The following is a 284,429-nucleotide window of genomic DNA, read 5'->3' on the forward strand; positions in this document are numbered from 1 at the left end:
CTTAACTTCAAGCAAACAAAGGTTATGGTCCAGGTGTAAATACAAAACACATATCTTTATCTAATCAAGCTTACATTTTTATCTTTACTGCCACTGGTGTTTAAATGTTTGTACTACTTTTTTAACTAGCTAATGTAAGAGGGACCATAAATCTGAGACAGATTTCCATTGCAGCGGTTTTTTGCTCCGCATAAGCTCTTTCGATTAATATCAAACTGATTTCACAGACTCATTAAATGTGCCCCATGTCAACCGTGGCCATCCCCAAGTTGCTGCTGAAGGTGAGATGCCTCAAAAGTAGTTATTTGTCCATCTCAGCCACATTTTGTCCCTCTGTCTTCTTGTACCCATTGGTTAAGTCATGTTAAATACAGCGAGAGAAGCCTTAAGTGTTGCTTAAGGACTGGGGAGCTGTCTTGGGTTGACAGGGCCCTGTACCCAAGCTGTCCCTTTGTGTGCAGGACAAGTCACCAAGGCAGAGGAGAAGCTTGTCCACCTGAAGCTCTGCTGGGACAGAGAGGGGTTGAGAGGGGGCTCTCAGGCTCTCTGTCCATCAGGGAGCCCATTAGCAGCCTGAAATCACCCTTCTCCATCAGAAAGACACGTGTCCACTGGGAAATGGACTGCAGCACCTCTGCTCGTGTCATACAGACAAACAGCCGTCAGTCAGCAAGAGCTTTTGGTCGTGCTCTGGAACAGGAGAGCGGGGTGAGTTGCTCTGTTGCGTGGCTGGACCTTGGAGACAGCCAGTTCCTCCTTGAAATCATGCAGGTGGATTCCCCGTGCTCCTTATCCACGCAGAAAAGAGCTGACCTCTCATAAAATCACTGGCAAGCCAGGGCCATAGGGGTGGTGTGTGTCTGTGTCACAGCCAAAGCCAAGGGGACAAATTCCAGCCATAAAAAAAAAAGCATGGGTATTGGCAGAAAAGTCAAGGTGCATGGCATGAGTCACCTGCTTGGAGCTTTCCAAAGGAAACTCGTGGCTCAAATACCGTATTTCAGTACAGAAAGCAATGCAGACAAGGTGCGGGGGAAGCCTGCGGAACGTCAATGTGTTTACCAATGGGCAGTGCTACCAGGTCCGATTAAAGGGGACGTTCTGACCATCGATTGCCACATCCCAGTTGCCCTTATCAGTGTCTTGTGCGATAGCATCTCTGCTCGCAGGCCAGGTAGGCTGCCAGACAGACAGGGAGGGGCAGAAAGGCAATGAGAGCGATAAGCCCCATGCAAAGGGAACGTGCTGCCTCCCACCAGTTCTCTTTGGCACAGGGACTACGTGGAAACGGGACCTTTCTCCTCAAGAAATCTGGATATTCTGTATATCCAGAGCTGCCCAGCCCGGTCTGTGTGCAGGAACAGAGGCTGTGGAGGAATCGCTGCACCTTCCCTGCCCATCCAGGGCTATAGCATTAGGAAACGCAAAGCATTTTGTTGCTTCAGCGTATATGCTGTTTCACCAGCTGACGGGAGCAGAGTTGGAGATAAAGGGAAAAAAAAAATCTAGGGCAAAACCAACCTCCAACTCCCCCTCACCTCTGATTTTGTCACGCTGATTAAAGTTGCACGGAGCCTGGTTGGTGTGATTGATCCCTCTGCATAATGACTAAAGCCGACCTATATTATGGAATTGATACCTTGAGCAGGCTCTCTCCCAAGGCTGGCAAAGGCAGCTGGAGCTCTCAGAGCCATCCTGCTCCCTCTCGGACGACCCTGCACCCCAATTTTCCATCAGGTGCTGCTGGCAAGCAGGGGACTTCAGGACGAACACACAAAATGCATTACCCAGAGTGAACCCACGCTTGGCAGGTACAGAGCGGCTGTAATCTGGAGGGTGAAGTTTATTTAAAGCCCACACACTAAACTAACCGTAGAGGCTCTAACCTCACCCCTGCCATGCAGAAAACATTTGTATTCAGTGTCCTATAAGCCAGACACACTGTTTACCCCTGGCTTGGACTTCTTGTCCTCACCTTAGTGCCAAGGTGGCAAGGTTACACCGGTTTGTACATGGGCTGGAAAGAGGGATCGCTCAGCAAAACATTTTGCGCAAATCACTGATGCTCTGAGCAAAGTGCGCTCTGCCCTGAAAGCTTTTCCCGAGCAGGCCTGGCTCCCATCTGTGTGCCGGGAATTACTGATGTCATGTCCCTTGTCTGGCTGCCCTGCCCCAGCTCGTCCCGTCTCGGTGCGAGTGCAGGAATGAATCGGGTGGCTCGAGCGCTTTGACAAGGCACTTTTTGAAAAAGGAGCTGTGACTGCTGCGGCGGGGAGGGGAGCGGAGCGAGGTGGGAGCACCCGTCACATAATGGCCACTTTCTTTGTGCAACGGGCTGGCTGCTTCGTGCCTGGGAAAGGCAAAGCCAGGCACGCAGCCGGCGCTGCCACCCACGCAGCCGGGGCTGGAGCTGCTGGCATGTGTCAGAGCTGCAGCTCCTCAGCCTCCCCGCTCACCCCACCTCCTCCTCGTCCTCCTCCTCCCTTGGCTCCGCTCTCCTCTCTCCCCATCCCTCTCACTCCTGCAGCGCACGCCAGGGGTGCAGCACCTCCTTGGCACTTACACCCATCAAGGTCCCCAAAGCCAGGCACGTTGCCCTTCCCAAAACCCTCCCAAAATTTCAGTGTGGGATGCAGTCAGGGGGGACTTCTCCATTGTGCCTAGCTCATCCTGAAAGCGCAGTGTATATTTATATATTTGCACACATCCCCTCCCCTTCCTTCCTTTTCTCCCTTTGCTATTTTTTTCTCTCGCTCTGTATTTCTTTCTCTGTCAGCCTCCCCTCCTGCTTTGTGAGAACAAACATTGCACAGTCACTAATTCCCATCTGCAGGCTCTAGCCAAAACACAGGGAGCTGGGAGGCTGGATAAGAGTAATGGTCTGTTCAGTGCAGTCTCCTATCTCTGACAGGGAGCAGCACAAGTCACAGCTGAGGATGGAGCGCCCCTAAAATGCCCTTTCAGAACAGCAGCCTCCTCCTGGATAACCTACTGCCCTCCAGCAAAAAGTCTTCCTACACACAGACAGTGCTGGAACAGTTCATGCCCCACGCACGCTGCTTCATCCTGCTTACTGTAACTGGATGTTTCCTTGTTATCCAAGCACATGCCTAATCCTGGTGATTGCATTGGAGTTCCTAATCCATGCTCTGTCTGAGACCAGCTGCTCACTGCCTGCCTGGTGCTGAACAATCCTGAATGGAGCATCTTATGTGGAAATCAAAGCCAGAGGAATAAGTGCAATGCATCCTGTACAGGCCCTGCTTGGCTGCTTCAGGGTAGTCCTAGATGTAGGGCGATGTACTCTCAAGGTTCTGCTCATTTGGGGTATTTTTGAGGCACCATACAGACTGGTGCAACAGAGACCCTGCAGTGTCATGACTCACAGAGGCGCCTGGGTACCCGTGGGATGTGAGATGAGGATGTGAACTGTTAATTCCTGCAATGCAGTGACAGCACCACAGTGCCCCTCCAGCTGTGGGATTTTAAACACCTTGTGCAACCCCAGGGCATGCTCAGCTGCAAACGTTGCAGCCCAGAGAGCAAGAAATGGAGACCGAATGCACAGTTCTCACACAGAGAACAAGAGGCATCATAGGTCTAGGTAGGGCAGGCTAATTCTTAAATGAGCTGGATGCAAATAGCAGTAGCTATCTTCAAAGGGAGGGGAGATTCAGATCTCTGTGTCCCTCCGGGTATTCAAGGAATGGGGAACTGAAACTCCTCAGCCCTGGACTGACACAGCACAAGGATCCGATCACGTATGGTCAGTGATGAGCCAGTGGCACCAGCCCAAGCGATCGATCGATCGATCAATTGATCGCCTGTTTCAGCTGCACTCTGCAGAGGTCGAAGCAGGAGTCCACCCTTTAATTGCTTTAATCTCCCCAACAGACAGGACACTGCCCAGCCCTCCACATCAGCAGCTGTCTTGAAATAAAAATGGCAACCAATTAAACAAATGACTTCTAAAAAAGAAGCCACGAGCTGGCCTGAGTGATGGGAGAATCTCTGTGTTGATGCCTCATTGCCCCCATTTGAAGAACCGGCCCCCTGAAGAAGTTCAGCCCAAAGCACACGGAGTCACAGAGCCTTGGCCAGCAAAGCTCTTTATGCTTTTCCTTCAGTGCTGTCCCATGGGGAAACGGAAGCCTCGGGGTTTATTTTTCTTTCCTTTTTCTATCACTCCTTTTATTTCCTGAAGTCAAGCCCTTGGAGCGAAAGCATCAGCTGGTAGCTGAGAAACCCACATCATTTCCCAACAACATGAGTTTGCTTTTTAACGACAGATACGAGACAGATTACTTATACCTTTTTTTGCCCAAGGACAAGTGAAATGTCCCTCTCTTCACTTGCTTGTTACTGTTGGATGTCTGTGCAAGTGTCTCCAGTGGATTTCCCACCACTTTCAAGCACAGGCAAGCGGTGCCTGTCTCCCCGTGACCACCCCAGCACTCTTCCAGAAACGCAAAATGCGCAGAGCAGGGAGAGGAAGAGGCAGCCACAGTGTGTTTAGGATTTTATTGTTGCAAGCTGCTCCTGTCCTAGCCACATCCGAGCACGAATGCCAAATTTATCATTCCTGATATAAACTGAGGTGCTAAAAATAAACAAGACAGCTTAGAGGAATGAACTCACGCCGTGCCTGCTCTGAAGCCAAAATACTCTTTTCAGATGGCACCATCTCCCCAGCCTCGCTGGTAAAACAAACTGCTGGGACTTGGGGCTCCTGGGTTTATTTCCCACTCTCTCTAACTTGCCATGTGGGCCAGGCATAAATCACTCCTGCCCTCGGTGCAGCCACCTTGTAAGTGCGTACAATAACCTCTGCTTCCCTGGGGTGCTGTGAGGTTTAATTGCTTGCAGACTGTGCCGAGGTCCTCAAAGATTTGCAGAAGCGCAAAGTAATATTAATGCACAAACTCCGAGCACGCATTTCACATAGTTATCTATCCCGCCTGGCTGGACCGGTTCCCAGCATTTTGCTCAGATGATTTTGCTTCATTTAATCCATTTTAATTACCTTTTCCTGATTGCTTTTGCCCTTTGTTTAAAACATTTCAAATTCCTAATTGCATCTCTGGGTTCTCCCATCAGTTGTTGTCATGGCTGGTTCTTATCAGCAAGGCAAGGTTTTCTGGGTTTGTTTTCAGATGCTCTCATGTACTGCTGAGCAGAAACCCAACTCCAGGTCATGTTTGTTTGTTTGCTTTACTGGCACAGGAACTAAGCAGGTTTTCACAGTTTCTCCAGGAAAGGGGCCACCCATTTTGTGGTCTGCACTTCGCTAACAGACAATTTAAGGCTTGAAAGTAAACAGACGATTTTGTCTGCCTCCTGGTGTAAATTAGTGGTTCCTGTGCTTTTTTGGGGGCAGCTGCACCAGTTAACCAGGCTGAGACCTTGTCTGAACTTTGTGCCTTGCAGCCCAGGGTGGTTTCTGGGCTGCTCCAAACCAGGCTCAGAAGGAAACAGCCCAACCTCCCCTCGGCATCATCACTCAAAAGCAACTTAAAAGCTGCATGTGCTGGTCCCTCCACATGCAGGGAGAGGAAGGAAGTATTAACCCCCTCACCCCTGGTAAAACACGTGCCTTGTCCTCTATGGAGCCTTAAAGATGAAACCAAACCTGTGGCAGAATCACAGCACTTGCAAGGACACTGTCCACCAGGCTTGATACGGAAAGGAGGAGGAGAGGGCAGCCTGCTCTCTGCTCTGCAAAAAAAAACGTGAAACAAACAAGTCTGGGAGTCAGAGCAGCATGGAAGGCTTAAAAAAGCAAAGCAGAGAGCAGCCGGGGAGGACTGTGCGCCTGGCAATGCCCACGCTGGAGCAGGGCAGTCCCGGCTGTGGCGATGGCCACAAGCCCACGGTGCACGGGGCGTGCGGCTCCAGCGTTCCGCCGGTTTTGCGGGCGGCAGCTCCTGCCCTATGGCATTAGCACTTCTCGTTTAATGCTAATAATAGCAGCCACGTGCATATGTTCCCGTCGCCGCGCGTCTCCGGTGTGCCTGGCACTGCTGATCAGAGGGACGGCAAAGGCCAGCGAGCAAATTCACGGCGTATCAAGGGAGCGCAGGGTGATGCCGCCTGCCGTGGCAGGACAGGGCTGGCTTGTAACAATATCCTCAAGTGGATGTAAAGGCCACCGCGGAGCAAAGGCGAGCTGGGAAAGGCTGCATAAACTACACCCCCGCTTCCACGAGAGTCCAAACTGGGGACATTTCAATGGAACGTCAGTCCATTTCAGAGATCTTCTGCGCTTCCTTATCCACAGTTTATGAGTGTGGTGGCAATGAACTTTGTCCTGAGCTCGGCGTTGTGCCGATGAACCTCAACCTTCGTCCTGGCCTGACAGCTCCCAGCCAGATACCCCTGTCCACACCTCCCGAGGGACTCTTCCCCATCTGCTTTTCTCCTGCCATCTAGTCCTGGCTCTTTCCATGCATCACCTAACATACTTCTGCACTTCGGTGTTTATCCCGTTCCCTTTTTAGCTCCTTCACCAGCACGTCCAAGTTGTGGTTGTCAGCCGGTACATGCAACAGCTTGCTTTCGGCCACTGTGACTTGCAGCATCTGTGTTCTGTGTGTGGATGAGTTCCGTGCTTTAATTCCCCAAAGAGAGCTAAAACCTTTATCTTTGCAGCTCCTTCTACCCTCTGGTCATGTTATTCCCTTCAAAGCAGGCAGGACCTTGGTGCCTCGCTACCTAGCGTGTGCAATGACTCGGTTAAGTCAGCCGACATAACCTAAGGAGCATGGAGCCATCAAACTAATTGTCACTTGTTTCCTAAAGCAGGATTTTCACTTAGCTCTTTGGTGATGAGCGTATGGTGAATACAAGGTTTCTGCTTCTTATTTAACGATCCGTTGACAGGAAAGATCGAGTAGGCAGAAATCTAAATTCTGGATTCTCTCCAATTTTTTATCCACAGGAGCCCAAGCCTTTCAGCATTGGGAAAGCAGCAACAGGAAACGAGTCAGGGGGAATTTTAGGAGCTGTTGAGATGGCTGCAGTGTTTTACATTCCCAGAACTCAGCAGGCAGGCAGCTGTCTGGTCTATTAATCCTTTCCAAGTTTCTCTTTTGCCCCATGAACGCATTCCTATTCTGCCCATAGAACATGCAAAGCACAGTCCCATCCTGCCGTTATCCCCTTGCACATCGCAATGGGGAAACACCAGCAGCTGCGTTCTGGATCACCGAAAGGGACCACGGGTCCCGTGTGCCTGCGGTGCCTCCCTGCCACAGATTGGAGCAACCCCGAGCAGTTTCAGGGTTCCCTGCTCCCCGATGGATTTCCCGTGGCAGCAGGCTGTGCTGGAAAAGGGAAAAGCTGGGAGAGAAATGCTGTTTTTCCTCAGGAAAGCCTCCCCGACTGAGCCAGAGCGAGCTGCGCTGCTGCGCTTTTCTCAGCTGGATGTAGCTGCTACATCTGTGTTTTTCTTCCTCCTTGGCCCAGCTGCTGAAGCTGCTTTCCAGACCCCCCGAGCGCACTTGGACACTTTGCAGGACCGTCTCCTCGCCCCATGTGAAAGCTGCATCCCGGGGGTTGTCTCCAAGAAAACTTTGGAGCTCTGAACCCCCTCCAGAGGCCATTTGGACAGCCCGAGCATCAGTGCAGTGCACAGAAACTGCCTCCGCCTGCAGACCCTCCTGCCCTGGGGAAGTTCTTTTAAGGTCAGGGTCAAGACACATCAGCAGGGCTGTGTGAAGGAAGCCGCTGCATTAATTAGAGGAGTTCTGTGGGTAAGCGGAGCGTGCCAGGCCCAGCAGACTGTCACTGGGACCTTACACCAGCGTGCAAACAGACAGGACTCGGTGGAATAAAAAACCCTTGGCATCCAGAGGTTACCACTGCAGCCTGGCAGGCTGTCAGCAGAAAATCCCCGCTGGCTGGTTTCTACCTGCTGAAGGAAATCTGGGCAGGAGAAAAGCCAAGAAAACCTCCTCCCTTTTCCACGCTCTGTCCCATTCCGGCCCCCCCCTCCTCCCCACCGCCCGGAGTCAGCGGAGGCCAGAATTCCTCCCACAAAATAGGGCTGGAACGCAGCCACGAACTGCTCAACTTAAACACAAAAGGGGAAGACAAGCCTAAAATAAACAGGCACGCACCCCGGCGCACACACGCATGCACACACACAGCGCTCGGGCGATGGTCGGGGGGGAAGCGGCGGTGGGAGGGTGGCTGGGTGGTGAGGAAAAATTTCATGCTGGCCTCTTTTTAAAGGTGTGTTATTTGTTCAAGGCTGTCCAAACATTTGCGGAGGGCTGGCAGGCCCGGAATGTGTGCAAGAGCTCCGGCAGCGTGTCTTAGGCGTGGGAAAGCTCTGCTCTCCTCAACCTTTACAGGCTTGTTCCCCCTCAGGCAGTGATTCAATAAAACCCGCGCCAGAGATTTATTGAGCTGATAATGACAGCTTCAGTCAGCAGGCAGACACCAGCAAAGCCCAGGGAGAGGAGGAGAGAGACTCCCAAGTTGCAGAGGAGGGAAGAGAGATCCCAGAGCCCTGGATGGGGCGGGGGGTCCGCGTTTCCCAGCAGCGCACTGGGGTCTGCGCCTTAGTTAAAAAACAAGGGCTAGGGATGGGATTTGGGGCTCCTTTGGCAGGTTCCCCAGCGTGCGTCCCCGCCGGGCGGAGTGCAGGGTGTGCCTGCAGGTGTGCAGGACGCCAGGGTGTGGGAATTGCCCCGGCGAGGTCAGGGACGTGGCCGTGGGACGGGACGGGTGGCTGCCCCGCGGGGGGACAGTGTCCCGGGTGATGCACCTGGCTGAGCTGGCCACCCCGGGGGGGCTGTGCTGGCCCGCTGGGCAAGTTGCTTCACCTCCTTCTCCGTCACCGCCCTTTGTTTAGCCCTGGATAATTCCCGGCATGGCAAATGCTAAGCTGAGAAGGGCAGCAAGAGGTCTGCCGCCTGCGCTGCTCTGCATGAACAGGGAGATATTTTGTTCTTCATGGAAAGGCGGGATGAAGATGATGGTCGTGGGGGCTCGTTTAAAGGCATTGGTGCTTCTCCAGGTTGCACAGCCCACGGATAAAGAAAATACCCTGTGTGAGAGCTCTGTGCCACCAGCAGGACCATTGCACTGGCCATTCACTCGCCCACTCAGGTCAAATTTTGGTTTCCCTTGGTGTTTTCTTTAATAAACCCTTGGCGGATAAAAAACAAGGAATACCCCAGGGCTAAGAGTCCATGAGAAAGACAAGCAAGGTACTTCTGCACTTTCCTACAGTCCCACAGTGGTCACTTTGGAGTTAAATCCTGCAAACACACCTGTGGCTATAGAGCCCTTTTTACCAGTGGGAAACTGGTGAGATAGAGAGGAGGGAAGTGACTCACCTGGCCAGGAACCAACCTCAGCCTCTCTGACCGTGATAACCCATGGTCTTTGCATGCAGCACATACGTTCAGCCCAGCAAGCAGCTGTGCAATATATGTATGTAAGGAATATGGCATCAGGACTCCCCTTCTGCAAGTCCTGAGAGGCTCCACTTTGGTTTTACCAGGGTGCAAAAGCCATTTAAAGGCACAGCCCAGGGCCTTTTGTGTGGCGCTTACCTTGGGAGAGTCATTGTTGCTGTTTTAACCAAAAATGCTTCAGAGAAAGTCCTTCCCAAGATAACCTTCCGTCTCGCACTAGCAGCCAGGGAGACAAGCATCTCTGATGGTGGTCAGGTAGCTGAAGGCAATAGAGGCACAGAAAGATGTTGCTAGCTAGCATTGCTGGGATAAAAGGGAACTTGCATCGCCTCTCTTATTTAATTATTACCGTCTGTGTTCTTTCTGGCATTGCAAACATTCGGGAACTTGGCAGCTTACTGTCTGTATTAATACAAAGTGTTTTCTCTATAGTGAGAGTATTCCGTGGTGCTGGAGGGGGTGGTTTTAGCCTCGTGCCCGAAACAGCCGAACTTTCTCAAGCATTAGGTTCAAATCCCAGCAGGACCTAATGATCGCTTCATGTTGCTAGCTGCAGAGAGGGAGTTCTGCGGGCGTTTCGGCTGAGGCCGTGGCCGTGCACGGACCTTGCAGTTCCAACAGCCCTTTGCAATTTGGCTGTCAACAAAGAGGGCAACTGGTTTCTATAATAAACACTTGGGGATAGATTTTCAAAGAGCAGAGGCCCTGCCTCGTTTGGGTGTGTGTAATTTGTAACAGAGAGCAAATTCAAGTGTCTGGATTGCTGCCTCTTTCTGGCTTGCACTTGGCTCTAACATTTAGGCCTGGGTTTGGTGGATACAAAGGAAGCCATTCCTTTGACAATACACGGTATAGTAGAGCTTCCCTGGTCTTGCTGTTTGGTGTCATCAGGATTGCGACTCCAGCTGATGTCCCAGCTGGGAAAGGAAAGCTGGCTCTTTGCTTTTAGACAGGAACAGTCTTAGCTCTTAGCCTTAACTTGCCTTCTCTGGCCCCTGATATTGATCCTTTGCAGTGTCCGTGGTTCAGCTGCAATTAAAGAAGCACATTTTGTCCTTACTTGATCCTGCTTGGCCTGTAAGGACCCTCTATTACCAGTTTGCTTGGGGGAGCAGCGTCTCCATAATCTCAAAGGTCTTTTCACTTGCTTGTTCTCTCTCCCTCTCTCTAATGGAGTGTCCTGTGTTAGCCTCAGCTCTTTTGTGATATTTCCATGAGGTGCTTCTGAACTGGGTAGCACCCAAAGGAAAGGGCCACAGAGCTAGGATTCTAGCTGCTGGGCAATCCTATATAAACCTGCACGGTATCACAACTGCAGTTATTACAGCCTGAAGGGAGCCAGGGATGCCGACTGATGAGAAAACCATCCAGGCACCAGAGCACAGACGCTGGGAAGATGCAGAGTTGCTCTCTAGTTTTATACTCGATGTGTTTTAAACCTGTAAAGATCGCATGGAAGAGGGAAGCTTTTTGGTTAGAATAGGAAATGCAGTCTTAGGTCTGCAGAATAAGTAGAGCTTAAACAGTGGTTACCACAGACAAGGCTCAGGGCATCGAATTTGTGAGTGGGATCTACATGTAAAGTATGTCAGCCCCCGTAAGCATCCCATTCCCACCAGAGGAGGTGGCAGGAGGTTCAGACTCCTGTCCTTTGTCCTCGTCTCTTCCTCCCTGGAGCCCAAGCCAGACCTCGCCACATTGTGCAACCCTGTCTGGAGCCCTGCAAACAACCCAGCTGGCTGCTCTGGAACACGCAGCTCTCCTGCTGACGCCAGTTCAGCCAAGTCAGAGATCAGATGCCTCCTGCCCAGAAGCAGGGCAGTCTGTCCAGCTGCTCAGTGTGTCCTCAGACAGACCTAACTGCAGCCGGGATGGGGCTTTAGCCTTTTGGCGGCCGTAGTTTGCTGGAGGAGAGCACCCAGCTGTCTTCCTGAGCCCCGCACGTGCAGCGTCTGCTCAGCTCAAAAACGTCTTTCTTTTCCAGCAGCGGCACGAGTTGCTCTGAGGAACGTGCTCTCTTGGCAAAACAGCTCCTGAATCACCGCCTGGCACGGCTGTTTTCAGGAGGGCAACTCCCTCCCTGGGTGGCAGGTACGGAACAAAGCTGGTTCTCTCAGCGCTGCTGTGGGAGAAGTCACAGAGATATTGCAGACACGTGTGCGCAGGCACGCACCCCTCGCCAGGCCCTCCCAAGGGCTCTGCTGGATCCCCAGCCTTTCCAGCATCTGTTCCACATCACTTTCCTCATTTTCCAGGCTCTGTGGGCTCACTCCATCCTCTCCCAGATGTTTCCAACCTCTACATCCCTTCCTGGCATGAATAATCACAATAACACCAAGGAACGAGTGCAGATGGTTTGGTTTTGGGATAAGCTCTTTGTCCGGGATGTGTGCAAGGCTCTGCAGCCAAACGCACAGACCACAAACAGGGATTGATTGTGGTCCATTCTAACCTGCTCTTCTACAATTGCATGATGACCTGCTGTGGTCAGCTGGATGTGTGGGGCACCTTCGCCGTGGGTCAGACCCACAGAGCAGCGTTAGCCGATGGCAGGAAAGGGCACTGGGAGCACAGGGATAAGGTTCGTGTTGTCAAGAGACTTCATCTTTTCTGGTACATTATCGAGCCTGTTGGCTTCTAACACACTCCCGGGATGAAAGCACAAGGGGAGTGATTGTCCGAATATTTACCCAAGTTTAGGTCCGATAAGCCCTGTTGATTTTACAAGTGCTCCTCACGGCCCTGGGAATCACTTTATGGCTGGAGCTAGCAGGTGGAATACTTTACAGTGGAGAGGAAGGAGGGGAGACACACCAACCAAACCCACCATTATCCACTTGTTTGCTGATTATTTCTGTGCGATTTAACTCCTTGCTAAGCACCCCAGGCTCCCCAGTGTGCTTTGTGCTTTCCATCACCTCTGCAGGTTCTTCTGCTGAGTTTGGGAAAGTCCTCGTCAAATGCCTCCTGTTTAAACTGACATTTCTCCTGGGAGTTTCGAATTAAGAATGAAAACAGCTACAGTGAAGGGCAGAAGAACCTCCTGACACTGAGATCTCCTTGTGTATGAGCAACTTTCTTGCCGAAGTTTTTGAGAAATGAACACGTCTCAAATTAGGGGCAATATGAACCAGGGCAGCAAAATCACTGGACAAACTTTTGCAGCACCTGGGAAACAACCAGCTGTGCAAGAACCTTCCTTCCTGGGGCACGGGACCTCACAGAGAGCTCTAAAATGAACAGAAACTGCTGAGGTCTTTATTTCCCCTCACTACTCAAGTTCAGCACCAAAACAATGAATCTTTCTGTAAACGCTCTTTACAGTGAGAGGCAGCCTCACTGGGCCAGAGCTCTGATTTTTCAAATGGAAATAGTAAGGGGGTTGGCATCCTCAGCAAGTCAGAGTATCTTTGCTTTTAGTATCTCAGATGTGAGAGGAGAGGAAAGCATTTGAAGGCAGACAAAATAAATAATTCAGCTTCTACATTAACACAACAGTTTCCTCTCTGCTAGCTCTGCCATTTGTCTGCAGTTCTGGAAAGCAGCCTTCTTTAAGATGGCATTTAAGTATTTTCTTAAGTGCTTTTAGATTCAACAAAGCACTTAAGACCATGTTTTAAGTCAAGCGCCTGTTTAAGCACTTTCTTGAACCAAGGCCTGCTTACATTCCTGCCTATGCAACAAGAATTTCTATAACATACGTGTTTGCCTGTGTGAACATCAATGGAGTGTGTCTCAACAAGGCAGCACATGAAATCTGTGTATATACTGTGTGTCTGTGCATATATCCACCTGCCTGTTTGCATGCATTCACACAGAGATGTTTATCTGGATATTACAACAAATAAAAGGCATCCTGGTTTAAGTGCCTTGTTTCCGAATGAAGATGATAATTACTGTAAACATCCCAGGTGCTGGAAGGCCCTGCTTGTTTGATGTTCAGTGGCAGGGTTTGGTTGCCCACATGCTATCTCCTCAAAGTCTACCTGGCTGCCAAAGCTGCAAAGGTGGTTTATATTCCATGTATCAGCAGTTTATGCTGAGCGGTGATGCCAGAAGGAGAAATGCCCCAGATTCATCCAGCTCTGGATCCCTCAGCACAGGACAGACATGGAGCTGTTGGAGAAGGGCCAGAGCAGCCACAGAAAGGCTGGAACAGCTCTGCTGTGGGACAGGCTGAGTTGTGGGTGTTCAGCTGGAGAAGAGAAGCTCCAGGGAGAACTTATTGTGGCCTTTCCATACTTAAAAGGGGCCAAATGAAAGATGGGGACAGACCTTTTAGCAGGGCCTGTTGTGATAGGACAAGGGGTGATGGTTTTAAACCAAAGGAGGGAAATTCAGGCTGGACGTGAGGAAGAAATTTTTGATACTGAGGGTGATGAGACTTTGGCCCAGGTTGGCCAGAGAGGTGGTGGATGAACCATCCCTGGAGACATCCCAGGCCAGGCTGGACGGGGCTCTGAGCAACCTGAGCTGGTGAAGATGTCCCTGCCCACGGCAGGGGTGGCACTGGAAAAGCTGGGAATGTCCCTTCAACCCAAACTATTTGATGATTCCATAATTCAATGATTCCTCTGCACCCTGAGCTGCCGAGCAGGGCTCTGGCACCACGACTAATCTGCTCTAACCGGCTCACAGAGCACCCTGGTCGTTCTGCTTCAGAGAGGAAACGCAGCACTGAGCTTTTTTCTTTTCTTTTTCTTTTTTTTTTTTTTTTGCGAGTATCTGTTGAACAAAGCGCCTTTTCTTCCCTGCAGACTGGCTGACCTAACACAAGGGGAATTGTCCTTCCCGGCACAAAGGGCGGGGGCGGAGGACGGAAGCAGTTCCTCGCCGGGCTGCACCTGTGCCCGCAGCCCCGACACGGCGACACGGCCTCACCTGGGGCTGCCATGGGAACCCCCACCCCCGACTCGCTCCCGTCCGACACCACTTGGTTCTCCTGAATTTTAAGCAGTTCTATTATGCTGAGAGGCTTTTTTGTTTTTAACCAGGAAAACAGCTGCGCAATTTGGGCTTAGTGTCACATTTTACAGAGGTCTTGCCTTCGTGTAAAAGCAGGGCACAGCTGTCAAACCACCAATGGCTGCTATGGCCACGCAAGCTGATGTCTCAGATAAAATATCCAGGAACGCAACAGTTAATTACAAGTGCCCTGCATTGTTCCTCATTAGGCTTCAGAGTCAACAACCCCAGTGCCCTCCTGAGCTCAGCCCAGCTCCTGTGGTGATCCGCAGGGGATGGGGAAGTGGGAAGAAGAGAAGAGACGCAGGAGACAGCCTCTGTGACCACGTCCTCGTGCAGCGGCGGCAGTTTCCGTGTCAGGGAGTTCACAGAAGAGGGAAGCTGGGGTGGCTGCACATTCCAGCATCTGGCTCGCGCTGCCCGCCCTGCCACACGCTGCCGCGCTTCCTTCTCTCTGTGTGCGTGTGGCGTTGCCTTTGGCACCCGGGACGATGTTTACACTTTGCATACGGAATAACACAACTTGATATGAATCTGGCTTGGAAAAGAAAAAAAAGGAAAGACAGAAAGAGCAAAACCCAAACTCTGCAGCTGAAAAAATACTGCAGGCTCCCGTGGCAGCCAAGATCAACAGCAAGGACAGGCTGCGACTCTCCAAGGGGGATACGGATGGGTTTTGCTAACCCACTTCTAATTTGTGACACAATCGCAGAAGGATGGCAGATTGGTGCTTGGCCATCAGGGCAGCTCACTCAGGGGCAGGAGAAGGGAGGATATGGAGCGTCTGGGCTCCTCGCAGTGAACAACACTACTTTGGAAATCTTGGCAGTGATTCTGAAGGGGTTTCTGTTCCCCCAGTGCAAGACAGGAGTGTTCCCATGGGGAGCTGGTACTGTCCTCGGGTGCTATCCCACAGCCCTGGGCCCCAAACAGGGGTGACAAGGGGTGATCCCCACAGCCTGCATTGCCTGCTCACCCTGGAGCTGCTCATGTTTGCATCACAGCGCCGGGCAGTGAGGCAGAGCTCAGAGATGCTGATCACACCCCTACTAACACAAAGGCTTTTTACAGCTCATTTGTGGTTCTGCTGGGGACTGGTGCTGAAAGATGGGGAAGACTTTTTTTTTTTTGGCTGTCAGTTTTCCTTAAGTCCCAAATCGGTGTCATCTGGATGGAGTGAGGAGTCACCGGTACCTTCCCCCTGCCCTGTCTCTGTCAATTGTCTCCAGGACTTTCCACTCTCACCCACCTTTCCAGTTCAGCTCTTTTTCAATCTCAATAGCCTTATTGGCATGACACGGTTTGCAACTATTGCCAAAGTTAATACATCAAATGTCCGTCCCTAGGAGCAAGCATTTCTCAGCACAATTACTCCCCAAAGACTCATCGAATGCACAGGCCATGGCTGAACACTACGGTTTAATGCCCTCATTAAATAACGATGAATAACCACTCCACCCCCCATCAATGTCATTCTGGTTTCAGAGTACACAGCCTCTTGGGCTTGGAATCTCAGGGCCACATGGGCAGAGTGCTGGGAGTTCATTCCAGCATTTATTTGGATTACAGGCACCCATCCAAAAACAAGGCCCCCGTTGTGCCTGGCATTGCACATCCAGGACAAGGAAAAGTCCCTGGCCCAAAGAGCCTGGACAATGCAGACCTATAAATAATTTTTCTTCTCGTTTTATTGACATGTGAGGTGCTTAGGGACTTGCCCAGGGGCATGCAGTGAGTCAGCATCAGAGCTCGGGATTAAACCCTGATCTCCAGGGACTAAACTGCAAAACCAGTTCTCCCTCCAGGAGGCAAATCCCAGCTCCGCAGGCCTTCCCCTGGAATTTGCACCAGCGAGGCTACTGCAGGCACTTGTGGGACTCGGGGCAGCTCTGTCCCTGTCTCACCAGTTCCTCCTCTGCTTCCAAAGAGCTGTAACTGGTGCACTTCAGCCCCAGAGCTGCCTGCAGTTCTGCAGGGGCTGGCGCAGCAACCCATGCGCTTACCCTGTGTATACAGCAATTCTCCGGGCAGTTTGGGATAGAGGAAAGCAGTGCACATGCTGTCAGCATCTTAATTCTGCTTTTCTGCCACTTAACGTCTCGCAGGCAGGAGAGCGCTCGGATCCACGCTCAAATTACCACCGCGAGATAAATCCCCTGCTCGACTGAGCCGAGGTGACTGACGTGTGCGTGCTCTTATTCAGCAGCAAATGCAGGTTAATTCGGCTGAGCTTAGCTGGCAGCGCCGGCAGCCTAAGCTGGGTTGTGTTACACGGCGTTTGCCGCAGGGGCAGAGCTGATGGGCAGACAGTTGCCAAGGCTCAGCTGGTGTGTGGTAACACAGAAAGCTTCAGGACTTGCTCACGTCTTTCAGCCCTTCAGACAGATTCCCTGTATCTGGCTTTAACAGATGAATAGACAGGAGGTGACTCACAAGGCTCAGGAAGAAACCTCCCCTCCCAGGTAACTGCTGGCAGCAGTTTACATGTGCCTTTTTTGCAGCCTGTTCCTGTTCATTTTTGGTTGCTAGATTCTGCACCAGCTGAACCACAGGTCTGATTTACCTTGGAAAAAGTTTAGAACATGCCATGACAATTCCCTGACCTCTCTTCTTTCCCAGTTTCTAGCTAGTTTCCCAGTTTCTAGCTAGTTTTTGGAGTAGAAGAGATGAACATACAGGCTCATCCACACACACGCACACCGCAGTCACATCAACTTTATCTTGCCAAGACAGGTCACTGTGTCCCAGCCACCATCAGCGATGCCAAGCCCATGGCCTGACATCCTCCCTGCCCTGCTTCTTGCTTCCTCCCAGAATTGGGGATGTTCAATGGTCTGGAAGACACTCCTGCAAAACAAAGCAGCAGCCTCATAAAGAACTACCTCCTATAGAGGCATTTCAGTGAAGATTTCCCCATCCCCGGGCAGGGAGACAATGGTGGGAAGGAAGTCGGAGTCGTTATCGTCATTGTTTCAAGGTTTAATCAGGCACTTGGGGATTAGCACCTCACCACTGAGGGCACAGCTGGCTGGGAAAGGGCTTGGCTTTGTCCACCGCGGTGGAGAAAGGACGTTCTGCTCATTGCTGAGCTGCTGCGTGAATTGTTTTGCACTCTCCTTGCTGGGTCCTGCAAGCAGAGGCAGCAAAGAAAGGCTGAGATTTGCTGGGGAGGCTTCACACCACAGACGGGGGGAGCCGAAGGGGCCGGGAGCCCATCAGGCAGAGCCCCCCCCACCTCCCACTGACGCCTGTGTCAGAAGGAATCGGCAAGAGGCTGTATTTCCGGAGAACCTGTTTTCCAGATCCCCTGGCATCCTTCCACTGCTCTCCCTGCATGCGTCATCGTTTTATGAGGCTGCATCGTTCCCCAGGAGCCCCCTTCCCCTCCCCTTTCTCTCTCTCACACACAGAGATTTTATTTATTTGTTTATAACACTTCGCCTATCCCCAGGATGCCTTTCATCTGCAAGCGCTTAACCATTTCGGTGACAGGAGGGAGGGCGGGAGCTGAGGGGGGCAAGGCAGAGCTGTCACCCCCTTGTTTCAGAGGGATGGACCTGGGCAGAGCTGCTGGTCCCAGAGGTCGCTCTGCATCTCCATCCCTGCCGCCTCCTTGCAACTTGGCTGAGAAACAGCCTTTTCCCAGCGAAGCGCATCCCTTGGGACCAGCTCTGGAGGCCTGATCTCGCCTCCTGGGACTGGTTTCTCCATTAGCGGGGCACAATGTCTCTGAAGGAGACAATGAGTTCAGCCTGAGCAGCAGCTTGGCCACCCTCATGCTGTGGGTGTTGCCTCCAGACACCAACTGCTGCCCTTGGCTTCTCTGTAAAAGGCTCTGAAAGACTTTTTGTTCGTGGATGGAGTGTGCGGTTGTGAAGCGATGGGGCTGGCTCCTTCCACACCTGATGCTTTGAGATGGGGCTTAACTCTTCTGCCCTTTGCCCAGCCTGTGGGGCCCAGCTGTGCCCATCTCCTTCCCCTGGCACCCATCGCACCCCAGTCCTCCGCTCTGTCACCACTGTCCCGTCTGTCACCACATCTCATCCCCAGGTCCAGCTGTAGGAGAAACACCTGATCCAAAGCAGGACCGAGCTGTGCATGCAGACCCCAAGCACAGGGAGCCCTGTGGGAGCAGGCTGGATGGAGACGATCAAAAACGTTCTCATTGCCAAAGCAGGACATCGTGCCTGGGCATACGCAGGAGATAGGAAAAGTTGTGTCTCATGGTGCGATCGCAATCAGTCTCAGGGAAGCACAAGGAGAGGTTCTGCGTGTGCCAAAGAGTTGTGATATACACTGAATAGGAGCACAGGAGAAGTGTGGGCACATCCACAGCGCAAACACCGAGCTCTGAATGGCCAAGGGAAGCAACCAGCCTTCGTGCTACCACGTATCTCAGCCCAGAGGACATGGCAGGGAGCACCGTGCTGTTCTCCAGGGAAAGCTCAGCCTGGAGATGGCATAGGTGGGGAAAAGCCCAGCTAAACCTGCCCCGTGCTTTGCAGAAGAGACAAGGTCCGACTCTTGCCCAAGAGGTGTGAGTGGGTGAGGGCAGGGTCAGACTTTGCACTCAGTATTGCCACTTCCAGGGGAGCTTTCAGCACCCAACACGTGTGTGTTTGGGGGTGGAAGGGGCATAAATATCCCAGCCAGGCAAGTGTCAACAGCAATTAGTGTTTCACACTCGGCCTGAGGGGGGGATAAACATTCACAAGTAACCCAGCAGTGGGTTGGGAAGGAGTGCCAGACGGGGAGGAGGGGAGGACGCAGAACAATGCCTTCCAGTGCCACTGCTTTGTGGAGAGAAGTTTGCAGCTTGGTGGGAAAGATGCTCCATCCCACACGTTTATCTTCTCTTCCCCTTGTTGCTTGGCAGTTATTGACTGGGGAAGCCCAAGGCGTTAGTGCTTAGCTCCCTGCAAAGCTGCATCACTTTGGATGAAGCTGATGTAGCGTGAGCTTAGCTAAACCCAGCTGAGGGAGCGCTCCTACAGCCGCACTAAGCAGGCTGAGCAGGTATCACGTAAGGCAGAACCGGGATGAGACCATCTCGAATGGTGCCTTGAACCAGGTACAAAAAACAGCTTAACTTTGCTGTCCTGGGAGTGTGGGGCAGGTACAACTAAACCAGCATAAGAGGAGTTGTATGTGCAAGGGCAAACACAGTGTCAGTAAGCCTTTTGTGGGCTACCTGGTGAGGCTTTACGGTCTATGTGTGAAGCAACACACGCTCAGGCGGTGGGGTTAGAAGGCAGCTCCTCAGCACTAAGCAGCTGCCATCATAGCAGGTCTGGAAATAAGTATCTCATCCTCGCATTCTCTCCTGGCACCCATGGATAAAAGCCCTGCTGTGCCAGATGCTTCCCAAGCACCACTGCAGGGGTGAGCCCCTGCCATCCGGTCAGGCAGACTGAGCAACAAAATTAATATTTTATCCTTGTTTCAGTGCTGAGGAGCAGAGGCCCAGGGAAACTGAAGCTCAGATTATGAGTGTCGGCGGCTAAGTGGCCAGATCTCCCAGGAGAAGAGCGACTGACTGACTCCATCCCCTAAGCCCAGCCTAGGCAGCTCCTGGGGTCACTGGGGAGGCTGAGCCAGACTGTTTTCCTTCTCTTGGAGAGGGAGAGGCTGCGAGAGCAGCTCATCTCCTGCTCCTGGGAGAGCAAAGCATCTCAGCGCTGAGCGGAGAGAGGCTGGAGACATTGGAGCTGCTGGGCTGGGGCTGCGCTGTGCCTGAATATCACCCCCCTCAAAGCTCCTGAAGCCACTGCAAGGACTCCCCCTGTTCTCCTCCAGCCCCGAGCTGCACGGGGCAGCGCCTGGCTCCATGCAGCATGGCACAAAGGCGCTTTTGTCGACATGATTAACAGGCAGACGTTCTCTTGCTGGCAGCCTGGCAGCAGCAAGTCCTGCCTGCTTTCCTCCGGGCACCCTCCTCCCCCGGCTCCCCACGGGTGCCGCCAGCCTGTGTGATGCTCGGAGCTGCAAACGCGTGCTCCCCGCTCCTCACGTGTGCGCACACGCGCACAGGGACGGGCACGCCGCAAAAAAAAAACAAAGAAAAGCAAAAAAAATGAAAAGAAGGATGGTGTTCCTGGCTCTGAACCACAGCAGCTCCTCGGGGAGCCGCTAATCCCACCCAGGGCAAGCAGAGAGCACGACAGCTCCCGGTGACGCAGCTTCGGAAGGGACGTTGATGAGCCGCCTGTCTCTGGAGGCATCACCGCTGGCTCTGCGTGTCTGGCACTCGCAGCCCCGGCCTCCCTGGGAGTTACAAACTGCAGGCAGGCTTCCTGACAGCACTGCTGCTATCGGCAAAGGAGCTTTTTTTCTCCAGAGAAATAGCGGAGTCACATGGATCCCATTAGCCCTTTGCTTAACATCAACCAGAAGCAGAAACAACCACCAGCGCCAGCCCCAACCCTGACTGTCAGAGATGCTCCACGGCAAAAATCTCCTTATGAAATGAGGCCAAAGCGCTGCCGTGCCTGTCTCCAGAGCCCTGTGCGCAAGGAGGGCACGCAGGGGCCACGGGAAAAATGCTGTTTGGGAAGGGGGAATCCACCTGGGGTAACTTGCTGCCGTCAAGGGCTTGCTTTTTACATTATGGATGGGAACTACCTGTGCTCTGCATCGCCAGTCCCCAGGGTCCCTGCCGGGCAGCGCTCTCTGATGGCTTTGCTATTATCTGAAATCAAGCCACCAAGTCTTTTTCTCCCTGCCATATCGTGCAAATCCACACGAGCACAAAAGCCTCCAAGCTCTTGTGTCTGGGGCTGAGAGCTGCAATGAGGGGGGGTTGCAAAATGTGGGTGGTTGCACAGATCAGCTGGTCAGTGCAGGTTGGTGTCCTTCAGTGGCACCTCTTGACAGCCACATCGCACCAAATCCTTGATACAGTGACTGAGCCGGGTCTCACACCAGCCAAAGCTCGGGATGGCTCTGGCACAGCTCACAGAAAGCACTTTGCCACTGTAGACACAGGGTGATTAACTGGAGTGTTAGGCAATTAACTTTTTCACACTTGCAGCCTCTAAACTCCCCCCATAACTCAGAGGCGACAGACTCGGTGTTTATTTTCTGCTTAAAGAGAAGCCAGTTGCAGGTTCCAAAGGAAAACAACCGTTCCCCAGATTTATAGCCAGGATTCAAGGCAGAGAGTAGGACAAAGGAGCCAGTCAGTTTAAAAAGCTGAAGGCCAGGTCCTTGTCTGCAGAAACTGGCACCAAGGAAGCAATTCAATCAGCACGGATTTGGTCCAGGCCTTGTATAAGTCATTTTCTTTCAAGTCACCATCTTTGTCCCTGCCTGGAAGGAACAGAAACTGTGTGTAAAGGGCAGATATTCCAATTATAACAGGCAGGGCATGGTTAAAACCAGGTTAGGTCTTGTTGTGTCCTGGAGCCCCATGAGGAAGGCACATCTGCTCATCCGTCACAGCTTGTCTTCTTACCTTTTCAAGTGTTTGGAGGCAGAGCTGCCATAACTTGCAATGCGTCCAGTGGGAATCCTACATCCAAGCTCCCAGCTGGGAGAAACCCTTTGATTTTATCATTAAGCGGCACAGTGCTGGGAACTGCACGTGTCCTGCTGGAGTGAGCCCTAGGACACCCTCAGATCACTCCATCTGCCTCTGGTTTATAACGTGAATGTCTCTGCACCCCTTCCCTGCCACAAGAGAACATGCCAACGCTGACAGATCAACATAGATCTGGGCAGCAATGTTCCCAACAGAAAGCAGAAAGCTTTTGGCCAGTGGTCTCCCCGTGATGGGAACAAGGCAAGAAGGGAAGAGGGTTGAGGATGGATTTGCATGCGGGTGTTACTCATCTTTGCAGCTATTTATTTTATTTTAGCTAGGAGAGAGTTTGTATGCAGGCATGTGTTTGCATAAAACCAGTGCTTGGTGGCAGCTTCTATTTGCATTGTGGCTGAGGAGGGACACAGGGGACCAGAAAACTGGAACCAAAAATGAGGCTCTGGCTCACTAGTAAGGGTCCTGATGCTAACAGATGAGGAAAGGAATTTGCTCAGAGCATCCATATTTTGGTTGGAACCAAGAGCACCTTCCCAATCTGCTGTACCAGCTTCATTTGCTGCACAGCGATCATTTTTTTCCAGTAACTTCTCCAAGGTCTCAGAATCATTATCCCCATTTTAGAAATGAAGAAGTAAGCCAAGGGAGGTGCTGTTTCGAATAAGGTCTCCTGAGAGGCCAGCAGCACATCACAGCTTTCCTGAAGGTCCCAGCCCCGTGGTTTCCATACCAAGATGTTGCTGGGCTTGTCCTGGGACTAACCCATTGCTCTGAGGGCAGCTGGCAGCTCCACAATAACTCCCTGACCCACAGCTGCTGCCTACGAGTTGACAGGAAAGCCCGGCTGCTGTTAAGGTTAAAAATGTTGCCCACAGGGAGAGCAAAGTCTGACATTGCCTGCAGCATACTTCTCGCCCGGAGTTATTGCCTGTGGATTAGCAAAGGTCAGGGTTTAGTGCTCCAGCCCTTCCCAGTCTCTTCCTTTACTGCAGGTTGGGGCTACGCTTGAAAATTTTGTTGGTTTAGAGTGATCTGTAAGCACATGGAAAAATCCCACCCAGTCTGGGGGAGCCATGGGAGCAGAATTCCTGGAGCAGATGTAATCATACTGGCAAACGGAAAATACCCCACCCCTTGGCCGCTACAGCGTGTAAGGGGAATTAATAGGATCCCTACGGGCAAGAAAGCTTCTTATCAGCAGACACTGTGTTCTCCTGGTCCTGGCACCCTCTCTCCAGCAAAGCTTGATCCCAGCAAAACCTCCACTCCTCCTTTTTCTGCCTTCAGTCTTTTCATCTCTCTTCTCTCTCCCGCCTATTTTCATTTCACCCTGACAACTTTTTTTTTGCCTTGCAGAATGTGGGAGGGATGAAAGCTGCAGATAATTAATAACCCCGGCACTTCTCAGCGCTGTCTTCCTGGGAGAACTCAAGAGATTCCTGCTCCCTCCACCTCTGCCTCCCCCTGCGAGCGCTCTCTCACTTCCAGTCATGTGCTGTCTGTTCCCACCGCCTGAGAAATCACAGCTGGCAGCTTTTGCTCCAAAAAACTTTGCTTTTTTGAAAGTGTGTACTCATGGGTAAGGATTTGGGTCGAGCTATGGACAGGGGACGGCCTAACAGCCCTTCTGGAGATGGGTGTTACTGCAGTTTTTCCGTGAGCAAACCCCCATTTGCAGAAGTAGCTTCTTGATGTGGGTCTGTGGGGGCTTTGTCCAGATCTTGGGTAAAGCTGTGTTGAGGTTGTAGAGACTTCCCATCTCCCTGTCCCAAGGACAGCGGGAATCACTTCTTCTCCCACCTCTCTTCTGCCCCTTCCAGCTGGTTTCCAGCAGCTCTGCAGGTCGTTCACGCTCAGGGCAGGGGACACGGTTCTCCTTATTTGCTCATGCCTGTTTTTTATTTTGTGCTGCCTCCTGTAGCTTCCTGCTGTTGAGTCAGTTGGAAATAAGTACTTTGTGCTGAAAGAGTGATTATCTGGAAAGGCAAAAGGTAGGACCTAAGGAAAGAGGAGGCTTGGGACAGTGCCTCATAAGGGGAGCAAATCAGTGCTTCTGCAGAAACTACCTGAGCAAACAGCAGGAAACAACAGGGAGAGGCCAAGGAGAAGCTGCTGATAACCTCTAATCACCTTCCCAGAGCTGCACGGTAAATGCAGCGCTGAATCTGTTTGTGTTCAGGAGGGAGCAGCCAGGCGGGTGCTGAACTGCACTCCCTCCCTCCCTCCCTCTCTCTCTCAAGCAAGATTTCTCCTAAGCATCAATTTTGCAGAAGCCTGGTCACCAGAAACCCTTGCTTGTTCTGCAGAACTCAGGGCCTGGGGCGGTGCAGAGTGGATGCTGCTGCCTCCTGTACCGAGGCCACGGCCTCCATGGGACTGGGCAGCTTCTCCTCCGGGATTCACTCCTGCTGTAGCATGAAGGTTTGGTGTTCCGCGCTGCAGGGACAGAAAAGGAGCCTCCGGCATTCTTGCAGGGTGGGAGATGCTGGGGAAGGTCCTCCCCTTGGTTCAGAAACATCCTGACTTGAAAGCCCCTTGTGACCTCTCCCCCTTCCCCATCGGTTTTGAAGCTCAGGATGGAGAACTCTCTCAACTCCAGATATAAGCAGTTTGTTTTATTTTGGGTGCTTCTCTTGCTTTCCTTTCCTCTTCCCACTCAGAGAACTTGGGACCCTGTGGCTTTTCTTTTTGTTTGTTTTCCCATTTGTGGGCTTACTTTAATCTCTGTTACAGCATTTTGTCTCTTCACCTCCTGACTGGTGCCTGAGCCGTAAGACAAAGAGGTGTTCAGACTCCAGGCATTGAGGCCGGAGACAAGAAGCACAGCAGAGGGTGGATAGAAATGAACATTTCAACATTTTTTCCCATCTATCCCCAAAACCAATATTGACCCAAGACCCCTGTGCGGCTGCTTTAGTCAAAGTTTTACCAGACAAAGCAGATCTTGGGAGTGCAGCCCCCCCAAGAGCTCAGGGCTGAGGACATGGCTGCTCCCCAGAGGGGACAATGCGGTGTCCCCAGTGGCACTTTGTCTCCTGACATAAAGGAGCTGGTGGCACCTGGCTGGTGCTGAGTGGGGACAAACCAGAGGAGGACCAGCAGCCTTTCCCCATCACCATCGCCCTGCTCGATGGAGATCCCCTTGCTCAAGGGGATGAGGAGTTGAGGGGCTGGAGCCCTCGGTAGCAGGAGGCAGATTTTTCAGCCCCGAATTACTTTCAATTAAGGAGCGCTAGTGGGGCTGGATTTGGCCTGAGCAACAAGGGAACGGGGTCAATGCCGAACAATATCCTGTTGACATCGCTTCTGAGGAGCAATTCACCGCACGAGGGGAGAAGGGGCCTTGCTGAGACGCTCCTCAGCACAATAAAACCCTCAAAGAGGGCTTTGGCCTCTCCTCCTGCCTCCCCCAGCTCCATTATCCAGCAGGGTCTCCATCAGGCCTGTTGTTAAGGATGGGGTGGAGGGGAGAGCGAGGGGTAAGAGTGGCCATTTTCCCTTGGGCTGGTCTGCTGGTGATAGCACATCCTTGGAGAGGAGGGCCATGGGGGGCCCGGGGTTTGGATAACCTGCCTCATTAGTGGCTGTATGACATCATTATCTCACATTAGCGACACTCTTCCAGAGGTAATTGGGAAGCCTCTGGAATGGCCCCGTGACCTTTAATTAATGCAATGGGGCCTTTCCCTTGTGTGATTCCTCACTCTGCCTCAAGCAGCTGCTTCTTGTTAAGATGCCAGGAGAGGGGAGCCCTGGTCCCATGCCGGGAATTTCTAAGCCGCTATCCCCCAGGGGAGAAATAAAAAAGGTGCATGAACAGTCAGCTGCTGCCTGACTTGTTTCAGCCTCTATTTTCACCAGCTCCTTGCTCCCCCCAGCTCCAGGCTGCTGCCTGGGCAATTAGCTCTGCACAGAGCTGATTAGCTCAGCCGAGGATCCCTGCTTGATGGGTCCCTGCTCAGTGGGTGCCCCCTCGGTCCCACGGTGCCCATGTGGGGCTGCGTGACACTGACAGTGATGCCCAGTCCTTTTGCTTGCAAAGGAAAGAGGGCAAGCAGCTCTTTGCGTATCTTTGGGGAAAGGGCTTGGAGGAGGCTGGAGACATTTCTTAAGGAAGATATTTTTTTACGATGAGGATGGTAAAATACTGGAACAAGTTGGCCAGAGAGGTGGTGGATGAACCATCCCTGGAGACATCCCAGGCCAGGCTGGACGGGGCTCTGAGCACCCTGAGCTGGTGAAGATGTCCCTGCTCATGGCAGGGGGGGCACTGGGGGAGCTGGGAATGTCCCTTCAACCCAAACTATTCTATGATTCTATGATCCAGAGACCCCAGAGCTGCAGGCAGTTGGGGGATGCAGATTCAGGTTGGATAATAATCACAGGCCCAGCTTCAGATGGGGTAGATGCCAGGTAGAAATGACGTATTTCTACGATTGCCTTAGCTATCAGAGCAAGGAGGAGTCCTGTGCGCTGCTGCCAGAGAGAAGGGATAGACCCTGCTCCTCCCAAGCCTTTCATCTCACTCCAGCTGTAATTCTGGTGCCTGCTCCTGTCTTTGCAGTTGTTATTGTCTCTTCGGCTTGGTCTCAGCTGCTAAATCAATGGCCAGAGATTAGTCATTGGCAGCCCCAGGTAGCACAGTGATTTCCATTAGTGCTCTGCATCTGGGCTGTCATTATTATTAGTGCTGTTATTACAGCAGCGTCTGGAGGCTCCGGTCTGGAGTGGCACTTTGTTGTGCTTGGCACAGTGCAGGAGGGGAAAGGGTGCCGGTGCTGATGTGCTGAACAGGCAAAGGGGCTATTGCATCCCTGTTTTACAGCCAGGGTGCTAAAACACAAGCACAGTGAGTCCCAAGCAACGTCACGTTAAAAGGCTGGATGACCTAAAATACCCAGTGCATGGGTGCTGGAACTGCCCTCTCTGTGCCCTTGCCAGTAAAAAGATGTAAAGCATCATCTTCCTTATCAGCCCAGGCCAGGATTTGCTACCTCAAGTTCTTTTCAAAGAAGCCCAAGAATTTTTGCAGCATGCAAAGGAGCTCAATAGCTCAGAAACACCCAGTCCCCAGTCAGAACCCAAATAACTGGTATGCAAATACAAATGCAAGCTACACATCCACCCCACTCACAGGAACAGGGGAAAGAAGGGGAGGAGAAAACGTGCACGTAAAATAGGATTCCCAGATGTGGCATGGAGAGACGGGAAGATGGGAAGGAATCGCCTCTGTGGAGGGGTTTTGCTGAAGCATTGTTTCAATGTTAGAGCCCCTATTACACAGAACATTTAAATTACTTTTAACTTCACAATGCAGAGAACATTTAGAAGCAAGTATATTCATTAATACGAACTTCAGCATAGGTGAAACTACTACATTTATCCACATTCACGTTGGGATTGAAGAAATCAGTAAAAGAAAGGAGAATAATAGGGACTTAATGCTAACAGGACAATACTGATCCAGGGATTAAGCTGGGGGGCTTTATTTTTCTGTAACGCTCTTCTGTTATTGTGAATACAACATAGTGAAAAAGAACCTCTGAAAGTCAGTCCACATTCAGAGCATGGGGGGGGCTCAGAATTTGAAGCTGAGGGGAGCGCAGCTCTCCATAGCACACAACTATGTGGGGATTCCCATTTTACAGCCTCGGTCTTCAGAGAGTTAATGCCACCGGTCTCCAAGGCTGGTTTAATTCAAGCCAGACTGGAGGAGCTGCTCAAGGCTCAGCTGGAGCTTTTGCCTGGGACAATCCAGCCTTTGGGAGAGAGGGTGAGCGGAGCAGCCCCGTGCAAGGAGCTACCGGTGTCTGTTGTGCTTGGAACCCGACCTCTCCTTTTGCTCTTTCAAGCTGCTGCCAGTGGGTGGGCTGAGATCAGTGGAGTGGCCGATCTGCTGGGAGTTAGAATAACACAACCGCCGTGCCCCGTTCAGCCGGGAATCGGATCTGTTTGGAAGGGGGTGGGCAGCGCCGAGGTGAAGAACTTGGGACCTTGAGGACGGATGGAGTCCTGCAGATGTGGAACAGCTGGCATTTGGGGGCTGGGGTGGGAGAGGAGGCCATTTCAACCCAAAACATAATTAATCAGCAGCTTGGATGGAAAACGGAGCTGTGGCTGCAGGTCCAGCTACTGTTGCCCTTTCCAGGCCCACAGCCAGAATGGGGAGGGGGGAGATTCGTGGAGCTGACATTAAGTGAGAATGTCCCCGGTCGTCCTCTCCTCCCATGTCTCATCCCACAGCTCCCAAGGACCAGCATCCCCATCCTGCCCAGCACCGCATTCCCCCCCACTGCTCCAGCCCCAAACAGCCTCTCTCCTTCACATCACGATGGAGAGTGCGGGAGAAAAACACCACCACATAGGTGGCCTAAGACACCAGCTCATGCCCCTGTGAGTTTTGCTTTATGCCTTTACCAGGTGGGTCTGAAGATCTCCTCATCCCCAGCTGGGATTCTCAAAAATACCATTTGAGCACAGATAGAATAGCTGGTTAAACCTTCAGGGGCAAGCTCTTCCAGCCTTACAGAATGTGGCTTTTTCCTTTCCCCAACAGGCACCACAGCAGCTGGAGGAGACGCTCAGGAGATATCAGCTTCCCCCGCTTACAGCCTGGGATCCTGACTGCTCTAATACCACTACAGTCCTAATGTCCAGGACATCTAAACCTTTTTAGGGTTGGCATAGACCTGTGCACCAGGAGGAGGTTAAAAATCGAAGGAAAGCGCGAACTTTCTGGCTATAAGTGACATCTAGTGGAAACGGCAGGAAAAATGAGTTCAGCAGGTAAAATACTGGTCCTGTTTGTTCGGTGGTGAAAATCTGATTCCTGTGAGATGGAACTTCAGCCCAGCAGCTTCTTTTCCTGACTTGTAAAAATAAATAGAATAGCCTTATCTGTCTGGGTATGACTTGCAGAGCTTGGCATGCTCGGTTTATCTCACGTCAGTGAGCAACATGAAAAGCGAGATGGCTGTGACGTGACAGCGGTTACCTGGCCTTATGGCTGCTGGTCCCGAGCCAGAAACGCTACAGCCACAACAGCCCATGCACTGGGCTGGTATTACTGTGCTATACTTCAGATTAAAACAATGCGGTGGGCTAATTGTGTGCTGCTGGGCTGGGGATCTGCAGAATGTGCCCCTCAGAGATGCTGAGTCCCGGGTCGTGGAATCAGAGAATCATTTTGATTGGAAGAGACCTTCAAAAGCATCGAGTCCAGCTGTTAACCCACCCCTGGTACTACCCCATGTCCCTGAGAACCTCATCTCCACATCTGTTCAACCCTTTCCAGGAAGAAATCGTTCCCAATATCCAATCTAAACATGTCCTTGTGCAACTTGAGGTTGTTTCCTCTCATCCTGTCAGGAATAGGAATAAGGAATAAGGAATAGGAATAGGAATAGGAATAGGAATAGGAATAGGAATAGGAATAGGAATAGGAATAGGAATAGGAATAGGAATAGGAATAGGGAGGGGCAGGAAGGGTCCAGCCAGTAGAATAGATGCAGCCTGAGGCTATTCTTGTGCAGAGCAAAGCCAAAGCTTGCAGGGAAACCTGAAACCCAGTGAGACTTGGATTAGCAACCCGAAACTCAGGCCAGGATACAAGGCTTTTGGAAGAGCTTGGCAGAGTTTCAGGCGAGTGCGGGCTGAGTTTCAAGCCGGCGAAGGCGCTGACCTTTGAGTGAGCCCGCTGCTGGCTGCTGGGGAAGCATGGGGCTGAATTTTAAGAGAGCCTGGGGAGTTTCAGGCAAAAAAAACCCCAAACAAACCCAAAACAGTTAAAGGGTTATGCAAAAACAACACAGACCTCTTATGGTTTGGGGGTGATAATTCCCAGCCACTCACCTGCCCCCAAACCAGCAAAACCAGCCTGGTGGTTCCAGCTTCATTGCACTCTGAGTTTCAATGCAGATTTAACCCCTTCCTCAGCAAGGAGGAGCTGTTACTTCCAGGCTTTCTTCCAGGGGAGATCTAAATTCTATTTTTGCTCTCTCCCTGTCTCATGGCTGTTGGCAGCACAAGGTAGAAGCTGGACCTGAGCAGCTCAGCATTCCCAGCACCCAGACACGTAGGGTTGAGCTGTCTATATGACAGCTTGTACCCCTGAGGAATCTATGGAAGGTGGGAAATGAAGCAGATCGGGGAGAAGAGCACAAGATGGAAAGGCTGGTGCTGTGAGAGCAGAAGAGCAGAGCCTGGGGATCAGCTGGAGGTGGGCAGACAAGGCCACTCTGTATCAGTGACCGAGGCTGAAGGAGGGTGATAAACCAAAGCAGAAGAAAGCATGAGAAAATGGGCACAAACAGAGCTGTCTGTCCCAGGCAGTGGGAAGCAGCAAGGGCTGATGTAATTTTGCTCCTGAAGCTGTGAACACATTTATCGTCCCGTTATATTTGTGTGTGTGTTTTGTTTTGTTTTTTTTCCCCATTGCTTTTCCTGCAAACTCATCCCTCTCTCCCTCCCCAAAGACACAGCATGTGATGGGTCTGGATCAGGGCAGGGAGGATGCGTTTGGAATCAGACCCACATTTCTCTGTCTTGTCTGCGTTGTCCCAGCAGCAAATTCAGCCAAAGCCTCCACACTCGTGATGTTTTAGTGCTGATTTTAAAAGCTCTGTGAAGGTAAATTTTTCCCAGATGGAGTTTCCTAGGTGGGAAATTGCTTATTTTAGAGTATTATTCTATATAGCTCTGTTAGCTCCTTTGCCCCCCTGCCAGTCTGCTGAAGTCCCTTTACACTGGGAGTAACAAATGTGGAGCCTGAAGCCGCAGGAGGGGTATTTATACCAAAGGAATGGCCCCCCCATGCACTCCTGGTTTTCTTGCCCAGCTCTCTTTTCCATGCCCTTGATTCTGGCTCCTTCTCCCACATTGTGTCCTGTGTTGTCAGGCAGAGAGGGGCCTCATCTGCTGCTTTATTTCAGGCCCTTCTCCAATTACACGTTGACATTAGTTATTTATATAATATCCTTAATAGCAAAGCATCAATATTGGAGGTACTGGGAGGTGGTGGGAGGCCTGTCCCCCCCTGTCTGCAGCATGGCAGGGGGTCCCAATGGTCCAGAGGTGCTGGAGTAGCCCCACAGCATCCTGGCATCTGGCATCAGCATCTCAGGAGATGGAGCGAGGGTCCCGGAGAGGCACACAATCGGAAAGATTTATTCCTAGAAAGGGTTGTCAGGCATTAGAACAGGCTGCCCAGGGCAGTGGTGGAGTCACTATCCCTAGAGGGGTTGAACAGACATGGAGATGAGGTTCTTGGGGACATGGGTTAGTGTCAGGGTTGGATTAATGGTTGGACTCGATGATATTGAGGGTATCTCCCAACCAAAATGATTCTGTGATTCTTTCACACACCATGTGCCAGAAGGTAATGGGAGACAATCTGTCTGGGCTGCAACTGCTGGATGTCCTTCACAGATGGCAAAATGTCCCTTCTGCAGCCTACATGGCTCGGGACACCGTGCCTTGCCCTTGAAGTCCACGCTGCGCTTTTATGTCCCCCCCAAAAGCAAGGCAGGGAAGTACTCGCAGATGCGTAATTTCCCCGAGGACGGTGTGTGGGCTTTACCCTGGACAGCTAAATAAATACTTGGATGTCTCCTGCGCCGAGACTTGTTTGTGTCTCTGAGGCCGCGGTGGAACGTGCGGTGGGGTGTGTGCAGTTCCTGCTGGGTTTGGTGTGCGGCTGCTCCAGCGCTGGGTTTAAATGTGACACTGATAACACGGGCCGCCAGCCCACTGCTGGCTTCCAGTTCCGTCTCGCTGCCTCCGCCTCTTTTATGTTCTCTGCTGCGGTTTTGCAAGGCAGAGTTTAAAGGTTTCTCTGACTAACCCCAGCTGCCGGGCTCAAAGGGAAGGAAGTTTGGCTGCAGCCAACAAAAGGAAGCTGGTTGGTTTCCCTTCTGCGTCTGTGAGCGCGTGTGAGGGGGAGCGGGAGAAGGGTGTAGCCAGATCAGAAATGAGATAGGACGGGAAGGCATCAAACCTCTTTCCTTCTATATTTTCTCGGCTTAACAAGCTCCTTGTGTGCGTCAGCCCGGAGCATGGAGAGCGGAAGCGCCTCCTGGGCGATCTTTACCCGGTGGCGTGGGGCAGTGAGCTCCGGCTGCCGGGGTGCTGCTAGCTCCTGGCTCGCTCCTCGGCAGTGCAGTGTGTGTAGGCAGCCACGACGGGGAGCTTCCTTCTCGTGGGATGGCTGGTGTTGGCAGGATAACAGCCTGGTTGTCCTCTGGCACACGGGACAGGAGCTGGGTGCTGGTCCCCAGCTTCCCAGAGCACACAGTGGGGCATGGCTGGCACCCCGTCCCCAACAACGACCCCCGAGGTGGATGTGATAGGATGAGAGGAAACGGCCTCAAGTTGCACCAGGGGAAGTTTAGATTGGATCTTGGGAACAATTTCTTCCCAGAAAGGGCTGTCAGGCATTGGAACAGGCTGCCCAGAGCAGTGCTGGAGTCACCATCCCTGGAGGGGTTGAACAGACACGGAGATGAGGTTCTCAGGGACATGGGTTAGTGCCAGGGCTGGGATAATGGTTGGACTTGATGATCTTGAGGATCTCTTCCAGCCAAAATGATTCTGTGACTCTATCCATCTCCAGTCTGGGTTCTACAGTAGGCTGGTGGCCCCAGGGGTGGCTGGTGACCCCAGGGGTGGCTGGAGCCCTGGGCAGCGCTGGTCCCCTCGGGGCAGCCGGGGCTGGAGCTGGGCTTGTGCTGACGCCCACAGCCACTATGCTGCAGGCAACTCCTTCAGGGCATCTATTTCTGGCCTCCAGAGCTATTTCTGGTTCTGGTTGCTGACCTTCCAGGCCAGTCACTTCCCCTGTAACTCCCTCGTGCCGGGCTCACCCCAAATCTCTGACCCTGGGCTCCCTCTGCCACCCACACCAGATGCTCCCGGGCAGCATGGGATGGCTGCCATGCACCATGCAATGTTTGTCACAAGAACATGATGCTGGCTGTGATCTTTTGATGTAAGTCTGCATCAAGCTGGCAATAAGTGCCCTAGGAGTGCTACTAATAGGCAAAGGATGGCATGGTTTTGTCACCTTAGAGATGGATAATCTACAGACTGAGGCAAAGAGGTGGGTATGTTGAAAAAAGAGCAGTTATTGCCATACAGCTGTGACCTCTGTGGCCTGGACCCCTTCTCTGCTGACTGTCCCAACCCCACACAGAGGGCAGGAGTGAGCGATTGGCATCAGGAGTGGTCCTGGAGACCCCAGATCCCGTGGGACAGAAATGCATTGGCTGGCACCCTTGCATCTTCCCCACCAGCTTCTATATATGGCCCTGCCCTCTCTGGACCCATCACACTCGGATCTCAAGTGACACGCTGGGGAGGAAGGGGGGGGTGCCTATTTTTAGCCCCTGAATGGATCTGTGCTGGAGCCGAGCTCTCTGCCCCCGTCAAGGGTACAGCATCATGTTGTGTTGGGAGATTTTTCCTGCGTGGCTTTTCGAATGGCTCCATCACCGGCTCAGACTGTGGTGCAGGTAGGATGCAGCTTTGTGGTCTCCTTCTCCTCCTGCAGCTGGATCCCTCCCTGCTGGTTTAGGGCTCTGTTGCATCTCCCTGCCTAGGGCCATGGGTATGAAAGGGGCTGCTGTGACTTGCTGAAATGTCCTTGTTTGGACTCTGCTTCATGCTGCCTTCATGCTTGATGCCTACATCCCCCACTTTCTAAAATGGGCTGTGGGCAAAGGGAGTAGGAAAAGGGTGTGTGAGGTGCAATGCTGCTGTGGAGAGAATCTCAAACCATCTGTGCTTGGGGAGCAGAGGCAGAAGGGACCAGAGGGGGGTAGCAGTGGTCTCTCACTGCTGGCTGGGTTCTGGCCTGTCCTTGCCGCCCAGGGATTTCAGCTGGAAATGAGTGAGGATGAGGGAATGCAGCAGGCAGGGAAGCAGGGCAGAGACCTGGGGTAAAGGGTTATGGACATACACTTATGTCTGCTGATGCTGGTGGCCCATCCTCATGCCCTCATCTCTCCGGCCTCTTCCCCTTGCTTTGCTGCTGCAGGCATGGATAATTTCGAGTACAGCATCCAGCTGAACGACCGGGACTGGGCTGAGTTCTTCTTGGCGTCGGAGGAATGCGCCCTAGTGCCGGCTGCCCTGGCCACGGCCGAGGAGCAGTGCCTCAGTGACATTGAACAAGGGGACGGCACACCGGGGAGGGACTGTCACAGCAGCAACGGGCAGATTGCGGCGAGGGTGGGCAGTGAGCCAGGGCCTGGCACGGGAAGCTCTGCCCCACGTGGGGTGCCCAGAGACACCCCCCTGCGCTGGCCCGCCGGCCGGTACCTCTCCTTCCCGGAGCTCCTCTCGGGCAGCGAGGACGAAGCAGATCTGGGCTCAGTCGCCAGGTTTCTGTGTGACAGCGACAAGCCCGGCTGCCCTTCTTCCGCCCCAATGCCCAGCGTGCAGGGGACGCAGCCCCCCTGTCCCCCCGCAGCCGCTGGCAGCCCAGGGCAGGACGCAGCGTGTGAAGCAGCAGCACCGCAGCCGGCATCGGAAAAAGGAGCAGCTGGCGGCAGTCATGCCATGGAGCCTCCCAGCCACCCAGCTGCAACAAGCGTCCCTCGGCAGGGAGGGGACGCAGGAGGGGAACGGCCCCACGGCAGCCCGGTGGTGGCACAGCCACCAGTGCCGGGCATCTCGCCGGCACCACCTGCCTCCCCGGAGAGCTCAGCGAGGAAAAGTCCCAGCGTTTCCCGCTCGGAGCCCAGGCTACGGGGACCCTTGCGTGACCACCCGCCGAGCCCATCCCTGGAGGCTGTGCCCAAAGCACCCGTCTTTCCGCCGCGGGACGAGGCGAGCGGGGAGAGAGCGGGTGCTGAGCCGAGCTCCCCAGCTGCTTCCCCAGAGGTGGTGAGGCCCAAGGTGCCGGGGCAGATGAGAAAGAGCCGCAAGCAACGTGGAGCTGCTGCCACTGAGGCAGCCCAGGGGGACAGGGAGACTCCAGGGACTGTGGGACAAGGGACGGTGGTACCTGCAAAGGCACCTTTAAGCTCACCAATGTCCTCACGAAAGAGCAAAGGGAAGGAGAAGGCAGCCAAGGCTGCTCCTGTGAAGATGGGGAGCGAGGAGGCAGCGGAGAGCAAACGGCCGGTGCCCAGCCCTGGTGTGGATGGGGGCGAACCAGATGCGAGTGCTTCTCCGAAGCAGAAGGTGAAGGAGCTGGGGGCACAGTCCCCAGGGAAAACAAGGGCCACCAAGCATTCAAAGCCAGGGCAGGCTGGTGGCTCGGGCATACGTGACAATTTGCCAGTGATCGCTGCCAGCGAAGCTGCAGCTCCTTCGGGAGAGGCGTGCCAGGAGATGCCGAGGAAGCCTCCCCATCCCAAGAGTGTGGCAGCTTTTGGGGGAGATGCTGCTGAGGGAGCTCATGGGGAACCTGTATCTGAGACCCCCAGAGAGCTGGGACCCCCTTGCTTCACCACCGGGGACTTTGCAAGGACAGACACCCTGGACGTGACTTGGCCAGAGATGTATGACTATTTGTTCTGTGAATCCCAAGGGGAAGATGAAGGAATGGGGAGCTCAGTGGAGGAGGAGATAACACCCTTGGAAAGGGAAATGTCCTTGCCTGAACTGTATGAATATTTTTTCAATGAACCAGAAGGAAAAAGGAAAAAAGCCAAGGGTAAAGACAGAAAGCAAAAGAAGTTCGGCAGCTTGGACCATGCTCAGCTGCAAAACAAGGATCTCGACTTGGCTCCAGCTGGAGACACCCTGGTTATCTCTGTTCCTGAGGTGTATGAACACTTCTTTCAGGATGGGCCTGGGAACAGAGCGGGCTGGAGAGGGGTTTTCTCAATCACACCGCCCTCCGAGATGAAAAAAGCCGTGGGGGCTTTGAAGACCCTCCTGCAAAGGCCAATGGATCTCGTCAGAGGCCAAGCCTCAGCCTCCCCGGCTCTGGTGCGGAGAGGATCTGCAGAGAAGCTCCCGCTCGTGCCGCTGGCTCCGCGGGGAAGAGACCAGGCACAACCAGATGTTTTGGACATGGCCCTTGCTCTGAGAGGTAAAGCCCGGTTACCCCCACGTAGAGATGTGCCTCTGTCCTGCACGGTCTGTCCTGCCTCTGGCCCTGCTGCAGCCACCTCCAATCCAGCCATAATGGCATTAATGCCACTGCAGTGATTTTGGAGGGCTCTGCCAGGTGTAGCTGGTCTAAACCCACACTCCTGGCACACTAACCGTGCCACCCAGCAGCCCTGGGCGTTAGCAGGGATCTCTGGAAGTGCAGCTAAAGCCACCGCCGTGACATACTGTGTCACATTGGCTCGCTCTCGTGATGCTCGCGCTGTCCCTGTGCCAAGCGAGTGCTGCTGGCCAGTGCTGCAGGACACAGGGACAGGGAATCTGGGGATATTCTGTGTATATTCTGCACACAATTTGCTTTGCTCCCTGCTAACTCCTGGGACAGAGGTGGCCCAAAGTCCTTGTCCCAGCTGATTCAGTTGTCCCCCTGAATGGATATAACTTATTGTAGATGTCATCTATTCTTTTGCACGCTGGTCAAGAAAAGCTTACTGAAGTAGATAGATGCATTAAACTGCAAGGTCTGGTAGAGATAGGAATCCCCTCCTCCAGTGCCATCCCACTGCCTGCAGAACTGCATACCTGCGTTTCTGATGAGGGAATGGGAGGCAAAGCAGCAAAATCCTTCTTTACCAATGCCCCGGAAACAAAGCAATGGCTGTCCTGCTAAGGCTGGGCTGCTAATTGATCTAATATTGGTGGGCGAAAAGTGTGTACAGAGTGAAACATGCCCAAAGGCAAGGGGGACTGTAAAACACACACCAATTCGAAACACACCCTCCCAAAACCTCTGAGGTTTCCTGAACATTGACTGTTGCTGGAGGCAGGCAAGAGAAAAAGGAATAAAGGGAGAGCAAGTCTGACCCACTAGGACAGCCTGTGTATTTATATTAAAGCTTATATGATGCTTACAGCCACTGTGCCTCACAGTTAATATTAAAACCAAACAATGAATGAGTCACCCCAAATGGTGCCTCAAAATGGAGCTTCCACTCTGTTTGCACAGAGAAAAACCCCTCTGCTGTGGTCATAGCTAATTAATAAGCAAGTTTTAATTAAAAGCCTAACCAAATAAACATAGGAGCAAAAACAACCTACTCTTGCAACATGTCTTTGAGTTGTGCTAGACTGGAGCTCCAGCAGAGGATGAAATGCAGAGCGGTCCCTGGACCTGGGTGGGGTGAGGTGGGATCTATGGGGAGATGCTGAGCACTGGTGCTTCTTGGGGGGCTATTTGTTGTCCTAGAGCTGTGGGAATCTCCCCGGACATTGTCGTGTAGGAAGGTGACCCTGCCCGGAGGGATCTGTCAGCATCAGCAGCCAGCCCAGGAATTGCTCTCTCCTAAATCTTCTCCCTGCTTCCAGGGAATGAGCACCATTAATAAATATTTGCCTGGGGCTCTTAACAAAGTGTAAAACTGAGAGGGGTGAAAAATATGGCTCTCTCCTTATGAAACCTACCTGAGTCCTAAATAGATGTGTTTGACTTGACCAATGGTGAAAAAAAGTCTTTTGGGAGGGAAAATGTGAGACAAAAACATATTTCTCTGGAAGTCCAAGGGACCCAATGCCCCAGAGGCAGACAAGGTGTCTCAAAACCCCACAGGTGTCTTAAAAGCCCAAACCTTGTGCTGTTCTTCTTGCAGGGAGACCCGAGGCTCCGCTGGCGCTGACCCACAAGGACATGTGCCTGGTCTTCTGTGCCTTTGCATCCTGGGTGGTGAAGACCTCTGACCTGCGCTCTCCGGATGCCTGGAAGACGGGTACGTACGGTGCCCAGCCTGGGAGAGGGGTGGAAAGGACCTGGTGGAGAAAGGCAGGGATGCTAACACGCCTAATGGTGCCTGCGGGAAAACGCAGTCATCCTCCTGGTTTTCCAAAGCATCCTGTTCCTTTTTAATGCCTTCTCTCTCCTGTAGAAATGGAAGTCCTGATTCCTACTCACGTTGTCTTTTCCCCACACAAAGTGACTTGACAAGTCTGTACTCCCAGCTTTGGCCCCACTCCATCCCAGGACCTGTACCAGTGTGCCAGGGGGAGAGAAGCTTCTTTAGGGTCCCTGCTGGCTAGAAGTTGAATCAGGACCTCGGGCATGCAGGTTTATACTCCTTCATCTCAGCTGGAACAAACATACTTATTTTTCTAGTGTGCTGTAAACATATAAGCTTTTTTCTAAATACAGCTTAGCTGATGTATTACTATTATCCTGTGCACAGAGTCCTGCAAGTAAACCGAGCTCTGTCAGTTCCTCTCCAACTTTTTTTAAAAAAATAATTTGAATAACTGGTGGGGAAAGAGGTGGCATTTGAATAACTGGTGTTGAGGAAGCTCAAGCAACCCTAATGAGCTGAGCTGTGGCCCAAGAGGTGCAGGTTGCTGGACCGCGATGGCAGCATCCCTGCCCTGGATGAAGCAGATGGAGGATACAGCCCATGGGCACCCAAGAGCCCTTCACCACGGGGTGAGACACCAGAGCCAGGGCTTCCTGCAGCTTGTCCGGGGGAGGAATGTTCCCCACTAAGGTCACACAGGAAGCTGACACCCCAGGCTGAGAATAGCTCGTTAGCTAAAGTTGCTGGGTGCAGTCATCACAAGGAGCTTTTGGACTGTTCCTCCTCAACTTCTCAGTATGAGATGGGAGACGTGGCCCCGGAAAGGGTGCGAAAAGCGGGATATGGGCCTCGTGCCACCAGGGTTGCGTAACCCGGCATGCAAAGAGGACCCCGGCGAGGAGGGAGGGGAGAGGCGGATCGACACCATGAACTAGCAATTCTCTTTCAGCATTTTAGGTTATAACAAGTGGAATTTCCCTGTCTGTGTCCCAAGCTCCGATGCATAAATCAAAATCAAGACTGAACTTAAACTGGAAAGTCCAAAGGCACAACTTGGGTTCCCTGTTTGGTTTGGGCACAGACCAGGGGAATTTGACCTCTCTTATAAGCCAAGATAAAAACATTAGCTGGAAGTACAGAGAAAAGTTTTATTCTGAATGCAGAATCTCCATTAGTTGTTTTTTGTATCTCTCCATTTTCTGATTCTGGGGTTTGGGTATTTTCTGCTTTTGGTTGGGATCAAATTATCCACAGATAACTCACAAAATTATATTTTTCTTGGCATCTTCCTGGTCCAAACAGAAGCAGGAAATGAAGGGACCGTCCTGAAGCCCTGGTGAGATTTCCTACTGTGGCCTTCTCATCCAAGATTAGACCCATTAGATCTCCACAGGATCACAGAATCATTTTGGTTGGAAAAGACCTTTAAGACCATCAAGTCCGACCATCAACATAGCACTAAGTCCACCTCTAAACCATGTCCCTAAGAACCTAATCTATGCGTCTTTTAAACATCTCCAGTGAACCTGTGTATCTAACCACCACCCATGTCTACTACACCCATGAAGTCTATGTTGTGTTTCCTTGAAATACAGATGTTTCTTGTGAAATGGTGGTGTGATCTGTGCACCCAAACTGTAGGGCTAGATGTGGTCAACCAGGCTGTGGGCAGCTCGGCACTGAACACAGTGGGAACATGCACAGTGTGGTGGGGATGAAGAGCATAGGCAGGAGAGGTCTTGGAAAGGGAGAGGAGTGAAGTCCCACGGTCTCAAAAAACAGAGCCAAGTAGCTTGTGACCTTCAAGTTTTGGAACTGTGATTTTCAGGTCTGGAAGAAGCACCCAGACTCACTCTGGAAATGTCTTGGGCTCTTTTCCAGTGTTCCTGGCAAGTTTTGGCACGCTTTCTGCCATCCGCTACTTCCGAAGGCAGGTCAGAGAAGGATGCCCCCGGCCCTAGGCTCATGCCAAGGGTGCTTCCCGAGGACAGGCGAGGACGTCGGTGGCAGAGGCCGGGGACTTTGTTCTTGGGCGGTGCGAGAAGCCTGGATCCCAGCACCGAGACTTCTCTGGACCCATCCCGAAATGGGACGGTTTGTCACAGGAAGCAGGATCCTTCTGGTGACAGTCATTTACAATACGGTAGGCGGTTTGTACCTGTACTGGACAGAAGAGGAGCCCAGCGTGGGCTGGCTCTGTTCTTTCTTTGCACACTTCTTGCATACTTCTGCTGTCTCCCAGGAGCAGTCACAGTGTCTGTTCCAGGGCACTGTTTGTCTGTCCTCCCTCCTGAAGTCGTTTGGTGGCAAGAGAAGGCACCGAGGTGGTGGAGGGAGGAGAGAGCAAGAGAAACCAGGAAAGTGCTTCATTCCTATGAAAGGGCTGGGGTGTCTGTGGAGGAAGAGAATATAGAGTTTTGGGGAAGAGCTGTCTCTGTCCCAAGACAGGGCTTTGCTAGGCATGTACTGGCCACACGCTGAGCCGGGCGGTGCTAAATGGGGATGGAGGAGCCACTCACTTGGCAAAGCCCATGTCTCCCATGACTGGTTTGGCTGATAGCAGGAGGACTCATCCTCTTGGGTTTCACTCCAAGAAGTCACAGCTCGGTCTGAGGGTTCAGGAGGCTGAGATAGGGTTTCTGCCATGGGTGAGAAGCACCCACTGCAAGGACACATCTCACACGGGGAGGTGTCGCACAGCCAGGGAAAGGGACAGCCGGAGGTGGCTGTGCAGGATGGAAAGGGGCTGCAGGGGCAGCAGAAAAAAGGGCTGAGCTCAGGGAAGCCTCAGGAAAGAGCCCTGACAAGGACAGGAGCATGCTGAAGAGGAGAAGGTGGCACATGTACACATTTGGCTCTGACAATCAGCAGATGGAGGGTCTAGGTGTATCACTTGGTCCCTCCACTGCCTCCCATCCCGCAGACATCAAGTTCACTGGGAGGAGATGCCAAATGTGTCACCTTGCGGGGCTGGAGAGGGCTGGAGGGGACACAGAATGGAAAATGGTGTGAAAAAGGAAAAGGAAGCAGCTCAGGTTCTTCCCTGTCCCCAGTGTCTGCCGGATCACTCAAGGGCATTATTCATGAGGGTTTTTCTTTACTCCGAAGTCTGCTAACAGCATGGATGTGAGATTTGTTGAGCACATAGGGACCAGATCCACAAAGTTACTGGGGGGAAATCTGCCCAGAAAACCTGTGTGCATCTGCCTATGGGCTTTATAGGAACAGTCTGTGGCAACGTTTGTTGTACAAATTGAGAGAGAAGAGGTTTAGCTCTTTCCTTGCAATGCAGAGTGCCATGAAATTTTAATGTGTGTGGGGTTGTACTTAAGACCACGTATTATTGCTGATAGGAGAGCACACTGTACAATTGTACGGTGAGATATGTAGCAGTAAATAGCAAGAGAGAGAGATGTACAGGCTCTATATGGACTATAGTAGCTGTATACCCAGTAAGAAGAGTTTTGTGGAGGAGGAGAACAGATAAATTATGCTGGAAGCTTCTAATAAAGATCTATCCCATTTAATACTTTTGTGTACATTCCTGTGTCTACATTGTTTGATCCAGAGGGCCCTGTCCGCTCTCCTGTCTCAGAAACACTCATTCTCGAGCAGAATCCTGCCAGTCTTCCAACCCGCTCCTCCTGGGATCCGCTGAACAGATCAGCGAGCACAAGTCAATACAAAGCAGCAGCTCCCAGGTTCGGTCCATCGATCCTCATCGCCTCTGCCCTCCCCAGCTCCCCACGACGCAGGTCTGATCCGCATCCCAAGCTGTGCCCATCAAACCCCCTTTCCTCCAGGCACGGGGGAAGCTGAAATGTTCGCATATGCCGAGTTTTACTGTTTATCCAGCCATAATCCATTAATTGCTCTCCGTTTTCTCGGTGGCAGGTGGAAATGCAGCAGCCTTGGCATGGCAGGTGGGAAATGGGGGAACAGCTGGAGGAACCAGGCAATTTTAATTATGCAGGGGCTTTCCTGGGAGCGGAGCAGAGCAGAAAAAGGTCAGAGGAGGGCAGCAGACAGGTTTACTGCGAGGAGAGAGTCTCTGAGACTCACAGCTCCTGTCCCAGGGGGCTCTGGCTCTTCCTGAGAAGTTCCTCACACAATGAAATCCCCATGGTAAGGGACACACTAAATCCTGAATGGTCACTGCTGACTTCTTCCTTGGTTTGAATTTGTTCAGGTTTTGTGCTTTCTAGCCTTGTCACGCAAATCTGGAGCAAATAACATTTTCCCTTTGCTTTGCAGGTGCAGGAACAGTTGGTTTCCCTGCCAGCCGTGTGCAGCGCTCCCAGGTGCAGCGCCGGCAGCGAGTAAATCCCTGTGCTAAAAGCCATTGAATTCAATGCTGGGCAAAACAGTTGGGAAAGCTGTTCTGGTTTGCTTTCACACTCCGAGGGATGTGGGGTTTATCTCACTCTCTCAATGCCTCTATCCTCGTGTTCAAAATCTCGTGCTAAGTTTATTCCCAGGAGAGCTCAGTACTCATGTTGAGCTGTAGGTGACATGAGGTGCCTGTCACGTCCACCAGCGAGTGCCCTTTGCCTGTTTGTGATAACTGGTGTCTGATCCTTTGGATGTCAATGGGATTTGGCACCTTCGCTTGTTAAAAGTTATGGAACGTGCCAGATGATCCATCAGGTTATAGGTGCGTTTCACACTCCTTTTGTTCGATACTGGAAGAGGCAGACGAGATAAATATTTCACAAGATAGATGTTTCCAGCCCACTGCAGAGGCAAAAGGGAATATTGAAAGATTGTGTAGGTATCAGGAGATCAGCTCTGGGAGCGTCTGCTGTGCTTAGTTGAGCAGCAGCGTCTCTCGTGTCCTTCAAGGAAACCAGCCTGGACTTGCCTGCAATTTCAATGCTTGGTTCATTCTCCGACAACCTTTTAAGCTCTCTCCTCTGCCTCCATGGCAGGGTCATCTTGCTCATGCCTCACCCGGCGAGGAGGAGCCAGGAACTCAACCACCTTTTGCAATAGCGGTAGCCACCACAATAGAAACGACCTTTTCGGTGCATCCTCACTGCTGGGAGATGTTTTCATTTCACCAAAGAGAACGTCAGCGCTGGCAGTGGGAGCTGTGCCCTCCCAGCCCGCTGCTTCGCCTTGCACGTAGCTCCCACATCTGACACCTTGTCTTGCCAAGCGGGTGAAAAAGTCAGGCAGGTGCAGCCCCAAGAGCTGCCTCCGTATTTCATCTGCCTTCATACACCCTCCCAGGGTCCTGGCTGTGTCTCTCCACACTCTTCTGCAGAAATCAGTTGTGCCGGAGTGGCTCCTTCGCTTTTATTTTTGTTTCATCTCTCTGTAATAAAACCAGAGCAAAGCTTCCCACGGACATTGCTGTCAGGGCATTTCTGAGTCGTGCCACTCAGAGAGATTTTGGAGGGCTTGTGGTGCTGTGCCAGAGCTGGGAGTGCCAGCACGGGGACAGTGACCTCCCTTTTATCCACGACCAACAGAAATACCAGTGGCTTCGGTCAGCTGTGAGAGCCGTGACATGTTTTGGTGGATTCCCCCACCCACAGGGCAGTGAGGGAGTTGCTCATCTAGAGCGAATCCTGCACATCTTTGCGCAGGGGACCGAGGGTTTCTCGAGCAGGAACAGGTTTGCTCAGCGGGTCCTTCCCCAACCTCAGTCGTGGTTCCAGGCAGCCGGCAGGGAGAGAAATGTTCATGTAAACTGCTCACCGAGCAATTCCCAAACCTCAGGTGTCTTTGTAAATACAATGATAAGATCAGAAAGTCCACGCAGAGCGAAGGAGCGGGAGCTGGCCAGGTTGGCTGCTCTGCTGCTGATACCCCCTGCCCTCACTTATGGGGACTTTTCCTCCAAAATCCTGAAGCCAAACAAGCACATCGCGGGCTCCACTTGATTTTTTTAAAAGCATCCCTCTGCTGTTTAGTCTTTAAGGAAAAGAAGTTTGAAATTGTGGCTTGGAAATCAGAAAGCAGAGAGAGCTACAGCAGCAGTGTTTCAGTAACTGCTGTGGTTTTCCAGCTATGGTTTCAGAAAGGGGGAGGACCCCGATTCGGGACTTTTAGCACTTGGAGGGAGACGGGGGGAGGAGAGATCATTTGTCAGAGGGTGAATTGTTGGCAGCTAGAATCATCTCATGCCTTTCATCGGTGAATAAAGCCACAACTATCCTGTGACCGAGCTGGGGTCGGCGCAGCCTCGCTGGCAGCTCCAGAGCACCAGACCTGCTGTTTGTGGGCAACCTGGTTCACACCATATTTCTGCTGCAGCCGGGCTGTGAAGGACGAATACGTTTTTCAGGAAATGAGAGGTATTCGGTGCCTTTACAGGTACTAGAGTTTCCATTTTAATGCAACCTGCACCGAGACATCTCGTGCCACTCCAAGTAAACCCTTTATTTTTAAATCCCGCAACTGCTGAGAGATGTGTTGGAGGAAAAGCAATAGTGCGGGTCTTCACAGTCACAAGGCAGGTGTCACAAACACAGCCCTGTTCCCACCTGGTCAGCATCTGCACGGAAATCATCAGGAGAAAACCAATGGCCAGCAAAACCAGTGACTTAACAGGGAAACCAGGCTGTGCTGTGGGTCTTGACCAATCTGATGCTTATAGGGGCTGGTTTGGAAACATTTGGGGGCTTGTACACACACATATTGCTCTGCATTAATTATCCAGCCTAGCAAAGCTGTACAACCTTCTAAATTTGAGACAGATGGAGAGCAGGAAGAAGTGTTTATTCTAGGGGAGCTAAACCCAGATGGGAAAGGGTATAAATAAAACCCCTTTAGCTGCTTGTGTGGCAAGGGCTGTGTAACCATTTCAGTGGCAGTTTGTTATCACAATCCTTAATTTCTACAGGGTGAATGAAAGAGCAGCGAACAGGCCACGGTTTGCTAAGGGCACGCTCACATTTCACCCCAAAACACTCCGTTCCGTGCCGGGCAGCAGCTGCAAGGAGCTGCGCTCTGCCCCAGACGTCCTGCAGGAACAAGGCAATAACTCAGAAGCAGACGCACAGGCACAGAGATGGAGTTCAGGACCTGAAATAAGAGCCAAACAGACCGCGGCAGCTGCGCACAAAGGCGAGCTGGAGGCGTGAGAAACGAGCAGCCTGTGTGTTCCAAGGGCAGCATTCGCAAGGGTGACAAATTTAGCCCAGATGTAGCTGGAGAGGAAAGTTGTCACTCTGGGATGAGGACTAAAACGGCTTTAGGTGTGTCACGTCTCTGCAGCCCTTTGAAACCGGGATCTTGTGCCTTGCCGTGCACACGTGTGTCACTGTCACCGACCAACATGACGGCACGTCACAGCTTGGGAGGGCTGCTCAACGGGGACAGACACGCTGGGCTTCACATCTACCTCTCCTCTGGTTATTCAGTTTCCTGAGCAGCTCTGGCTGCAGCGCAACCACCTGTTGCCTCTCCAAGTGTTCGCACCTTGGCATGGACATTCCCAGTATGGCACAGGCATTTCCAGTATGGCATGGGCATTCCCAGTATGGCACGGGCATTCCCAGCTGCACAATACATTTGGAGTTGCCGACTAATTTTCCAAGACCCCCAGAACACAGGGCTGAAGCAAAAGGTCTGATTAAGCTTTGGCATTAGCCCTCTAGCCAGGTCTCATTGCCTGATAAACCCAGGGGAGACTTTGCTTTAGGATTAAGTGTTTACAAGTGCCCGACCTGAGCAAGAGACAGTCAGCACTCTGGAAATCCTCCTGGACCCAGGGACCCAAAAATCCTCAAGGGAGGGAAGGCTTTGAAAAGGACAGCGGGGATGGATGAAAATTCACCCCCGTTAAACCAGATGATGGCAAAGAAAGAGAGAAGAAAAGAGTTCCTGAAGAATATGTATTGCAATTGTCCGGTCTCACAGAAATCCACAAAGGAACTCTTACAGCAATTGAGTTTTTCCCTTTTGATACATCGCAGATATCACTGTTGAAACCCAATTAAAAAGATTATGGTGACAGTATTCAAAGTCAATGTATTCACAGAAGCCTCCCAGCATACTATATGCTTCTGATGTTCCCTAACGCAATTTTGTTCTGAATAAATAGATCCTTTTGGGGTTCAGTTATTAGATACAAATCTTCCCAGAATGAAAGTAAACCTGAAACAAAATAACAGCGAGAAGACCCAAACCCACACACACACGAATATGCAGACAGTACAGTACTGTCTGCAGTACTGAATGTCATTCTACAGTACTGAACATCATCCACAGCTAGAAAATTAAATAGATTCTCAGCTCAGCCACATTTACACGTTAAATATATATAACCCACTCAAACTGTGCATGTAAACTTTGTTGGATACCTTCTGAAAAAAAATATATATATATAAGTACAATGTAATACGTAGATATTCAAGTACAAAGAGCTTCCAGATTGTTTTGTTTGCACCAGTGAAGGAACTAAAACAGAGATTTTGCTAATATGTTTGGTTTGCAGCCTCTTTAGGGAACAAAGGTTAAGAATTTGGAGCCCCAGGTAAAAACATTTGGATTTGCTGCTGACCTTCTATGTGCTAAAGGATCTGGTCTAAGAGGCTGGCAAACGATAGCACCAAGACTCTGCCCCTGTTGTTTGTGTCCTGGTCCTGCTGCTGCTCCGGAGCGGGGAAGAGAGAGATCGCGGCCACACCAGCATTGCTCGGGTCACTGGGTGGTAATGGCTGTGCTGGAGTTTGGCTTGGAGTCAATTTTCTTCCTTCCCTCCCTGCCCAGATGTTCCCAGGCGGCAATTAGTGTGAGGTCAGTGATGTGGAGGAAAGGACACGGTCCCCTAAGAGGCACCTAGAGCATCCTTTGTGGGGAAGACCTTGGTAAACACAAGGCACTTGGTGGATTTGCTGGCAGCACATTTCTTGATTCCACCTGCCCAGGCGTCAGGCTCAGAACACTGCAGCTCACCACCACGGTTTGGAGCCAGCACGGGCAGGACAGAATTTTTTGCATAAAGTGGAAAGAATGTCCCATTCTGCCCAGATCTGGATTATTGTCTCCATCCCTGTCAGATATCTCTGGTCTTGCAGGATGACAGTCCTATGAGCACGGCTGTTGCTAACAACCCTGTATACCACGACGGGGCATGTCTCATACACCTTTGCAGACCTCAAAGCTCAAGGAAGGAAGGTTTGGCTTAACAACTATGCTCAAGGATCAGTAGATCCTCCAAGTGACCAGCCTGAGGGCTCTAGCTAAAATGACCAAACTAACCCAGCCCTCTTCTTTGGCCTTTGCTGCTCCACCTGAACACCCAGTCCCTTTTATCTGTGGGAGCCTGACTACCTTTTTGTTCTTTTATTTTCTGGGGGGCAATGCTGTTCCCCAGCCAGGGCTCCCCGAGCTGTGGCAGCTGCATCCACGCTGCTCCCTGGCTCTGCAGAGACTGTTGGTTTTGTACTTGGAGCCCATCCTCAGATTTAGGGGAGAAGTTTGAACTCTGGACCTGCCAGGACATGAGAACCAGCCTTTCACAGAGCAGGACCCTTCCCTTTGCTTTGTGTGCCCCAGGCTCCTCACCCTGATGGGAAACCCAGCAAGAAAAGAGCCCAGAGAGCTTTTCAGTGCTTGGCCATAGAGGTTTTCCCTCAGACCTCATAAAACTGCTGGCTGGGTGCTGGGGAGGGGTGCAGGGTGCCCGGCTCCTTCTCCTCAGCTTCCCAAAGGTTGTCATAGCTGAAGTCGCTCTGGAAGCTCTGGAGCTCAGCGTAGTCGTGGTAGGCGGCAGAGTCGCGGTGCAGGCAGCCGCCCTCCGGCAGGTCATAATTGCTGACATTCCCATCTGCAGAATCACAGAAACACAGAATAATTTTGGGTGGAAGAGACCCTCAAGATCATCAAGAACTTGGCTTATGGAGACAGACACCAGCGAGGCAGTGTGGGCTGAGCTCCCAAGCAGCCTCCTAAGCTTATGTACCATGATGGGGCATGTCTCGCGCATCTTTGCAGAATTCAACGCTCAACGAAGGAAGTTTTGGCTTAACGACTATTCTCAGTTGCCTGAGAGTCAGTCCCAAGTGTCTCACCTGGTGGCTGCAATGAAGGGCCCAGACGTTCCTCTCGCAGAGAAGAGACCTGAAAAGAAAGAGAAGAAAGAGGGGCACTGGTGAGGGTGACTTAGTACTGTAGTCCTGGGATACTGCACACTAGGAATCAGCCCTCTCTTGGGTCCCCAACCCTGCTCCCCAGGATGCACCCGCCACAGAGCAACAGGCTCAGAGCCCTGTGGTGATCTGGAGAACAGCAAGCTGGGACCCTGCACCCTGTGCATTCCCCTGCAGCGTTAGGGCTGCGTTTACAAACTCACCTCTTCAAGATAAGCATCAGCAGGAGGCCACATCGGGAGGCGGCAGGTGGTGCCGGGGATGCCGTAGCTGGGAGCCGCGGTCACCTCTCTGCAGTGACCGCCGGGCAGGGGCTGGCAATTCCACTGCTGCAGGGAGAGGTGCGGGAGGACCGGGTTGGCTCCGTTCACCTGTGCTGGACCCATCTGCCCGTGACACTGCAGGAACTTAACCAGAACAAAACTCCACTATTGATACCTGCTACGCAGAGTTAGGAAGCACTGACTGCCTGCTCCCCACACCTGTAAGCCAGCCCTGCTATCAACAGACTTAGGCAAAACAAGGTTTTCTGCCTGCCTTGCAAATTTTACTACATTCCAACCCTGGAGGCCTTAGATGGGAATGGAAGAACAGCTGCGAGTCCCTCACAATGTCCCACGGAGGTAATGAAGCTGGCCAGATGTCAAAGTATCAGGATAAAACCTTCTGACAGCTCACGGAATGTGTAAGGACAGACAGAAGACTGGAAGAACCTTCCGAGGGGAGGGGAGACTTCAGCAGTTTGGGGGATGCCACCCACAAACTCAGTCTTTTCCTAAGGGATGCACAAAACCAGAAATGTAGCCTTTAACAGGCACTCAGTTATCACAGCTGGAAGTTTTGGGGTGGATAAAGTGGTCTCTGTGCCTGACTCATCTCTAGTTTCTGCAGACTGGATCACATCGGTCTCTGCCTTTGTTTTGCAGTTTCTGGCTCTACCTGGGGTTGCTGTGACGCTGGCATCCAGTGATAAGACAGGGGAAACCTGTTCCCCTCTGACTCTGTCCTGGCTTGAAAAAACAGAGAACTATGTCATGCCCTGCCCCTCCCCACTATGCAGGTCTGGAGTTTCCCCATCCGAAGATAGGAGGAAAAGAAATGACCCGGGGCAGGATTTCTGGAGCCAAAAAGCTGAGTCAGGGCCGTAACCAGCAGCAAAGGTACCTCTTCCAGCAAGCTGGAGCCGGCCACACTGGGAGCACTGGGGGAACTGGGTGTATAGGGATCAGCGTACAAGGGGGAGCGCGGCATGGCCAGCTTCTCCAGGGAGCTGGAAGCTGTCGAGGGCTGACTTCCCACCAGGCTCCATCTGTTCAGCTAAAAGGCGGAATTAAAACAGGAACGTGACATGCTGTTCTCTGCTTGGAATCCATCCCTGGGAGGGACTGGAGTGGGGAATCTCCCTGCAACTCGAGTCCCAAATGCTGCTCAGCTGTGAGGGACGGCGGGGCTGACTCTGCTAACAAGGGGATTTTCCTGGGTGTAAGTCAGACGCATGGGGGCTGAGGGGAGGGATATGTGGTATCACACGCCAAACCAGTGATGGACACATGCTAGAAAGCCCTCAGAAGAAGAGGCTGTGTCCTCTCAAGTAAGGACACTCCTGCTTGCAGAGCACTGGTGCTCGTGTTGCCACAGGAATTCATGCCCAGCATCTCCAGGCTCCACCAGACATTGCTCCATTTTCCACGTTTAATCTCACTTTCCGTGGGCCATTTCCAAGTGGAAATGGGTAAGAAAAATGCAAGCTGTGTTCCCCAGCTGTTCAGCCTGCAGCCCCACCGCGTCCCAGCCCGCTTACATTGCTCAGGTCCAGGGGTGCTGGAGGAGCTGCAGGGTGATGCTGTGAGCCATGCGGGGAGTACGGCTCGTTGTACACAGCAGACAGCAGCTCCCCGTTGGGGTTTTCAGGGATGAGGCTGCAGACAGTCCTCTCTGTGTCCTGACTGGGCAGCTGCTGGCCACAAGGTCCACATTTGCCCTTGGACTTTCTGGAACTGCCTCCCCTCCGCAGGTCCTGTCCAGGCAGCCCCGTGCTTGGGCAGTTGGTGTGTGCCAGGCACTGAAACGAGAAGACAGACCCCAGAGCTGGCTCTTTGCAGACCCGCCTACAGCCAACACAAGGCATTGCCCTGCCAGGGCTGCTGCTGCGGACATCGTGATGCACTCCTGCATCCGCACGGTCCTGCGGCCAGGACCATGACCCACACGTTCCCTCCTTCCTGCATCTTAGCAGGGTCTGTTGCGATTGGACAAGGGGTGATGGTTTTAAACTAAAAGAGAGTAGATTCAGACTAGATATAAGGAAGAAATTGTTGCCCCTGAGGGTGGTGAGAGCCTGGCCCAGGTTGGCCAGAGAGGTGGTAGATGAACCATCCCTGGAGACATCCCAGGCCAGGCTGGACGGGGTTCTGAGCAACCTGAGCTGGTGAAGATGTCCCTGCTCATGGCAGGGGTGGCACTGGGGGAGATGGGTCCCTTCAACCCAAGCTATTCTATGATTTTATGATCCCTGGACATACAAATTCTCCACAGGTCAGAGCAAAGGCTTGCCCAGCCCACCACCTCCACTCACTTGCTCTATTTTTGGGGATTTTCTGACCTTTAAACAGTCCCTTTTGCCCTTTTGCAATCTGTACCAACAATCCTTATGCAGAATAGAGCGTTGGGATGGGACTCTTCAGCAAACTTTTCCTGTATCAGCAATTACAAAGCTGAGCCAGGACAAATACAGGCTCCAGGTGTGGATTTGCTACACCACATAGCAGACACTGCCCACCCGAGCACCAGGACAGACCGCTCTGCTCAAAGGCAGTGTCTGTCCCCACATGTCCCGGGCTTTTAGGGGTGTTCACTTACATGGAGAGGCTGGGAATAGAGGGGTTCTTCGAGCACCCTGCTGTCAGGCATCAGCACGAAGGACTGTCCATCCGGGAGAGAGCCGCTGTGCTGGGACAGGTGCGTCAAGGTGGCCACTCTACCTCCCGACGCCCAGGAGTTTGTGCGGCCATCAGAAGTGAGCGACCCTCTCCCGCTGCCGCCAAACTAGACAGGGGAGAAGAACAGCACATGGGGTGTATTCTATGAAATTCCTTTAAAAGCAGAGCCCTGGCCATAGGCTGCGATAGCTTTGTGCAGTGAGGCACTGGCACAAGGTCATTATCAGCGTCTTGCAAGGACATGGTTTAGTGGTAGATTCAGGTTAACAGTTAGACTCAGTTATACTGAGGGTCCCTCCCAACCAAAATGATTCTGTGATTCTATATAATGTGATATAGGGCTTCAAAGTAATTTGCAGGGATCAGCAACTTCACAACAGCCTTCGGGCAGGGGACCTGAAGCAAAGTCTGCTGTGTCACAAGAGTCCTCACACGTGGTTGGAGATAGGACAGATGGGAGCCCTGGGAGACATTGATTGACTGCCATGCAAACCCGCAACATCTGTTACCTGCGCGGGGTGTGGGAGCTTTGATCCCGAGAAGCTCTCTGATCCGGAGAGGGAGGAGTCGGCGTTTCGAAACTGGGCTGTTTTGAGACAGTAGAGCCACTCCTGGTAATCATCGTAGCTGCGGCAGATCACCCGGATCGAATTGATCAATCGGCCTGTCAAAACATCACTGGGTGTTGCCGGCTTTGATCGACAGGCCAGAAACCCCTGGGAACTCCCTTGCTCCATCCCTCCCCACGCTCTGCTGGGGTCTGGAGACCCTGACGCCGCACACACACCTTCTATTAAAAAGGAGGTTTTCTCATTCTCTTCAAAAAGCACTTGGATGGCGTTGAGTGGCAGCTCGCCCTGTCAAGAGAGAAGCAGGCTTAAGATGGCATGGCTGAGCACTCCTTCCCTTCTCATTCTGACTTATAGTTTAATGTCTGACTTCTCCAGAAAAATTCACAAACATGGTCCTGAATAATGTTTGATTTGCTGGACTGGGACTTCCAGCCTTGCAAACAGGAATGCCCACAATCCATCCCCTGCAAAGCCTTACAAAGACCACGCTGAGCCCTGTAAATGCCAGCGGGTGCAACGCAAGCTCTCGTGCGATCCAGCACAGCTGTGAATGCCACGCCTGTGATGCTGTGGGCACGGAGCACTGGTGACAATGGCCCTGGGAGCAGCTCCTGGCGGGGATGGCAAACACAGGGTCTGGGGAGAGCTCAGCAAACGAAGTTCCCACTTCACACCACTCTCCCTCATGCCCGGCAGTGGAGAAAGCACATAAAGCAGGAGTAAAACCCTGTTGTTTAGCTGAAGGTCCTCTCAAAAGGTGTCATTGATTAGGATTCATAGAACCATTTTGGTTGGAAGAGACCCTCATGATCAACGTGCCTAAGTTTATGGGCTGCAAAATAATGTGTCCAGCAGGAACCCCCCATCACGTCCTCACCGCAAGGCTGTCCCAGCTGCACAGGCTCTGGGGACTGTGGCTGATGTGACAGCTTTGTCCCCAGGGCAGTGTGGAGCCGAGGCGGGTGCTGGTGGTTTGTGCTGGCCGGCTGCCTCTCTGCAACAGCCCGTGGGCACACACAGGCTTCTGCGGTTATTTCTGCTGCATGGAAAGCAATTCATGGGCTGAGCAGTACAGCCAGGCTGGCCTCGGGAGGGAAAAGCTCATGCAAACACTCTGTGACTCAGTTTCCCCTGCTGCTGTAAGAGATGGACTGTGATGTGCTTCCTGCAGGCACCAAGCGCTCCATCCTCCCTAGTGCAACATCCCCCTGTCCACGGGGGGAGGCTGAAACACCCGGGGATAGAGTCCCAGCCAGGGAAGTGCAGCAGCATCCCACACATAACATGCACATCACTGCAGAAAGCTCTTCCAGCCTTCCCAAGGCACAGCATCAACCTGCTTCCCCCAGCAGTTCCCCCTTTGCTGATTTACGCCTCCCCCAGGGTTTTTTCCCACCAGGGCTGATTTGGGTGAGCCCCGTCCCCGCAGGCTCACCCCCTGCCTTCCCCTTCCCCATCCCACACACACGCTTGGCAGCAGCAGCTCCTGCGGTTTGTACGAAACCTAAGAACAAAAGGGCCGGGCTATTCCCCTCACACACAAATTGCAGGGCTCGGCGTCTGCTCGCAGGGAAAGGAAGTTAATTTGCAGAAGCCCTGGGAGAAGGCGCCCGTGCCCTGACATGCCTGCGGAAAATCAGGTTCCCAGCGTGGTGTCGCAGGCTGGTGAATCACCTCCTGCCCGCACAGAGATCTGCCATCGCCCCAGCGAGCGAGACGCCCGGGGACCGACGCTCACGCACCGTGGGAAGGGAACATTGCACGGCCAGGGCAGAGGAATCTGCTTGGAGGTTTCAAAAGAGATGAGTTAATCCGAAAGCCCAGCCCAAGGCCCCCTTTACATGGCGCGCCATTCCCAGGAGCTGCAAACAACACGTTCCCAAAAACAAGCTTTGTTTGAGGTGTGTCACTCGGGCTGCTGGAAAACACCCTCTGCTGTGGCACTGCGGACCGGAGAGAGCTCTCACTGGCATGTGTCCCTCCCCCCATGGTGGGTTCAGCCAGGAAGATGCTCTGTGTGGGTCTTCCCTTCAATTAAAATCAGCCTGCACGGCTCGGGGCCTGATGTGAACATGGTGAAATCATGTGAAGAAGGACCCCAGTGAATTCACACTGAATTTCACCAGCCCTCCATCTCTGCAGGGTTCCCTTGTCCTTGGCTCCTCTCTCAGTGATGAAGGATGCTGCTCCTCCATGGGCAGGTTCAGCGGCAGTTCAGCACTCTTTTTTTTGGCACATTTGTTCTAGCACAGGAAAAACAGGGCCAGAAAGCACAAGGCTGTTTAATAGCCACTGCGATGACATCTAAAATGGATGTGGGCAATCAAGTTTAAGGGCAATGCAAATGCCCATCTGTGCTGAGGCTCCCAGGAAAGCAAAAACCCACCAGTGGACCAGAGAAGCTTTACTCAGATCCCCTGGGGCACTGAGGGCTCCAGGTCCTCGCTGGTCCTTCTGCTGCGGTGCCCAGACATCGCTCGGAGCCCTCGCTCCAGCAAACACAAAGCACCAGCAGCGGCTTCTCCTCTCTCCCCACCAGCCAACTAACGAACTAACCAGCCTTTCCGCCAGCATCAGATGTGCTGCCTGGCTGCCCCCTGCTTGCAAATGGTCCCACAGAGCAAGGGCTGGGAAGAAAACCCCCCGCGGGGGCACTCTCAGGGCTGTTCCAGCTCAAGCAAGCGAGCCAGGCTCCCTGCCAACACAACCACACAGAAACACGCCAGCATCCCTCCTCCCAGAGACGCAGATTCCTTGGCAGCCAGCTCCTTTCCCCCTCCGGCTTTTGTAGGAGAGCAAGGTGTTTCTCATGGGAAGATAACTTGCAACATCCCTCTTGCCTGCTCACCTGCCAGCTGGCAAGGGAGCAGTGCAGAGGGAAAGCCCTTGCCAACATGGGGAGCACAAGGGAACCCAGGTGGAGGGGAGCAACAAGCCAAAGAAGGGCTCAAATAGCCGCTGTGGGTGAGAGAGAGCTGGAAGGTGCTCCAAAATGAACTCACCTTAAAACAGAGGCTGTTGCGCTCTTCAGATACTATCACCAGCGTGGACGGGTAAAGCACCAAGAGTCGGTCGTGCTGCTCCTTGGAAAGTAAAGGGGAAGAGGGTTCCCTGTGAACAGCCAGACAGGGTTCAGACCTGGAGAGCCCTTTGCTTTGTCTCTGACAGCAGCCTGGGGCGAGGGCTCTGCAAACAGCCCAGCTGCCTCCCTGCAACCCGCCAGCTCCAGCTGCCAGCCCCATCCTGCAAATGCTTACACTGTCCTCAAGCCGGGCCACAGAAGCAGCAAAAAACCCAGTAAAAAACCTTTTTCTGTTTACTAGAGTGTGGGTAAAAGGATCATTCAGGGTCAGGGGCAGCAGGTAGGCAGGAACCTGCGCTAGCCGCTCCATCCATGCTGAAGGGAGGTTGCTCCCCAGAGATGTGTCCTACCTGGAAAGGCAGGTGCTGCAGCTTCACTTTGGAAACACAGAGGACATCGCCCAGGGATTCCCGCTGGGTCCCTCTCCACTCCTGGACAGGCATGTTCTGCACGGACCACCGCAGCTCCTCCTTCCCCACGGAGCTCTGACTCCAGTCATTCTAGGGACAGGAGCACAACTGAGGAGCAGGGCAGACACGTCCTTCCCAAAGAGTTTAGCTTGCACACAGCCCATTTCAGGACACGTTTCAAGCATGGCAGAAGCAGGAAAGAGTAAATAGATCTGTGCAGGAGCCATTTTCCCAGTTGGGACTGAATAATCTTACTTGGTACCTAGTGCCATCTGTATATTGCCTTTCAAAGGGGAATACCTCTGTTTTACAGGTGGGGAGAAGGAGACAGGCAAGCTCCAAAATGAGAAGCTGTGTGCACACACACAGGCAGCAGAAATGCAGAGAGCTGCTGTCAGGTCTCAGCAGCACAGAGCACCTTTGGGGTTGACATTCAGACCGAAATCGCACATTCACACCGGTGCGGGGTGCGCAGACCTGAGCCCCTAAGGACACCTGAACACAAATACATGGTTTCTCCACGGGCAGAGGAGTTCCAAAGCAAGAATGTGCCTGTCAAGTGTGGGCAATTAGCACGTCTATCCATGGTGATTTTGGGCGTGCTGGAATAACTGAAGGAACCTGCGTCAGAGCCCCTCTCCCTTCCCAGCCCTCTGCTCAAGCTCTCCAGCCCGGGAGGTAACCAGAGTCCCACGGGGCACTCAGGATTCTGCAAGAAGAAGGTGTTAGGTGTGGCGAGAACAGCTGAGAGATTATCCCTCCCACTGAAGGATGCAGGAGCAGGGCAGCATGCACCCAACCCATCCAGCTTCGTTCAGCCCTGAGCCCGCAGCGTGGGAAACGGCTGTGCAGCATCTCCAGAAACTCACCTGAGCGAGGAAGGGCAAGCCGAGGCTTCCTCCGTTGAGCTGGATCTGTTTCTCCAGGTGATAAAGCCACTGCTTCAGCTCTGACTCAGTAGGGCAGAACACGATAAGGGGATTCAGCAGAGGACCTGAGGAGGAGAGACACGAGATGAGCTGAGCAGATAAGGGCGCAGATTGCAGCACCAACAAGTAATCAGCTGGCCAGGGCTGTTCTGCTCGGCACATCACACCAGGGGTTGCCTGTGAGGATGTTGACACCATGTTCCAGTCCTTCCTGCCACCACCGTGAGCACGTTGTGTCACATCGGGCTGCTGGGGACCTCCCCGCACCTTCTCATTACCTGCTCCTGCAGCCACATCTAACACTGACCACCAGGCGCCTTTCAGTCCAAAACAAGGCCAAGGACACAAATCAAAGACAGTACAAAAGTCAAGCTTGAAACCAACACACAGATTTCAGCTTTAAAAGTCCCCAACAGTTTGTGAAAAGCATCTTTGCGGGTGGACACGGTCACAATGTGCTGCTGCACACAGCCTGACTCAGTGCAGAAGTTTTGTGCTAATCCTTGGTTTCACTTTGGCACTCAATATGTAGAACATCCGTAGCTTTCTGACACTTATTTACTCTTTCACCAAATATAATCTATGCCAGACAAGCTGAAACTGCTCTCAGACATACTTTTGAAGGCAAGACTGTACCTTGTTGATTTAGTGTTTCCAGCTATCATTTGCTTAGTAGTATGAGCAAAAAAGTCTCATACACCCTCTGCTACTCACTACAGGCATAACCTAGTGACATTAATAATCATTTCCGGCAGGCTGCAGAAGGTATGCTATGATTAATAATTTACCCGTGATCTCATATTAAACCATATTTGCTGCGTGCTCAGTAAGATCTGGCCCTGCGGGACTTAGAAGTATTCAGATAAGCAAGTGCACTGGATAAACATGATATTTTGCCCTTCCGTGGAGCCTCTCATCCCATAATTCCTGCATTTTTCATGAACAGCAGTTAATTAAGACTTCGAAACACTTCTGTCTGTCAGGAAATGCACTAATACAGACAAACCGAGTCAGAGACTGAGTGACTTTCCAGAAGTCACTCCATTCAGACTCATTGGAGTAATTATTAACAGGTGTCAGGCATTACTGGGCATCCAGGTGTCCACATACCATTGTGGCTCTGGAGCTCTCCTGTCTCCTATTGCCTCAGTTTCCCTGCCGTTGCAATGGAGATAGAGAAGGCTCTGGGGACACCTCAGAGCAGCCTCCAGTACCTAAAGGGGACCTACAAGAAAGCTGTAAAGGGATGTTTTGCAAAGCTACGTAGTGACAGGACAAGGGGTAATGGCTTTAAACTGAAAGAGGGAAGACTTAGATCAGATATAAGGAAGAATTTTTTCCCCATGAGGGTGAACTGGAACAAGCTGCTCAGAGAAGGTGAGGATGCTGCATCCTTGGAGACATTCAAGACCAGGCTGGACAAGGCTTTGAGCAACCTGTCCTGGAGGAAGGTGCCCTGGATGATCTTTAAGGTCCCTTCCAACCCAAACCATTCTATGAGAATCTAGAGTTGTTTGGAGGGTATAGAGGTGCTAACGTTATCTAGATACTCCAGCAGCTCTGGGCACCCAGGCTCTTACACAAACAGCGGGAATCTTGCCGGTGGGGCATTACCCTGGGCACAGCACCACTCGCCCTGTCACCCCCGCTCAGCCCAGCCTTGCAGACGTATCCTTAGGGCTGTTCACCTCACCACATCTAAACAGGGCCCCAAAGGAAGAGAAAACGAGAAGAGAAACTCCTGCCTGAGCCTGAGCCATGCCTGGAGCTCGTGCGAGGAGCTGCTGGGGAGCAAAGCACAAAAAGCTGCTGCTAATTCAGCTGCTGCCATTCGCCTCGGCCCCAAGGGCACGTTTGTGGCAGGGCCATGACACAACCGTGCTGAGCAACCTGTGCCGGCCCTCGTGCTCTTTTCTTCTGCCTTGTCCTTCCTCTTTCCTTGCGAATGCTTCCAGAGAAACATTGGAAGCAAGAAAGCCCGGTCCTGGAGCTGCAGCAGTTTATTCCACCCCCCCACCCTGCAAATCTCTTTGTCTGGAGACACTAAGAAGCTGCAACATTTGCAGGTGAGGCAGAGGTAACTCATGGTGCTCAACAACTTGATCACCATTAGAGTCTATGCAAAAGATGGGCCACAAAGCCAAGGTCATGGCCAGACACTGGCTGCTTCTCCATGCCTGTGCACCGAGGGACAGGTCTGCACGCTGTTGGGCTTCGTCCTTGTGCTCCACCTCCACACTCTCATCATCTTCTGATGCACCAAACTGCCCTAGAAAGTGCAGTTCATGGGGAACTACTGACACCACAGGATTTCACAAGAGGATGGATGTGTCTTTGTGTCAGAGTCATGAGAAAACAGACTTCCACCCCTGCGCTGTGTGTGGTCATGGACAAGGCTCTTATTCCCGCCATGCCTTGATTTTCCACCCCCTCTAGCAGAAAAATGAAACAGCTCTGCTGATCCCTCAGCAACCCTAAATATCGCTACCTTCCCCATTTCTTCACGTCCTGATATATAGAGCACTCTCTGCCGGAAAGGCTTTGGTTTGTTCTTTCCCTAAGCGCGACACAAACCCAACAAAGCTCGAGGCAGTTTTCCACCCAGCCACACTCCTGCGTGTTTTAATACAAGCAGAACAAGTCCACTCACCCCAGCACGGACACCCTCTCTAACAGAAGACACCAGAGTACATAGACACCGGGCCTAGGACACAAATGGGCTTTCTTGGCTCTGTATCTGGATTATTTGCTTACTTCTGTATAATTAATGCTTTAACTACTAGACTTGGGGGCTTGCAGCTGCTGTAATTCAGCAACAACTAAGCCCAAAAAGCCTCCAGCCAAGCTGCAGATAGGTTGTTATCTCAGGAAAACTTTTATAAAGCAAGATCACTCAGAGAAAAGTTTTAAAAGCTTGTGGAGGTAAAAGTGCTGGTGAGGGAAGAGCTGGTGAAGTGACATTGGGTCCTGAGCACCAACCAGCTGGAGCACCAGAGCATTCTCACCCTGTCCCTTCCCTGCCCGCAGCCCTGGGTGTCACCATCCAGGTATATAAGAGCAGGGAAGCCTTGGAGGGAAGGATGCAAATGCTGGAAGGAAAAGCTTCAGCTCTCTGCAACCTCTTTCCACAATGTGGGACCAGGTCAGAGCGGGACAAAGAGCAGAGACGGTCGTGATTCATGCACCCGATGTTCAAAGCAAACAAAGAGGCACCAACCTGCAATGCGGAAAGCATGATCCTCCTGCCCAGCACTCTTCCCATGCTCAATTTCACACACATTCAGCTCTTTCAACGGCAGCAGTCCCTGCATAAGAAGAACACACCATTATTTTGGCGGACAGCTTCTGCAATTAATGCCCCTTTGCTACAGGAGACTGGAAGTCCAGACTTGGCATGACCAGGCTCCTGTGGCTCACAATATTAGTCTGGATTTCCATCCAGCACACTCCTCAGAGCGAGCAGGTTCAGCAGCTCCCAGGGCTCCGTGGGGCCAGAACTGCAGTAATCAGCTGCCATGCTGGCAAGAACGCTTTCTTTGTATTCCAAGTATTTCAGTTTGAAGAGAAACCTCAGCAAAAGAATACTGCTTTAACATAAGAAAGCCAGAGGATGGGAATAACCATAAAGCAAAAGTGAGCTGTCTGGTTTGTATACTCCAGTTTTCAGAGTCCCACTGTAATGCAGCTCAGGAGCAGATGACAAATCTGTGCTCCCTGGCTTGGGCTTTCTAAACAAGGGCTGTAAAATTTGCTAATTGCTGTAATGTCTAGGGGCCAGTACTGGCATATTAATGCCTTTTTAATTCCTCTAGAATTAATAATCTAAGGAGCTGTTTATAAAGTAGATGGGGGATTTTGTAATATAGTGTGTATTCCGACATGTCTCTTTCCAGTTGAAGGCTGGCTTGCTGAGTGACTCGAGAGATTGTATTGCCATATTGCATTAACCTCAAGTTACCTAGAAGACAATAAATCATTTCTAAAAGGTACAAATTTTACAGGCATCTACAAAACAGCCATGCTCAGTTTTAGTTACTCGTGTGGAAGGAGAACAGCGTCCAGGGCTCCCTGTCTGTTCAGTTGTGATTTTTTTTGGCTGCATGGGCAAAACAGCCAATTGTTTGTAATTCGCCAGCATTGTCAGGTTAAAAGATTGACAAATGCTTTGCCAGGATAGCTCCCCTTGGGTTTTTCTTTCCACTTTCTCCCATGTGTCCCTCTCTACTCTGAAGATGAAGAATCCCACCTTGGTTCAGAAGCCAGGGCCAAGTCCACCATTGGCACCAAGGCCAGTGGGATTTTGAGCTATAGGAGCTCTGAAATTGCCAAGACACAGCTCTCTGGGCTTGATGCTCTGCACAAAGATAAGTCCAGGTAGCTTAAATACCTCCCATCCCTGGTCCTGCCTGCCAGCCCTGCACAAGCCCCTATCCCACATCTCTGGGGTCCAGTTCTCCTCCCTCAGGAGCTTGGCATCCATGGGAAGGGACTTGCTGAGATCACCTAGGGCAGACCAGTGGCAGCCTTGTCCCATCCCACCCACCCAGTGCTCCTAGTTTGGCCGTACTGCCCAAATCCCCAGTGCTTGCCCCGGCGTGCCCGTGAGATGCTCTACCTGGTATGTGAGCCCATTGGAGCCCACAGACTGGAAGTACAGGTAAGACTGGAACAGCTCCAGGAAGCAATCGTTCACCTCCTGCAGAAAAGACACATTTTGGGGTTTGTCTCAGGTCACCTTCCTCCTCCCAGCTTCCCTCTGCACCTCAGACTGATCTGTGCACAGAAAAGCCAGCGGTCGCTTATCCAATGGCCACCCCTGCATTGCTGCTGGTGGATCTGCTGCCAGCCCGGCAGATGAGCACAGAAACACAGCCCCCGTTGGGATGGGAGCCAGTGGGCAGCAGCTGGTACACACACACACAGAAGCCCCTGGGCTGTGCGGGAGCCCGAGGAAGTGTCCGTGAGTCACATTTCCCAGAATTACACTTTACTTCCCAGTCCCACAAGGTCACTCTGCGCCTGGGAAGAGAAACACCCACAAACAGGTGCCACAGCTTACCTGGCAGTGCTGAAACTTAAACTTGACCTTGGAGTAATAAATAATTTTCCCCAGATTCCTGACAACCGTTTTCCTTCGTCCCTTCTTGAACAGGCTGGGGAACCTCTGGTCCAAGTTTTCCTTCTGGTTTTCCTGGTTCTGAATATTCTGTACCGAGGATTCAGGAAAAACAAATCAGAGCCAGTGGGAGGTGGGGACTTGATGTCCAGAAGAGACATTCCCAGAACATCTTTCCAGAAGGGTTTCCTCGGAAAAGCGCCCTGGGCAGGTGCCCAAGCTGGGCTGTTTGTTGCTGGGTCTCCATGCCAGCATGGAGCTGGGGTCTGGTTACCGCTGTGCTCCCTGGGCAGGGGAGATATTGACCTCAAATGAGGTTTTCTGGGCTGGGAAAGAGGGGCTGCAGAAGCACATCCTACATTTAGTGTGTCCTAAAGCCACAGCTGACCTCCTGCCATCCTAATAAAATTCACCAGGACACGGACAGATCAAAGCTGAGCAAACACAGCTTGTCTTCCACCGGGGTTAGTGGAAAGGTTTTCTTCGCTCTAGTTCCACCTGGATTCCTCAGCTCTCCCATTTGCTCAGATCCCTGGGTTTCTCTAGGTGGACTCTGTTGTTTCAGGTGCCCAGACAATTTTGAGGCAGAGTCCTGCAGCCATAAAAGCAGTTGCAAGGCACCAAGTCCTGAAGCTGCTCATTGTCACTGCAAAAAGCTGAGGGAAGGCAGGAAGCACTGCAGGAGAGCAGGGGATGATGTGAGAGAGAGAGACAGCACTCCCTCTTGTCAATAGTTTCCTTATTTCCTGCATTCTGGTCATATAGAATTTCTTCCTTCTGTGCAATGGCGCAAACCTCACACCCCTGTGGCATCCTGGGGCTGGTGCTGCACTGTCTGGATGCTGCAGAAATCCCGGGAGCGGGGCTGCCGGGGCTCCGCGGGGATGGAGTGACAGCCTGTCACCTCGCACAGCCAGGGGCTGCCAGCAGCCAGCCTGGCCCCTGTGTCCCCTCCCGGTGCCAAGGGGACAGCTGCCTCAGCCCCATGATGAATGACAAGCCGGCAGAGCTAACCAGATCTGTCTTGCTGGGGCCTCCATGACTCACCCCTCCGGCATTTAGCAGCGCCTGTTACAATAGGACAAGGGTGATGGTTTTAAAGTAAAGGAGGGAAGATTCAGGCCAGATGAGGAAGAAATTGTTGCCCCTGAGGGTGGTGAGAGCCTGGCCCAGGTTGGCTAGAGAGGTGGTGGATGAACCATCCCTGGAGACATCCCAGGCCAGGCTGGACCGGGCTCTGAGCAACCTGAGTTGGTGAAGATGTCCCTGCTCATGGCGGGGGGGGCACTGGGGGAGCTGGGAAGGTCCCTTCAACCCAAACTATTCTATAATGACTCTATGAGATTAATCCCCCTCCTAACCATGCCAGGGACATTGGCAACACCCAGACCAGACTGGTGAGCCCGAAACAGGAACCTAATGCTGTCAGGACCCTTTCACCTGCAAAGCTCAGGGTTCCTTCTGCACTGAATTTAAAAAACATTTGAGGACACAAGTTAACCCCCTCTCTGCTGAAATTCTCCCTCCAGCTTTTCCAGCCGGCTCCGGGCAGCACCCATGAACATGCACCCACGTCCTCTCCTGGAGGTGGGAACCTGCTGGCTGCCAATTAATGGTCTCGCTGAGAAGCAATTAAGCGTTGGAAAAGATTACGTTTGCGCGACAAGCCGCTGTCAGAACAAAGAGCAACTGATCACCTGACAGCTGTGGCAGCAAAAGCAGAATGCTGCTTGGATAAGGGCAGCAACTGGGAGGGGGGAGAGAATAAAGTAATGAAATTACAGGCACAGCGATAAGCAGCAACGCTGGCTACCGGCTGCCTGGGCGATGCTGCTGCCTGGAACGTGGCAGCCAAATTCTACAGTTATAAGTAAGACCCCATGAAGCAAAAACAATCTGGGAACTGGGAATCCAGCAATAGTTTTGGCAAACAGTTCAGCCTGCCCGCCAGCTTGCACAGGGATCCTCTCGGGGCCGGGAGGGAAAGCAAGAGCTTCCACTGCCGCTGTTCATGTGGCAAAACTGGATTAAATGGAATACCTCCCTCTCCTGAACAAGCATCTAGCAACCCCAGTTCATGAGGGCTTGCGGGAAGGCTGAGAAGACAGCAGGATTTAATGGCTAAGCATGGGGACACCTCCAAAACCATGGACAAAACGAGATGACATCAGCAGCACTGGGAACCCCATGATCTCCTGTGAGGGTGGGGGACCAGGCTCTCACAGCCTCCTCCACGAGCATCACTAATCTCTGGTGCCCATGCAACCCTGAAACCATGGGGACGCCTCACTGTGCAGCCAAAATGAAAGGGAATTAGCGTTTCTCATTCCTCCGAAATCCCCTCAGCCTGCTGTTCACTCCCTGGCTGGGTTGTGCTGGTGTAAACACCCTCCTCCCCCAGCCCCATCCCGATCAGCACCGTCCCGTTAGCTCAGCTCTCCCGCTGGCTTTGAGGCTGTGCAGATCATCGGAATCCTGGTTTCTCTCAAGATTTGGCAAAGCAGCGTGTCTCTGGCAGCGCAAGTGCCCTGACATGTTCTCTTTCTCTATCCTCATCCTACAGGTAGAGCAAGTTTAATAATTAACCTGCCTCAGCCCCTGCAGACCCCAGTGACTCCCAGCTGAATCACTAAGCCTGGCAGCAGGAAGAGCTCAGCCTTGCAAGGCTGGTGCCCTGGGGCTCCAAAAGCTTCTGTTTAATGATAAAAGGAGCAAGTGAGAAGCACCGCTCTTCTGGCACATCCTTCCCCCTCGTTTTTGCTTGGGCTTCACAGGAGCCATAACTGGAAGTGTGGGAAACAGGGCAGGAGGTGGGAATGAAAGGCGCTGGCTTTGTGTGTCAGCTGCCCCTGGCAGGGTCCACAGGGGGACGCGTTTTCAGGGATGTCACTTGCCCCGGTCCCAAACTACCTGCCATGGCCAGCGGTTTGGCAACCTCATCTCCTCTGAGATTGCATCGGAAGAGCCTGGACCGACAGCTCCTCTCTAACCTGTCCCTGCAGCACCCAGTCACCTCCTGCTCTCGGAGATGTTCCTCCTGAAAAGAGGAGACTGGGAAAGGGACTAAGCCCAAGATTTCTCCAGGCCACACAAGAAGCTTGTGGCTAAACAGAGAGTTTGAGCCCATCTGCCCCAGGCGAGGGCAACATCAAAACAACCGCTCCACCCTCTTTCCTTCCCTGGAGAGATCCCACACTTTCTTGTGATCCTGAATGAATAATCTCTAGGTAACCTTTGTTCTGTCAACTTTCAGGATTTGTTGTTTAGGATCTGCTAATGCCACAGCTCTCCCTGCTTCCCCGGGAGAAGAGTCCAGGATCCCTCTGAGTCCTGGTCCGGCCAAGTGCTGCCCAACCCTTCTGGATGGCAGCTGCGTCCCGCAGGGAACCATGCCCACGCCAAATGCCCATCACCCTCCTTCACAAATAACAGGCAGGACTGTGGAACAGTCCCAGTTCTGCTCTGCTTCCCACCTGTCCAGTTCAGGACACGTTCCCCAAGAGAGAGGATGGAGCTGTCATGAAAAAAACGAAGGTCCTTTGGGCTGGAAAGGGCCAAGCTGGGAACAGCTGAATGGAAGGGGACGGCAAGGTCCCTGACAGTGGGGAGCAAACGTTTGAATTTCTGCAGCAACCCAAAGTGCATCAGTGGGGCTGCTCAGAACTGGGTCCTGCAACACACCAAGCACCTCATCACCAACGGGATACAACTAACCAGCAGCTTGAAACCCAGGAGATAACATCCTGCTGCTGACACTCTCTGATATCACCTCTGTCTAGCTGTTAGTCTCTGCCTCAGTTTCCCCTTTCCCCATACCCACACAGCCTATTTGCCATTCAGTGAGGGTAATAAATGCATGGTACAGCCCAACAGGCCCCAAAGCTTGGTCCACATCCCCAAAAAGACCAAGAAAACATGCTGGGGTTCATCGTTTCACCTCCACTTTCCCTGAGCAGCTCTGGGAAATGGGCCATATGGCCACAAGGCTGGTACGTGCCCGGGACAGACCTGCCCTTCCTGATTACCTTCCCAGGGCTTATTGCTAATACGCTGCCTGCTCTGTCTCATTCCAGCGTGGGAATGAATCACCCTACCTTTGAATGCTCGCTCTAATTTTCCCTTCCTTCGCAGGCTGCCCAGAAACAAAAGAACCAAGAGCAAAGGGGTGTGTGTGATATTCCCACCACGCTGCCAGCTTCACTCTCAGCGCTACCTTCCTACCCCATCGCAGGTTTCGGTTGGTAGCAGGTCCCCTCGTCACCCACATGGGGACACCAGAGCTGCTAATTCTGCTGCCATGAAGGGCACCGGGCTCATCCCTTCCTGGGCTGCAGATGTGACCTTCATCCCCCTGAGACAGACCTGCTGCTACCCCCTGATCCAGACCCATCGTGCTGTCCTTGGGGTGGTGGGGACAATCTCAGGGAGCAGCGGGGAGCAGGGGTTGGATGAGTTTGTACTTGCCTTGCCTGGAATATACTGCAGGATTTTGTCTGTGGTCGTATCTCTCTCCTGCCCTCCTTCTATACCAAAAAAGCTGGGCAGTTTTTTCTTGCCATTTTGTCTACAGAGGGGAGAAAAAAAACAAAACACACATACCAACACAGATTTAGGCTGAGGCATAGTGAATTCTGCCCAGAAATAAGGAAGCTAGAGAGCTAAGTAAGCAATTTGTCACAGGCTTTCTAATCATCCTAGCCCAGTAAAGGGCTGATAAACAGCCTGGGAGAATTGTGATGGGGTTTGTGCTGCACTTGTTGGTGTTTCTTTGCTTTTTTACATGTGTTTGCATAACCAAACAGTGAGCGAGGCTCATCTGTGCTTAAGCTCACCTGTGCTTAGGCTCATCTGTTCCTCCAAATCAGTGGAGGGACCGGATGTTCCATTGCAAAATACAAAGACCAAATCCAGTCCTGATGACTATTCCAAAGCCCCTGGAGTGGAGGTACATGCATACACATACACCAACATGTATTCACAAACAGGTTGTATTTCTATCTTTGTGGTTTTCCTCTGTCTTTCCTTCCACTCCCAGCAAGGCCCCCAGCTTCTCCTTGCACACACACCATTAATGATCGGTTACTGGGACTGCTTTGTTGGGACTTTCCACCAGTTGCTCTTTCAACCAGATGGCAGCACTCAGTTCTGCAGAAACCAGGCTTATCTTCACAGAGAGCCAGAAGCACGGGACGCCAGGTGTCAGCAGGCACAGAAGGTGCTCTGGGGCTTGGCCACTCCATCCAATGTCAGCCCTCCAAGATCCAAATTCCCCAACCCATCCCCTCTCTTTTACCCCACAGTAGCTCCACAGACACCTACAGGTTTGCTCCCGATTTACGGCAGCACAGGAGACCAAGGGGACAGTTTTGGCATCTCCACTCGATTAGAAAACCCTCAGCCTTGCAGAGTTCATGCTTTGTCTCACGCATGTTGGACCCAATGTAGCTGGGACCCAACAAAGCTCCTTTCCAGCCCAGAGTGCTCAGGATGGGGAGGGACCTGCTTTGTGTGTGTTTAGGTACAGGCAGCAGCACTGGCTGCGCTGATGGGAGCACGAGCAGCGGAAAGGCAGCTCTGCACTCCCAGGCAGGCTCTATTTTGGGACAGCCATCCATCACTGTGGTACCCGAACGCTGCCCAGCACCAAGTCCCCAGAGGGGACCCCTTCAGGGTTACAAATGCAGATCAAATCACATGGGCAGAGTGGTGGGATTTGGGGCTTTCTCTCTAAAGTAAGATGAGTGTGAATGTTGGGTTTGTTTGTTTGTTTGTTTGTTTCACAATACCGCACCGCAACTCTGGGCGCTGTGAATAGAAAAAATTGCAAGGGAAAACAAGGAGCGTCAGGCATTCTGCACCTTGCCCTGCCTGGCCCATAGAGGGAAGTTTTAATTTTCCAAACCAAAACGAAATAAATTGCATTTCTCCTGGGGGCAAGCGTCCCTGGGATATTCCACCAGCAGAGCCCTGGGATTGTTTCCCAGGCACTTGTGGGGATATGATCGCGTTTGGCACTGCCCAGCACCCCACAAAACCACGTAAAACCCGATTCTGCTGAGTGGGTAAATAACTTGCCGGGGTTCCCGAGTGGATTCAGCTGCCAGCCCAGTTCTGCACCGTGCATCGCGGAGGGAAACGTTCACAGGGAAGCCAGCGCCACTGGAAAAGCAGTCCCAAGAAAAAAACGAGTGTACTTACTCTTTCTTCAGTGAAGGCTTCCTTCGGAAAGAGCCTCTGAACCCCCCAGGTGCCTGGGGAACACAAGTTATGTTCCCCATGCCGGCAGCGACTGGAAGCGCCCGGGAGCAGCGGGGAGGTTTGTGTCTGTCTCGGTGTGTCTGTCTGTATGTCTGTGTGTCGGTGTGTCCCAGGCAGACGCTCCCCTTCCGCCCGCCGTGACTCGTGTGGGTGTGGGCGGTGCGGACCGGGGGGGGGGGTCGGCCTCGCTCCCCGCAAACCCGCCCCGCAAACCCGCCCCGCTCCGGCTGGGAGGGGCGAACCAGGTGAGCGGCACCGGGGGAGGGCAAGAGGGCATCCCCAGGACAGGCAGGACAACCCCGGCATCCCCAGCATCCCCGGGACAGGCAGGGGGGCTCCCCACCCAAAGGGGTCCCTGCCGCGCCCCCCGAAAGCCGCTTTCTTTGCCCCATCCCGTCTCTTCTCACTAAAAGTGTTCCAAGCTCTGGGGGTGTCTCCGATAACAAAACGGTGCCCTCGAGGTGGGTGAATCCGGTCTTAGACCTCGTTTTTCCCTGTAAAGAGGAATGAAACATGGAGTTAAAACCCCCAGCGGTGCCTAGACACAGAGAGTGATCGCGGCACGGTAATATTTCTTACCAGCAGCAAGGACCAAGCTGGAGCCCATAATAAATGAAAATAAAATAAAATAAAATAAAATAAAATAAAATAAAATAAAATAAAATAAAATAAAATAAAACCCTCTTTGCAACTTTTCCATACTTAAAAGAGGCTGATAAGATGGGGACCAAATTTTGTTGCAATAGGATCCTTGTCATTCCATGGTACTGCAGGCGGGGGTTAAAAAGCAAACACAAAGCTTAGTTTCTCTGGATTGGAAGGTCCAGTGAATTCATAGCCAGGAGTTTTACAAGACTTAAACAACAAAGGTCTTGGAGCACTGCTGTTTATTTACAAGTTTTGCAGGACCATGGAATTTGTGGAAAAAATCACGTAAGTCAATGGGGATGCCAATATTTCAATGGGTAAAGAAGACTATCCCAGTAATTATGGGTTTGTCAGTTGACACTGATTCCTAGGAAAATGATGTAACAGCTGTTAGGGAGTTTGATTCACATTAAGAATTAAAGGAGGAGAATGTAATTAATACAAATCAACTTGGGGTTATGGAAATTAGATCTTGTCAAACTAATTTAATTGCTACCACATTTGGAAAAAAAAATCAGATTTAGTTAATATAAATAATAGTCCTGATCTAAGAAATTACTACAAAGTGCGCGATGTGACACATCTGTGCAACTTCCTAGTAAGACTCTGGAAAATACAGAGACTGTAAGAAGCACAAATACATTACAAACTGGCCAGGGAGTCAACAGCAGCTGTGAACAGGGACTGTTGTCTGGGAAGAGCGGCTCTGCTGCTGCTCCAGGGAGCAGATTGTGCCTGCAAACTGTTCCGAGTGACAGTCCAGCAGCTCCATCTTGCTACGGCAGCGGAGATGCTGCAGGGATGCAGCAGAAGCGCCTACATGGGACTCAGGGCTGTGACAACCAGCTGGCAAAGAGATAATGGGAAGACATGCAGAGAAAGTGAGGCTGGACCAGCTGAACCTAGGAACAAGGCATGCATTTTTACCAGGAAAGGTTATTTCTCACCGAAACAACTCCCAAAGGATTGTAGAGGCTTCTTCGACATGGGATTTTTAAAACCAGGAGAGGATGTTTTCCTAGAAAAGCTGTTTGAAACAAACCGGAATTTGCTATGTATCTCGCAGACGTACTGGATTTGTTAGACCCTCTCTGCATCTGCCTTGTCTTGGAACCGAAGTCACCCTGCAGCAACAAAATCAACATATCCCCAAAGAGGTAACTGTACAGTCAGACAACACTTGCCCAGAAAGGGCTGCTGATGAGAGACATGCCATAAAGTTTCTAAAACGCCTCCTCATCACTGACTTTTAAAACCAGCCTCTTTATCCCCCTCTACTTTCTGTCTTTTATGATACATTAATACATTATAATACATTAAACCTTCATGGCTGAGCAGAGCAACAGGACACCCCTCCACAGGGTAATTTCTATGGCAGGGGGCTTTTGCAAGTTCTGTTTTCTCTGCACAGCTGTGCAATAACTTTCCAAAAGCAAAGCCATGTCCCAGCAGCTCCTGGCAGAGACTAAAAATTACGGCGAACAGCAACAACTGGGTTTTCTTCAGGAAAAGTACAATTCCCTCTTAAGATCCATGGCTAACACGCTCAGCACCGTGACCAGAAACGTGCTGTTCCTCCAACACGTTCCTTACAGCTTGAAATAGTGATATAACCACTTCTCTCCTGCAAATATGCATCACCGTGCACCCTGGGACACGGGTGACACCAGCACGGCTGGGAGGTAGCTGAGGACATGTCCCTCTCTTTATGTGCTAGGCAACCTGCTCCCCCAGACCCCATAGCTCTGCTTGCAGGAGGGGCCACAGTTCAGCTCCAGACTTTAGAAAGACTTCTACAGCATGGTTGTTATTTATAGAAGCCTGAAACAGAAGCAGGAGCCTAGAGAGCAGCAAGAAAGAGGACACAGCATGGCTAGAGCCAAGTCTGGCACGTCGGCTGTGCAGCATCGCCACCGAACCGCAGGGCTTGCGGCACACACGCATGGGAACGTTCCCTCTCAGGCCCCAGGGGATGTTGCCGTGCAGCTTCCCGTTGCGCTTTTCACCCCCACCACCATGAAATGGGCTTAGTATTCCCCCACCAGGCAGCAGTGACTGGCAGCAGCTCATAGAGGCAGATCTGATCTGCTGTGAAGCTGCCAAATGGGGCCAACCAGCTCCATCTGCCCGCAGGCAAGACCCATGTGGCAGCTGGAGGATGTTTCTCATCTGATTTTCTTTCCCACTGCAGATTGGGAAGTCCTAGGGAGACCAAACTAGAATTTAACAGCAGGCAAAGGTGTAAATCAGTCTGCCTCTAAAGCCTTGGGCTAGGCTTTTCTCAGGTCTCACCCCAGGCAGATGAGATGTGGTTGGTGGCTGCTTGGGTATGGAAACAGAGCAACCTGCCACATACACCCCCTGGAATCCTTCCCCTCCTCTGCACAGGGGAGCAGCAGGGAAACTGAGAAGGAAGGATGCAAGAGGCAGGATCCAGTATTCAAGAAAACGTCTTTATTGTACATGTTGGCTTCTATTGCTTGTATCCCCTCCCCAATCCCACATAGTGCAAAAAATTCGGAGAAACAGAGTTCCACATAAATAAGTCAGATAACTTACAGAGAAATCAAAGTGACAACGGTTTGACATGGAGTAGACCGGGTCTGCCTACCAGTAAGGCCAAGTCTGGCTTTGCTGTCTCACTGCAGACTGACACCGGGGTCCCTGGTGGAAAACATGTCAACACACACAGCCTGGAGCCACCCGCTCGGGGATGCTCCTCCACTGGGAAAAAGCTCAAGTGGGAAATCACACGAGTAACATTTTAAGGTGAGACGCCACTAACTAAAACTGGCAGAGAAGCCACACAGAGTTGACAGTTCTCCTCCCCTCAGACAGGGTACTACGCACAGACAGACAGACAGACACAGACGCACATCCCCTCCGAAGCCTCCTGTTCAGCGAGGGATGTGCAGCACCAGAAGCGATTCCACCCTGGGATGTCCCGGGGCAGATGCTGACACCTCGTGTCCACACAGTGTGGGTTGTGGTGCTCTGGACCCCCGCAAGCTGGCGGGGAACTATTTGGCCCTTTTCTTCCTTCTTTCTCCTTTACAGGAAAGCAGCGAGCACCTGCATAGTTAGTACATCAGAGACACAAAGCTCCCTCCTCCCCAGGTTTCTGCGGAACAGGCTGGGTGGTGATATTGCTCAGTACCCAGCTGGTGGGTGACAGGATCACTCTGCCCACCTCCCCGATCCCCAAGGGGCAGGACAGTGTCGCACACAGTTTGTAGTGTTAAATTGCTAAAGATTACAAACTGAAGCCAAGGGCACATGGCACAAAAATTCTCTCTGCTCTATAGCTTGTTCCCCTCTGATTTTGCCTGCCTGCCGCCCCCTCTAAGGCAGCAGCCCCCCTTTACACTACAGCAGCCACAGCTGGACCAGATGCTGAGCCACTGGTATTATAACTCATTCCTGGTTTGAAATCAGCCCCGTTTCTCCCTTCAGCAGTTCAGCTCTGGCTCTGCGTTGCCCCTTCAAAGAGAACCCTAGAGCCAGAGCTACCTTGCACGCACTGGTTAATACGAGTCCAGCAGAAGACTAAAATCCTGCTGTTGTTTATAGGAATGGGAAGGAAAGGATTGAGACCTTGCTCACGCATGCAACAGAAGGGGTATCACCAATGTATTTTGAACAAAACAGATTGGTGTGACCCACTTGGGGCAGCCCTACTGCCACGTTGACCAAGAGATGACCTGCAGAAGCGGAGCCTGGACATTTGCAGGGTCCTCTGCAAGCCAGAGGAATGGGAGAGATGCTGAGCTGCGACAGGGGCTTGGCAAGGGAGAGAGGAATGAAAAGCAGATTTAGAGTCTGTTCTAAAAGCCAAAAGGGCTTCCTCAGCCTGAGAAGCCCAGACTGTCCTTGGGGAAGAGGCTGGCGGGGAGAAGCAGCCCAGATTTTCAGAAGCTGCTGGTAATTTCAGGTGTCCAACGTTAGGCACTGTGAGTGGGCTCGTAAGATGTACAGGCACGTGTCTGGGAGAAATCAGATTGCTGTGGAAATTGTCTGAAGTTGGGGAGTCCCTGTCTCATCTCAACTCTCACCCCAAAGGAAAAAGAAGAAATCTCTATCCACTTGAAAACTGAGGCCAACAAATAACCGTCACAAATTAAATCTAAACTCTGTAAATCAGCAATGACAAGGAGCAGGAGGAAAAGGATAAAGGAATCAGTTCAAAACAGTTAGACCATATTTCCAATGCTACATTAGAACACTATTGAGGTACCAGTGGTTGAGTCATTCCTCTGTAATGTGGAGAATACCTGATAAAATGTCTCAGTTTGAGGCTCATACACACATCCTACAACACACGCGTTGAAAACACCACCCCAGAGGTTCAACGGCACAGGTGGGTCTAGGACAGGCCTGTGACTTACAGTACTAATTTATTCAACTTTTAGTTAATTAAAGCAGTTGCTTAATTGCCAGGGAGTCACTAATTGCAAATGGTCCCTTCCATGCTGTTTGCACAGCACATACGGTATCTCGCACATGCACACACACCCACACATCTATAGAGAACATCTTCCAGGACACAGTCATCATCTCATCAACAAATGAGAAACGTAATTGCATCCCTTCTGCTGCCTTTTAAGGGAACAGATGGGATGGGGAATACCATAGTAGTGTAAAAAATAAAGGGGTATGAATTCATTAAAAATTAAAATATTAGCATTCAAATTAAAAAAGGCAAAAAAATAACACCCAAAAAAAGTAATGCCAGGCAATCTTCCTCATTTAGAAGGCTGGACTGTTCTTTTTTAAGAACTGATACCTTTCCATAAACCCAGAATCTGCTTTGCAGAGAGAGGAACAGCAAACAGGGCGATCTGTTCCCAGCCAAAGGGTGAACCAGGACCACGTGCAGAGCAGCCGCAGAGTCACTTCAACCTGGGACAGCGACAGCAGGGACGCAAACACGATCACTCAACCCATCTGCCTGGCTGGGAACTCCCCAGAGGAAGGGGCGGCTGAGATCTCACAGGACCAGCTGAGCACGGAAACGCTGGAGGGTTCAGGATGCTGCATCCAGTTCTGTCTCCAAACCTCCCTCCTCCAGGCCCTGTCCCTTAGCTGGGCTTCTTTTGTTTGTGTATTTTAAGGCATCAATTAGACACCATTGAGAACCATACAGTGGCCTCAAAGTCTTTAACAGTGCACAATAGGCTTGGTAAAGAGTTTGGCTACAGTGACATTCAGAGGAGCGGTGGCTTCGGTGGCTTCGGCCGTGTCCTTGGGAGGAGCGCTGTCACCTCTGCCACCCCACAGGGCTCCTGGAGCCTCCACAGCTGGCTGTGCTCGGATGTATGGCACCGCTGGATCCCGTGAATCCAAAAAAAAAGCAGCAATGGTTTAAAAGTTTTCCCCTCCCCAAAGAAAATATACGCCCTTTGGGTGAGTGGTGAGATGAGTCTGAACAGAGCAGGGAGCACCCTCTCTCCTCGCCCTCCTAGAAGGAGGGTGCTCCCCCAGGAAGCACATTTTGAGCTGCTGCAGTCGTACTTGATCCCATGTGTGCACCAAGAACGGGGATGGCTCCGGGGGTTCACAGGAGTGTTGGGGCTGGAGGCAGCAGCCGGTACCTTTGTCCTCCTCCTACAGTGACCGGCTGCCCCGTGGGACTGGCCACGCTGGCCTAGAGCCCCACCAGACGCCCCTGTCCCCTTGAGGTAAGGTAGGTCCTGATCCTTTGTCAAAGGCTCGTCGAAGAGACCGACAGGGTGGGTGAGGAGGGTGGTGGGAAGTTGAGGAGTTCCAGCACGGCCACCCCCACGCTGCTCCGGCGCGTGAACATGCAGGAGGCTGCCACCCACTTGTTAGTACGGGGGTTGTACTTCTCAATGGAATTAAGGCTGGAGCTCCCGTCGTTGCCACCCACCGCGTACAGCCACCCGTCCATGGCCACCAGGTCGTGGGTGCTCCTGGAACGACCAGGCAGAGAGCACAGGGGTGTGAGCCTCGAACATGGAGTGTATGTGGGGTGCAGGGGAGCTCAGCACCCCAGATGAACTGGCCAGAGCTCTGCCACCCTCATAAGTGCCCAGGAAAACAAACCACTGGGGTTCAGTCAGTGACAGAGTGCAGAGCGCAGCCTCAGGTTGTCCCCTTCGCTCTGACACCCTCCTCCCGCTGGAGAAGTGCCACATCTAAAAAACACTCCCTAGAAGCCTTAAATCCTTGTAATTCCGAGCCTTAAATCCTCCTGCAGCCCAGCAACATCCCCTATGTGGCCTCAGCCAGCTATACCACCTGGTTCTTTATGGCCACACAGGCTGCTGAGAATAAATCCCTCTGCAGAACGTCCCTGCTCTGCCCCCCTGGCACACAGGCACCAGCACCTCCCAGTGCAGCTGGGAGCGCAGGCTGCCCGTGCGCAGGCAGGGGCAGAACTCCTTACCTGCGGATATTCATGGGTGCCACGCTCTCCCACGTGTTGGTTTTGGGGTTGTAGCGCTCAACGGAGTTAAGGCAGCTGGTCCCATCATTGCCACCAGCCACATAGAGCATCCCCTCCAGCACGGCCACCCCCGCGCTGCTGCGGCGGCTCAGCATGTTGGCGATGGGCGTCCAGGTGTTGACCTGGGAAAAGGCAACGTTTGCTTGTGAGCCAGATGTGTATGAGGCATTTTCCACATACCTGTCCTGTGACACCAGTCCTGCTCTTACCACACAGCTCCTGACATAATGGTTCTCCTCCAAAAAGACTTTTGGGGGCACCCAAGTTTTTTCTCTCCGACTTGCCCAGAGGAAGAGCTGCAGGCCCCAGGAGATAACTCTGCCGACTGGCTCTGGAAAGCACAGCCGCAGTCCTGCCATCCCAGGAGCCCGAGCACAGAGGTCCCAGTGCCAGGCCACCCATCACGTCACCGCTGAATCCCAGCCCAGTCATGGGGGGGTTGAGCTGTATCTATTTCAAATGTGTACAAGTCATGACTGTGGCTTTACAGCTCACGAAAAACCTCCAGGACCTTCTCTTTGATCTTTTTTGCAGTGATCCAGCCTGCTCTAACGGATCTGTGAGACCCCAGACCCAACACATACCCCAGACCTCAGCTGGAAACAGCTCAGGACACAAACAAGAGCTTTTCTTACTAGAGAACTTGAGCAGGCAATAGGGATAGAGAGTGTTCTGGTGGTCGAAAAATCTCATGCCTTCTGCTCCACTGCTGCTGCAATGCTTTGCTAGGGACTGGTCATGTCTCGAGCTACGGCAGTGGTTTGCTAACATGCATCAGGAGTGGAGAAGGAAAAGCGTTAATCAGGCACGTTTTATATTTACCTGGGGTTCATATTTTTCTACTGTGGCTAAGTGGGATGAACTGTCGTATCCCCCAACGGCATAGAGGTTGCCTTCTGCAAAGACAGTCACACATGCATGAGAATTAGCTAAAAAGCAGAGCCCTAGTCCCAGCACAGCCTCCCACAGCCCTTGCTCAGGCTGCCCATAGCGGTACCAGCTGTGCCTCCTGCTCCCCGGGCAGCTGAGCCCGTCTCTGCGGGGCTCCCCCAGCTCCCTCCCTCGCAGCATCGTGAAATATTCATCAGGCAATTTCTCTGCCATGCTGCGAGCTTCCCAGAGCTTGCTCGCCTGCCGCTTCTTGACCTCCTCATTACAGGAGCCACAAGTGCTCCCCGCCAGAGCAAAGGGTTATTTTTAGCGGTGGAGGCTGGTGCAGGGAAATGCCAATAAAAGCGGCAGCAGGGAGAGGGTCTGAGCTGGTGATGGAGCGGAGGGAAGCTCTGAGTCAGCACTGAGAGCTGAAAACAGAGAATAAGGTGGAGGGAGGCACCACAGGGACATGGCACAGTGGTTCCTGGGGTGGTGGGGAACATCGTGCTACCCCAGTAAACCCAGGGAGGTCCAGCACCCACCAGAATGAAGAACAGTGCTTGCGTTAACCCCACAGCTGCACTACACAATGTTCTCCCACTGCATTCTCCTTAAGGACACAACTCTTTCATTTGAGTCAGGAGACAGAACAGCATTGCATCCCATGTTGTGACACCCCTGGTAGCGACAGTTTTGACCAAGCACTACTGTTTGGATCATCAGTGAAAGGACTGTCCTGTTTTCATAATAAAGGAGTAATAAGGTTGTATGTTTCTCTCCAGGGCCAGGTGATGATGCAGAGCCAGCCTTCTTGCTCCAAAGCACAAAGGACCAAGCTGTGGGTCCCCTCAAGAGTTTTGTGATGAAACCCAATTACTAGGGAGATGGAGGAGGAAAGCAGAGGCAGGGAGCACGTCAGGACATGGCAGAGAAATGGCTGGGCTACCCAGACTCACAGCTGGGAAGAAGGGGCAGGAACTAGAATGGAAGAACACTGAAAGAAACCAGCAGACATGCAAGAATCCGCACAGAAGTCGGTCGGGTCCTCACACTGTCACCCACCTAGTGTCGCCACCCGGACGTAGCGTCTCCTGGTGCTCATGGCAGCGATGGACGTCCAGGTGCCCGTCAGAGGGTCGTACCGCTCTGCGCTGCAGCAGGCAGGGACACAGGAACAGAAAGTGTGATGCTGGCAAAGCCCAGCTCAAAGCTCTTTGACACAGGCCCTCGGGGGCAGCTCCCGAGGAAGCTTGGGAACAGACAGGGAAAACAGAGGGAAGAACTGCCAAAGGCTATGTTCTCTTGTGGCAGAGGGCTACACAATGTTTTTTTCCCCCTGAAGAAGTTTTGCCCAGGCCAAAGACACTGCAAAATGAAGCTGGACTGTAAGACTTCTACTCTGTGGCCAGTCCATCTGCCAGGAGCAGGCCTTGGGGCACCCCAGTCACCCCGCACCGAGGACAGTGGATGCAAGAGCAGTGGAGGAGCCTGTAGCAAGGCAATCCCCTACCTGTTCAGGCACGAGGCCCCATCGTAGCCCCCAGCAGCATAAAGAAGCCCATGAAGTGCTGCTACACCCAGGCAGCTCCTCCTGGTGCCCATGGACACCTCAGGTTGCCAGGAATTGGTGACAGGGTCGTAGGACTCCACCGTGGCCAAATCAGAGGTCCCGTCGTAGCTGCAGTGAGACAAAGGGAGAACACATAAGAGCTGGGAAGCCTGGATTGCAGGGGAGGATGTGGGCTGGTCCTACAGCTCTGGAGCCATCAAGAGCCTTGGGTCCCTGTCACCACCTGTCCCCTCTCCTCCCTGCCCAGCTTCCTTAAGGCAAAGGGCACCAAAGCACCTGCTCAAAGTGCAGAGCCCGTAGCTGAGTTGTCCTGGGGGTCTGCAAGGAAAGGAGGTCTCAGAGGGACCCCCACAGCAGGGCAGAGGGATGGGGACACAACAGGCTCTTAGTGCAGCACAGAGCTAAGGAAAATGGGGCAAAACAGCACAAGCCCAGGATGTAGCTACCAGCAAACAGAGAACTACCAAATTCACTGCTTGGAGCCACAGGGAAGTAGTTTTCATTGCCACTGCTGCAGCTAGTAACCCTGAGATAGCGCATTGCTTCCTCTGGAGGAGGCCAAGGGAGGCTCTGCTGGGCAACTCTGCTCCCCGAGCAGCTCCATGCTGCTCTCCCCACCGCAGGCATCCCTGCCCGCTCCCCGCGCCAGGCTCCGTGCCATCCTCACCCGCCCACGGCGTACAGCTTGTTCCCAATGGCAGCGACGCCCACTCTGGCCCGGCGGGTCGACATGGAGGCCACCATGTGCCACCGATCCGTCCGCGTGTCGTAGGCTTCACAGTCCCCGTGGATGGCAAACAGGCTCCCCCCACCTGCACAGGGGATGGCAAACAGAGCGAATTGCTGGTCTCTTCTCCCAAGTGACAAGAGATAGGAGATGAAACAGCCTCAAGTTGTGCCAGAGATATTTACATGGGATATTAGGAAAAATTTCTCCCTGGAAAGGGCTGTGGAGCATTGGAACAGGCTGCCCAGGGCAGTGGTGGAGTCACCATCCTTGGAGGGGTTGAACAGATGCGGAGATGAGGTTCTTGGGGACATGGGGTAGTGCCAGGGATGGGTTACGGTTGGACTCGATCACCTTTAGGGTCTTCCAACCAAAATGATTCCGTGATTCTAAATAACAGCCCAAGGCTCTGGGAAGGGGTTTGCATGTATAAAACATGTGTGTGCGGCAGAGCCTCACCCACAGCGAAGAGCACGGTGCTGGCCCCCTCGCAGCGCCGCGGCCTCGTCCGGCTGTTGCTCAGGACCCCTCTCTGCTCCGGCATGAGGTGGTACTTGAGGGCTTCGATCAGCAGGTCCTTGCACTCCGAGTGATGCCGCACCAGCAGCTCTGTGTCCACGTTGCTCATGAGGAAGTCCCGGCTCAGCAGGGGCAGCCGCACGCACTTCATGAGCTGAGCGGGGAGGAATTGCACCCATTGGCAGGGCCTTTCATTTAAAACCATCACCCTTTGTCCTATTGCAACAGGCCTTTCTAAAAAGTCTGTCCCCATTTTTCTTATTAGCCCCTTTTAAGTACAGAAAGGCAGCAATAAGGTCTCCCCAAAGATCTTTGTCTTTGAGGATGCAGATGAAAGATCGGGACGGCAGGGCTGACCCACATCCCCCCTGGAGCTCAGCGTGCCCAAGCTGCCAGGGGTCAGACAGGGCATCCTCTCACATTTGTCAATACTCTGGACTTCACTCCGGGAGCCTGAACTCTCAGCAACACCCTCATTTATGCCTGGACCAGCAGCGGTGTGACAGGGACCTGCTGTCCCTGCCCTCTGGCCACCCTGCAGCTTCCTTCAGCTGTGTATCCACCCAGGACAGGCACTCAGGGCTGGTGGGCAGAACCAGGTCACCTTCCCCAGCAGACTCACCCTGGGGACATGCTGTCTTCTGCTGTCCACGTCATGCTTGACCCAGCTGAGCACAGCCCGGTACACCTCCTCCTCTGACGGCACGTTGAGGCTGTCACTAGAAATGAGGTCCAGCACCTGTGGAGGGGGGTGGAAAGGGCGAGAAGTGTCGGTTGGTGTGGTTTGGGAGAGAAGGACACATTCCCACACCCGGAACAGCACTGCCAGTGGTAAAGCCACCACCTCCTGGAGATGCTGGTGGTTGAGGGGTACACAGCTACTCCCTCTCACTGGATGCAAAAGGAGCCAAAGAGCATCCAGGTCCCCCAAACCAGGCGGGTGCAGCTTTGCCTCCCCTCTCCTTGCAGCACTGGTGTGGAGACCGCTCTGCCCTCTATCATCTGCCTTGGCTCATTCCCCCACTTCTGTCTCTGAAGCTGTTGCCATGTCTAACATTTCCAATCAATGTCAGTGAGAGCAGGCAGACAACTCTGCTTTTTTTCCCTTCCACATTTCATGGGATAGAACCAGGTGCCCTGGCTGCTCCCGGCACACTCACTTCACCTGCCAAGGACAACAGAGCTGGAGCAAGAGAAGATACGTTCCCTTCTCTTCGTGCCACCCCAGTGCCTTGGGAAGGGACAAAGGGATGTTTCTGTACCCTGGTGAGGGTCCGCGCAGTGCCGGGTGATGCAGGACAGGGACACAGCCCCAGCCAGGCAGTGATGAGCCAGGGGCCGCGCTGGCACCACACGAAGAGCAGCAGGAAATATCAGCTGAACTCCGAATTAAACATCACAGCTCCGTAACCAGGGCAGCCAGGGCTGACTCTGTGGCCTATGCTCCCAGAGAGAGGGCAGTGTGCTCAGAGCTCACACAGTGAGCACCAGCCAGAGTAATTATCCTCTGTGCTACCCTCCTGTCCCTATTGCACACGGGATTAAGCTCACTCTCGGACAGCACTCTTCCCATGTATTGTCTTTCTGACAAACAGAGAGGACCAAAGCACAGAATCTGGGTACATTCCTCTGTCAAACCCCCTCACTGCAGGTTCCTTGGGCTCTTTACACGCACATGGTGCCTTCTGGGACACATGCCTTGCCACCTCCATACCTTCACTCTCCCATCAGGACCTCACCTGTTTCAGAGGCAGCAACATGAACTCCTCTGTCTTGGACACCTCCACGAAGTGTTGGAGGACATACTTGTGCGCAGACTTGAGGAGGTCGCTGCAGGAGTGCGTGTCAGCAAAACCCCGGATCCCCAGGCAGTTGGATGGGTCCAGCTGGCTGAGCAGGAACTTGCAGCAAGCGTCCCGCACACCATTGAGCTGAAGCAGGCTGGCAGCAGGGAGAAGTGTCTGGCAGTGGAAAAGAATTGGGGGGGAAAAGAGAGTTTCCAGGGCAAGGAAACCATTTTCACCCTTGTCTCACCGCAAGTCAACCACAGAACAGGCTCACAGAGCACCTCCAGGCACACAAGCGCATAGAGGACATTCTTTATTCCCAATAGGATTAAGCTAAAGAAGAGTGGAGAGGGACACCTGTAATTCTCCACAGGGCCAGAAAACAGCAGGAAAGTGGCAGATGCTCAGGACTAGACCTGGCCATAGTGCTTTGAGGAGCCATTCCCACCACAGCAGCCACAGGAGCCACATCTCCAGGCACAGGAGAGCAGATGAACTCCCTGAGCACTGCTGGGTGCAGTTGCCATCACAGGACAACAGCTGAAAGTGCTGAGCAGCAGGAGAGAAGAGCCCCCAAGAGCTAAGTCTGGTACAGAATGGTTTTGTGGAGAAGAGAGATTTTGTGTGGAAGCTCCTACCTGCACGTTCCCCTCGCCCACCACGATCTCTGCTGTGTACGCGTATTGCACCAGCTGCTCCAGGGCCTGGGGGTCAATGTCGTGCAGCGTCACGTGTGTTTGGCGGCTCTCACTCATCTCATCTGGGGCAACACAGACACCAGACATGAACAAAGTCCCACAGCAGGGCTGTTTCCCCTCAGGAGAACTTGACCATGCATGGAACAAGCTATCATCCACCTCCATGGCCCAGAAAGGTCTCTTGGCCACCTCTTAGCAAGGAGAAGCAGCAGGATGCTCAAGGGAATGGGGTCCATGTTCACAGGACGGGCATCAAGACGTTTGTGCAGGGGTTTATGGGAAGAGGGCTTCATGGAAAGGGGACAAATGAGGAACATCACTGCACTTGCTCACAGAGATGTCATCCAGGCATCATATTTCCATAGGGCAGGGCAGTGAAAACAGGGAGTGGGACAGAAAGGGAAGGGATTTGCAGGGAGGAGAGGGTTTGAAGAGCAGGGAGACCCTCGTCGTGGGGAAGAGAGGACACTACTTGCTTGTGAACATGGCGTGGAAGTAGGGGCTGCACGAGGCCAGCACCACCTTGTGGGCCTTGATCTCCTTGGTGCCCACATGGAGCACGATGTCGCAGAGCAGCCCCCGCTGCCGCATGCGGTTCATGCAGACAAAGGCGTCGTGGTAGTGGCGCTTGGAGTTGTGGGAGATGCTGTGGCCATCGCGGTTGAGGAGCTGCACACCCCCTTCCATGGCTGCCGGGTGGTCAATGGTGTGTTGTCCCTTCTCAGCGGCACTGATGTGGGGGGAAAACAAAGCGTTAGCCAGGCAGGAATAGCTGTAGCCCCAGACAATCCCCGTTGCCCGCAGTGTGCCCACCACTGCTCAAGGACCGCGCAAGAACAGCTCCTGTCTAACCAGAAACATCATCCTGTTCATGAACCAGCGACGGGGAGGAGACAGTCCCTGGCAGAACACAAGAAATGCAAAGCAATGCTGAGACTCTTCCATGACACTCGCTGCCTCCCAGCTGTGTTCACCTCTGGATCGATATCCCCCTCACCTGCCTTCAGAAGGGCACTGCTCTACAACATACGCACTCACACTGGTTTTCCTTGAAGTTGCACCACCTCCAAATCCGCCTAACAAGGTGCACTTCCACGCAATATCAGCAGAAGCATTGATCTGAGAAGTCTTACCGGGGCATGCACGTTCTGCATTGATCAAACACAGCTTAAATAGACCACTAGAGACAGCGAACATGACAACTATGGTAAGCTTAAACAAAAAATAACCAGGGAATCCCGTATCAGAATCCTGCAGACTTGGGAATGGATGCTTCCCGCCATTTATGTATTTCAGGGAGTTTGGGTTTGAGTAGGCTGATGGGAGGGACAGACAGCAAAGAACAGAGTTGCTGGGACCCGGTGCAGAACTGCATGTTCCTGTTCACACCACGGAGCATGGAGCAGGACAGTCGTTCCACACAACCTGGTACATAAACCTGATCGGCTAGCAGATAACAAAAATTGCCTAATTACAAATAAGGGGTTAATTTGTGCAAAGATGTTTTCTCTCTCCATGCTGTCTGCACCTAAGCTGCTCACGGTGTTTCCAAAGGCGTTAGACTGTCTCCCTGCCAGCAGCACCCAAAAAGGTGGGGGAGTGAAGAGAGAATGACTGAGCAGCAGGAGGAAGAAGGGGGAGGGAGCTGGAGAAAAAGGCAGCTTGAAGTGACAAATAAAACATAAAAGCCTGAGTGCTGCGCTTGTGCGCCTGCCCCCGCATCCCTGCGGCGAGAATCCCCTCGGCCCCCGTGCTCCTCACGGCACCTCCATGGCGCCGAGCCCAAAAATAGAAACCCACCACGCTGTGCCTGCTCAGCCACAAATGCAGCCATCTATCTGCTTTTAAATAGCAATCGTATCACGTACTAGAGTCTGGGGGAGGAAAAGAAAAGATGAATAAACATCTTTTCTGAGCAGGAGAGAAACCTGCAATGCCCTCTTCTATCTACAGCATCCCGTGTAAGATGAGATTCCTCATCTCGCTGTCGGCAGGGAAGACTCACGGGCACACAACAAAGGCAATGCCTGTAGATGCTTTCCAGCAAGGAGAGCAGGATGCTGTTGTGCCCTTGACAGGGAAGAAGCACCCATGAATTAACCGGCCCTCTCCTCCCACAGCCCTCAGCTGAGCTCTTCAGAAAGATGCAACATCCCTAGGACACCTCAGTGTGTTAATTCGCATGCTGCTGGATAAGAGATGCCCACACAAAGGCAATTTATGATTATTTGCATCTCTACCTGGGCTCACAAGCTCCTTTCCCAGACCCAGTTTAGTGGCAGAGAGCGGATGGTGCTTTCTCATCTTTATTCCGCTCCCTAACTGCAAACCTGAGGGTTCTCCTAATCTGCTTGAGCTGGTTTATCTTGTTAATACACTGCTGAGCATGCTTCTCCCCATCAGTATTTAAGTCATGCCCCAGCTCTAATTGACTGCACAGAGAGGTGGTGGATGCCCCATCCCTGGAGACATCCCAGGCCAGGCTGGACGGGGCTCTGAGCAACCTGAGCTGGTGAAGATGTCCCTGCTCATGGCAGGGGTGGCACTGGATGAGCTTTGAGGTCGCTTCCAACACAAACTGTTCTGTGATTCTATGATTGTGTGACTGAAGGTTGCCGTAGCCGACGCATTGGCATCGCAGCAACCAAACGCATTTCCAAAGCTGGTTGGAAGCGCTGGGCTCTCTTCCCAGCCCTGCCACTGAGTCATTGCACAACTCTGGGCAAGTACAAACGCAGAGAGTGATGAGGGTGACATTATCTTTCCTTGCGACGATTCCCATGGCCAAGCGGCAGAGACTAGCGGTTGCTCACTCCCCTCTCCACCCACACCCCCTGCTGTCACCTCGCAGAGCTCTGAAGAGCTCGGCTGACACACCACAGTGTCACTCCAAGTCACACCACCTCTGTGTCACTCAGTCTCTGACGTGACCGAGCAGGAACCAGGACCAGAGGGAGATGTCATCCCAGCCACCCCGCTGCTCCCAACAGCATCCCTGCACCAGGGGACAGTCCCCAGCTGACCTGACCCACAGCTATAGGCACCTGAACCAACTCTGAGGATGGTTTTTCACTACAACCTCATCATTCCCTCCCCTGAAGAGCAGCTTGGGAAAATGTCACCATCCTGGGGCACAGGGAGGGCTGGCATGGGTCTGGCCTGAGGCTTGCAGTGGGGACAGCCTCCTCGGTGTCACTTCCCACTGTCCCCTTTGCTCTGCAATGACTTGTTCCCATCAGAGCTCTTTTGCTTTAATGTGTCAGAATATAATCAGCGGGGAAAAACTAAAGGACACCCCCCTGCTGCTTGTGCTGCTCCCTGTGCCCGAACTCTCAGCCTCACCAGCAGCAGTAAATGTTCCTTATTCCCTTGTAAAACTTCATGCCCAGGAAATGAAGGTCTATGAGTGCTGCTCAAATATAATTAATGGGAAACAGCGCCTGGACCACACAAAACAGTAAAGCAGTGTCCAGAGCTCTGGCGGGGGGAAGCAAACACAAGCGCACTTTTGTGGAGCACGCAGCAGCACGAATGCACGTGTTACGCATCAGCTATAATGGATGCGGTGGCTGACTTGTAATAACTCTTGGGTTATGACAAAAAAAAGAAGGCGTTTGTTTGGCTCCTATGCGACAGAACGTGGCCATGCATAACAGTTCGGTTAATGAATGCAAATGATCCCTGCCCAAAGGGAGGTCTGTTCTCGTTGCACAAAAAAAACATATTTTGCCGAGAGTGAAAAGAAGCGTGCTGAGCAATAAACAGGGAACAGAGCATCCTCCGGGGAAAAGTTCAGAGCCTGCCCTTTCCCCAGGAAGGCCCTGGAGAATGGCGTTTTGTTGACAGCCTGGATGGAGATTTTGTGTCTGCCGGACTCGTGAGGAGACCGCAAAGACACATCCTGTACAGCTGGCCAGATGTTATGGACAAGCCTTTGCTGTGGACTAGGTGACATCCCCTACTCTAAGGCATGACATGCCCTACAGCCTGATGTACAGTGGTGCTTAAACTTCCACACGTGCCCTATCCCTGTGTTAGTATCCCAGTCTCCCTTTTCTGGTAAATCAGCTACAAAGCCCTGTTCTGAGTGCAGCCCTCCATCTCCCACACAAGTGCTGCCATTAGACCTTCAGATAAGACATTTTGCTGGCACTCACGGCACTAAGAGAGCAGAGGACAGCACAGCTCGGTCAACGAGGTGGCACCATGTTCCCAGATTACCTTTCAGGGAGCAATTTCCCCCATTCCTTGGTGTTGAGGGTCCATCTCCCAGGCACAAAGTCTTTTTTCTTTGCCTCCCCTGGCTCTGTCCCCAGGCAGAAAGGGGCTGCTGGCAGCGCTATTCCCTTGTGCCAAGCGCCTTCAGATCTCCATTCTGAGCAGCGAAGCCAAAGCAGAACAGCACAGAAAAACTCATTCTTGGGCACAGCAACAGCATGGACGCCTGAGGGAGAAGGAGCTCGGGAGCAGAGTCACAGGCAGGAATCACTGCTTCCCAGTGCATCTCCATCTCCCCTACACCAGAAATCTAAATTCTTGGTTTTTAACCCCTCTGAGAGGAGTCACGGGCCATTTGCCAGCAAACAGCCCCCTGCAGTTTAGCTTACCCCCAAATAACTGAAACGCACAATACAGATTAATGCTCAGGGTAGGACATGACTGGGGCAGCTCAGGCAAACCCCTGCCCAGCTGTGTGTGCGCACACAAGCACAAGGAGCTTCTTTTCTCCTGGGAGCAGGGCTGGGAGGAAGATGTGCTCCCGTGTTCTCTTCCTTCCCTTCAACAAGGGACACAAACAGCTGAGCCGGCAGTAACAATAGCTGCTGTTGTGCTGTTGTAAAGTAAGAGCACTAATACAGCTCACACCAGCAGCCAGGGATGCAGCTGAGGATGCTGCTGGACTGCAAATTTTCACCTTCCTTATGGCTTTGTGCAGACCTCGTTAATTTGGCTGAGCTATGCCTTTTGTTGAACCCTGCCCATGGCTCGGAAGCTCACAGCTCAAGAGAAGCTTTAACCTACCAGCAGTATTTTTGCACCAGTAATCCTCTTGCAGTAGGCATGTCTAAGACACCGGGGCTGTTTTCACAAGCAGATATACACGACATACCCTTACACCTCAAACTTGGATATCCCAAATTCTTGCTTCTTCCAGAGGGCCTGGCACTGCCCATTACAAAATGCATTGCATTTTTGCCTTCCCTTCTCCCTTCCCCACAACAAACACAATCGAAGAGGGTTGGAAATCAGATGCAAAGAAGGCACTCAATGTAGGCAATTGTCCCCACCAGGTCCTGTCCCATTAGCGTCACTGATACAAACAGAAAACTTTCTCCCCCTCAATACAACACTTCAGGGTTCGGTCCCTTCTCAGCCCCTGTAACATTTTACCTGGACCCGGGGAATTCAAGCAGACACTGGCAGTGTGCAGCAGCTCGCATTTGGTCTTTTTAATAACAGGTTAATTGTATATTCAACCTAGAAAAGCCAGCAATTGTGAGGAGGCAGAGAGACCTAATGGTTCAGGACCTGCTGCAGGTCCAGCCAGCGCCACTGCGACAGCTGATTTACAGCTGCACCTCTCCAGAGGCCAGGACTGCAAATATTGATGGAAATGTGACTTAGCGTGGCAGGGGGAGCTGTCATTCCCGGCACAAGCTCTGCCTTCAGAGGCGGCAGGAGTGACAGCAGAATTCGGGAGCTGGCAGGTTCAGACAGCTGGATAGAAGACTCGGACACCTCGCACCCCTCTGCCAGCTCCCGATGGGCACGGAGAACACGAGCGTGCCAAGAACACATAACGGGTGAGCTGCAAGGAGAGGTCAGGAGCACGCAGCTCATCCCCAAACGCTTCTCTCCACCTCCTCTTCTCCCTCTTCTGCTCTCGCTGCCAGCGCTGCCCTGACCCCGCGTCTGTCTTCTATTCCCCAAGCCCCCTGCGATGGATGGGAGGGCCAGGCGTGCGCTGCTCCTGCCGATCGGCGGAATTAATCTGCTCTGAGCTCGCCTCAAGGCAGCGCAGACAGCGCTGAGTCTGCAGGACTGAGAATCCCCAGCTCTCCGTAGGGTTTGCCTTTTTTTTTAATGAATTAGGCATAACTGACACGCACTGAATCCTCCCGTCTAGACATCTGCAGAGAAGTGACAAGCTGCCAGAGAGGATGTGGAGCCTCGGCAAGGGGGTGGGGAGGACGGGGGAAAACTGCACACAGTTGCCAGCTCTACAGCACAGAGACAGCGCTGGCTCCAGGCAAGAAGGGTGTTCAGCACATTGACCCAGTCAGTGCCTTTCAGCAGCTCAGTGGGTTGTAATCAATCGGCTCTGGTGCACACAGAATGCTGGAGGTCTTTTCTAATTAAAGCCTCTCTCCCTGTTACTCCTGGGGAGTCTTGTTTGGAAACTCAGCTCAAAGTTGCTCTCAGTCACCCCCAGCTCACACTTAGGAGTGCTTTAGCTGAGAGAGGAGGGAGCGCAACACAGAGCATCAGTGACTGCACCAGCATATTCCGTCACCTGAAATGGATAAAGGGTATCCAGCCTGCCTGGTGCCCATTGGGGGATGCAATGTTCTCCCTGTCTCATGCACACCTTGCACAGACAGCATCCCTTCCTGCAGACAGCCTCAAATTCAGCTTTTGTCTTCAGTATTTTGCGCACAGGGGCTCACAGCAGCGCCAAGCAGGACTCCACGGCTGAGGGATTTAGAAGCATCTGTGCTAACATATGGGTCACTTTAAGTACTCGGTTGTCAGCATCAGGACCCAAATAGGTTTGAGGCTGTGGAATTCCCAGGTTAGGGAGAAACAAGACATGGCAACTAATTAATGCCTTGAGATGCTCAGCAAGATGTGCAGGTCTCCAGCTGCACTGCGATTAGACAGCAGTTCCTACAGGCCAGCACAAAGCACACCAAAATCCAAGCACAAGGAGCCCTTTGCCTCTGCCAAGGACTGGAAATGTGGGTCATGTCCTAATTCCCCCTTCCCAGTGTCCCCCAGCAGACACAGGAGAGGAGCCACTGTTGCATCCAGTGCTATTTAATGGCACAAGCAGCACCAAACCTCTACAAAAAGCCACCACCTGAGTCTCCTCTCCAGGCAGAAGAGTGATAGTTAACAACTTCAGCCGCACCACCCATCCCTGTGGTGTTCCTCATCTGCCTCTAGCCTCCTCCATGATAGACATCTCTGTCCCCAATCCATTTTTCAGACAGATAAACAGACAAGATGAGAGCGCTCAGCCCATTGCAGGCAGCCCGTATCAGAGGATCTCAATATTCCTGGCTCCCGGACTTGCCCAGGGATTCCCTGCCTGCAATATCTTTGGCCAGCAGCTATTCAGAAAGGGATGTTGTGCCCTTTACCTGTCCGCTGTGCAAGGTGATGGTGTCTCGAGCAGGTGGCAGCGCGCCAGAGCAGAGTGGGTCGTTACCGCCCAGCAATGCCCTGACGTCAGATGAGAGAGATGAAGGCGCTCAGACCCAGGATGAGTTACCGCTTGGCTCCTAGAGGAGAAGTTGACTCCATGACGTGGCTCCAGCAGGAGACTAGGAAAGAAGGGTAAAGCACTTGGGTTCTGCTGGCTGCAAAGTGACAAGCAGGTGTTTTACAGACGGATAAGCAAGGGGACAATGCTGCTGGTGATGCTCTGTGAAGAACAGCTCATGGGTGACTCTCCGAACCAGGAGGTCACTAGAGGAGGTCACCAGCTGCACTCTGGTCTCATCCCTTTTGCAGGCTGCCCAGTCCACACCAGCTTTATGGACAGCTTACAAAGCCTCCTACAGCCTCAGTCGTCCTGTGGGTTGGCCATGGAGACATATGGGACCACGTAAGCAGATCTGCGTTTCCTCCTCCCAACGAGCTCAGCGCTTCACACTGTGCCTGCTTTCAAGCCAGAAAACAATTAAGAGAATTCCCTCACGTCGTCTTGCAGGCAGCAGCACAGGCCACAGGAGTGAAAACTGAGCTATGAGGAGCATGTGACATAATGGCCTTGAGTTTTCTGCTACACTGAGGTCTGCCAAGGCCAGCAGGTCCCAGACCCTGGGAATTTCAGCTGGAGGAGTTCAAATTCCTGTCCCGAGGAGTCACATCCTTTAGAGGAGGCAGCGCAGTTTGAAGCCAGTTCTAGCAGACCGGGCAGAAGGGGTGAGGCTCCTCTTGCTACCAAGTCCAGCATGCCTAAGGGTTTGGAGAGAAAGCTCCAGCACCTGAGAAGATACAGAAGCCATCACCAAGACTTCAGCATGGCTGTTTGATTTTTGAGCTGCTGAGCCTGGAATGCAGCAAAGCAAGACCAGAATTGATGGAAGCAAGGGCCACCAGACAGGGTGGCAGAGAAAAGAGGTCCCATTGCCACCCTCACCAAGCTGACCTTAGCTGACAGCAGGCACAAGGGACAATCCTAGCAATCCAAGATGCTAAGGAGCAACTCCATTTGGATTCTAGACAATCAAGCCAAGGTAGCAGGTGACTATGACACTCACCAGCTCCTGGTCTGCTCTGAGTTAGATGCTACTTGCTGGGATTCACAAATCAGTCAGTTCTCAGGGAGAAAACTCAGATCTTTACACCCAAGATCCTTCAGAGTCTTACTCACTGCCATGCTGAATAAAGCATTTCCAGCAGATGCTCATGGCTCAGGAGAGAAACTTGGGATGCAGGAGGGAGAGATTCCACAAAGATGATTGCTTGACTGTAGTGATCGTAACCAAAAAGCTATTGCACATTGAAGTGTTAGTGAGCCACCTAACAGCAAACTTGTAACAAACCCGAACTTCTTGGGTGCAAAACACCAGCACACAGACATCCCAGTTTTGTTGTCAAGGCCCCGTTCCTTCTCCCATCCTTAAATGCAGCTCATGCCTTTGGGTTGTCCATATGGAGGAAGACCAGTAGCAATCTGGGGTTCATTTCAGCTGTGTCCTGTCCAAGGGACAATGTCACCTGCATCAGCCTGGCTCACCTGGAGACTGTCAGGATCAAAAGCACCCGAAATATCCACACATTGCTGATTCACTCCAGAATTAACCTCTTCCTTGTGGTCTCCAGCAATGGAGAGCACCCCAAGAGGGCAGCGATTGAAGTCAAAGCAGAGCAGGCTCCCTTTACAAAGAGACTCTGTAAAAGCAAGGCCACAAGAAAAGTACTTTTCTAGCTTGGCACAAAAGCCTGGTCAGTCGGTGGTCATGCTCTGATGCACAGAAAGCAAGGACAGCCACCCACCACTGCATTTCTTCCTTGCTGTGGTGAAGCTGAGGTCCCAGGGTCACTATCCCTTTGAGCCCTGGCCTGCTGCTCCCTGGGACCAGCTCCACCAGCGGAGATGCTGTCACTCCAGGAGAGCTCTCTGCCCTAACGGTCACTGCAGAGGACGAGAAAAAAAGCTGCTTTTCCTCCCTAAGTTGCCAGAAAACCTAAAGCAACGTTTCTCCCTGTGCCCTTCAGCCCACTCCGCTGCCAACGGTACCAAACAGCCCGTGTGCTTCCACCAAGGGTGAGCCAAAAAACCAACGGTCAGAACCTCTCTGCAGCTGTGCCCTGGGCCCCAGCATCGCGCAAAGCTCCAAAGCTGCAGCTTTTTCCTTTACCGAAGGGATCGCCCCAGGACTTGGCAGCGGCCGGGGAAGGAGACGGCGCTCAGCGCAGAAACGCACCGAGAGATGCCGGGATGCAGAGCAGCGGCCGGGAACGGCCCCGGTTGTTCCTCCCGCCCAGCTCCTTGTCCCCCGGCAGCGAAACTTGGCGGGGGACACGCCACCGGTAGCGCTGGGGAGTGATGGAGACGCTGCTCTGGGTGCCGGTCCCCCGGGTCATCCCCCCCCGCTCGCCCTCCTCCCGCCGCCGGGCCCGGGACGCTCCCTCGGTGTGGAGCGGGCGGGGCGGCGGGAGGGCCGTGCCCCAGCGGTACTCACGGTCCCGGTGCAGCGATGACTCTGCCCGGCCCGCGGGATGCCCGGGGGATGCTGCGGGGCTCCGCGGTGCCCTGGACACGGGGCGGGGGCAGGTGCGCGGCTCCTCCCCGGGTCGCGGAGGGATGGAGACGGTGCCGGCGGCTGCGGCTTCCTCCGTCACCCGGAATAACCCCACGGCGGAGCCGTGCGGGAGCTGCCCGCGGCACGGAACGGCGCGGTACGGCTCGCCGCTTCCTCCCGCGGTTAGATTCCGCCGCACACGTGTCACCGGGAAGGGGATCTCGCCCCGCCCCGCCGCTCACTTACCGGGGGCGGGGGCCCGTCCTGCGGGAGCGGGGGGACACGCGTGTGACCGGCCCCGCTCGGGCAGCCCCGGGGCCGCCGGTGTCGGGGGAGCGGCGGGCGGGGGCGGGGCCAGGGCAGGTCGGGGGCGGAGCCACTCTGAAGCCCCGCCCCTCGGAGCCGCGCGGCACGCTGGGAGCGGAAGCGGCGGCCGCGTGGGAGCGAGGCGGGCAAGATGGCGGCCGCGGGGAAGAGGTGAGGGACAGACGGATGGACGGGCCGGGGGCACCGGCGGGATGGGTCGAGGGAGGTGATTCAGCCCCTTTCAGACCCCACCTGGAGCACCGCGTCCAGCTCTGGTGTCCTCAGCACGCCGGAGACACGGACCTGGTGGAGAGGGGCCAGAGGAGCCACGGAAACGAGCCGGGGCTGGAACAGCTCTGCTGTTGGGCAGAATGAGAGTTGGGGTGTTCAGCTGGAGAAGAGAAGCTCCGGGGAGACCTTAGTGCGGCCTTTCTGTACTTAAAAGAGAGCCGTAAGAAAGATGGGGACAGACTTTTCAGCAGGGCCTGTTGTGATAGGACAAGGAGTGTGATGGTTTTAAAGTAAAGGAGGGAAGATTCAGGCCAGATGAGGAAGAAATTGTTGGCCCTGAGGGTGGCGAGAGCCTGGCCCAGGTTGGCCAGAGAGGTGGTGGATGAACCATCCCTGGAGACATCCCAGGCCAGGCTGGACGGGGCTCTGAGCAACCTGAGCTGGTGAAGATGTCCCTGCTCATGGCAGGGGGGGCACTCGGGGAGCTGGGAAGGTCCTTCAACCCAAACTGTTCTATGGGGCCTGGAGCTGATTGCTCATCTCCCCCACTTCTTTCCTTATCTCCCCAGGAACCTGGCAGAGCTCAGCCTGGACGAATTCCTCGCTGCTGGTTCTGACTCAGAGCCTTATGGCAGCTCGGAGGACGAAGAGGCGTCCCGGCCCGCCAAGGGGGTCCGGGCACAGCGGCAGCAGAGCAGGAAGGTGCAGCGGGGTGAGAAGGCAAAGCAACCGCTCCAGACCCAGCCGGCTGCGAGGTGAGGGCAGTCGGTGTTCCCTGCTTGCCTGCTTTGTGCAAGGCTTGGCTCATCTAAGCACATGTTCACCTGTTGGTTGGCTTTTTCTCTTTTGCTTGGTTTTATATGTAGCCACAGGGCTTTGTTGTATTGTGTGTTGTACAGCGAGCTGTTTCTGGGGCGAGTTGGGTCAGAGGTGTCTAGAAGGGCTGCATTCAAGACTGTAGGATGGTTATGGGGTACAGGACAGTCAGGTTTTCCGTCATACCTGTGTCGGTTCACTAACTACAGTGGGAAAAATTGTGTATATGATTTTAGTCTTTTACAGAGTGTATTGGAATCAGGCAGAAACTTACTTTGATTCTCCTCATTTTGTGTGTTCTTGCTGAAAGATCTTGGAGTATCTGTAAGATAGAAAATGATGTAGTTCTTAGGCACTGTTAGTCGTTCTTAGAAACCAATACAATTCTTTAATAGCAGATAAGATTTTTATGAAGCTTTCATTGTCAGATTTCTCTGGGAGTGCAGCTTTCATTATTATTTACAAAAGCTGGAGAGAGTAATTCTGAAAAGCTGAGTAACAGATTTTTTTGTTTGTTCTGCAGAATGTTTTAATGACCTCAGGTCACTATTCCAATACAAGCTGATAGCTTGCTGTCAGGATTTCATAGTACTGAGTGAAAATAACTTTTTGGAAGCCCTTTAGAGCAGGAGCAGAACTGTGGCCCCAGCCCTGATAAATCTATCGCCATTTAAATTAGCTGCAGGTGTGCTTTAGTGCCTAGGAGTTGCTTGCTGTTCATACAGCATGAGCAGAAGTTTGAGCAGTGAATAAATGCATGTTAATTCTTATCTACCAGGAAGAAGGGAAAGGCATCTGAACATAAAGATCAGCTCTCCCGACTGAAGGACAAAGATCCTGAATTTTATAAGTTTTTGGAGGAAAACGATCGCACATTGCTGAATTTTGATGCTTCAGACACTTCTGATGAGGAGGAGCAGTTGCATATACCACCTGATACACTGGAGGTACTAGGCCCTGTTTTGGGGTTCTGAAATCAATTATTTCAATTATTGAAGTATTTGAGTTTCAGTACAAGGCCTGAGTATATTTGGGCTCATAGTGGCACACGTGGTTGGGGAGGAGCTTCCCCAAAGATCATCTGCACGTGTTTGGGTTTGTAGTCCAGAAGTCAGCTGTGGGTTTGACCTGAGCATTAGGAGTTTGTGTAAAGATTGTGAAAGCAAAGCCTTAGAGTGTATTTGTCTGTGGCTTTGTTTTTTTGGCACCTTTCCCAATTAGAGTTTGTTTTGCCACAGTGGATAGACTTTCTCATTGATGTTTTATGTTATTGCATGTTGTTGTATCCATGTAGCAGAGCTGCTGGGCTTAAGTAGATTTTTTTGGAATACCTGTAATTTCATATCTGCTTTACACAAAGTGCTGATAACAGCATTAATAAAATTCACTGTTGCCTGCATTCCTCTTCAGTAGCCTTTTCTCTGTCTTGGTACCGACTTCTCTAGGAAGCAAGTGATGAAGATGAAGAAGAAGAACATGATGCAGTCAAACGGAAGAGAGCTTCTTTCATCCCTGTGAGCTTGAAGATGGTTGAAGAATGGAAAAAAGCTGCAGAGGTGAGCAGGGAGGTGGAATACAAGGCACTCGAGTGTTCCCCTTTAAACATTCTTCCACATGTGTTGCTGCCTCCAAAAGATGAACTTTTGATTTGTTCATCTTTCACAAAAACCTACAGAGTTGGTATATGTCCATCATACAAGGTCATACTGCTAGAGCTCTTGTTACTTCAGCAGGACTTGTCTTTGCAATGTTTCTTGGGCTGCAGGATGGGAGTACTTGCCCCATATCTGAGGGTGAAGCTAGGGAAATTTGCGTGGCTCAGAAGAGGTCAGAATGGTTAGCTTTTGATTTTTCAACCTCTTGCTAAGCATTGTGCCTTTAGTACCTCCAATAACTTTTTTAGTCATGTTTTGAGTAGAGATGAAATGCCTTTCTGCTTCAGAATAAGAGCGGGAGGGAGAGGTCAGATTGGATAGTTGCTTGCAGCTGGTTGATTGCTTCTCCAGCCCCAACCAATTGCAAGGCCTAGAAGCCCATTTAGAGCAGGTGAAGGCCATTAGCATTCATTAACATTGTCTGTGAAATTTTTCCGTAGTGTTATAGGATGAAACTATTTTTGCAATCAAACTTAAAATTAATTTCAATACACTTGTCCCAGCAAAGTGCTTCAGAGTTTTAGAATACTGCTTGCTTTTCTCCTCAGCAATCCTTTTTATTTTTTCCACAGAGAAATCTAACACCGAAACTTTTCCATGAAATCGTTCAAGCCTTTAAAGCAGCTGTAGCGACCACCAAAGGAGACAGTGGTGGGGCTGATCCCAGCAAGTTCCAAGTCACTGATGCCGCAGGTGGGTTGGGCACTGTACTACTTAGAAGGTTTAGCTATTGGAAGAGGTACATTGTGGCAGGAGTTAACTTGCCCTTTCATAGGCTTTGTTTCACTTAAGTAGCTTATCTTCCTGGTGGTGAGTCTATGTAGTGGCATCTCTTCTGTTGTGCGCTGTGTGAGCGCAGCTCTCCTGCATGCCCGGAGCAGCTGGGCTTGCGGGCTGCTGGGGGAGGTACCACCCTTCACTCACCAGACTGCTGAGAGTGAAGCTGGGTACTGTTTATATGCTTGTAGCGCACGTTTTTTGGACAGCTTTTGCTGCATCTTCTTGCGGTTCCCTCTTGGAACTAATCCTAGAAGACTATTTAAAGTCATTTTACCAAACAGCATTCTATAACCACGCAGCAGTTCAGAGTCCAGTTGCGCTATCAAGTCCATGTTCCCCTAGGCCAGGACCTCTCAAAATACTGCATGTCTAGATCTTCTCTATGGGATCATCGTGCCTGTAGAACAAATGCAACGCAGCCTCTCTCCAACCAAGGCCCCTGTTGCATAAGCTCTAGGCTTTGCAGACATCTCTCTTATGCTCACGACAGCAGGGCTGAGAGGGAAATGTCTTTGTTGGTGTCTCAGAGGATGTGACCTGCAGCCCACCCACTTTTACCACTAAATTAGCTGTGGTAATTAGCTGTGTTTTATCAGCTTGTTATTCTGTGCCATCTGGAACTGGCAGTGTGGAGTGGGACTGAAACCCACATGTTCTCCTTAATCCTTTTTTTTATTAAGAAGTGCCTTTAATTTTCATTATGTTTTGGGAGAGGTTGACGGTAGTATAGACTCCTAGTCATGGGTCAGGCTGCTTTTGTGCTTGGTGCTGTTTACTCAGTAAAGAGACGGCCGCTGTGCTAGAAAGCTATCGGTTGTAATCTTGCTGTTTAAATAAAAAAATTACAGGATAAGACAAACTGGTGTTTTTGGGAAGCTTGAGGAAACATCGTAATTCTGCTATGGGAATTGCTGTCTGTAGTTCCTTGGGGATCTCTTTTCAGATTAGCTGGGAAACCAGGAATATATGGAAAATAATTTATAAATACTTTACTGACTTTTTTTAACCAGTGTTCAATGCCCTTGTGTCCTTCTGCATCCGGGACCTCTTCCACCACCTGCAGAAGCTCCTTCTTCTGAAACCCCCAAAGAACAAACTAAAGTAAGTCTGAGATTTGAAATGAGAGAAAACTGGTTGGTGTTGGTGTTTTACAGAACTGCTGAAATCGAATTTCTTTGGTGTTTTTTTTCTTTTAAACATAAACCAAACCCTTGCTCACTTCCAGAGTGGTCCTCCCATCCACCAGCCCACTTTGGAGCAAGCTGCGGCTGGATGTAAAAGTGTATCTTGGCTCTACCATACAGGTAAGAAAGTTCAGCACGTTTATGTTACTGGGGTCGACCTGTGCATTGCTGGGATGTTTTGGAATAAGGCAGATGGGTTTTTAGATCTGTTAACAACACTGCTAAATGAAGAACCAAACTATCAAGAAGATGATTAACTAAGATTTGTATGTCTGTCCAGTCCCTGTCTTGTTTTGAAAGTGTTTGGTCTGACTAACAATTTGGAGGTCCATAGGATGGTTGGGTTAAAATAGGTAGCCTGTAAAGAAGGGCTGGGTTTCTGACAGTTCGTTGTGTCTTGTCTGACACATAATTATGTAGTGGGTTTTAAAGTAGTTTGTAGTGTTGTGCTCCTGCATTCTGCAGCTTTAATTCAATTTTTAGCACTATGATCTTGCCACTACTTGTAGTGAATACTAAGATGTTATGTTGATAACTTCACATATGACATCTCCAAGTGTGATGGTGCTCCATCCCACTAGGATATCCTGTCAGTACAAAGTTGCTGATGTCTGGTGTTTCAGAGACAATTAATGGTTTATTTCTGAAGGAAGTTTCTGCCCCCAGTTAATTATTTTTGGGACTGCTTCATCATGCATCCCCAAATTTAGAATATTAAAAACAAAGCAGCAACATTGCAATACTCACTATTCAGCAGCTGAGGGAAGGGGATATAAGGAAGAGAAAGAGCTGATGTCTCTTAGCTGTGAGCTGGCAGAATGACTTAGCAGAAAGAGCAGTTTGATCACTAGAGGTTTTTTCTGGAGTCACGGTGCCTCTTGCCAGCAGCAGAAGATTGCAGCAGGGAAGGAGAAGCTGGCAGAGCAGTCCCATTGAAGTAACCCCAGTCTTGCGCTTACTGCCAGTGTGCTCAGTCCCAGGCTTCCCCACAAAGTTTTTCTAGTGTAGTAGTTTCTGAACAATATCTGCTTGCTTACTTTTTGGTATGTGACTTTTCAAAGGCGACCTGTTCAGTACAGAATGTCTGCAGTGCAAGGAGGAGAATGAGGAAGAAAATTAAATGTAGAAAAAATGCCTCTACTTCCAGCAACTGGGATTGCAGGCAAGAGGACACTGCATCAGGCAGAACCTCGCAAAGTGACTTTGAGCTCACCCCTTGTCTTCAAATTAGAAACTGCAAATGCCTCTGGGTTTGGCTCTGGGTGCACTGAGCTGAACAACCTGGAAATGCAGAGATATTGTTTCTGAATAGTTTGTCTAACCTTTTCCTTGAGCTAGAGTTAACCTCTTGAGGCCTGATAGTATTCCAGCTTCTCATTAAAGAAATTGTAGTGAAATCCAGTGAGTTACCGGATAGGTCAGATGGTGTGTTTCCAAGCCATGTGTAGGCTGAGGGTGTCTTCATCATGCTTTGAACATTTGTAGTGAGATGACAGAGGCACTGGTGTCCTGTTCTCTGCAAGACATCTTAATCTGTGTATAGACTTAGCTTTTGCGGTATACACAAACGAGGTGTTATGTGGTGAGTTCAGGGACCATTAGCCATCCAAGTCCAGTAGCCTGAGCTCACATTTGCCAGGTTGACGTACTTTCATGAAAGTTATTTAACCAACCACATTTCTCCCCCTTTCCTGATACAGTTTTTGTGCGTTTCTTTGAGCTTCTTCCTAGGGAAGGCTGGTGTTCCAGTCCTTTAGTAACACAGAAATTCTTTGAAACAGCAAAATATAGATGCTTAATGATAAATGAAGAAGTGGTGAGGACTACATGCTAAATGGGGTTGTGTTTTCTTTTCCCTCCATAGCTCCTGTCTTGTTTAACAGAAGCCTCGGTTGGTGCAGCAGTCCTTCAGCATGTCAATTCCATAGTGCCGTATTTTTTGTCCTTCCCGAAGCAGTGCCGTGCGCTTCTCAAGGTAAGGTGACGCGTTACAATATGTCATTTGTATCTGAGGTACTTTCTTTACCCCTTCAGATGAGCCTCATGGTATTTGGGCTGGATCCCATGACAGTCCAGTCTCTTGTACTCCTCTTCCTTTGCTTTTCTTTCGGTTCTGCAGACGACTCCTGCTTCTCTTACAGACCTTCTAGGTGCCATAAGCACTTTCACGCTGAGATGAGTGGGCATATGTGTGTAGCTACTGTTAATCCCCATGCAAAGAGACACGGAGGTGTTGTAGGGAAGCTGCCTGCTTCTTCATCACAGATGGAGTAATTGCTGCCTGTGTGCTGAATCTGTGTATGTCTGTGATACTATTTCACTTTCAAGAGCTGGGGGTGGAATATTTTTGCAGAAACTTAGTCACAACTGCTGAGCACTTAAGAACAACAAAGGAGGTGTGGAAGAGGGCAGCAGGGTGACATTTAAATGTAAAGCTGCAACACAACATTTAAATGAGGCTGGGAACCCTTTGGTGATGAAGATGACTGGTACACAGCAATGGGAGGCTGGTACACCTCAGATCTGGAGGTGTAGCACTCTGCTCACTGCTGCAGTAGGGATTTTTGAGGAGACTTTTTCAGCCCTGCAGCTGGAATCTTTCTGATTTCCTGCATAGTTCGTTAGTGCAGGTAAGGTAACAAGTTTCTGGAGGCATCAGCCGTGATTGTGGTCCTCCTGTGCCAGATGCTTTCTGACAGGGTCAGCTGTGGCCTAGTGAATCTATATTCTCAACAGAATGTATTCATTTGCTTCTCAAGAAGTTGAGGGGAGAGACCAATATATAATTGCTTTATCCAATGAAGAGATACGTAAAACTCAGGTTAATGAATTTCCATGTCAGTGGTGGGCTGTGTGTTAGCCCAGACCTCTACACAGACTGACCCACCCCTCTCCAGCTGGTGTAGGTGTTATGATGCACTGGGTGCTTGTCATCGTGTCTGTACTAGAGTGACTAAGGATGCGTCTCAGTGCTGCCTTACACAGATCCTGTCTCTGGCTCCAAACTCTGCTGCTACTCTGTCTTTTGAATGAATACAGCAAATGTCCAGGGAACTAGAATTAAGTTGGAAGTACCGTGAGAAGTATCTCAAGAATTGCAACCTGTTTGCCCAGAGGGGAAAGAACATTGACAAATTCAGAAATCAAACTGTGGTGTTCACTCTCTAGAGACAAATGCATCTTTCATAGCGTTCTTTGAGAAACTAGAATTTGGGAAAGAGCCTCTTTCTCCCTTCACTTATCTGTATCTCTTTATTTTCTGTTCCAGCAAGCAATTAATTTGTGGAGCACAGGTGAGGAAACAGTGAGAGTACTGGCCTTCCTTGTGCTGAACAAGATCTGCCGCTACAAGAAAGACGTGTACCTAAGTCCCTTGCTCAAGGTAAGGCTGGTTCTGGCTGTGCTCTGCATGTTCCTTTGAAGTGACTTGTCTTATAAAAACAACACTTGGCCCTTGGTTTGGAGATACCTGGGTGGGGAGGGTTAGTGAAAGAATGTTTTCATTCTGGTTTATGTGGTTATGTCTTGTCCTCTTTCCTGCCCAGCAAATGTACATTGCATTTGTGAAGAATTCCAGATTCACCTCTCCCAACGTCCTGCCCATGATCAACTTCATGCAGCGCACGCTGACAGAGATGTATGCCCTGGACACTCACACCTCTTACCAGCACGCCTTCATCTATATCCGCCAGCTTGCCATCCACCTGCGCAGTGCAATGACGATAAAGAAGAAGGTAGGAACCTGTTGGTGTGGAAGGAGTGTACCCTCCTGTGCGGAGAGGGGGAAACATTGGTAGTCTCTTTGGGCTTTTGGTAGAGTCTCTAAAGTGTCAGGATTTGTGTCTGACCTATTTTGTAACATGCTGAGAAATTTTTTGCCAGGGGCTGGGGAGCTTCACAGATCACCTTGTAGTTACCTGTGTTAATTTAGAATTTTGGTAAGGCAGGGGAGAAGAGACAACTGGAGGACAGGAGTCACTTTTCTCTCCCTGGCTTTGCAAGAGTTTGTGATGCACTTTTGATCTTCTGCCTTGGACACTCTTTTTTTCCACTCTGTGAAGCTGCTGTTTGCAGCCTCTGTTGCAAAACCTTGAAGTAAAGAAGATTAGGAACCACCCTGGTGTGTGCGTCTTTCCAGTGAAGTCCATACTATTTAAAGGACTTAGTTGAACAAAAGCTGCTCAGACCTTTTGGGAGCAGCCCTGATTTCAGCTCCCTCCAGTCTGACCTCAGAAATCTGTGTCACATTGCTAATCCTGGCTTTGTTCATGTTTAGCAAAACAGACCCCTATCGATTAATTGTTCAGCTGCTACCAAACATTGCAGGATTGGTGACCAGTTAAATCTCCTGGCTGTTCAGACATGGGGATAAATGAGCAGAGATAAATGAAGTCTGGGCTGTATATGCCCTAATTGGATTGCATTGTCTTCGTACACCCTCAGTCCCGGTCCAGACGAGAACTAAATCCACTTGATTTCACAGCTGGGAAGGGTTGCGAGAAGTTCAAATGGCAACACCACAACCAAAACGTACAAATCCAAGTAATAAGCCAATTGATCTAAATTAAGCAGTGGATGGCTATGGAAGGTGATTAAAAGAGCAGATTGCTTATCTGTTCTGTGCGAGAGAAGCTGAGAACAAAGCTGCTTGGTACATCTCAGTCAGCTGTGTCCAGCTTAAGTCCCTACTGCAAGGTTTGGTCCAGTGGCTGCAACTGAGGGTTTCTGTCCTTGTTTCAGGACATATGCATCTTGCTTCATCCATGCAAAAATGGAGGTGACCTGTCCCTTGGAAATCTGAAACAAACACAAGTTGGAGCTGGGGCACTTGAAGTGCAATCTGCTAAGTTCTTGGTGCAGTCCTGGGGAATACATGGGCCTGCAGAACTCTTTAAAAAAGGTGTCCTTAAGGGAGCAGGGACTGTCCCAGCGACAGGGTAAATGGAACAGTTAAAGGTTTCCTAGTGCTTGCCCACATCCCACCATCTGCTGTGAGCTGGGTCATTAAATCATCCTTCTCCAGTGAGCCCTACTTGTGAGGAAAACCAGCCTGTGTGGTTTTCATTATTTCCTTCAAGGCACTGACTAGTATGAAATCATTATATTGCCAATGCAGGATCTGAACTTGCTGGATGAGGGTCAGCCGCTTGCATCAAAGTGACAGCTAGAATGTTAGTTACTCCTCTCTAAACACTGCACAACGTCCTCCTAGAGAATGCTGGGTAAAATGAGTCCTGTAGAGGAACCAGAGGGAGCTCCTCTCAAATGCCTCATTTTCAAGTTTGTGCCTGTGTTTTCCCCTTTTCTGCAGGAGAACTTCCAGTCAGTGTATAACTGGCAGTATATCCACTGCCTGTATTTCTGGTGTCGTGTTCTCAGCACCATCTATCCCAGTGAGGTCATGGAGCCCCTGATCTATCCTTTGACACAGGTCATCATTGGCTGTATAAAGTAAGTAGGACTTTTTTTTCTTCTTTTCTTTATACTTTTTTTTCTTCATGTGGCAGAGCAGTTACTAAGGGCTGTTACTGTTACATGATTTGGATTCAACCTTCCATTGTAAGGAGCTGACTGAGAGCTGCTTTTGATTGAATTGTTCCAGACGAAGATGTGTTGTGAGCACCCGTATGTTTAGGGGGTGAAAAAGTTGTGGTGTAGCTAATTCTTTTCTGGGTTAAATTCTCTGTACAAGAGAAGTTGTGGTCTGAATAGCCTGGACAGATTATCCTCCCAATTGTATGAAGTGGCAAGGAAAGATTTACTGACTTTCCTCTGGACCTAATGTTGCCAAAGTACAGAATCAAGTCCTCATCTCTAGCTCTGTAAATATAGTCAGAAGATGCATTTTTGGTGCATATTAGTATTTCAAGTGTGATGACACATTTATTGTATTTAATATGTCTCTGCTGAGAATTTCTTTCTCTTTTCCCATCAGTTCCTATGTTTATGAAAATGTCGTGCTTTGAAATGGCTGCTAATAATGAGCATTGAGGGAATTTCTGAATCTCTGGTGATCTCTGACATGCCATTAGCTCTGTTAACCAGATTCTCTGCTTTAAAACACCGCCCGCCTGGTCTTGAAAAATTCCCAAGTGGTGATGAAGATAAGCAGATTTAAACGATCATTAGGGTATGCATACATCCCTCTTCCCAACCCCCATGCACTGCCCTTGGAGAGCTTTAGTTGTCCTGTGGATGAATCTAGGCGGTTTTCTACCTGTCCAGGCAGATAAATCAGCACTCTGGGGCCAAGGAAAGGTGAATCGGGTGAGTCTTGGCAAGAGCAACAAATAGAATTTGTTAGCATCTGTGATGGACGGGCTGCTTGGCATGAAGTACACTTGCTGTCTGACAAGGCCTTAAAGATTTGGGAGCCCGACAGATGGATTCTAGAGTGGGGAAAATAGGAATAGATTGGCTTCCTTACTGAGCCAAACCAGTGTCCGGGATATCAAAAGGGGGCAAGGAGGCTGGCAGATGTTTCTGTGGGCTGCCCAGCTTTGAGAGGTGTGTGTATGCGATCAGGAAACTGTGTAACATCTGGAATTCCTCCTTCTGTTTCTGCCTCTGCTGTGGTGTAGCACTCTGGGTGCATCCCAGAGGTGGTGGAGCTGGGAGGAGACTCCCTCAATGCCTTTTGTACCGGGAGGTGGCGTCTGGCTCCAGAGAAAGGGCTGAGAGCTGGTGTCTGTCTGTCTGTGGGACCTGATCAGCCTCTGTGTGAGAGGAATGGGGAGAAACCACCATCCGTCACAGGCTTTTTGCTCTAGGCAGAGACCAGGGCAGAATTAGAGAAGTCATTAAACACAATAACTAGAAGAGAGTTGCCTACTAAGATCCATATTAGTTGCCTTATTTTCTTGCTTCATCTTCTTGCTTTCCAGCTTATAAAATGCACTGAAACTATTTTTAATAATGCATATTTCAGAAGTGGATCCCATGTGTGTCTGGGAGTTACCTGTGTTCAAGATGTGGTCCAGAGAAGTTGGGCTACTGGATGGAGAAGGGCTGGAATTGGTGGTTTCTGACTTTTGTGATGCTGGCAAGAGCCTAATTGCTGTGTTTGCTCATGGAATTGCCATGTAATAACGAGCTATGCTGTTCTCACAAGCAATTGAAAGGTTGCAGTTGGTTTGACCTGTGGGGCAGTGCTGTAGGTATTGTAGAGGTGGTAGAATGTGGCGGAGGTGATTTCCCCCTCCTTTCTTTGCTTTGTGCTTTTGTCTGCCTCCATAGTCCATAAATTCCTCCTTTTGATCTGTGTGCTTGCATTTCTTTGAGTTCATGGTTGGTTTTTTTGGCAGCAGAGATGTTGCAGAAGCTTCTGTTGTCCTTTTTCTCTTCATTCCATAAAGTGGAATGTGGCCATGTTTGCTTGGATTTCTAGCTTCCTCCCAGTCTCAGCTATAAAGTTCCTCCCTGGCTTATAGTTAAGTGAGGATTAGAGAGCGGCCTCTGCTGAGAAGGGGTGTGAGGCAGTTTGAATGCCCCGGCTGCCCTGGAGTGACCGGGCAGCTGGACCCAGCTGTGTTTTGTATTCCCTGTGCATCCAGCCATCGGGAAGCTGAGCAGATTGTTGCATTGCTGCACACTCTAAAATTAATGGTCTGGGTTTACAGTAAATCTATACACTTAACAGGTTTATTCCTCGATCAATTAATTCCTGAGAATGGCTTTCGTCATCTCCAGTGGTGCCAGATCAGGGGTGCAAAGTAGATTTATTTCTATAATGGATCCAATGATAATTATTTCACTATTTGGAGCAGGGGAGATGCAGGTGATTTATGGTGCCCGGTCAAGCTTTTTTTTAGCTTTTGGCTCCCCTGGATAGCTCAGGAAGCTCTTTGGGGAGGGGAGGGATTAATTTATCAGACTTGAGCCTGTTGTCTGGGAGCTGTGTCTTTTTAAAAAATAAAAAATAGAGTAAAAAAAAAATGTATATATTCTCCTTGTTAATGCTGGCAGCATCCATATCTTCAGCTATGAGGTCTGCTGTGGTTTAGGGACAGCTCTTGGTCAAACTTGATGCTTTAGATGGGCATTTTACCGCTGGTTCCTGCCATTTTTTCTTGCATATTTTCCTGTGCTGGGAGCATTAGAGCCGAAAGTGTTGGACATGACTAAACAGCATCAGTGATAAACTTCATCTGCAAAGCTCTTGTCTTGTAGCACTTTGTCCTGGCAGAAGTTGGAAACCTATTGCTTTGGTTGCAGGAATTTGTGTGTTAGGGCTACAGCTTTGACATGAATTTGATTTCCAGCTATGCGATAGCTTCAGCAGCTTGGTTTGCTGTACAGTGCTAAACTGTCTTTTGTAGAGTAAGAAAGGCTCTCAGGTGTCACTGAAGGCTGCAGGTGCTGTGTCAGTATACACCTGGCCTATTATCCTTTATTTTTCCCTCTCCAGGCTGGTGCCGACGGCTCGTTTCTACCCTCTGCGCATGCACTGCATCCGTGCACTTACGCTGTTGTCCGAGCACACCAGGACCTTCATCCCAGTGTTGCCGTTTATCCTGGAGGTTAGTTGGTTCCTGCTGACCCAGCAGTGGCTTTTGCCTACTACCTAATGAGCAAATTCCCTTACTGCACCCACCAGCAGCTCCCAAGATTGCCCAGTTAGCTTACTCCCTCAAATCACTGGCAAACAGCATCAGACTAAATATATTGTTTGGTTAGCAAACAGGGTTAAACTTTTATTAGCCTGTGGAGGGTATCTGAGATCAGCTGGGTGCAAAAATACATTGCTAGGTGGTGTAACTAATGCAGCTGGAGTAGGCGAAGGGTTTGCCAGAAAAGAGATTCAGAGGCTCAACTGGTTATTGTAACTCCCCAAGCTGTTGCTATTAGCTAATGTGTTCATATCTTAGCAAAGGAAAAAAACAAGGAAAAAAAACCTTGAAGAACTAAGAATTTATTGAGGAAAAAGATACCTGTGAATGCAGCCTGGCAAAATGCAGGATGTTCGGTGAAGTACTGGTGCTAAGAGACCATCCTGCTTTCCCACATATCAGATGCTGGACACCTCCCCACGCAGGTCTTTCTATCCTTGCTTCTGTGAGAAGGTAGTACAGTGAAATCTGGCTGCACCACTTCTGGAGAAGTGTAAGAAATGCAGAAGCCTCAGTAGGTCGACATGAGGCTGGACACCGAGGAGGAGGGAGATGTCTATAATAAATGGCCTGAGTCAGCCAGGCTCATTCCTAATCAAGTTCTGTTGAAGCAAAGGCTTTTGCGGTTTCGTGTTGTTGTAAACGTCCTTTGCAGACCACATCCTCTGAGCCTGTGGAAGGCAGCGATGTTTATAAATCTCCTCCTGCTCTCCTGCCGCCTCCGCTGCTTCCCGGCCTGTGTGGCTTTACCATTCGCCTGCTTCCTTCCTCTTGTTCATGCATATTTGAAATTCTGCCAACTGCATTTACTGATAGAGACATCTCCACTCTGGGGTCGTGGAGCTCGTGGTGAGGATGGTTTCTCTACTTTTTAGTCCTCTGAAAGATAAAGCTTTTCTTCCCCCCCAGGGCCTTCACCCCACCCCTTTGCATTCTGGCCCCACCACCTCCGTTGTAATCTGTGTGTCGGGCCCCAGCCAGACGTTACCACACCGCACGCTGAGCTTCCTCCCGCCTTCCACGAGCCCCGACCACATCCGATCCTGCTGTGTTTGTTTGTGAGGCTCCGCTCAGCTTAGCTTGTCCAGGTGTTGGGGACAAGAGAGAGATGGGGGCAGGGGAAGTGTGTGCATGTGTGTTGCTTGCATACTCTTTCACATTACATTAACAATTATTTTGCTTTAACGTCTATAACCCAAGGTGACTGGCATGATGTTAAACTCCCAGATCTCTCTGCAGTTGTCAGCCTTGCCCATCTTCCTGCCTATTTCCTGCAAGGGATCCCTCAAAAATTCTGTGGGGTTCTCAAGAGCGCTTGGGGCTATTCCCTTTGTACTTACATCTCTTCCCAGCTCCCCCCTCCTCTCATTTACAGAGGTATCTGAACACTCTTAAAACCCTTAGTGTGTCTCCACAAGCTGTCTTCAGGTAGATGTATTCCAGCTGTGCAGATGAGATGTTGGGAAGCTTTAGCACCCAGAGGGGAGGTGACCTGCCTGGAGTCCCAAGGTGGCTGTGGTGATGCTGGGAGGAGAATCTGCATTCTGACGCTCAGCCGAGTGCTTTAACTACGAGCCTGTTTCTCCCAGCTCACATATTCAGCAGTGACTTAGTCAACAGACATTAGTCCCATGCCACACATGTCATGAAATAAAACCCATTTTAAGCCCATTATCCAAACTGTGATGAGATTGCGGGATCTGATCAGTGTGGTGTTACTAAGCAAGAGTAGACTTGGGGGACATGACCGGGATCAGGGGAGTAGAATGAAGCCTTCCCAGGGTAAGGTGTGCTCTGAAAGGCTGCTCTGTCACTGCAGCTGAATCCAAGTGTAGTAAAAGAAAAGCTGTGGAGTTTGTGACCCTGTTTTGTGCACTTTTTGGAGAGGGTTTTGCGTGGCCTTAGAGTATAGACTCTGTAAGGCTTCTTGTGTAAGAAGTGACTGTGTTACTCTGTTTCCCTTCCCCCTCTCCATCAAGGAAATCCAATCCTTGCTACCTCTGTTCCCAGCCCTGTTGCTTCTGCACGTTCAAGAGACGGCACGTTGAACGTTTGTGCGATTCTGTAGGCGCAGGAATTCCCCAAGCCCCTGCCAGCAGCAATGAGGGCTGGCTGCTTGATGCATCGTGACAAGAGCTGATGTTCCCCAGCGTGGGCATCCAGTGCTGTTTCCTTTCCGACTCTGCTTTCCAGGATGGAGCAGAAGCAGCAGCTTGCTAAAATTACATCTTAGATAAGAGGAGGTGGCTTGGGAGAGAGTGTAAAGCAGGCAGGTTTTATTTTTGTGTTGTGACTCCCCTTGAATGGCCTGTGAGATCCCAGGCACCTTTTTTTTTTTCCATCACTTCAATTATTGTGTGACAGGCACCAGTTTCTGCAGCAGGGAAATTGGTGGCTCATCTGCTGGAAGGCAGGTGTAGATAAACAAGGTAGAAGTCTCCCCACAGGCAGACTTTGCATGCCAATTTACAGTTGGCTTCCCCTGTGGAGGGATGGGAGAGGAGGTTAACCCTGGTGTGCTTTGGAAGGCACAAGTTTTTCAATTTGAGTCTTGTTTTGGATGTGCAGCTTGCTTCAGAGAATGTCCCTAGGGTCTTCAAATGCAACATACACAGGAGTGGGCAGTGGATTGTGTTGGAGGAAGTTGGCTGCTATGAAGAGTGTAGCTGGAGAATTGATGATGCTGGACATTGTCATACATTTAAGTACAGATCTGAAATTAGTTTTCTACAAGACATGGACTCTCTTACGCTGGGACTTTAAATAGACTAAACTGAACCACTGCACCAACTGAAGACACATCTTTCCTTTTCCTTGTTCTCCTCCCTTCACCGCTATATTGCAGCTCTTAAATTCTGGATCACAGCCTGTTGTTTGAGTGAAATCATGCCTGACCAATCTAACAGACTTCTGCCATGAGAGGGAACATAGAAGATGGAGCCAGGCTCTCTGCATGGTGGCCCATTGCAGGACAGGGTGCAGTGGGCACAAACTGAAACACAGGAGGGTCTGTCTGAACATGAGAAAACGTTTTTTTTTAACTGAGGGTCACTGAACACTGGCCCAGGTTGCACAGGCAGGTTGTGGAGTCCCATCCTTGGAAATAACCAAAAGCAACCCAGCCATGGTGCTGGACAGCTGGCTCCAGGTGTCCCTGCTCGAGCAGGGTGGTTTGGACCAGATGACCACCAGAGCTCTCTCCCAACCTCAACCATGCTGTGAATAAAGACATTGAAGCCAGATTTTTCTCAACGGTGGTGACAAGATGAGAGGTGACATGTAGAAAGTGAAATAGAGGAGGTTCCCCTTAAGCACTGGAAAAACAAAATAAAACAACTATTTTATATGGTGAGGCTAGAATAGGTTCCCTGGATCAGTAGTGGAGTGTCTGTCCTTGGAGATACTCAAAATCTGACTGGACAGGGCCCTGAGCAACCTGTTCTAGTTGACCCTGCTACATCACTTCCAGAGGTCCCTTCCAACCGTAACTGTTTTGCGAGTGCTTTGGTGGAAAGTTGGGCAGCTTCTCTGAACTTGGCAATAACCAGACTCTGCCGGAGCAGCTTAACTAGTCCGTGTCAGCCCTTCCGTGGCTGGCGGGGCTGGGGAAGGCTGCAGGCAGGCCCAGCAAAGCGCCGTGTCCCTGCTGTGAGCTGGCCTGGGGCAGCCAGCGCTGCGGGATCAAAGCACATGCCAGGAGGTTTATGCCAGAACCTGAGGAAAAGAAATGAGGGGGTGGATGGGGCGATACAGTGGGAGCACTGTCGGTGCAGAATTGGTTCTCTGCTTTGCACTCTGGCAGTATAAACAGTATATACGAGCATCCTTCCGACTAGCCACATGGAAATCAACTGTGTGCTTGAAATTGCCAAAAATCCTTCCCCTTCCTGCCTGTGTTGCCCTGTCCCTTCCTCTGTCTGCTAGTGGTTATTACTTAAGCCAAGTGGTTGGCTTTTGACATTTTTCTGGCCCCCTAGTCCCTCATTATCGCCCTTCCACTCTGCCACAGGATTCCTAGACATCAGTCATCCTCTCCTCCAGTCTGGCCGTTAGCTGATCCATTCTGCGCAGTTTTGAGATGGGAACCACATTTTTCTCCCTTCCCACGTGTGCTGACTGGCTCCCTAGCACCTCCTGGGAGGGTTTCATTTCCCTGCTTGCCCACCAGCATCTCAGGATCCCACTGAGCCTGATGCCTTTTGCTTTAATGTGTCTGACCTCAGGGATCAATACTGCTGTTTTGGCCAAAGAAATAACCGTGCATAACGAGGTTTATAGCATCGATTCCCGAGGCTAGGGCTCTTTGTTTTCACAAGCCACCAAGCTTGTCCCTCCCTTCCAAATAACCTGGATTGACAAATAAAATGTAAAAAAATCAATAGTCGTCTCCATGCTTTTCTGGCCTGGGGGTATCCATGTGACCCAGCACCCTCCCTTTCCTCCTCAGCTCACCTCTGGCAATCATTGTGCTGCATCCCCACGTTGCTGGACTGGTTGGGGTCCAATGATGGATGTGTTGCTGCTGCACAGAGGGAATAGAAATTATTTCCTGCTCAGGAGTGCAATTTAACAGCGTTAGGGACAGGGAAAGGAACGGTAGGCTGCTTTTGAGGTGCTCAAAAGTATGGGTGGGCAGAATATTCTCATCAGCCCCCCCACAATGGTTGTCGTCAGATATGCAAATGACTACCAATTGTTGGCTGATTTTTTTTAACAAGAATGCATTGCTAGTGAACTCATCCCTTGTTTGCTACTTGTTATCCCCTGATGGGGGTCTCTGGGAACCTGCCCCTGATCAAGAGTTTTTTGCAGTTCTTATGGTCTTTCTCTTGAGATCTGCCCATGCCAGGCCGGGAAAGGGCGTTTTTATATTGCTACTCATTTTTGGAACCTTTTGCACCTTCCTGTGTCACATCTACAGAGGAGGAGCAGCACAGCGCACAGTCTTACTGGAGTATTGTACCCATTGGGGAAAAGGCTTTTCTGGTTCTTGGTTTGATTACAGTTTGTTAAGTTTTAAGGCAATAATGAGTCTTCTTAATTAAAACCAAACTTGAGATGCCACTCTGGAGAGCCAGTCATACACACATGCATAAACTTCCTCTCCGTTTTCTTTCTTCTATGTAAGCTTCGTATCTTCTGTTTCAGAAATGCTCCTCACCTATTATCATTAAACAAGCTCTGAAAAAACAGAGGAGCAAAGGTGCAGGCCTGTCTTTTGACATTCTGTACCAGTCTGCTGGGCATCCAGCTGTGCCCTGGTGCTTGTGTGTGCTCGTCGTTTTGATGAGCATAGTGCATGGTTTCCTCGCACGTTCTAGGAAGGGGACAGTTTTCCTCCATGTCCTTTGCTATAAAATGAAAAGTGTCCATGGAGAATAAAGATGCACTTATTCAAAGGCTGTCCAGTTATAATTGATAAAAGGAATACCAGTGGCAGATGTGTTAGAATAGAAACCTTGCCTGGCAAAGGGTGTTTGTGAAAAGCACCTACTGATCTGTGCTTCCTAAGACAATTATTTCAATGCAAATTAAAGAGTAATGGATTTGATGTAAGCAACATTTAGCTTTGCTGTTGAAAAGCATCTTGCCTTAAGGGACAGCTCCAAAACACACTCAAGCTTTGTAGTACGATCTTTCTGACCGTTAGAAGCGTGGGTCTGAGGAACAAACCTCCGGTTTCTTGTGCTGTTGCTTGTGTTGGTTTTGTTTTACCATGCACTTCTCTAGCATCTCTCACACTCAGGTCTCTAAAGCTGAATCCAAAGTGATTGATCTTTGCTCCCTGCCTTTTGCTAGGGTATTTAAGAAAACTGTGGGCAGTGATCAGAACAGGCAAGCAGCAGTTAGAATTTCTGCATCATCTTTTTAGCACTGCCACCAACTGTGTGATCTTACTTGAGGCATTTGGTATCTGTTTTGTTTTGTGGTGTGATCATATCTGCACTCAGTTTTTTTCTGTTGCAGATTTTCCAACAAGTGGATTTCAACAAGAGGCCGGGACGTATAAGTGCTAAGCCTATAAACTTCGCAGTGATCTTGAAGCTTTCCAATGCCAACCTGCAGGAGAAGGCCTTCCGAGTAAGTGGAACCCCAGCAGCACACAGCTTCTCTTTAAAGCGCACAGTTGCCCTAGTAGCATGTTTTGTGTTCGCGTCCCATTAAGACTGGAGATTAATTTCCCAGTCTGGGTGCTGTAGGGTTTAATTCCTCTCTGATATCTCTATTTCTGCTTCCCTTCTCCAGGATGGACTCATCGAACAGCTCTATGACCTGATGCTTGAGTATCTCCATGGCCAAGCGTACAGCATTGGATTCCCAGAGCTGGTTCTCCCCACTGTCATTCAGGTAAGGTGTCAGATGCTTCTCAATCACGCCATGAATGTGCACAGGGTGAGATAAAGTCGTTTAAGCTGACAGTGAACTGAAGATGGTCCTCACAATGTGAGGTGGGAACCGTTTACCTTAATTATAGTTTTTCTTTGCGTTTTGGGGAACTCTTGCGGAGGAACAGAGGCATCATATCTAATAAGGAGTCTGAAGGAGTGAAAGTGGCTGTGAAGTCGGCCACTCTTTTGGGAAACAAAGTGGAACGGAGGGCTGCAACAGCGCTGGAGAGATGGTTTTGTCTAGTGAATGCAGATGCGAGCTTGGCAGTTCAGTTGTCTGAACTTCTGTGTTGTCTGAGAGCGGTACCTGTGCTCTGAGCCCATACTTTTCCTTGCCTTACGGCCTCTCACATGTGCTCTCCACAAGATGGCAATCTTCCCTCCTTTCAGTGTCTCTGTCAACTGGGGCACTTTCTCCCCAGGTTCCTATGTACAAAACAGAACAGTTCCCATCTCCGTCCCCCCTCCTTGCTGCACTTATCAGCAGTGCTGCAAAGTGCTCTCCTTTGCCTCTCCTGTGGCATTCCACGGTGCAGGGTGTTCTTCATGTTTGCATACCTCATTGTCCTCAATAAAACCCTGCGTAATCCTTCCCTAGTAAGGTGATAGCTGGGTGGCTTCAGTTTTGAGTGAGCAGTGACCTCTCTGCTGTGAATAGTAAGACTGCTCGGTGCAAACATGCTGGAACTTGTTCCCTCTCGGTCCTCTCTATTTTTAACTCCTGAGTGGCAGGTGTCAAATGAGTTGGTTGTATCCTCTGTGGGGACATAATCTCTGCTTTGCTTTGTTGTCTGCCGTGAGACCCCGTGTCTGCAGACCTCGTTGCTATGATGCCTCTGCTTGACGTGGGAGCAGTGTCTCCATAGGGAATCACAGGCTGCTGGGGAGGTAAATCTTGTTTCTGCTGGATGGAAGAGGCTGGCATCTGCCAGGCGCACGGCTCTTGGCTGGTCCCTGCAGCCTGGCACAGGCCGTTCCTGGCTGGCAACGCGCTGCTTTGGCTAATGTGAGCTGACAGGCGCTCTCTGTGCGAGGAGAGCAGTTCCTGTGCTTGCTCTCGCTTCGCGTGCTTCTCACTTGTCGGCAGCGAACAAAACCCTTTCCTCTCAGCCAGCAGCTGTTGAGAGCATCGGAGCTGTCGGAGCCGATGTTCTAGCTGGAATGAAAAACGGCTGACGCTGGCACCGAGAGCCCTGTGGCTTCCAAAGACACCCTGGGACCAGCCTGTGTTTCTGCAGAGAATTAATGCTATCGGATTCCTATTTGGCTGCCACGAACCACAGCCTCGTGGCGTCTGCTGGGCTGGGGTGCTGAGGTTAGCTTCCCAAAATCTCAGAGTCTTCGGGAAAGTGTGTGGGGGGGGAGGAGGCTTTTCTCCTGGAACAGTTCCAGTTAACTGTAAAAATCCATCTGTCCTGATTCTTCCTCCCCGATGAGCTCACGCTTCTCTCGGTGCCGTGTCGCAGGGGCTGCGTTCCAGCTGGCAGGGCTTGCGTTCCTCCTCTTCTGGTCAGCGGCTTTGGGAGAAGCCGGGCTGAGCTGCCTTCCAACTGAACTTTGGAACCTCCTTGCCCGGAAGGCAGGAAGCGCCTGGGCAGATCAAAGGGAAGGAGGAAAGGAGAGCCCGGAGGGACGGAGATGGTTCAAAGGCTTTAGGAGGACCCCATGGTGGTCGATGGAAAAATAGGCTGGTGAGGAGCTCAGAGAGCAGAGACTGTGTGTCTGGATGCTTGAAGACACTGTCTCTGCCCTCCTCGAGAGCCCTGACGGGCATCACAGGGCAGAGCTGGGATGTGAAAGGGAAAAACTGGGCAGGGGTCGGTAAGGGGAAGGTTCTGCTGGGTCAGAGGCGAGAGATGCCATGATCTGTGCACGACTTGCAGATGGACCTGCAGGAGATGGACAGGAGGTTCTGGTTGGCCTTGCCAGCAGCCGCTCCTGCCACTCTCTCTGTCCCAAGTTCAGCTTTCCCTCTGCTTTTTGTGAGTGGGGGATTGGGCTTGATTTGGGTTCCGTGGACACACACGTGGCTGCTTCAGATCATTTATAGTTCCCTGCGTCGTTTACAGGAAGAGGAGCTGGGTTTTTGCTGTGGTCTCTGCTGGTAGAAACCACTGGTGTTTAAGGCTGGCAGTTCGACAGAATCAATCCCGCTAATCACAGAGCTGCTTAGCTGGGAACCGACATGAGATGTTAATTATACATACATACACATGTTCTGATTGCTTTTATTCTGGAAAGGTATGGCTGTTGTATTTGGCAGAGTGGAAAAAGGCATATACACACTCCCTTGCTCTCTTCTATCTTCTTGGTTGTTCCCTTACCCTTAACACAGGACTGAGATCTCATTACATTTTGTTAATATCTGTGGCAGATAGTGGTGGGACTGTGAGGGATTGCAGGGGTAGGAGAGAGGAGGGGGAAGCAGAAATGAAGCATATGGCCGCGAGAGCGAACACAGCACCAAACTGCACAGATAGAGCCCGAGATTTTGCAGGGTTTCTGGTGACACTTCTGCAACGAAAGAAAAATGATAATGTATGTGGCAGCGGATGAAATGGATCTGGGGCTGCAGCTGTGGGGATCAAGTGAGATAAATCGAATGACAAATGCGTGTCTCAGTGGAGATAAATATGCAACACCTATAAAAAATAAATATTTTAGACAGGGGGGGTGAGGGTAGGACAGGCTTCACCAGCAGAATAATAGTTCTGTTGATGGTTCCTTTGTACTTGTTTGATGGACTGTTTGCTTTGTGGAAAGGGGGAAAGGTTCATTGTAACTCCCATTTTTCTGAGTTGGATGTGTGATGGCAGGTGGGTGTACGCTGGGGATAAAGGGACAAGAGAAGCCCCTGCTGCTCCGTAGTGGGGGACATTCTCCATGTCTGTAGCAGATCCTGCAGCAATATACCCATCGGGAGAGCAGTGTCCAGACAGAGAGGGGCTCGGTGTGACCGTCACCTCTTGATTAACACTTAATACCCACCAACTTGGCATGTGAGATCGAGCCAATATGTAATCTTGAAAGGTGACGGGACCCCCAGGGCTGAATACAGGTAATACACTGGAGTACGGTATGAATTGAAGGGAAACGGTGCCCAGTACTGGCTGTCACTGGGGGTGGCAAATGTTTTTTTTTGCTGATGGGATCTGTTTGTGGAAACTATTACATTGCTTTCATTCTTCCTCCTCTTTTCCTCCTCCCAGCTAAAATCTTTCCTGAAGGAATGCAAGATTGCCAACTACTGCAAGCCTATCCGGCAGCTCCTGGAGAAACTGCAGGAAAATTCTGCCTACGTTGCCAGCAGGCGTCAGAAAGCGGCCTTCGGCGTGGCCAGCAGGGAGTCTGTGGTGAGTCTGCTGCTTCCATTTGGGCTTCCTGGAAAGACAGACAGACTCCGGCTGCTGGGGTTGAGCGGGTGGCAGAGGGAGGAGGGACAAGGAGACCATGGAAACGGGAGCGCGTGGGGTGGGACAGATGTTCACAAACAACTGGACTCGGCAGGGCTCTGGTGCTAGAGCCGGCAAGACTGCAGCCAAGAGCCTCGTGGAGAAAACAGTCTGTAAATGGCATCCTTCTATTATTTATGACACCCACGTGCATGGAAGTGCCTTGCTTTGCTGGGGCATCTCCGTTGCTGAGAAGTTTCTTTGTTTTCATCATCATTCCTATGTGTAGGTGCCAGTTCGTGCCTAAAGTCATAGAGGGAATTCTGCTGCCTCTGTAAGTGTGGTGTTTGCACCATTTGAGGGGATAGAGCAACGGTGTGAAGTGCTGCTCGGGGAGGATGCCTGTGCAACCTGTGCTTTTGCACTGTGTTGTCCTATGGGAGAAGGGAGCCTTTCTCTTCCTTTAGTTCATATGGTATCTAATGGGGAGCAGAGGAAACAGCCCACTCGGTGCTTCTGCAGGGTGGAAGATCTGCAGTGGCTTGTCTTTTGTCTGCGGAGGACAGGTTGTGTGCCCAGGGATGCCTGTGTTTTCCCCCTGCTCCTTTGCAAGCAGATGGTGTAGATTCCCAAGAAGGGCCAGAACTCCCACAGAGACTGGGCTTCCCGGAATGATTTGGAGTGTCCCTCAAAGTCTGGGTTGAGTTTGCCAGGCTGTCTCTGAGACACGTGGGGCATTGGCACTTCTTGTGAGCAAACACCGCCAGAACAGGGAAGGGGAGGGGAAGTATTTGGGTGTCCCCCTTGCCAGCAAGAGCAATTGAAAGCAAATGCTCGCTGGTATGCACATCCATGCATTTTTGCCTCCACTGTAGGGAGCAGAGCCCAGATTCTGAGCTAATTCTTCCACACAACATGCCGAAATGCAGCTTTCATGGGGGGAATGACAGAGAAATAGGTTTAAACGAGGGGAATAAAGATTGTGAATGTGATTGGGTCTGCTCTGCTGAGTAGTCGGCATGCTTTAGAGAACTGCATTTTACCTAAGGGTCTGTATTCTATAATTTTAAAAGAGAAACAGCCTGGGAATTGAACTTAGTGCTGCAGAGGGTGTGTGGTGGTACAACGTTTAACTTAATGTGGAAGAATTGTGGGGATCATCCTCCTTGCATTCCAGGAGCTGCGGTATGGAGGGTTAGGCACACCAGATGTGTTCAGCCTGACTCCTTCCACATTATTTTAAGATTGAGAACTTAACTCTTATTTTTTATGGTGAGAAGCAGGTTAACATTTGAGAGTCAGTGCTTTTCTGAGAGTATAATGCTAACAGGTTACTATGCTAATTAAGGTTTTTGTGGGGAGAGCCAAAAAAAGTGGTGCCTGCAGCTGAAGTTGAATCCTGATGCATAATGTGCGGCTCTGATTTTAGGTTTATCTGCACTGTTGTGGTCCCTGGATTGGCATAGGAAAACGCATGGAAGGAAAAGAGGGCACCAGGACCCGCAGCACAGTGATGCAAAAGTAATAATAGGAGAATTGCGAATGGTTAAATGGGTGTGAAGGCATCCCCTCTCAAAATTCCTGTTGAGGTGTTCTGACTAGAAAGATGGGAGTGTTCAAACTGTCCTTTTTTATCTGTGGATTCCAGCACACTTTAAACCAAAAAGAGCTGTATCGGTCAGAACAAATAGACTTTTACCCTCTGTAAGAAGAGTCTTCCTCAGAAGCTGCCCATACCAAGCAGCATCAAGAAATGGCCTGATTGCAGCTGGCAGCCTGATAGGAGCCTGATTTATAGATGGGGTGACTTTGCAGTCCTCGGGAATGACTCCTCTCGCCGTAGCGGTGGGTCGGATCGACAGTAAAGCTGTTCTGTCTGCTGGCTGGCGTCTGCGCTGGCGAGTGCTGCTGGAGCCGGCGGTACATCAGCCGTCCTTTCCGTCCGATGAGACCCGAGAGCGGCTGCAGGCTCCAGACCCGGGGCCGTGTTACGAACAGTCCCGTGGGGCTTGTGAGCCTGGGACCCGCGGTTACCAGAAAAAGGGGCTGTTTGGCTTGACGCAGTATTGATAGCGCCTGCTGAAGGATGCGTAAATAGATTCCATGCCATTAGAGCGCAGGTGACACAAGCTGGTCGCCGTTTAATTGCCGAAGTTCAGCTCCCGGTGCCAGCTGCAGAAACCACAGATCATCTCCACTTAGTGATGGGTTTCGCTTCACAATATACACCAAGTACTTGCTTGGCTGTGTAGGCTGGGAGCTCTGCACTGCTGTCCATTGCAGAGACTTGCTCTGTTTGTTTTCTTGCTCATGTGCTGCTCTTTAAACAAACTTCTCGCGCCTTGGCTCGCGGGCTGCAGCCAGCACACCGCAGCTCCCCGGTTTTGGGGCTCTGCAGTTGATTTGGGGTCTGTTGAAGGACATTTGAGCTGTTGCTGTGTTTTCTGCTGTGAAGATGGTCTGGCCTTTTGTTCCCACCCTGAAGCAGGAGCGTTGTGCACACACAGCTGCCATGCAAAACTCTGGATTTGTTGTCAGGATACTCTTTTTGGATCTTTATTAACCTTTGGGCGTATCTATATGAACCTTTGCTTGGTTTGCTCGTCCCCTTCTTCCTTCTGTCTTTCTGCTTACCTTAGATTGACTTTATTGTGGGGTAATGCAAAGCCTCTGGGCATTGTGGTAATTCAGTAATCAGGTACAGTTCTGTGTGGGTTTTAAGTTAAAGGCACGTTGGCGGGTTAAGAAGAATGTATTTTAATACGACACACCGCCACCCCCCTTTCAGAACTAACATGCCAAATAACTGAAGCGTAAAAGAACTTTAAGCATCAAATTTGCTTCCCACCATTTCCGGTGGTTATATCTCCTTATTCTCCCCGCTTGGACAGTGGAAACAGGCTCGGCGCTTCTTTATGCTCTGCTCTCTCGAGATTGGATGAGTCCCAGACCCGCAGGGGAACGTTTGTTTCAAAAATAAACACTTGGCTGTAGAACAGCGGGAATCAGGCCTCTTCTGGAAAGGAAAAATAGGAATCTGGAACCCACAATTCAGGCCACCATGCTGAGAAAATGTGGTGATCTCCCATAAGCTAAACCATCTTATGCCCCACCATATAGTGCTCCTTTATGAGGACCTTATGCTGCTCTTGGTTGCCGTTGGTATCCTGTGCTTTGGTGTTGCATGACCAAGCTGTCGCATTGGTCAACCTGCCCGTTTTATCTTTTTGCATTTCTTTGATCTTGTGGTGCCCAGGCATTGCTTTACCTAAGGAGAGTTGTCAGTCACACTGCTGCTGACTCAATAGTCGCTTAAGCGATTGTGCCTGAATTCACACCTAGTCCTGCTGATATTCTTAGTCATGGGTGCCGATTTCCTACCCAGAAGCTGGAAAAAAGGTGGTTTGGGAAAGGGTCTCAACCTCTGCTTCTGACTCCCTGCATTTGCCAAAGTTGTATTGGAAAACTGCTTTGAAAACACTTCTTAAATTTGCACCCCCTCTCTCCGCAGGAACAATGGGAGAAGCAAGTCAAAGAGGAGGGGACACCTCTGAGCAAGTATTATACTCAGTGGAAGAAGCTAAGAGAGAAGGAGATACAGCTGGAAATCAGCGGCAAAGAAAGAGTAAGAACGAAATACTTCACTTACTGGTGGCTCATCAAAACCAGCTCTGCTGGTGTGAGCTGGAATGGGCTTGAGCTGTGTGAGTGCATTGGCTGGATGTTCTTGGATAGAAGACGAGTGTGGCTGGACGGCAGCCTCGCCAGTGTCCTCAGACCTGTCGTACTGGGATCCCGAGGAGCAACATCTGTGTCCTCTGCTCATAGCCTGTTCGTTTGCCCAGGTTAGCAGAGGACAGGTTGAAGTTTAGCCTGTACATACAGTTCCATTTCTGTGTGTTCATGTCCACATTCATGGGCCTTCTCACATTTTTTGGGGCACTTTACATAGTTTCTTGCAAATTTTGTTGCTTTCTCAATAGTAAAGGGTTGAGCTCACATAGGCCTCTAGCTTCTTTTCCAGCTCTGCAGAACGTGACTGGATTGCCACGCTAAAACCGAACTTTGCAAGACAGCAGGGCGGGGAAGATGCCTCTCTTCTTAGCAAAGGGAATATCAGAGATGTGTTCTGGTTTGCAATTTCATATTTCACCCTTGTGGGGGTGGCTGGTTGTGATGTGGGACTTACATGAGGAGTCTGAAGGAAAGCTGTCTCGATGCTAATGCAATGAAAGTGGCTGAGCCAGGCACTTGGCCAGGGAGCAGGAAATAGATATAATTGGTGTCTCCAGTGTGGGGAGGGGAACAATTAAAATAATCGATGGGACATGAGGATGCTTGGCTCGGAGCCAAGTCCTGGAGCATGGTGTAGAAGACCTGGGACATCCTAGAAATGCACAGCATCGTATGCCAGCCCAAGATAAGGACAGGAGGCTGAAATTCCCCGGGGCAGCCGTGCAGGTGGAACAAAAAGCATGCTTGTTTTCTGTGCAAACCCAGCAGGAGAATGTGGCCTTTGCAGAAAGGGAATTTGGGAAATTTCCATTGCAGGAGGAAATTCTATTACGAAACAGCAAGAAGTGATGACTGTGAGTGGGGCTAATGTCGTGCCCAAACTGGCCCTGCTGATGTGAGCTGACACTTCCCTGGGACAGAAGCAGCTGTCATGAGAGGAGATCAGTGTCAGTGCAGACAAGTCCCGGTCTCATATTAAAAGGAGGAGGAAAGCTGGAGCTCCTCAGGGTGTCCAGGGTGAGCTGAGGTGGAGAAGAGCAACCCTTGAGCATTATTGCTTTCCTACAGCAAGGCTCGAGAGGGTGACTGAAACCAGGGCAAGTCTGAAGGGCAGTGGCAGGGACTTGTGTTCTCTTGGAGAAAGTGAGCTGAACAGATAAACTGGAGAGAGAGGCAGATTTGGAGTGAGCTTTCCGAAAGGCCTGTGGCTGCCTGACATCTTTGCGTGGTGAATGGGGCTGTTGTCTCTCTCGGTGGGGACCGCGAGCTTAATGATGCGGCATTGTGAGCCCCAGCAGGAGAGCGAACACCATGAGGCCCATTAGGGCTGGGAAAATCCATGTCCCATTAGCAGCCATTGGGGGGAAAAAAATATCAGAAGAAAAATCAGCCTGGTTCTCTGCTATGAGCTGCAGACTGCCTTATATAACAATGCTGACCCCATCCGCCCATTCCATTTGCTTTTCCCAATGGTTTTTAATGGGATGTAGACTAATCGGCTTCGTGAGACTCAGTAGATAGTAACCCTCTAGTTGGGGATTAAAAGGCTGGCCCCCAAATTACCTAATTACTGCTGCTGTGTGATGAACATGGGCTGTATCTGAGCTGTGGCTCAACTACAAGTCTCATTCCTTTGCCTCGCAATCACTCCGCAACTCTTGGGTTTTCTGGTGCCTTTATTTTGAGGTGCTGTCTCGAAGACACTCCTGTGGAGTCTCAGAAAGCTGGAGGTAGCACAGCTCAGCGTCATTCCAACTCCAGGTCGTTTTTCATATGCTCAGGTTGAGTTCAGCCAGTACTGATGTCACCCAAAACCGTTAGAAGCATGGCTGCCGAGATATTTTAGCTTCTGAGACCATTGTGTTTTATTTCTGGAGCCTCTCATTGAACAAGTATTTCTGGAGCATCTCCCTCCAGAAAGTTATATGCCAGAACAGGAGTGAGAAGTGAAGTGAAGTGAAGTGTGAGCCTGTGTTGTCCACCAGAGCTGGTAAGGGCTTAGGAAAACGTTTTCAGCCCAGCAGCTCCCCTGCCCCAGCTTGCTGGAGCAGAACCACCCTCGGAAGGGGGATTGTCACAGGGTGTCATTAGGGCAGCCCTTTGGTAGTGACTCCGGATTGCTGCTCTTGCTGCGTTTTGCTTCCCAAATCTGCTCTCTGTCACACAGCGACTGCTGTTTGGAAAGCTGGGCGTGTGCTGCTTTCTTCACACGTCCTCCCAGCACCGAGACAGCCCAGCCGGTCTCCGCAGGGCCGGTGGAAGGAGAGTCATCTCGGAGTGGGAAAGAGCAGCTAGAAGGATGACTTAAAATTAGGACCCTGCAAATGGTGGTTGGTGATTTGCTCCCCTCTCTCCTTCTCTGGCCAGCTTCTGACTTTCCATCCTGGTGTTACAGGTTATTGCTCATAAGTGCTCAGCGCCCAGAATCAATATTGCCCAGCTGGGGACCATAACCACGAAACAGGCTGGGAGAAATTGCTGGAATTGGCTGCAGGAGCAAATGCGTATCTCTGTGTCTCTCGTCGTCTTTCCCCCCCTCCCGTCCCTGTTCTCTCGCTCTTTCTCTCTCTCTCTGCTGAGAGCTGCCTTTCTATAGACTGTGTTTGCTGCTCTTCCCGCTGGGGGAAGCACACGGGGGGGTTGAAGTGGATGTGGTCAGAGCGGAGTGTGCCGAGGTGTGGTCTGACGGGTGGGAGAGAGCAAATGACTTATTACTCGCAGGGCGAATGTTTCCAAGCAAGCTAATGCGTGCTAATGCATGAGTGCTTCCCAGGAGGTGTGCAGCCGCGCACGGGCAGCGGGCAGCTGATGTTCAGAGAGCACTTGGGATTTAATTTGCATTCTGATTGTCTTTGCCCTGGCTGGCCTGAGCCCTTGCAAGTAAATCCTCCCCATAATCCCCCTCCGGAGAGGTGTAAAGAGCAGCGAGCTGGTGTCAATGGCAAGTACTTAATGGCATTGATATTGGCTGTCCGCAGGAGCAGGGCTCTTGGCCCATTGATCTCCATAAGGGCCAGCAAGCAGGGGAACTGTGATGCAGACAGACCTTAAGCACCTTCAGCGCCTTGCTATTTAATGGCGCTGAAATCTGCAGCCCCAAAGACAGTGAGAGCTGTGACAGCTTTTGGCATCGGTGGAAAACTGGTGCTCCAGAGGTGAGCAGCACAGCCTGGCGTCACCGTGCTCGGCTGCCCGAGCTCACACGGCTTTCAGTCCAGAGCTGTCATGCGTGTCTTGCATTTTTATCCATGCGATGGTACCAGCAGTAGACGGCCCATTAGCAAAAGTAGTTTATTAGGTAAAGATCAATAGAGCAGTGGTGCTTTGCATGTATCATTCACCTTTGTAAGTGCCTCACAAATCTGTTGCTCCCCTGGCTGGCAGCAGGCAGACCCAGCTGCTCTTGGCAGTGTGGCAAAAGCCAAGTTCCTGTGTTTAAGCTCAGCATTTTCTGTTTAAAAGTACAAATTAAGGTTTTCCTTACTGTTGGTTTTGGTTTTTTCCAGCTTGAAGACTTGAACTTCCCAGAAATAAAGCGCAAGAAGCAAGATGAGCGCAAGGAGGAAGATAAGAAGGAATTCAAAGACCTCTTTGACCTGGACAGTGACTCTGATGAGGAGAACGTTGGATTCTCTGTAAAAGGTACGGGGCTGGGCATATATTCTTGTCCAGAATTCTGTATGATGTGGGTCAATACAGCCCTGCCCTAAGGGCCATCCGTGCTGGCCATTTTTGGTTCAAATTATACACTATCAGTGAGAAAGAGCACAGGATGATTGTACCTTTTGGAGGCTTTCTAATGTGACAGGCGGAACGTGGTTGGGAGGCTTTTATCTTTCCCTCCCTCTCCTACTGTGTCAGCCCAGCTCATTTTAAAGCCTTAGTCCTGCATTAGTTTTCAGTACATGACCCACTCTCTCCTCCCCTTAGCACCGTTCTTTTGTCACAGACACTGACCTCATCATCTTCCAGAACAAGGATCTTTGATGGAAGAATGTTTATCCTCTCTTTGCATGCACTTCTGATTTATTTATTTCATAGTGACTGATGTTGCAAGTATTCTAGAGAAGCCAAGGAAATCTAGAGCCTCTAGAGAGGAGGGAGTGATGTCACTCTCTGGCTGTGACCACGAGAGGGCCACAGTCGGTTGTGGAACCTGCTGGAGAAGTTCACCACATAGTTTGAGGGAAAACTTAGATGTTCTTTTTGTAATATTTGTTCTTTTTGGAATATTTGGGATGTCATGGTGCAGTGTCATTTATATAGGAGGGCGGCTTGCGGGGATGCAGGGTTTTCTTGTTTGGAGATTTAATCTACAGATAAAAGCCTAGTCTGTTGTGCACATTGTAAGGCGTGAGGATAAATCTTGAGCATTGTTTCCCTCGCATATATTGTGAAGAGAGTGCAAATGAGGACTGAGGTCTCTCCCTGCTGTTTGTCCCACAGCTGCGGTATGGAGTCACTGCGTGTCAGCGATGCTCTTGCCTTCCAGCATTCCCAGCTCAGCTGTAGCCTTTGTTCATAGCAGGGTGTTTTCTGGAGGGAGGGAACATGCCCTGAGGACACCTTCCATCTCGAGGAGCAACCGTGCTCAGCCCCAGCGCTCAGCTCCAGCGCGGATCTGGAGACGCTGGGTGGGCACAGCGGGGTGAAGTCCCCTGGGGCAGTGGTGTGACCCGCGCAGGGACGGGGGGGCTGGGCAAAGCGTCTGTGTCTTGGGAGACGCACACAATGAGCTCTTGTTCTTACTCGGTGTGGTTCGTTCCCAGCCGTGCCGCGCATTCAGTAACTGTCAGATGGGAGTCAGAGCAGCCAGCGCTTCTATGTGCTGCGGTTCCCTGCTTTTGTGGCCATTGTTCTACCCGGTGGCCAGATGCGAGGGAATTTGGGAGGCCCCGCGGCTGCTGTGGCCCGTGTGCTCACCTTACCTGTGAGGTTTGAGGGCGTAACAATCTCCTCTCAATATATAAGGCAAAAGGAGACTCTGGGACAATTGAAGCAATTCATTTCACCTTGAATCAGCCTCAGACTATTTCCAAGAGAGAGATGTTGAGCAGCTAATGGCAGAAATCTAGGCAAGAAGATAAGACTGCCCTGGATGGACATTCTAGGAGAGGAAAGCAAGAAATACAGCTGGAAAACAAGAAATATAGCTGAGAATGCACAGCAATGCTGGTCTTCTTGCAAAGTGACAGGGAGAGACCTGATCACGAACACGTTGGTGCTGTGGAGGTACCTGTGACACCGACCAGAGCTGATCCCCCAAAACTGTCCAGAGTTCTTGCTGGAAAGAGCTGATTCCAGAGTCCTGAGGTCCCTGCAAAGAACAGGGTGGAAAGGAAGGGATTCCCTGCCAGAAAAGCCCTAGCTAGATAATTGCAGTTGTCTGTGGCTGTAACTCATCCTCTTAGGCAAGCCCAAGGTTAAATCTTTTCCTTGGTCTGGAAAACTCTCTTCCCCCTGATGATTACTGCATAGAAGTCTGGATGTTTGAACGTGCTGCTGGTGCAGCATCCTTGTGGCTTTCTGGTGGGATGTTGGCTATGAGAATGGCTCCCATCCCTCACCAACCACAGCACTTGGCTTGGCAGGATCTTTCCCGTGTTGACAGGACATTCTTCTTGCAATTAGTTGTTGTTTTGGCCTGTCAGGTCCCAGACCAAACTCAAGAGAGTGGAAAATTGCCTGCTAAACGCCAGGAAATCATCAGTTTTCTGTTATGTAGCTTCTGCTCGAAGTCCCCCTCACCTTTTCTTTTGATTTAAATTGAGTATTGTATCAGTGAAACGTTGATTTCAGTTTATGCTGTCCCTCATCTCTGGAAGCAGGTAGATCTGGAGAGTTCTTGGCTTAACCATTGCTGGCCAAAACACCTTACTCGTTAATTAACTTCTGCCTCAAAAGACTTGTATTTCTCAGGGCCGAGGAGGCTTCTGAAGAGCTGGATAAAGCTATTTGTTTTCCTTCAAACCTACTGCCCACAGAACTCACCAATCCACCTCTTGTGCGAGCTACAGCCATCAGCCTGCCTTAATGGACCGTGTAGGATCCGGGCATAAACCTAAGCCTATCTCTTAGGCCTGTCTGCTTCTGAATCCTAACCCCGGTTTTGCGTTAGACCAGAGATGAAAGGCTGATAGCAGGACATTCGCTCCCCTTGGCCCAGACCTTCCTAGTGCTGCAGGTCCCGCACAAGTTAAACTCTCTGATCCTTCCTCACCTTACCCTGAGCCTTAGCAGCCTCACAGCAGCCAAAACCATGATAAGCCGTTTGTCTTTGAGAGCAGCAGCCTTTTCCCTGGCTCCATAAGCTTCGCAGGTCTCCAGTCTCTTCTTTCCCCATCCCAACCCTGACTCCCACCCTATGAATCATCATTCTCGCTTCTCAGGCCTTGCAAATCCAGCAATAAGTGAATGAATCTCTTCTGAATCCTAGCAAGACTAGCAGTAACTAGCAGTATTTCTGTGTCTGGTGTCAGGTTTATAGGGTTTCTTTGTGGTTTGAGCCCCCCGCTCCCTCAGTACCAGCACTTCTGTTGATTTTAAGGCTTCCTGAAAGAACAAAGAGGGTGGTGGACACTTCTTTGGGATTCGGTCAGTGAGTTCAACACAGCTTCTCCCAGTCCTGCTTTGTGCTGCTCTGGCCGTTCATTTCAACAGTGTTGTGCGCCCCCCAGCATCTCCCCAAAGGGACAAGGAAGGTGATGGAGGCAAATGGTTCCGTCATATTGAGACAAACCACCCTCTGGAATGGGGACGGCATTTGGCAGGCAGGACACACTCCCTCGCTTGGGTCTCTGTGAGGTCTATAGAGGGGAGAGAAACAAGTTTTCCCATTTCAGGAACCCTCGAGGAGGTGAGAGTGCGAAGAACCGGGGAGGAAAGAGGGTGGATTTGATCAGTCTTGTGTCACTGGTGGGGATGGGCAGGTTCCTGCGTTCCTCTCATTTACCAGCTGACAGATCTCCGGGAGGAAAAGCGGCTGCTCCGGGAAATTATTAATGGCTTAGGAAGAGGCGCTGGGCTGCCTCGTCATGAGGCAATTAACGGCGAGAAGGGAGCGCGGCTGCCGCGTCTCTCCGGGCCCGGCCGTAATGAGTGATCTGTCCGCATTAGGTGTTGCTGTGCCTCTAATGAACTTGAACAGGTTTCTTCATTTATCCCTGGCGTAATTATATTACATCAATTTAATGCCAGACCGGTGGGGGCCGGGGGTGTGGAAGGGGAGGTCAGACATTCTCATTTCCTAGCAGAATAATCCCGACCCCTTCTCAGCGGCAGAATTGCTGCTGCGGGGCTGCGAGCTGGAGGATCCGCGGGCAGTGGGAGGAGGAGGAGGAGGGTTAACCGGAGCACCCCGAGCTCTGTCTTCTGGAGTCTTGCTGACACGGTACATTCCTCTTGGGCCGCTGCCTGTGTCGTAGCGCACAGGAGTGACCCCAGGGCTCCAATTCGCGTTCTGCCATTGCGGTGCCTGGTGACTCACGCTGTCTGGAGCAACCAGTCAACTCAACATGAGTAAAAGTCCATTTCCAGCGGCTGAGGCGGTGATTTCCCCAGAGCCCAAGCACCCGGAGGCTCTTCATATTCCCCCCCGGCTCCCTGGGACCATCCTCAGAGGGCATTTGCAGCACTTTCTGCTCCTAGACCTTTCTTTTGTGACAACAGAGGGAATAAAGCTAAGAGAGGTCTACAAGGATGCCCTGAACCAGAGAGTCTACCCCTGTCTTCAGTTACACGACCACGGAGGGGTGGAGGTGGATGCAGCATTTCTCAGTGCAAATAGCCGTTCTGTGGTCTCAGCTTTGTGATTTATTCCTTCTCCTTTCTCACGCCTGTTCAGCAGACGCGTTTCTTCTCATCGCGCTGTTCTGTCTGTCCGCCTCTCTGAGCAGGGCAGGCAGCTTCATGACGGATGTTTGGGTGCTGGTGGTTGCTCCGTAAATACCGGGTAGCAGCAAATCCTGGGCTTTGGCAGTAAAACCCTGCTGTGGGCTTCCGAGGTGATTTGTCTGACTGTGTCCTGGCATTCCAGGTGCTTCTGAAATGAAACACATCCTTCTGCGCAAAGGGATGTGGTTTTTGGAGAACAAAAAGCAAATTTCCCATTTAGTATGTGTGTGACTGTACTCCTGAGGGTGGGTGTAGCGATGGTGGTACTTTGCCCTGTTATGTGTATATAAATAGATGTATATACTGCCTGCAGATGTGTGCTGCTCTTTATTGTTTCCATTCACATAGTAAAAACACTTGCAGGTAAAGCCAAAGCCAAGCGGGCATCAGACGACAGCTCAGAAGCAAGCAGCGAGGACTACGGCGAGGATGAGGATGAAGAAGAAGGACAGTACGAAATCGAGGAGGATGAGGAAGAATTGGAAGAAGACGGTGACTCCGATGGTGAGTTATTGCCAGCTCTGGGAACTGGAGCCTCTTTGCATTTTGGGGACTCCCTTACAAAGGAACTGTCTTTTCTTGCTGTGCTGCTGTCCCGAGCTGCAGGGACTTACACACACGCTGTGGAGAGGGAGACCTGGCAGTTCTGCGTTTATATGGAGAGCGAAAGGGTTAAGGCCTTTGCCGGCCTTGCTCTAACAAGCCACCAGTCCCTTTCATCTCTTTTCAGGGGCCTCCTGCAGCGAGGCTCAAACAAACTCTTCAAGCGCAGCCCACCCCACAAAACCTGGTACAGAAGCCTCGCTCACGGGCTCTCCGCAGGTTACACAGGCGCGGGGTGCACTTCGCTCTCCATCGGAGCCGCGCCTGCGGTGCGAGGTGCTGCGCAGCATAACCCTTTAGTAGCTGCTTCTCAGCAGCTTCTCCCAGCTCGGTTTTGCCCGTGTCTGCCAAGCCTCGCTGCAGCGGGAGCAGACGGAAGCGGGGCCTGCCAGGAGCTCCGGCTGCCCTGGTGTTGCTTTGCTGGGTTTTGTGAGCCGCTTGCTTAGTCCCTGTATTAAAAGGCTCTGCAGCTCCACATGCCACCGGGTGTGATGTTTGGTTGTGGGGAGCAGCCACAAAAGCTCCTGTGTGCAGGTTTTCTTTACTAGTTTGGGGAGCGGGGAGAACACGAAAGGGGGAAAGAGTCCAAGTGAGAGCAAAATCTGACGGATTTAGTGTGGCAGATGGCTGCGGCTTGGCACGCACACCCAAACCTCGGCGCCGAGAATAGACGGGTATTTGATGCGTGTTCTGACAATGCTGTAAAGGGTAAAGAGGGAGCGTTTTCCCTCTCTGCCTACTGCAGTGCTCAGACAGGCTGGGGGAGAAGCACCTTTCAGTGGTTTCTGGGGCACGGGAGCGCTGTGGTCCTGGTGTCACCAGCGCGGGTTTGAAAGACGTGAACTGCACTGAGCGTCCAGTGGGGCTGATGTGGCGGCTGATCCAGGGGTTGCTGAGCAGGGGCTGCTGTGTCCTGAGGGGTTGTGAGCACAAAACCTGAGGTGGGAATTGGTGCTGAGCAGGTGCTTTGCTGGTAGAGCCTAAGAAAGACGGGCTGCAGGGCCCCCTTTGGAAACAAGGCGTAGGAAACTCAAGCCACACTTGCGGAATGAGAGGGAAGGGCACTGGGAGTGGGGATGTGCACAGCCCCTAGAAACCAGTTCTGACTTGTGCTCCCCATTAAAATACCGTTTCAAAAGGAGGGAGTTGAGCTGGTTTTGTGTTTGGGAGCCCTATGGTTACCTGTGACAGCTCCTTTCCGTCAGCTCTCCGGAAGACCAACCTGAGCTGTGAGGCCAGAAATTTGGAGGTTCTGCCTGTCCCCTGCCCCCAGTTCTTATTTTTTAATATTATTTTGCGTTTCTGCCTCAGGCACCACAGTTAGTTCATTCTCTCCTATCTCCGAGTGCTTCAGAGCCGGCGCTGCACCGAGCGCTCTCCTACTGCTATCTGGGAGCTGCAGCGGCGCCAATCAATTAATGAGCATCTGGGATTAATTAGCAAGGAGCTGTCTTGACTCGCCTCACTCTCGCTCCCAGTAAAGCAGGATTTACACCTCTCGCTCTTTCCACCCGCAGAGGAAGGCGAGGAAGCCGCCCGGGCTCCCCAAGGGCCGCGGAAGCAGAGGAGCTGCCCTCGCGGGATGTCACGCTCCGACCTCCAGCAGCTCGCCCAAGGAGAAGAGGATGTTGTGGAGGACTTGGCTTTCTCTGACGATGACTGAGCGCCCTCCGGGCTCATCCTGGACAGAGCTGGTAAGAGCTGGGGGGTGCACGGGGACAGGAGCCACCCCAGGTGCCACCAAGGACTTTCTCAGTGATGCAGCAGAGATGCTACTTGGACATCTAAGCTTTTTCTACCAGTTATGTGTTTTTTTTATAACAGTAAAATTGTGTTCTCGTCAAAGCCAGTAAAAGTGCTCAGCACAGGTAATAAAAAAGCCCTCATTAAAATCTATTGCTTTCAACAGCACAAGGTTCAGTTTCAGCTGACCAAGGTGTGACGGATGCTCTTAGACATAAACCATTGACCAAGTCTGGGGCCAAGTTTGGATCCAGCCACACCAAGGGGGTCCATTCTGAACCTTGAGACTCAACGGGAGGGCCTCCCGCTGCCCTTTCGCATCTCCTGTCCCCAAATCACGCTAGAACAACTCTCACCCAATTTTTTGGCACATTCCTTCCACGCAGTGCGTGACAGGTCCTCACACCAGCACAAGATGCTGCTGCTAAAAACAACCTCTTCCCCTTTGAAGTGTTCTCAGGGAGCCAGAAGCAGCACAGCTCAGCAGGTAGAAACCCAGACAGACGTGCTGCAGCCCGGCCGCTGCTCCTCTCACCCACCTCTAAGTGCTGACACCCGGGTGCGTGTACAGAGGGAATTCATTATGCTCCTCCTGTGCCGTTTCCAGCCATTGTTCATTACCGCTCAGGTAATTAGCGCTGGAGTGCAGCATTGTGGGGCGTTCGCTTCACTCAGTTGGTCTTTTTGGAGCTTAGTGGCAGGAATAGGGATAAAGAGAGTTTCTTTTTCCCTTTTGCAGCTGCCGTAGGTACCAGACCTGCCCTTCCAAGACATGCCCCCAGGTGCCCTCCGTCCTATCACGAGGAGGGACTAACCTCAGAAATTAGTGATTTGGGGTTTATTATTAAACATTATAATTATTTTTATTATTCATCACTTATAATCATTTATATTTACATACTAATATATAATATATAATATATAATATATAATATATAATATATAATATATAATATATAATATATAATATATAATATATAATATATAATATATAAAATATATAATATATAATATATAAATACATAGATATACATAGATGTGCATTTTATATATAAATGATTATAAGTGATAAATATATACTTATGTGCAATTATTATCTCATATATTGCACATTATATATCATATAGATTATGTCTCATATGTACTATATATGTTATATATTGTATTATATAAGTGATATATATGCAGATATAAGATATATTCTGTTAATATATCTTATCTGTAACATTTAATATATATTAATATATTATATTAATGTCTCTTACCTATAACATTTAATATATTAATATAGATTTTATATATTTACCATAGATTATATTAATATATTATATATAATACTTATATGATAATCATTTGTAGCCCACGCTGAGTGGGACAAAGCACCTGCTGCTTCATTGTCTTCAGGCACTTACACAAGGGCTGTGGCTCCAACAGGAGAATTTTAAGGCCCTCACTGTAAGAAAACCATCTTCACTCACCTTTTCATCCCCAGGAGGAAGGAGCTGCGTGTCCTCCTTGCTCCAGCTCGGCTGCACGGGGCTCCCTCTGCTTTTGGGCCAGAAGAGCAGCAGCTGCGATGCACCCGGAGTCCCCCCCGGTGAGGCCGATGGTCCCGTCTACACCCGGGCAAGGAAAGAGACTTCTGGGGTAAAACCACGTGCAAGGAGCTCAGGACACCAGGGACCATTTGTAAATTAAGTGTTTTTCTTTTTTATTTAAATCGATTGCTGGAAAGCATTTTTATTGTGATGTGATGGATAATGTCTTTTTTTCTCTTTTTTTCTTTTTTTTTTTACAATATAAAGAAGCTAATGTACCACCAAGCTATTTTTGTAAGAAAAACGGTAGCACGTGCAACATTAAACAAAAAAAAACAGGTGGGGGGAGAGAGAGAGAAAAGTACCACATGTGATTGTTGTTCACAACTGTACAAGTCACAGGAGGTCACCCCAGGAGTTACCATCGTTCACAGTAGTAAAAACTCTACCCATAGTTTGTAGGCTGAACCCCCCACATCCCTCCCCGTGCTCGGGGAACGCGCAGGAACCGGCTCGTCCGCAGCCCAGAATGTGCAACTACATCCACCTCTGTACCAAGGCTGGAAAGAACAAAACCAACCCTACCGACAGCAACAAAAATGAATTAAAAACACCCTAAATGGAGAAATGAGTCTGTTGTACGCGGGAAGGAGGGAGGGGGCCTGAGCCCCTGATCCTGCCCACGCACACGCTCCTTCCTTCTTCTCTTTAAAACAAAATAGATAATGAAAATAAAGCAGAACACTGCAGGGCAGAGTCCGTCCTGCGTGCGGGACAGCGCGGAGCTGCCTCCGCCCTGCGTACCATCCACACCACGTAAACATGGACCCGAACTTGCCTTTTTTTTAATCCTTTTTTTTTGTCTGTCTTTGGTATTGTTTTAAAAGTTGCTAGAGATGCATAGACGACACCTGACTGAGGAACTGAGAACAGTTTCCAGGGAGGAGGAGATACTTGGGAAGGTGGTTGGTTGCGTTTCTGATGGTTTTTTGCTCGGGGTGCTCAGTACCGTTGGAGGAGCGGTGCCCGTTCCCCTTCCTTGCTCACAGTCACACCCAGAAGTTCCTGAAATCCGTGTTTCTCACAGAAAAGCATTTTCTCCCATCCACGGCTCTGCATCTCGGTGAGCGCGACGGGGCGTGCAAGGGAACGGGGATGTTGCTGCCATCCTCCAGAATGAATCGTCTTTCTCTTCGCTTGCGCTGTCTCAGTACATCTTTGGATAGTTTTCTTTCCTTCCCTTTATAGTTTTTTTAAAACAAAAAGCAAATGCATCCAGAAGTAAAATACAAACCCCTCCCTTCCTCACTCCGCCGCCTGCGCTGCCCGGGGAGGCTCCTCCGCCCTCTCAACCGCGTTACCTCCGGTCCGTTCCGCCCAAGCTCAGTTCAGACGCGGCCCGCGAGCCGGCCCGTGGTTACGAGGGCGGTTTGGCGGCGTCGCTGATGCCGGCGATGATGGAGGGGTTCCCGTTCTCCTGCTTGGGCGAGACGCGGCTGGCGGAGGGGAGGCCGCCGAACGGGGAGGCCACGCTGCCCGTGGACGACGGTCGCAGCTCGGCCGCCGGCACCTCCCGCTCCGGGGGCCGCAAACCGGGCGGCTGCAGCGGGAACGCCATGGGGAACCCCGCCATGTACAGCACTCGGCCCACCCGCTTGGCAACCTGTTGAAATAAAGTTAAATAAAATAAAGACGGGGGCAAAAAAAGGATGAGAGTGTGCAGAGTCTTCAGGAAACGCATTTTCATGCAGCCAGCCCAGGTTCTGTACTCCAGAGTACAGTTGAACAGTATTCCCTACAAATAAAAGTTTCAGAACAAATATGAAGCCTTGGTACTTTAAACATGTTTTAAGCTTCAATGATTGCTTGCTGCTCCCCTTATCTACAGTCACGCTGAATAAAGCTATAGCTAAATGGAAAGTTAAATGTATTCACAAGGTGTTAATGTCCAGATCTCATCATCTGCAGCCTCTTAGAGAAATCCCCAACATTCTGTGATTCTGTGACGTAACGCTATGCCAGAAACTGGTTTCTTCACCAACAGTGTTGCTTCAGCACGCGATGAACTGGTTCAGAGCTAAGGTACAACCTTGGAATTAAGAGCCACCATTCCAAATCCACCAAAAACCCTACAGCACCCCCTTGGTGACTTACCAGGGCAGGTTCCTCCTCTCTTTCTTTACCTAAGGGGCGCTCTGTTCCGCAGTAGCGCATCCCAGCTCTGTTTTATTTGCAGCTGGAGCTGCAAGCTCTGCCCTCGCTCCATCTCAAGATGAAGATGTGCTGGATTGCAGCTAAATAATATATCCATTTACAGCCCGGCTGCTGTGAACTGCTCAGGAAACCATAACCCGCAGCCCTGGCCGCTGCGGCGGCGCCCACCAGAACTGCAGCCCATTCGCCTCCCAGCGAGGGCCAAAGGCCCCACGACTTCCCAGCACCTCCGCAGCTGGTTCGCATTTGTGCTTAAACAAAAACACGGGCCTGTGTTCCAACCAGACAACCGCGGCATTATTCAGCAACATCGGGACTGCGCACCCCACAACCCGGCCTTATTATAGAGCTTTAAACACTATTGATTAAATCGAAGCAGGGTTTTTTTATAGTTTCAGCCCGTATCTCATAATTCCACCCCCCCCAATACCAAATCCGATCTAAGAAAGTCTGTGAGCTGTTTGGTGTTCCCTAAGAAACATGAGAGTTTTATTTCCTAGTGAATTGACCCACAGGGAACACTTGCCCACAGAACCTTTTTATTAGACCCCTCATAAACAGTGAGGGCTGGAGGGAAAGCAGTAAAGCTGCTCTTATTGTTTTAACATAATGTAACAAATGCATAGCTTGTGGTTCCAAAGAATGTTTAGCAATACCATGATAGGTGCTTTATATCTATAAATAAATGCATATATATATATATATAAATATATAAATACACACATGCCAGAATAGTGACTGTCTGTGCAACCCATGTCATAGCTATTTGTGTGACATAATCCCTCAGGGAATAGAACAGAACAGCCTGTTCTTGACATGTGTCAGAAACTATTTTCTGATTATTAAATGGAAAAAAAGAAAAGAAAAATAAACTAATGAAGACGTTCTGAGATGGGGTCCAGCGATGGGAGGTGGAGGCAACTGGACGGGGAGTCACCGTGACCACCAGCTCGGGAGGGCAGAGCAGCAAAGCAATTTGACAAAAAGAAGCTATTTTGAGATGGAGAAACGTGAAACATTTCTATAAGGGCACAACAGCAAAGCAGAGTCCGCTAAAAAAACCACAGTCCCCTATAAGAGGGAACTTGGCTAAATCAACAGAGGCAAATAGGATTTCTACTGCCAGTGTATCGAAATCCCAGTGACCAGCACAAGACCAGCCCATCAGCAAACCAGGGAGCTGTGACCAGCGACAGAGAAATGGCACCGAGGGCTATTAGCGGCACAGCGGAGAAGGGAAAGAGCTGGTCCATTACTCGCTGGGGAGGGAAAGTCATCAACAGATGACGCTGAGATGCATTAAATGCATTTGTGCTTCAAGCCTTGCTACAAAGAACGGCCGGGAGCTGGCGAGGAGAACGAGCAGCAAGAGGACTTGGATCCAGTCTAGGAAAAAAGGCACAACTGGTTCCTGGGGTGGCTTTACCCTGGTCTCTAAGTACTTTGGGATGGTGATTTTTAGGTTCAGCTGGTTTGTTCTGTGACCGGCTCCAGATGAGGATATAGAACATTTTGGAGAACAGATCAAGCTTTCTTGAAACCAGTATTACCAATAAATAAACAATTATTGCTTAATAATTCAATAAACCACGTCTCTCAACATCCTTATTCCAGCCAGGGACAACTTCAAACCGCGCCGCTTGGTGCCGCATAGGAAGCGTTCCTACCTGTGACCTGATCTTGAGCGCGGGCCCCAGTTTCAGCCCCATGTTGTTCAGTAAGTGCTCCTCGGTCAGGAGGGGCAGCGTCTCGCCGTCGATCGCCTGCTCGCGGAAAACCTGCGGGAACAGAGCACGGGAGGTCAGGACAGCAGGCGCCGGAGAAAGGGTCAAACCCAAGGGGCGAAGCGGGCCCGCTTATTAACAATAAAATAGAAATTAATACTAAACCACAGGAGGTTTATACAATCCTGTATCCACAGCTGGGAGCCAACATGTAAAAAGGAGACGTGGGAATGTGAATTAGGGCTGGTTGGGCCAGTCTGGATAAATCCTTTTCTTTTATTTTCTCTGGGAATGTCCCCACATGAGCAACCAAAACAGCTGATCTAAATGCACCATGATGAGAACAGATGTGAGAAAGGAGACTGAGGTGCCCAGGGCACCGTCCCAGCTCCAAAAAGGGCAGAAAACACAGAAGAAAATAATCTATATTGTGGCAAATCCCAGGTCACTCACACTTGTGTGGACATTTGGAAAACGCTGCCCCAAGCAGACTTCAAAAGCATTTCAGTCTTCAGTGAGATAACTGAGAAGGAGCAACTGGCTCGTTCACGCACTTCCTTCCCAAAGCTGCTGATTTCCCACACAGTCTCCAGGCACAACACACACACGGGTCTGTGGAGCAACCTGCACCTTAGATGGACCCATGTGCAACGCACCTTTTACGTCTTTGTTTTCCTCCTTCGCCTGTCGTTTATCACAACCCTTCCCAGAACACGGCAGCAGCTGGAGTTTGCATCCCCTTCCTCCCCACCACGTTTAGCGACCCGGACTAATCCACATTGCGGTGCCAAATGTGCCATTAAATGTGGCATTTCAACAGTTCCCATTAACAGCCCAGAGTCTCTTAGCCCTTCCCGCTTAGTTGGGTGAAGCAGAACCCAGTGACCTCCAAAACAACAGCAGGGCCGTATGTAAGACTATTATATCATCTTATAAAATATCACTTTGATACGAACGCATTCTAATACACCCAGCCACACGAAACTGTGCTGTTTTAACACATTCTTAAGGACACAAAAAATTACTTTGTTTTGCCTCTATCTATTTCAAATGACAGGGTTAAGCAAGAGTTTTCCACCTAATATGTACCGTGTTAAGGTCTGGATACGTCGCCTTATTGCTCCATTCTTCATACCCCGAGCAGGGCTGCGCTCGCACCAGCCTCCCCTGGGTGTTTATTCTGGATGTACAGGCTCAATACGACAAGAGTAAAGTGCCATCATTTGGTAATTTGGCCGGTGGGTCCTGGGGATGTCACTCAGCTCCCTGGTTTGCTTACTAAACCAAACCTCCCTTTTTTGCTTTAACAGCCCAGCTCATACTGGATTCTCGCCCAAATGAACGGGCTGTGGGGCCTGATCCAGCCTCTCTGTACAACGGCTCCCGCACAGCACCATTATCACTGAACACTACGGCAAGGGAGGAGGTTTCACTTCCACAGCTGCTTTCTCGGTGGCCCGGAGCCGTCCCTTCCCCGGCTGCTGGAGCCAATGCAGCTGAGCTCTGCAAGAGTTCTTTATTGCCGGGCTCCACCAGCAAAGCTGCTCATGTGCAGCGTGTGTTTCTGCTCTTTGACCTAGCAAAACTTACCATACCGATCTCTTTTCCTTCCTCTGAAGCCAACGTGGCTGGGAGCCAGACACCTCCCTTTTCTCGGCGCTAAAACCCTCACAAAAAGCCTTAAATTGCAAAAAGCATCCCCCTTGGGTGTCCCATCCGCAGCAGAGACAAGGCTGAATATTGTCAAGGGCTGACGGCACGAATGGCAACTCTTGTTTTGCTCGAGTTTTCTTGCTGGTTGAAGCACGTTTCTGAACGCAGCGTCCCACCGAACCCGGCGCCAGACCCCCCGGCAGCCGCGGGTTTGGGGAGCACAGCGCACGGCTGGGAGGACGGAGCTGGGTCGCCCTTCAGCGCTGGCACTTTCACATAGTGAAAAACCTGTTACGCGTATAACCGTAGTGCATGAAAACACCTCATCCCCTAAGCCACGTGCTCCCCGCGTAACGCAGCCCAGCAAAGCCACAACGAGGGGCTGCTTACAGTGGCTCCTGTTATTGTAGAACACTTTGTTTGCAATGCACTGATTGCTGAAGCTCTGTCTCAGCGAGCTATTGATTTCTTTACACCGGGAGCTGGCACACACGGTGTAAACGGATGATCCTTCTGCAAGGTGTTAAAGATTTCTGCGTGTTTCCTACTGGTCTCACTCAGAAGCTTCCAGGCAACTCTGACTTTCATTTCCCAGCGCAGGAATGCAAACTGCAATGTATTTTGGGTTCAGAGCCTTTTGCTTGAGCCCTGTGCAACACGCACTGCGGCTCACACACGTACTCCTGAGCCCCTGACCATCGTCACTAAACCCAGCTCTACAGCTCAGACAGACCTGATGCTTCTCCCATCAACACCCATCCATCCACCGTATTTTTTGAACCAGTTTCCTTTCCCGCCCTCTCTCCATAATCAGAAATGGACCCTTCTGTGCACACATGGTCACCCTGATCCAGCCCCAGGCGCAACCCAAATCTCAGCCGTTCCTCTTGGGGAATGTCACCTGCTCCCCATCTCCGTCACAAGCATTCACTTTCCTAAACGCTGCCTCTCGCACACACAGCAGTTTGCTCCAAAGCAGCACTGGTTTTACAGGTGGTTTTAACAAAGCATGTTGTGATGGGATTAACATCGTGGTTAAGGGGCAAGGAAGGACAGATTTTAGATTGAAAGCACATTATCCCGTCACCTGAGCAAGAAGAGGGGGGGTGTGGGGTAATTCCAGGTTTCCGCTTCCCCATCCCCTCTGGACAGATGCAAAAACACGCACCTTTCCCACAGCACATGACCGAATCAATATACCCTAAAGGGAATCGCGACCCAAACCGCTCCCCTCACCGCCGTTGTCCTGCTTTTGTTAAAAACAAGTTTCTCTTTCAGTGAATTTTGCCTGTCAGCTAAAGCCTTCAAATTAACTGCATTTTCCTGGAGAACCAGACACATGTTTTGGTAAACCTAGCAATGGAATGCAAACTTATTGATAAGCACGGATGGACATCTCGCGAGAGGGGCGACAAGAAACAAGTGACCAAGAAACTGACCAACTGTGTATAACATCCCATTCACGTGAATACTTCATATAAAAGCGCGAGATCACGAGGATCTCATCCCTTTTCCCTTCTGCTTATGGCCAACATTAGGAGAGGACCTTGCTAGTTGTCCCAGCGAACTGAGGCCTAGTGAGAGACTAAATCCAGCTCCAGTTGGCTGCAGAGTCCAGTCCAGGACTTCAGGTGCCGGCTCTGCAGTTGCTGAGACTTTCAAGATTGGTTTTGTATATTTTGTATTATTTTCTCTATTCTTATTAGTAGCATTAGTAAAACATTGTTAATTTTTCCAACTCTCTTCTCTCTGTCCTTCTTTCCCTCCTGATCGCCTGTGGGAAGGGGGGAGAGGGAGGGGCAAAACGGGGGAAGTGGGGGGGAGAGAGGGGGTTAACAATACATCTGCCAGGGTTTTATTGTCACCCCACAATCTTAACCCTCGACAGCCGTCCCAGCAGAAGCGGGTGCTGAGCTTTACCCTGCCCAAAACGGGCGGGTTTGGGGACAAGTTCTGGGAGAGGACATTTCCCTAATGCCAACTAACAGACAGCGAGGGCCAAAGGGGGAGAGCAGGCAGATTTTTAGGGAGGAGATTTCAGGCTGGATGTGCCAGCACGGCTGTGCGCTCCACAGCTCTCAGCAGGGAAGCTCCTCTCTTGAATCCACGTGTCCACAGAGCTCAACTCCTGCTCTCCTCCCTCCCTCTCAAGACCTGTTCTCAGCCTCCCATGTGTCTCTGCTGAAAGGCCGGACTGTCCTGAGCTCTGGCCCTTTGCCTCTATCTCTGCTGCGTTCCGTCCCTCCCCAGGGCACGCTGCATCCCCTTTGCAGAGCTGCCCCACACAGGGATCTGCGCCTTCGCCCTTCTCAATGGGGCATTTATCACAGGCTCTAGCAGACGTGGAAGCCAAAATCACAGGGCTGATTTTCGCACTGCACCTCACGACCTCACACTGAGCAGCCTTTACGAAGTCCCCAGTACCGGTGGATGCTTCAGCTCTGCTACAACGAGCTTAAAAATCACAATCGCCACCACTCTGCAGCATATGCACGCAGGTCACTCTGATGGTTGCGTGGGGAGGGTCTCTCGCAGCCCCGCTCGGCCCCGCGATGCTGCGGGTACAGCAGAACACGGCACCTTCTGCCAGGCTGGTTGGTACCACGAGCCTCCCACCCCAATCCAGGGACCACCCCACAGCCCATCCCTCCGTACAGCTGCTCCACGCAAACCACCGCTGTGTCCAGAGCACAGGGCAGCTCCAAAACCGTGAGCTGGACAGCAAGACGTGACGCTAAGAGCCGCTAAACATCACCAACTCAGGCGCTCACTTGTAACCTTGCCCCTGCTCCCATCAGATTCTTTCCTTATTGCTCCGCATCTGCAAAGCCCCGCACACACCATCTCGGGGTCTTCACTGGCAGCAAGTAACTATTTAGCAATGCATCAGAACAAAAAAAGAAAATATAGATAAATAAAATCTTCATGCCCTGCAGGGCTCTGAGACAGAGCTGCCGGGAGGGACAGTGCAATAAAACAGGCACGGACGGGAGGGAGAAAACGGGCCTGCGAGGAGAACGTTCCTCCCGTGATGTCCTCGAGGCTGTGAGCTGATTCACCTGAGTGTACTCGGTGCAGCCGGCCAGGCTGGACACGAAGCTGCAGACGTCCTCCACCGTCCACTTGCTGATGTCCTCCAGCGCGGGGCTCTCCTCGCCGTCCAGAAACAGACCTCCCATGGTGCCTGCAGCGGGTGGGGAGGAGAGGAGGAGAAACAAACATAAATCATTAAAATCCCACACGGACAACAACTTGCTTGCAATCGGAATATTTTTCTCTAGCCACACATTCATCTTTAATGACCTGTCAATTAAAGCACTGGGCAGGGTCAATTCATAGGCCTCTTCCTCCTGGAGGTCTCCAGCTTAGAAAGGGGGGCAGGGGAAAGGAAAAATCCCAGTTAATGCATTTCATGTGTTTAATGTTCTTCAGCTGAGGGGAAGAAATGGGGGGGAGGGGAGAGAAAATACAAAAAAACCCCTAAAAACCCTGAAGGAGTGTTTCTCCGCACACACCACAAAGCGGAAAACTCCGCCTGCCCTGTGGGTTTCTTCCCCCAACCCTTCTCCCGGCTACGTGCTCCGAATGACAAGGGGCTCCGGCACCTCTCCCCGGTGGCCCAGCGCCTCGCCGCAGCGTGAGCCGCCGGAGAACGTCTTGCTCTTTTAAAGTATTCATTTTCAGTCCGAATATCCATGGGATGGGGCTGCCCAACACAGCGGCGGGGCCGGGCATCGCTCCGGGTGATGGGTGACGGGTGACCCCCCGGCCCCGCCACCCTCGGGGACAGCATGGCTCAGGTTCAAGCCGATGTGTCAATTCTCCGAAACGCAACAGCGGTTCAGGTCCCAGCGCTGTCAGGGAGACGGAGGTGATGGGATCCAAAAGGGCCCCGGCGTCACCAGTGCCTGACAGCAGAGAAAACCGGACGGGAGGAGAGGGAGGAGCCGGAGGAGAGACATCGAGAATAAGGAATGGCAAGAGAAACGCCAGCCAGGTGACCTGTACCGAGCATAGTGTGCAAAGAAAAATACAGAAACTAGAAATGAAGAAACGTGGCTCCAGAAAACACCAGTTTGGGAAAGAAAGGGACTGTTAACCTGTGGAACTCCTGCTGCAGGATGTCACTGAGACCAAGAGAACATCCATAGGGATGTGAACATCCATGATTATAGCGCGTAGAGAAGGAGTGTATGAGGGGTATAAACTGTTACGCTTCAGGGCACAAAGCAACAAATTATCAGAAAGAAAGTATTTCCCCCAGGGGTCTACCACCACAGAACTGTCTGTTCCGTAGGCTTAAGGTTTTCCCTGATCCACACCTGGACGTAACCTCTTGCTGCGACTCCTTTGCTCCTGCCCACAGCAGGCCGGGAGCGCTCCTGCACGTACCGACAAGGTAATGTGGGACGCAACAGAACGGCGGTGGGGAGCACGAGCCCAGAGAACCTGGAGGGGCCGGTTCCCTGGGGGAACGCGCCAGGTCGGGGGCAAAGGCGCAGACAGAGTCAACAGCAAAGCTGCACGTTGAGTTGACTGGGAAAGCCACTGGCACAGCCCAAACTAACAGGAAAAGGACGGGATTGACAGAGGAAGTTATCATGCCAATAGGATGCTTTTAGAACAGCAGCGGTCTGCACGAGCAGCGCTCAGATGCTGCGCAATCATTTCCACCACGTTTCCGCTCCAGCTCCCCGCTTCCCACCCTCGGCACGGATCCTGCGGCTGCTCCACCGCTGCAGCTGGCTGCAGCCCGCCCTCGCAGCACCGACACGTCCCTGGGCATCTCCATGTGCCCCTCCTCAACGTGCATCTCTGCAACGTGCATCTCCACGTGCACCTCCTCACCTCCTCAATGTACGTCTCCTCCACGTGCATCTCCTGCAGCAAGAACACATGGACCAACCTCCTGTGCAGAGAGGACCAGCCGCTGGCTCCCAAAAGGAGAAGAGTCCATGGGCACCCACCAGACCCTTCACCCCCTCGGTCTCTACCAAATGGCTCCTGGGTGCAGTGTCAGTCCCTCTCCGCTCCAGGTTTGCTCACTGCTCTGGGATGGCTCTGCCCGGCCCCGATGTGCTGAGCCTGGGGGGCTCTGATCCCCCCATAGAGCTTCAAATACTTTTGTGCAGCCGGTAACGGTGAAAACAAGCAGCTCTCTGGCGAGCTGGGCGCCCGCCGGCGCGGGAGGCCGAGGCCGTTGCCAAGAGCCGCCAAGCGCTTCCCTTCCCCTCGCCACCCCCAGCTACCAGACAGACAGATGGACACGAGCCCTCATTCTCATTCCTACCGCATTCCATTTTCCAGGAGACAAACTCACAGCTGCTTATGTTAAAATTCACAAAACGCTTCAAATGGCTGAGGGCTTTTTTTTCCTTTTTTGCCATTTGAGGGCAGGGTTTTGCTTCCTTGGGGTTGGGGGGTAACGCTCTTTCTCCTTTTTGGATGCACGGCTGGAGCTTGGTAAATAGGAGAAGTGAAACTGAGCTCAATTATTCCAGGCACAGTCAATGGTGAGGCGAGACACCTCCATCTGCAGCCAGAGCGAGCGTCTCCGAGGGGATCTGCCCGTAACAGCCAACTGCTTTAAAATTAGGCACTTCCTTATTCCAAAAGCCAGCCAAGGATTGAATTGCAGCAACACAGCGCTTGGGAATGAATTCTGCACTCACCAGCCAGCCCCATCCTCGGCTTTAACCCCAGGCTGATCCGTCCCCCCGGTCACACTCACCAGGTCCCCACCAGTGTGGGCAGAGATTTAGCCCAGATGTTGCGTTCACAGCTGGCAGGGATACAGGGAAAAGTGCTGGGCTTCACTACAGCCCCTCTCCAGCAAAAGGGTCTGCAATGCTGGAAGCTCACCGAGTCTGGATCGGCTGCAGGGCTGCACATCGCCCCTGAGCTGGGCTGGAAACTGCTGCTCCTACCAAAGCCTTTCTCCTCTTGTGGTTTTTCTTCCCTTTGTCTCTTCGTGCCCCCAGAAGAAAGGATGGGAGAGGTTGAGACGCACACAGTAAACCTGCTGGGTCCAAGAGCGAGGGCAAGACGGGCCCCACACTATGGGAACAAGAAATATTTTCCATGTGCCCACACAGAGAGAAATACAATACGGCCAAAATACTTATCTCTGAGAGTTTGTTTTCCCATTTACACCAGGGAAAGGAGGCCTGACTGGTGGAAATATTCTTGGGAGGGGAAAAGGTAAATACCAATACTTTGGGTTCTGGCCTATTAGCAATTTCTGTGTCACAGAACTTAAAAGCTAGAGGGTGGAAACCTATTTCCACTGACGTTAGTGGCAAAACACCCCTGTTCTCTGCAGAAAAGCCCAAAATCTCACGGTGACTGTGGACATGTTCAGTCCTCGGAGCAACAAAGACTCAGTTACCATTCTGCGTACTCAGCACTCCTGGAGTCCGGGTTGATGTTCAGGTGTCCCCCTGCCCTTCTGCACCCAGCTCAGCTCTGTCCCCTGTCTGAAGTCACCAGATGCACCAACAACCCCAGGCAGGACTCCTGCAGGACGGAGCAGCTGATCACAGCGGTCCCTCAGTGCATCACCTGCAAAAAGTACAGGACCACCCCTCGACACACCGCATCCAGTCACCGGCCTATGTGATTTTGAAGTCTCTGGAGCAGAAGAGCTCGCGTCCTTCCTCCCATCCCTCCTCGGGAAGATACGGCACCGTCTGCTCCATCCCTGTGTGGCTGCACCCCCTCACTGCTGCTCTGGCAGTTTGGGGAATGATAACAAATAGATGCCAAGTGGCTGGAAGGGACGCACCTTCTATTATAATAATGACATGTCACTGGGTCCTGCTGGACTGCGAGGATGCATAAAGGGCAGCGTCTATTCCCTGCCAGGCCTCCTCTGTCTTGCTCTATGATAAATGATGGTCCAAGAGGCTGGTAATGGATTACGGAGCATTTCACCAGATGGGGCCCAGCGTGGAGGGACTGAAAAGAATCCATCGTCCCAAGCCAGTGTCTTGTAGACAGGTGTCCACATAAAAGCCCTCACCACCCGTGCCCGCAATCCATTTATAATTTCCTTCCCTCCTCCTGATGTCCAGCTGCTTCAGAGGAGAAACCAAAGGCTGAAAGGGTCAGGGAGAGCAACCCAGTAAGAGAAACCTCTTCTGCAAACCCAGGCTGCAATGGGAGAGACAAGAGTTTTTGCTCCTGGCATCACAGGAGACAATCCAGGAGCCAAGAGGGAGGCCAGTGCACAAAGCAAACCCACTAGGAAGGGTTTACACTCCTACGGGTTTAATCAGTTTTGCTACCGCTCTCCCCCGCGCACGCCGCAGAGGGCTCAGGTCACGCAGCGGCACTGCAAGGCTTGTGTTAATTGCTCTCCAGACTACGGATCGATAGAAGGATTTTAGCCTCCTGCACACTCCATCCTTCACCTTTTCCAAAGGACGGGGCCAGCGCAGGGCGGTGGGAGGAGGAGGAGAGCAAGGCTGCTGAAACCTTGACAAGATGAGGTCATTGAGCAGCCGCCAGATCCCCAGAAGGCAGCTCAGGGAATCGACCCAGCTCTGGCTGCCTCATCGATATTCTTCCCAGTAGGGACAGAAAACAGCTCTCTGCCTCCAAAGGAGGAGCCTCCCCTTGCTGGAAGACCAGAGGAACCGCCTGAAACTCAAGGGGCATTTTCAGCCAGCCACTTCCCTCCTCCTCCGGCCCTCCGTTTTGTCCTATCGCGTTATTATACCTTTTTCAGGTGGTTATTCTATAACACCAGTGTCCAGGGTACAACCATCCTGGCCAAAAGAGCAGCTCTTGTGCAAAAACACGATTATGGAAATCATCAGGCACTGGCAGAGAGGTGGGTGCAGTTCTGTCTGTTTTCAGGTGGTCTGTGTTCCCCAAGGGCCAAAGGAACACATTTTTCACTGACACACATCACCCCACGATCCCCGCAGCACTGGGATCGATCCAGCCCTCAACATTGTGCTGCCGAACTCCCAGCTCCTGCTGTGCTGCGTCAAACGAGATGCCCTTGTCTTCCCAAGGCTGTTTCAGGGGAGAGCTTTTGCTACAGAGTTGTACAGCACCCAGCAAAACAGGACCTAAACTCCGCTGCTGTCCCACAAACAGCCAGTACTAACAGCCACAACAGGCAAAGCTAGCCAAAAGCAAAAGAGCCCTCCGGAAAGACCTACAGCTCTGGCGCAGGCTCCACAAATCAGAAGTGCCTGAAAACCAGGCAGCGAAGCACAGCCCTGATCTTTGCCGAGGCCTCAAGACACGATCGTGATATAAATTCGAAGTGATAATAATAAATGGCCTATTACAGTAACTCGCGCACCGCTGGGGGAGGGAGGAAACCCATCTCCAAGCCAGGCGTCCCCGCAGAGCCGCACGCCAGCGCCGAGCACCGCAGAGCCACGCCGTTCCCTTTTTAATGGCCGGGAGAAAAAGGCTCCTGCGAGGAAGCCTCAGCAGCCCAAGGCAGCAGGAATATTTATCACGTTGGCCACCTGCCTGTCACAGAAAGATCGCTTCCTCCTTCCTGGTTGGAAAGCAGCTCTAATGAGCGGTGGGCAGCCGCGTTCACAACCGCCGCAGCTCTTTGCATTGAAAACAGGCAGCTTCAGCAACCCACACGCTCTGCGCCCCCTTCCTCCCTCCTCCACGTGGCAGGAGGTCTTGCCTCCTGCTAATTGCTCAGCCAAGTAATTAGCTGAGGCAGATTTTAGCTCTTGGCTAGGCTAGCAGGGCTGCCACCCTGCTCTGCCCACAGGAGACCCCTGGGCAGAGCAGCTACCAGGGTCTGAAGCCCCTTCCAGATCCAAGACTTTGTAGAGCGGCATTTTGCAGCCATAAATAATTTCTCTTGCCTCTCACTGAAGGCCCCGATAGTTTACTGGCACCTGTCCTGAAACCTGGCTTCCAAAGAAGGCCCAAGCAACTGCACGATCCCTTGGTCCATCGTATTCTGGTGTCCCTTCTCATGTGCTTGGGACTCACTTCGTCCCTGCTGACCCTCTTTATGACCCTTGATTTGCTCCATTGCAAATGAAGTCCTTCATACTAATTAAAATAAGGTGCTTGGCTCCCCGCAGAGAAAAAAAATATAACACGACAAGCAGAACAGGAAGGGGGAAGAGTCCCACTATTAGCACGCTGCAAAACACATCTCTGCTCCAGTTGGTAACTCAGTGACAAGCCGCGCGCACTCACCTGCATGGAAGTACGGGCTCATGGTGTACGGGAACCCAAAGGGCAGCGGCTGGGGCGGCGGGATGGAGGCTGGTGGGAGATATTTCACCTCGTTTTTGTTGATGCCCGGACCAAGCAAATGGCTGGGGGACTCCGCGCTCGAGGAGCTGCAGGGAGCGTTTTGGCCGGCAGCCGCTTCACCCAGCTCCTTGGCCCCTTCGCAGACTTTGCCCGTCTCTTTGCACTCCTTCAGCTCAGCGGCCGAGCTGCTGCTCTCGGCCTTCAGGCTCTCCGGCTTCTCGTCGCTCACGTCCGCGTCGCTCTCAGAGTCCTTCATCTCCTCGTCGTTACAGTCCGGCGCCCCGTCCCGCGCGCGGGGCTCCGCCAGCTCCTTGGCCTCGCTCAGCCCCTGCGGCTCGGCGCGGTGATGCGCCGATTTGCGACTGCCGCGCCGGGGCTGCTCCTTGGGCGGCGTGGAGCTGCTGGGGACGCTGGGGTTGAGGGACAGCAGGGGGGTGTTGTTGTGCCGCAGCACCAGCATGGCGTTCCTCCGGGAGAGCTCCTCCCGCAGCGGGTGGCCCTCGGGGATGTCGTGCACATTGCGCAGGGCCGGGTGGTCGGGGGGCAAACCGGGATGGAGGCTCAGGGGGTCACCAGCCAGTAGCCTTTGTCTATGGAGATTCTCCAGCTCCTTCTGGCGGATGATCTCAGCTGACATCTCCAACCTACATGGGGAAAGGCAGAGAGGGAATGTCAGGGGTGGCTCAGAGTAACCTGCTAACCCCCAGCCACGCTGAACCAGAGCCTGTAGGATAGAGGTGTCACCTGTGTGCAGCTGCGCCTCACATTACTCTGCCTGCCGCTAGGAAAGGGAAGGAAAAACCCAACCCAAGGCCAGGCAGGGCTGCCCTCTACGCTCTTTACCTTGCCAGGTTTTGCTTTCGTAGCATCTCCTGCTGCCGTGCAAACATCTCTGCTTGTGCCGGCTGTAGGAACCCATAACCTGGGGACAGGGAGAATAACAATATGGGGTTATTAATCTCAGCATTGACTCAGAGCAGCTCCCCAGAGGGCTAACAGAGCAGGAAAGGGTGACTGAGAGCTGCCTTTCTGTTCTAGAGCTCATCTCTTCCCTCCTTCCCAAGGCGGCGCAGCCGCTGCTGAAACACAGGACCAGGGAGGCTGGTGGGGATTAAAAGAGCGAGCAAGCAAGGCGACCCGCTCCTGTCGCTGCAAACCACGGGCAAAGTCAGCACCACAGTAACAGGGAAACACAGCAAACGCGCGTGGGCTGTCTGGCTCAAGGACAGTTTGTCACAGCCTGCACCTTCGCTCCTCCCGCTTCCCCGGCCAATTCAAGTGCTTCTGACACACTCACCTGGAGTCTGGCACAGAGCCGAAGGCACCCCGAGGAACGGAGGTCTCAAGTGGGGCCCCAGGGCAATATGGGGTGCGTTCTGGGGTGAAAGCAGAGGCGGTGGGTGCGATATTTCCCTGCAGAAATCAAAAAATAAATTCATGTTGAAAACCTGGAGGCTCCCTGGCTCAGGAAGAACAAACATCCTTCCTGCAGATGAACTGCCTTCTGTACCAGAGGCTGTTCCAAGATAGAAAAATGACTATTTGTCTGATATGCAAAACTTTTAAAAGGGAGAGAAAAAAGAAAGTAAGCAGAACCAGAAGGGGAAAAAGCAGGCAGGACTCCACAGGTCCCACATACTTTGGTACACTTGCTTCTGTGGCCTTTCAGCTGGGCTGTTCAAAGGCGTTTTGGCTGCCCAGGACTAGCAAACAAGACTGAAGATGCTGCATCTGCCTGTCCTGTTAGCAAGCTTGGGTTAATATCCCAACTGCCTGACAAGTGAAAAGCCATATTATCTATATTTTAGGAGCTGAAGAGTGCGTCTGGGAAGACTTGAATTCACCACTGGCACACCTTGCAAAAAATCACTGTCCTAGCTGGGACAAAGAGGAGAGAAAAGCTGTAAGTGGGGCTGAGCAAGGAGCAGAACTGGAGAAGGGGTGGGTGACGCTGGCCAGGATGAGCAGAGCAGATGTAAGGTGGCAATAAGCTGGAAGAAGCAGGTTTGAGGGGTGGGAGGAGGACAATGCCTGGAAGCAAGGCAGGGAGCAGGGGGAAAAAGAGGGGAAAGAAAAAAGGCAGGAAGGGAATAAGAGCCAAGGTCTCTTCCATTAGTCAAATCTGCCCTGGGAGCCTGCAAGCAAATCTCTGCTTTCCGGCTGCACATCTCTTAATTCCTTTTGATGGCCACTTACAACATTATTACCTTCACCAGGGCATCTAGAGGCAAAGCCAAGTGCTGTGCCGTTTATTTTCATTTTACAATATCTCCCTGTAAAATCTGCTTCAGGAGAGACTGGAGGGCAAGAGAAAGGGAGCAAGAAGGTGCGTGTGACTTTGCAACAAACCGACCACAGGCACAGCCGCACTCCCCTTTTCGGTAGGGGAGATAATGTGAGAACCCCATGGAGCTGGGTCCCCACGGCACACAGCTGGGGATGCATTTCCACCATAGCTCAGGAAAAGCAAGACAAGGACTCTGTGAGGATGAGATGGGCAAGGAAAAGATTCCTGTCCTTTCCCCAGGTCTTCCTAGCGCAGTTTTATCCAGATTTTATACAACAACCACTACAAAACACTGCACAGAATGGGCTGAGCCTCCACAATCCCTCCTCCTCCCTACCCCTTGCCCATCCGCCTGTCTCTACCTCCCCCTGCCCGCCTGTCTCTGCTCCCCTTCTCCCCTTCCCTGCCTGTCTCCATCTCCCCTTTCCTCCTCCTTCCTCCCCTAGCTCTCCTCTAAACTAATTGCACAGCTCGCTGTGTCTGGAGGAGAGCCACAGATCGATCCGTCGCTGTTGAAATGTTAATGCTAATCGTATAACCGCTCCGCCAGCACCTCGCACTTCGGTGGCAGCTCCAATTAATCTCAGGTAACGCAGCGCGTGACCTTCGGCTGGGAGCCGGGGCAGCAGCCAAGCGATGCTTATGTAATTACACCATGAAGTGTGTAATCACCTGCCCTAATCCCCGAGGCCTCACAATTAGCCGAGGCCTCGGTCGCTGGGCTGCCAAGTGCTTTGCCACCCCGGACAGCCTGCAGATGAATAACGGACAATTAAAGCGGCATGACGGGGGCTAGGAGGTGTCCGTTCGATCGTAATTAGCTGTAATCATGGGGAGACGAGCCTGGCAGACGTGCTGTTCGTTTTATAAGAAGCAATTTAGGAAATCAAGTCGCTTTTAACCATTCCGTGGCCAGGCGAGCGGTGGCTGTGCCCTCCCTGCCTTTTGTAAGTGCAGAAGAGGGGATTTTGTAGGAGAGATGATAAGGCAGTGAAGCCCCAGGTGCAGGCTGCACACAGAAGGAAACGCTAAAAACAAAGAGAGCTCCTCGATTTTAGCCAAGAAGAGACAACCTGCGCCCAGTAAGGATACTGTTTGATGGGGATCAGGACTGGGCACTGGAAAATAAAAGCTTCTCCCTTTGGTGGCAGCCCCATGTCAATCAGCAGCTATTTTTATGCTTTAATGTTGCACTACAGGGCCTAACGTTGATCCCTATGGAATCACATCTGCTCGAGACCCCGCAGTCCGTTCCCTCTGTCCTCGCATTGGAGCCGTGCAGCTTCCCTGCCTTTCGGGGCCCGGGGATCACAGACGGTTCGGGCTGGGAAGCGGGGAACGGCAGGAGAGCCCAGAGTTGTTCTCTCGGCACCACTGGAGCTCTCTATCTCCGTCAAACACACACAGACAAAGCTGCTGGGCGAGGGCAGATAAACAGGAGCAGCCCAAGGTCCCGCGCCTGGCGCTGCTGCACCCGTGAGTCTGTAGCCTGCATTCAGAAGCTGCGTATGGCCAAATGAATTGGTGTCCCCGGAGTAAAAAGCCCCAGAGGCCTTACCAAAGGCTGTGGCGCTTTTGGGCAGATGTGCACCAGAACACAAACCCTTTGCATCTTTTCTCAGGTACATATGAGTCTTCAACCCCCCGTTTATTTCCTTCCTCCTTCCACCTCTCAGAATAAGGGCTGAATTGCAGTGCCATAGTCTGAGAATGTGAATTTAGCCCGTGGCAATTACATCTGGTAAGACTTGTCCTTACCGTGCAGAGAGAAATTCGGTGTTACTGCATATTCCTCCTCCCAGCCCCCTTTCTTTTTTTCCCCTAATATGCCAGCTGGAGGCTTGTGAGCAGAGTATTAGGGGATTTGCACTGCATGCTGCTAAATTTGATATGTCCTTTAACAGGAGACAAATGGTTCACAAGGCTTAAAAACTATCGACTTTTCTTTAACAATAAGCACTAATGGCCTTCAAATAATCAATATTTAAAGTCATTATGGGGTTACACATTATACTGTTAAAACCAAGCCTTTCACTTTAACCCCATCATATCCTCCCAAGCCCAGAGCTGTGCTCCCCCGACTCGAGCCAAGCTCAGAACTGAAGGCTCGGAGCACAGGCTGTGACTGGAGATGTGAGAGGGTCAGGAAATGCAGATTGAAACCGGCAAGGCATGGAAATAAATTTAGAACGGATGGAAGAGGGGAAAAAAAAAGAATGCATGAAAGCTCTGCTCGCTTCTGCTTTGCATTTGATAGGAAGAGACACTTAAAACCTGGGGTAACAGGCGAGCAGCACAGAGCTCCTTGCTGGTTCGCCATCCGCAGATGCTGGCTGTGCCAGGAAGGGAAAATAAATAAAATGAAAAGGCTTTCTAAAAACGGTGTTTGGGATTTCCAGGCAGAAGGAGACGCAGATTGGCGCTGCCCGTCTAGGGCCTGGACACACAGAGTCTGGTTTGTGCTGCCAGGGAAATCGCTCCCTCAAAATCCCAACTGGTGCTGAAACCAAATTAGTGAAATCGGGTCAAGCTCTTTGGCCTTTGTTCTGTGCAACATTCAGCCAGCTGGGATCTGGTGAGGAATGCGAAAATCAGAGAAACAGCATGCAGAGCTGAGAAGGGGATGCGAGGCTGGGACGGGTAAGATTAGGAGACAGAACGTGTCCAGAGAGACAGGAGAAGGAGTGAAAATGAAAACCTCTGTGATGCAAAGGGAAAGAATTAGGTGGTGAAAGAAAAAATGGCAGTAAGAGCAGATGGAAAGAACCCAATCCAGAAATGCTTGCTGGGTATTTCAGGCACATCCTTGCACAGAGAAAGGCTCTGGCTGGTGCACAATGTTTGTCATCTGTGAGACTCTGCGGCTCCCGCTCCCACAACGCTCCAGCCAAAGGGTTCGGCCTCCCCAGACCCCAGCGGATCAGCATGTGGGTGGCATCTCACGCAGCCAGGGTTTCGTGCTCCTTGGCATTCGTCCTGCCTTCGCCCCATCATTGTCTATGGTCCTGAGAGACAAACTGTGTCCCTAACGCCTCCCACAGACAGCACCAGAGCCAGCTGAATGCTGTCACCAAATATCTGCCTCAGCAGACTCCGCAGGGCACAGCCACCTGCCATTTCTGCAGGAGACACAGCACTTTGGAGATGGGAAGTACTCCAGGCTGGAGTAGTTACAATGACACCTTTTAGTTGTACCCTCTCCCCTTCCAAGTTTTTTTATAGCGCTGAACTCAAACGCCTTTTCAAACAAACCACGAGGTCCTGGTGCTTTTATGATCCAAGTCTGAATCAATCTAGAGAAGGATCTAGGACACCCAAACCATGAAACCAAATGGATTCTCAAGCCTGCAGCTTGAGTCTACTTCTGGCAAGATACATCAGTTTCACTAACTCTTTTTGACAGAGAAGGAAGCTGGAGCAAAGAGGTGAAGGGACCATTACTCCGCTAAAATGACCTTAGAACCTGGTCCAAGAAAATCCATATTCAGAGTGTCTGTGCGCACCCACGTGTGTATCATCCCCTCCAGAGCCAGTACCCACCTGCCTGCCTTGTTCTTAGTATCATTAAACCTACCAGCCTGTTTCTGACCAGCAAAGATGGATGCTAAACTAGTTAACAAGTGTCTGAACATACCTGTCTTCCCAAGTGCTGCCTCCCTCAGACTCATCGCCCACCTCTTCACACCTAGAAACTGGAAATCCGTATATATAATCTAAGTTCCCACTAGCAGGCAAAGGTCTCTGCGTTCCTGTCTTTGCAAAAACAGCAGCGCTGCCCTGATAAATAGAACTGGGACACCAGAGTGGGTTCCCCCCCCCGCTTTGCCGAACACAATGGCTGAAGTCTGGAGTGGTTAATTATTCTTGCCCACAAAGCTGCTGCACTGAGAGCTGACCTGATCCCCACAGATCTCCCGATAGGAACTCGAAATGGAATTTTAACACCACGCCAAACAGTTCACATCCCCCTGCATCATGCGTTATTACTTCTGCTTCTGGGAAAGGAGACGCCATAAATCTACCTACAGTTTGCCTATGTACGTGAGCCAGCTTCCTCCACTGCCTCCTCCTCCTCCTCTCTCAGTGCCTACCTGAACCTTTTAATATTTCTGTATCTTCATAACAAAGGTGCACAAAGGATGCTTTGATTTACCCTGTTGATAAAGACAACTGGAGACAAGTACAAACCGAAGGCTAAGAGCAACAGGGAGAATGGAAGGGAGAAATTAACCCATGCATTGCTTTATAATCTGTGGCCACGGTTTCCCCTAACATACCCAAAAATGCCTGTGGTGCTTTGGTGAAACAGCAAGAAACAGTCTGCATGTGAGAGTTCCAAGCAGGCCGTTTCTGAGCGGGAGCAGAGCCTTAGTGACACCCAGGCGGCTGCAGATCTCCGGGAGAAATAATGACTGCGTGAACTAACGTCAAGCAGACTTACCCAGTCACCACTATGGGCCATAGCTGCAGCTCCCTGTTTCCCAGCAGGACTCCCCATCTCTGCTAAGTGAGGATTATCACACCTGAGAGCCTGGCCAGGGCAGCAGGCCACCCAGAGCCAGCTCTCTTCCTCCCACCACTGCGGAACACCAGCCCTCAATCCAGTCCTCTGCTTAAACATCCACGTAACACTCTTTTCCTAAATGATTTAAGGCTTCCTGGCCCAGCCCAGCTCCACTACCTAGAACATCTGCCCGGCAGCAGCAAGTACCTCTGGGTTTGATACAGATCTAATTCATTTTCAGTCTGCCCCTCCGATGTGCAGCACCTCCCCACAAGAAACCTCCACCCTTCCGTACGTGCCTTTTCGGCCAGGCCTCCGGCTGGCCTGGCACTTCTCCAGGCCACACATAGCTGGAGAAACGTTCCCCATGACTGGTTGCACTGAAACTCGTCTATCTCTGCATTCCTCACAGGTCTGCCTACAATCCACATGGACTGGGGTTGGATTTTATTAGGTGGGTTAGCCAAAGTACACCCTGTGGGTTTACCAGGTCTTCCCAGCCCCTAAACGTTGCAAACCTATTGGTCAGAAAGAAGGAAAAACACAGGATCTGCAGGGCTGTAAATGGGGGGGGGGGAGGAATTACTCTGAACCCAACACATACATGCGCCTGCTATAGAACTAACATTGCAGCCTGCAGCCTGCCCCCACCCCGAGATTAAAGCCAAAAAAGTCTGGATACTGAAGCCTTTCACGGCTTGTCTGGGAACTCAGAGGGTCTTTGCATCCCCATGGCTGCCAGGCCCTTTCCCGCCTCTGCTACCCTTGTCAGAAATGCACACAGCTTTAATTTAATATCCTTCTGAAGTTCTTGATTGCGGAGGGAATGGCTTATGGCACAGAGCAAGATAAATGAGACAGAATTTCCTGGGGTGGCGTGGGGGAGGGAAATCAGCTTTCCAGCACTCCTATCCGTGAGAAAGAGAAACCATGCCTTCTTACTCCTTAAAAAAATAAAATTTCTTCTCTTTCTATTCCATTCTAGAGCATTTGTTCTCTCTAATTATCTGGGGATATGATAAAACGCAAACTGAAACATCTTAACTTGCTCTGTGCCAAAGAACAGGTCAGAGTCCAGCATCCACTCTGGAGATTCGGGGCAGAATTGGATGGTTCCCTCCAGCCAGTCGCTGGATGTGAGCACGTATGTGCACGAGCACAGATCACCTCCCTTTGCACAAACACATCCCCACGTGTGGCAGGCGCGTGTGCAAACCCCCACTTTTGCACCTGCATATTGCCCAAGAGCGTGAACGCCCGAGGAGACGTTAACACATCACCGGGGCAAATCCAATCTGCGCATCCTGACGGGACCCTCACAGCACCCTGCACACCCTTCCCTGGCTCTGAGGGTGCACACCGGCCCGAGCCCCCCGAACCCCCGCGGCTGCAGCAAACCCCGCCCCGGGGCGGGGGCGATTTGCGGCCCTTCCCCGTCCCCCTGCGGAGCCGCCCCCGCGATACCTCTCGGGGAAGTGGGTGTCCCTGTGCTGGGGGAGGCCCTGCTTCCTCCGCTGGCTGGAAGAGTTGCTGGCCGAGGGGATGTGCGCTTCCATCGCGCCGGGGTTGCGCGCTGCCGCCGCCACCTCTTGCCGCGCCCGGAGGAGATCTGGGGAGAGGGAAGGGATGAGCTGCTGCCCGGTACGGGCCCCGACACCCCACCCCCGGACCCCCGGCAGCACCCACCGCCTGCCCTCCGCCGCGGGGGAAGCTCCGGCTCCCCGCCCGCAGCCGCGCAGCGCAGCCCCCGGGCGGGAGCGCTGCTCCGGGGCTGCTCCCGGCTCCCCGCGGGCGACAGGGCTGCTCCGGGGCTGCTCCCGTCCCGTCCCTCCCCGCAGCCCCTCGGGCGACAGCCTGCTCCTCGCTCCCCCCGCTGCGGACGGGCTGTCAAGCGGCGAGGGAGCGCGGCCGCTCCCGCGGCTCCGCTGCCCGGGGCGGCCCCGGGAACTCACCCGGCAGAGCGGGCTGGGAGCGGGATCCGCCTCCGCCGCCAAGGGAGTTTGGCAGCGGAGGAAATTGTGCAACTACGGGAGGGGGTGGATTGCTGGTTAATTGCCTTCCTGTTGGAGGGAGGGAAGGAAGGAGGGAGGGAGGGAAGAAGGGAGGGAAGGATGGATGAATGGGGAGAGACAAAAAGGAGAGGGAGGTACCTCCCGGTCCCCGAGCAGACCCGCAGCAGCACCTGCCCTGGTTCCGCCGGCCCCTCGCTGGGCACCGCTGATTTTAGGTGGCCTTCCCGGGGGCTGCAGGGTTTACTGCGGGTCAGCGCTCTGTGCCCGGGACCCCCAGCAAGGCAGCATCTGCTCCCCGAAACCCCGGCCCAGCATCTCCCACTGCTGCCAAAAGCAGGGGATGGCGGGGGGGCCGTGCCCCTTGGCAGAGAGCACCCATCGCTACTACCAGGTACAGGCTAGCAGGGGGGCCGCAGCACTGCAGAGCACCAAGGGCTGTTTTCCTAAACATGGTGACCTCCCCCACCAGGCACCCAGAGCTGGGGGGATGCTGTGGGCCCAGCCTGGGCAAGGGGGGACACCTGGGCAAACGGTGACACTTGGCACCGGCAGGTCGGTACCTGCCTAGCACAGCTCTGCCATAGGAAAGTAAAGGGCTGGGCCACGGAGCAGACGAGGACGGGGTGCAGAAAGGGGTCCCTTCCATCCTGAGACAAACCACTTTCATTAGCCCATTGGCTGCAGGTCAGAAAGAAGCGCAGCCCTCGTGAAACCCTGCCCTGCATCAATAGACCCAAGATGTGCCCAACCCAGCGTGAGCTTCACTGATCACTCGATAAAATATTGTGGTGATGGTCAGGGCTGAAGCCCCGTGGTGGGACTGCAAGCGGCGGTGGAAGTGCTTACACAGCTGCTGGTTTTGGTGGCAATAAGAAGGACATTGGTACCTGAATGTTTCTAGCCACATTCATGCATACACAATGCCTGTCCCCGCATCCCCAACCGAGGGGACAAACATTAAAACAACATACAATTTTAACTGCGAAAGTACGTAAGAAATAGTGAAACAACAAGCCCCATCAGATCACATAAAAAGCCTAGAGAATTCTCTGAGCCAGGGACCATGCACCTTCAATGTTTATAAATTAATTATCTGAAAAACCCAGGTCACTCCTTATTGCCACAGCGCCTGTAATTTAGCAGTCTGGCACGCGGCCAGTTCCAGAAGCCGCATTGATCCTGAATGACCGCAACACCCGCTCCCCCCGCATACCCTCTCCTCCTTCTCTCCCCTCCTTCCCTCCCTGCACCCCTACCCCTCGCACGGCCCCCCCAAGAATCTGTTATTTACAATCCTGCACTCTGACAGTTGGGAAATCAGATTGATTGACAGTGGGACGCTGGCGGATGGAGGTTCCAGGCACGGAGACAGACTGAATTCAGAATGCGGGATGAATGCCACTGGGGGAACGGGGGCGGAGAAGGGGGGTTGAAAAGCAATTAAAAAAAAAAGATTTCTAAATTATTAACATTTTTAAATTATTAATGTTATTGGTGCCTCCACGTGAGCCCGCAGATAAACTGCGCTTTGTACCGGCACTAATAATTTATAGCCCAACCAGAGCCCTGTGGTGTGGAGACAATCCAAAACACACCAAGTTTTGTCTTGTCAACGTTACACGAAAGAGTCTGTGCAGACTCCTTCTCCCCCCTGCCCACCCCAAAACCTCAGTGTGACCCCTCACCTAACAAATGCTGACGAGACAATTTTATCATAATCATAAAAAATACGTCAGGCTTTTAATGTAATGAGCTACTTTGCTCATTAGGCGGGGGGAGCAGGGGCGATGCTGGTTGTTCCGCAGCACACGCTGCCTCATGGACACATTCTGCATGTCCAGCATCACCAGTGCCCAGGGTCAGGGCTCTGTTGTGACTGTCACAACACTGGCACACATAACACATTTTGTGCTGAATATATGCTTTGCTATATTCAACGTGCTCTACGCAGACCTGCATGTCATGGTTGAATATTTGCACATCTGCATGCGCTACCCTTTTGTGCATGGTGCGTGTTAAGATACTGTCCTCCCGTGCACTGTGCTTGTGTTCATGGCATGTGCGTGTGGAAATTCCAGCTTTGTGGTGCGTGGCTTTGCCCTGGACCCGTGCATCATGCTCGCAAGAGCCCTGCATCTCTGTAATGTCTGGGACCGCTGAACAGCACGCACAGAAGCATGTGCCACGCTCACTACAGCGTTCCTCAGCGCGGGTTTACACCATGCCCCTGCTGATAAGCAAATCCTTACTCCACAGAGCAAGGAATTGCCTTCTTGCCCCCAGAGAAGCCAATCAAATCAAACAGAGTGGAAAAGCAGACAGCCTCTTCATTAACCTAACAAGGAGCCCTGGGGATTTACGCTCTAGACCAGAGATTCTCCTCCAGCTCTTGCTGGATGCTTCGCCAGTGTTTGCTTGTGCTCCCGCCCTGGATCACGCAGGCAGGTACGTGCCAGCCCTCTGCACTTTGGGTAGGAAGCAGCACAGGGGCTATGGATTCTTGCACAGCATGGCTTTTCCATGAGGCCTCACCCCTCCGCTTCCAAGACTGGAACAGCATCACCTCTTCCATCTCCCTGGCTTTGCCTCATCCAAACAGCTGAGTTTCTTCCCTCACCATTCCCTGCTGCATCAGAGGACTCGAGTACAACACAAGGCTTTACTCCAGACCAAACCGAGCCAGCGCCAGCAGCGTGTGTCCCTGAGAGGGACGGTGAAGTGTCCCTGGGCTGAGGAACCTCCGGCCTGGGCAGGGATGCTGCTGGGTCCTGCGCTCTGCCCAGCAGCTCCCAGGGCAGAACCAGTATCAGCTTAGTGCCCTCTTTAGGCACAGAGCAGGATGCTGCAGCCAGGCTGGATTTAGCCTGATTCCTCCACAACTGAGGGAAAACCTACCAGCAATCCTTCAATTCACGCGGGACCCATTAGATCCTGGTTCTGTAGGACCATTATCCCCTCAGGACAGCACGCCAGCCCCAAAGGCAGCAGCACTGGACAATACTAGCGGTTAATGAGGAAGCTGCTTCGAGACCAGGTTTTAGATACTCCTCTCCTTGCATTAACGTAACTGCACAAGCGCCAGCCTCCTTTTAAAGAGCAGAATGGCAGCACCTTCCCTTGAACACAGATACCAGTGCAGAAACACTCCTGTGCTGCTGAAGCCTAGAAGCAGCGGACAGGCAGGTACAGAGGCACAATCTGCTCTGCACACAACAGGCCCTGAATAAAGAAGGGCTGGGAGGTCCCTCAGCTATCACTAGTGCCCAGCTCAACCCCGGAGATCCACACCATGCTGGGAAGGTCTGAAAATAATTTCTTAGTGCTGGCGGCTGAGACCTACAATGTTCTTATTGCAATACTCTGAGGAAAACATCACCAAGTGAGTATACATTGGGTATAGAAGAAGTTTTCTCCCTTTCAATAACCCTTTTCCTCGCTTTCCTACAGCAGATCTAGTTTTGGATACTGATCATTCTTTGGTGACGTAAACATAATTGTTTTCAATAGATGATGCCGTGGATGAACCGGTCCCACTGACTTCAGCATTCGCCTGCTAAGCTCCCTTCACTGCAACTCAGCTCCATCCGCATATTTTAATTGTCCGTAAAATCATAAGACATCTAATTCTCATTAAGGTGAAAGGTCTTTAACACCAATTTGTGCTATGTCTGTGCGCAGCAACTATTGCACAAACTTTCTCAACCTAGCAATATCAATGCTTAACTAAGTCCTGCAACATCATCTTGCTGTTTCAGATCCCATCGCTAAAGGCCAGGAGTCTCTGGCGCTGCCTACATCCCACAACCGCCCTGCATTATGCCAACCCTCATTCCCCTTGCTCCATACTATGACCCAAAAACTTACAATAAGAGATTCTGAATATTCAGATTGACACAGACACTTGCAACAACAGAAGAAAAGGATCCCCCTTCACCACCATTGCAAAATACAAAGCAGTGGCGTTGCAGCTAATAGATTCCAGTAAATAAATGCATAGCCCGCAGAGACAGCTACGGAAGGTATTAGCATTTATAGATAGTGGGAGAAACAGCCTGTAGCACCACCTGTATTCACTGCATGATAAACATGCACCACTGCGGCCCATAAATCCTCCTCACACGCACGCAGGGCTTAGGGACATCTTACAAGCCTTATACTGAATGGCAAAGCGAGCCCCTTCTCCTCCCATTTGCAAGAGCCCGTACCTCCGTGGCTGGGCACGGCCATGCTGTTGGCCAGCTGGTACAGACGTTGCTGCTGCTGCTCTTCAAACGTGCTGTGTTCGTTCAGCGCCGACATCATGCGTCTATAGTGCTCTTCTGGGGTCATCTGAGTCACCGAGTCCTCCAGCAGAGGCGTGTGGGAGTTTTCTGAGGAAGAGAAAGATTGGGTCTTTTTTTTTTTTCCCAGAGAGAAATACAGTAGAAAAATCATGTAAGCATAGGGACAGTGCAAAAGAAAGGGAGGTAGAGGGATATGAGCGCAACTTCCCACAACTCTGTAGTGCACCCACTGAACTTGGATGTACCAAGCTGCCAGATGCAGCTGTCCTTGTGCTCCAAGATGTACCTTTATATGCGGTCATGACACACCTACAACTTGATAAACCTTCGAATATACGCACGCTTATATACAGGAGAGTCTACAGCATCAATTGCCAACACCCAAGACTCACGAACATTTTTTTCCCCCGAAGCAACAAGCATTACTTTATAATAACACAAAATTACCACCAAGCTCTCTACCTCCAAGGCGGCAAAGAGGACAGGTAGGATGAAAGAGTTCACTGAGTTCTCATCCTTCACACCTTAGGGAACGTCGAGTTCTTTTTTTCAACTATTAGTAATACCTGATCAGACACACACCTCTTCCCCTCACCATTCTGAACAGCCCCAAGGACACCACAATCCAAGAGATGCTCGTGCAGGTGACGCTGACAACCCCACAACACACAGCGGTGACGGTCCCCCTGGCCAGCTCGTGGGAGGAAGTCACAAAAGCAGGTTGTTTCAGACCTGTCCGTATGGCTAAGCACCCCGAGCCCATTAAAATCCCACCCCACATGCCTACCTCTCCATCTTCCCGGAACAACCACACGGCCCAGGAGGGAGGAAGGCCCTGCCTGCTCCTTGGGATCCCAGTCCAGCACTCAGGGAGATAAAACCACAGGAGCTCCGTGTTTACTGTAAGCAGAACTCTGAGTAATTACCATTCTCCGCCTTGGCGGTAGCTGCTCCAACACTATTTTATCTTGGATCTTCCCCACAGGCAAAACCTTTTCATTACTGGGAGAGGAACTCCCAGTAACAACCTCAACAGGCACAAGGCGGGGGGGGGGGGGTTGGACGGGCTCCCCCGAGACCACCGCTGAGTTCAGTGCACGACGAGACCACCCCACCGTGTGCCCCAGATTCGCGCTCCTGCACCCATCTCATCTCACAGAGTCCCTCGGGGCTCACGGCAGGTGACTCTGCCGCCAGACTGGCTCCGGAGTCAAAGGGATGGCTCTGAGCACAGGACACTTTGCACCAGTGTCACCGCTGTGACAAATATGCAGGTGTTGGACACCTTGCTGGGAAAAGAGCTGTGGATCTCAGGTGAGAGAAAGGCCCCATGGCCATTCAGAAAAGAGCTTGTAGCAAACAAATATGGTCCAAGAGATGGTATCTGTAAAATACGCCCTGCCACAAAAGCTCAGGGACTGGATCACCTCTGCCTTGGCCAGAATGAGAGGCCATTAGCAGCAAGTGCTGTCTGCCACCAAATCATTACACAACATGCAGGGGCTCAGATTTGGGGGATGCAACCTTCACATGTTGTAATGAAACCACCTCCCCACCAAACACAGAGGGGCTAATAACAATATTAAATAATAATAACTAACAACAATTAAAGAGTCAAAGTTTCAATAACAAAGGGTTGCACCACTGGCTCCCAAGGCGCTCTTCATCTGCAAAAGGAGTCCCCCCAGCTCAGGTCAGACGTCCAGCTCTGAAAGGGTTCTCGCTCAGCATAGCGATTTGTGGCTGCATCTCCAGCCACTGATCTCTGCCCCAGTGACAAGCATCTGCATCTCGGGGACCACAGGTTTCCTGTGTCCATCACAGGTTCATGGCCTGGCTCAAGCTGCTGTAGCAAGGAGCTGGTCCCCACCCTGCACTGTGCATCACACTTTGAAGCCAGATTCGAAGAAGGAGGCTGTGCAAGACACCACACCGGCTCCCTCCCACTCCCAAACCTGCCAGACGCTGTGGAAGGAGCAGGGAGGTGGGGGCAGAACTCCCTTCCGTGTCCCCATCCCGCCAGGTCACTCTGTGGCACAGATTCAACACCCTCCTCAGCTCTTTTGCTGCTCCTGCCGCCTCCCCCAGGAACGCAGAACTGTTTCAGTTCCCTTCTGATGCTCTTAACCAAAGGTCTAAGGAGCAAAGCCGCATGCCACAGACCTGATTTAGAAAAACACAGATTGCCCCCCCACCCAGATGTGTCATTAGGGAAAAGAGGGAGGGGGAAGGGGATTTAATAACACTTAATTACCATAAACTCTATTGGATCAGGCGCAGAGCAGATTTCAGGTGCTAGGAGGGGGGAAAGAATGAGGGTGGCAAGGGGAGGCTAAGAGGAAGGAGGAGTCTAGGGAAAGGCTGGATTTCCACACTTAAAACTTGGAAGATTTCACATGACTCAGCCAGCGATAATTCCAGCTCTGCTGCAGCTTTACTGTCTGCTTTTGTCATTACCAGGGGTAATGCGGGAGACTGATCTCGCCAAATCTCTTCCAGCCGCCAGGTGTGAAATGGACTCTGGCACAGGGAGGCACAGCCCAGGAGGCATCTGTTGGGCTTCTCGCTCTCCAGCATCCCTCCCCGTCCGCCCCAGCCAAGGGCAACACAGCTCTCCCGCCTCCACGAGCACCGCAGGGTCCCCATGGCAGCAGCCACAGGGAATTTGGGCTCTCAGAGCACTCAAGTTCTCTGCTCAGCCGGAAGGACACGTCATTGCTGCACAACCTTTTATTAGGTTCATCCTCCCCCAGCAACCCCAGGAGCTCCCAGCCTGCCTCCCCTCCTTTGCTACAACAAACCCATGACAGGCTGAGGTTCCCTTCACCAAAACACAGTAACAGCTCCAGGAATCTGCTGCAAAAGCATCTCACCCCAAGTCCAAAGCCAGATCTTGGTAGCTGTAGGGTCTGCGTTGCCTGAGCTGTCGTTTGCCAGGGCACACAGGACCCGTGCCCAGTCCCACCACATCCAGCAGCATGGGTTTGGGGGGCAGTGAACTTTTTAGCAGGAATGGGGCCAAACATTGTGTCTTCGTTTGGCCTAACTGGACATTAGCCAAAGCAACCAACATATGGATATCCCCCCCAAAATGAAGAATGAATTGGCAGAGGCTGGATCTGAATTGCTCAGCTCTAGTCCAGCTCCGGTTCTGGTCTACTTCATTCACCAAAGATGCAGAAAGATTTTGTTTTGTTTTAAACGATCTACAATAGCAAAGAGAATGGCAGAAGGAGCAGCATATGAGCTCATCAGCCCACCCCAGGGGGTGAGCACAACATTGTTCCCTACGTGTGTTTTCCAGCACTTAGTCCAGCCTAGTTTCAAATCTTCCCAAACGACAAAGCTTCTACCAGATTTATTTCTCAGCAGTTCAAACAGGAATCAAAAATACTGATCTCTCTCTTTTTGCGGTCGTTTTATTTCATGTCTCGAGGTATCGGAGAAGCAGATCTCCAGATACGCTGTTGCTGCAGGAGTGAGGATTTTCACCTGGGGAACTGTCTCCCGAGGAGAAAGCTTCCTCCGTGACCTGCCAGCGCAGCCCTCGCTCCCAGCCTCTGATATGCTCGCATTTCCATATTAGACGCGAGAACGTTCTGCTCTGTTTGACAGCAGCGCCGGCGCGGCCCTGTTTCCACCGAGATAGGGCTCTCTTTTGATCTGCGGTGCGCGCACGGCGAGCGCTGGGAAGGGGGAAGGGAAGGTGGCTGCTTCCCCACTGGAAGGGTTTCCAGCCCTACAGGTGTTTTATCACTCACTCGAAGAGAGGGAATGATTTACTCGGCCGCCTCTGTTTCTCCTCGCCTTGTCGGCGGCACGAGATGTGTCATGGGCGCGGGGTCACCTCTCCTCTTCAAAAGGCTGTTGGAGACAAAGCAGCTGCCCCCAAGAGCTGCACCCAGGGCCAGGGGGCGACAGCAGAGCGGGACAGTGCCCACCCCGGGCTGTGAACCACCGCAGAGTGCCAAAGGTGGAGCAGAACCAGCACTGGAGGGCTTCACGGGCTACGAAACACCAACGGGTTCCTCGTTTCCCTTCCCACTCCTCAATCACAAACTGCGCTCCCAGCATCTGGGTTCCAGCCAAGCTTGGGGCTCGGGCACCACCTCAGACTTTACAGCACGAGTTCCCAAATCCCAGGCAAACAGCTGCTAAGGTCCATGGTGTCTAAAAATGGCTTGTCACACAACGTGGATCCTTCCGTTTCCAACCAGTTCCTTGCTACAGCGCTGGGAACATGGGGATCGTCTGCACTGGCTATAGCCCCTCCTTGGACCCCTTCTCATAGCACGGGGTGGGGATATAAAGGCCCAAAAGCACTGAAGTCTCTGCCCCTATTCAGCCCCTCACTGTTCCGATGGGATTCTAACATCAGCCACGGTGTCGGAGAGAACAGGGGCTCCCCAATCATCTAATATAATAAAAAACAGGTAACATGGGACACTAGTAACAGGCTCAGCTCAGAATTTCCATTCTGTTTCACACTCTTTTAAAGGGCAGGGAAGGCTTTCTGAGAAAAAAGTGGAAAGTGTAAGTTTGCTTTTATTCAGGGCTTCCTAGGAACCCTCTATTAATGAGTCGGGGGAATCCCTGCGTCATTTGGGCTGGAGGAGCAGGATTTAGGTCCCGAGTGCATGCTGCAAAGCCAAGCTTAACTGCCTCACATAGCACTCGGCCCACCCAAGGGAACAAAAATAGTGGGAAAGGCAAAGGAAAGAAATGGAATGGGGTCATTCGAGCCTGTGCTCCCACGGTAAAAACAGCCATTTGGGCGAGTTCAGCCACTTTATCAGGGTGAAACCAAACTCAACACTTTGCAGTTCTACTTGTATTGAAGAGTTAACAGGCAGGAGAGGGTTACATGGAAGAAAAGATTTAGTACGTTCTTAGGCAGTTTTAGCAGTATTACATTAAGTGACACTAGGATTCAACATCTCAGAGTATGCTGCCTTTCAAATCACAATTTGGGGACAAGGAGTCAAGAGGAGTCAATATACAGGAACATTTTGTGAAATTACGATGCAGAACATGTCCCCACAATGTATCTTCATATAAGATAATATAAGGTATGTAGTTTAAGGCGGCTTCAGGTCAACCTGCTGCAAAAGTCCCCTTGGAGATTGCCTGGATTGGTTATGGAGAATGTACACCTGGAAAGTGTCAGCTGCTGGACTCCAAGCCCATGGAACAGGATCCAGCTTCAGACAACCAGTCTGCTTTTATTTTTGATTGTTCTTTAATGGCCAAAGAGTTCAGGTTAGGCACGGCGATTCAGATGGGTATTACTGACAGCTAATTAGTCTGAACTTAACAACAAAGCTCTTAAGTGAACGGCCTGCAAAACCTCATTTACGCAACCTCGATACAAACTCATTAACTGCAGGCTCCATCACCCACTCCGCTTTGCCAGCCGTAAAGAAAGTTTAAAAAAATCATGTTTACGGGAAAGAACCACGAGACAAATCAGGACATCAAAAAAATAAAGCCCTAAACCGAGAAACCTTCCGCAGATTCCATCTCTATAGGAACAGTGTCATAAATGCATGCGAAAGAACCAGGCAGCCTTATTCTCCCTGCTAGGCTTCTTTTTTTCCCTTTAAAGGAACAGATACCAGCATAATAAGCCTGTGTGTATCTTTAATATAGAAGATGTAATCAAGACATTCTCCCTGAGAAGCAGAAACACCCCTAAAACCCACCTCAAAAGCTGCAGCTTGCGCTTTTTTTTAATCGTAAAACAATTATTCTAATCAAGCGGCAATCCCTATCTCGCCCTGCGAGGAGATAAAGCCCAAGGCGCTGCATGCACCCTCCGCGCGGATCCTCCAGCTCCCGCAGCACAGCCCCTTGCCGCCCTCCCGCCTTAATTTCAATTAAGTTCCACTCTTAAGAAAGGAGAAGAAAGGGGAAGGGGAAGGGGGAGGGAGAAGCGGCACTTACCCTTTGGGGACTCACTTCTGGCTTTCTTGCTTTCTAAAGGACACTCACTGCTGCTGTTGGGAGAACATACTCTTCTCTTGCCTAAAATTTCATCTAGAAGAGAGGTGAGAAACCTGAGTATCAGATAAGGTTGTACTTTCTTCTTTGCAGAAGCAACCAGAGAGACTTTGGTGTTTTGCCTCTCTCCCGCACACACAGACACACACACACCTATTACAGGCAGAGGGAAAAAAAATGAAAGTAAGAAAAATCATCATCTTGAGAGCCTTGATCTGCTTTCCTAATCACGCAGCCCAAAAGCACGTAATGACTATTCGCGCACTGATCAATGCAACGTTTTAAAGCGATAAATTCTGAATCCGGTTGATTTCCTTACTGAGTTTCATCGTTTGTTCTGTTGCCTTTTGTCCCCTTGGTGTTTCCAGTCCTTTCATGCCCTGATGCAAAGCAACTGGGGGAGAGGAAGGGGAGGAAAAAAACAACACACAAAAAAGCACAACAGATCTCTGAATCTTCCTACCACAGTATCTCTCTCTCTCTCTCTATCTCCCCCCCTTCCTTCCCCCCTCCTCCTTCAAAACCTCAAGGTCCTCAGCAATCTTCCCCCTCTAGATTGTACGGAAACACTCAAGCCTTTCGCATTACTGCAGCCCTACAAACCAACACCAAATATCTAATATACAATTACAGCGTCCCCGAACAGATTTAAAATCAATATCCTCCCATAATAACGCTGGGGAAACTGAAAGCATGATGTTGCATATGGGCAGGAAGGAAGGGACCGTTTGTCACTGCGAGCATCAAATTCTCATCTATCAAGGGCTTGTTAAAGATGCAGTGTCTTAAAAAAAATAATCTCACAAACAAGCACCATATTTGAGTAAGTGAACGCTGCATCTGCCCGTGAGTCAACACGCATGCAAAGCTGCCGCAATTTGCCCAAAGTGTGTTGGTTAAGAAAGATTACAAATCCCCTCGGTGCTATTTATAAGAACAACACAATTATTTATGTTCCAGGGGACATTTTCAGCCAAGCAACTGTTCCTCGGAGTCACAATCGCTCCACGCTACTTTGAATTCAGCCAAGCAAGCGCAGGTTCCTGCCCTGGCGCTGTATGTGTCGGGAGGTGCAGAGCGCAGACGCCCCGGCAGAGCCTGCTCGGCGCTGCCTTTCTCCACGGAGCAATTCTGGAACGCCGCAAAGTTACGAGCGGCGTTTCAAGGTTTTACAGAGCGCGAGCTGCCTCCGATCTTATCTTGCCGTGACCCTGCCACCCCGCCCGTTAACAAAACTGGCACTCGGAGACAACCGCAGAGGCTTCGCAACCATCCACAACCAACAGCAAGGTAAATACAGCGGTGTTTGTTGTATACAACTGACAGATGGGAAAGGACCGAGTCAGCCAGTGGCAGCTATGAAGTTTCCTCAGCCCTTCACATTCCAGGTGTTGAGTCAGCCTTTCAATACAATTTGAATTTTATCAAGCCTCCTGCCTCAGTTTACCCTTTTAATAACTTCTCCAAAGCCACAAAGAGCGTCAGCTTGCCAAGCCAGCACCAATGCTAGGAAGTACCTGGCCACCCAGCACAAACAGAGTCACAAGCTCCCTCCCCATGGAACTCTTCGTTCTTCATGCTGATTTTCCTGGAAATGATAAGTCTGATGCTGCAAACCCTCAGCGCTGGAGGCCAAATCATATATCCTCCTCAGAAGGGTTCGCATCTGGGATTTGTGGCTTTGAAACAACAAAGTCCCATCGCTCTGCTCACCCCTCCCAGCCTGGGCAGGAGGCAGCAGAGTCCACCAGGGTTTGTTCTGATGTACACCAGGCAGAAGAGACTCCGTGGAAAAAAACCACGGTGACAGAAGCACCAGTTCCATGTGACAGCAATTAGAATATGAGCAGTAAAGATTCCTTGATTTCACAGCTCTGCCAAGGCACCTCGCTACCCTCCTATCGCTCCTTCTCTCCTGCGATTCCACTCCCACCCCACGCACCCATCTGCCGGCAGACGGTGGCTCCGACTCCACCATCCCTGCTCTTCCCAGACACGTCAGCGGGTTCCACCGCGCTCCAACCGGCTGCACTTCTGCAGGGAAAGACCAAGATCGCACAGCAACTCTGCAACAGCACCGGCTCCACCAGCCCCAAGCCCCAACCACCTCCAAAACACCCACTTTTTGGCACAAATGTGAGCGTGCCACGCCACGGGGAAAGGTCCCCGATGACTTTCAGTCGAGACTTGAACCTGGCGCTCCAGAGAGATCCCACAGTAGTGCATTCATCTCTAGGATGATCTGCAGCATTTTCATTCCAGCATCTCAGGTTCACATTGTACCAAAGCACCAAATCCCACACGCTGAGTTTGTATTTAGGTTGGCCTGTGACAGTTTTTATGGCAGTCGGATCACAAAATCAAAATTTTCCTCCTTTTTTTGCCTTCATTTAAGGCAAAGTCCTGGGATATGTGAGAAACTGCCTCTGCCCCCAGAGGTGTGGGGACTAAATCAATGAGATATACAGTAAGCAAGGAAAAGGGAATAATTATCATCAGTAGCAAGTATTGAGGCTCAAAGGTCTAACAATCCACCCCAAATTTACTCAGTCAGTGGGAGAGCACAGGGCTGAATACCAATCGTTTGAATTCCAGCCCAGTGTTGTAAGAAGTCACGCACCCCCCTCAGCTTTCTCAGCTGCAAAGCAGGGAAGAGGCAGGTCACATTTTCATTAGTTACTTAGTGAACTCCCAGATTCCAGGGTAGAACCTAAATGGCAACGTATTGTGTCACAGCACCAATCCTTTCCTCTCTACAGCTTAAACCACATGCACGGCTTCAGAAAATCACTTAGGACCGCCAAACACGTGCCCTTTTACAGGACCCAGACTCTAAATTCATCCCTTTATGTCCACCTGCCATTCATCCCCCCATCCTTTGCACTCGCACACAAAGAACCGGACAGTGGCTGATGGCATTGGGATGGGAGCATCCACAGCCCATCTCCCCTGGTCTTTGCAGCAGCAAAACCAAATATGTTTTGCAAATGAGTTGGCAGTGGGGATTCTGGATGTCTCACCGCCCTCTGAGACAGGTTGTGCATTCAGAGTACATTGCTACTCATTGACCAGAAAGCCAGAGACAGCTGTTCCAGCTGTTCACCTTGGAGGATGGGGAGGGACGGGCAGGAGGCTTCCCCTCAAAAAAGAAAATACATCCTCTTGTGTCTCCTCTCTCCTGCCTTCTACAGAGCATTTCAGTCAAAATGAAGCCAAATCAGCGACGTTCTTTAATATTCAAGCTGAAAACAAAAGACATTATCAGCAGAGCTGTTACATTATGAAGCCAGACCAGGCAATGACGCAGGCACGGAGTTGCAGAGGAAGCCCCAAGCATACTGATCACTGACTGTGCCCGGTACAACACACCCCCCAGGTCTCACACGCAGGTCCCCAGATCCTCCTGGCCCAACAAGGCAGCACAGAAAGTAACCCAAAGGGGTTTTGGGAAACAAAGTCAAATATTCCCCACCCCCACAAAGATCTAGAAATCAAAGTGGATTTTTCCCCCCCTTTCATGGGAAGAGAAAGTCCAGCACTCACCTGCTGCACTTCTAGAGCCAAACGGGAACGGAGACAGGCCAGGAAAGCAGGTCGGCTGGAGAAGGACGGCAATTCTGCCCCCTTACGGAAATATCACCCAAAGGCTTTGCAACCATAAAGAGAAAGGATGCGCGTATGCACCATAAAATGAGCTTCTGTACAAGCCAGGGTTTATCTAATCACAGTCCTCTTTGGACTTGAGACACATCAAGTAGGGGCCACGGGTGGAAACGTCACCTGAAGTATTGGTGCTCTGTGCTCCGGCACTGCCTCTAATCCTCAGCAGAGTCATGTTCACCAACACATCTAAGAATCCTGAGCCTCATTATCAGCTTTGAAGAGAGAACTTGGGAGCCTAAGTCAGCCAGGAAGATTAGAAAACCTATCTCTAGGTTTTCCCAAAGACAGAGGGATTGTATCTCCACTCTTTACAGCAGAGAAGACGCACCATACGACGCAGGGTGCGAACTGAGCCCACGTCCCAGCAACTGGACACAGGGTTTCACCTGGAGAAATGACAAGTGTGAGGTGGTCATACCATTTTTGCTGTCCCGGTGCTGTTAAATGGGTGGGACTACAGAATGAGTCCAAATTACAGCCAAGGACTTTTCTGCGCTGTGTTATGTGCAGACACAACGGGAAGGGATCAAGACCTATCTCATGCTCCCTGCCCATATCGTTGGTTTTGCTCCCAAAGCTTCTTGGACCCAGAAGTCCCGAGTAAACAAAGAACTGAGCCAACTTCCATGGGAAATCATGCAGGCTCAGCCAGCCAACGTGTAACAAGAGGCCTCTTTCCACGTCCTTTCACATGGTTTTAAGAGGAGAAAAACATCCTCCCTTGCTCTTCACTCCCTCATCAGACTCAAACCCTGGGGATGACAACTCCCACTGACCAGTCTGAGATGTCTTGGCAGCATCTCAGTTTATTCAGCTCTCCCCTTTCCCTTGGCACAAACCGGCTGCCACCAGAGGAGCCGCTCAGCCCAAGCTCCGGCGCTCAGTCCGTCCCTGCGCCGAATGTGACAGGTTTGCGGGGACCCTGGAGACTTGACTTCCCCAGCGACGGGCTTGTGCCTTTGTCAGAAGCACCAGCAGTTTGCCGAGCCCCAGCAGGCCCAGAGCTGCTCTCAACAAAGGCCGGCGGGCCAGGGGCCGCGCAGCGGCTGCACACAGCGGCGCGGAGTCTGCCTGCGCATCGGCCCCATCCCTCGCCAGCGGGAATCAATGGAACAAAGGGAGAGTGAAGCACAAGGTCATGGGAATAACAGGCCATAATTTAACTGAGGGCAAGGAGAATGGAAAAATAAATAATAAATTGTTGGGGAAGAGCGGGGGGAAGGGAAGCAGTGGGCTCCTGGAACTTGGGATCCCAGAACAATACAAGTGCACGGCAGCTCATGGGGCAGGGTTAGTTCTAGCAAGGGAGGGGGAAATACAGCTGGATCTCAGCAAAGTGGGTGTTCAAAATAGCTGCAAAATAAAGGTAGCTTAACGGCTTGAGGGACACTGCAGGCAGCAGGCTTCAAACCTTAGCTATTGCACTGGGTTATCTCGTTGTTCCTTTATGTCACCACATCTATATCTATTTGTTGGTTGTCATTTAGATTTAGATTGCAAGCTCTCCAGGGCGGGAAGCAGCATCCTTTGGCTGGCTGTGGTACCAGTGTGAACAGCAGGAACAGCAGAGCACGCTGGGCACTGCTGACTCTAGACTGTCCCCAGCCCAGACCAAGGGGTCCACAAACGGCCCCTAAGCATCACTCATCAAGGTCCCTGTGACAAGAGGCTTTTGGAAACAGGAGGAAACCAGGAAAGAAATCAGGGGGAGGAATGGGACCCACTAACGGTGTCTTACTACAAAGCAAGGAGGATGCAATAGTGAGTAATCAAATATTTTCTATTTCCTGCTCACTTTGAGACAACTTAACTTTGGCAGAATGGTTGTGCAGTCACTCAATATCAGAGAAGGACTCCGATGGTCAAGAGTCGGTGCCCATCACTGGCTGATCGCAGTGCGTTACACAGAAAGGAGCACCCCAAAGGCAGACCCAGTGTCACCCACCCCTTCCTAAACGTGAGTTAACCAGGGCAGACCTGAAAGCTGCAGGCGCATGCAGCAAGACAGTAGTTGAGCAGAAGGATTCCCAATGTCTAACATCATCAACCATCCTTTCCAGGCGTGAGGAGCAGCCGCATCCCCTCTCTCAGCTCTAAGCCATCTGCCTTTCCTCCTCCCATGCAAACAGCAGCCTGCTCCTTCCCACCTCCCTGCGCCCGCTCCATTCGCGTGGCTGCAAATAAGCACCTGAAAGGACTGTCCAATATTTCAGTTCCCGAGGAGCGAAGCAGAGGGAGGTGCAGGTCATGCTGGAGCCACCATCCCCTCTGTAATGAGGCTCTTTATTAGACAAGGCGCACCAACATCCCCTTGTCTCCCAGATCCTCACAAAATTCATTTTTACAGCATGCACCAAGCCATAGGAAGGTGGTAAATATGCAGAGTATGAAAAAACACTCACAGAGAGGATATACTGCACTTGAGAGAGAGAGCTGAATTAATTTTATGTGCTGCAGAAAGGCTTTTTAGCAATCACAAACTTGTGAATCCCCACTCTCTTCCAGAAGAGATGTAAGAAATGAGGCTGGGGGGGTGCGCTGGAAGTCCAGGCCTTTTGGAGACTTTCTAGAAAGGAGCCTGTTCTAGTGGGTAAGACAGAAGAAGAGGGAAGCTCGTTAAATCACAAGACTTAAACACGGTTCCAGTAAGGATCAGGTTCTTCTTGAGGGACCACAAACCTCTTGGGCAAAGGCTGTTTGGCCTCAATTTATGCGTCAGGGATAAAAAGCTATGAAAACCAGCATCATTCCTCTGACAGGTACCTCCCTCAGTCCTCTGGCCGCTCCTTCCACAAGCCTCCCAGCATTTCTTCTGAAAAGTGAACGCTGAAGATAGTGATTTCTAGAGCCGCTGGTGGTGCTTGTACCCTTAGCACCATTTAAATGTCCGATGGCACTCATCCAGCCCCTGAAAAAAGCAGCACTCCTCCAGCCTGTGACAGCTTTGACAGCCAGACTCCTTAATTCCTTTTTCTTATTCCCTTAATCTGTCATCTTTATCAGGCCGGGGAAGTGCCAGGCAGCATGCAGGAGCCCCGGCCCCGATCAATCTCCACATTACAGCTGACAGAATGGTGCTAATAACTTATTGATCTCATGTTTGCCAAGCCCTACTGGGGCTGAAAGGCGGCCATTGATTGGCTTGAGGGAAGGAGCCTCTCAGCTGAGAGCCGAGCGGAAAGAACCTCAAATTGTCTTCTTCCCAAGGAGCCCGGAGATGGAGAGAGGGTGGGGAAGGGAGAACGGGGAGGAGGACAAGGGAACTAAAGAGAGGAAGAGGAGTGGGAAGGATGAAGGTGCGTATGTGAGAGGGGGATTAAGAGTGCAAAAGGAAGGGGGGTAGAAAGGGTTTGAGAATCAAAGAAATGCGAGGAGGAGGGAAAGGAGCAGGAAAGGGGGAAAGAGCAAAGAGAAGGAATTTGGAACAAAAAGATTGTGCAGAGCTGACAAATTAATGAAATAGGGAGTCGACCCTCTTCGTGCTCACAGTAAACCATTGATAAAGTCTTTCCTACGCGCGGCCCTCCATCCTAAGACAGCCCAAGCCTGTTCACACGTGACGTGAGGCGGCGGCACCGCAGGACGGTGTCAAAGCCCCGGCTCTGAGGCTCCAGGCTGACGTGTGGCGGGGTCAGAACTCGCCCGCTGCCTCCCCTCCCTGCAGCGACGGTGGACAAGGTGCCACATTACCATCCGTACTGGATTTCTATATATAACATCAGTGAGATGTCACCGCACCGATGATTTGTTTTCAGCTCTTTACCAGCTGCCTGTGAGGCACCTGGAGAAGGAGGTGGAAGCAGGGGGCGGGGAAGAGCTTATTTTTGGAAGCAGGATAATCTTGCTCTTCCTAGAGATGTAAGGAAAGATGGAAAGAGTGGGTGTTTATTCCAGTTTCAAAACCACAACACGGACTGGCCATGAGTCTGGTGGCTGACCCACCTGCCAGAATAGAGAATAAAACCTTAACATTTACAGCAGCAAAATCCCGTGCGCTAACCGATGCTGCAAGTGCTGCTGCAGGGCACAGCAAAAGGAAACGCTTCCATGTTGGGCCTTCCCATTTTTCCTCCACCTCCCCAGACCTGTGTTTGTGCTACAGAAGGATGCTGGTTCCCACCCACTCCCACAAGGCTTCGGAAGAAATAAAAATGAACTTAAGGAGAACATGAAGGAAGGACAGACCTCCAGATCCGAGCCAAGAGGATGAATGGCACTGACGGACACACACGTTGCCCAGGCAAACAACTGTCCTTAATGGTGAAACACGTAAAGGTGGCTGGGCTCACAACTCTTAGATGCCCATTTGGTGCTGATTTTCTGCTCAATTTAAGGCAGTAGTTCAATAAAACGCTTCTGCTTTTTGTTGTTGTTTGGCTTTGTTAAACAAACACGTCTGCATCCTAGCTCATTATCACACGCTCAGAAAACAGCCGTTCACTGTGACTCTGTCTCTAGTCATTAGCTACAACAACCCTGATCCCAATTCTTTTTCACCCCCAATATTAACTGCTCATTAGCAGCTGAAAGCTCTGGGTCTCAGTGCAAAGCCAGATGAAGTCCCTGGGACGCCCTCCATAGCAGGCACAGAGTTCAGGGATCAGCCCAAACCAAGTGGGACAATTAGTTCCACCAGCTCCAGACGCACGTGTGTGAGCACAAGCACCGCCTTGTCAACAAAAACTCCAAGACCAGTTTTTGAATGTGAATCTGTTTACAGTTCACTCCTGAAGCTTCTCCCTTGCTTAGTCAACAGAGCATCAAGTGAAAAGATGAGACAAGAGCATTAATACAGAAGAAAAAATGACCTCACAGAGAGAAAAGAGAGATATCTCACATGTTCTGGAGACATGCAGATGAACACTGCTGTTCCAGAAGCACCAGGTATACGTGGCCTCCAATGCAGTGGGACACAGATGTCACATCTCCCTATTGTGTGTGATTTCCACAGGAATCATCGCAAGTTAAAACGCAACTACACTGGTCGCACCACTGCTCCCAGGCTGAGGCTTTTGGGGTTTGTCACCTCCATCGCATTGACCAACAACCCCTAGAAAAAGCCCAAGCTCCCCAGGAACACCACTGGAAACCTGGCCTTCTGCTGCTTCCCACACCAGAGCCAAAGAGGCCGCTAACCACTGGGGAAAGGGCCTTTGATCCACACACAGTCCCACATGCAGAACCCCGGCAAATCGCTTGCTGTTTGGTGCGAGAGCTGATATTCTGCCTTGTCTCCATTCAGTGCCCTTTCTCAGCCAACATTCAGACATCGAGCCGAGTCCCTCTCATCACAAGGAGCCCAAGGAAGAGAGGGAAGATCTACCACCTTCCTCCAGCATCAGCGAGCCTGATCCCTCCACATCCATCCACGCAAACAGCCCTACTGCCACTGGAAAGTCACAAAATCTGCCGCTGCGGAACGGAGGGTATTTGAGAAAGAGGAGAAACAAACAGGATCTTTGCAGGGGGGAATAATTGAGGGCTTTGGGCCCAGGGCTCTATTGCAACATGCCAGTTCAAACCCTAACGCAGCGTGCAAAGCACACACGTGAGCCATGGAGCCCCGCAAGGCTTCCCGCGTCCTCCCGCACCCCGGGCGAGCCCTGGCAGGCTGCATTAGCCAAACTGGATAGAGGGGATTGGACTTGTTTACAGACACACCACTAGCTGCTTAACGGGGCTCTAAATCCGTGTTTGATGTGCAAACCCTCAGCTTTGCTACTGCGCCTTTGTCAAGCAGCCCTGGCTCTGCTCATCCTTGTGTGTGCGCGTCTCTCTCTCTCAATTAAGATTAAAAGCGCCTTGTGCCATCATCCGCTCTCAAGGTAAGCCCCTCCGCGGTGCCCGTGCTGTATGTACCCTGTCTGCTGCCTCGCCTTTATCTGATCCATTTGGAAGCGACTTTTATATTCTCATTAGGCTCAACGCCTGCCCTCCCCTCCCACCCGCGCGCTCCCCCCGGGGCGTCTGAGCACACTTGCTCTACCTTTGCAGATGTTGTTAAGCCTCTTACTGAATCTCCCCAGTGCAGGCTGCCTCGCTATGTTCCTAAGGAACCACAGACCCCATTATATGTACTTTTTCTTTCTTCTTCCATTTGGCATTATTACATCCCCATCGTGACTGCAATTTAATTAGCTCTGGGCATCACCAGGGCTTATTTGTCCAGGTAGGCTCTCCATGTGCTCCTCCCAAGCGCAGTCCTGCAGGCTGCTCAGGTGGAGCAGCTCACCTCTCTTCTCTCCAAAGGCAGGAATTCGCTGCCCAAAAGCCAACCTTACCCCTCAGTATCTGCATTAGCTACCTCCAGGTTTAAAACAAATGAAAGATCTGGCCAAAGAAGTAGGAGATTAAACTGGATATAAAGCTGGATATAATCCCAGTGTAGACATAATGTATATTCAAAAAGAGGAGCTAGATATCATTTTGACCAACAAAGAGAAGCAGAGCTGGCAGAGATGCAAGCGCCCCTCCTTTACGTGACATTCTCTGGTTCTTCACAAGAATTTACTGCTCTTTCAGTAACAACCAACACCTGCACACCTGAAATTTGCACAACCATTTGGTGAACAGACATTTATCCAGAAACCAGATGAACCAGTGCTCTCTATTTTGCGCGCACAAGCACTTTCACTCCCCAACACCAACAGAGGCAGAGAATTCAGAAGTGGCAGAAGTTTGCTCTGAAAAGCAAACACGATACTAACAACAGTCAACCCAGCGAGAATGAGAGAAGAACAGCATGAGAGGGTGCAGATGGGTAAAATTCCAAACCAGCGAGATAGATTTCCTCAGCCAGTTAAGAATTCAGAGTTGCAAACACAGGGCAGCTTTTCCCGAAACCCAGAGCCCCTGGGACCTAAGGAAATCCAAGTGCATCGGTGGTAATTGTAGTAAATCTGTAGTGCCGCAGAGCCAGCCCAACACACACAAGTTTGCTCCGTGATTAAGAGATCTCTGTAATACCTTGAGGTCCCCAGTGGGCCCAGAGCAGCGAGACACAGCCAACATACACATAAGAATATCTCAATCATTACCGCAGCCGACGGTGGCTCCGAAGTCGATCGATAGGGCAATTAGATTTTATCAGTACACGCCTCTTGGCCACCGGCTTCTGCTGTCGCTGCAGAAGGCCCGGTTGCCCCCGCCAGCCCTGGGTCTCCAGATGTTCTACCCAAAAGCACTGCCTGGAGCTGATTTTTGCCTTTTTTTGTAGATTTTTGCTGTTGGTACTCTCTATTTCCTTGAAAAGTCCAGTATCAGGGGACACTTCAAACATGGGTTAACCTGTCAGTTGTTCTTATCCAAGATGTCTTGCTTTGGCACACACACTAGCGGGGTGGCACAGCATCCCCAACAACCAAATACCCTCCAAACGCATTCCCGAAGCGTATCAGACGTGATGCTCCCTTCGGATCCAGGGTTAAGTTGCACAGCTAACAGAATGACTCAAAACCACAAACATACAGACACTTAGGAAAGCCCTACAGCAAGATCCATGGAGAGATCCAGTTCTGATTTGGAAGGATGGGGATCATTCAATGCAAAAAATAGCACAACTCCCAGTTTTTTCCCAATTTTTATTTACGATCAAAAGCAAATGGTAGATTCTGTGAACAGTAAACAGTTCTCTAGATTCTTACCAGTGCATCACTTGTTGACCGATGCGTATCTACCACCAAAGCATCCTCGCCCCCAGCTCCAGAGAGTCAAGGTGCAGGATCCAAAAGGAGCATTTCTGGTTTGACCGTGTTAAATTGAAACCAGGTAAACTACCCAAAAAAGCCAAGCAGCACTACAAAAGCAAACAATCGTGCTCACAAAGGAGTTGGCAGGCACAGAGGCAGCACGGGGAACCTCTGATTAATGAAATTACAAATCAAGCCATGCTCTCTGCAAGGCCTTTCTGCTTCGCTTGACACTAACCCTGGGGACATTTCACTTCTTTGCTGGTGCAAGCTCCTTTGCCAGTAGTTTAACACAGACCACTAGATTTGAGAATAACACAGGGCTGAGATCTCAAAAGGACTTTAACATCACCATGAAATCCCTGCCTTGTTAATCTTTAGCCAGAATACTAAAAGCTTTCATATAGCTCGCTCCAAAGCGCAACACAAAACAGACACAGGAAAGAAAACAACCGCTGAAAAAAATGAACAAATGAGGGACTGAAGAAGCGGGAAGTCAACAAAGCCAAACCAGCGGAACCTGCTCCTGCTTACCTGCTGCTCCCAAGCCAACGTCGATGCTGTTTCTCTTGAATTCGCAGCGGCTCTGGGTCTCTGGCATAACGAGCTGACGGCTCTGATGCAGGTTGGAGATGATAGTGGAAAGGTCGTTATCGCGGCTGCAACAGAGCAGAAAAGCACCAAGTTAAGGAAATCCTATTTGCCACCACATAATTGATTTTTGCGTGTGTGAGCGCACGCAAGATTCTGCTGTTTGCCCTGATAGAGCTGCATGTCGAGAAAGCTTCTCCCCCTCCTACCCACCAGGTTCCTCGGTAACCTCCTCTAGATTTGGGGAGCGGAGACCAAGCGCAAAGCGCTTCCCAACCAGCACTCTCACTTCCCATCAAGGACTCTGCAGCTGCCAGAGCTCCTGATTTCAGCTTTGCCAGATATAACTTGCGTGGGCCAGAACTTACATCTCAGATGGAAAAACTGAAAGTGTAGGAATTGGCAGATCTATTCCAGAATTAATAGGAAACTTGAGCTGAAATAGCTGATCGTTTTCTATCAGTTGCCATCCTTCTGTTCTTAAAAAACTAAGTTTTTCCATCCTGTGGCTGTTGGAACACAAGACTACTTTATTTACATAAATAATAGTTTTTCTTTTTGGAAAGGAACCCCGCACGAAGCCGGACACCAGCGTCACCCAGAGCAGAGGGTACACATTTCCTTACAAAACTAATTTTCAACTCTTCACTCTAACAGATGCTGAAACAACGCTCTTTCTGGGACAGGAGAAGGCACTAGAGCGGTTCAGCATGATTTTGCCTGTTATCCTTGCATCCGATCACTAAGCAGGCTAGTCTAGTCTTTTTTCCTTCCATGGAGAGGTAGAACACAAAAAGACGCCCGCTGGAGCAGATACTGCAGTTCAGCTGGCAAATGCTTTTGCTTGCAAACTGCTATCCGCCTGCAAAATATTTCTGAATAAATGATATACAAACACTGAAGAAGAACAAGCTAAAACATATACATGATACTAAATGGAAATGCTGGAACGTCTTCCTTTTGTTTGCCGTATATGTTAAATCAACCATCCTCCTAGCACAAGGTGCTTGCCCCGAGCTAAATGCGGCTATTTTTCTTCCTCTCCTCTTTGTAAATGGAAGATGACAGCCACAAGAACCAGAGACACTTAGGAAAAATGACACATCTCTGAAACACCGCCCTCCCTCCCGCATCCCCGCCTCTACTCACAGGACAAGCGGCCCCGCTCTGTGCTGCTGGGACACGCAGCACATGACCCGCAACTCAGTGGAGCGGAGGAGAGTGTCTCACCTGGGACCGGCAGGACAGCACGGAGGGTGCATTATCTGCAGAATTACCTAGCAATGATCTTCCTTTAAATATCCCCCTCTTATCCCCCTTACCTCCTCCCCACCTGCTGCACCCCCACCTCTCCGCACCGGCGAGAGGAGCAGATCTGCTCAAATGCTCCAGGGAGCCCATCCCCGGTGCAGAAGCAGGGGCTAATCTGTCGTCTAGCTCACTGCTAATCAGATAAGTTTATGACAGAAAGTCTTTAGACAGAGGTACTTTCAGCGGGCGTCTGGCTCCAGATTTTCACAAGATGTAGCAGACAAAAACAGCCTCTCGCTTCAGCAGCCGCCGCCGTGTTCCCTGCTGCTCCCCCCGCCCCCCATCTCAGCAAGGATATAGGATGCTCAGATCTCAAAGCCTTTGAGCGCCCATTGCATCTTCCTCCGCTAAACCAGTTCAGATTCCTCCTTATGCAAGCAGAAGGCTAATTACTTAAGCAAGCCCACAGGTGAGTGGGAAGCCCATTTCTCCTGTGCCAAGCAGTTTTGGGTCTTATCCTCTTTTAGCTGCCACCTTTAAGATGCATTATGCAAATATTTTGGTGTCTTAAGTCATTTATGGGATTAATGTGAAGTGATTATCAGTTCTTTTTAATCATGCCAATCAATAACTGGATGTCAGGGACAGAGGACAAATGCAGATAAACGCTGCCATCAGCACAATGCTCAGAAAGGGCGGAGGAGATGAGCCGGGAGCGCAGAGGGAGGAAGGCAGGGAGTGGGAAGAGAAAAATGGGATCATTACATCTTCGCATTTGCAGAGCGTCTCTCATCCCAGTTGAGCGCAAAGCACCTCTGATATGTAATGTAAACACATTAAGAGAGGTGCAAGAACGAATTGTTTTATCCACCGCTAAAATGTAACCACCTCGCTCTGGAGAAGAGCACAGCGGCTCCTGAACAGGACCTGATTCTCCACAACGCAAAGTGTGCAGAACGCTGCGATATATCCGCTGTCAACTAAAACCAGGTTTATGTGGATGGAAACTTTTCCACACCAGAAGTGATACTTTTCTTCCTCAACTATCTCGTGTTTTTAAGAGACCTACCATGACCTTAAAATTAGTAGTATCGTGGTATGCAAAGGTGCATTAGCAATTTGTAACACCACACATGAGTAGATACCACAGGGCTGACCAGGACACTCTAAAGGCTTTGAATTCATCTCAGTCTACCCAGGCAGTTAGGCAGGATCCCAGGAAAACATGAACTTGCTGGAATACCTTTGCAGAAGGCAAACTGCACACCAAGGTGACATTGAGAGGAAAGGGAAGCAGACCTAGAGATAACGCAAACAGGCTGAGACAGCTTTTAACACATCAAACTGTCCCCAGGAGTTGGTCCTGTCGCCTCAGCGCATGGGAGGTTTGAGGCAGCCTTTGTGCTGCGGGCTTGCTCCACACCTGGCACAATGGGAGGCAGCTTAGAGCTGGGGCTCAGCCTTAGCATGAGAAAAGAGAGTGAATAGTAGCCAGAGCTTCTTATGAAAAACAGAGATACCTGTGTGTGCAGGTGAAGACTTTAAGCATTTTCAAAAAATACTGTAAGCTAAGCTGGCTCCAGCAAATACAGCTCCACACAGCAGCAATCAGACTCCAGAGAGTGTGCAGACCCCCTAATAAGGGTCATGCTTGCATAAGGCTCTGCTTAGACCACAAAGGACTTTCTACGACCATGCTGGATCGACAGAATAAAATGCCAGCTTTGGCTTTGCAAGCTGGCAACTCTACCTCACCCAAGCCTGCAGGAGATGGTAGTAAACAAACATCACTTCTACAAGAGACCCTCCTGAACCTCCACAGAGCAGCTCCAGCCTGGGCAAAGTCCTTCACAACTCAGCCCTGCCCAGGCGCTCTGAGGGGAACACGCGGCCCCAACACCATCACCAGCCCTGCAACGCAAAGCAGGCAAACACCTGCCCATCCATATGTCATAAACATCCTAAAATCTGCCTAGCAGATTTCTCCATAGAAAACAACTATTTGAAAAACACAATCAATCGCTTACCTTCTTCTGAAGACAAAGAGGAGCACAACGTTCTCCCTCGGCAGAGCAGCCCCAGGCTGAGCACAAGCGGGCAGCACCTGTGCTGGGTTAGTGCCCACACCTGTGCACGGCCGCCCTCCGACACCTCCCTCTGAGTAACTGGGCCCAAATTCCTCAGCCCTGCTCCCCATCCTTCACTCCTAACTGTTGGTTCTGGACTTTAGTGCCTGTGTCCTATGAAATAGGCTCAGTCCAGCACCCACCAGTCCGGCCCATCTCGCAGACCCAGCTCACAGGCTGGATCTCGGTGCACCGAGCTGAGCAGTGCAAAACACCACCCGAACGAGCGGCAAGCACAGAAACGAGACCCCCTCCTCCCGCCCAGGTTACAGGGTGTTCTCTGTGTGTTCAACTTGCTCACAATGCAGGACAGTGTTTTCAAAAGACTCTTGGGGAAAAGGCTATTTGTTCCTCTGGGCTTACACAGCACCCAACCTGCTCAGAGGAATCCTGTCACATACAGGACAGGCAATAAATTCATGGGCTGAGGGCTCCAGCAGGCTGAGCTGGTGCGGATTAAAGATCCTTCCCTTGGAGGGAATACAACAGGCAAAAGAAAATCCAGCTTGTGGGACCTCAGGGCAAGATCCAGAACACGCACTTTGGAAATACCAACATACATGTAGCGATGGCTAAAACTCGGCTGCTTGGCCTGGCACGGTGGTTGAGGCAAACGAACTGAAATGGATGTGACAGCATCTCCTCTGAAGTCCTCACCATCGATAGCACAACTCCTGCACCACCTCAGCGGGAAGGAGCCTGCACGGAGGGGCCTGGGGAGGGCTGGTCCTTCCATATGGAGGATTCCCCCATCTGTGTGCTGAAGCCAATAATTCCCCCCAGGTGCTCACTTGCAGCCCCAGCAGGACAGAGTCACACTCTGCTCTTCCTTTGTCTCGTCTCTGAGCCGCTGCTGGGTGCCCGTTAATGCGGGCGCTCCCCAAACATGCACTGACACATGCACACACAATCAGATTAAAGGTCTGATCCCTTCCAGTAGCATAATATTATATTTTAAAAACCGGATTAGAGAAGGGGGCTTGAGCAAGATAGAGATCTCCTGAAAGGTCAAGGAGGAGACAAATAGCCTTCTGTAGGGCTGCGGGTTGCCATGGCAACATTCCGTTTGCATGGGGTTTGGTAATTAATGGTTTGGGGACCCACAGTAATACAGGTGTGTATCCAAGCGGCAGGGGAACACGTTCTGAGGTGTGACTCTGGCACTTCCATCTCGCAGCAGCAAGTTTTGCTTCTGCACTACAGCAAAAGGCAGAAAAGTGAGTACTTGCTGTCAGGGCTTCCAAAGTGGCTGGTTGGCCACATCCAGATTTGCTTTCGAACTGGGAAGTGACCCAGTGTTACTGACAGTCTGATAAGACCTTTATTCCGATATCTGGCTCAGGATGATCAAAGCTCTGATCACAAGACATGTTTTTCAGGTATTTCTGCTGTTTTGGTGGGCAAAGGTTTACAAAAACTTGCAGCACTACAAGATCTTTGAGTCTGAACTTCAAATCCAACACACATTTAATCTCAATCCGGAACACTAAAATTCACCCCGTCCTGTATCTGAACAGTGAATCTAAACATGTCTAGTAAAGATAAATCCAGGTTGTTGCTTTAAATTACAGTTGATGTGCTGTTGATCATTCTCTAGTTGAATCCATCATCCTGTTTTTGCAACATCATACTTAGCAACTGTGGAGAGGAATGTTAGAAAAATAAGAGGATTTAATGTGGCAAAGAAGTATGTGATGATTGCTGATGAAAGAGTGAGATCCCAACTTCACAAAGATGTCCCTCCTGCAAAGAAATAAGGGAAAGGCGGCAGCTTCCTAACAGCACCATCAACTTCCCTCAAGGCCAAGTCTGCGGCTCTGAGAACAGCAGCACAGACCTGGAAGCGAACCGGCCTCACGAGGAGTAAAGCTGCCACTAGTGATGTGTAAGTGCTTGTTTATTATTGTGCTCCATGTAGCACTGGAGAAATAACCACCCCAACCAAACACGAAATGTACCTGTCCTACCTTTGTCTCACCCATTTAGCCACTGAAAAGCGCATTGTGGACTTTTGCAAGCTGCTGGTGATCCAACGGGATTCCCATTCTGCCACTCGACTCAGTCTGGCTGCCAAAAGCAACAGTCAGAGAAGCGGCTGGATATTATTATGGCTTGGGCAACTTTCAAATCCTAATGAAAAGAGGGCACCAGAGCAACAGATCCATGTACCAGGAATGCAGGAAAGCTGCGATAAGGGTTTTGTTGAAGCCACAAGCAACTGAGCAGCTCACCAGGGCACCACAACTCAGCCACATGCTGCAAGCAGCAACCCCAGAGCTTTAAAGGCCAAATCCAAACGGCTCCTTTACCTGGATGTAGGATGAAATGAAAGCTGCTCCCTAACAAAGACCCACCTGACTTTGGAAGGTATTCCTGAAAACTCCTCAAGCTTGACTTGTTATGCTGGCAGCAAAATAAAACTACAGGGGAGCACAGCACAGGATATGTGCTGCAGGATCCATTCTAGGGGTGGGAAACAACAGAACAAGTCTTCCGCATCCTAAAACCTCACACTGGTGCAGGGCTCTGGAAGTACAGTCATGACAACAAGGATAACTGTGCAGCTCAGATACAGACCAGAGCTGACCATCTAAAACTCCGTCACATCGCAATGCTCTGATATAAGGAGCCTGCTCTGCAAAGCAGCAATGAGACGTACTAACTAATGGCTGCAAAAATTACCACTGGAGGAAAAAAAGGACACTGCTAATGTTCTCTGTGAATACTCTGATTGCTGCACTATGTTTAATGGAACTAACCGGTCCTCTGTCTCCCCAAAGCTGGTCGTCCTGATGGGACTTCCTGTAATGGCAGTATAATGGTCCACCAGCGGTCATCTGATAGCTGCACCGCTGCCAGGAAAAGGACAGCCAGCCGCATCAACAACTGGCGGAAACATCACCCAGACAAGAAGGTGTCTGCCTGGGACAAGATGCCGCAGTAAATCCATCGATTCATCTGTGGAAGCCGCAGAGAAGCACCTGCAGGACAACAGCCAAACCAGAACTATCATTTCTGGCACACATCGCATGAGCAACGGCGCCTGGTCCAGCTAATGAGCCACAGCCCGGGCTCAAGGAAGGAGAGTCAATCACAGGGACTGCCACCGAACTGTCAGATGTGCTAACTCTGGCCATGCCGTGGGCTGTACAAATAAATCAGGAGCAAGCCCTTTAAGGGAAGCTGTGGTAGCCAGACCTGCAGCAACGCTCTGTGACTGACTGCTGGGAACAACCACCTTTGTTTGAGCAACGTCTGCACCATGAGCCTCTGCCTGGCAGCGTTTGAGGCCAGCAGCTACTGCTCCAAGATCCCTCCTAGTCCTGTCTTGTCCCCTGGTCCTCACACTGACCAGCATTTGGACTCTCACTCCAGTCAATCTCAAATAGCCCAGCAAACTGGTCCCTTACAGCTGAAAGGCACCATCCCAGACGGGTTCTGGAGCCATGGACGGACTTGCAAACGGGACAGACACCTCTTGGCCCCTTGAGTGAGGTTTGGCGGGGGCAAATTCCGGGGCTGCCCTGTCTCCAGGAGCAGACACATCACCCTTGAGATCCCCGGGAGGTGGCAGCTTCCAACGACCGTTAACCCAGGCTGGATCCGGACAGGGAGCAATGCCTTTTAAATGTGTTTAATTTACAGACATTAGCAGCAACTGCATCTTTAACAAGGAGAAGGATGAGGAGACTAATGGATGGAGACAATTAACCAAAATATAAATCAGTGTCAGAGTCTCCGCAGCTCGCAGAGGCAGCCAGGCGCCCGCAGGCTCCGGTGATTCTCGCAACACGCTGCTCAAAGTGACTGCAAAGAGTGATTGCAAAGAGTGATTGCAAAGAGTGATTGCAAAGAGGGGGAGGGAGAGAGGAAGGAGGAAATTTGGTCAAAATTTAAATAGTTTTCAATAGTAGCTGCCTCCCTGTTTGCTGCAGCTCTCTCCAAAACTAGGAGGCAATAGTTGAAGTAACCTCACTACCAACTACCGTCCTCCCCAGGGGGAGCCAGAAGGAGCCCTGGGTGCTGGCACACGGGGTCTGCTCTGCCCATGCTCCAAGCTGCACAGCACACACAGTGACCTTCCCGTGCTGGATATCAAGGCACAAAAAGTCGTGCAGCACCACTCGCAAGTGCCCCAAAAAAGGCGGCTCCAGTGGTGAGGATATTGAAGTTTGAAACACAAGCTGGCATTTTTCTGCTCCAATTTCCTACCCAGACGTTGCGGGCACGTCAGTCAACCGCTCTGTGCTGCTGTTCTCCGAACACGTGGGGATGCACAGGGACACTGTGAGTGGGAGGCATTAGACACCGCGAGGCAACCTGTTACTTCAGCAACAGGAGCCCCAGATAGATCTGAGATAAAAAATCAGACACAGAATTGTACAGATCCAGAAACTGCGACACAGCTAAGGAAACACAGACCGAATGGACTGCACTGGGCAAGTCTCTTGCTAATACTTCATCAAATCAAAGGCCAACTGTGAAAACGTGGTCAAAAATGCATGACCGTCTCTGAAGGGACACAAAGTAGGAGAGTGATGCCAGGTCTGGAGGAGAAGACCTCAGAAAAGCAGCATGGGAGGACTTAAAACTGAAAAATACTTCGTTTTAAATATGTTTCCCTGGCTTTCCAGCCCATTAACGATTCACACAGTAAGTGGACGGATTATATTAAATTTGACCAATCGATACAGTTGCCATAAAACTGTCCTGACCCTCTGCCCCTCCCTACAATAAAGAAAAAAGAATCCAATCTGCAAAGGGAGGAATGTCAGGGCTTGCAGGGGAAAAGACACAAGGACAGGGCGAACCCTCCTGCATCACCCTGAGGACCACACTTGGGTTTCTCTTCCATCCTCACCATCACTCCAAAACACAAGTTTCCGGCGCGAGGATCAGCCGGTGTCACAGCCAGACTATTGTCACTGTCATTTAGCAACACGCAGACAGCGTGTGTTGCTCAGGGCTCCCCAAACCGGAGCATCGCCCAGGGACAGGACGAGCATGTAAATCAGCCAGCGACCGTGCGAAGGGAATAATGAGCTTTTTATGGAAGCCATTAAAAGGAAAACGCAGATTGGTCTATAAATACTGTTGCATCATTATAGCTCTGAGAAACAACCTTACGTAATAGCACAACTAGGTAATGTCAGGATGGGTATAAAATAAGGACGCAAAGCTCTCCTATGTTTTAGTTAGCATTTCTTTAAACCCAAAAAAAACCTAATAACTGATTACTAAAGAAATATACGCACTCCGGACCAACCCCTGAAAAATATACGGCTTCTGGCTCCCTACCATGCACGGGGCTGGTTAAACGGACCCAGAGAGACAGACGTCACCTGGGGATCGCTGGTCATTGTGCTGCTGCAAGAGAAATATCTGACCGCAGCTCCCACATAACATGCCACCGATCTCACTCCTTTTCCCTGAACCTGCAATGTCCAGCCTCTGTGGGCTATTTAATCACACATTCATTGATTCGAAGCCCCAGAAGGGACCGGTGTATCCACCTCGCCTGACCTCCCGCACAGAACTTGTCAGAAAACCACCCTGTGGAGCTCCCAGTTAATAGTGGCAGCTCAAGAGTGAAAAGAACGTGTGACCTGTCTCTCTGCCCACCAGGGAGCAAACAGAGACCTTCCATCTCAGAACCCCGACCGCACCGAATCCAGTGCTCTGCGACTAAAATAAGCTGTTTATTCCCAAGAGCTGATGAATCCTCTCAGCTTCTTCCTTCCTAGTGCGTAAACCTTCCTACCTTGGCGAAAAAAGCAGCACATTTCCCAAGATGATGGCTCTGACTGCGCACAGCACCAAATCAGCACAGGATTAACCACCTTCCACCCGGCAGAGTCATCTTGGGATAAGAAATTCTGCAAAATAACTTTCTCCTCAGCATGTCTCACTTTGCCCTGGCACGGCCTTCGAGTGCCAGAGGTCCTTGAGCAGCCAGGCAAGGTCAGCGGCAGTAAAACCAGGGTCACCGAGTCAGCACAAACGCAGGAGGGACGCGGATCAGGGAAAGCTCAGACCCACCAAGGGCTCTTCCCCTCCTCCCTCGCTCCTGCTTATCACCTTGCACAGCTCCCAACACCCGGCAGCATCTCTCTCATCATCCAGTGCACAGCCAACACCTCTCCGCTCAGGTCGGCGCTGGGCAGAGCAGGATCAGACCTAAAGCTGGGCACAGGAGGATTTGGGTCAAGGATTTGCAGGCTCTGATCAGGTGACTGATAAAGAAGCGGACCGGGGTGCAAAGGGGAGCAGCAGAGTTTGTTTCACTGTTAAACAACAGGCGGGATGAGCCGCTGACAGGCTGTGTCACGTTTCCATCAGAGATAGGCACATAAGGCCCAGGTAAAGAAGCGGGATGCACGGGAGCGTGTGCGTGTGTGTGTGTGTGTGTGTGTGTGTGTGTGTGTGTGTGTGTGCGTGTGTGTGTGTGAGCCTTCCTGCCTCTCCCATCCCAGCGCTCGCACCCCAGGGCCAGGCTGGTGTGAACTGGGCGGCCTCAGCTCCCCTGACCTGTCCCTCCGGGATCTCCCTTGTGTTGTACATTCTGCCTCCTTCTCCTTATTTCCCGAGTTGATCTCTAACTTCTCTATTTGCTGCAAAAACCTACACCCCACACCTACCTGGCGATTGAAGTTTGTAGCCAGCGTTTTCATACACTGAGTCGAGTGCAAACTGGCTCTGTTACTCAAAAATCCAGCGTGGGGCGCAGAGATGCCCATGGAAAGACACCTGGATGCTTTGTGGGTGATCAAACACAAGAAAAGCAAAGGTTGTTTCTGTTTTTTTTCTAAAGAACTAAAGGCTTGTCTATCAACTGTGTGGATCTGGTGCGGATTTACTTTACTTCTCTTCTTCCAGTTAAACAAAAGAACAAATCCATTTACTTGCTGGGCAACTATTGTCTAAAATCAAACAGGTATGTCGCTGTTTGATGAACAAACTGAGCTCACCCATCTGGAAAGTCTTTTCCTTCCAATGTATTGTCCCCACATAGCCATGCCCTGACTGCCAGCAACGGTGGCAGTAGCCAAGAGCTTCCTTGTATTTATTGGCTTCACCTTCAGGAAGCACGTGCTGGTTCACAGCTTTGACTTTTACGGTTACAAAGGTGAGAGCTCTTTGTATATTCTGCCAAGATGAGGATTAAAATGTCCCAAAGCCACAGCGGAAAAAATCTGGAAGGGCCAAATTCAGTCTCATGTACAGTAAGTGTCTTCTGCACAACAACACAGACGTCGTGGTTAATACATTCTGTGCCTTTCACTGGCATCTTTTATTCCGTCTATAGTATACAGTCCAGAGTCAGCTACACGGTTGTCCTCCAAAGTCACCATGAGTTACGGAAGCAGCTCTGCAGATCTACATACAGTTGGTGTCTCACCAGTTCCCCCTGCCCCGACTTCTATCAGATGGGCAAAATCTGACCCATTCTGCTCAGTCCCGCTCACTATCAGCTTCTCCTTCAGCCCCGCTGAGGCTGCTGTGGAGGCAGAAATCAGAGAGTGTTGTGGAATCACGAAGCCAGGTCCCTGTTTGAAGGCACTCTTGTCCCTTTGCCGCTGATTTTTCTGCCGTAACTTCAAGGTGCTTATCTGACAACCACCAGCTTTTTAGCAGCAGATGCTAAAGACTGTGGGGCGCTAAGGGGTCACATCCAGCTTCCAGCTGCTAAAAACTTCTTGTGACATTTTAGTACCTACTTCAGGTCTCCAAGATTAAAAGGCTTACTAGGAAAAAATGAATAAATAACTAACTAGACAGCCCAGAAGCTCTCCTATATCAATCCTAAAGGGCAGAGCAGCAGCGTGCTCCGGCACTAGATAACATTACCTGCATCACACAGCAACACCTTCTGCTGAGTCAGGAGCAGCCTTGACATGTTCAGAACCATCACTTTTCAATTCCACTCTCCTGCTTTCCTCTTCTCTCCCCACATGAGCCAGATCAGTGAATTTCCCTTCAGTCTGCTTCTCCTGTCCCATTCCCCACGTATTTTTTCATCTGCTTCTTCCACCTGCCCTGATTTGTTTCACGTTCTCATCCTCCTTGGCTCACCTGTTTCATTCCTCCTTAAATACAGGTTTCTAAAAAGCATGCAGCTGTACCACATGGACCAAACACGTACGGGTAACGATCCAGTTTAAGCAGTGCTGTTTAAACTCAGCTCTGGCTGATTAAGGGTTTATGCCGGGGTTAAATCAATGTGGAAAGGCCCACTAAGTGTGTTACATTCCGATTTAAACATACATGTACACATGCATATGGATACACAGGCTCTTGGCCAGATGTTTGTCTAAAATACATTCAAGTAAGGCCCATGCAGGTCACTGAGAACAAAGGTCTGCGAAACCTTTTTGCTACCCCATGATGTATTTTAGATACGCCAGATGTTTTACAGACCTGGGTGGCAATTTAAGTGACTTAAATACACACAAGCTTTTCCGTACCAACACATAAACACACAAATGAGTTCCTTTGCCGCATAGCGTAACACGGGTTGTTGTCTTCAGAACTAGCTGGATGGGCACAACTTTTGACACTTGGACTGACCAGTTATTTGCAAAAGCAAAACTTCTGTTCCCAGGAGGAACTATTGACATTTCTGCCAGGAGAGAACTAAACTGAAGGGAACAAACAGTTAAGCTGAGAACGCCCAAGAAGGGTACTTGTCGACATAAAAACCAGCCCATTATTATATTCTATGCATTGCAAATTCAGAATTTTCTTTTTTTAAGCTAGGGATTCTAATTTCCAAAGACGTTTGCACCCTTAGTTGCCATTGTACAGAATCGTTGTTCACACGGCTATTAATTAAAGCTTGTGTCAGCACTTCCATTACAAACCTCTCTCTTTCAGGAGTTTATAACTCAGCCATAAAACTTTGCTCTAGGCTGAAATTTATCATTAAAGGGTCTGCCTGGAAGGAATCCATTCTTTCGTATTTTAGAGTCCCAAAAGCTTATAGCAAGAAACCAAAGATTATATTCTAGAGGCTGCCATACAAAAAACTTCAGCTGTTTTTACAGGAGTGCTGGGTGAGATGTGCCTTCTAGATGCTTATGGATCAGGGTGGGGGTTTGTATTCTTAACATTGTAAATGTTAGGAATTACGGAGTTTTATGGTCTGTGCTTCCCTAAATACCAGTGAATACCTCTGCCCTCACTCCTTCCCTAGCGGGGTACGAATCAGTCCCGATTTCCCACCCATCACTCCCCACAGCCTCCACCAAACCTCTGTTTCCCCCCACAGGCAACTTCCCCAAAATAAAAACAAAAGAAAAGGATATGTTGGAGAAAGAGGAACAAAGGAGGAAGAAAAAACCCCACAGCACTGACAGAAATGTTCATTTACATCTAACAGCATCCATATGCCAGTAACATATGATAAACTCTTAGCCTACCATACAAAGAGGGTGCCCCAAAATGGTACCTGCAAGAGGTCTCTCGGAAGGAGATGTTTAAATCCCAGTGGGTGTGTATCCTGTCAACAGACAAACAGAGAGGTCAGTGACACACGCTGCATCGCTTCCCACTTAAAAGATCTGCTCCGGCGTGACAATCCACCCACCGTCCTCTCCAAATCCCTGTCCCCAGCTCTCAAGCGCAGCTCCTGCATCTGGCTGAGCCGTGGGGTGCGGGTTGAGCCTCATCGCACACCCCCGGAGGACGGAGGGTCTGCGGCAGGACCCCCAGCGCAGTAAATGGAGACAGAACCTCTCTTTGCTGCGCTCTATGGGGTGTAGGGACCACGGGGTGCTGTCTCAAGCAATAGGACACGCTCAGAGGAAGCAGAAAGGGCTAAGCATCGACATGTTATGAAGAAAACCCAAACATGTCTGTACCGTATTCCTCCTCCACGCCCACCCCAGCTGTAAATAAATTATTAGCAATTTCCTACCTCGGAAATTAATTTCACATATTCTGTCACTCTGCCTGCTGACAAGCGGGAATAGCAGATTCTAGATGAACAATATCCTAAATTAAGACAGAGTGGCCAAAGGGGTTGTTTTTCCCTTATTTCCTTTGCTTTATTCCCTTGCTACCAGACATCACCTACACCAACCCAGAGCGCTACGGCAGATGCTTGACCTTCTGTGGTCTGATGTCCCCACTGGGTACCAGGGAGCCCTGATCTCCCCGCGCCCGGCAGAGGTCTGTGACCACCACTGATCCTCCACGTCACGGTGATTGATGAGAACCTCGGCCGCTTGAGACCAAACTGGCAAGCGAGCCGGTATCCTCGCACAAACCGCCTCCCGCAACTCAGCATCTGCCAGCGGACACGCTGGCTCCTGCAGGTGTAGGTTCCCAAAAGCACCAAACAGAACTGGTTGCAAATATCACAAGGAGCAGAGGCCAAACGCACTTTCACGCGTCTTGTGTTTCCTGCCTTTGTCCTCAACTAGAAAATGCGACGGTGTGTGTAGCTGAAGACCGTCTGACTGCAGAAAAAGCCTCATTTAAAACCATCTCAAGTAAAAGAGAGCCTTTCTTCCAGTTTGAATGTGTGCTGAATTGAGTCAGAAAACTCTTAAGCACGACCAGTCAATGGGACTTAACTGAGGTTTGAGTGTCTATTTAAGCGCTCTCCTGAATGGGTGCCCCCGCTTCAGCCCAGGTCAGAAATTACCTCAAAACAACTCTTAGCACGGAATTAATTTCACATCCGACACATGATGCTGCTGCAAGTTTTACTAATGTGACAGCACTTTACTAATGTGACGCACCTTTTGTGCTCTTCCCGCCAGACCGGCTCACAAAGGGCGGCTGGTTGCTCTGTGAGTAGTTCTTCTAGGGGTTTGGTAGATTTTAGTAGGTATTAATTTCCACCAATAAAGCTGCGCTCAGAACTGTGCTCACATATACCTAGTTTTTTGTGTTCTTCTTCCTCATATGCAACAATTTAGAAAACCTAGTCTAGCTTTCCATCTTCCCAATATTTTATTTGCAAAGAGAAATGGAATAGGTACTTCTCAGTTACTACAGAGCTTATGGCAGTAACAGTTCTTCAGAGTCAAAACTCAGACCTTTGAAAACTTTCTGGAAAGGACAGGCGGAACCGGGCATGGAGTTCCATTTCCATGAACTGAAGCTTGGTCCAACTCTGGGATATGTTTGGACTTTTCATCTAAGCTGATCTGAATCCCAAGTTCAAAGCAAATTCAAGGCAGTCAAAGCCCTTATGGCACTAACAGGACCAGAAGGGTCTGCCCTGCTCACAAGAGAGCGGAGCTGGTGGTAAGCCTGATTTCGCACTGCTCCCTAGAATACAACATCTCCTACATATGCAAAACCTTCACCGACCCCCTTGAGTTCCAGCTCAAGGCGCAGTGCCCTGCACTGTGCAAACCAGAGCCCGGCGCCCGCACAGCGCTGGGGAGAGCTGGACCGCTGGGACCAGCTGGAAATCACACTGCAAGGCTGGAAAGGAACCTGAGTTGTAAGTAGTGGGGAGGGAAAACCTCATACAAAAGGAATGGCTCAGATGCACACAGAGGCAGAGACATCTATCTGCCAAGATGGATAATTAAACACCCATATTTAGACAAATGAATAGGTGAGAATGATATTAAATCCTAATTATCTTCTTTTTGGGGGAGAGGGAGAGGGGTAGGGAGCAGAACCAAGCACTCGTTCCACATCTCTATGCTGTTATCACCAATTAGATTTCTGAGGCTAATGTACATCTTGCTTTAACAGGTTATTCATCCAATTGAAATCAAATTACTAATAATTTGCAAACTATCAGCTACACAAGCCCGTCCTCGGGTTGTATGAGGAGTGGTGAGCAGGAGCCAGTCCCTTACAAATTAGTAAGAGAAAAGGAGTGGGGAAAAATAAAATCCAGAGGCAGGCAAGCGAAGGTGCCACAGCGGCTGCTGTCTCTGCTCACCCACCCACGGTCTCAGGCCCAGTGTGATCAGCTAGAAAGTGCTCAATAAACCCACCAGACGGGCCCCCAGGAACAGACCCAGGACGGCCTAAGGGTGGCCGCAGGACCGACACCTGGGCTGGGGCATCGGGGTTATTCTCCACCACAGAGCTGAGGCTACAAGGGTCAGACACAAGGAGATGCAGAGAGCACCCAAGAGCACTTGCTGGTCAAGATTTCACTTGCTTCCATTCTTGTGTTTTCTATCTCCTTCCTGGGCAAGAAGCAGTTTCTTGCTCTTTATTATCCTTTATCCTGCAGCATCCCTGAGAGGTAAGGAGCCATTTTCTCTCTTTCTCTCTCCCTCCACCCCTCAAATATCTGTCCTCATTAGGTCAATGACATGCTTCCTGGCACTGTGCACCAAGTCCAGCCTTTGCTTCCCAGAGGGATCTTTAATATATTTATTGAATACAATGACTGTTATTAAGTGCTGTGTGGTTCAGAGAAAAGGAGGAAGGAAAGAGAAAGGAGAAGAGAAAAGAAAGGACTGCAGAGGAAGGAAGAAGGGAATGACAGAAAATAACCAGCAGAAGCTGTGGAAGAAGTGTCATGAAGCAGCAAAACATGTCTCCAGCCACAGGAGGGGCTGTGCCTCCCCCCTTCTCTCGAGTCACGGCAATTAGAAGAAGGGCTGTCGAATCCAATCTCAGAGCCTGATTCATGGCTGGAGCCCAGAGCATTCGGGAGCATTTCAGGAGGAGGCCAAGCAAGAGGAGGGAGGCAAAGGCAGCGTTGTGAACATGGCACATGGGCTGAGGAGGCACTGGGACCTCACGGCTCTGAATCACAAGCGGGTGCATGTGACAAATATAATGCAGGGGTGCTTGGGTTTGATCTTCAATCAATTAGGGAGTCAAAGAGCAGCAGCCTTATGGGATATAAGAAATAGCTTTCCACTTGGAAAGGCGGGCGGTGGCAAGGCTGACAGCCGCTGGCCATTAAGGCTTAGTGGAGGTCAGTAATTTCGCTATTAGAAAATGGACGCTGAGTGAGGAGAGCGCTGTAAAGCTGGGCCGTGAGGGTGGGGGGGACGGGGGAGAGCAACTGGGCCCTGTCTGGACTCTGTCAACGTTCATGTGTGAAGAGGAGCCAGTGTTCAGTAAGCACCTGCATTTCAATGTGTTTGCAGTAACCCCGGTCCCACGGCAGGTGCCAGACAGCAGGGCCACGCTGCTGACACAGCCACAGAGGATTCGGGGTGCGGGGGAACAGTGACAAACCAAGAAAGACTCAAGGACAGTATGAGGTTCTCCAGAAATCTGCCTCTCAGTGCACAGCCACCCTGCTACAGGGTAATGTTTGCTATTTCTCTTCAAAACGGGTTGTATTTCAGAGCAATATCTGGCTAGGAACCCATTCTTGTGTCCAAACAGGAAGAACTGTTTTCATAGCCAGACAAGCATTCTCACCAGGAGTCACTACAACTTAACCAAAGCATAGTAATTAAGGCAATGCAACTGTTCCACGTAGCTAATGTTGTGAAAGAGCAAGATTTTCAGGAACCCAAAATCTGATCAGAAGAAAAAGGATTTTCCTTTGCAGCGCTGTCCCAATAATCTTCAGAGCCGAGTGCTTACAGTCTGGGTATCAAGCTACGATATCAAGCTCAGCAGATGCCTCTGGTTATGTGAGACAAGATTTTAAGCCCTCTGTTTTCCAGACAGGAGCCACACCACAGAGGCTACTTAGCACACCCCGCAAAGCAGCCTAAGGCTTGGGTCACCTGGATTTCAAAGCAGATGAGCCAAGCTCACTGCAGTGTGAGCCCTGGTTTCCTTAATCACGTATGTGCAAGGCAGCAAAATCACACTGTTTTGCAAGGACCTGGTCATGAAATAAGTTGGCGTGGACTGAAATGCACCAACTTCGGTGGTAGTTACAGGTGCCTGCTCCTTTCTAGGGCTGCAAGAACTCCTCTGAAGGCCACCACCATGGGCAATTGCCTAAGATTACAGAAGAAATGCCTGTCAAAGGCTAGGCTGAGGGACTAGCCAAGAAACTAACCTTCCAACTCCTACTCCAATCCCTAGAGTCTTCTCTTCACCAATGGCCACACCTGGAAGTAGCAGTAAGCATTCCCTTGTGCCAACAATGGAGTGAAACAGTCAATATATAGGAAATTGGGAATAGGAGAAAAAAAGGCAACAATGCTCAAAGCAATGCTGCAAGTGTTTGTAACGGTCGGCACAGCAGGCGTGCACGAGGGCCATCCAGGGGTACAAGAGGAAAACACAGGTTTGCTCAGGCCCTGACCTTGTTTTCCTGCTATCACAGTTTAACCTATTTCTTCCTCTCAGTGGGAGACAATAAAACCTCAGCCCAATCCATCACCAATCGGGGAGGACACAACAGGTGACTTAAAACCAGCAAGCAGATGGGGCACTGTCTCTGCCGGGCCCCAGCTGTCACGTCTGCGAGATGTCTGGCCTTGCTGCTGCTGTCCCTGGAGCCAGCCCTGTCACACCTTCCACCCCATCCCCATCGCACCTTCCACCCGATCCCCATCGCACCTTCCACCCGATCCCCATCGCACCTTCCACCCCATCCCCATCGCACCTTCCACCCCATCCCCATCTCACCTTCCACCCCATCCCCATCGCACCTTCCACCCCATCCCCATCGCACCTTCCACCCCATCCCCATCGCACCTTCCACCCCATCCCCATCGCACCTTCCACCCCATCCCCATCGCACCTTCCACCCCAGTCCCTGGGCTGCTCCTGACACTGGGAGCACAGCTGGACTGGGGGCAACTCACTTGGCCCTCATTGCCCTGGGGCAGGTAGAAATGGCCGGTCCTCCCCCTCTTTGGGACAGGAGGGTTGGGGACATGCAAAGCACAAAATGCTTGGAAACGCTGAGGGATCGGAGCAGATGTTCCCTGCCTGGGCACCAGAATTCCATGTTCTCTGTTCTGCCGTTGCTGCCCTCACCAGAGTGCTGCCTCGCCCAGCTATTCCAGCCTGTCCCACACATGCTGTGTCAGAGCTCCCAGGAAAATGAAAAGGAGAACAACTGCAGGGAAGCAATGAGAATCTGCCCGACCCGGGAAGAGTCATGTGCTCCTCTAAGGAACCAAGACAACGCTTCAACAAGAGACTTTCAGACAAACTCATTGAAAAGTACTGAAGAGCACAGAAGTGGCAAGCGGAGGGGCCTTTGGCTAATAACTACTACGCAATTTTTCTCCATTTCCTAATAAACAAGGCAAAGCAATTATAGTAATTAAAGATTTAAGATAAGAGCACTTTATATTTGGGGCGTTCAGTGTATCAATTATGTAGTTATCATGTTGTTCTCCCTCCTAATGAGACAAACCAGCACTATAATTTTGCAGAATTAAAAGCATAATTAAAGGGGGCAGGAGAAGGAGGGCAGTTACCAAAAGGGATTAGGAGGGTTCCCTCTCCTCTGCGGCTCCTGTGCGCTCGCACAGTGCAGATGCATTCCCCAAACACCTTTTCATTTCCAAGCGATAACCCTGAACATGGCTCTTGGACAGCTGCAATGATAAACCCAGACTTTAATTACAGGTGGGTTTTATGAGAAGAGCTGGTTACTGTTTTGTCTCCTCGCTTTCAAGTTCTCAGTTGCTGAACGTACCAGCATCTGCTGGAAGGCAAGGGGGGAAATAGCTTATCTACTCAGGAGCAAGAAACACATAAAACATAAGAAAAGCAATTACATGCCTTCGGTTTCCACTCCTCTGTTTTTATAGGCCTTGTCTTAGAATCTGAGTGATTTTATGCATCAGAGGAAGATGACAATCAAGATGAGTTGCAATGATATGCATGGGAGGCTGAGACTCAGTGCCCTTAGGTATTGATTTTCCTGTAGTTATACGTCTTCTAAACATCATATTTTTTCAGAGGGATGAGAGAACCCAAAGTTTTGCAGCTGAATGTTATGGGCGCTGAGACCATACAGGAGAGCCCAAGTGACAGTTACCAAGATGTCACTCAAGACAATCCCTTCTCCTCTTCCTGCAACCCTGCATCATTCCAGGATGAATGTATACGGCACTGAGAAAGACACAATCAACATCTCTAAGTACTGAGGAAAGCCCCAGTATCCGAGCGACTCTTGGTTACTGCAACTCTGTTAATTCTGCTTTTAGACTACAGAAGCACTCAGGATCAGTGAGACACAGCTACGCTCTTTGACACTCTCAATCAAGAACATATAACAACCGCCATTGCTGCTACATTCTTCCCAAGCTTTGTTCCCCAACATTAACTTATCCAATTTACATTACATCAGAATTTGGGGACAACTGAAAGCAAAATGCAGGACTTTGGACCTGTACATGCCCGTGTGTTTTCAGACAGCTGTGTGAAAGGCCCGCGGGTGACTGGGTAATGCTACTTGTTGGCCTCACCAGGCACAAAGGCACAGAATGCTGGACAGAGAGTGAAATACAATTTACAGACTGCAAACGAGGTGCATGGTGCAAGGCCTCACAGAGCCCTACTCACCCCAAACAGGAGTAAAGTAGGAAAGAAGACCCAGTGACTCTTTCTGAGCTATAATGTGACATTTGCACTTTAATTTCAGGTCCTGGAGGTGACTCCATTGGGGTCCCTGGGCAGTATTTGGCCCCCAAGGGCTGGTCACCTGCTGTCCAGTTTTCTGTGTCTTCGCTCCTGCAGGGCAGCAGTCCCTGGCAGGTAAGTACCTTCTTTTCATGATACTGATGTGGAGATCCTCCTCCTGCTTTACTTCAGGGTGTTGACCATTGCTCTTATCACTCTCTTCGCTGTCGTCACTATGTGAGAAAACTGACGTCAGCTCTTTCTTCGGGATCCTGGTTGGAGGTAAGGGGATCGTCCTCTTCTCTGCCAGGCGACCCCGGTTCTGCCACAGGATGGAATTAGTTGGAACGGGAAACGGCAGGAGGAAAAGAGAAGAAAACAAGAAGAATTTGGTTAGGCAAGCTGGAAACAAGCAGCTTCTCTTTTAGTTAAGACCACCTCTTGTCCTATCGCAACAGGCCCTGCTAAGAAGTCTGTCCCGGTATTTCTTAAAGGCCACTTTTAAGCACAGAAAGGCCGCAATACGGTCTCCTCAGAGCTCCTCTCCTCCAGGCTGAACAGCCCAACTCTCTCAGCCTGTCCTTTTTAGGCACCAATCTCTCTCTCTCCAGAATATTTCCTATCAAATGTTGCACATTAACATAGCAGAATAGGTTAAATTAAGCCTTTGCCAGTAGCCCAGGGCAGATGTGATCCAGATAACCTGGAACACTTTTGACTGCAAAGGGCAAAGTGCCTGCGCCAGCCAGCAGCAGGTTTGACTCTCACGCCAGTCAACAGTCCACTTCAATTTCAGGTCGAATTACTGAGGCCACTCTTCACTCTCATTTGCATGGTGAGATGTCTTGCTTTGTGCAGCCGCTCCCTAGGTGGTCCTGGCACCGCGCTTCCCTCAATTCACTTCTGACAAGACACAAATAAACAGGAGGAAAATTGCCAGGAGGCAAAAGATGCTTTTTCACCGCATGTGTGTTTGCGTACAGAACCCAGCACGACGTGACCCCCGTCCCAGCCTCCTCTCTTCTGCACGCAGGGAGAATGTATTGCAGATTAATCTGTCCCTGCACCCTTTGTGCCTGATCCCAAGGAGATAAGAACCTAGTGCAGTGTTGGGGTTTATCTCTCATTATGACAGAACATATTTGTAGCACTTGGGGTGTTCGGTTCAATCTGTGGTCGACCAACACGGGAGCCGTAATACGGGCACTTAGAGTGGAAGATGTACCTTGGAACCCAGGGAGACTGTAATGTCATTGCCCCACAGTATTTAAAATTTTAGCCAACAAAATCATGATGCTGTGCACATACTTTCTTCAATAGGACAACTTTTTTTAACTGGAACAAAAGGAAGAAAGGTGTATGAAACAGGTTGAGTAAGCAGAGCGTCATTTAACTAATAACAGTTTCTCTGGAACATCGACTTTCCAAATAAACCTGGCAAAATGACAATGTCCTGGGAAAGCCAGTCAGCTCTCTGCAGAGGAGAATGGAGCAAGAGGAAGTGACACAAGAGCCCACTTTTCTTTAAATGAAATAAATTACGAACTTTCCACAAGTATAAACCAAAAACCTTCTTGTTTACCTCTGTCAATGAACTCCAGTTGTGGTCATTAAGGGGAGCCCTTATCGTGATGATTAGCTAAACCCATGTGGAAGGCATCGCCCCAAGGAGGCACATTGGCTTTCCCGTTCCGATGCACTTCCAAGCCAAGAGCGCAGCTGTGAAACCCGAGGGAGAGGGGAGCCGTGGGCCAAACTGCCTTAAAACCGGGAAAACGCGAGTATAGGAGGAAAAGGACAGACACATTCTCCTTCAGAGGGACGTGGAGAAGGAAAGCGCAGCGCTGGACGGCAGCAAGGGGAATGCTCCTCCACCGCTGAGCAGCCCAAGTACAAAACTTGGATGGAGCTGCAACGGGCTTTGCAGCGAGTCCCAACGCCCGGACTCAGAGTCAGGAGAATATTCTCACTGTGAATGTCGCTGGGGGCTCCCGGAGACCCACCTGCACAACGCGAGGTGACACGGCGTGAGGGGCCGACTGCGCCTATGCAACAAACAGCAAACGCTTTCCCGCACCCTGTGGATCTCAGTAGCAGAGACCCGCTCGCACGGCCCTTTGCAAAGAGGTTTCTCACTGTCTGCTCCCTGGAGGAACATGCGATATAAATTGTGTGTTTCCTATTCTGAAATACTCTTTGCATACCAGGTGTATTCCCCCCCTGTCCCCTTTTGTGCACACAGAGCTCACCCTCTGTGCAAAGCCATCTCAGTAACTCCAGCTTGCACAGCGCCCAAAGGAGAGAAGGGAAAGGAGAGAAAGGGAGACGTGAGGGGAAGGAAAGGAAAGGAAAAGCAAGGAGGGCAATATTTGCACCAGATTTCTGTCATGCTGAAAGCTGGGATTTGCTATCAGCATGAGCTTTATCATGCCAAAGCTTTATATATTTTTCTGAAGTTGCAATTTATCATAACAATTAAAGGGGGGGAGGAGCGAGAGTGTTCAAATTTCCGCTTCCAAATAATTGCAATTTGCCCTCCGCTGTGACTGCACCGGCTGAAGAGAACGGCACCGATCAGAGACTGAGAATCATTTTATGGCCATTATGGTACCTTCGAGCAGCTACCGGGCTCAGTGACTGCCCAGGGACCCATCAGACTAACGAGAGCAGGAGTCCAGCAAAAAGGGAGGCACTAAACCCAGAGACAGTGCCCACCAGAGCAGGAACACAGGCTCCCCCTTGCCCCTGCTCCCCAGAACATTCATACTTTGCTTTTCTGGAAATTGTATCCTTACACTTAAAGCTGCTGCACATATATACCCATATACACACACGCCTCTATGTCGTATACAAGTATGACATGTACATACCTATACAGATATCACCTAACACACAGAGAGCTTCTTACTTTAGAAAAGACATATTAATGAATGTGAATGGAAGGAAAATGTGCATCTGCAGCCAGGTCTGGTCACGGGTGACCTGTACTGCTGAGTTCTGACCAGAACCAGACAGGGACAACACAGGAACCAGGGCCACACTGGCTGCAGTGCCCTTGCACACACCTGCATTCCAGCACCAGCAATGCATTTCTTCAAGTTGTGTTTACTTTGTAATTTTGCCATTAGGCTTAGGACTTTTATTTATTTCCTTATTTAGTATTTTTCTCCATTCCCAGAAAATTAAAATGGACTGAGCCAATCAATTTTGCCTTTTATGTTCATCTCTAGTCAGTTTTGAATCAATTGCGCTTTCTTAATCTGTTTAGAGGCATTCACCAGTAGATACACATTACTTTTAAATTAAGCACAAAGGTAGCCAGAAGCCTGGTCCAGAACTTGCTGCAATCAATTGTCTCTCCATTGACTTGAGAGGGCAACGGTCCAAGCTGCAAATAAAAACCACTCACTTGCAAGGAGCATTCCACCCAAGGAATCACTCCTGTGCCTCTGGCTTTTGCTCCAGTCCGGTGCCAGTTGTACCGACACCGTATAGGACAGCAATGTACCTACAGAGCTGAGCAGTATATTGGGACACCTACCCTTACGCAGATTAGGGGTTATCAAGTATCCCTTGGCACGCAGTGGCAGGTAGTAAAGCGTGTACTTAGCAGAGCAGCGTTACATGCAAGAATACACCCAGAGACTGCGGTGGCATTGCTATATATGGGGAGGCGCATTAGGATTTATAGATATTTGACATAAACCTCACATTAAAAAAGCTTGTATTTGCGTGACAGAGTGATTACAGAGTGATCTCGTACACTAATGGGATGCTGATGCTGAACCCTGAAACCTCTAAGAAGGCTTGAATATTATAAAAAGAAAACTGCCTATTTGTTGAGATTCTTTAAGATGTTTGATGCCGGGGAAAACAACCCAATCAAAGTCTCCTCCAGGCAGGTGCCTTGGGACTCGAGCTCCCCCCGATAAATACCTGTTTTCACGCAGGGGAGGGGAAGGTGTGCTTTGCCAGCTGGCTCGCTCAAACCAGCAGGGCTGTTCTGCCCAACGGGTCAGAAGGAGCATTTTCTGTAGCCGCAGAGCCAACAGCTGTCAGTGCAGGTGCGGCACCCCCAGCAAAAACCCGGTGTGTACGCAGCGGTACATCGGTCTTACAGCTCAGCCCAGCAAAGCCAGGCTGCCCGCCAGCTCCCTGCCCGCACAGCACGGGCAGAAGGTCAGAAAGGAGCAGATTCTACCCCTGAGAGCACCAAGGACCAGCTCTCAACACATACATCCGGGGGTGCAGTACAGCAGCAAAGCGCTGCTGCAGTCATTGCCCAGGCGGGGTCCCCCACCCTGCAGCGCATCTGCCAACAGCCTCTGCGGGGGCTCTTTGCTTTTAGATGTTTGCTCTTAGGACAAACACTGACCCAGCTCAGAGGAAACCTCTTCTGCAATCACACCTTCCGTTCATAACACAAGGATGTCCCCCTCCCCTTGGACAGAGGCTGGAGAACAGAATATCACTTCTCCTTTCGCTAATTAGTCTAACTAGAAAGTAAAACATACGAAGCTTTTGCAAGGGTGAGTGTGGAGGGCACTGCAGAAATGGGGACGTTAGGACTCCCTTCCCTTTATACATCGTTAAAGATTAATTTTGTGGGTTATGACACCAGCTAACGAAGCACAGCTGGAGTAGGAGTCAATAACCCTCAATTCCCCACCCAGCTCCTGCGCCAGCCCAGCCCTCGCTCACTCCCCCCTTCACCCTCCCAGGGTCTTTTGACACCATTAATTGCTTTCATTGCCTCTCAAAAGTATTGTCTGGGTGGGGGGTTGCTTTGTTTTTAAAAATCACAGACAGGCGTATTTTCTTTCCGTAGGAAAAATCAGATGGGTACCAACGCGCAATTTAAAGTTACTGATTACCCAAGTCTGGAGATACAAGTAAAAAAACCCAACGACATAGGAACAGCGGTGCGGTACCTGAGTGGAGAAGCCTGATCGTTGTATCATGATAGCAAGGGACCACCAGAAAGACGGAAAAGCAAACTGTGGTGATGTTTCTGCCCATGCAGAGAGCGAGGGAACATTCTGCTCCGTGTGGCTGAGCAAGGTCAGTGGAATTACGAAGTAAAGCCTTTCTCCCCCCACCCATCCAGCCCCTCGTAGCTCTCCCCTGCAGTTGTGCTCTCCCAGCCAAGAATACGAGAAACCAAAGCGTTGCCCAAGAGCCCCAGGAGAGTTTGCAGATGGAATGACGGCCGAGAGCACAGGACTCGGGGAGAGGCAGGAAGGGAGGGTTAGCAAAGGTTTCCTGCCCTGGGAGCTACTGCGGGGAGGTCAGAACAGCTGAACGCCCTGGTGTGACATTCAAAGTCAGCCAGAAAAGGAAAGAATCCTCGCAGAGAGAGTCCCTGGTGAGCATTTAATTGATCCCAGCAATGGAAAAGCCTCTGCTATGAGAGCTGCGAGGCAAAAAGCTTCCATGGAAAAAACCAGGCACATGAAAGCAAAGCTCTTGCCAGTCCATATTAACTGCCAGCCAAGCTCTGGACATCTGATCCCACTGGGAATTGACCCAAGACGACGAGCAGGTGCAGTCCCTACGGATGCCGCTCCATCGCATCCAAATCAGTACCAGAACATAAGCACAGAAACGCAAATGCACAAGGAGTTTGCACACCGATAAAACATCCAAGTTGTCTGCGAGATGATTCACGTGCCTGCGACTGAACTCTCGAAAATCATTTCTATTGGATTAAAAAAACAAACCCAAACCTGCAGAACCACCAGCACATGCATTCGTTCTGTGTACGGAGATGTGGAAACACGGGGAGCAGACAGGGAATGCTGGCGGGGAGGTTTGTGCACTGCCGATGCTGGGAGCTGAAGAATGCTAAATCTTTTCCATATGTGAAGGAAATCCTCAAGTCCAGACAGCATTTTCTCTCTTTTTTTATTGATAATAAAGATAGGGAAAAGGAAAGGGGGAGGTTCTGAACGCCTGGAATATTTTTCTTTTCCTTTTTCAAATAATAAACCTAGTCAAATGGCTTTAATTAGGGAAATTACGCAGCCATGGAGCCCGCACATCCCCTGTAGGATAACTGACAGAGTTTGCATTTACCTTCAGCCGCGATTTGTATAAACACCTAAGAGAGGGTCAGTTGCCTTCCTAGATAATCCCCGGCTCCCCTGGGCCTTCATTAGCCGTTCAGCACCCGCGTGCTACCAGCCCGGCTGCTTTCAGTAGCAAATCCGGGACGGGAGCAGCTCTGCCTTGTGCTTACCAGCTTCTCCATCAAAACAGAGGTCAGGGGCAGGAGAAGCCGTCCAGCCTCTCATCTCAGCTCCTGCTCCAGTGTTCGGTAATGAACAAATGAATAAAACAACAGTCGGCAGCCTCCCGCCGCATCTATTTGTCTGCCGCGCTCCGGCCCTTTAACCTGACCGCTAATAGGTTTATTATTGACCACCTCTTCCCAGTGACACCAGTGTGACACGGGATGTTGTCCCAGCGCAGGGGGGAGGCCCAAAGCACAGAAGGGAGCAGACAGCAATGGACAGGCGAAAAATACAGGCAGTACAGACCACAAAGACTCGTCCAGGTTCTGGGGACTGTGCCGCACTCTTCATCAGCCTCACGAGGCTGCTTCACAGTTTCAGGCAATGGCCAAAAACAAGGTGAGGAGGCAATTCTGCAGCACCAGACGGGTCTAAGAGTGTGTTCTGGGAATACCTGTGCCCCAGCAGGCTCTCCAGGTCTACACTGGGTGATTCCTCGTTGAAATGTAAGTTTCTATGGCAGTTTGGAGCATCACCACCTGGTTTACACAGAAGCTTTCAATCCCAGCACGGGAAGTCCAACGCCGTTTTTAGGGGGTTTTATCTTGAGAAAGGCAAAGTACATCAAACAAGAAAATTCCTCCTAACCACAATTTCCCTGTGTGATCCTTGGCAACTCACTTGACCCCATTGCGCTCAGTGTCCTCGCTATAAAAAGCCATTAGTAACGCTTTCTCTGCCTTGTACCTGTTTGTCTACACTGCTGATATCGTCAGCTCTTCGGAACAGAGAAGGACACGTTGAGTCCAAGGCTGCGCACAGAAACAGGGCTGTAGGTACTACTGTAATTGGAGAAAATATATATGTCTTAAACCAAAAGACAGTTACACAGAAGGGAAGCTGCAGCTCTTCTTCCCATCTATATTAACAACACTATTTTCTGAAGCGCTAAAGAAACAGATGAACAAGCTCTGTGAACAGAAGGGAACATTTCCCATTTATTACCTCTGAGTGAGTTATAAAGCCTAAAGGATAATTTGTTAATATGTTTTTCTGGAAAAGCCAACTGGAAATTCCAGTCTTTGAAGAGAAGTAACTCTAAGACAGAAAATCTGTCAGTCCTTGGGAGCTACCTGTTTCAAAAACTCTTTGGAAGAAGGCTGAAAAGTGGCCTCATCTTTGTTCTCTATGTCTGTTCCACATCAAATAACTTTGTCCAGTTCAGGCTGACGTTGCAATGAAGGAAGTAGCGATGTGAATCCAGGTCCTCAGGCAATGTAAGTCAGTATTAATGGAGTAAAAGCCGACTTACACCAGCTGAGGATGTGGTACACTCGTGCTGTCTCCTAAATAAAAGCAAAACTTACGTATTTTTCTCTTTTTTGTGTCCTTTCCTGCTCTGTTTCTCTGGTGAAGAGACAAGGAGCAAAAGCGCATGGATGCTTTCAGACACTTGCCCTTCTTGTCGCACACCTCACTGCTGAACCTTTTTGAGTAACAGAAAGACAAGGGGACAAAATAACTGTCCGTCACTGCCCCGGGTATTAATGTTCCACTCCAAAGCCCCATTACACCAGGTCCAAGAGAACACAGCCTTCCCCAGCCAGTCTGAAATACTTCATCAAGAGGAATGTGACCATGGTTTATACTTCTATTTTGCTCCGGAGACACACGCTTAGAGCATTTCTTTGCGATCCTTGTGATTTCCAAGCGTGGCTCCCACACCGCTCAGCCACAAGGAGACAGAGCCAGGCTTTGTTCAAGCCCTACAAGAATGAGGACCGGTCGCTGTAGCTTTTTATTGGGTCGAGTGCAATTTCTGCCTCAAGTTCTGGTTTTGGCTGTTTTTTTTCTCCTTTTTGGATAAGTCTTCACTGTCATAACGAGATCAAACGAAAACGTTGAACAGTTCCTCCCAAAACACGTGTTGTTGCTGGAATAGAAACCAAAACAGGCTTCATCTAAACAGTGTGTTTCATGAAGTTGAAGAATTGTTATCTTCACTTGATGCGACAGACAGACCTGGATTTGTTGAGTCAGTTCCTCCTTTTCTAATTGTCCACATGGAAGACGGTTTTGCTGCCACTGCAGCTCTTGAGAGCTACAACTGGTTCCTTTGGAAAAATCAGGTCCGGCACCATCCTAAGTGTGGGCATCCCAAATATCGAAGCGCCCCATGATCACCGATGACTTTGACAACACAAGCTCCTTCTCGGCTTTAAAAAAAAATTGATTTCCCAGCAGTTTCCCTCCAAACCGAAACAACCGAACTGCTGAGAGCAGAGAAACGGCAGCTGCTCCACACAGCGGAGACAGAGGAGCTGGAGCTCTGCGGTACATTCTAGTATTCCCCAAGGAGGCTGGAGCCAAAACCAGCCCCGTCTGCCGCGGTGACAGGACCACCCGCAGCACAGCAGCATCCTCCCCGCACCGCGCACCTGCCGCCCCAAGAACATTAAGCTCAAGCCTTCGGTCAACACCTGCACAGAGAGAATTTGGGCTGGTAAAGGTCCAAACAGATCCACGTACCGTGGTGTTTCGAGTGTGATCCCAGCACTGAAGAGCAGGTGAGAATAATCCGAGGGAGCTGCAAGAGCCAGGGCTGCCCGCAACGTTTCCTCGGAGCGACTCAGCCCTCCCAGCCAAGTAAACTTTGAAAATCCAAAGCAAACAAGAAAACTAGAAATATTAATTAAGGCATTGCTTCCACTTTTGCAAACAGAGGGAGAACCAAGAAGGGTGTTCCAGCCACACCACACCATCACACCCCATCTTTCCACCACCCTCTGCGACACAAAACCAAGAAAAAGACCATTTCCCCTTCTCCCCCTCCCACTAGCACCTTTCTGTCAACCGCCCGCACACCTAAACCTTCTCTTTCCTGTAGTTTTATTTGTTCTTTTAAGCTTTCCCTCCCTTCCCCACATCCCGCTCACCCCCAAACCACCGCAGATTCCCTATGAAATCTGCTGCTTCCATTTCCACTTCACCATTTGCCTGCCACACCTGGGGGATTTCCCAGCAAATTGTATTACTTTATTTGGTCAATTGGCCTACAAATTGATTTTCCTGCACAAATAATGAACATTTATGGTTATTTTCCCCATAGACTGCTTTATTTTCCATGTAACAAAGACTGATTTCCTGCAGTTTTTGAGACCCGAGCATACGATCCGCAGTTACTGTGACCCCTGCCTGATGGATGGCAAGGACGCCAAGCACAACAGGAGGCTCTGGGCTTTTGGTTTTCCCCCCTTACGCTCTAACAGCACTGCAGACAGAGATGACAGCTGGTACCAGATCGAGCAATTCTACATCATGTTTGCTGTAGGAATACGTTTTGTTGTTTTAAAGCAGATTTGGTCCTGGGACCGGCCCCAAGGCCAAGCCAAAGCAGGGGAAGCATCGGGGGACAGTGGCAAACTGGCCGGAGCCACCGCTGGTGCCTTCTCTGTCTGAAACAGCCACCCCTGCTCATTGCAACCTTTGGCGACGCGCTGCAGGGACTTCCAATAATCTTAATTACGTTATAATGGAGGGAATGGGAGGAAGAGTTTCGAGAAAACCAACCGGGAGCGGGGTGGCCTGGTGTGATTTGTGAGCAGGGACTAGAAATGTTGTTCTGTGCTCGACTCCCCAGAGATGCGGGGACAGAGCCATCGCTCCACAATACATTTCATTTCCACTAATGAGAAAACGACTTTGGAGACAGAGCCTCGAGCAAGTTTTGAAGGTCACTCCCGCAGGTGGGGAAATGAATTGAACTAGATCAGGGTCCAAACGTAAGTTATTCTACTCGGACCACAACGGCTTATTGTGTGCGTGAGGGGTTAACAGCCTCGGGGCTGTGATGTGTGTGTATGTTTAATTTAATACATCTTGATGGCTGAGGCTGCTGGGGACAAAGGCCTCTCAGACTCAGCACTGCGGAGATAGGGAGGTTTCTTAGGTGAATCTGAGAGGGAGGGCGGACACAGAAAAGTCAATTATCCGGAATAAGTCCTGACTGCCTGCAATTCCCCATCCCCGCTCCTCTGGGGTGGGTTTGGCCCATGAAGACTGACTTCAAATCCAATAAAAAATTAACTGATTTTGAACAACTACTAGACATGCCTCCTTAGAGTTTTAATACGTGCTCTTCGGCTGCAGCACAGAGTGGAATGAACGGAAGGGAAGAGTCTGAGAGTATCAGGCATGAGGCTAAAAGCATGGCCAATTCTGCTCAGCGGCTCCCACCAGGGAATCCCTCCCTTCTCCTCGGCACTGGGAAGGACTGACATGCCCTCAGTGCAGCAAAATGCCCCATGAGCACCACAAAGAGGGATGTCACAACTGGGGATGACGCTCAACATAGGTCACTCAGGGCAAGGACGCATCTCCCACAATACACAGATACAGTTTCACCCCGTGGTGCAGAGTTATGGGCTGTACAGCAGGTACCAGAACACACCAGAAAGTCCATCTCAACGGGGACGTCAGTGCTACAAGATCAAGTTGCTCTCATACCCCACTCCTACTCAGAAACCAGGTTACACGTGCTGATTAACTGTGCCAGGAGAGAGGAAACCTAGCCCAGAGACAGCCCAGCGAGCTCCTAGCTCGGGTGCTTTTTATTAAAACTGGGGGGTCAGACGGTTGACTTGCTGTGGGTGTCGCAACAGCTCTGACAACGGCAGCAAAGAGCTGAACAAGGTGCAGTGCCTGGAATCGCAATATAAACCCCGTTCTTCTCACTCAACAGACACGATGCGCAAACATTACAGCCCAACTGCAGCATATCAGTAACAGCACTTTGCAATCGTGCATCGCCTGTCACTCCAAGGCCCGCAGCTGTTGCAAAAAGCGCGTGCAGTTCTTGCTATGAAGCACTTTTGTATCATCTTGTAGGCAAGCGAGACCAAAGGAAAGCATGGCAGGACAACTCGTTCATCGTCAGCAGTTCCTCATTCACGTGTTCTGCAAGAACCGGGGGCAGCGCTCGTCACTCACCGGGACTTTGCAGCACCAAGAACTACAGGTTCAACTCAGTGTGTATTAACAAAACCAAATGTTAAACCAAAACTACGCCCAGAAATATGCAACTAGGTGGCTCAGCACATCAGGAGCCACACGAGAAGATACCACACGATTTACAATACATTTGTATATATAAATATAATTCCAGGAAAGAAATGACCAAACAAATACAGTGGCTTTCCAATGAGTACTGACTGGGAGCAGGGGGTGTCTGGAGGTTGCATGTTATCAGGGGGTGTTGGGAGTTGTATGTTTTGAAGATAAACACAAAGAGAATATAAAAAAATAAATAAAACCCAAGAGAGGTAAATATTTCATCAAAGGAATAAAACCAAGAAGCTGGGAGAAAAAAAAATGTAAGGAAAAAGGGGAGAGTTTTCTGAGCAGGTGAAAAAAACTTCACCTCTCACAGGAGTGAAAACCAGAACCAAAATTAAGTGGAACAAAATTGGGGAATTATGGGGCGGGGGAAACACATGTTTTTAAAGGTGAAGCATTTTGTCTGGAAACTGGTATCTCCCCTCTTCAGCATTTAAGCGTTTCCCTGAGGTGGGAAACAAAGCCAGTGGGGTCTGATGTGGCTTCCAGCAACGCTCCATCCACGGACAGAGACTCAGACGCGTGAAGGAACAAACCTGCACACACCCCAACGCTTACTCTGAAGCACATCTAGTAGTTTCGTTCACCCAAAGCCACCAAATCATCCAACAGTCTAACAGACATAAAGCCGCGTTAACATAACTTGCCTGTAACTGTTTGTAAGCCTTGTAGTTTTTCTTCATTTTTAAATAACTTGCTCCAGAAAAGGGTCTATATTTGGAAGCTTTTGGTAACTTTCACAACGGATATTCACTGTTTTAAAACACGGCATATTTGTACAAATCTAAAATAAAAGCCACATGGTTTTTAGCACAAACCTTTCTCCTGTGTGTGTGCGGCACCCCGGGCCGCCCCCCACGTGAACGATGCTGAGCTGCGCTCAGGAAGTACCTGCACAGGACACTCTGGTACCTCCAACTCAGCCTCCTGGAGGAGGGGAAATCTGCGACTCTATAGGTGGCACTCTTCCTTCTTGAATAAACGTGCCTGGGTTGACTTTGCCGTCAGAGGTGCTGGAGAGCAAATTTAAGGTCCCAACTTACTATTTATTTGGTGATTTTCTGGGCCTGTCAAAATAAAAACCCGAGCCAAATGCAGGCTTTACCAATTACGCTCTGCCAATCCTAATTCCCCCCCTGCAGTTCCGCGCAGACACAGACTCCTCTGCGGTTGCATGATCCTCTTGCGTGCAGTTAAGCAGCTCTGTTTTACCCGGCAAGCGTCTGCATTGGAGAAGCCCGTGAAAACGAAAGTGAAATCCCACCCTGGGCACGTTGCCATCACATCTTCCTCCTGCAGAAATCACCAGTTCCAGTTACCAGCTTTGGTCTTTGCTGCAGACACCCAGCTCCAAAGTGCTGCAAGAAACGGTGCATCCGCCTCCTCGCAAGGGCGAGAGAACCTGCCTGAGGACTCCCTGTCTGCAGTTCAAGGGCAAGTCAGCTACGGAGTTCCTCCTCTCAGCAGCCAAATGCAGAGGACTTTGTTTTCTAAACCTCTTTAAGGGCCCTCCATGGGGAATTAGTCACGGAGGTGAGTAATATCTCGGATTTACAAAGACTAGGAGAGGGAGTAGTCATTTGACAGGTCAACAGGAGCACGGAGCAGCTGCTAAATTTAGGTGCCATTAGCACACACGTCTTCACACATTTCTACAGGCACACCTGTGCTCCTGTGTGTCCAGAAGGCATGGCAGGGGGCAGTTAAAACCAGCACCTTCCCCACGCTTCCCAGGGAGAGGGTGAGAAAGGAAAGGATTCTCTTCTCCCTTTCTTATCCCCACGCAAGTTTAGAGCTGTTCAGCTCCTGAAAGCAAACCTGACTTCTGCTCTCCATGATCACCACAGGGTCAATTCCATCCTAGTCTGAAGAACAAGACAGAGATACAGATCACATCTTGCTCCGGGTTTTCTGCCTGTGCCGACCTTGCCCTAGAGAGCAGCTTAAGTCATGCAAAAAACCTGGAAAGTTTAACCACTGGTTTTCAATTGCTTCCCATGTGCTGAACCTAAAATATTGTCAGTGAAGGACCGGACCCTTGCAGACTGAACCTACATTTCCCGATAACAGGAGTGCTTTTCTCTGATTATTTCCCAGAGACTCCTGGGGTCCGTGCACCAGCCAGGACCAGCAGGTCTGGTCTGTGACGGTGACTCTCCAAAGCTGAGCTCAGAGTGCTGAGCCCCAGCTGGGGCAGGGCTGACCTCCAGATGTGAAACCCAGCTCTGCTGCTGTGTTCTCACCGCCTTCACACATCAGGAAGGACACAGCGAGGTCAGGGACTTTGGATGTCATTACACGCCAGCTCCATATGATACCCGCAGTGGTACTGAAGGTGTCCGGCAACGGTGTGACACGGTGCACAACGACACGAGCTGGTCCTGCTGTACTTACAGACGGCAGAGACGTGCCGAGCACTAATTCAAGCTCCTCTTTTCCCTCGGTGCCCCTGTCCCACTGATCTCCTACAAGGTTCCTGTGATTCCAGCTGTGTGATTCAGGTCACACATGAGGAAGAAATTCTTTTACAACAATGGAGGTAAAACACTGGCCCAGGTTGGCCAGAGAGGTGGTGGATGAACCATCCCTGAGACATCCCAGGCCAGGCTGGACGGGGCTCTGAGCAACCTGAGCTGGTGAAGATGTCCCTGCTCATGGCAGGGGGGGCACTGGGGGAGCTGGGAGGGTCCCTTCAACCCAAACCATTCTGTGATTCTATGAAAAAGAGACGCGAAGCTGGCGGCAGCTGCCACCCCCTCACCTGGAACCTTCCAGGCTCCCCGGCAGCCCCAGGCCGCAGCCAGGCACATGAGTCACCGTGTCTGGGTCTCCCCAGGGCAGCGTGCGGGGGTGGAAGGGTTGGGGCTCATTGCAGGAGTTTCCACACAACCATTTCCTCACCGCACCCCGCCACGAGCAGCCGGTGAAGAAGAAGATAGTGAACAGCAACATGCAAGGAAAGGAAGAGAAACGACGGATACGGGACTCAGTTGCAGCCTGTTACTGGTGTGGGGATCCCTAATGCAAACACAGCTCAGCAACAGCCTTGCCAGGGAAAGCCCCTACACAAGGAGGGGAACGCAGCCTCTTTCAGATGGATTTAAACTATTTCTTTGGATTTCCCTCAATCCAGCTCAAAACAAAAGCAGAATACAAATGTGCAAGGACAGCACGACATCCGTTGTAACTCCACAATGTAGTCTTTGCACGGGCAAATATAAAACAAAAACAAAACCCAACACAAACTCTGATGGATACACGAGGAAACAGCCAAAATGAGTCAATCAAGTCATGACCAAAATCTTAGACCCATTGGTTCTGGAGACATGAGATCACATCTGAGACACAGCTCTCGAGAACTAAATGCCCTATTAAAATAAACAGGGATCAGATGGACAAATCCCTTCCCACATTTCAAAAGCCTCAGCCCCGTATCCAGGCAGATGAGCCATTCCCAAACAGAAAAATATAAGAGTAAAGCAAGAGGCAGAGGTCTGAGTTTGTTTGGACACTGGGTGCCAGCCGGAACTCTAGAAAAATCCCCTCTGAAATCACATTTAAGGTTGGGAGGGTAAAAGAAAGGCAAGGAATTTAAAAATACAAGTTAAAGGATTAATAATTGTGGATTCTTTAGCAAAGACTGCAAAGGTGCAATTTAAGAGTGAAGAAATTCTGGCCCCTTGGGAGGCCACTCATTGTTCCCTGGCTCCCGCAGCCTCCTGAGATGGTATTTACTGAGCCCAGGAGGTCGAATGAAGAAGGATAAGGGGAAGGAGATTAGAAGAGCTCCACCTTCCTGGAGGAGGGATACTACACAAGAGCCTTATTTTCAGGCAGATGGGTTGTGCTGGCACCACTGTCGCTGCTTTGCTGACCCCAGAACAACTGGACAAGTACTGAATATACCTTTTAAATCAGGACCACAGAGCAGGAGCTGTTTGCTCTCACCTGCTACCTCCTCCTCAGAGTCACCATCCAGCTTTCATTCCTGCCAACCTGCACTTGAGCCACCGTTTACTTTTTTTCTTGAAAATAAAGTTACGTGCTGGAAGCAAAGCACAACAAGATGAAGTTTCCCAACCGCTCTGGTGTGTCCAACGGGCTGCTGTCCTTTCCCCTTTGCAGAGAAAACAGCGTACGGGTGGCAGGGAGACAGGACCAGGAGGCAGAGGTGGCTCTCCGGTTCGCTATACATCCTTGGATTCTCCAGGGCCTGTCCTAAACTCTGTCTGTTCTGGCTCATCTCCGGCTGATCTTGTCCAGTCAAACGCAGAATCTTCTCTAATTCCGGCTGGAACTCAAACGCCTTGCTAGTTTTCAGAAGATGTCTCCTACTCTTCTATGAACTGCATCCCACCTCTCTTGCCCACGAGCTCATCGTCTGGTTTCCTTCTTCAGTGCTGCCAGACATGGGCTTTTTCAGCCCATTTTACACAGGTACACATGATCCTTCTCACCGTAGTTACCAACACACTGAGAGAGCGCAGAGGTATCTTTATCTCTGCAGCACGCACTCTGTCTAGATCATTATTATGTATTCTTTGGCTGCTACAACAGCTACGAGCCCCCAAACATAACCCCATGGTGCCAGGTGCTGCATGAACAGAACAAAGGAACCAACCTGACCCCAAGATCTCTGCTGTTTAAATACAGACAACACTTGTAAAAATATCTGACAGCTTCTTAACCTCGCGTTTCCTCGGCATTTTCCCTCCTCGCTAATTTTATTGCAAATGCAACAGTGGATATTTCATACAGCGAAACAATGTGTTCTGAAGCATGTTTGCAGCTGCTTTGTTATTTCCTTCTGGATTTTAGTCAGTGTTTCTGGTACCACAAAGAGATCCATGTGTATTTTTATACACTAATTACAACAGCCACGTTGCCTCATGGAACCGAAAGGGGCTGCGCTCGACCCTCGGTCCCAGGAAGGGAGCTCACCCTGCGCCCTGCAGCAAGAGCTCATTCAGCAGGGAAAAGGGAATTACCTCAAATACATTCCAGGCTGCTTTGGTCAAGAGGGCTTCATCCCAGCTGGGTAAACGTTCTCACTGTGACTTTTGGCTTCCACCTATAAGGACTTGACTTTTTGCATATGCAAATCTGTGAAAAGTGCTGCAAACGCCTATGGGGTATGTGGGCCAGATGTGCCAAAAACAATAACAACAACCACCACCAATAGTGATGAGTGCAAGAGACACAGATAATCTAGATGGGCGAGAAAGGCAGGTTTGAATTTCTGACAGTATTTGTAATTAATTGCATGGCACTTATGAGCCAATGACAGGTGTCCTATAAATCTAAAATAATTAAATAAAACAAGCATAAGCTAAATAACAGTTTCGTATGTGCCAGGCATATTTAAATATTCAAATCATGAGTGTGATATTAATAAAATATATCAAAGTTCACATTTATATAAACTGGATTTATTGTGCTATATATATAGTATAGCTGGGCCTTATAGCATCACGGAGGTGGCAAACGCAATAAAAAACTAATCTGTTTGTAGGCAAGCTGCCATATTCATGTTTGATGGGTTCACAGAGCCGGCACAAAAAGCTGAAAAGCCAGCTTTATTTCCTCATTTTCGAAGATCTGTAATGAGCCACTATTGCTGGCTTTCTGCATGTGACACCTACAGATCCTGCTCTCCGCACCTGCTCAGGTCTGCTTTGCATTTTGATGGTTAACTCTTGCGGGGCAGCCTGCACCCCAGCACGGTCCAGCCCGTTTCCCACACACTCACTTATAAGCCATTTAAGCCTTCAGCCAGCCCTAAGCTGCTCTAATTTATGCCACAGAACAAAAATGTTCTCAACTACCACAAAAAAGCTCTATAAAATAAAGTACCGTCCTTCGCCACCTTCTCCTGCCCGTTTTGCTTTGCACCAAGCGCCGCTCAGCTGCATCCCATGGATGCGATTTCATTCCAAATTAACAAGTTGCTCCAGTTCTGTAGATTCCAAACTCTGAGAGGGATGAGGGGATCAGTGAAGGAAGAAAAGGAGAAGCCGCTTACATCCACCTGAGTATGTCCAGGCAAACCCAGCCTGGTGACACTGTCAGGGTAACCGCCTGTGCGTTCTGGTGGGTTGATCGTCATTCAGATCCTTTTGTCCAGCCTGTCAAATCACACCCAAGCGCACCCAGGGAAAGGCTGCTGGTTTTTGTCAGTCTCAGCTGACGGCTAAAGGTGAGTGAGCCGTGGAGACCGAGCACCCCTTCTGCTCCCCAGGAATTACACCCAACTCCATTTCCAGCTCTCATCCTGGATGATTTCAAGGGGTCATTCCCCTCCTCATGCCCCACTTCTCCTTCATCTCTTCCAAGTTTTTCATATTAAGGGAAAACAACGCAGCACCTATTACTGGTCACTGTCTGGCAATAGTAACGCAGCCCCCTTCAAAAGCACCGCTCAGCTGACGTTGTATTACCAGAGCAGCCAAAAAAGCCCCAAGAAGCACAAACAGATACAGCAGCATTTCCAGAGGACTCTGCGGAGCGCACTGAGTGAGGCGACACATCTTTTTCAGCTCTAATTACCAGGATTCTCTGATCAAGGCAGAATTATTTGCTGATCAAGGATATTATTGATTCCGACTCATTGGCCCACTGGGATCGGTCTGAACGACACAGCGGACCCCGACAGATTAAATACTGTCAGAACATTGCAGGGAAGCTCTGAGGAAGGTTCTCTCCCCGTTGCTGTCTCGGCATATGTCAAGTTTCACAGCTCGCGGGGTATCAAGATGCTTCGTGCCAGCCAGGGCTAACAGCACAGCATCTCCGCGCGAGCCAGCCATGGGATGTGTCTCCGTACAGATCAATCTGAGACCTGTGAAGGGGGAGGTGGCCAACAGAGTATTTCCTAATGGTTATTCTAGCAAGCAGTGGAGAGCTCCAGATGCGTCACAGCTCCACTTCTTCCCTTGCACGCGTAACTCTGTACCGACGCCTTTCCAAGATCTTTTAAAGGAAACACTGAAGACGGATTTGATTGTTGAAGGAGCTGCAAGCTGTGACAGAACACACCGTGATCACTCCTCCAGATAATTCAAATACCACCTTGCTTCGTAATCTGGCGGCCAGACAGGAAGAACTTGACTGAAAGATCAGGAGAAAACAAGAGCAGCCAGACAAGGAGCGTGAGCTCGTAGAGCATCTAGGCGGGAAAAGGCTTGGCTTTCCTGAGAAAGCCACAAAGGGCACTTTTTTGTAAAGCCCAACGCATCTATTCATTACCCGCCCGCTGCAAACACTCGGCCTGGCAAGCGGCAGATACCACGGCGAGGAGATGAAGAGAAGCATCCTCCTCCTCCTCCTCAGAGGCCCAATGCTGTACCAGCCCATCCACACGCCAGGTTTCCCATTAAGCCACCTCTGAACAACAGGAGGTAAAAAGGCAGAAATCCCCCTGGGGACATAAAGCAAATATAATAATAAGCACTAACAGACCTAAAGACAGTTGGACATTTCGTGAGCATAACATGTAGTAAAGGGCCTTTGTAGTGGTGAAGGTCTCTCCTACCCCAGCCGCTATAAAGATCTTAATATTAAATGATTGCACGTGTAACTTTAATAGTTCTTTCATTCACTGGAGAACTCCAAACTGGATTGTACACACTGGCTTATTAAGACAGGAGATAATAATGGTTTCAGTCCATTACTAGATGGGAATGCTAGAACTGTCAGCAATGCTGAAAAAATAGAATGTTCAATAAATATTTCATGCCTTCACTGGTAGAAAAAGCTCCCCCTAACATGGTATGAGAAAGCAATACTTCTGATTCCAGCAGTGGATTATGTTATATATGTTATATAGTTTGAAACCAGCAGATTCAGAGGCTTTGGGGATAGTTGGCCAGACAAGTTCTTCAGACGCTTTGCTCCTATTTTTCATGACCCTCACAACAATGAGGAAATACAAAGTAAATGAGAAAACATTGCACTGGGACTGTAGTTTAAAAAGCATGAGCAGAATAATCCAAGTAATTTTATAACCCCCAGGAGAAATAATGAAATAGAGGAAACTGGACAAGTAATAATAAATTGAAGGAGGGTGATATAATTTATGCAAATTAAAGCTTGTTAATAGAAAAGATGTTAAACTAATATATAATTTTTTTTGCTGGTGTAATGTGCTTAAATTTCTGCAAGTTACCTGATCTTACACCACACAACTTTTTGAATTAGAAATACAAGTAAACATGGCACAAATTAAACGGATTAAAAGACCTCACGTAACCACTTCCCCCTGATATTTTTACCAATGACCCAGAAGAACGCAAAGAGCCACCACTGGTGGTGAATACAGAGAACGTGTGAGTTAACGGCAAGCAGCACAACGCCAGGGTCACAGACACGGACAGCGGGGGCTGCTGGGTGAAGGTGGCATTTTAAAAGCAGGGAATATTATGCCAGGAAAAAGTGAGTACACAAATTTAAATGAGCAATATCATCATCGTTTCCTAACAAATGAGAGCAGTTACCCACTGAAACCATTGACTGGGCTCAGCGCAAGTCAGGACCAGGACATTTAATCACGATCGGGCGCTTTCCTTGAAAAGAAAAGTACAGAGAAGCCTCCATTACCAGGAACTCGTTTGTGGAAGTCCTATTGCTTATTTTAGTGCAAGAACTCGGTCTCTCGCCCTTTTAACCCATAAACCTAAATATTTCAATTTGCAGATGCTCTCCCCAAATTACTGTGAATGTGACTCACGGAAAGGTTGGTGTCTACGTGTCCCACGGCCACGCGCCGGCACCAAAGCCTGCACAGATCCCTGACGTGAAATGGCATCCAAGGCACGTTATGTTTCTGGATAAGCCAAGTTAAACATCCCCAAATAATTAGACTGTGTAGTGACTTAGAGACAATAGCAGAGACACCAATGGAAGAACTGAGTCCTCCCAAAGCAAGGATTACTTTTGCCCTCTGCACACGCCAGGGGAGGGGAATGCCTACCGGCCTCACAGCATCGCTCTTACTGAACCTGTTTCTGAGAAATCCATCACAGCAAGGTGAGCCTTCACAAAACCAGACTCACACTGCGGATGCGAACAAGTGCAGATCCGCAGACTTTTAAGGGACGTTAATTTGAACATTAAAAAAAAAAAACTCAGATCAAATGTATTATATTGTTATTCAGGATTAAAAGCATCCTTACAAGGAGCAGACAGCTGCCCTTCTCATTCTGGATGGGCTGCTTCTCGACCACGTACTGTCCACAGAACGCCAGCAGCGGTGTCTGGAGCTGCACCCGAAGGACAGCACCACCATAACCAACGGAGAAATCCGCCCTTTGCTCTGAAAGAGCCAATTTAGCTCGATAAGAAACAAAACTGCTCGAGAGCCAGAACAAACCGAATTCTCCGCGCTCTGCGAGGTGTCCTGTGATGCACGCTGAATGTGGATGCCAGTCTGGAGATGAAAAAGAAGTCCACAGAGTTAAAGTGATGGAAATCTAGGCTGATTGTGATCAAAGTCCAACGCTGCATTCATCCTGCCATGCTTACTTTAACCCACATCGACTTTAGATCACAATTTGACGTCAGTGATTCTATTGCACATAAGCAGGAACGTGCCAGGCAGGACGAGGTCCCAACAGTTTCAGACACTGAACACACAAGGAACACAAAACTACTCAGCCATTCACAATGAAGAAGAAAGAAAATAAGTTGTAGTTGTTTTTAATGCCTCTAAACCACTCTCTACTAAGTGCACAATTTTAAAGTAACACTACTATTGTAAACTCTAGCTCATTGACTGAAGCATCTTGCAGTGCCTTTCTTTGTAAGTGTACTTTACGGTTAAGTGGGTGAATCACAAGGGGGAAATAAAAGAGGAATTGATATCATAGTCCCCTCTGGGGAAGAAAAAAAACACAAGTATATTTGTGCGGTTCACGCCATGTCACAAAAAAAGAGATCTCAAGAGTCGCAGCTGTGACGAACGGCGGGAAAAGTTATCGATCTGAAAGAATTCATTTTTACTATAAGGGCCGGTACTTTTACTTATTTAATAAAGGTCTGGCATCAAATCGCTGCGAATTTCAGGATTATCTAATTCTATCTAATCTCATTCAATCGCGGATGCTCCGGTGGCAGAAAGGAATGTTTGCCCTTTCCCGGCCGCGGGGCCGGCGCCGGTTGCCCTGGCAACACCGCAAAGCAGCTCCAGCACAGCCGGTACCACCTATCGCATCCATCTCCCGAGCAAAAGAGAGCGTGGGGTTACAAGGGAGGTTCTGCAATTTGATGGGTGGAGATAGGCAGAACAGCAGCCACCCCCGGAGAGGAATCCACTCCTAATTCAGAATTAGCCAGGCCCTGGAGACTCGGTGATAAATACAAGCTCCGAGGGGTAAAATACTCATAGACGGCCAGCTAGTCTGGTAAAGCGCTCTGCTTGCTTTCAAAATACAAAGTTTTATACTAAGAAGCTGTGGGGATTAAGAGGCCCAAGTTAAACAAAGCTAAAATCCCAGAGCTGCTTTTTAAATGATCTGAAGCAATCCCAGCGCTGAACTGGGAATGGCCTACAAGCAAACACACAACTTTGCTGTGGTGTCACCGTCACAGATATTTTAGATATGTATTTCGGAGCAAAAGCCTGTCAAGCGTCTCTTCTATCATCAAAAGCTCTCAAGTTTTCCTGCTTCTTAATTCTCTGGGAACAATTCAAGAAAGTTCTGCCTTCCTAACTGATAGCACAATGCAAGAAATAGCAGGTACTGCCCATCATCTTACAACTAAAGACAGAAGAGGCTGTTGCTCTCAGAAATGTTGATTAAGCCTTACTATGAAGTGATCTTTTTCCCATTTTACAATGCAATGAACAAAAGCCCCATCATGAGTGAGCACCAGTGCAGAACTTGCTCACCGCAACTCCCCTGCAATGGTGAGAACGGGGATTCTCCAGCGGTGGAACCAGTGAAGATGATGCATTCCAACAGGGAGGAGGAAGAAGGGACAGCAGAGGCCACAGATGCCAAACGCTGTGTAGCAAAACATTTGCCAGATAAAGGAAATACAACTATGCATAAGGGAAAAGGAATAAGAAAATGCAAAAGGAAAAACAAAGAGTAACAAAAGCAAATAGAAAAGACAGAAAAACGAAATAAAACTATAGACAAAACAAAGTGATTATGCAAATGTGACATTCTGAGCAAGCACGACTTCGTTAAAACCAGAGTGGATCTCTTTTCCAAAGTCTGGGGACAACATAAAACTGCTTCTCTGTTCATCACTGAACCAGAACAGCAATCTGAAAAGTTCATCATCTCTGCAAACCTCAACTTAGCGGATAGTTTAAACCTCAGGAAAAGGAAAATGAACAAAGTTTATGAGGGAGTTAATTCTGGTCCTTTAGTCACCTCTGCCATTTAGATCCCACGCTCACTAAAGGCATTTGCCACCAGGCTCCAAATTAGCACTGATCCCTTTGAATAAGGCCAGCGAGTTTGGACAGAGACCACTGCAAATTAAAACCAGGTGTCTGTGCCCTGAAGCAGCAGAGACAGCCCTAAGCAGTTTAATGACATCTCTAAATAATTTTGACAGCAAAATTACTTATCCTATGTCACCTTTACACTGCCCTTGACACACCGCTAACAAGATGATGTTGCTTTCCATGCTTCTATATATTTATTTCTCTCTTTCTTCCCGTGTTTAACTTTCTCTTCCCCAGCGCAGGATTTTCTAGACCCGACGCAGCACGGTACAGTTCACCAGGCTGCAAAGCCCAGGCTGCATCTGCTGACTTGGTGTGTAAAACTCAGTCCCAAGGGGGCTGAGGGCTCAGAAACTGCCTCTTCCCACTGCTGAGCCCCCCGAGAACGGACGGGGGTGCCAGGAACGCCACTGTCTTCACTCCTCCAGAGAAGCCTGTAGGACAAGGAAACCCCCCATGCGTGCTCATGGAATCCCAGCACACGCCAACCTCAGCATGATCACCCTCTTTCAGGGAGGGTCAGCTTGCTCTGCTACTCGCAAACACCTCACAGACACTAAACTGAACTCACAGATGGATCTTGCTCTGCTCTTCCATCATGCAAGACCTTCTGCATTCAGTTTCTCACCACTGCCCACTGAACAGCAGAAATCTTCACTACAGCTCTTGCACTACAGCCAACCTCCCCCACTTGGGTCTCCTTAAAACCCACTGTCAGACAAAATTATTTTCCTAAGCCATAGCTGCTTACACATCTCTGCTGCTCACTCACAAGACTGCAATCCAATTAATATTTTCCTTTCCAAAGGGTATTTAATAATCCACCAAATTAAATCCTTCAGTATTGTGCTGGCACTCTCGGTGCCATTGATCTGGGTTTGTTCTGCCTCTGCGTAAACAGTAATGAGTCGTTTTATCGGTGCGACACCCATCTTCCAAACCTGACAGTGGACAACATGACGCACTTGGAGTGCACCCTGTTGATGAGCTGAGCTTTAGGTTAGGAATAACTTCTAACGCAGAATACATTTAGGAGCACCTCTCATATCCACACTGATTCCCGTTTCAAGCAGTTTTCCCCTGCCAAGTGCTGTATGACCCAAGAGCAGCAGATTTTTGGGATCCTTCCGTAAGAGATGCAGACGCACGTTCCCACCGCCCATGGGCTGGAAAGCCGTGCAAACCGAGGCTGACAAACTCTGCATTAAGTTGCATCAAGCATCCGAGTTTAATTCACAAGTTTGCAGTACACATGCTCTAGAAATCATCTGAATTTAGTCCATTAACAAACAAAACAACAAAAACTACAAACAAAAATCCAGCCAACTCTCCAAACGCCAACCAATGCTAAGCTAAACTAAAACGTGCTGGATGAAAAGCAAACAATCCAAATCAGCATGAAACCACAAATAAAAACCAACAGACTGTGCCAAAGACCTTGGGGGGATAAAAAGTTTATAAGTCTGCTTTACAGAGGGGGTTTTTCCACATTCATAAGGCCGTCCCCGGAGACGCAGGCAAAGTTATGAAAACAGCCCCCTTCACATAAACCCCAAGACTCTCCAGCTCAACTCCTTCAGTCCAGAGCAGCTCAGAAAGGAACCTAAATCTAATCTATTCGGTTAGAAGTAAAATTTCAGACTTAATCCTGCCTTTGCAGGCAGCCAAGTGAATTTTCCAGCAGGCAAAGTCCTCTTGTCATAGGAGAGTTCTCTGAAAGACCCGTGTCCGTTGTGGGGACGCCGCTTCTTGGGCCAGCCTCTGCATTTGGACCCCACACACAGGGACGGTCGGGGCAGGCAGAGCTCCGCACCTCCGCAACAGCGAGACCCAAGAATCCTCAGACATCTCCGGGCTAAATAACTGGGACTTTGCTGATCAGTTTTTTAAGTAAACAAACAGTTACATTTTCCACCCTTGACAAAGTCTTGGACTAACGCCTGAACCTCAGGGGCATCAAAAGAAAACAATAACAACGAAAAGCAAAAAGAAGCAAATAAGAATCACATATAAATCAAATCAAGAGCAAAACACAGCCCCAGTAAGCAAATGCATTACTATTGTCACTGACCGAGTTATGCAGAATTATCACATCTTGACATGCAACAAAGGAGACATGGTAAAAAACAATCTCTCGTGCTTTTTCTGTTGTCTGAATATGGCCTCACCACGGGAGCATTCTGAAGGCTTGTCTTCCCTTCTTTACCTGTGACATGAACCTCAAACTCCAACACGGGCTGCCTTTCAAACACCCTGTCCAAGAAAAGATGGGAAAAGAGGACGAGGAGCAGCCAATGTCCAGTCTTGAGACACTTTCAGAGGCAGCACGGCCAGTATGGAACACAGGAAGGTCCACGCTCTGTCTGATAAAGGAAACAAACAAAGTCTATCTATCACAATGAATGACTCTCCTTTGTTATACTGGATATGTGATACTGGACTTTGCAAATCCAAGACATTTTGCCTGAGCAATAAAGATGTTAGTGCAGTCCTCGAGACCATTAGGGTTTCCCCTCCCGATGGCTGGGACGATCGCGGGCAGTGAGGACACTTTCAAGACCAGCCCTGGCTGTGGGTTTAGAAGTGGAGACGGAGGGAATGTGTGAGTGGTATATTTGGAGCACAGAGGGAAGTTCCATGGGGACAGAGGGAACCCTGCAGTGAATGGGTTTCACCAGAATAGACTGGAGTCCATCCAGGGCTCCAAACAAGATGAGCTGTATCTGCCCAGAACTGATATGTAAAAACACGGGGGAAAACCCCTGTCTGCATCTGACAACCTAACTTCGTGAACACCTGGCATCCTGTGCCTCCAAAAATTGAAGGGACGGAGACCTGTGGTCCAAAAACCCTCGACTGCAAAGGCACAAAGAAAGAGGGGTAGGAAAACCAGAGGCGCAGTCCGGGATGGGGTGAGAGCACAGTGCCCCATTCCCCATCTCCCCAGCACAAAGCACCCAGCCCTGGCGCAGCTCCCTCGCCAAAACCCGCTGCCCAACGGCCGGAAAGACAATGGCACTGCCCCTCCAGCCCCCAAAGCGGCCCGGGGGATGCCCTCCCCGCTCCCCCATTCCCGAGCCTCCTTCCTGCATCCTCCCCCGCTCGGAGCGACCCTGCGGCTCAGCGGGGCCCCCCGCATCCCCCCCGGCCCGGCCGCTGATTGATGGCTGCCGGCGCGGGGGCGGCCGCGGCCCGGGGGAGGAGGCGCCAGGGCGGCCGGCGCGACGCGGCTGCTCCCCCCTCCGCCTCGCAGGAAACCGGCGGTCGGTGGCGGAGCTGCCCCGGCGCCGGCCGCTGTCTGCAGCTGCAGCAAACGAGCTGCGACGGGGCGGCGGGGCCGGGCGCCGCTCTCCCGGCCGCCGCGGGGGCGCCCCCGGCACTGCCGGCCCCGCGCCCGGGGGGAGCGGGCGGGGGGGCCAGGGCCGCTGCCCGGTGCTCGCCGCGGGGTGGGAAGCGGGGGCGTCCCGCCCGCCGGGCTCGGCTTTATTGCGGGAGCCGGAGCGGCTGCAGCGGGGCAGGCGCGGGGGGGTCGTGCCAGGCTCAGCTCCGGCTCCTAGGGCGTGTTTTCCAAGCCGGCTCTGGGGCACGATGCAATTTCCTTTCCAGATTAACCCCTCCTCTCCCCAACCCCAAAAGAGACCCCGACTGGGCCTCAGAACAATGGCTGCTGTTGATTAAAGCCCCTGACAGGCCGATGGGACAAGGGTGGCAGGACTGCCTGAACTGGATGAACCTTTCCCGAAGGAGGAGCAGGACCAGGTTCTTGTCGCGCTCCCTTTGCCTGCGGCAGCAGATGGGGAAGATGCAGATGTCTCCCTTACCCTGTTGCGAAGGCAACGCTTGAGTTTTTCTGCCCTGTTCTGCTGTCCAAGGACTGATTTTGGACCAGCAGAACCAGCTATCAGCTCCCCATCTCCTCACCCCCATATGATAACACAGTAGCACAAGGACACAGGCACTGCAAGACTCTACCTACCCACACTATAGAATAGAAAGTATTTCTACATTTGAGAAGAAACAGCCCTTTGGTCTCAGTGGTGCTCAAATCAGTGATCACTAAATGGGGAAAGATAAACTGTACCAAATTTTTAATCCTCGTCCTTGTATAACTGTTTTGAGTATGTAGTGTATGTAGCTATGACAAGGCACTACCAACAGATTTCAGGTTCAAAATGTGAAATTGTCGTTTGGTCAAACGTATGGTCTAATTACAGTACAGAAAATGCAGTAAGCACCAAGAAACAGAGTTCTGATAAAAGCTCTCAGTGGGGTTTGGCCTTGCTGTGCAAATCCTGACATCAGAACCCCCTTTAACTCACTTGCACAGCTGGGGAAGCGGTAGGAGGCAAGTCCAGAAGGATTTATTTCTCCTTTCCCAAAACTATACCAACTTCTTTTCCTCTATCTGAACTACTCAAATTCAGTCCTATTTTAAAAGTTTCATGCAGAACTGCCTTCCCATCTGTAAATCCATAGTATCCCTGTGCAACTATCAAAAATGTTGCTGCTAGGAGAGGATAATGTGTCCTTTTGGCTACCACTTAATGCAAGTTAGTACCCAAAGTGCCCAGTAGACAGTGTCATCTGGCCAGAGACTTCTCCCCACCACCAGCACCTGTGGCATCCCACTCCGCTCTGCCGATCCCTGCTCGTTGGCCTCTGATCCACGTGATGGTAACTAAAGCACATGCAACACTCTGAACTGGAGAAAGCTCATTACACAGCGTCGCACTTTGCCCCGTAAACTCGGAGGAACTACACGAGCCCGTGGGAAAGGCTTCAGAATACCTGGTTTGCTGGGTTTAACACATCACAACAATGCTGCAGTGTAACTAGTACTAGTAAGCTTGCTGGACAGTTACTACTCTGCTATGGACCATGGCTACACAAAACAGATGCAAGAGATCCGCATCACAGACACAGTATCTTCACATTAATTTATGTAACAACTGTTGGTTATTGCTCTAAGCCCCTTCCCACGTCAGCTGTGTGTATTTGTATACATACGCACACATGCACATATATACTATGCAGAAATAATTTTAAATTGCAATTCTGTCATTCAGAAACACAAAGACACTGTGCGTGAAAAGAGATTGTCCACAGGACCTCCAAAGAAGCCATAAAAGAAAATCTGGTTGATTTCAATGGGTAAGAGTAGGTAAATTTCCAATTGCATCTGTTTCCGCAGTGCTACTCACAATGGTTTAAATCATGGTGTTTTTTTCAGACCAAGACCTGCTTGAGTTCCACAAAACAATAGCTTTGTCATCCCGGTTAGATGTTATTGTATTTTATGGTTATTTCTACACATGATGAACTGTTTTTAATGCCTTAGCTTGCTCTGATTTCAGGAGCTTTTTTTTTATAGCATCAACATCTCTTTCACGAAAATGCTGATGGTACATAGACATTTTGAAAGTCTCAGGATAAAGGCTGACAGCAGAAAACACAAGGAACTCAAAACTTGGGAAGATCTATGAAAGTAGTTACTGTGATCTATTGTATGAATGTTGTAAACCCTGCAAGCATTTAAGATGAGCTTGTTCCTCCTTATCTAACAAAATTCGCTAATGGTTTGTAAACTGTGACTGTTCTGACTCTAAGACGTGGGTGCAACCATAATCCCCTTTTGCTTTATTTAGCCCTTTTACACCTCTGCACAAAACGCAGAAATGAAGGGGTGAGAACAGGGAAGAGGCTGCTGAACGATCTGCTGTTTGCGTACAGACAGCTCCCCCTGAAAACCGCACAATCGCACCGTGTGTTGCATCCTTCAGGATGCTCTTCCCACCTGCTCTGTTTGCCAACTCCTCTCCTGCTCGGCTGTGACCACACTGCAGGTACACTGGCAGTGCCAGCGGTGCTCTGGCACAGACTGACAGTTCCTACCCCTCAGAGATCACCCCTTCATGACCACAGAAGCCAAGGCATTTTTTTTTAAAGGGGAGGAGGTGGAGGAGAAGGGAGATGTCTTAACTAAAGCACATAGTTTAACAATAATCTTACCACTGGAGACGAAATTCGACACCCAGGGCAATCACAGATTGGAGGATGTACCTGTAAGATTCCTTTGGACATAAGAGTCTTCAAACTTTTCCCTAGATGCAGAGAAGAAAAAGAAGGAGGATCAGCACCTTAGCAAGAAGAAAGTATTTAGGGAAGGGGGGGAAGGAAGCCCGAATCACCTCCCATGCAAACACCCCTCCCCTTGCCTGCCTACCAGCACCCACCCACCACCCCCTTCATCCAAGGTTCTCCCCGCAGCCAGCCAGGAAAGCAGCACCGGCACAACCCTCCTCTCAGCCCCTGCCAGACCTGGCTGCCAGCGCAGCGCAGCCGGGGGGGCCGGGACAGACGCGCCCCCGCAGCCCGGGCGCAGCGGCCAGACCGCGCAACCTGCGCGGAACCTGCGCGGGGCTCCGCGCTGCCCGCGCCGGGGGCGGCCGCGACAGCGGTGCCTCCCCCTGCTCCTCCGTGCTTTCCACCTTGGTCCTCCTGACTCACCCCAGAGGAACTGAGATTTCCCGAAAGCAGCCAGGAGCCCAGTAATAAAAGACACAGAAGAGACGAGCGGGCTAATGACAATTAGAGCGGCCCCCGAAGTTATTCCCCTTTTCTCTGGCGATCAATAAACAAGACGAGGTGTCAATCACCTCCTAATAGCTCTTCAGCCCCCTGGGCTGACACCTCCAGCTCTCAGCTAATTACGTGTCGCATCAGCTCTCCCGCTCCCCCCCGGTTCCCCGCTCTCCACCTGCCGCCTGCACCAGCAGCTCCTCCGCGCCAGCCCCGGTGCCGGGACTGCGGCGCTGGCTCGGGCTGCACCGCGGGCGGGAGGGGAGGGGAGGGAGGCAGGGCAGCTCCCGTCAGCAGCCGCCAGCGCCGCGGAGGTCCCGCACCACCCAGCTGCGAGGGGAACACCCCCCTCCGCCCCGCCCGCCGCCGCCCGGCCTCGCCCGCCGCCGCTCCCCGCGGCTCTGCCCGCCGCCCCCCGCCGAGCGCAGCCGCGGGGCTCCGGAGCGGCGCCGGCCACCGGGTCGAGCCGCGAAACCCGCACCCCGCCAAACCCGCACCCCACGATCTGCTCCGTGTTCAAACCTCTGCCCGCGCGAAATGACACTTCTGTCCAGAAGAGAGGAGCCCCCCACACCCCCCCCAAAAAAAGCGCTACCCCAGAGAAACTGTTCCCAAATCGCTCAGAAAACTTCGCGGCTTTCCGCAAAGCCCGGGACCGGGGCGCTCAGCATGGGGAGCCGGTAGAGAGGGAGCGGGGTGCACAGGGAGGGGGGCACAGCCAGAGGAGATGAGGTCCTGAGCTCTCCCCCGTGCTAGCAGGCGGTGAACCCCCCCCGCCCGGATCCTGGTCCCAAAGCACGGGGGCGAGAGGGAGGATGCTGAGGAAGAGCGAGAGGGAGGATGCTGAGGAAGAGCAGAGCAGCGCAGGGACCCCGGCACAAACCGAGCGCTTGAGCGGTGCCTTTACCTTTGTGCCTGATGCTGCGCTTCCAGTCCTTGGCTGTCTCCCTGCCGCTGACAAACTGGAACTCGTTGGGGGTGAGCCACTCTCCCCGGTACCGGATAGAGGGTCCTTTGCTCCCCTGGCACAACTTATTGATGTAGAGCAGCGCCTTGTTCTCCCCGCACTCCACCTCGATGCAAGGCTCTCCGTTGTCAAAGAAGGGCTGGAAATCCGGGATAGAGGAAAACCTCTCCAGCATCAGGTCCTCGGGGAGGTGGTGGGGGTGGTGGGGGTGGTGCGGGTGGGGGTGGTGGGTCTCGTGGAAGCCCAGGTACGCGCGGTGGGCAAAGATCTGGTCGTAAGCCGGCGGGTGCGGGGTTACCACCGGAATGGCAGCGGCGGCCAGAGGGGCGAGATAGTCAGGTAAGGTGTCCATGGGCTGGTTAAAGGCTGCCAGGGCCATCTCTTCCCTGTCAAGTCGCTCCTTCTTGATAGCAGGCATGGTGCCGCTGCGCTCCCCGTGCGCCCTCGTCTCTCCAAAGCACAGTGGCTCTAATGTCTCCGGTTCAACTTGCCCCCGCTCTGGCTGGAGTTTGGATGAAATGCGCCAGCAGCAGCAGCAGCAGCAGCAACACAAGCACCTTTGGCGCTCGGGTGCCGGAGGTGCCTGGTATCCCCCGGAGCAGCCCGCTAACAAATCTCCTGGGCTGGCTCCCCAGCAGAGCTCTCTGGGATCCCTCTCCCACGGAGAGCCTAATGTACCGTAGACCCGGGAGCTGCTGTGTGGCTCGCAGATCTGCCCCTCCGGACTAATACCTGACATCTCGGAGAGGTCTCTGCTGCCGTAGACATTATTTTGGTTTTAAAAAAAAAAAAAAAAAAGCTTATTGATTCCCCTAGATCGACCCACCTTCTCACCAGGCTGGAGGGTTCCCCGCCGCCCACCCAGCCCCCTTTTCACCCTCCCCCCCTCTTCCTTCCTTTAAACTGACACCTGGTTTATTTATTTATATGCAATAATTAAAATTAAACGCTGCGCCCCCGCCGCCACGCCGCTCCCCTCCCCTCCCCTTCCCGCCGGCGCCCGCGGGGAGGACGAGGACGCAGCCCCGGCCGGTGCCGCTGCCCGCGGGGCTCCCCAAAGCCGGGCGGAGAAGTTTCCCGGGGGCCGCCCACCTTCACCTGCACAGTGCAGACTCGCCCCGCTCCCACCGAAGGCTTTATGATCACTGCGAGGTGGCATTTAATTTCCACTCCTGCACAAAATTTTAGAAAACATGGTATTACGTTACATATATGTATATGTATATATATATATATACACACACGCACAGAGACACACAGACATATACACTTATATCGCCGCCAGCTCATGCCACGCCATGTGCTCCCTACGCCGCTGCCCCCAGACCCCTCGCTGTGGTGGGTACAGGGTCGGGCTCCCCTCCGAGCCGGGACAGACACATATTGATCTGTGCTCAGAAGTCACAGCTTAGTTCAGAGACTCTGACCAAACAAGATTTCCCTCCGCCGCCGCTTCTCCAACTTGGCCCATTTAAACAGCAGAGGCGCTTGCAAGCGCCGCGCCGGCGGCGGGCGAGGGGGTGAGCGACGGACGGCGGGGCCGGCACCGGGAGCCGCCAGCGCGGGGCTCCCCCCAGCTCCCGTGGGCTGCAGGGGGGGACACGGGCACCCCACACGTCCCTCTGGATTCCTGGGTGCCCTCCCATGTGGGAACAACCCACCTCTTGCTCTCCTTGGCAAGACTTATGACCTGCAATAACTTGAGAAGACACGCTAGAGCTTTCTCCTTTCCCGTGTAGTGATGTACCAAGACTTAGGAGACACGGTATAAATTCATTTTCCGTTATGAGCTGTGGCAGACATGGCACGAGGTCCATGTGAAACTGCCCCGAGAGGACAACACTGACCAAAATTAAGTTGCATGGTTGTTAAGGAGATTTGTCAAGATGGAGTTCCCTACCTTTGGATGCTAAGTAGGATCAACTGTGCAGGAAGAATCCTACCTAGAAGGGAAAAAAATGATCCCCTTAAACACAGTACAAGAAATCCGCCCCACATGTCTTAGAAGGTGACAGAACAGAGAGAGTTCTGTAGGAGTTCTGTCTTAGAATTCTGAGAACAGCCAGAAGTTCTCAGCTCTGTCCCAAGGTGTGCCTCTTATTACTTGCTCTCCTACAGGGGAAGGTTGAACTTGCCTTCCAAACACTGAGAAATGGATTTGCTGTTGTGACAATCAGCCATTGACAAAGTTAAAAAGGTAGTTTCTGAGCAATAATAACCCCCACCATTTCAGCACCATCCCTCATACAGAGGAGGACAAAGACCACCACCACCTCCAAGCACCGCTTTGAGAAAGCTGCTTTTAGCTCCATTGTACTGGTGAAGAAACTGAAGCATAAAGAGGCTGAGATGCAGAACACAAGCACCATACTCACACTAGGGTTGTGCAGCTACTCAGTCCCACTTTGAGTAAATACAGGTTAATATGGGCGATGAGTTCACATTTGTGCACCAAGCGATTTGCCCGAGATCTTGCAGGTGCTATTTTCTGGCCCCTCAGCTCCCAGCTGCCGGGTACCCCTCCCTACAAAAAGTCCGCTAATGGGACAAGCTATTGCTTCCTACCAGTAAAGGTGGAGGAAAATGCCCCTCTGGGGTTCAGCAGATCTGGAAATGGAATCTAAGCCCCAAATCTCAGTTTTCTCTTGACACCACTTGACCATGATCCCCATTTCTTGCCTACTCCCAAGAAATGCAAGCTCTGGGAGCCATCCTTGCTCCTTGCTCTAATGAAGGAGACACATACCCATCAAACCCTCTCATTTAGGCTTTCAGGCTTAGGCTCTTATTCTTAATGCTACTGATTGCTCAAGATGACAGGGGAAAAATCACTTTCTATTATCACCTAATGAACCAAGGAAAATGCTTGGAAGAGGCTCTGGGAGACACAGGCTTTCTCTGTGAAAGCGTATAAGAGGATTCAGGATGGAGGTCAGGTGAGAAGGCCATACAGTGAGAAGAACGGTTTGCTCTTACACGCCCCAAAAACCTTCATGCCTGGCATACTGAGCTCTCTGCAAAGGCTTGAAAACCACTTCAGACTTCCTTTGACTCCATCTTCTTTGTAACTTGCCTTCCTGGGACTGATTTCTTTTCACTTTTTACAGTGGGTATTTTTGTCCTCAAAGCCTTTTTTCTTTTTACAGCCCTACGGTTCCATTCCTAATGGCAACTTCACCTCCAAGAGTAGAGAACGCTTGGCTGCAGCCTCCTCCAGAGATGAGTCTCCGTGTGTACTCCAGGAGGGGTCAGAGCAGAACAACAACAGGCTTCACGCTCCAAAACAAATCCTTCTGCGGGACTTCCAGGCTTCTCAGATCTCTGGTTTGGATGCACACTCAGATCTAACAGCACCCTACATTACTCTGCACTCTGCCCCTATCAAACCGCTGTAATGAGACCTTGCATAACCCAGAGAGCTTGTATTTACCATCTGCTTTAAAGGAAAAGGTGACTTGCCATGGAGTTTTCCCACTGCATGTCAGTTCAGTTGCTTTTTACCTCTGAAGAAACTGGGCTCAAATCTGGACCTAGTCATAAGTGAAGTGAATGTGCTGAGTCTTCAGTCTAGAAGGGCAGCAACTACTGGGCTGTGTTTCATTCCTGGAAAAAACAGACACTTGATCCCAGCCATGACATAGGTGCACCGGCCAAGCTGTGCAAAGGTTCAGCACTCAAGAGTGAGACCTCACCACGGTGGCTCAACATGAAGTGCGTGACCTGGACCAGGCAGGGTTTTCCACACACAACGTGAGGTGTTTGGGCAGAAAACGGTGAGGTCTGGGGGGATCCAAGAGGCACAGATTCAAGCCTGTCAGTCTCTTACAAGCACTAAAAGTTACTAACAAGCCCTCCCTACCTCTCCTTGCTGCCATGTAGACCAGGAGCCCTCTCTGGATGTCCGAGTTCGACGGCAGGAGTCTGAAGTTGTTCAGCTCCAGCCTCTTAACAGTAGAGCTTTCAGGATTAGTGTAAAGAGATTCACCACTGGAGAGCAGATCAGGAAGATCTGAGCAAATCCACACACACGTGGTCAGAGAGAGACCCAGGTGCGCTTTGCAAATTCCACACTGAGGGACCAGAATACGGTTTCAAGTCTGGGAACACAAATCGCCATGTCTTTTCGCTGTGTGTTTCCACAGCACCTAGCAGAGTGAAAGCGTGATTCTTAATTTGCTCACAGAGGCATTAGCACAGTAAACATAATAAATAACGATCATTTTCCAACATTTAGTTCCCCACCTCTGGAATATGTCATGTTAGATCGAAGCAAAATCTGGATCTTGCATTTCTCTCAGCTCAAACGTGCCAACAACTGCAAAGAGCGAACTGTGCTGTAAAGCACTTTACAAGAAGAGATGGTGCTTCAAGCACAGGTCTGAAAGTGAAGAGATAAGGACTTCCTTCCTTATTCTATCACCAGTTCCATGGACAGATTATTCTGGATATGCCTCCATTATTCTACCCAGAAAAGGAGGGGAAACTTCCTCATTTGTTATTTAGGTGTGTGACAGCAAACCTCTGATTTTCTGACGGAGATCAAAGGTCCTTTGTGCTAAGTGTTCTAAAAACTCATTGCAGATGCAGGGCCTGCCCCTTTACAGGAAAGACAGGTTGAGGATGGGAGGAGAGAGACAGGCAGGTACGTGTAAAACGACCAGCTCGAGTTCACAAACCCATCAGAGCTTGTGTCTGTGCAGGATGCCAGCACAGACGCCATACGTGCCGTCTCTGACACTGTTACGCCTCCGTCTAAGCTAAAGCAACGGATGCAACGCTCTGCCATGTAGCACTGGTTTTGCTGGCCTTGTTGTAGCAAGCCTGAGTTTCTCACATCCAAAACTATGCAAAGTTCCGTCCTGTACACTAAAAAAGCCTAGATAATAAAATACATCTTTCAACAATCAGTGTAGTATCCACTGAATCGCGTAGTTTCCCCCAAAGTTGGGGTGCTGAGCCTTTCATGCCATCGAAGCAACCACACTGTCCCTTACCAAATTGCTGAACCTGCGAAAAGGCCGGGAAGGAGACCAAACCAGCACGCACATCCCGAGCACCCGTGTCCGTGCCTCCCCAGCCTCTGGCACAGGCTCAGAGGACACCAGGGCTGCCCAACGGCCACGATCCGCTGCTTTCTGCCTTTTCTCCTCTGCTGGGTGCTGGCTGCGTGTGAAGAGCCAGCGCGCTGCCCGAGTCACGCTCAGCGCTGCCGGAGTCACGCTCAGCGGGATGGGGGTTGCAGGTAATAGTAGCCTCGGGCCAGACTGCTTCATTAGGAGAGATATTTTGACAGCCCAGCAGCAAGAGCTGCAGCAGGGAAGGCACAGGTGGGTATTCAGGGAGGAGGACACTGCCAACGGCTTCGCCTCTCGAAAAATGCTTCTGCAGGAACTGCTGGGCTGTACCCTTTATAATCCCACCAATACAGAACACTGCCTTGTACATCAATTTATCGGCGTGAAAAAGGAGCACTACGGTACCCAGAGGTTTTTCTTTCTTGGAGACAGGGTCACGGTCGTACGCGCTTACACAACAAACCAGAGCTGTAAACTGCAAATATCCCTGTATAATATGGGCATTTTGCAGGAGTATATTGTGGTCACACAGAGACACACCGGGATGCACAGGCACGTGCACTCACCAAACAGACTCTGGGTAAACAAGAGAGCTAATTTTTCTTTGGTTTGTGCCCTGAGAAACACAGGAAAAGCTAAAACATCAAACCTGAGGTTCTGTGCATGTCAACTGGTAAGAGACAGGCTGCTGAAATACTAGTTTGGCTTTATGGGAGCAATTTCAGTCACTAACACTTGAGCCATATGGTAACTTGCGTCTCATCCTCAGCAGACTAACAGATGTGCCAACAGCTGAAGGGGCAAAGAGCTGGGTTCCAACTCACATTTCATCTTTCACTACCCGGGAAAGACTTAGGAGGAAGTTGGGGCCAATTACTGAGGATGAATACTGAAGGAAAGAGATCTTTTAAGTTCCCGTCTCCCCTTTTAAGTGCATCAAGCCTGCAGACGTCTCTCACACGTGCTCTGCACGCAGAAGCAACGCTGCATTAGCCATAAACCGCTGCGTATAGGATAAGGCTGCACTGACCCTAAAATAAAAAACCCTAATCCATTGTAAGTATCCAGAAGACACACAAGGAAGTCTCTTGCTACCCAATTGCTTGGTTCTCTCCTCCAGTTACTAATGAGTCTGGCCCTGTGGTGTGGTCTCTAATCACAATTACAGCACAACAGTGATTAGGATGCACATGGGAACATCATAGGAAACAGATATAAAATTGTCTTGACAAAGTAACAATGCATTTATAGGGACGGTATCGCTTTTAGTTAGCCTTAGTATTAGTATTACTCAACTGTGGAAAGGCATTATTATTCGGAATAATAATAGATATCATACTGTTACACCTACAGGACTTTAACTACATTAGTACTTCTGTAACTTTTTCCAAGCAAACAGACCTTCTCTCTCAGCCCCTATCGTTCTCCGCATCGTTTCTCTTGTGCCACAGGAGAAATTCTTCTGGAAACACTAAAGAAACCCAGAGTGCAATGAGAGTTTGTAATCAGAGCTTCTATGAGACCAGGTGTTTGGGGAGTGGATTTGTCTCCTCGTGGAATACACGGGAACTGTGACTCTTCCTCTCCAGCTGATTTTTGCCAATAACTTGATCTGTAGCCCATTAATTAGCAACTATTGTAAACATCACATCTTTACATTTCAAGTTGTTTTGCTTAGGTTGGGTGTAGTGTTCATGAGAAGAACTAGCTGGCACAATCAAGCTTTCAGCGTGCATATTTGCAATGAGAAATTCAGAATTCCCTTCCCATTGATGTTCTCGGAGCTGCCTTCGGACTTGCTGCTGCAGTAACTACCACTAAATGCCACTAAATCAGTAAATCCATTTATTGGAATAGTCATACAGAACTGCAGCAATGAGACACAAACTTAATCCAATTCCAACCTCTTCTAAGCAGCAGGAAATATTCAGCTCCATTCTCCATGAAACTTGAGCAAAGAAGGGTGGAATCTTAAGGATGTGTACGGTAAAGGCCATTTAAGAGACAACACATAAAACCCAGCAATAACAAGGACGGGAAGGGAAACGGTGCCCCAAGCACTCCTTTAGCAAAGCACTGAAAATACCTCTGGGATTGTCCATGGCCCTTGATACATCAGCTCCCTAAAATGCTCAGCGGTAACATCTGGAACCCCCATCCAATTATGAGATGAAATGCAGGAGGATCAGAGAGAGGGTTTCCCAGCTCTCATGAGAACAAGCTGGCACGTGGGATACTGAGCAGCTTCTGAGTGCCGCTAACCAGCTCTCGGTAGCGTTTTCCCCGGCCTTCCCACCTGCACGCGCGGACCCTCCAGTTCCCGTCCACATGTGTCCCTCTTAACCTGCCTGTAACGCTTGTCCTGACACACCCCAGAAGTTACAGCGGTCTCTTTTCTCCTCTCCCTATGAACCAGAGGCAAAACCTTTTGGGACATATGAGTTCTGGGGATCGTGGTGCATCTGCAGACAAGCAGGTGACACCAGGAGAGAAATACAGCTCAACAATAACAAAATAAGATTTACTTTGCTTCTTGTATTTCCCCGTGCCCAAGGAGTTCTGGTCAGAATGAGAGAAGTGTAACTCCCTGCGAGTTTGCTCGCTGGCTCCCACTTTGTTTTGACTCGGCTAATACGTTGCAAATGGCACCAAAGTTTCAAGTCTGAAAGGCACCTTAACAATAGCGAGGAGTCAAGCTGTCAGGAGCAAGATGGAATCATGAGCTGCTTGCCCTTGCAAAAGAAATGTGGGCTGCATGTTTGTCACATGTGGGGACCCCAGAGCTCCATCACCATAACGGGTTTAAGTGCCTGCGCTTTTCAGGAAGAACAGCAGTCAGCAAGTCTCCTCTGTGCAAGGGACAGACTAGTACAGAAGAGAAAACTTAGACTGGAATAATCACAAACAGAACCAAGACCATTTTTCCCACATGCTGTGGCAGTTCTCCACGAGACAGGGGCATTTCTTTCTGACAAGTCAACCAACTAATCAGGCCTTTCCCTGATGCTTTGCTGTTCCTGTCGCATCACTTAGAGCAGGCTCATGTCACAAATCCATGGAGGGACCCTGCTCACGTTGTCTTCCAGCAGGGGAAACAAACTGGTTGGACACACAAGAAGTCTGCATGCAAAGAGAGAAACAAGCTGAAGTAAGGGTGAAATGTTAATGAAGATCTGGAAAGCACTACGAGATCGTCAGATTAAAGGTATCCTAGGAATATAACTCAACCAGCAACAGCAGATAAGGTCGGCCTAGGCATTGCATTCCATTTTATCTTAAAAATCCAACTTTACGTACCATGACTCAACAAAACTACAATAAATGTAAATCACGTAACAGCGTTGTCATGTGGATTTTGAGTAATTCTTCATCTGCAACGGCCAGAGTGACACGGCTCCGACCCCACTCTCCAGGCCAGGTTGTCCACTGCTTGAGCTTACAGAGACAGCCACACCAGAGCTGTTTGTCCCAGCCAAACCCATTGTCTTGGTCCTATCATTTATCTGCAGGTGTGACCGAGCGCTGAGGTGACCTACAGCCACATCCTCTTGTGATCCGCCTTCCGGAGCAGCTACAGAGCCCGCCAGGTCGCAGTGCTTGCTGAGCGGAGCTCTCTCTGACCGCCACGGGAAGGCAGGGGCTGTAGCCACCAAAAAGTTCACAAACCCCCATTTTCTCCCTTGCTTGAAAGAGATTTCTGAGGTCATGAATAAGGAGGAGATGAGCTTGTTAAGGGTATCAGGAATTTCAGCTGATTGCCAACAGTGGAGGCAGGGATGTTCTAACAGTGTCTCTAGCTCCACCAAATCAAATCACGATTAGAAATACATTAGATTCCTTTTCCTCTAACTCAGCTCCAGAGTGCTTTTTAACAACCAGCCTTCTTCTAGCCCTCAGAAAAGCCTTTTTCCTGCTGCCTCTCCCCTCGCCAAGCAATAAATGCTCCCGCAGCCCCCAGACCCGGCTGCGCCGGAGGGGCGAGAGCCGCCGAGAGAAGGAGCGCTGGCACCGAGCGGGCCGAGCCGAGGAGCGCTCCCGGCCGGCCCGTTGCTGCTCGGGAACCCCCCTACGGTCCCCCCGCCGCCGCGGGTTGCTGGCAGCAGCCCCGGAGCCGCAGCGCTGCCGCCGGGGAGAGAGGTAATAAATAACCCGGGGAGCGAGGCGCGGAGCCCGGCGGGCGGCGCAGACTCTGACCTGACAAATACCCACTGGAAAATCATCACCTCCCGCCCCCGGGAGCCTGGAGCCAGCCCCAAGCCGGCCCCAGACGAGGGGGGCGGCTGCGCAAACACTGGGGCGCGCAGGAGCCAGGCGGCCCCGGCGGGTCGGGCCGCGCTGCGCCGCCGGGGGTGGCGGCGGCGGGGGCGGCTGCGGAGGGCGGGGAGGGGGGAGCCGGCGGCCCCGGCACCACACACACATCCAGCAGCTCGCTCGGCGGCTGCCGGCTGGGCTGAGGCCGCTGCAGGCTGCCCAGCTCCCCAACGGGCCCGGACAAGGGGACCGGTCCCCCCCCAGGATCAGGGCAGATGTCCCGCACGGCGGGGGCGGTTTTCCTGCACCCCCCGGTGGGAACGGGTGTCCCACTGGTGCACGGCCATAGAGCCTCCTCTCACCTACTCCACAGCACCCAATTTCCCGGGGGTAGCGAGGAGGAAAAGGCAGGAGGGGGACAGGAACAGATAGATGCTTTATTTGCCGCTCTATGCAATAAAGTGTGATTATAAAGAATATAACAGGGAGCACAGCTTGAATTCCAATTGGTGGAGAGCCTGTTGTTAACCATCAGGGAACTATTTATTCTCTAGCCTTACTGATGCTCCGTGGTCAATAATGATAAAGGAGGGTGGGGGGGCGGGGGGGAAGAAGTTGAAGCCATTATAAAGAAGCAATCACATTACAGAGAAGCAGGAGCAACAGCCCCCTCAGAATCTATGATTCCCTTAGGTCATGTCTGGTGTGCTCAGACCACTGGCCACTGTCAGTATTTACTCTGCATCATTAACCCACCAAACAGTTTTTTTTCTTGCCAGAAATGAGTGATTTCTCAAGGCTGATGGCAATCATCATTCGGGAGACAGAGCAGTGCTCCCCTGCTGCTGAACAATCTCCAGTGATATTTAATAAATAAATAAAATAGCTAGATGGTTGACCAGCTCCTCGGGAAAAAAGGGAAGAAAATGTGTCTATTTATTGTGATTAAATATCCGCTGCTCCCTAGTTCTGATACTTATTCATACACAGAGACATGTCACATACATGTATGCCTGTCCTCAGCCCCCATCAACTCACCAAACATTATTATTTACTGTCTGCGCTGCTGTAACTCTCAGAACCAGGCCCACGCTGCATGAGGTGCTGCACAAGGGCCAAGAGCCAGTCGCTGCTCCTGCTCTCCAAGACTCTGCTGTTTTTTGCGTTACTGAATTCCAGGTGAGTTTTGCCAGTGTTTCAAATAGGATCAGAGTCACACCAGGCCAGCTTCAGAAACTTCTGGCATCCAAACTGGGTGTCAGATCAAAAAACCCAAACACAGTGCAGAAACCTAAGCTCAGAGTTTGTTTCCTTTGCTCTGCCCCAGGGGAGCTGGTTGTATTTGAAGGCTTTGGTTAACTCCTCTTTTACTGGTGTCACTCCATCACGGGGGCTCCACACAGGCCTCAATACCCAGCAAACGTTATTTATACCATGTTACAATGCACAACCCATGCAAAAAAGCGAGCTTCCGTGTCATGGAACAACACTCACTGTTGTATTCCCAACTCCAAAATGGTTCTGTAAAGCTTTTCCTGGCTCTGCCGTAGCGCTGTTTCCCTGGCTGAGATGAGCCCTTGCTGTCTGCACCACAGCCACCCAAACCACGGCCGGTAAAGATGCGGGAGAAGGGTGGGACACCTGTTTTATCATGGTCATGGGTTTCCCGTAACACAAAAAGTCATGACCATCCGCTCTGGGAAGCCCAGGTTTCTGGACAGCTCTGCCGCTTGCCGTGTGCATTCGAGGAAAGTCCTCGCATCTCCTCCCTTTTTTCCCTGGTACCTGCTGTGGCCTCCACTGGCGTTTCCAAAGGAGCTCACGGACCGGCCCAGCTTTCAATTTTAATGTGGATGAAGCAGTAAGGCCTTGGCCATAAAAAATTAAGTTTATATATTTCAAAATTACACACATTTTTCTCAGTGAAGACAAAAGGTCTGAGGGAGTGGAAAGCACACGTCCTTGGGCTCCCCACGTACTTAGTTCTGAAAGGCTCATTCTGAGCCAGCTCCAGTCTCCTTTACATTTCTTTGAAGATTCTGCCTTTAGCCTGCAGAGCAGGTTCCTTCCTTCAGTGTTCTGGTCTGGGGAGCTAAGTTATTCTGTTACCAAAGAGAGGAGAAAATTTCCAGAGTTCGGAGATGCAGCACTTCACTTCTACAGGTCTCCCAACAAAGCAACACGACTCACCAAACAGGACGTCGTCTTGCTCAAAACCAAGTGACACGCTAAGGCTCCTTCAGGTGAACACCGAAACATTATTGGCAACTTAGAAAACATTATGCACTTGATCACTGCTCTTTACATACAGGTACCCAAAAGTAACGCTGCCTCATGATGTTTTGAGCTGTGGAAATGTCCTTAAATTGTGACTAATTTTAAGAGTAGCACTGAATGAAGCTGCTACTGTAAAGCAGCCAAGGAAAGTTCCTACCCAACCAGAACAAGTATCAGCCTCCTTTAAGGGCAATCATTAAACGAATCTCTTTTAACAGGCAAGATGAAAATCAACATCTAGAAGAATTAGCAGGAGGAGGGAAGGCCATTGTTCCTTGCTGCCAGCAACAAGCAACTCCTATTGACGCTCTTAGCAGTTTTTCACACTCAGCAGCAAAGGAATCAGGGAGCATAACCTTGGATAAAAGCTTGACCTGTAGACTTGGTACAAGTAAAACCAAATCCTTTTGCAGAAGCAGAGAAATGAGGTTTATTATAGCTTAGAAGAGTCGCTGCTTAGGGAGAAAGCCACGTTTCTTCCCCTGTACAGGGATGCCTCTCTTTCTGCTATGTGATACCTTCCGTAAGCTCTTTTGGGGACAGGGGTATAAATCATAATAAAGACATGGCATGGCATATAAATCATAATAAAGAATAATGATACGTAATAAGGATGAGTAATATTAAGAGGAGAACTGTGTGTGAGAGAGAGCGAGAGCCTGCACACATGCACACAACCGCACAGAGACAGACAAGGTGGTTGTTGCTGTTTTTCAGAGTGAACATTTTTTTTCTCAGTGGATATTTTGCTGTCAACACGGTGACCCCAACCTCCTTTCAGCACCTTCTTTTCCTGCTTTCCCTACCCTGCTGCCCTTGGAAGGCCAGCGAATAAACATGTGCAGGTATTATACCGCTCAGAGGGTCACAGATTGATACTACAGCAGGAGTTTAAGAACCCCCCGCTCCACAGCTCCTGTGTCTGCCCGGGTACAAACCCGTCGCTCTGGTCCGGGCTGCACCGCGTCACCTGAACAAACCACGGAGCAGGTTTAACGCTAACCACAACACACAGCCGTCCCTTTGCACCGATGCTGCCGAACAACAGGGTAACTCAGAACGTGCCTTGAAGAGCAACAGCAACCCTGAGCTGCTGGAGGGCTGCTCGGCTGGTTTAGGAAGATACGGTTCCCTGAAGGCCACAAGAAACTGCAGGAGATTTTCTGTTACTTCACCCTTTCTGTGCAGTCGTAATAAAGGGAACTCAAAAAGCTGCCACCTGGATAACTCTTCATATCCAACCTGATGCTGCTGAGAAAGAGAACTGGAGAAGAAAAGCAAAAGAGGTGGGAAGAAAGACCTCAAGCAACACGTAGCGGTTGTAGCAAGAAAACAGAAAGGAAAAAATCCTCCGTGTCCAGCTGGATGCCCCATTCTTCATGTAAAACCAATGCATTTACACAAAACAGACAGAAGGGCCCGTGGCTGTCTGCTAGGAATCAAGCAAGGAATCAAAAGCTAAAGACACGAAGAGAGGTGCTGCGAGGGAGGGAGTTCGGATGCGGGTAGGAGTCTCCTCTTCTGACCTGTCTAAAGCACCTGGCAGGAGCTGTTCAGAAAGTCACGAACAACAGACAGCAGCACCAGGCACTTTAACTAGCTTTAATACCACGCAGAGCTTGATATACTTCCTAAATCCCAGGATTTACTAAGCATGGCTCTGCTGCTTCCCCTTCTAAAGCAATAAAGCTGAAAGTGTCAAAGAAAGAGGTTCCTGGTTTTATCTCCTTTGTTTTGTGGGACCTTTTTAACCCGAAGCTGTCTGAAATAAGGAGAGGCTACGCTGGTGGTTCTACCACCTGACCTATGCATTTGGGAGGGGGTTTTTCACTGTTTTTTCATGCTGGCTGCACAGAAGTAACAAAACAAGCTGTCCTGTCAGACAAGGGGAATCCTTCTCCCCCACACCCTGCCCAGCCTCTGGCACTCCCGAAACCCGTTGGTTACCTCCGAACATTGCCGTGTCGTTTTTAAAATGCATTTAAAACCGAAGGTGGGTAGAACTGGTTTGGTGAAAGTCTGTGAAAGTCTGTAATTACAACAATATGAATGAGCCTTGTAAAAAGCGGGAGAAACCTGACACAAAGGAGGAGCTGGGAAGCCAGGCCCCCCACTGCAGGAAATCCAAACACAATGCTATATAATCCATAGGCGTCTGCTAACACACCCCAAGAGGCAGATAAAACCAGCACCACGAGAGAAAACATCCCTGCGTGCTCGTCTGCAACTGCAAACTCAGGTTCAGGAGCTGCGAGAGATTAATCACATTTTTAATGTGAATTTAGTGTAGGCGAGATGGACTAGACTGGTCAGGCTAAAGGATCTTGGGGCTCTTCTGAAGTCTCAAAGCTAGGGGAGCAAACCGGCAAACTCGGCGCTCACGCTGTCCTTCGAGGTGTCACGGCGCAGGTGACACACAAATCTTCATCTCTCACGAGGCAGATGACAGAAGTTCCAATTTCAAATTCTGCTGATTGCAGGACTGGATTAGCGATCCAGTTTTACTCTATAGAGATGTGTCTGTCAATTTGCAGAGAAGGGAAATAAATACGCGTTTGAGATGATCAGGGCTAGATGCCAAGATCAGACAAGTAATTTCCTCGTGCTTAAATAGCCCAGCAGTGTAACTTCCCTTCCATGTCCTTATGGGGAGAGCTGGACTTCTCAGCTCCTTGCAAAAACTGATTCATCTATTACCTGTAGATGAGCCTGAAGCTTTATCTTGTGTGTTTGGGTCAAGTGATTCTCCACGAGAGCTTGACTAGAAAAACGCAGATTGCTGGCACATCCGATCGGCCAAAGGCAACAGGGTGGACGGGCCGGGAGAGCTTTACAGAGCTCACTACATTGGGCTACTGGTCAACATACATCCAAAACTATTTGCTGGCTGACTCAGCCAGTTCCATTTCAGGTATGACCAAAGAGACCTTCCAGTCACCGAATATTAGCAACTGAAACAGAACATGGGAAAGATTGCTCAGCTGGCTGGTTAAATGTGCATTTAAAATGCCGACAGCCCACACTGAGACCAAGAAAAAAGTATATATCAATGTTATTAACAATAATAGAAATAAAAGCAGTTTTAATAGCATGCAGGGTTTGATGCATTTCCCAAATACAAGGATTTATTAGTTTAAAGCCTGTGTATTATTTGTTTCTCTCTCTCAGTCCTGCCCTCCCCTTCCAACCGTCTTGAATTTTTAATGCTCGCTGTTTCTAATGTCAGCCGTTTTTCTTGTAAAGGTTTTTTGACATAACTTTATATTGCTACATCCTTTTGTTGTTGCCATTCCCCATCCTTGTTAGAGACTCCACTCCCTTAATGAAGCTCGTCTCCTGCCAGGATAATAAACCAGATACAGAGCTGAAGTGAGCCAGTGAGAGGTGTGTGTGTGTCTGATTAGAAATAGGGGTGACACCAAATAAGTGCAATAACAGCCTGTTCTCAAGGCTGTCCCTGCGATCTGCAGTTTCTATACATCCCTGTATGTACACGCATGTACATACGTATGGATGTACACGCAGAGTCTAGATGTGCTGTGACACCCAGGTCTCCTTCTTTCTGACACACAACACCTTCATGCATGCTGATGGCTACGCGAGACCGCTGTGCCCAACGTCCCTCAGCAGAAGAAACCCCAGTCACCGTGGGTCGGTGTTCAATAGCCTAGACCTGTACAATTTCTAAAAGAAAAAACAAATAGAATAAATTTTTTAAAGGCAACGAAACTCGAAGCGCCTTAAAAAAAAAAGATCAACTGCCATTTCAATTTATTCTGCATTCTATATTCCAGCCTGGTGCAGAATGCCAGGAATCTTCTTCTGTTTCCACAGCAGTGCTTCAAACAGATGCTTTTCGGAGTTGAAGGCGCGGAATGTGTACACTCTGCCGGCTGCTGTTAAGCTGCAGGAGCCAACCGTCTCCCCAAAGGTACTGGAATCGGGCTTTTCAGCCCAAAACTCCATTTTGCTGGGATGCAGCCGTACTGTGAGCACAGGGAAATAGCTGGGCCTGGTACTTCAGAAACAACACAAGCAGCAAAGCAGTTTGAGCTCACAGGGTCCTGCCTCTCCTTTCCGCGATGGTTCAGACACTTTACAGCATGAGTCTCGTTTAGACTGTAACAACCATCATGATGGGGCCAGCTATTGGTCCTTCCCATAAAAGAGAGTGTGTACCACAGTGCCTCTCCAGAAAAAGCCTCGTCAGAAGTTGTTTGCTATTTATCAGAGATTTTCAAAGCGGGTCCCACCATGCACGTTTATGACCCTGAGCCCAAGCAGACTGTTACACGTTACCAGTCCTTTTGGATGCTTCAGAAAACCTGCTCAATAGGTATGCAGAAATATTGTCTCAGGGCCTATTTTATTGCATACTCCAACAGACACAAAGAGGACTGAGGCTCTAGTTGAAATAACAATGAGCAGAACAATCTGTTTTGACTCATTTCCAGTGGGATATCCAGCTTTTAAGCACATCAGACACATTAACATGTGCAGAACCTTGTGGCTTTCAACATCTGAAATATTTACAGGTATCTACAGCTCTACTCCCTTGTCTGTGGCAGTGCCAGGTACTCCAGAATTCAAGAAAGCTCCGTCTATTTCTTCCTATCAGACCAATCCTAACATTCAAAATCCAGCGTCATGTCTAGGCGTGGTTTACACGCTAACTCTACACTGAAAAGCTTAATTGAAATTTCAGGTGGAAATTAATCTAGTCACTTCTTTTTCCCTAATGGATTTTGATCTATTTCTCCACACCGTGACAACCTCTGGCACGGTAAGCGATGTCTGTTTTAAAGAAGGCCATAATTATGGAGTCTAGAGGGAACTGTAGGTCAAGACGGAGACGCAGTGACATAGCTCTGACTAGACCAGAAAAACAGGAATGACGACGACGACTGACACGCTACAGGAACAATGACAAATCAGTAAGGAAAATACTTGCAGCATGCAAGATCTGGTTCTATTTTGTCCTTTTCAAGCTGTATTCTCATAGCTATGGAAAAGATCCAACTATTTTTTATAACTAGAACACCATTCACTGTCCTCCCTCCAAAACTCTGGCTGGAAGTCCCAGCAGCAGTCTCGAAACAGGAGGACAATCCCTGCAAACTGATGGGGTGATCTAACTAGCAACTTTTTATCATCAGAACCCAGAAAACCAGCCTGGAATAGAAGCAAAAAGCAGCTGAATTTACGCAGGCTTTTATAGAAAAATTAAAATATTTGCATATGTCTGCATATGTGTAAGCAAGTATTACAACCTAACAGGTCACAGTATCGACACCCAGCCCAGAGATAACCGAGCACTGGGAATGATGAAGTGCTGTTATTTCTGTAAAAGGACAGGTCACGGTTCTATGAAGTGCAACCAGTTTTGACAGAGCAGAGCAATCAGCGAGATCAATAGACTGCTTAATGAAACGGGGAATCCAAGCTCCAGGATGGATGTGGCTCCTGGAGTAAAGCATCCCAAAGAGCTAAGCTCTCGTCTGGTTTTCTCCTCCATTTGCTGGTGCCAGACAGGCAGCACAAGCTGGGTTTGTGTGTGGCCTCCAGAGAAGCGAGGTTGAGCAGCACCACTGGTTTAGCCCTTCATTTCTCACAGACACAGCCCCGAACCCAAACTACGAGGTAAAGCCACAGCCAGTGTCCTATGAATACTGTGTATCTGACTCTGGGATCGCAATGACCAAGGCAGAACAAATGTACCCTACAGCCCCCAGTGAAAAGCACCGTTCCCCAGGGACCATTATTTTGTGGAGCTATGAGCCAGCGCATGGGAGTCTAATGAGCTTTACCACCGTGCCTGAACACTCCAGATTTCTTCTCAAAGTGGAAGTCATTGTGGTGCTGAATAACGCAGGTGCTTCCTGAATGCCTCACCAGGCACAATGGAGAAGCAGGAACGGGAGGCTTATCTAACCGACATTAATTACGCAGACCCAGCGCGGTGGCCAGTGTGCCTCGGCCCGAAAGGAACATAAAAGCCCTGCCATAGACAGCCTGCAGATTACTGCCTGACGCTTGCTCTGGTTTTTGCACCACACCATACAAGAGCAGGGGCAATTGTTCTTAAAGATGGCAGAGCTCTAGATCTGCATTCTTCTGAATAATGGAAATATTTAAATGTTAGTACAGACTCAGCTCATCAATTTTGTTCCTCTACTGACTTTGAACAGGAACCTTAAAGACATATCCCATAAACTTTGGAGAATGGAAGACCTCCAGAGGATATGAAAACTGTGAGCGGGGCCTGTCCTGAGACTCAAACACACACGTCCTCTCTGCAACAGAACTGCACATTTGCTGTTTTCTGGACAGCACGCAACATAACAACCAACTAACGCCAACAGTAAATTGCCCATTGTGTCTTACACCAGCAAGGTGCGTACGTGAATATGCTCTTGAAAAGCTTTTTTAACACCAAAGTGAAAGACCTACTGAGACGTCCTCCAAATCAAACCACATATGTCTGTCCCAAGGCAAGTTTTAATCAAGGAGGAGAAACAGAGTCATGAAAATCACAATGACATTAAGACAAAACTATTGGTTTCACACAGACTCCTGGGTGGCAGTATGAAGCCAAGAAGGGAAAGAATGGCTCTTTCATGGAGCGAAGGGTCACAGAAGGGCAATATGCTGCACAACCAGCAGTTCTGAAGGGAAGATGATGTTTTTCCCTTTGGCTGTCCCGGATAGACAATGGGACCAACAGTGTTACGATCTAAAAACACAATGGAGACAAGAGACAGAGGCATGGCGGCACTGTCTGCACAGCAGCTATTTAAATTGAGAGAATCCACACAAATATTCTTTTTGGAGGAAGGATGTTGTTGTTGTTGTTGTTTATTTTAATTGAATTCCATCAGGGGGGCAAAAACAAGCCCTGCTGAAAACACCCCATTCACAGCGATGCTAAAGGACACCCAGCAGGTTCACAGGCGCTGCGGAACACAGCCCAGCCATCTACAGTTTTAATGCTTAGGAGGTGCAGGCTGTGCTGTATTAATATGCAAAGTGTGCCTGCCTTCCCAATTAAATGGAAAATGCTATGATTAAAGGCAGTCAGAAGATATTAGATGGATAGTGCTGAACTACGGGCTTTATTTCCTACGCGCAGAAGCCCCACAGGAGTGCTGATGGAGTACGTGCTGGGGAGATTACCAAAGGCGAAACCGATCTGGGAAAGGAAAAACGCTTAAATATGGAAAAAGGGGAGAAATTAGGAAACTGTTTAGAGAAGGACTGAATTAACACAGCACCTCATCCTGGCCCCTTAGACATGGGTCCTGTGGGCCACACATATCTGGAGAGAAACCAAGCACCACCACTCATAGAAGCCAAATCCTGGCCCATCATTTTGAGGGAAGGCGGCCTCGGAAGCTGAGAGAATCACAGCATAAGGCCCAGAGAGCTTCACAATTCATAGATGCACAAGCCTGAGGCAAAACTTAGAGGAGTCAGACCTTTCCTATGACCCCTCTTTCCTTGTTAGCATCAGCATGTTCTACCACCCGTCTGCGATGGGAGAAGAAAACACAGCAGAGAAGTACAGCATGCTGGATAATTTACAATTAAACCCATGAAGATGAGGAGATAAACCAGGAAACATTAATAACTGACTGGAGAGTTCCCTTTGCCTTGCTGGGAAGGGCTCGCTCTAAATCACCCACGCAGCTTTAACCCTCGCGGCTCCACTATGCATCTCAGCCCCAGGCCGGCTCTGAGCGCCGCTGCACCCTGTCACCAACGCACTCTGCGCCCGTGTTTCATGACTTGCATTTAATTAAAAGAGATGGCAGAGTCAGGTATATTTATGGGGACTTCTAATCCTCACACTTACATTTTCAGTTGCTATGGGTTTCCTTCCAGGGTTCGCTCTTTCTCCCCCACCCCCACCACGTAACACGCACCAGAATAAAGTCCAATAAATCCTGCTATGTAATTGGCTGTATATTTTAGGAGTCCATCTATCCCAGTGCTGTGAAAACAGAGGCCTTCAAAAAATTACTGTAAGAACAGAAAACCCTGGGGGAGGGAGTCCGAAGTGCTTTATTTCCTCAGACAACTGCTGCTCAATTGTCAGAGGTACGAGGCTGGAGTGCTGAGTGGAACAAAGCCAGAGCCAGTGGCAGGTGCAACGGCACAACACCTGAAGGAAAGCAGTTGCCAGAAGTTGCACCTTTGTCCAAAACCAGTTTGCTGTCCTGCTTTGCCTGTCTGAGAGCAAAAGAACCACCACAGGGGCTAAACAGAGGGCACTGCCTGCCCGTGCGCAGTTCCAGTGAGGTACAGATGTACATTAACGCAACAGCTCCACAGGTTCTAGTGCTGCTTTTACCTGCCAACACTCCAAAGACACTAAAAAGCCCATGATACTCTTTAAATGAGCCACTTCCACCACAGAGAAAGCTTGGGAAAAGGCCTCCACGTTTTGAGGAATATGGAACTTCAGCTGCTTTTAGTCTTTAGGGAGGGTTTTCTTTTAGCAGCCACATGCGCACAGAGAAGGATGGACGTTATTCCAGCCTGGCCCAGCAGAGCCCCGTGTAATGGTGATGTGTGGTATGGACTCACCCTCTTAACCTCCGAGCTGCTCCTAACAGGTCGGATGCAAAGTACGTTGGAGTTTGAGGAAGCCTGTGCTGCTGTCTGTGAGAACCCTTTTGGAGATAAAGAGAAAATATTCATTCAGCACACTGCAAGAATATTAAATACTTATTTTTTTTCTTCAAGTGCATTATCTAATGGACTAACACATTCAACTAAGGAGCGTTCAAAAGGTGACATTTATGTAAATGAAAGCACTAATAATATATGAACATTGTGTGCCGCATCCGAGGAGGCAGCTCCGCTCAAAGTATCAGAAATACTGCTAGCAGCTTCAGATCATCACAGGGCTCTCTTCTGCAATGGCTTGTGAAGAGTAATGTGCGTGCACGAAACATTATCTGACCTGTTCTACCAGGATTTGGGATGACACATCCCCACTGCCGACAGTGGGAACTGTCCGTGGGCAGCGACACCACTGTAACCACCATCAGCACTCAGCGGGATTTACTGGTTGGAATCTTTGTTCACACAGGAAACCCCCCAGCATGAGGACCCGCACCTGGCACCAGCGTGGCACACTCTCCCCTCCTATCCAAACGCACCGACACTTCCAATTCCCCATTCACTGCTGAATCCAAAGAAAACACTGCAAAACAAGAGGAAGGAGGAAATTAGATTTCCTCTGGGTTGCTCTTTAAGTAAAAGAAGAATGAGACATAAGAGGAAGGAATTCCATGAGGTTGGCACACATGTGCCCCCCAAAACCACACAGAATTATGGCCAAACCTGCATGCCTGAATGCCGCCGCAGAAACTCTTCTATTTTCCTATCATTTCTCCATTACATTAGCAGAAGCTAGCACCCCTTAATTCACAGTTCTCCACATTCTAAGTTTATGGCCAATGTTAATGTTACTTAAACGTCACCTTATTTTTTTCTTCACTCTCCTGTGAATTTCATGCTGAGTTTCTTATTTCCCTCCATTTTTTTAAAGAACAGTTTATTAAGAAAAGCCGATTGTACCTCCACTCCATCTGCTGGAACAGTACTGATGAATAAAAAACCCACCCCACAGGAGACAGTTTTATTCTGTTGATCGGAAGTCTGCCAGCCCAATTTATGATTGGACATAAGATCTCCAAATCTGAATTTATGTGTTGTAGTATAACGACAGGTCAATGAGATTAAAAGTATGTTCATGAGAGAGCTGTAAGGCAATTTGAGTTTCATGGTTCCGTGGTGATTGGGCATTCAGTCTAAGAAAACCTGCGTTAATAAAACACTTGCAGTCCCGGGGAACAATCTGCACATTATTCATTATTGCAGCCCGGCTGCGGCCGCCTTCACCAACACCCCCTCACCATAAAAAAGGAGAGAGGGAAAGCGACTCTCCCCCTCCTCCCTCTTCAGATGAAGCCATCAGGGAGATGGTGCCACTGATAATGAATGGGCTGAATTAACAATAGAAACACTTTTCTTCCTTATCATATGGTTCACATAATCAAAACAGGGAGGGAAAATGGAAGGGGAGAAGAAAAGTCTGAGCCTCACATATGGGTCTCCCCCACCAGCTGAAAAATATATGGACTAAACCCTGACCAGCAGGTTCTAATCGCACACAGAGTAACTCCCTTGCCTTCAGGGAACCCTGTTTATTGAAGAACCACCACCCTACAAACCTTAAACATGGGGCTTGAATGAGTCTTAGCCAGGTCACGCAGCCTTGCAGAGATCATCTGAATCAGGGCAAACCTGTGTAAATTGCAGAAATGGGCCTCAGAGCTTCATTTGGGCCTAGACCTGAAAAGCCGTGTTCAGAATGCAGGCTGGGGCTCCAAAACAGGGCCCACAGGCAGGAGGCAGCACAGCCTGCAAACTACAGGTTTAAATTCAAATATCTCCTGGGGCTGGAACCCAGACCCAGATTTTGGTTCAGTACACTATCACGATAACTGTCAAGTGAAGCTCAGATCTTGATCCAACGGTACCCGTGGGCTCAAAGTTGTTTGCTTCTACCATTCTGGTTCACCCTGTGTCTCCCTGCAAATAACTTCCAGCTCAAGCCCAAAACAAATTCCTCATCTCGCTTTGGCATCGCACCCAAACTCCTCACTGCTCCTGCCCGTACAGAACGCTGCCCTGCTCCAGGTTACACACAGCACCACTGAACAGAAGGGAACCTGCAGCAAATCTACAAGTCATCATCTTTTCTCTCTGTTTCATTCATCAGTGCTTCTTTTCTTCATCAGCGTAATAAAGATCTGAATTCAAGATGATGGGATGTAATCATTTGGCGGTACGCACTTTGCTTCCATATGGAGTCTACGTAAACCCAACTCCTCGTTGCTCCTTCCCCCATGCAAGCACAAGGCAGAAATTCACCTTGGCCTGATTTAAGAAGGGCTGAGAATCCACAATTCTATTGTACTTCAGCAATTGCTGTAGGTGCCCAAATGCTGATAAACACCAGCAGAAGAATGCAGAATGAAGTCTATGGAACGCAACACCAGCAGCCCTGAGGACACAGGAAGGATGTGAAGGAGCCTGAGGACAGGGCCAGGACAACATGACGGAGCTGTTATTTTTCTGTAGGTTTTCGTAAGTAAAGGCTCACTATGCTGCTGTTTGACTATCCCAACCACTATGCAACGCAGCCCCAAATCAGAGATCCCTGTGTACCTGGAGCTGTTACCGCTGAAGGGGCCAGAAAATGTTTGTTGAGTAAACCCGTCTCTGATAGGCAACGAGATACCAGGACATTCCTGTTCCATCGTTGTTTAATCTGCTCTGTTGTCAGGCAGGGCACCGGGCCAGTAAAAGTTCCCACTCAGCTTCAGGGGCGGACTGGCTTCAGAATTTATACAAATAAAAGAAGAAACGAAAAGCGCCGGCAGCACCAATCTGATTACAGAGCCATTTATTTTCTGGTCGTTAATAATTTGTGCAATAAAAGATTGCGTGCCTTTCTGAGTTAGTAGGAGTTATTGGCACAAATTTCCCTCCACACTGGTGTGAGTCTGTGCTTGGAACATAAATTATTAGTTTCTTATCGCACTCCTCCTCATTTTTCATGCTGCCACAGCTAGATCGCCAGAAGCCAGCCCCTCGGTCTCGCTCTTATTTTATGCTGCTTGAGAAAGGCAGCAGCAAAGATGGCTATTCCATCTTTAATTACACAAATTCGCTTTAGCATTGCTCCTCCCCCAATCTTTCTCCCCACCTGAATACCGGCAGGTGTGTGCACGGGGCTGTGTCTGTGTGAATCAGGTCCTCTGCCATTTGCCAGCGACTTTTCTATGAAAGCACATTATTTTTTACTTTGGCAACACCCATGGTAAGGAACTGACAGGCTTCCAGCATCCTGCCAGCTTCTATCAGATAGCGGGTTGGAATACCAGCAAGAAAGTTGCATGTGGGCATCTCGGTGTGAGGATAAAAGGAAAGTGGAATTCATACCGTCCCTGAAAGAGGAGGAGGAAAGTCGTACACAAGACAGCTGGATCTCCAGTTGCAGTTTAGGAAGTTTCAGTCTTGGATGCAGCTGAGGAAACACTTGGACTTTCTCTTGCTATAGCACTAAGCAGGTGAACGATAAGAACACCTCAATGCTCCTCTGGAAAATAGATGCTTTACTCACATTTCCGAAGTATTTGAAGTTCAGTAGGGGACATACACTAAGGATTAAAACTCATTTAAAAGCCATCAAAACATCCTTCTTGTTCCTCTGACAGACGGCGCTGAAATGCTCTTTAGTGATGCTAATTGTTTTGTTAAATACAGAAGTTCACATATAAACCACACCAAAACTCTCGGACCTTTCCATATGTCACCCTCATGGTCTTCTCCATTCAACACGACCCTTTCAATTGTATCCCGGGAACATTTGCACCAACATCTGCTTAACTTCAAAAGCAGCACTGACAGATTCAGATGACAGCGCATGTCTGGTGTCTGCAAACAGACTTGCATGGTCTGTGCAAACCATGAGCTTCTACAGATAAGTGAATTCGGGAGGTGCAGGATCAGCTTTGCCTTCTCACTGAAGGACAACTACCCACCAAGAGTCCTTTTCTATGCAGCTCCCATTCACAGGAGTCTTCTCCACATTCTCTTCCCTCTCCTTACACTGGCAACTCAATCACTGCTCTCCCTCCCAGACTGATGGAATGCCCAATACCTGCTGCATAAACTGTGCACACTGGAGGTGTCTATTATCAAGGGCACATGTGCAACAACTCCAGTGGAGCCCCAGGGATATTTTATTTAGCTTTACAGAACACTTCCTCCGGCCAACTTGGCCGAGCACAAGCAGCCCCACCGAGGCCCGATGTTGTCTATCAATAACGCAATGATGTGACATGCTTAGGGCACCCCTGTGTATGCATGTATGTTGTAAGGAACACACGTTCCTCCATTCCAAGAGGATTTATAACAGGGTTTTGGGCCGTCATAGCACACATAAGGGTGTTTTGTCAGTTCGGGAGTGATTGATGGCTCGATGCTTGGCACGTCTCTGGTGATTATACTGCACTGGTGAGTCACTGATCATTTCACAACGATCCTTATGTCTACCGGGTAACATCCAACACATCCATGGCTCACGCTCATCCAAATGTCCACCCCAAATTCTTAAGACCTGCTGCAGGAGCATCACCAGGGCCGTGTTTCACGGCGTTCGTTTCTGTTGGAACTGAAGAGCAGCACAGCTAAAATCTCACTACTCACCACGTAATATCGCTGCAGAGAAGTGCAGCAGCCTCATCGAGCGCAGCAGGACGCCTGCCCCACGGTCGTTTAGGAAGCCCATATGCTGCACGATGTCCCCCAGGCTGATATCAAGCTGAAACGTTGCTCACACACAAACCCCCAGCACACCTACCGCTATCTCACTGAGTTCCTGTGTTAGAAAACTCCCTGCTCGGCCCCACCCAGGAAAAGAGTGAGTATACGTTGGAAACGTTAACACAGGAGGGACCACAACAGTGCAGTCACACTACAGCTGTAATAGACATATTGAAATAAATACTGTAAACAACATAGTTGCATGTTTTATCACTTATCACATTTGTCCTTGAAAAAAAGAACTGAAGACAAAACCAGCAGCATCCCAGAACTCCTTCAGAACAAAGATTTATGGATCGCAGCAGCAACCCCTCCAGTCTATCACAAAATTACATTCAGATACAGAAACCAGAATCTTTACATCAGCAAAAGCAACCATTCTGCACTGTGTACATGTTTCTGGTTACTGGACACAAATCTTGGGCTTTTCCCTGGTTCTCTGTCTACCTGATCACATTCCCCATGCTTCTGCCATCACTGTTCTGATTTTCTCCTAGCTCGCTCCCAATTTGGACTCCCCAGTTTAAAGCTGCAGACCAGGCAAGAAAAAAACCTCTAGCTCCTTTTGAAATCAGCGACTGAGATCATGACTGGAAGCAGACACTGAAAAAACAAATGAGTGAGCAGGTTACTTGGCTGCAGAAAGACCCAAAAATAAAGATGAAATGGAGCCACCAGGTTCAAATCACCCAGATTAACTGAGAGAATACCTAAAATGAGGGCTGCTGATTCACTTCGTAGAAAGGCCAACTGTCCCTTCAGGACCTAGGGACCCCAAATCCTGGGAAATTCATTTTAAGTCACTGGGGCAGGCAAATTTCTATCCTTGGAAAGAAAAAAAAATGAAAAAGCACTTAATGGAAACCTTCTTCCACTTTCATCCGTCCCGCAGACTGTCCTGCAACTTTTGGTGCAGTAGAGGACAGTTCCCGAGTGCTCCAACAAGCACATCTTCACTCCTCTGTGATCAGTTTTAAGATATTTACCCCTCCTTTTTCTGCTTCCCAAGAGAAATCCCTTTATCACAAGCTATTCCAGGTTTGTTTTGCTGCCATCGACACCTGCCAAGGCCATGCTTTCTGTAAAATAAGTGGGCAGAACACCGTCAAAATACCACCTCCATGCTCCCTCTCAGACCCGAACCTGGTGACGTTCCCGTGCCCTGGCCCAATACCAGCTCTCACCCAAAGATGAAACCAAACTGCAGAGGTGTTTAACATTTCTGGTGAAGCAATGACCAGATGCCCAAGGAAGGTTACAGTGGAACTTGTCCAGTGAAGTTTCTGTGGGTTTAAAAGCAGCAGACAGATACCTCAGGAAATTACTCGACAGCCAACGTGGAACTGGACTTCAGCGTCCAGTTAATGGTTAAAAGCAGCTGACAGCTCTTCAGCTGAGCAGCCTGCTTGTAAACCATTCTCCAACACGTCTCTGGAAATCCGGTCTGCATCACTTGCTCAAACCTTGCCAGCTTAATCTGAATAATAACAGAAAAATGGTCCCTATGAGGCTAAATGCTATCAGTGTAGGACCAAACAGGAAGATAAATTGAGCAGCACGTGTGGCTGAGACCTTTTAAAAGGACCAGCGCGCTTCCTATTCTCACATCTTGAAACCTCAACACTACAGTAGCAACACTGGCAGGAGCTCCTCAGTCATTCTCTTCCTAAGAGGTCAGAACCGCAAGCAGATGTCCTCGTCCAGATCCATTTCTCTTCTTTTCCCACAGCCAACATGCCATTGACTTAATTCACAATGCTTCTTTGCACAGCAATAGCAACCATCATCTGAAGTTCACGGAACACTTGGCAAACATCGTGTCTCAGCTTTCTGGTCGTACTGTGGGGAGCCAGGGAAGCACCAAACATGGGCAAATATTAGTGTGATTTCTGATGTGCACGGCAGTGATGCTAAAAACCCCACCGTGCTTCAGGAGCGGTGCCCCAAAGCACCAAGAACGTCACAAAACCATTTTTCTACTCAGTATTCCTGAATATTTCAATACATAGTTGAATTTCCAAATCAATTTATTCTATCTATTCTGCTTTTGTTTCCATCACACAGTGTTCGACCCAGCGGATATTTGCTGCCTTACAATTCTGCGCACAAAGACGCAGGGAAATCAACTTTTCACACACAGCTCGTCTGTGGTAAAACAAGGCACAGAGGAAGCATTTGGCATTTTAGAATCAAGAGATTCCCTTACACACAGGCAGCTCCACACGACCAGACTGTTCTAAACAGACAGTGCATGTTACTTACTACCCACTAAGCACAAAATAATTAAATTCCTTATGTATAATGATACTTGACTTCAGTATTTCTCCAAGGGGAAGTGTTTTCCCCTATATCTCCCAGCCTCCCCAGCCTGAGCTTTGCACAGATCTTCTAAAAATCTGCCACTGCGCAGTCAGGAGCTGTATTGCACTTAATGAGGCACTTCAGGTTCAATGGGGTCCTTCATCTTTTCAGTTCCAGCTCTGTGCTTCTCCCTTCCAGGCATGTAAGTTGGCTCCTGCACCATCTTCATTAGGTGCTGCTTCTTCCTTTGGTTACAGCTCCATGGTTGTTCCCGTCCAGCCTGAGGCAAGAGGCTGAGGGGTCAGAACTCTGGGGTTCTGTTTCCAGATCTGTCACAGAGCTGTTGTGACCTTGACAACAAGCCAGGAAGGTGGCGTTTTTGAAACCTGGGTGCCAAAATCGAGGCGCCGGACACAGCCTTATTTACTGAGATGAGAAGCATCCAGAGGTCTTGCTAAAAAAGAGCACTAATTATGACAGCATCCAAAGTCTCATACTTCTGTCTCCCCTCCCGCTTTCATGTCATTAATCCCAAATCTGCATCTCCCACGTACTTTAACAGCCAAAGCTAACGCAAGCTTTATCTTCAAACCCTGTAAAACCCACACTCCCAGTTCTTCTGGTATGTACTGTCAACAAAACCTCCACACGTATGCCTAAAAGGTTACACGAGAACCACGGATCTGAGTTTCTGATATCGAGCAATGCATTGACCCACCTTCCCTAATCCTCTCACCATAAAACAGCCCAGTTGGAAATAAAAGCTTCTTTAATTTTTCTCCTGGGAATCCACAGTACTTTTAACATTCTCAGAACTCCAACCAGTAAGAGTAATATACGTGCTTGCTCTGTAGACTATTGTATGTGTATATAAAAATTTACACAGCTCAGTTTTTAACTAATCTCAGCATAAATCCATAAAGCATGAAAAGTGAACCTTCCAACCAATACTTACATGCACACCCTTCCTACAGACCTGTAAACCCCTCAGAAAAGGCTCTTTTAATCTCTACGGCGACTGCACACCTTTTTTAAAGAATAAAGAAGTACCAAAAATGGGTGCTACAGATGCATAATATTTCAAAGTGTCTATTCGGTACCATGTGGGAATCCACAGGGAGACAAAACAATACTTTATTATACTGTACATGTACGGCACTGTATCAGATGGACTTTGCGAGTAATCCGATTATCTCTTCTATGAAATCAAAATAGCTACGGAGGGAGGTTTTACCCTAATCCTAGCACCATCTCTGGGAATGGTTTATCGTGCAGAATTACTTAACAATGGGAATAGGAACCGGGGGAGGGTTTTCCAGCTTTCCTCTGCCATCTCCTCCATTCGGAGCGACCGGGGCAGCGGCCCCGGGGCCGGGCCGGGCGGCGCCGCAGCCGCCGGCAGCTCCAGGCGGGGAGCGGCGGCACCAGAGCCGCCCGCGGCTGCAGCCAGGAGCTCGGCGGGCCGGGGGTGGGGAGAAATTCGGGAGGGGAAGCAAACGCGGAGCGGGAGCCCTGTGGGGCCCGGTTCGGCGGGGCCGCGCTCCGGAGCGCTGCCTGGGGCCGGCCCGGGCTGGCGCCGCCCGACTCCCCCCGGGGCGCCGCCGCCGCCGCGGTCGGAGTCGCCCTGGCAGCGGAGCCGAGACGCTGATGAGCCGCCGACACGTTGCAATTAGTGTGGCGGCCCCGGCCGCTGCCTCCCCCGGGGCTCGGCACGGCGGGGCCGGCACGGCGGGGCACGGCCCGCCCGCCTCCGCGCTCCCCGGGCGGCCGGGGCCGGGCGGCGGGGATGGGGGAGGATCTGCAGGGCGAGAGCCTGGAAACAGACGCTTGGGAAAGTCCGGAGGCGCTGAGCCGCGGCTGAGAAACACGCGAGGCGGCGGCGCGGGTGGGTGCGGAGAGACACGAGCAAAACCCCGCACAGCAGGAGCTGCCAAACCCACCCGCGGGGCTCTTGAGCTTGGAGAAGACTGAGGGGTGACTTTATTAATGTTTACAAATATATAGAGGCTGAGTGTCAGGAGGATGGAGCCAGGCTCTTCTCAGTGACAACCAATGATAGGACAAGGGGTTCAAACTGGAACACAAGAGGTTCCACTTAAATCTGAGAAGAAACTTCTTCATGGTGAGGGTGGCAGAGCCTGGCCCAGGCTGCCCAGGGGGGTTGTGGAGTCTCCTTCTGTGCAGACATTCCAACCCGCCTGGACACCTTCCTGTGTAACCTCATCTGGGTGTTCCTGCTCCATGGGGGGATTGCACTGGATGAGCTTTCCAGGGCCCTCCCAACCCCTGACATTCAGTGGTTCTGTGAAACTCAAGGCTGGAGAAGCACACAGAGGGCACACGGAGGGAGCAAAACATGGATGTGCTACAGCAACACATGCGCAAAGAGCAAAAATAAACCGTGGATGTTGCATATGCAAATACGGTCAAGACCAGCACATCAAACAAAGCGTCAACCGACAGGGACTGTCAGGGCAACACCACCACAGAACAGGGTCACAAATGGTGGCCTCATCTCGATGAGCCATCAAGATGCTTTGCTGGCACAACTGCACCATTTCTAGCATTTTGCACATCAATATCGGTGTTTTTCTCAATGTTTTAGCAATTAACAGCTTCCATCCTGAGATTTTCACATTTCTGTTGCAACCTTTGGACACACAGGTACAGGTGTTAGACATCGGAAAGTCCTGAGTCACCAAGAGCCGTGCTCCGGCTGAGGAGGAAACAAGGGCTTTTTGTATTTCAACAAGACAGTTAAAAATCTCACTCATTTATCATCAGGGTCCTACTTTCAATTTTGCCTTCCTGGAAATCATTTTGGGATGGGACAGGCAGATTGTATCTCAAGCCATGACATTTCAGTAAAATGCCATAACTTATCATAAAATGATGGTGTTTTGCCTCATATCAAGTCATATATTGAGGAGAAGATTTTTTTTTTCTCTTGAGTTTGCATTGCAGGAAAAATTAAGCATAGCAATCTATACAATATCTGACTAGACTCAGCCTAACAGCGAAGAACATGTCACAAGTAACATTCAGCTCTCGCATAAACTTTCCCCAGTTTCCCCATGCCTTCTACCGGAGTTACAATGGTGTCTGGACAAGGACTTGCAGGCTACACTTGTTTCCATGCCAACAACCACAAAAAAGGGTTATTTCAGATACACAGTAGCTAATTTTCAAATGACAAAACTATCTGCCATTTAAATTATGTTTGCTTCTCCTAAGCGGCTAAGGGGGGGGTCTAATCCATATTGTGGAGTAACTACCTGCAGTATGTTTTTATTAAAATATAAGTTGCTTTGGAATGATGGAAACATGAGAAAGGGGCTTTGTGGCTGTGCCTGCAGACCGGAGACGGGCGAACTTCCCAGCACAATCTGAGGGAATCGTACCAGAGCACATCCCAGCGTAAGAACTTGTTGGCCAGGGCCGTGATGCCAGCGCTGCCAAAACAGGTGAATAAAAGATGGCAATGAGATAAGCGTGGAGAATTTTCGTCACAGTGCTGCGCACGCAGAGGCCAGGAGGGAGCAAGAGTCCTGACAACGCAGATCCCGGCCTGGCAGAACTCTCATTGACTTCAGCGAAAACTCTGCCTAAGGAGGGGTGGCAAGTTTCACACCTGAGAAAGGAGAGAACTCGATTTAATCAGAAAAGTTCTCTAAATACAACCCTTAAAAGGATGCAGCCATGCCGTCATGATACGTGCGTTATCGTAGCATAGCTTAGAGATGGCTTCAATTACATCGGTACAGTCAGCAGAATAAAACCTTTACATAAACAGGTTAATTTCTGATCTAAAATGCTAATGAATTGTTTATAGGTGTTTTTGTGGGCCTTCTGCAGATATGATTTTAGCTAATATGTAGGTCAGAGGTGCAAAGAATCTGCAGGAATCCATTCAAGCCTTTGCACCATTTGTTCTTTGTTTGGGGCAAGAAAATCCTGAGAATTTTTTAAAATTTTCTTTAATTCCAGAAAAATGTCAGAATGCAGCTCCCACTGGGAGAAAAAATGGCAGAGCCCAGAGCCCTCCCGAGCAATCGCTGGAGGAATTAGAACTGCCAGGAATTAGAACTTGGGGAGCGTGGGGGGCAGAGGGGAGAGCGCAGAGCAGAAAAGGCCCACGATGATGTGAGAAAATAATCTCTTTTGAAGAGAGAGATGGAAGAAAAGTGTTGCTCCCTAGATGAGTTTTGAATGTCAAGTTTCAGCAATTTTCAGTGCCACATTATAAACCCTTGAAAAATGAGATTTAAGGCTTCTTATCAATTAGATGAACTACCCTTTGTGCTCATAATTTTTACAGAATTGCAAATCTTTCTCAGTCTCTTCTTCTCCTAGAGCCGGGGGCGGAAAAAAGCCCTGAAGAACAAGCTGAGTTCCTTTCAGGGACGAGCTTTTCATTCTTGAGGCAGAGCCTGGAGGGTTCTTACAGACCCTAAATGACATGACAGTGGTGGCCCCACAAATTTGTTCCTAGGGTTAGTGGTCTAACTGACCCTTCCCCATTCATCATAGAGATTCGGTCACTTGTCGTGAATGACACAGCACGACACCACATGAATTATCTGTGACCTTGAGCAGGAGCGGCTCCTCCAGCTCAGGTTGGGGTCAGGAGGAGGGCAGGAGGGAGAAGCTGCTCTCTTGGACCTGGGGATTCGCACACGTTTCAGCCTCCAGAGCAAAAAGGTGACGTGTTCACGGCACGAACCTGCCCGCGTGGCCCAAGAAACAGTCCTGTAATCTCGGCCATCAAGCCCAGGGGTGGTGTGTGAGGTAATGGTGTCTCCAGGATCGTGAGAAGCCCATGGGAGCTGCTCTGGGCGAGTCGAGTACGGACACAGTCAGTCTGGGCTGATAGCACCACAGCGGCCACAGCCAGGATGAGCAACTGGGAACCGGGCAACCCTGGTGACTGCTGCAGATCCGTCTGCCACCATGCCAAGGAGCTAGCAGACTGCTGGTGTTTCTCTTAGAAGCACAAATGATTGGGTGTGTATTGTTTGTCTGAAAGTTGTGCTTTTCTTATTGTAGAAGGATGGAAGATTTGCCCCGAGACTTCACCTGTACAATCTCCTTTGATACTTTTAGCCATAGAGAATGACTTAACACAGTTTAGTTTAAGGCACCTTTCACAGACAAAGCATCGTGGAACTACCAGCTCTATGATGATAAAAGAATCACTTGCTAACGTGTCTATCAATAATAATGCCAACCTTGCCTCCTTTTGTACACACCATCCTCCTCATGAGAAAGAATACGAGTCGAACATTTCCACAGCTGGCACAAAAGAGAGTGGAGCTGGGGATCCATGACTGGGGTTAAATGTCAAACTCATCAAGGACACAGCAAGGATGCACCATCCCTGTTATGCTTATAAAGAAGGAGAGAGGCAATGCAGGAGGAGAGGAAGGGGACAGGGAAGCAAATAAATAAGGACAATGCACAATTTATGAAGACAAGAAGGTAGTAAGTGCTACTCACCCAGAGTGTAAATTGGTATTGATGTCACAACGCAGCCCAGCCAAAAAATAATGATGATGGTAATTTAGGGCTTGCACTATATCTCACTCAAGCCACAGTCCCATCCAACAGCAACTCTCACCCTGCTGCTTTCCTCCCCTTCTCTATTCATTGGTGTCCTCCTAAATCAAATACACTCAATGTTGATTTGATTATATGGTGTTATTTTATTTATCATCCATCGCTCACTCTTCTACTCTCCTCACAAGTTCTCGGTGGGCACCTCAGTCATTTTCAGGTACCGGGCAGTACTCAGAGGAACAAGCCTGTCTTTAGGACACTGGAATTAGAACCTTTATGCTGGTAGGGATTCATGCACCGTTCCCAGCCCTCATCTGTCATCCTTTAATCTCTCCTGTTTTATGCTCCAGATCCTGGCTACCCAGTCCTGACTTCCCAGGTTTATAGCCCTGACTTACTTCCCTCCTGTAGCATTTTACTGCTTGGTTATCGGCCCTTAGGGGCCTCATTTACACAAGTGCTGTTTTCGCTATAGTTAAGACTAATTCACTGGGTTACAGTTTGCTCTTACAGTCTACATTCTGTTCAGTTCCCAGGCTCCTCTCTCTTGCAGGAAGCCAAAGGGTTTTGTAATGGGCAGAAGATTTTTTCTTAATAGCTATTAACCCCCTTTTGGGTGTTTGAATTAAGTTCTCCCCGTTTCTCTTTCATGCACATGTGCCCTCTGAGCCCTTCCTAAGGGCTGTGGGACCTTGAGAAGGAGTCTTCATGTGGGATCTGCTCTTCTCATCCAAGCTGATGTTCTAAGGCAAAGGCAGACACAGTCCTGAGAAAGCCTTGGGAGCCAGATGTGTCCCTATTTCAACCTCCAGTCCAGCTGATGGTATTCTGTTCCGAGAATATACTAGTGTGTGTTTTCCTTCCCTCCCCCTGCCCTCTTTTTTTTTAATTTATTTTCATTTTCTCATTAGGGAAGGAAATACTTTTTATGCTCATTTCTTCCCCAAAGCTTTATATGTTTACTCTAGGACCATTAGATTTCTACCTTTCTAATATACACACATGTACAGACACAGGTAAGCATACACAAAGAGATAATACATATTGGTCTGAGTATATGGCTCATTTCAGTAAATCTCCGCAAACAAGGCTCATTTTCCAGTGCCGCCTGCTTTTCACAGCTCCAACTCCAGCTGGGTCTGCGATTTATTTTGTTTATGGGCCAGTTTTCATATAAAAGCCCAGCATAATCAATGTCCCTCTCTACACGGACAACACCAAAACCACAGAATCCCCTGCACAGATACAGTCAAGGGCCACCTGGTAACCCCCGTGTGGCCCCAGGGCTGGATCTCGTGTGCCCAAAGCAGAGCAGCCTGGTGGGACTGCGGAGAACAGCTAAGTGCGACCCATGGGAGCTGCACAATGTGCCCTGTCTGGGGTTGCACGTCCAGCAAGACTTAATTCAACTGCCAAAGCAAAAGAGAGAAACTCTGGAGTCACATCAGAACCTCCCACACGCCAGGATCAAGAGTCTCTTGAATTCTGTTTCAGTCAACTATTTAGTAGCAGCTTAATTCCAAATAGCACCATAACAATGTCAATTACATGAAAAATGAAACATGAAATTGTAAATAATACCTTCTTTTGCTGTTCTCTGTTACTTTCACAGGATCAAAAGCTTATTGCTAACATTTCTCAACCTATTGTAAGAAATAAATAGATATTATCCTGATTTTTTTAATAGATAAACTGTGGCACAAAGAAATTAAATGGGCTGCTTAAGGTCATGCAATGAGCAGCTTAGGAACTACATCAGTGGATTCATTCTTTTCTTCTAATTTTTGTGTTTCTAAACAAGAAACCATCCAGGGGTTTGGCGCACACTTGCAAATGATTTTCCAAAACTACCAATAGTGGTATAACTCCATTCCTATAGAAGCCACTATTCTGTGAACAGAATTAGACCAACTTATTATCTTAAAGGGGGACAAAGCTAAGGCAGCACCAACTGTGGTTCAAAATTTCATCCAAATGCAGGATCAATAAATCCCCGGAGGAAGTGACAACAGCACAAAACACACCAGCATCAACAACAACAACAGAATAGCAAAACTGAAACCAGAAATGAAAATGCAACCACAAGAATTTAAGGGTTGTAGAGAGCAAGAGTCCAGTGTGCTACAGCGTGGTTCTCATCTGCGATACGGGCTTCTGGCTACTATGGGACTGCACATAAACAATAACATCCCACAGCTGCAATTTTGGTTTCTTTTCTCAAATTGGCTTATTTGGTAACAATGATGACAACCAGATCCTCATCCCACACATCTTTCTTTTGAGCCCCTCATGCATCATACGCAGATGAAAAATAGATGCCTTTCTAAAAGGTATATTCAGACACAGGGGAGAGCTGGTCGAGGTCTAAGTGGCTGGTAACGGCCTCCAGCATGAAGGGCTGGAGCCAAGTGTTCCCAGGACAGCGGATACATTGGAGATGACATTCTAGGTGGTTTTCAGGGCTACAGATACACACGTGTGGACTTAAAAGTGGTGAAAAAGCACTTTCTGCAAACTTCGTAATCAATGTCACCCCACTTGTTTGGAAGGAAACCAACGCAATGTTCCCGCATTCCCATTCCAAAGAGAGGCCGAATCCCAAGTGTTCCATACCTCACTTCTGTTGATGATCCCATCGAGCACCAGGATGTAGAGGAGCTTTGCTTTGCAAGTTCTTTGTGCTCCAGGCAGGAGGTTTCACTCACTGTGTTCCGTGAACCTAAAATAATAAAGGGAAAACTTAAATAAATGAAGTTCCGCCTGAGAGGCGGTTGTTGAAAAGCAGTTACTGAACAGGAAAATGCGCAAAGGTTCTCCCCCGTTTCCAGCATCATCGGACTTCCAGATAGAGCAACAAGACCCAAACTGGAATGTCAGGGCAAAATGAGCACTAAGGTGCTTCTTCCTCTACAGGACACTGGGGAGAGGATGACTGGTGGCTGAACTGAAGGGGTGAAAAACACAGAGACCTTAGATGGAAAACTAAAAGCAGCAACTGAAAATGGAAAGCGAGGGAAAACAGGCTGAAACAAAGGGTGCATTCTTCCACAAAACACGGACCGGAGCTGGAAACTGCATGGGCCAGAATTCATGGCAGATACACTCCAAGACTCATCTGTCCTAATACCTCAGGTTCCACCAGTACTGTTATAATCAGAAATAAAGTTATAGAAACCAGCTCTTCCTTCATCATAGGCTGATAAATTCTTATTCAAGGTCCTTGAAGACCTCCACTGACTACAATAAGATGAAGGCCACTCTGGCCTTTCTTCCAGAGGATCTAAAAACTAGCAGCCATGCTCTAACCCGAAATGTTCTCTGATCATTCCGTTCTCTAGTAACTAACAACCCTGCCACCAAAATTTTGCCATTTTTCCCAACAAACCAGAATAGTATCTATTCACATCACATATCCTCCAAGGGGTTAAAAGCCATTTTGTTCTGGATACATTCTTTGTGACTCAATTTCTAAAGCACTAAATCGTAAGCCACAAAGCCATGTCATTATTTACTTTCTCAAAGATAACGCGGAGCCAGTTTCTCCCTGCGTCTCTCTTTTGGCGTTCGTGGTGCTGCACGGCTCAGTAATTCCCAAGTCGGAGCATATACGGAAAATCCCTGTCAAACAATGGCCCAGGAGAGGGAAGGAGGACGCTCCATTCACTCCAGACTCGCTTCTCGTAGCTCCCCCCTTCCCCACACCCAGCGGCCTCTGTGACCATCTCCCCGTCTCCTTGTGTTGGGGACACAAGAGCAGAAGCCGTCACGCTCCACACCCATTTTGGGGGAAAGGAAAGGGAGCAGAGGGAGCAGAATGAACTTGTTCTCCGAGAAGCATGGCGTCCAGACTGGCGGGTTTCTTTTATCCTGTTTCACTTCAGTAAAAGCCTCAATTAACTCCACATTAATTATTAAATCAGAACAATGCGTCTTTGGGTTCCAACAGCTAAATTCTGTTACTGCTGCTTCTTTGGGGAGCTTGGCTAGTTCTACATCTTATGACATAAATATCTTCAAGGAGACCCTGGGCTGTTGTTTTTGTTTTCCTCTCATCTCCTGCTTCCCCAGTATGTTTTCAAACTCTTGCTCTTGTAGGTGAGTCTCACGATACTTTCTGCTTTCCTGCCCCAGGTTCTTTTGGAGACTAATGGCTTTTCTGAAGTCTCCTGGAGAGTCTCTGCCTTCCACCCATGAACTTCTAGGACTTCTGAGGAATGAACCGCTCTAGCACTGCAAATATTATATAAACTATAACAACAGAAATCTGGGGACTGTGTACATTTAAAAATAAAATAAGTATAGAAAAACAGACCTAAGTAGATAACTGAATTAAAGGGGCAGCTCTGAGCCAGCAGCTGGTCAGTCAGCCATCTTTTCAGTCTCTTGTGTTTCTGTTTCTGCTCAGACTGGGGGAGCTGGCAAAACTTCATGCTTGACCTGCACTACCACTGACAACACGTGATTTGGTTTGCCTCTGTTGGAAAAGACGGCAATATGTGCTGCAGCAAACTTACCGTCAGCCCACGTGTCCCTCAGTGATGGCACTGACCACAGCTCTCCAGCTCTTCCGGCAGAAATGACGAGGGAGGGAAAAACCCCAGAGTAAATAGAGTAAATAGAGTAAAAGTTAGAGAAACTGCCTCCACATTTCTGTTTTAAAAAAGCAGAATGATCTAGAAGGGGACCAGCAATCAATATTTTCTTCTAGTCTTGCAAACGTTTCAAGATTAATTAATAAAGTTATCATTATCAATCATGATAAATACAAGCAATGGTGCCTCCCTAGGGATAACAAAATCCATCTATTATTGCCAATCTGGAAGGGATTATCAGAGGCAAATGGAAAAGTCTCTCCAAAAGGTTTAACTATGGCTTATTCTAATGCTCACCTCCATTTGCATTTTTGGAAGATGCATTTATGGAACAGAATTCTGAAACTTATGCCAAAAGAAGAAAAAAGCAGGGGGGGCAAAGACAAAGAAGTGGCGTGTTGAGGCGTGTCTGCTTAAGAGAAGTCCACATGTTCACCCTGGAAAGTGGAAAAGGTCCAATATAGAGCCCCATGATACTCCTGCGTACCATGGATTTCTGTCAATGGAAATCCTGTGTCACCACTCGAATTGCTCTTCCACACCAGCACGACAGCAGAATCGTGCCAGGTTCTCTGCAGGGGAAAAGAAAAGAGAAACAATCTGAACGGTTTTCATTTGTATCTGTGCCTCACGCTCGGCCCTATTTAAAGCAAGGCAGCACAGGATTATTTCTCCCTTCTGTTAACAGGGTCTAGCAAGAGAAGCAAGAACTGTTTACAGCTACATCTCTCATCTGAGAGATGAGCATCATAGCATAGATGAGATCGTAGCACAAACATTTCTCAATCAGCCATCACATGGTTCATTCCTGTAAGGCACACATGGACATCTATCCCCACTCTACAGGTGCACAAACTGAGACCCCTGGGGAGTTGGTAGCAAAGCTGGGAATAAACTCAAGAAACCCTAATTTTGTAGGCCCGTGGTAGAACCTGCAGGTGATACTGGGGTTTATGCCAGATAACCCACTGTTTGCTAAAGAAGGAAGAAATGTGCTTTGCTGCCAAGTGTGAAAATCAGTGTGCTGCCATAGGATCAAGGCATAAAACCCATGTCCCTAAGGCCAGTCAAGTTGGTCACTGTGATTCATGGATTTACAGAGAAAGTCCCATAATCTTATTTTAGCAGCACCCAAGCACAAAAGGGAGCAACCTCATGCAGACTGGAGACAACAGGGAAACTTGCACAGTGGGTCTGATCCAGAACTGCTGATGAGAACGGAACCATTTCACTGATCCCTGTACACTTGTACGGGCTTCTTCCTCTGCACAATGCCGGAAAGATGCTCGTGGAACCCACCAGAAATGGACCTCTGGGACTAAGTAAAAGGTCCTGTCATCTTATCCTGGTCCAGGAATCCACTTTCACGTGATTAATTATTTGTACTGTTAAGCAAACGTGAGTGCTTTTAGTGCAGACTGAAGAAGGGCTGCTCCTAATCAAAAGCAGCCAGCTTGTTTATTTCTGGGTTTTTTTTCCCCATTGTCTATTTTGGTGTTTATAAAAAATGACATTGGGAGCTGTGTGGCTGTGGCCTCCTCCCAGCAGCTGGCTTGCTTGTAAAGCCTCCACATCAGCCAGGAAGACACAGCAGATACAAGTGGGTGAAAATACCCGACGTCTTTGTGCCTGTGGTGCACGGAGATGGTTCCCCAGGTTGGCTCCAAACAGCCCAGCAGCAGCGGGATGACGGGGATGGAAGAGCCCACAGACTCCAGCAGAAAGACCAGATGACGTGGAAATGTGCGTGGAGCGGCACTGAGCAGCACAGCCCAGAGCTGGGAACTGCCGCTGCACTTCACCTTGGGTTCTGCCTGTGCCCTCCCATTCAAAACCCCACACGTCCTTTCCTCCGGATACCCCAAGGGACACAAGAAGCAGCCCATGTTCTAACTCGGTCCCTGCTGGCGGGGCAGCCGTGTTGTCAACAGGTTGCCTCTCTCTTGGAACAATTCCTTTCTGTGTGGCTCCAAGAGGATGTGCATTAGCTGGGGTAGTTGTCCAATTCTACCATTCATACAATGAGCAGATATAAACCTTTAATGGACATGACCGTAAGAGGGGTAAAGTGCCACTATACCACTGTATTAAGAGTACTGAGCTACGTAAACAGCCCCAAGAGAGACCTCCGCACGCTCCCAAATAGAATTTTTCCCATGCTAAGGGACTGCAGAGGCAAAGGGTTAGAGGGGAGAGCTATGAAATCCATCTGAACTTGAGCAATACTGAGCAACCTGTCCTTTTTTCATTTTTTATAGCTGCTTACAGTCCCAACTTTTTCTCTAATATTCTTTTTTTGGCACAGGACTGATTACATGCCTAATGCCTCAAGAAAAGTGGGAATACTAAAGGATTAGGAATACCTAAATTTATGGCAGGATTAGCTGGAGTTTTATCCTGCTTGACACAGAGAATGAACATGAACAATCAAGGAGGACATTCCAGCCTTGTTATCTGCCACTCCTGCTGGAAAGAATGCAAAAATAAGGACTGCACCAAAAAGAAAAAAGACTGACAATCATTTGAGATATTCCAGTCTGTTACAAGAAATCAGCGTGTTTGTAGATAATTCCCCAATAATTAAAAAAAAATGTTATAAAATAATTAAGTAAAAGTCTAATTACCTACATCAGTTTTACATAATGCAACATTAACGAAAAGAGAAACCCAAAGAAAATATTTGGTTAGATCTCATTCCACTGCCAATGAAATTTACCACTGAGCTTAACGGAGTAGGACCAGCACCAGAAATACCTACATCTCTCATGCAGCCTCTGCTCAGATGTCAGCTGATGAAATTAGCATTTCTGTGACCAGAATGAATGATTCGGGTGCTAATCTAGTGCACGTTTCCTTGGGTGACCTTGGGCAGGTTTCAGTTCCCTTTCTCCAAAGCAGGATAACGGCCCCAACACCTTGGGCGGCTCTTAGGCGGCCACATTCACAACTTTTCCATGGATGCAGATGAGTTAGCGATGGATCCAGACAAGAACAACGGACAGATCCTGTGGAATGGAGAAGTAAAATGCAGAAACATGAGCCTATTTTCATATGGGAACTGTAGGTTCTGAGCACCACAAAGAGCCAGACAGCCACACACACATTCTCTCTCTAAAGGGATTTTCTTTTAGACTGAGAATTAGAATTTTTGAGCCTTTGCTTCTACACTGGGTTTGACATTTTAAGCGTATAGATCAAGGCGATCCAGAATAGCACAGCTTGGGGTAACAATAGTGATTATTTTTCGGTAGGAAACACTTGCTCATTTAAATCCTGTGTAATTACATTAATAAATACTGCAGAACAAGCCCTTGTCTGCCCTTCTCCAACTCTAGGGCTACACTCCTGCCCTTCAAGGGCTGGGGGGGGTTATTTATCCCAGTACAACTGCGTTCTCCCCCCGGGTCACACAGAGCGGCTGAGCCTCCCTGCGCCCCACCGGGTTGTGAAGGAGAAGGGGGGACCCCTCGGGCCCCCCTCGGGAGCGGGGAGAACCGCAGGGCCGCCCGCGGTGGCCGGCAGCCGAGGGCACGACCGCGGCGGGCGCTGTGCCAGCCGCCCCCCCGCGCCGCTCCCCGCCTGCCCCGGGCCCGGCGGCGGCCCCAGACGGCGCGGCGCGGCCGGCCCGGGGGGGCGGCTTCCTGGAAGCGGCGGGGGGCGGGCGGGCGCCGCCGGGCAGGGCAGGGGAGGGGAGGGAGGGGGGACCCGCCGCCGAGCGCCGGGGGGAGCGCGGGGGAGGCTCTGCCTGCGGGAGCTGCCCCGGCCCCCGGCGCTCCGCCCGCCCCCGATGGAGCTGGAGCCCGGGCGGGTCGGACACAAGGCGAGCGGGAGAGGCTGCGCTTCAGCACCGCTGCAAGGAGAACTGGGTTCTTCCCGCAGCAAAATCCCGGCAGATGACGGTGCTGTGCACCACGAGCATGCTGCTCTGGCATTTTACAGGCCCCTGTAACAGACTGGGGTGGCCCAAGGCAGCTCTGAGCAGAGACACCTGCACTGGTCAGGTGCATCCAAAATGAGACCAGGGCAACGCGCCAGGCGCTGGAGAGTCATACCTGTAGCACAGCCATGCTGAATGCAAGGCTGCCCAGGGAGGTTGCGGAGTCTCCTCTGCAGACATTCCAACCTGCCTGGACACCTTCCTCTGTAACCTCATCTGGGTGTTCCTGCTCCATGGGGGGATTGCACTGGATGAGCTTTCCATGTCCCTTCTGATCCCTGACATTCTGGGATTCTGTGAATGTGCAGAGCCACTTCCACTTGTGCTTCTCTGCCACTGAACAGAAGAGCTTTTTGCTGAGTCCATCACAGGTGTGGGTTTGCAGCACTATGAGCCGTTCACAGTTCGAGTCACTGGAGTAAGAAAGAAACATCTGAGTCATGCATTTGGCTCCTGGAACGCACTTTGGGTTCCCTGTGGCATATGGAAAAGGCCAGAGCATTTTGGTACAGCAGCAAAACTGAACTAATGTATCTGGAGCAAAACTTCTCCAAAGGGTGCCGACACTGATCAAGACACAGACTGCAAATAACTCAATATGGAGATATATTTAGGGAGCTGGAGCTTCCCCAATGGCTGCATTCTCCTCCCTCCCTTTTTTTTCTTTTTAGCAAGCCAGCATAGTTGTCCCTTCCTGATAACAGAATTGTGGAAGGCATTAAGAGATATTAATTCCTCCCTGATATTTAAGGAGATAAGGTTGATTTGTTGATATCTTTTGGGGTTTATTATTCCTCCAAAACTGTCTAAAATGTTTAACAATCTAGCTTAGAAATAATAAGGAAGAGGATTTGTACTGTGTTGGTAATGGTTAAGGAATTGTTAAATGTCTCGAGGGAACTGTGTCTGCTCCACTAAGTTAAATTTAAAGTGACAATTACTCTGTATTTTCAATACTGAAAATTGAGCTGGTAGTTCAATGTTACCTGAAGATGGTACATGCAAAAGGAATCTGTGCTACTGCACAAGTGTCAGACTCTGCATCTTTGCATCCTGTAACAAAATGTTGCTATTCTGCACTGTGAAACATTTATGTTCATCTTACCCTGCCCTTTCAACAATCCGGGCCCGTCGGTACAGGCTGTTTTCACAAATTCATTCCCAGACATAACCAACCTCATTTGTTCTCAGTCAAACACTAGTGAACAGAACTGAGTTATGCTGGAGGTTTATTTACCATATCAAATCTCTTGCCAACAGCACCTGACCTGAGCAATTATATTGTTAATAATAACTTACACTTAATAGTGTAAGAATGCAGAATTGAACACTGATGTTTTTTCATCCCAACCTGCAAATTACTGTATTGTTCCTCTTGCATGGTGGATCTGCAATTCTTTACCATCAGACTTTTTCCCTTCTTTGGTACATGTTTGCTCTGCTGCCACCGATTAGACAGGGATCCACAAGAAATGACTCTGATGCTTCAGCTTTTAAACGTGCCATTGAACCAATATATTTTTGACTGCATATGAACGGAAACTCTCTGCTGCCTCCTTTTCAAATGCTGGCTACTGCTGGTAAAGCACAACGCCACTCCAAGCACAGCGATTACTTGAAAATTAGAGGTTTGGATGATAACTGCATTTCACTCAGGGATGTTATGTACTGTAATCACCTAAAAATACATTACTTTTGTGAATGGATCAGTGCTCTTCATTTTTCTACTTACTTTGCATCTGCCTCTTTAAAAAAATAGGGGTTTGCAGCAGAAATGACGCACAGAGATGTGACAGCATCCCCTGCCTAACACCAAGGATTCAGCTTTGGGGAACCAGCCGTGTTTAACTGACCACAGGAGCAGTCCAGCACTGTGACAATTTACAAATGCATCTGTGCTAAGAGAAGACTAAATCAAACAGAGAGGAGGTGAAAAAAGAGAGAGGAAAAGGAAGAATCAAAGGAAAAAAAAAACCCAGACATTAACTTAGCTGTAAAGTTTGGTCCCCATCAAGCCAGCAGCTTTAGGAACACTTGACTTCCATCTGTATCAGAAATGTGCTGCACCTTCCGCCTCACTGTTAGTATTGTTCATTCTAGAAAAATTAACAACAACAGCAAAACCAAAAAAAGCTCTCAGCTCAGCTCCAACGAATGGGATCCAGACAAACCGCTGGAGGGAAGGAAGGCTTTTGGATTCTGCGTTTTATTTTATTAGGTGTGAGTGAGTTATTTTGATTATGTTGGCATGAAGTGCGAAAAAAAAAAAGCCTTATGGCAGCAGCTCTGTCCCCTCTCTGCCCACTTCTGCTCGCACATGTGCGCTCCCGGCACACACTGCCACACAGCTTGGCCAAAGGCTCACAGAGGCAAGCTTTTATATATATATATTTGAATCAGAGCATTAACGTACCCAAAGGAAGGGGAGGAGCAACAAAATGTGCAAATCCCCCCGTTGTTTGGGTATTTTTCTCCCCAGCTTTGAGCTGCCTTGGAGCTCCGTGTGTGTGGTGACAACGTGGCTGTGCTGTGGTGACAATGATGGGCAGGAGCCGCCAGCTGCGGGGCTCCAGGGAAATCACCGCTCCTTCCTGACAGCTCCGACCTGCCACCGGGCAGGCAACAGGGAGCTGGGAATCCTGGGGTTTGTTCTTCCAGCTGTCACTAATCTTTGTGTGAACCTTGAGCCACTTCTCTGCTTATCAGTTTCCTGATGACTCTCCACCTACCAGAGACAACAGCGAAATCTCAGATCTGCCATCCTTACGCCGCCAGGAAGGACCGATGCAACAGAGGTCCAAGTAATTTAAAGCCTAATTTTTGCAAAGATCAGCCTCACTGCTTGCATGGACGGGTGATCTTGTATGTGAATGCTTGTGTGCATGCACACATATATCTCAAAGAATCCAAATGGGAAGTTATTAAAATGAATGTAAAAGCCAAGATCAGAGGCAAATATCTGCGGATCCCTCCTTGCTAAGCTGAATGCCGGAAACAATATAAGAGATTTCTGAAAACTGGGGGGGAAAAAAAAAAAGCAATCTCATGAAAGGGAACCCTCCCATGCTAGAAGAAATAGGAAGCAATAAGGGGGGAAGTGTTGCCTTCCTGAGATGCAAGGGAGAGAGCAAGTGGTCTGCGAGTGAAGCGTGGATGTGAAAAACGGCCCTAAACCAGCTGTTTCGCACATTAGCCTGTCGGTGTGCAGGCTCCTGTCCAAGAGCCTTCAGTCAGAATCCCAGCCCAGCGAGAGCAGCGAGACAAATGCAGCAGGACGGGAGTCAGCCCTTGCAAGCTGTAAACAGAGATGCTGCCGTCTTTACTGGGGCCAGCCTGGATGCGGCTGTGATGGGGAAAGGGACGGCAGCAGGTTCTCAGCTCCCCTTACTGGATGCTAGAAAGGGCTGCAAGAAGAAGAACAGTAATAGCTGGGATGCCTTAGGCTTCATCCAAGCCTGCCTGCCTGCCCATAAAAGGAGGTTTTATGCATTAAGATATTCTTGGCAGGTGGTCAGGCAGCACTTTTTTCTTTTCACACAGCTCTTATAAAGGTGACGAGGTTTCCAAGGATGACAGCAAGCGATGCTACAGAGGAAGCCTGCACGGACTGGCTCTGATATAACAGTATCTCCTCCGTAACAGAGCAGATGGAGGGCATCAGCTTCGGTGAAGACAACCAACCCTTTCAACCCATTCCCACAACATAAATACCCAGTTAGCCCCATAGGCTTGTGTGCTGTTGAGTATGTACTGCAGGAGCAACCCGCCAGCAAAACTGTCCCTTGCTATCCAAAAGCCCTGGGATTGACTATGCTCAAAATGCTGCTTGAGTTCAAACACTTCTGTCAATAAGGGTTGCAAATTCCAGCAAGAGTCAAGCATTCAGCAACTCCTGCCAAAGCCAGCAGGCCCATCAGGGTACATGGCCCAAGGAAACAAACACCTTACAGCTAAAATGCAACACTGGAGTGACACAGGGTCTAAACTTTCCCTGAGCTGAAAGAATGGAGTGATAAACCAGGCAGTTCACATCTTCAATACATTTACAAAATAAGCCTTTCTGCTTTCAGACCTGGGATCAGGTCAAATTTGAAGAAAATAGCTAAACCTTTTCCCACAGTCCCTTTAGTCCCTGGCAAACAGAGCTCTGTAATCCAGGAAACACTGTGACTCCAAAGCCTGAAGCTCAGATCTCAAGGCTGGCAGCAGAAGCGCCTCAGAGCGATCACATCTGCCCGGACAAGGATCAAAGTGCTCGCTTGCTGCGTGACCTATGGGAGCAAGTCACTTGACCTCCAGATGCAAGTCAGCCAACTTGAGCTTGAAAAGCACTTGGAAAAAACTTAACATTGCAGAGCCATTTGGAAAACCAGATGTTGAGTTGGAGCAAAGTTTTCTAAGGGACAGAAATTACCAGCAACGGCAGGGTGCAGTTCCCTGACGGAAGAGCACAATAACGACACCAGCTCTCTGTGTGCCCGCTTGTCCCCATTCCCATCCCACACTGGAAAAGCACTTTTTTCACCTTCAGCAGCCTTACAGGAGGCAAGGGTCAAAACCAGCACCGAGCAAACCTGAGCCAGCACTGAACACAGCGCTCCTGCCTGCTGTCAGCGATAGGTAATTTCTCTGGTGCAGACCAAGCCCCAGGGATTTATTTTCTTGAGGCTTCTCTGTATTATGGAAATTAGCTACCTACTCACTAGGTATTTTACTGGAACCACTTTAACCACCAGACATTTCTTTTCAAGAGCAAGCACTTCTGCGAATGAGATGTAGGAGATTACCAAGGGTTGCCTGCCCAGTAATCATGTGCGTGGGAAGGGGAGCACCCCTTCAGCCTGCTTTGTCTTTCAGATCCTCCTCATGGTGCACAGTGTGTCAAAAATCAGACTCAACCGGGGAGAGGGAGTTTGAAAGGGCAAGGGAGGAGGCAGCGATGTGAGAGCTTTTCTCACCACCGTGGCAGGAAATGGAAACAGCACTTCGGTGGCAGGAAGAGTGAGAGTGACCGAGCTCCTGGCTGCACCCGCCCTGCAGCAGCGTCAAGTGTGAAAAACCTCACACCACCTCCTTCAGAGCACTTGTGTCGCTACAGCAAGGGCTGTTTTTGTGGTTCTGACATTTGGCCTGACTATAAATGAGTCCGCTAATTCTCTTAATGCTGCTCCTGCAAGTGGTGCTAATTATACATCTCTACAGCAGGGTACAGTTAGGTCCCATGCTAGAATAACTGGTAGCAATTCCCTTTAGCAAACCATGTACAGCTGGCCTGGACTCACCTCAGTCTCCTCTGAAGCCACCACTATTCACACTCCGACCAGGTGGACTTGGAAACGTGAAGGGATATAGAAATAAATAACAGAGGCACAGCACCTTCCCAGTTTTAAGTTGTGTCCAACCTGAATGGACTGTCCAAGCATTTAATAAGCCTGTATTCCCACTGATATCACTGATGTTCAGAAAGTTCAAACATGACTGTACACCCTGAAATGGACAAAAGGATTGTATATCTCTCTTTTTAATGTACATACTCTCATCTTATTACTCACAGCCACGCTTGGGTACATTTTAATTAGCTTATTACTTTTTATCTCAAAAGACACGACTGAAAGAATAAAAATGTCTCAAAACATACACAAGCTCTTCAAAATCTCCAATGATTAAACTCCATGCTGCCCCAGCATCAGGAATTTTATCATGGTTATATTTCCTTTAGATTCACAGTTGCTTGCTGATCTGATTAATTCTCTATCCTTCTTTCTGTATATTCAGTGAATTGTTGCATGTCCAAGTGCTTTGAATTCTTCCAGACATACACTGATTTATTTTGATCCCTGCCATTTATGACTTCAGAAACCAGAAAGAAAACACTAAGCCAAGTGAGCGGGCTAGTCAGTTGTCTATATTGGGTCCCTTTCAAAATTAGGACAAAAAAATAAAATAAAAACTTAGGACAAAAATTAAAGTTGGGAAAAGGTACAAAAGAATGAGACCTGGAAATAAATTCTTAATGTCAAACTAACTCATTCTGAAACAGCCAGTACCAGCAGCCTCTCAATTCCTGTGCCTGTTGCATGTTTTCCTTGAGTATGTACATGCACTGTTAGGGATCCTCTCCAGGCGAGCTCAGTGGCTGGTCTTTCCCTTTGTAGCCCTTCACAATGTTCTCAAACAATCAAAGTTTATTTACTCCCCTGTAACGTGTACCACAGCGGGCACACATCGCACCTCACACACGCTTTTCTCTGAGACCTGGATGAAACTTGATTTGTGATCTAACATGAGAAAGAGTGGCACAAAACGTCAGCAGCCACCAAATTACTGGTTTTTAATCTCTTCGAGTCTGCGTGATAATTTAGCCCAAAAGGCCATTTCGTGCCCAGGTTTTTTGGTGTGAGCAGTTTGCCAGACACTGTTGATGCAGATGAATCCAGCAGGCTCAGGATGCCCCAGCCCGGGAAGCACCCAGACCCATCTGCCCGGCCTTTTCCCACTTCACCTGAGGGACTGACGGCTAATGTGGAGCGGGGTATCTGAGGAATCAATGGGGCTTGAAATGCGATCAGTGTGCCACTGGGATGCTGAGAAATACACGTGGCACTACAGTGGAGAACAGCCACTGCTTCCAGCTGAGCAGTTCATACAACATGCAGCCTAGAAAATATAATGCTGAGATTTCTGCCCATCCTCTGTACTTGTGGCCTGAGAGGACAGCCTGATTTGTGAAACATGCACTCTAGCTTTCACTTTACCAAAACAGAAGTCTCAGCAAGTGCTAAAACACAGACTTACTCATAGGGTGGCATCACTACAGCAAGAGCTTGTGCTGCCGGCACAGCAGAGATGGAGTAGTGGCTGTGCCAGAGGAGCAAGGCGGATGCTGGAAGATGTAAATACACAGGGTGTGCTGCCCACAGAGGAGGGAGAAGCATGGAGAGAGCAGGAGAGCTGGTCTCCCCCGGTATAGCACGCAGAGCAGGGCTGGAGGCCACGATGTGAACCCTGTCGCTGTTTGTACAAGCTGGGTGTTGGACTGTGATCCACAGGGCTTGGCTGGGGTCCCACAGTGCCCATTATTCAAAACTTCCTCTCAGATGAGAGTTAATGCTGGAGGGAGGTGAAAGAACATTGGAGGGAGGAGAGGGAAGGGCAGAGAGATACAGAGATATACCTAGAAAATACCCTTCCATATGTGATCTCAAAACAGGCTCTCTCTATCCTTCAGCAAAGCCATCCAAGTCAGACTGACTGTTTTTCCATCAGTCTTTCCTTAGGCCCCCAAGAAGGCCTAAAGACAGAAAACAAACCATGCAAAAACAAAATAAAAAGAAACAAAACAAGAAAGGCATCAGCAACTACAAAAGCAAAAAAAAAAGGAAAAGAGGAGGGTGGGAGAGTCTACGCGGCGTTGACAGCAGATATTCAGTGGCGTTTGAACTTCATTGGTGGTACGGTCTCACATTTCTAAGGCTCTTGACATAGGCATTGGCTCCAGGGGTGAGACCATCTGCAGCTCTGTTTTGCTGGGATTGCTTCCACGCAGAGGGCCGGGAAAAGGAGACGGATTTCATCAGAACTGCCTTCTAGAATTCCCATCCTCCCTCCCACCCCACCCCTTGCCAAGAGGGGGGGACGGAAGGTCTAACGTGATTTCTAATTCTACCCTCATTTTGGTGCATTCTAGTACCAGCCAGTAGATGTATCGTAGCAGCAGTTGTCCACAGAAACAGACCCATTAAATCCATCGGTTGTGTCTATCACTGTAGAGTTACCTGCTTGTAAAACTCAGGAATAACGTGTTCACCTGTGGAGCAGCACAATGCCACCACTGACACTGGCTGTGAACTCTTTGTATTTAGTCATAGTTCAGTTCTGACCTGCAAGGGGAAGAATGTATTTTGGGTACAAGCTGGATACCCCAATCTGCAGGAGTTGCTTTGGGAAGCTCAGTTTTGGGCTCTACTACTATTTCCCCTCATGAACCTGTGTCATTTCTATTTCTCCATACCTCACTTTCCATGGAAGACTTAATTTCCTTTGCCTTTGAGGACTCTCTCTGCTTCAGTAACATTGCTTTTAGAGCCTGCTCGTGCCGCTGGTGTTTATTTCCTCCTGTGCCCCCTCCATTCACAGCTCTTGGCATCCCCCCCAGCTGCTCCACAGTGCAGAACTGGCGTGCAGCAGCAATAATTGAACATTCAGGGGATGGGAGCTGCCTGTGTATTGTTGGGGTGGAAACTGGAAAGGGAGGCAGAAGCTAACACAGGCATTTACTGGCAAAAATCTGCATTTTGTTGAAAAAATATTCTTGCATGCCTAGAGCCAGAAGCTCTGCTCTATAGACATGCTAATTATCTGGGAGTCGCAGTGTGTGTGGGGAGGTTGCTAACACCCGCCTCTCCTTTGGGGGAACAAACAGACGGCTTTTTATTTGTGTGCCGGGTTTTTTCCTCTCCCCTTCCCTTGTCATTCTGGCTGGTGAAGCAGATCTGCCCAAAGCTCCCTCCTGCCGGCAGAGCTGCAGCAGCCCCTGCCTGGAACTCTCCGGGGGTGGAAAGTGCAGAATTGCACTCTGCCCACCGGGTAAAACCCCACTCACAACATGAAATCTGGAGCCACATCCATCACGCTGACAGGACAGCACTGCAGGCTCTCTGCCTTGCTAATGCACCGCACAAACCAAACCCTCCAAGCGCCAACCCATCCAAATCCTGCACACACCTCCTTTCCCTCTCCAACCCTCAATAAAACCTTCCTCCCCCATTGCACATGCTCACTCCATCCCCATCTTCATCCGCAAGTTTGTGACCCTTTCCAAACCCAGCTCCATTCACCTTTACTTCTAGCAGATCCCACTTTGCAACCTCACCACAACTCTTCATCTTGTATTTCCACATCCAAAACCCCATAAACCTCTTCTTTACCCCTTTCTACACACAGTGCTTTTCAATCCACACATTTTTCAAGCACCCCTTCTCCTCTCCAGGTTCCCATCAATCAAGCCTGCCATACCTAATTTACAAACCTCCCTCCCTATGCTCACTCAATTGTCCTCTATATCTATTCGCTCACACATTCTTTCCAATTCTCCCCCCGCTAGCTGATTACCTTCCCTCTCCCAAACTACTAAAAAAGGCCACCTCACTATATTTTCCTCGTCAGCCCCTCTACTCACCCCCAGGTTAACACCCCAAGATGCTCCCAACACCCTTTAACTGTGGCCAAATTGTATCAAAACCAAAACAAGCCTTTATTTCTATTATTTTGGGTTTTTTTTCAAATTCACCAAAGCCTATCACTATTGCAGCAAGCCTCAGTCCAGATGTCTGAGGTCAACGGGGGTGGGAAAAGGAAAGGGAGGGAAGGAAGGGAGAGCGATGTTGGCAAGACAGGAAAACAGAAAATTGTCTTGAGGCCCAAGTCCCAGACTGGAAATCAGACCCCCCCAAACTTCTTCCAGCACCCGCAGCAATTCACTGCAAGGCCTCAGGCAGTTCTCTTCCCTTCTTTGTGCCCCACTTTCTGCATCTAAAATGACAATGATCATCACTCCTGCCTAAGGCAGAATGAAGGTTAATATTTGAAGAGTGCTCTAAGACATTTTTCAAAATATTATTAGCAGTTTCTGTCCCTGATGACTCTTGGGAAAACTGTGACCAATTGATATATGGAAACTGAACATTCTCCAGCAGTCCTGAGGCACAGTTGATGTACATACTGTTCGCTAACAGTCCAAGAGTGTGTGCACACGCATGCCCAAAATATCTGAGCTGATCCAGGTGTCTAATTGTCCATTGTGTGTTTCATGCTTGTCTTCTTGCTTGATCCCTTATGCCAAAAAATCACCTGCAACACATTGACAAGACTGAACCAAACTAAAGGAACGGGACAAGAACAAGACCTTTGTCCCACACATGCCCACGCGGGCAGACAGACAGACGGACACAGGGAAAGGGGCAGGAGGAAGAGAAGGGCCAGAAATTTCTGGGAAACTCAGAAAAGAAGCGGCAAGTGAGAGAGAAGAGAAAGCAGCACCTGACAGAGTCCAACAGCGTGCGGCAGTGGAACAGAAAAAGAAAGGAGCTGAGCGAGCTGTTTTGCAGGCCGCTGCTGATTCCGGGGAATCCTGCCCTATTTTCTTTTCCACTCGCAGCCCCCAGCAATCTCAGTTTCAGTCACAGACTTTCCCCCTTTCCCCCAACACACCCCCAGGGACGGCTCTCAGCCACGGCTGGGGGCACCCCAAACCCTCACACCAACAGGAGGTCGCTCTGATAACTGCCTTTCTCTGTAGTTTTCCTCTTTGACATGCATATTCCGTTCGGAGAAACCCCCTCTCCCCTCCCACGCGCTCACCCTCGCCATCTGGTTACGGTTTGCACCATGACGTGCTTCCTCTGTGGTTTATTTGCTTTTTTTAGCCAAACCCAAGAGAAGGAGAGAAATACCCTGTCTGCTTTGGGGATGAACTACCCACCTCCCACACACATTTACTTTATTTATTATAGAGGTTTTGTGTGGTTGGTATGGGGAAGGCCCGGGTTTTGTTTTGTTTTTGGTATTTTCCCCCCATGAAGCTAATAAATGGGCTCCTCACAGCATCTGCTGTAGATTATGAAAAGCTTTATGAGGCTGTTGATTTTGAAGAACATTGTCAGGTGATAAGACAATGTGATTTGGCAGTGTGAGTGGGAGGGAGGCCAGGGGAGGGCATAATCAGGGCACCTGGCATCTGCAGTCACTCTTCCATGGTTTACCCCATCTACAAAGGGCCATTATCACAGGAGAGACACTTCTCCCCCTTGGAGAAATTCTTACCTAGCACAGATGACTCCACCAGGAGCCATCTTCACTTTCAGTAGGTGGAAGCTGGTCCCATAGCCCAAAAGAGATGCAGGATTCCTGCAGCCTTCCCGAGCCCACCTTGGGATTGGCCTCATCATTTCCAGTGAGCACGTCAAACTTTGCCTGGGTCACAGCCACTTTGCCAAACGCGTGCATGTGCGCACACAGCCCATTAATCCTCTTTGCTCCAGACTTGATTTAATTTAACATTAGGTCTGGATGAGTAATTTTATCCTGCAACACAATTCAAGGTGATAGATGAGACCACAAGCAGGTGATAGCTCAGGCTTGACTCTCCCCCTTGCTCTCCCTCCTGAGAAAGCGCAGTTGGCCAGGTTGTGTGAAGAGATTTACTGCTGCTCCCAAGCAGAGCTTCCACCGCAGAGAGCCAGGGAACAGAGACTGCATCGCTCAGGAAATGCTGGAAAGGTGGAAGGGGCAGCGGGGCAGACTGGAAGACTTGCTGAGCCAAAGCCCAAGCAGAATGGCCAAGACCCAGGGAAGAGCAGCTCAGAGCACCCCCTTTCTCTCCTCAGGTCTCCCCCTCTTGCACAGATTAACTCTTTGGAGGCCAGTGTTGCAATACATGCCTCTCAGAAGCAAAGTCAGACACTCAAACCTTTACCCAAAAAATATGGGCACCTGTGCAGACACACCACCCAGGCCTGTCCATCAGCTCAGTCCCACAGTTACAAGGTATCCAGCAGTGCCCACACAACAATCTTCCTTAGCAGTCAAACTTTATGACTCTACAGACATAGTTGGGATCACCATTCCTGTTCCTACCACACTGTGTAAACTGCTAGTGCAGACAGCACTTCAGTGTTACTGGGGATTACTTACTGGTAACGTCCTGCCACTTAGGGACCAGTGTGGCTGTCGCCATTCCTTACCCTGCAGTGCCCCTTATGGCCACCTTGGGAAGGAGTCACAAGTCGCAGTTGCAGGAGCAATCCTGGGCTAGTTACTGTGTGTGAAGCACCTTTCAAAATGCGAATCCTTTCACCACAAACAGGAACTACAAGATCCATTTAATACAGAAGAATCTCCCTCTCTTCACATTTAAACGAAATCCCGGTATCAGCAGGTTTCCTGCCTCCCCTTTCCTGGGCGATGTGATTCCTTCTGCTTCAGTGAACATAGGACTGGCCTACACCATTATTTGGGAGTATTCCAGAGCTTATTCACTCATCGTTTACATGAAGATCAAATGGAAGATTTACCCAAAACCTACTGAGAGGCAGAGAAAAGCATTACCAAAAATGTGACAAGACTGCACAGCGTGGCAGGCACTACTATGGAGCAGCCCTGGGAAAGAAGAATCAGTGAGCAGTGGTGAGACACTAGACCTTGAAACCTCAAGAAGCTACTTTGCAAGAGACAGGTAGGAAGATAAAACTCATCTTGTCAAAACACACAGCAAGATCTACTGGGCTAATATACGGGTCTGCCAGCTCCTGGCCCCATTCCTACAACCATCTTTAAAGTTAGGTGTTAAGGAGGTATAGTAGGGAAGATTAATACTTTATGTTAGCAGGAGGAGAGGTGACATAGACTTGGACATTGTAGGGCAGAAAGGAAAGCCATAAAATAGTCAAAATCTAAAGAACCAAGTGGGGAAGACTAGAGGAGAGCCTGGAGACAAGAGCAGGAAATCCACACATTGGGGATTCCTGTTCAGAGAGGCAGAATCATTCCCCGAGCAGCCGTGTCGGCTGCAGGGCAGAGCTCTGCGCAGTCTGCAGGACTCACACAGGAGAAGGGGTTAATGAGAAAGGACGGGACAACAGCACAGATAAAATCAGAAATGACATTCTGGCCAAGGGAGCATCTCCAGGCAGGGGAAAAACCCAGAGAACTCACTTGGTTCTATTTTCTGTCCTGCCTCAGGATGAGCTCTGGGCTGAAACTTCACCTTTCATCTCATTCCTGCATTTGAAAAGAGCTGTGGTGCCACAGAGAGGGTTTATGTACAAGCCTCTGAATGAACCCACAGCTCTTTAGAGTTCATCATCCCACACACCCCGCACCAACAACATGCAGCCACCCATCCTTGGGATACAGCTTTCAAGCCCATGCACCTGTCAGTAACTCTTCAAAAGAGAGAAAAGGAAGCGCTGTGGTTAAATGGCTGATAGGAAATGCTGGCTTCAATCTCCAGCCTTTCCAGCGAACTCCTGGGTGACCTTCAGAGAGTTCCTAATTGCTGTCACTCAGTTCTGCACCCATGACAAAGAGATCATTAAATAGCCATGAAATCACAGTGAAAGTTAATTAGTTCAGCATTCATGAGGTTCTGATACGTTAAGGGGATCGCAGAGAATATTTGAATAGAAATATCACAGCTTGTCCATCCACACATCAGAAAGAGACCAGCTCTGTTCACAGAAGCAGCACAGTCATGACAGTGGCCACCGCCCAGGTTAATTAACCCTGCTTCTCAGGTAATTATCTTGGGTGGAGTATCTAACAGGCTCTCTCTCTTTCCCAGGTCACCATTAGCTCATTCAGAGGTAGGCAGAACTTCTCTGCCTGGCAATGCAGACTAGACATACCCAGAGCACACCCAGACCTGGCTCCTTTGAAATAACCCCGCTGGATTTGGCAAAAACGTGCTTGGTTGCTCTTTACAAAGAGAAATCAGTCACCTACTACAGAGAAGGGAATGAAGGAAGAGGGGGGGAAAAGAAAAAGTCCCGAGCCATCCCATTAACTGAGCCACTCTGGACACTGCAAGAGGAGCTTCTGTGCATGGGATTCAAGGGAGGCAGAATGAAGTCAGGAGAGTTCAGAGAACAGGTGCAAAATTTTATCAGCACCCTTGAGAAAGACAACTGCCCTTTTAGTATACGGCCATTTCGAATGTAATCTATGTCATAAGAGTTTCAAGTAGGAAACTGGAGTAGACGGAGTAGAGTAGAAAACATAAGAGACATATTTCACAATAAAAACTCTCTTAAGCCAGAAGAATACATAAATAAGAAGCAAGAACAATGTATGCATGATTATAAGCACTCAGTGCCTTTAAAATAAAGTAGTCAGAAAGTTAATTGTCTTATCTTGTCCCTTCCTTTGAGGACAATGCAGAGATTCCTATTCTGTAAGCCCTTTTCATGGGAAATCAGAATGTGGCCTTGGCAGACACCAAAATCTCCAAGGAGGAAGTTATGGCGGAGCAGAAGAACTCACGGGCAGTAAATCACCAGGGCCAGATGGTGTTCAACTGCAAGTTCAGAGGGGATTAAAGTCTCCAGTGACGGACCAGCCTACAGAGCTTCACAGTAACTGCTTCTGAACAGTACAAAGTCAGGAAGATGATGCTGGTCTTTAAAATCCCACTGCACAGCCCCCAAATACCAGCCATTAAAGCTTCACAAGGCTGACTTTGGTCAACTTACTGAAAGTCTGCTTAAGGGTAAAACACCACAATAGCTGGATAATCCAGTGCTGCTAATTCAGCAAAACTGCTTTAAGGTAAAGAGTTCACTGTTAAACAACGAACTATGTAAAATTCTATATAAACCATGTAAGTGCAAGAAATTCACTTCGGCCCTTTACAAAACAGTGAACTCAACTCTTGCACACATAATCAAAATAAAAGCGAGGCTCCTAAGTTTTCAGTTCACTTACTGGTGGGAGTCAGGATGAATCCTTTATATGCTTTCTCATTGTCTTTCAATGGACAGAATTGTCCAGATGGAAAGGAAAACAACGGTGCGAACTTCGCCTTCACCTGAGCTGCTGACAACACTTGTGATATAATCACAAAAGTCTTCTGATATTCAGTGGTTTTCACAAAGCCTTCGCTCCTGGAGTCAAGTGCTTATGTCTGAGACCCATTTCTTTCTCACTTTAAAAGCAAATTCCCAGCCTCTGTGAGTTTCTTGAAAAATTTGGCAGTGTAACTGTTAGAATGTCAAAATGAAAAAGTAAAACAACAGAACAAAATAAGCAAACTAAAAAGAAACAGTTCTCCTAATGCCTGCATTTAATTTTCCTGATCTTCGTGCCAATCCCCAGGTTCTGGGTGCCTGACTCCTGCAAACTGGAGCGCTTCCAGCTGACAGCACAACAGCCTAGCTGAGATGCCGCTAGAGCCAAGGCCAGACGCTGCCAAAAATGACAGCGAATATTCACATTCCCTTTCTTTGCTAAAGAGGAGAAGGAAAAGACAACAAAAAACGGGCTGCAGGAAATGCATGGGTTGAACTGGGAACATTTTCTCCAGGAGCAGTCTTCCAGCCTGCACGTTCCATAATTTAACTCTGAAAAGCAAAGCATATTGTAAAGTAACACTTTGGAGGCTGGCGGGGGGGGGGGGGGGTGTTTGGTTGGGTTTTGGTTGGGTTTTATTCCCCCCTCCCCTAGAAGGAAATACTGACACCGCCTGTAGGCACCTTCCCAGAGGGGTGCAGTGTCAAAGCACATCAGCCTATCGCAAATGACAACACAGATGCAAAGTCTGAGCCCTAAAAGCAACGAAACTTCAACAGCAGCCTAAGGTTTACACATGCTAATTCAGTTTAAAGGGACACTCCTGTGCTCTTTGCTTTTCAGCAAACAACTATGGTTTCGTTTTTTATCCTTTTAACTCTTTGTAAGAACAATTTAGAAACAAACTCCCCCATGTAGAGATTTTTGAGCCAGTTTTACAAAGTTATTTAGATGACAAAGGGCTGAGAAACATGCTTTGCAGGATTTAGAACATCTAAATGAATGAAGTGGCTAACTCCTATTGGCTTTATGGGATGGTCAGGCATATAGAAATATTTCCACATATCTGGCTTGTTTGTCAGACATTCTTTCTGTTGCACGAAAAACACTTTCTTCAAGCATACATTAAAAGAATGCAGCCTCCAGAGGTCATTTCCTTAGACCTGCTCTTCCAGTCTTGCTCTGAGAACTAACTAAATCGTTCCCTTTCACTGAGGCCATCAGAGGGCACTGATTAGTACATTATTTTTCTGCCCAAGAACACAGGTCTGAGCGGACAGAACACTGCCTTTATCTTGCGCTTACCTCTCAAACTGCACTGAAGGAGCAAAAAGGCGTAACAGGGAGCTCTAACTGTAAAACGTCATCTCTGCAATTCAAGAAGTGACAGGAGGAGCCAAAAGTCTCTTGGACACAGGGCACTGTGGCTCTGCTGCTCATGCAGAGGACTTGGAAAGCCTTTCGCAGAGCCTTGACCCAGCTGCAACACAGCAGTGACCTCCCCTTCCATCTGTTAAGAACTATAATTTCAACAGACAGGCCAAAAATACCAGCCGTTCCAGGAGCCTTTCCCCCATGGCTGGATAATTCAATGCAATATGATATACTATGGGTAATAATAATCCCAAGAAAAGTCTCCCAAGTAGAGCTCTCATCTGAAAACAGCTTTCCCTACAAGTGCATGGACCTCCAATCCTGTCCCCAGACTCAGATATTCCATATTCCAACATTCCCATCCTCAATATCTGTGTGTAGAAGACCCATTTCCCCACGACCCAGCGGTGACAAGAAGGAGGGCAGAGGAACATTTTGCCGGAGCTCGCTTTCTCCCCCTCTCTGCCTCCCTCCGCCTCCTGTCTGTCCTCCCAGTGATGGATGGCTATTGGTTCTGGCTTCATCCGACAGAGAAATCTGTCACCTCATGCCAGGGAAAGGTGACAGCAAATCCATCAGCATGGAGACAGCAGTCGCTTGCCGATTGCTTTCAAGGCCACTGGGGGCTGGATTCTTCTTTGCCTCCCACCTCTCCGATTTCTCTCTCCCCCTATTTTACACAAGACTCAGTAAATCATCATTTGAACAAACCCATTTGGCCCCTATTGCATATCCAAATTTGAACAGCTTTGAATTTGTGTGCTATTGTCCTGCTTAAAAAAAAAGGCGGGGGGGGGGGGGGGGAGCGTTTTCCCACAGGAATAGCTCATTATTAGATATTCATATCTGGCCCTTTTGTTACTTCGAAAGCCTGGATTCAAATTCTACTTGTGTCCCCATGGCTTTACCAAGCATGATAGCATTGTTTGACCCAGAGGGGAACGCTGGTCCAAATGGCACCTTGTAATCAGGCTAGTCTCAAGAACAGAAATGCAGAGGATGCAATAAGGCAGGACACTGGTAAACGGAACTACAGCCCATAGAAACAGAGCAAAATGTTTCTCCATTCCTTACTTACTCCACAGCAACCATCTTGCTCGGCCCTCTGAAATATTAGACTCCTTCTGGGTGAAAGGCAGCAGCACTCTACCAGCTGCCATCTGGGCAGAGGATGCCAGAAATTCTGGATGCTGTCCCCAGCTGTGCCAATGCCTGGACCTCTGCTAGGCCACTCACTTGACCTGTGTCTGCCTCAGGCTTCCCTTAGGACAATAATATTTATCTTCCTGGAAGAGCAAAGTAAGGCTTTATCAATGGATATGTACAGAGCTGGTTTAGATCTTCAGGCAAAAGACACTGACAAAGAACCATGATTACAGACAAATTCATTTCCTTCTGTTCCAAACACTGTAAGGTATGATTATTGCCTATGTGACAGTATGACTTAAGAGGCAGAGGCAGCCCCACCTCACAGGGCTTGCCTGGCTCTCCAAGCACCTCACACTTGGGGGAAAAGGTTGTTGAGCATTCCCCATCCCTGAGGGCAGCCAGGAGCATCCGCTGAATGAAGAGCAGTTTCTACTTTTGCTCCGCCTGCTCACAAAGACACAAGGGGACATCCTGGTGATTTTGAATTGCTTCTGACATGTACCT

General features: G+C 50.1%; 5 protein-coding genes and 1 long non-coding RNA gene across 31 annotated transcripts; 3 read left to right on the top strand and 3 right to left on the bottom strand.

Annotated features, from left to right (window-relative positions):
• Nucleotides 1-33,113: 33,113 nt before the first annotated feature.
• On the top strand, nt 33,114-41,344 carry PERM1 (PPARGC1 and ESRR induced regulator, muscle 1). Its single transcript, XM_005514284.4, has 4 exons — nt 33,114-33,434; nt 33,959-35,965; nt 37,632-37,748; nt 39,699-41,344. Exons 2-4 carry the CDS (start codon nt 33,961-33,963, stop codon nt 39,776-39,778), a joined length of 2,202 nt encoding a protein of 733 aa, XP_005514341.1. The 5' UTR covers nt 33,114-33,434; nt 33,959-33,960; the 3' UTR covers nt 39,779-41,344.
• A 4,303-nt stretch (nt 41,345-45,647) lies between these two features.
• Nucleotides 45,648-67,433, bottom strand: PLEKHN1 (pleckstrin homology domain containing N1). Of its 3 annotated transcripts, XM_021281896.2 has the most exons (15): nt 67,167-67,389; nt 65,433-65,532; nt 60,912-61,058; nt 60,468-60,548; nt 59,070-59,157; nt 55,793-55,917; nt 54,864-55,013; nt 54,434-54,514; nt 51,647-51,716; nt 51,369-51,523; nt 50,780-50,965; nt 49,722-49,982; nt 48,124-48,327; nt 47,843-47,891; nt 45,648-47,598 (listed from the first exon to the last, which is right to left on the bottom strand). In XM_021281896.2, exons 1-15 carry the CDS (start codon nt 67,244-67,246, stop codon nt 47,405-47,407), a joined length of 1,971 nt encoding a protein of 656 aa, XP_021137571.2. In that variant the 5' UTR covers nt 67,247-67,389; the 3' UTR covers nt 45,648-47,404. The 3 variants fall into 3 exon arrangements, with proteins under 3 accessions (XP_021137571.2, XP_064894047.1, XP_064894046.1); XM_065037975.1 differs by lacking the exon at nt 49,722-49,982 and having other exon boundaries at nt 67,167-67,397; XM_065037974.1 differs by lacking the exons at nt 45,648-47,598; nt 47,843-47,891; nt 48,124-48,327 and adding an exon at nt 48,339-49,237 and having other exon boundaries at nt 67,167-67,433.
• A 2,875-nt stretch (nt 67,434-70,308) lies between these two features.
• KLHL17 (kelch like family member 17) lies at nt 70,309-90,854 on the bottom strand. Of its 7 annotated transcripts, none has more exons than XM_065037982.1 (13): nt 90,738-90,850; nt 87,879-88,061; nt 80,991-81,244; nt 80,455-80,576; nt 79,769-79,990; nt 78,652-78,768; nt 77,970-78,183; nt 77,451-77,595; nt 76,724-76,891; nt 76,276-76,364; nt 75,163-75,236; nt 74,281-74,462; nt 70,309-73,804 (listed from the first exon to the last, which is right to left on the bottom strand). In XM_065037982.1, the coding sequence occupies exons 3-13, from the start codon at nt 81,199-81,201 to the stop codon at nt 73,576-73,578; spliced, it is 1,773 nt and encodes a 590-aa protein (XP_064894054.1). In that variant the 5' UTR covers nt 81,202-81,244; nt 87,879-88,061; nt 90,738-90,850; the 3' UTR covers nt 70,309-73,575. The 7 variants fall into 7 exon arrangements, with proteins under 7 accessions (XP_064894054.1, XP_064894053.1, XP_064894050.1 ...); XM_065037981.1 differs by lacking the exon at nt 90,738-90,850 and adding an exon at nt 90,432-90,732; XM_065037978.1 differs by lacking the exon at nt 90,738-90,850 and adding an exon at nt 89,743-90,423 and having other exon boundaries at nt 87,879-89,637.
• NOC2L (NOC2 like nucleolar associated transcriptional repressor) lies at nt 90,841-129,729 on the top strand. Its single transcript, XM_065037976.1, has 20 exons — nt 90,841-90,968; nt 91,598-91,783; nt 92,623-92,791; nt 93,290-93,400; nt 94,072-94,192; nt 95,290-95,380; nt 95,505-95,583; nt 97,328-97,438; nt 98,732-98,845; nt 99,009-99,197; nt 100,775-100,914; nt 103,871-103,982; nt 110,040-110,153; nt 110,319-110,420; nt 113,671-113,814; nt 117,365-117,478; nt 121,095-121,230; nt 125,845-125,985; nt 127,602-127,778; nt 129,320-129,729. The coding sequence occupies exons 1-19, from the start codon at nt 90,949-90,951 to the stop codon at nt 127,745-127,747; spliced, it is 2,340 nt and encodes a 779-aa protein (XP_064894048.1). The 5' UTR covers nt 90,841-90,948; the 3' UTR covers nt 127,748-127,778; nt 129,320-129,729.
• Nucleotides 129,514-227,316, bottom strand: SAMD11 (sterile alpha motif domain containing 11). 18 transcript variants are annotated; one of them, XM_065037958.1, is made up of 16 exons: nt 226,716-227,313; nt 226,546-226,619; nt 225,388-226,199; nt 223,911-224,002; nt 195,242-195,420; nt 188,062-188,112; nt 175,180-175,304; nt 163,238-163,330; nt 157,217-157,381; nt 152,464-152,608; nt 145,506-145,621; nt 145,052-145,130; nt 144,149-144,852; nt 138,016-138,140; nt 133,247-133,357; nt 129,514-131,028 (listed from the first exon to the last, which is right to left on the bottom strand). In XM_065037958.1, exons 3-16 carry the CDS (start codon nt 226,184-226,186, stop codon nt 130,783-130,785), a joined length of 3,030 nt encoding a protein of 1,009 aa, XP_064894030.1. In that variant the 5' UTR covers nt 226,187-226,199; nt 226,546-226,619; nt 226,716-227,313; the 3' UTR covers nt 129,514-130,782. The 18 variants fall into 18 exon arrangements, with proteins under 18 accessions (XP_064894030.1, XP_064894029.1, XP_064894032.1 ...); XM_065037957.1 differs by having other exon boundaries at nt 225,388-226,202; XM_065037960.1 differs by having other exon boundaries at nt 225,388-226,202; nt 226,540-226,619.
• Nucleotides 225,399-230,351, top strand: LOC135575968 (uncharacterized). Its single transcript, XR_010467485.1, has 2 exons — nt 225,399-225,625; nt 228,594-230,351. It is a non-coding gene; the product is annotated as an uncharacterized LOC135575968 (long non-coding RNA).
• The last annotated feature ends 54,078 nt before the right edge of the window (nt 230,352-284,429 follow it).

Source organism: Columba livia, chromosome 21, assembly GCF_036013475.1.
Source record: "Columba livia isolate bColLiv1 breed racing homer chromosome 21, bColLiv1.pat.W.v2, whole genome shotgun sequence".
In the NCBI taxonomy this organism is placed as follows: Eukaryota; Metazoa; Chordata; class Aves; order Columbiformes; family Columbidae; genus Columba; species Columba livia.

Excerpts from the sequence above, each read along its gene's own strand:
- PLEKHN1 (XM_021281896.2), bottom strand. The coding sequence starts at position 67,246 with ATGGGGAACATAACTTGTGTTCCCCAGGCACCTGGGGGGTTCAGAGGC. Across the intron at positions 61,059-65,432 it reads TGCAGTATATTCCAGGCAAG|AATATTCAGAACCAGGAAAA; the intron begins GCAAGTACAAAC and ends TCCTCGGTACAG. Across the intron at positions 51,717-54,433 it reads GCAACAGCCTCTGTTTTAAG|GGCGAGCTGCCACTCAACGC; the intron begins GTGAGTTCATTT and ends CTCTCTTGACAG.
- SAMD11 (XM_065037958.1), bottom strand. The coding sequence starts at position 226,186 with ATGTCAGGTATTAGTCCGGAGGGGCAGATCTGCGAGCCACACAGCAGC. Across the intron at positions 195,421-223,910 it reads GTCGAATTTCGTCTCCAGTG|AACCGGGGTCGCCTGGCAGA; the intron begins GTAAGATTATTG and ends ATCCTGTGGCAG. Across the intron at positions 131,029-133,246 it reads CGCTCAAGATCAGGTCACAG|GTTGCCAAGCGGGTGGGCCG; the intron begins GTAGGAACGCTT and ends TTATTTCAACAG.
- KLHL17 (XM_065037980.1), bottom strand. The coding sequence starts at position 81,201 with ATGGAAGGGGGTGTGCAGCTCCTCAACCGCGATGGCCACAGCATCTCC. Across the intron at positions 78,769-79,768 it reads TGTTGCTGCCTCTGAAACAG|GTGCTGGACCTCATTTCTAG; the intron begins GTGAGGTCCTGA and ends CCCCCTCCACAG. Across the intron at positions 74,463-75,162 it reads TAGAAAAATATGAACCCCAG|GTCAACACCTGGACGCCCAT; the intron begins GTAAATATAAAA and ends GCCTTTTCCCAG.
- PERM1 (XM_005514284.4), top strand. The coding sequence starts at position 33,961 with ATGGATAATTTCGAGTACAGCATCCAGCTGAACGACCGGGACTGGGCT. Across the intron at positions 35,966-37,631 it reads CATGGCCCTTGCTCTGAGAG|GGAGACCCGAGGCTCCGCTG; the intron begins GTAAAGCCCGGT and ends TTCTTCTTGCAG. Across the intron at positions 37,749-39,698 it reads TCCGGATGCCTGGAAGACGG|TGTTCCTGGCAAGTTTTGGC; the intron begins GTACGTACGGTG and ends GCTCTTTTCCAG.
- NOC2L (XM_065037976.1), top strand. The coding sequence starts at position 90,949 with ATGGCGGCCGCGGGGAAGAG. Across the intron at positions 95,584-97,327 it reads ATCTTGGCTCTACCATACAG|CTCCTGTCTTGTTTAACAGA; the intron begins GTAAGAAAGTTC and ends TTCCCTCCATAG. Across the intron at positions 125,986-127,601 it reads AGAAGACGGTGACTCCGATG|AGGAAGGCGAGGAAGCCGCC; the intron begins GTGAGTTATTGC and ends TTCCACCCGCAG.